General features: G+C 35.0%; 4 protein-coding genes, 1 non-coding gene and 1 pseudogene across 11 annotated transcripts; 2 read left to right on the top strand and 4 right to left on the bottom strand.

Moving 5' to 3' along the window:
- Positions 1 to 781: 781 nt before the first annotated feature.
- On the bottom strand, positions 782 to 34,384 carry ANKRD16 (ankyrin repeat domain 16). Of its 2 annotated transcripts, XM_031939980.1 has the most exons (7): positions 33,956 to 34,384; positions 28,520 to 28,740; positions 19,447 to 19,489; positions 15,792 to 15,900; positions 9,355 to 9,516; positions 4,101 to 4,179; positions 782 to 1,457 (listed from the first exon to the last, which is right to left on the bottom strand). In XM_031939980.1, exons 1-7 carry the CDS (start codon positions 34,312 to 34,314, stop codon positions 1,303 to 1,305), a joined length of 1,128 nt encoding a protein of 375 aa, XP_031795840.1. In that variant the 5' UTR covers positions 34,315 to 34,384; the 3' UTR covers positions 782 to 1,302. The 2 variants fall into 2 exon arrangements, with proteins under 2 accessions (XP_031795840.1, XP_031795841.1); XM_031939981.1 differs by lacking the exon at positions 4,101 to 4,179 and having other exon boundaries at positions 1,392 to 1,457.
- On the top strand, positions 34,017 to 127,231 carry FBH1 (F-box DNA helicase 1). 4 transcript variants are annotated; one of them, XM_023504663.2, is made up of 21 exons: positions 34,017 to 34,104; positions 50,070 to 50,228; positions 59,510 to 60,072; positions 61,287 to 61,417; positions 62,273 to 62,408; positions 64,758 to 64,948; positions 73,620 to 73,712; positions 73,867 to 73,961; positions 87,249 to 87,417; positions 88,217 to 88,439; positions 100,162 to 100,249; positions 100,328 to 100,414; positions 101,587 to 101,723; positions 105,503 to 105,602; positions 105,687 to 105,808; positions 107,508 to 107,583; positions 119,814 to 120,011; positions 120,642 to 120,767; positions 122,185 to 122,291; positions 123,929 to 124,060; positions 125,436 to 127,231. In XM_023504663.2, the coding sequence occupies exons 3-21, from the start codon at positions 59,575 to 59,577 to the stop codon at positions 125,604 to 125,606; spliced, it is 2,880 nt and encodes a 959-aa protein (XP_023360431.1). In that variant the 5' UTR covers positions 34,017 to 34,104; positions 50,070 to 50,228; positions 59,510 to 59,574; the 3' UTR covers positions 125,607 to 127,231. The 4 variants fall into 4 exon arrangements, with proteins under 4 accessions (XP_023360431.1, XP_023360430.1, XP_003771416.1 ...); XM_023504662.2 differs by lacking the exon at positions 34,017 to 34,104 and adding an exon at positions 34,566 to 34,651; XM_003771368.3 differs by lacking the exon at positions 34,017 to 34,104 and adding an exon at positions 35,942 to 36,014.
- A 13,871-nt stretch (positions 127,232 to 141,102) lies between these two features.
- IL15RA (interleukin 15 receptor subunit alpha) lies at positions 141,103 to 180,776 on the bottom strand. Its single transcript, XM_031939993.1, has 7 exons — positions 180,613 to 180,776; positions 164,960 to 165,154; positions 163,932 to 164,009; positions 163,086 to 163,361; positions 162,368 to 162,400; positions 142,088 to 142,154; positions 141,103 to 141,444 (listed from the first exon to the last, which is right to left on the bottom strand). The coding sequence occupies exons 1-7, from the start codon at positions 180,707 to 180,709 to the stop codon at positions 141,360 to 141,362; spliced, it is 831 nt and encodes a 276-aa protein (XP_031795853.1). The 5' UTR covers positions 180,710 to 180,776; the 3' UTR covers positions 141,103 to 141,359.
- A 15,866-nt stretch (positions 180,777 to 196,642) lies between these two features.
- LOC116419507 lies at positions 196,643 to 197,878 on the top strand (annotated as a pseudogene).
- Positions 197,879 to 201,022: 3,144 nt separating this feature from the next.
- IL2RA (interleukin 2 receptor subunit alpha) lies at positions 201,023 to 241,800 on the bottom strand. 3 transcript variants are annotated; one of them, XM_031939994.1, is made up of 10 exons: positions 241,693 to 241,800; positions 241,499 to 241,590; positions 218,200 to 218,391; positions 216,613 to 216,714; positions 214,716 to 214,904; positions 212,595 to 212,648; positions 211,835 to 211,888; positions 210,952 to 211,002; positions 210,238 to 210,307; positions 201,023 to 205,153 (listed from the first exon to the last, which is right to left on the bottom strand). In XM_031939994.1, the coding sequence occupies exons 2-10, from the start codon at positions 241,563 to 241,565 to the stop codon at positions 205,036 to 205,038; spliced, it is 897 nt and encodes a 298-aa protein (XP_031795854.1). In that variant the 5' UTR covers positions 241,566 to 241,590; positions 241,693 to 241,800; the 3' UTR covers positions 201,023 to 205,035. The 3 variants fall into 3 exon arrangements, with proteins under 3 accessions (XP_031795854.1, XP_031795856.1, XP_031795855.1); XM_031939996.1 differs by lacking the exons at positions 241,499 to 241,590; positions 241,693 to 241,800 and adding an exon at positions 227,498 to 227,956; XM_031939995.1 differs by lacking the exons at positions 241,499 to 241,590; positions 241,693 to 241,800 and adding an exon at positions 226,703 to 227,956.
- A 33,328-nt stretch (positions 241,801 to 275,128) lies between these two features.
- On the bottom strand, positions 275,129 to 275,235 carry LOC111721237. Its single transcript, XR_002770538.1, has one exon. It is a non-coding gene; the product is annotated as a U6 spliceosomal RNA (small nuclear RNA).
- Between the last annotated feature and the right edge of the window lie 13,123 nt (positions 275,236 to 288,358).

Raw genomic sequence — 288,358 nt, forward strand, 5'->3', positions numbered from 1 at the left:
AGCTATAAGAAACCAAGAAATAACAAAACAATATAAAAAATGAAAAATTAGAATAGAATGTGAACATCTTATAAGAAAAAACAGATCTAAATAAAGAACAGATCAAAAAGAGAAAATATAAATAATTGGAAGATAAAGGAAGTAATAGCAAGGCAAGTTAAAAGAGCAGAATCAAAGCAATGAATTAGCAGGGATAGGAAAGGTCTATGTGTGCATTTATGTGTGTGTATATGTGTGCGTGTGTGTGTAATACATACATAAATATATCCTTGCTTAAGTATAGCCTGCTTGGGGCAGGTAAGGAGATGAAAGGGGGAAAAAAACCCCAATAAAGTAAAAAAAAAAAGTACATAGCAGAGAACAAAAGAATAACCTACAAGGAAGAAAAGATAGACACTCATGAATATAATTTGTTCTATTATATAAACTTTCTTGAACTAGCAATTTATTGTTATATAATTTGAATCCTCTCTGATGTGTTTTATATATACATACATATATATATATATTTATAAATATAAAGAAAATAAATAAAAATAGTTTAATATAAGGCATTTTGGAAGAACATTAGGAGTTGATGGGGGGTGCATGTAATCCGCAAAGTTTTTGTGTAGAAGGCAATGCTTGAGTTCTATCTTGAAGGAAGAGGTATTCTATGAAACAGAGGTAAAAAGGAAGTGATGGAATACGGCCAGTTCAAAGGGAAGAGAGAGTGTTTTGATTGTGGAAAAGATAAAGGTCCAATAGATATTTCCTTTCCATAAAACAAAACCAGAAATCATACCAACTCAAAAATAGATCTATGAAATAATAAATCAAAATGAACAGCAGAGTATCACTACTCAAATCTAAAGTAAATTTCAGATGAAACTTGAATTTTAATAGGGCTTAACCCCATCCATAATATAATACTTTCATACCTTTCTCTGAGCAGTCAGAAGATTCTTTTAAGAGCAAATTCTAATTCCTCTCATAGAAATTCCTCAAGAAGCAGAATAAATTATTGTATCAGCTTCAAAAGCAGAGAAACTGAAGTACAAAGCAAGAAGTGTATGCTGGGTCAGGATCTCACAACATGTTCATAACAGAGTTTAGAATACAACAAAAGCTCTATGGTTCCCAGAAGTTAATCTGGATGTTATTTCCTGATGATCACAGACATCCTTACTCAGGTATAAAGGAGAAGTTGAAAGCACTCAGTGATGTCCAAATTCAGTAGTCATATGTTTATTAACCAAAAATTAGCAAGAAAGCTAGTAACACTGCTGCTCAAAATTTTCTTCTTTTAGGAGGATTTGTGGGTCATGCTACTTTTTGGTCAAAGTAATAAAGAAAGTCTTGTTTCTTTATGAGCTCCCGAGCCAGAGTCCCTTCAATGTCTGGAGAGTCCTTTAGTCCACATTGGAGGAGAAACTCAATGCAGTCCAAGTGTTGACCCGCACAAGCCAGATGCAGGGCTGAGGGAAGATAGGATCAAAATGAACTTAATATACCATATCTAAAGTAGTCTTGAACTTGTGATACTGCTTTCCTTTGGGTTTCCTTCTGTCTGATCATTCCTTCTCAGTCTCCTTTGCTAGATCTTCATCCAGATCATGCTCATCAACCATAAATGTTCCCTGAGGATCTGTCTTGGGCCCTTTTCCCCTTTCCCTCTCTAACATTTCACTTGATGATCTCATCAATTCCAGTGGATTCAACTATCATTTCCATGCAGATGATGATCACGTTTATCTGATCAGTCCTAATCACTCTTTAGAACTGCATTTTCACATCTATATTAGATATCCTGAATGGATGTCCTTTAGACATCTTCAAATCAACATGTCCAAAATGGAACTTGTTATCTTCCTTTCTAAAAACTCTCCAGGAGTTTATACACACACACACACACACACACACACACACACACACACTCACTCACACACTCACACGACATATATTATAAACACACACACATATGTAGATATATATGATATACATATATATGTGTATATATAATATGCATATGCATGTGTGTATATATATGAAATGTATACGTACAGTCTACCTTGGTTAGATTTATAATAGAAAATAGATTATATATGTGTGAATGTATATTATATATATATATATATACACATATATATTCTATATTTCTGTATATCTGTATACTTGTACACACACAAAGATACTGGAAAGAAAGAACCCTTTCTTTCCTTTGATACTATTACCACCCTGCTGTAGGACCTCATCACCTCTGGCCTGGATTATTGCCAACATGATGTCAATGGCAGGATCTTCCCAGCACAAATCTCTCCCTACTCAATCCATCGTCCACTCAGCTGTCACACTGATCTTTCTAGAGAACAATTCTGATGTCTCCCCCATGTTTAATCAACTCCAGGGGCTCCTTTGTAGAGACAAAATAAGATCCTGTATTTGTTTTTTTCTGACTTTCATAATGTGACTCCTATCCACCTTTCCCCTTTCTCCTCTCCACTCACTCCTTGCTGTTTGTCCCACAGGACAGTTCATTTCTTGACATTTTCACCACCTATCCTTCATGTCTAGAGTTCTTTTCCATCTCCTCTCTGCCTTCTTGCTTCCCTGACTTCTTTCTAATCTCAGTTAAAGTTTCACCTTCTAAAGAAGGTTTTTCCTAGTTCTCCTTAGATGGCACAGTAGATAGATAGAATGTTGGAGCTGGAATCAGGAAGAATCCAAATCTTCCCTCAGATACTTCTCATTCCTCAATTACTTAACCTTTCTCAGTCTATTTCTTTGTCTGTGAAATAGGGAATAATAATATCTACCTCCCATGGTTGTTGTGAAGATAAAATGATGTAATATTTGTAAAGTTCTTTGCAAATCTAAGAGTTCTATATCAATATTTGTCTCTTTTAAAAAAAAATTCTTACTCTCTCCTGTTGATTATCTACAACTTAGCCTGTGTATATCCTATTTATACATAGATTTTTGTTAAGTTGTCTTCTCCCTTAGACTGTGAGTTTCTTGAGAGCAAAATTTATTTTGCTTTATTTATATCCCCAGGGCTTGGTACACAGAAAATGCTAAATCATTTTTTTTTTACTATTTGAATGATGAATTTATTATTAGTCTATAGACAAGGTACAATTTGCTGGTATGACCAAGAACTGGCTGATGTCCAAAGAAGTCACTATTAAATTTTATAAATGTATAAAAGGTCTCATTTTTTAGAAGACACTAATCCAGCAAAGCTGTTTTGTGAAATTAAGGAAGCAGTTAAAGCTTTGTAGAAAGAGGGCCAAGCAAACCTAGTTTCACTTCCCATCTCTCACATCTGCTGGCTAGGCAATCTATGAACACTCTAGACCAGTGGTGTCAAACTCAAAGAGGAATGGATCCCTGTCTGCAGTACACTGACTTAGAAAAACACAAATTAACTTTATCTGTGTTGTGTTATATTTTTATTTTGTTAAACCTTTTGCTAATTACATTTTAGTAGTGTTCTATGACAGCCGAGAGTTTTGAGGCTGCTTGTTCACAGGCAAGTTTTATACCTCTGCTCTAGATAAATAAGAATATAAATGCAAATAATTTGATAATCTTCATTGGTAGAGAGTGGTTCCTTTCCCAGAAGTTCCCTTAGCCAGTGAAATTACGGATGTCAGTCTTATGTCAAATTTAAAAAAAAAAAAATGTAACCCAGCTAAAATATTACTTGTGCTTCTTTATCATTGTGCCCAAGTTTTCTCAAAGTATATATCAGTTAAAGTAGTAACTGACAAGTTCTATCAGCTCCTATCAAACTATCAATGCTTTGGGTACAAACCTGATCATAGCCACAATGCTTTGGTTCGGCTAAATTTTAAAAGATCATCACTCTCCCCAGGCACTAAGTGATAAATTTTTTTGGGCCACAGCAACTCATGAAACTATCTACTAAGGCTCAGGGTTGCAATTTGCATCATTCCAGGAATATTCACACCAAAGAAATTACAGATTATTTGGAGAAAGTATATTCATATTTCAAATAAGATCCAAATATTAATAATAAAATAATAAATAAAAAATAAATAAAAAAATAATTAAAAAAGTTTTGTTTATATTTGAGCATCAGTGACATAAATTCTTACCAGATCGATTTTTTCCTTCTTTAGACTTGAGGTCAGCTCCCAAGGACAAGAGAGTCTTCACTGTACTTGTATGTCCCTCCTGATTGATTAAACACATTAATTACATAGTTGAAAGGTAAAATCAGGTCCTAAAAATATATTCTAACACACCAAGTATTTCTTTTTTTTTAACCATATTTTTACAAATGCCATGTTTTTATGTCATTTTCATTTGTGAATGTCCCTCCTTTCCCCTGTCTTTTCCATCACTTTTATTTTTTTTTTTTTATTTAATAGCCTTTTATTTACAGGATATATGCATGGGTAACTTTACAGCATTAACAATTGCCAAACCTCTTGTTCCAATTTTTCACCTCTTACCCCCCCACCCCCTCCCCTAAATGGCAGGATGACCAGTAGATGTTAAATATATTAAAATATAAATTAGATACACAATAAGTATACATGACCAAAACGTTATTTTGTTGTACAAAAAGAATCAGACTCTGAAATATTGTACAATTAGCTTGTGAAGGAAATCAAAAATGCAGGTGTGCATAAATATAGGGATTGGGAATTCAATGTAATGGTTTTTAGTCATCTCCCAGAGTTCTTTTTCTGGGCATAGCTAGTTCAGTTCATTACTGCTCCATTAGAAATGATTTGGTTGATCTCGTTGCTGAGGATGGCCTGGTCCATCAGAACTGGTCATCATATAGTATTGTTGTTGAAGTATATAATGATCTCCTGGTCCTGCTCATTTCACTCAGCATCAGTTCGTGTAAGTCTCTCCAGGCCTTTCTGAAATCATCCTGTTGGTCATTTCTTACAGAACAGTAATATTCCATAATTTTCATATACCACAATTTATTCAGCCATTCTCCAACTGATGGACATCCATTCAGTTTCCAGTTTCTAGCCACTACAAAAAGGGCTGCCACAAACATTCGTGCACATACAGGTCCCTTTCCCTTCTTTATAATCTCTTTGGGATATAATCCCAGTAGTAACACTGCTGGATCAAAGGGTATGCACAGTTTGATAACTTTTTGAGCATAGTTCCAAACTACTCTCCAAAATGGTTGGATTCGTTCACAACTCCACCAACAATGCATCAATGTCCCAGTTTTCCCGCATCCCCTCCAACAATCATCATTATTTTTTCCTGTCATCTTAGCCAATCTGACAGGTGTGTAGTGGTATCTTAGAGTTGTCTTAATTTGCATTTCTCTGATTAATAATGACTTGGAGCATCTTTTCATATGACTAGAAATAGTTTCAATTTCTTCATCTGAGAATTGTCTGTTCATATCCTTTGACCATTTTTCAATTGGAGAATGGCTTGATTTTTTATAAATTAGAGTTAATTCTCTATATATTTTGGAAATGAGGCCTTTATCAGAACCTTTGACTGTAAAAATATTTTCCCAGTTTATTGCTTCCCTTCTAATCTTGTCTGCATTAGTTTTGTTTGTACAAAAACTTTTCAGTTTGGTATAATCGAAATTTTCTATTTTGTGATCAGTAATGATCTCTAGTTCTGCTTTGGTCATAAAGACCTTCCCCTTCCACAGGTCTGAGAGGTAAACTATCCTATGTTCCTCTAATTTATTAATAATTTCATTCTTTATGCCTAGGTCATGAACCCATTTTGACCTTATCTTGGTGTACGGCGTTAAGTATGGATCAATGCCTAGTTTCTGCCATATTAGTTTCCAATTTTCCCAGCAATTTTTATCAAACAGTAAGTTCTTATCCCAAAAGCTGGGATCTTTGGGTTTGTCAAAGACTAGGTTGCTATATTTGTTGACTGTTTTATCCCTTGAACCTAATCTATTCCACTGATCAACTAATCTATTCCTTAGCCAATACCAAATAGTTTTGGTAACTGCTGCTCTATAATATATTTTTAGATCTGGTACAGCTAAGCCACCATCATTTGATTTTTTTTTCATTAATTCCCTTGAAATTCTTGACCTTTTGTTTTTCCATATGAACTTTGTTGTTATTTTTTCTAGGTCATTAAAATAGTTTTTTGGGAGTCTGATTGGTATAGCGCTAAATAAATAGATTAGTTTAGGTAATATTGTCATCTTTATTATATTTGCTCGCCCTATCCAAGAGCATTTAATATTTTTCCAATTGGTTAGATCAGACTTAATTTGTGTGAAAAGTGGTCTGTAATTTTGCTCATAAAGTTTCTGATTTTCCCTTGGCAGATAGATTCCTAAATATTTTATATTATCAGTAGTTACTTTAAATGGAATTTCTCTTTGTAACTCTGACAGTTGGATTTTGTTAGTGATATATAAGAATGCTGATGACTTATGTGGGTTTATTTTATAACCAGCAACTTTGCTAAAGTTGTGGATTATTTCTAATAACTTTTTAGCAGAATCTCTGGGGTTCTCTAAGTATACCATCATGTCATCGGCAAAGAGTGATAATTTGGTTTCCTCATTGCCTATTCTTATTCCTTTAATCTCTTTCTCAGCTCTTATTGCTAAAGCTAGCGTTTCTAATACAATATTAAATAGTAACGGTGATAGTGGGCAACCTTGTTTCACTCCAGATCTTATTGGGAATGGTTGCAGTTTGTCTCCATTACATATGATGCTTACTGATGGTTTTAAATAGATGCTGCTGATTATTTTAAGGAAAAGTCCATTTATTCCTATACTCTCAAGTGTTTTTAATAGGAATGGATGTTTTCCATCACTTTTAAAAAAAGCTTAAAGAAGAAAGAGGAGAAAAATAGGAAAGAACCTTTTACTATCATAGATATAAGCTTCCTAGAACCTAAGATAGCTATTTGCTTCTGTGCCCGTGTAAATCTCACAAAATGAGGCCAATTTAACAACTGTATAATAGTAGAGAACATAGTACAAACCTCTTTTGTAATCCAGGTGTTAATAGAACTCTTAGAATTTACCTGTTGTACATAGGTCAGTTAAATCATTCTAAGTTCCACACTTGTTGCTATCTTAAATATCTTTTATAGAAATATGGGGCAGTGATGAATTAAAAAGAGACCGTGAAAATGTAGTACATAGCATCAAAAAGTCTAAATATAGTACACCTCGCATATTCCTCTGTTTATAAGTTTAGGAGATTACTTAAATAATTCTAAAATTAGTTATTTGTGACTAGTTAATTTAATTATTTAGTGTTACTATATTGAGGCTAAAAGGTCCTAGATTTAGTCCAGTTGCTTGGTGAGTACATTACATTGGTTTTGTTCTGTAAACGCAGATCATACTCCTAATCCTAGATTTTAATTTTGTACATATACATGTCCTTGGTCATGAAGGTGACTGGATATAAGAATGTGCATAGATCAGAGCCAATTCATCATTGTAACTTAAAAAATAATTCAAAGTATAGGTATAATTAATCAGTAGTTTGATTTCTGTAATTGGTGAGCAGAACACAGCTCTTAAAGCCTGACAGAAAACTCATTAGATTGCAGATTTTGAATTGGAAGGGTCCTTAGCAGTCTAATTTAACCCGGTCATTTTACAAATAGAGAAACAGTTCAAGAGTCACTGTGTGTTCAAAGTTACACATAGGCAAAACTGAAATTTGAATGAAGGTTTTCTAACTAAATCCAGCATTCTTTCTACTATATTATGCTGTTCCTGGAGGCAAAATGCTTATTTATTGTCTAAATAGTTTATGTATTATAAGATATAAATTTGTATTCTTTTAATACCCCACCTCCAATCTCATACAGGATGGGTAATAACAGAACACAGCTCTTAAAGCCTGACAGAAAACTCATTAGATTGCAGATTTTGAATTGGAAGGGTCCTTAGTAGTCTAATTTAACCCAGTCATTTTACAAATAGAGAAACAGTTCAAGAGTCACTGTGTGTTCAAAGTTACACATAGGCAAAACTGAAATTTGAATGAAGGTTTTCTAACTAAATCCAGCATTCTTTCTACTATATTATGCTGTTCCTGGAGGCAAAATGCTTATTTATTGTCTATAGTTTATGTATTATAAGATATAAATTCGTATTCTTTTAATACCCCACCTCTAATCTCATACAGGATGGGTAATAACTTCTGATATACTACATCAGGAGTGTCTACTGAGTAAAATTTATACAAGAATTTACAGATTTACATCTTTTTTTTTTTTTTTAATGTAGAAACAAGATATATCATGAATGTAATGGCTTTTTTAAGATTAAAAATTTCCATATACAGAAAGTTGAAAAAGTCTTGGGCGTGAAAAATGAATTTATTTTGCATAGATTATTTTTTGTTTTAAGTCTGACATAATAGATCCCATATTTAACTATGAAAGCTATCCTGTTTGTTCAAATTTCCTCAAGTCTGCCTTTTTCTCCTATTCATTTGAAAAAATGATTTTTTTTCCTCTCTTTCTTTCTTTCTTTTTTTGGGCCACCCAATTCTATTACTAATCCTCTTTTTTGCTATCTTTTTATATATCTCTGCAAACCAGTAAACGGCTTATGGCACCATTAATATAATTAGATTGTTGTAATCACATTATAATACAATAGCCCTTGTGGTTTTTTTCTTGTACAGCTTTCTAGTTTATTTTACCTGAAAAGTCAGAAGTACAATCAGTCATTCTGAGCGTCCAGTTAGGAAATTTCCTAGGCAAAAGTCTCACTGCCTTAATTTGCATTTCTAGTTATTTACAAATTTCTTTGTGGATGAGGTAAAATTCAGATTGCAGAAACATTTGGATAAAAAAATACAATAGATTATATTACAATGTCTATGGATGGTTAGATAACAGAAAGGGAAACAGGAGAAAGAGCAGACATTTTCTCAGCATTTCCTTCTGTCTCTTAGTAGGGGTAGGGTGGGAGGGATATTTTTTTGACTTGAATCTTCTGCTTCAAAATACCTTCTCTTCCATCTCTTTCTCCTTTTGTTGGTTGGTGCCTAATAAATGTTTACTTCTTGACTGATTGAATTAGGTATATATATTCTTACATTTTTCCTTCTGCTTCCAGATCCTTGTATTTTTTTAAAACAAGTTCCTCTTGCTTGACAAATACAATTACTTTTAAATGTAGGATAATCAGTGGAACCTTTGGGTTCCTTATGGGGCAAATGTTTACTTTACGGTCTTTAATTTCAGAGGGATTACTATTTAGAACTCACCTGCTATAGGAGTTGTGCCATAGGTGATTTCACCAAACCAATCCAATATAAAAGAGTTGTTAAAAGTTATCTACGAAGGCAGCTGGCTAATGAGCCAGATAGGGATAAGGAATTACAAAATACAACCAACCTTAGATGCAAAGTGAAGAGCTGTGTATCCACTTAATGTGACTCTCTCATCAACTCCGACCCCAAGATCAGAAACTAGAAATTGAATGGCTTTATCTTGACCAGTGACTGCTGCCTTGTGTAAAGCTTGGGCACCTAGGATGTCCTTGGCTGTGAAACAAGCCTATGAGACAGAAAAAAGGCAAGAGAGAATCAAGACAAATTCAAAAGAAAATTAGAGTCAAAGAGTAATAGTGATATAACATCTAAAATTTATACAGTGTTTTAAGGTTTGAAAAGTGCTTTATATGATATTATTTTATTATTGTACTAACCCTGTGAGGTAGGTGCTATTATTATTATCAATTCCATTTTACAGATGAGAACTGAGGGCAAGAAAAGTTAAATGTCTTGCAAGGGTCATACAACTAGAATCTGTCTAAGACAGATTAGATTGATTTCCACATCTTGGTGGCTCCAAGTTACCTTAATCACAATGAGAGTTATTTATTTTTTTTTTTTTTGCTGAGGCAATTGGGGTTAAGTGACTTGTCCAGGGTCACCCAGCTAAGAAGTGTTAAGTCTGAGGCCAGATTTGAACTCAGTTCTTCCTGACTTTAGGGCTGGTGCTCTATTCACTGCACCACCTAGCTGCCCTGTATGAGAGTTAATTTTACATATAGTAAGAGAGATTTTACAGATTGTAGGTCTGAAAGACTCTTCACTTCTTTTATAACCTTTTGATTACTACACTTTAGATAAACCGAAGTAGGTCTTATTATTCCCATTTCAGTTAACCAATAACAAATTTTTATTTAATTTATTTTTATAATAATAGCCTTTTATTTTTCAAAATACATGCAAAGATAGTTTTCATCATTCACTCCCGAAAACCTTATGTTCCAAACTTTTCTCCTTCCATCCTCAACCCTCCCTCCCACCCCGACTGCAGGCAATCCAACATAAGTTAAATATTTGCAGTTCTTCTAAACATATTTCCACATTTATCATGCTCCACAAGAAAAATCAGATGAAAAAGGGGAAAAAAATGAGAAAGAAAAAAACAAGCCAGCAAATAACAACATTAAAAAAAAAAGTGAAAATACTATGTTGTGATCTCTGGGGATACAAATACATGAAATGTATTGACATGTGATAAGTAAATTAAAGTTATGATGGGGGAAGGGATTAAGTATATATGAAAATATATGTATACCCTTAGAGAGATTAAGTGTATTTTCCAGGATTGTGCAGCTCATAATTGTTTGAAGCAGAATTTGAAACCAGATTTTCCTGTCTTCAAATTCAGTACTTAATCCACTGTGGTATTAACTACCTTTATAAAAACATGCAGAGTGAAAAATAATGAATTCACACATGACTGCATAGGAAAACATTTTGTTTATTGAATAGTTATGTGATTAAAGGATATCAATAACCAGTTCACAAAAGAAGAATTCTGAAGTATTCACAAGCACCTGAAAGAATACTCTAAATCACTCCTAATAAGAGAAATGAAAATAAAAATAACCACAAGATTTCACTTAACATGCTGCAAATTGGTAAAGACAGAAAAAAAAATTGGTGATCATCTATACTGGAGGGTTTGTGGGATAGCCATGTGCATTGATGATAGAACTATGAGTTGGTACAACTATTTTAGAAAGCAGTTTAGAATTATGCAAATAAAGTGATTATAATGTCCCTATATCCAGATTCTGCTAAGGAAGACAGTTAATAAGAAAGTCTCTATACAATAAAATGTTTATAGCTGAACTTTTTGTAATAGCAAAGAACTGGAAACAAAGTAGCTACATATGGATTGGAGAATGGTTAAACAAACTGGCATATGAATGTAATAGAATACCACTATGCTGTTAGAAATTATGAATGTGATGAATACAGAAGCATGAAAAGATCTACATAAGCTGAAGATTTAAGGCAGAGCCAAGAAAATAATATATACAATGATACAATATTGTAAATAGCAACCATACATTCAAAAATAAAAAAAAATTAATGTAGCAAAATGATAAAGTTCAAATATGACTCGAAAGAGGACATATTAAGAAGATACTCCCAATCTACTCCTTTGTGGAGGAAGGAGGTCCCTAGGTGATATGTTTTCAATCTTTTTCAATGTTTTGAAAAGTTGTGCTGATTTTTCCTCTCCCCACCCCTTTTTCTCGCAGGTCTTAAAAACAGTATATATTATTTTGGATTGAACATATAATTTTACCATGTTTAACATATACTGGATTACTTGCCATCTAGGGAAGGGGGTACAGAGGGGTGGGGGGGGGAAATCGGAATACAAGGTTTTGCAAAGGTTAATATTGAAAAATTATCCATGTATGTATTTTGAAAATAAAAAGTTTTAATAAAAAAAACCAATATATTTTACTTTATATATAGGATGGCTCTCTGGGAGGGAGAAGGAAACTGCAGAAAACTATGATGATATTAAAAAACTAAAAGGTATCAATAGAAATGTAGTTAAAATATATGCAGATGTAGAGAATAAATATAAAGTTAATAAATATACACCTACACACAAATGAGTTAAATACAAGGTAATATGTAATTTGGAGGGAATCAGAAAAAGTATCATGCAGAAAATGGTGTTTGGGTTGCATCCTAAAGGCAGAGAGGGCTTCTAGGAGGCAGAAGCACAGGGAAAGTGCCTCCCAGCCAGGGGGGTGGCCATTCATGAGTTAGTAATGATCTAAATGAGGCGGCCAATCGGACAGGATCTCAGAGTGCAGAAGAGTAAGTAATATTAAGATACCTTGGGGTCTTTCTGCACATTAATGTGAGAATTCAGTATTTTTCATTTTGTCTACATCTTTATGGAGACAGTGCACCACAGTGGAAGGGCAGCTAGGTGGTGCAGTGGAGAAAGCTAGGAAAGATCTTCCTGGATTCAAATATGACCTGAGACATTTATAAGCTGGATGATCCTGGGCAAATCCCTTAACACTATTTTGCCTCAGTTTCCTCATCTGTAAAATAGGCCAGAGAGGGCACTGGCAGACCACTCCTGTATCTCTGTTAAGAAAACCCTAATCCAACCCGAGAAGTTGGATACAATTGAAATGACAACAACAATATCCACAGTAAAGAATGCTGAATTAGGAGGCAGGAAAATATGTGTTCACATCCTGCTTTAAACAATTATGAACCACACAACCTGGGGAAAGGCATTTAGCTTCTCTTAGGCTGATTTTTTTCTCATTTATTAAATAGGGATTTATATACAAGGTCATTATGCGGATCAAATGAAATGCTACAAGTAAAACATTTTGAAAACCTTAAATTACGTCCACAAACTTTAACTGAATACTTAATTTTGTGTCAGGCACTAGCTGGTAATATAAAGAAAAAGCAAAACCAATTCTTACCTTTAAGCATTCTAAAGGGGGAGATCACATTTATGTAAATATGTACAAATAAGATACCTCAATTATAGATAGAAGCAAGCAGATAATCTTAAAGAAGATTAAAGCATATTTTTTTAAATTTAATTTTTCTTGAGTGCTTTATTTTATCTTTGGGTCTGTTTTCACATAGACAATTTTCACAGCATGACTCTTATACAAAGATTTTTGGTAAAAACTTGTGTTTGAGCTTAGTCGTGAAGGGGCTTTAAAGGCAATTTAATCTTCCTTTTTATTTTAAAGATGAGGAAACTTTGGCAGAAAAAGGTTATTTGTCCAAGATCCCCACAGCTACACTGATAACTCTTACATCCAATCTGGTGCTCTTTCGATGGTGTTCATGTAAGTAAGTGTCACTTATTCTAAAACATAAGGGCAGGGATAATAGCTCTTTGTACAGGTTTCTTTACCATCAAGCAAATTTTCATGCCAATCACTGAGTAGTTCAGCCCTGATTTCTCTCTGGACCACCACTCACACATCTCTAACTGCCTATTAACCAGCTCAAACTGGATGTTCCATGTTTTTGGTCATTTTTCAGCCACCTTTGATGCTCCATTTGTTTTTGTTTTTTTTGACCAACATACCAGTGTGGCTTGCCATTTTCTTCTCCACAATGATGCCCCTAGATATATTAAACTCAATCTATTTCAAACCAAAGCCATTATTTTTTCCCCTAATCCTTCCCTTCTTCCTAATTTCCCTATTACTGTCAAGAGTACCACAATCCTTCCAGTTGCCCGGATCTCATCCTCAAACACTTCACTCCTTCTCACTCTTCCATAGCCAATTTGTCGCCAGCTTTTGCTATTTCTACTTTGGTCACATCTTTCCTATAAGCCCTCTTCTCTCCTCTGTCATGGCCTGGGACAAGTCATTATCATTTCATACCTGGACTACTGCAGTAGCTTACTGCTGGGTCTGCTCACCTCATCTTTGTTTTCCAGCTTCCCTGGTTTCTTTCAAACCTTTATGACCATATCTGTATAACCTATATCTATATGTAAGCTAGCATACTCAATGGGGGTGGAATGGGGAGGGAAGAAGGGAGAGAATCTGGAACGCAAAGTTTTAATAACAAATGTTAAAAATTGTTTTTACATATAACTGGGGAAAAATAAAATGTTAAATCAAAAAAAGAGAAATTATCAAAAAGCAAAGCTTCTTAAACTGTGGGTCATGCCCCAATGTGGGGGTCACATAACTGGATGTGAAGGTGATGAAATTTTTTTTTTTTTATTTAATAGCCTTTTATTTACAGGATTTATACATGGGTAACTTTACAGCATTAACAATTGCCAAACCTCTTGTTCCAATTTTTCACCTCTTACCCCCCCCCCCCCCAGATGGCAGGATGACCAGTAGATGTTAAATATATTAAAATATAAATTAGATACACAATAAGTATACATGACCAAAACGTTATTTTGCTGTACAAAAAGAATCAGACTCTGAAATATTGTACAATTAGCTTGTGAAGGAAATCAAAAATGCAGGTGTGCATAAATATAGGGATTGGGAATTCAATGTAATGGTTTTTAGTCATCTCCCAGAGTTCTTTTTCTGGGCATAGCTAGTTCAGTTCATTACTGCTCCATTAGAAATGATTTGGTTGATCTCGTTGCTGAGGATGGCCTGATCCATCAGAACTGGTCATCATCTAGTATTGTTGTTGAAGTATATAATGATCTCCTGGTCCTGCTCATTTCACTCAGCATCAGTTCGTGTAAGTCTCTCCAGGCCTTTCTGAAATCATCCTGTTGGTCATTTCTTACAGAACAGTAATATTCCATAATTTTCATATACCACAATTTATTCAGCCATTCTCCAACTGATGGACATCCATTCAGTTTCCAGTTTCTAGCCACTACAAAAAGGGCTGCCACAAACATTCGTGCACATACAGGTCCCTTTCCCTTCTTTATAATCTCTTTGGGATATAATCCCAGTAGTAACACTGCTGGATCAAAGGGTATGCACAGTTTGATAACTTTTTGAGCATAGTTCCAAACTACTCTCCAAAATGGTTGGATTCGTTCACAACTCCACCAACAATGCATCAATGTCCCTTTTCCCGCATCCCCTCCAACAATCATCATTATTTTTTCCTGTCATCTTAGCCAATCTGACAGGTGTGTAGTGGTATCTTAGAGTTGTCTTAATTTGCATTTCTCTGATTAATAATGACTTGGAGCATCTTTTCATATGACTAGAAATAGTTTCAATTTCTTCATCTGAGAATTGTCTGTTCATATCCTTTGACCATTTTTCAATTGGAGAATGGCTTGATTTTTTTATAAATTAGAGTTAATTCTCTATATATTTTGGAAATGAGGCCTTTATCAGAACCTTTGACTGTAAAAATATTTTCCCAGTTTATTGCTTCCCTTCTAATCTTGTCTGCATTAGTTTTGTTTGTACAAAAACTTTTCAGTTTGGTATAATCGAAATTTTCTATTTTGTGATCAGTAATGATCTCTAGTTCTGTTTTAGTCATAAAGACCTTCCCCTTCCACAGGTCTGAGAGGTAAACTATCCTATGTTCCTCTAATTTATTAATAATTTCATTCTTTATGCCTAGGTCATGAACCCATTTTGACCTTATCTTGGTGTACGGTGTTAAGTATGGATCAATGCCTAGTTTCTGAGGGTGATGAAATTAAGATTTATTATCAGTAAATGTTTTATGTGTATACCTATTTTATATACCTATATACCCAGGATCCTTGTAAAAATTTCTCAGGGAGAAAGGGGTCCTGAGTAGAAAAAAATCTAAGAAGCTGTGGTATAAAAGATGAGCTGGGAATTTCATGTGGATTTATTCATATGACATGTCCTCAATTATGAAAAACAAAATTGACTGCATATATTTTGTAGTATTATCTTATTATTATTATTATGCAAGTCTTTCTGACTGTGATAATACTGTCAAAAGTTGAACCTGTTAACATGGACTTTCTCATCTAGCAGTTTTCTCTTGAATTTGTTGATTCAAATTCATGAAAGAGAATAGCATCCATACCTTATGTTTTTCAAGGAGAAGTTGAGCTGTGCTGATGTGGCCAAACTGTATTGCATCCATAAATGGAGTAACACCACATTGATCTCTGCTGTCTGGCTCATACTGGCACCTAGAATCAAGGCAAGAAAAAGAACTGAGAAAATGGTAGCTTCAAACTCAATGTCCAGTCAACTTTTTAATCACCTATAAGAGGATTATATGACATGCAAATTATCTACAGCAATCTGGGGCTCTCCTCTCTGCATTTTTATCCAAATACCCCAGCCTAGAGTAGTTTAAAAGTAGGGATGGAGGAGACTTAATGTTTGAAGATTTACTCCAGGGAACTCCCTATATATATTTCTGAGAGTGTGTGTACTTTTGACTGCATTTTAAAAAGGTAAATATAAATAATTTTAGATAGTATATTCCTTTGTTTTATCCTTGTATTTGTCCTCTTTCTTTATTGAGAATTTCAACAGTTTCTATGGATTTAATAATTATTTCTCTATAGCTCATGCTACCATCTACATATCCAGATCTAAGTCTGAGCTCTGGCCTGTATTACTTATTATTAGATATTTCAAACTCAGTATTTCATAAGATATCTAATCTCCCTTAAACCTATCCTTTTTCTAAACTTTATTAATTTTTTGTGAAGGGGACTAAATTATCTTTGTATTTTCTTCAACTCTTTCTTCTCACTATTCCATATATACAATCAGTTGCTAAATCTTGTAGTTTCTACCTACAAAATGTTTTCACATCCATCCTTTGCTCCCTAGTTTATATAGCCAAAACTTTAGTTTAGGCCCTCATCACTGCTGGCCTAAATGATTACAAAGGCCTCTTAACTAGTCTCCCTATTAAAATCCATAGCACTCCAATCCATCCATGATCGACAAAGTGATATTCTTAAAGTACTAATCTCATTATTTTACTTCTCTACTTAATAAACTCTTTTGCTATTGTTGCTGGGCAGCTAGATGGCCAAATGAATAGAATACAGAGCCTAGAGTCAGAAAGACCCATCCCCAATTCATATCCTCAGAGACTTCCTAGCTGTGTGATCTTAGGCAAATTTGCCTCAGTTTCCTCATCTCTAAAATGACCTGGAGAAGGAAATAAGCACCCAAAATCTTTGCCACGAAACCCCCCAAATGAGGTCATAAAGAATGAGACAAACGAAAGGACTGAACAAAAATCCGTCTGACTGTCATTTAAAGACTTTTATAATTTGGTTCTAACCTATCTCTCCAGCTTTATTATTCATCTTCACATACTGTACAAACTAGTCAAACCAGCCTTCTCACCACTATTAAACGATACCCTTTATACCTCATTTCTATGCTTTTATATTGGCTGTCCCTTGTGCCTGGAATGCTCTACTGCCTTACTTGCGCCATTAGAATCCCTGGTTGCCTTAGGGAATGTATGTTAATATAGGATTGAAACCACCCAACTGTATGTTAGCCTGACATGTTAACTAGGTAAGAACTGAGTCTTATTCAACTGACATTGAGTATGGGAAAGTCTCTGAAAGCCATTCATTGAAATGAAATTGAGCCAGAAAAGAAAGACACCTGTTCCAATTGGCTATGGGGTTTTGTTATGTTTTGTGTCTTGTATAAAAGAAATAAATTAATTCCAATAGGAACCTTTTTCAGAAATTGGAAGATGTGGTTTATCATCACATCTCTGAGAAGGAATTACCTCTGAGAGTGGGGGTGAGTGGGGACATGAAGAGAAAAGGAGAGACTTTATTTACCTGTATCAGGGGAAAGAATAGGTATTAAGACTTCCCCTCTCCTACCCCTACAACATGGGGGTTAGGCCCTAAAAAGCAACAAAGCCAGGTCTTGATTAATTTAGGGATGATAACAAGGTTCAAGCTGTGTGTAATTTCCTAATACCTTTGGGCTATGTAGACATGGCTTTCTGGTCACCTAGGAGCATAAAAGGTCCCAACCTTGAGTTCAGGACCTTTAAGACTTAGTGGATATTTGAAGAATTACTATATCATACCTGGTGAACAGCTATGCTTCCATAGGGAGATAAGGGACTACCCCCAAAAGTTAAGCATCTTTGTTGCCCATCCCTCCTGTGTTTAGAGGTAAGTTAATTTCCTTTAAACTATTCAGTGACTTGTATGTGCTTTATTTCTTCCCAATATCAGACTTAAACTAACAGGGTGACAGCCCCAGGTCTTCCCCTCCCTCCCTCTCTTCCCACCTATTACTAGAAGAGAAGCTTTTAGTTTTGAAGAAGCTGCAGAATGTTGGACTTCCTATATTCTCTTTGGTGTTCTAAATGGTATCATCTGGAAGCAGTGTCTATACTGGGAACCACTGACTGGCAGGATACATATCCCCCATGCTTATGAGGTACCCCCAAATGGAAGAAAAGGCTTCCAGCAGCCAAGAACAGCCTGCTACCCCCTTGCCACTTGTGGTCTCCAAGCTGGGCCCACTTTCTTGCAGATGTTGGTCACTCTTCCTTGTTGGAGAGTATATTACATATTTTTGGAGCGATGATTGTACCAACTGTGTACCAGCTTGGTTAAATACCCCTTTCCAAAAAACTGATGGCTGGCTGATTAAATGATTTTCAACTGATGATCCAAAGAATGAAACACATTAGTGAATGCTAGAACCAATTGAATGAGAGATTACTTATACTCTTCAGGGTTACCTCTAGGATCTTGAAGGGGGAAACATAGCCAGTCTAGCAGCAAGAAGTTGACATGTCTCTTAAGAGTGACAGTTAGGATAAAGATCATTAGAATAGCTACATCCATGAAGCTTTTTCTGATTCTTTCAATTGCTAGTATCTTTCCCCTCCTCAATTACCTTTTACCTATCTATATATGTAAATGTCTCCCCAATATAATGTAAGCCATTTGAAAACAAGGATTTTTGCACTTTTGCCTTTGTATCTTCAATGTCTAGCACAGTGTTTGACACACAGTAGGGTTCTAAAATGCTTTTGGTTGACCCTTTATTACCATAAATAATTTGATGAGAGGTAGACAACAAAGATGCTCAACTTATATGGGGAGAAGTGCCTTATGAAGCAAATTTGTTCACCAGGTTTGTCCTTGGTGATTCTTCAGGCATCCTTGAAGTCTTAAGGTCCTGGACCCAAGTGAATGGGACCTTTTATGCCCTTAGGTGACCAGAAAGGCACTCTTTATACCCAAATGAAGATGGTGATAGAATCCTGCATCCAAATTGAGATAATGCTTCAGGAGTTCCCCAATCTAGGTTGATGTGGCAAATCTAAAAATTGGCAGTATTTCTGACATTTGCTAGAGAAGCTTCCTCCTTTTAGGAGGCTCCAGCATGGTGATTAATGGGACATGTTGTCTGCTACTTCTGTTACCAGAAGGAGGAAAGAGGGATGCTCTAAGACATGGGATTTCATTGCTGTAGGGAATTCCTCTCTCCACCCATGCTGACAGGCTAACTTTTTGCATCTTACAGTGATTAGAGTTGCCTAGAGCACTGAGAGTGAGAGTTTAAGTGACTTGCTCAGTCACACAATTAGTAAGTGTCTGAAGCAAAATTTAGATTTAGGTTTCTTAATCAAATGACAAATTTGCTCCATATGCCCTGGCTACCTAGCTCAGACCACTTGTGCTTCATTGCTGGGAGCACATAAACAGAAGTCAGCTTACCTCTCAAGAAGCACCTCCACTGCCTCTAAGCAGCCATGCATTGCTGGTATTGAGGAGAAAGAATGAAAAAATTAGAGCTTTTCAGTATTTCAGCAACAAACTCCTTCCCCCAAATTTTAATGTCCTAATTCCTTGCAGTTTACCATTTATATGAGAAAAATGTCAGTTTTAGAAATGTAGATAAATTCTACCTATAAATTAGAGAGACTCAATGAAATCATCAGGATGAGGACTTGCTGGGTTTAAGGAATTTAAAAATAAGTATGAGATGATTAGACTTTCTTAAACATTTCAATACCTTCATTTGGCAGCACTTGTCTTTCTAAAGGAGTGATTTTGTAGTTATTTTGGGAGAAGAAAAAGAAAGAAGTGCACAAGAGTTAAGCATCCAAAGGATTTATTAGAAAGTCATTTCTTATACTCAATTGGACATGGTGGTAGAAACTGCATCCAAAATGAGATAATGCTTCAAGTTCCCCAGACAGGGTTGATGTGCCAGATCTAAAGAAGACTTTCAAGATTATTTTTTTGTATAGAAAAATATCATTTTATATGTGCTGGAGAAGTTCCTCTTCCTAGGCTCCAGATGGTGACTGATGGGTGTGTTATGTCTTGGGATCTGATACTGGGAATTGGTAGAAATGGTTGAGAATATGGTAGTGAAATGTCCTTAAGATTAGCCAACAATATGGGGACAAGGAAGATTTTTTTTTCTATGGAGCTTTTTAAGTTCACTTTATCTATGGGGTTATTATTAGAAAAAGAAGGAAACCTTGGCTGTTTTGAGAGTGAAAGCAAAAAGTAAGACACAATGAGAATTTATTGGAATTTCCCAGAGAGTTCAGGAGGAATGCCAGAAGAATTCCTTGGGTTATTCTCACAAACAAGGAATCAAATAGTTTATAGAAGTGCTTAAATAATTTTAAAAAAATTCTTGTGATTCTAAATATGAAAGTTAACTCAGATTCCATAAGGAAAGAGAAACAATGTCTCTCTTTCTCTCTCTTTTAAAAGTCTGCATTGTTATTTTCTGTTTCTTTTATTATTATGATTATCCCAAGTTTCTATCTTCCTTCCCCTCCAAGAGAGAACCATTCTATATAACATAATATTTTTCTAGAGAAGAAAAAAAATTCAGCACAATTGACTGATAAATTGAAAAACTCCAAAAATATGTGCAACATGCAATACTTGCAGACTTTTAGATTGAAGGTATTTTTTGTCTGTTTGCTTTACTTTGCATTAGTTTATATAGATCTTTCCATGCTTCTCAGTATGTATCACATGCATAATTTCTTTCTATACTGTAATATTCTATTACATTCATATAGCATCCTTTATTTAGTCATTCCCTAATCAATGGGCATCACCTTGTTTCCAGTTCTTGAATAGCATAAAAAGTGTTGCCATAATTCATTTGAAGATTTTTTTTTCTCATCAGAGGCATCCTTGGGGATATGCCCAGTAATGGAGTCTCTGGTTCAATGGAATGCACGTTTTAGTCACTTTATTTACATAATTCTAAATTGCTTTTCAATAACTAAAAAGCTCCACCAACAATGTATTAGCATGTGTAGATTATCACAACCCCTTCAACGTTTACTGTTATTATTTCGGGGTAATTTTTGCTAATTTGAAGGGTGTGAAATAAAATCTCAGGGTTGTTTTGATTTGCATTTCTCTTAATATTAGTGATTTGGAATATTTTAAAAATGTGATTGTGAATGCTTTGATCATTTATCTCTTGCAGAATAGTTAGTCTTATAAGTATTAATTTTTATATATCTTGAATATCAAATCCTTTGGAAAAATTTGCTACAAATATTTTTTCTCTTTTGACCACTTTTCTTCAAATCTTTCACACAATAATGTTATCTATGCTGAAGCTTTTCAGTTTCAAGTAATCAAAGTATCTATTTTACCTTTTGTAATTATATCTACCTCATATTAAGTTAAGAATACATCTTCTACTCATAGCTATAACATGTGATCTGTTTTTCTTCTAATTTTTTACTAATATAATCTTTAACATTTAAAACAGGTATCCATTTAGATAATGGCAGGTAGGTGCCACAGTGGAGAGAAAGCCAAGCCTGGAGTCAGAAAAACCTGAGTTCAAATCCAGCCTCAGATACTTATTGTTTGATCCTGGACAAGTCACTTAGCCCTGTTTACCTCAGTTTCCTCACCTGTAAAATGAGGAAATGTCAAAGCACTCCAGTATTTTCATCAAGAAACCCTCAAATGGATCACGAAGAGGACACAATTAAAATGACTGAACAACATCATTCATTTAGACTGCTATGGAGCCTGGCATATCAGGTTTTGGTCTAAGTTTAATTTTTACCAGACTATTTTCCAGTCTTCGGAGCAGTTTCTATCAAAGAGGGAATTTTTCCTCAAAGTAATGTATGTGTTCTACTTTATCAAACACTGGGTTATTGATTTCTATGGTTTCTGAATCCTTCTTGTCTTGTCTTGTTGTCTACCTCTCATCAAATTATTTATGGTAATAAAGGGTCAACCAAAAGCATTTTAGAACCCTACTGTGTGTCAAACACTGTGCTAGACATTGAAGATACAAAGGCAAAAGTGCAAAAATCCTTGTTTTCAAATGGCTTACATTATATTGGGGAGACATTTACATATATAGATAGGTAAAAGGTAATTGAGGAGGGGAAAGCCTCTTACATTTAGCCATCTTTCTGTTCTTTAGCTAATACCAAATGGATTTGATGACTACTGCTTTATAATATAGTTTGAGGTTTAGAAGTGCTAATGTCCCTTCACTCCTACTTCTTTTATTCATTTCTCTTGATAGTCTAGATACTTAATTTTTCCAAATGAATTTTATTAATATTTTATATTCTAAAATATTAGGTCTATAAAATATCCCCTTGGTAATTTTATTGATTTAGCTTTTAAAGTATAAATTAACTTTTGTAGGGTTATCATTTTTATTATATTGGCATAGCCAAACATTGAGCATTGAATATTCCTCTAGCTGTTTTGTAATTCCTTAAAGAACATTTTGTAATTGGAAGACTGGATTTAAACTCAGGTCCTCCTAACTCTAGGGCTGGTGCTTTATCCATTGTGCTATCCAATTGCCTCTGATTATTTTCTTAATGTTGAAACATCTTTGTAACCCTAACATAAGGCTTGGTCATATTGAATGACTTTTTGGATAATTTTCCATTCATAGAAATGGAATGCTTCATAGAATTTTGTTTAAAACTTTTGAGTTAATATTTATTAGTGGTCCATAGTTTTCTTTCTGTGTTTTACCTTTCCCTGGTTTAGGTATTAACACTATATTTATTATACCAATTAATTTTTGGTGGAATTGTAAAATGATTCTACTACTGATTTTGGAGAGCAATATGTAATTATACTCAAAAGTTATTAAACTACTTTGACCCAGCAGTGCCACTAGTTGGTCTATTCCCAAAGATGATTAAAAGAAAAACAAAAGAATCTATATGTTTTAGAATGTTTATAGCCATTTTCTGTGGTGGCAAGGAATTGGATATTGTAGGGATGCTCATCAATTGGGGAACAGCTGAACAAGTTGTGATATATGATTGTAATGGAATAACTATTGTGCTATGAGAAAAGATGAGCTCAATGATTTTAGAAAAACATGAAAAGATTTGCATGAAATAATGAAAAGGGAAATGAGAGAACATTGTATATAGTAACAGCAATATTATTTTAAGAATAACTTTGAGCAAATAAGTTGTCTATTACAAATACCCAAGTTAACTTTAAAGAAAATATTAAGATGCTATTTGCATCCAGAGAAAGAACTAATAGAAATATATCAGAATAATTATATGTATATGTATTTAATAGTTATATGTCCATATCTGTACATAAATAAACCTATTTGTGTCTAATGATAGCCATGGCTAGGGTTGGGGGGGGGGAGAAAAAAATAAATTTAAATAATTTTGTTGTATATTTGAAAGGAATAGCAAGTTTAGCATAGCAGATTTGCAATTTCATGTACAATCATCTTTTTATTTTACTATGTTATGGAAATCCTGTTTTATTCCATAAATTTAAAAAAAACCTATATTTGTCCTATAAAAAGACTCAGATAAAAGTGCTTTCTTTCTCTGTTTTCAAGGATAATTTGTGAGATATGGGTATTAACTATTCTTTAAAAGTTAATTCTGTGAATCCATCAGGATCAGGCATTTTTAAATCTGGTCACTCCTTTACAGCTAAATCTATTTCATTTTCTGAGATGGGGCTATTTATAATCTCTCTCTACTCTTCTGATATTTTGGGTATTTTATATTTTTAAAGGTATTCCTCTATTTTATGTTCTCAGTTTTGTTGGCATATGACTGTGCATGATATATATATATATATATATATATATATATATATTCTTTTAACTTCTGGTTTTGCTGTAATTTCACATTGCTTATTTATGATTTTATTGATTTGATTTTCTACTTTTAAAAAAAATCAGAATAAGGATTTATTAATTTTATAAGACTTTAAAAAAACAGTTTTTAGTTTTATCTATCATTGCTATCTTTTTTCCCCTAATTTATCTATCTCTACTCTAATTTTCAGAATGAATATGTTTACTCTCTCTATATATCCTCTTTTCTGTTTGTTTTAGGATTGTTGAATTTTTAAAAAAATTTTTTTAAATGTATATTCAGTTCATTAATCCTTTCTTTTTCTATTTTGTTAATATAAATTTATAGGGATATGATTTTCCCCCGAGGACTGCCTTATCTGCATCCCCCAAATTCTAGTATGTTGTTTTATCTTCATGTTCTTTCAATTAATTATTTTTCTGTAATTTCTATGACTCACTCATTATTTAAGATTTCATTGTTAAGTCCCCATTTAGGTCTGTATCATTTGTTTGTGATCCCTGAACCAATTTCTACTTTAATTGCATTATGAGCAATAAAGAATGCATTAACTATTTGCCTTTTTTACATTTAAATCTGGAGGCCATTATTTCCTTCTTTTGTGACTTACTTTTCTATGGTTCAAGATCTTGGAGCTTTCTTTTTCCTGAACTTTTTGGTAATTTTAGGGTTTTTTTTCCCTTTATTTTTCCCAACTTTCCCCACTTTTTGACTCTATCTCCTCTTATGGTAGTTACCCTAGGAGCTGCCTCTTAAAGTGTTTTTCAGCTTCCTCCCATGATTCATAGCTCATCAGTCTAGGTATCTCTCCCAAGTGACTTTTGAGTGGTTAGAACTGGCCCCAACTGGATGCTGTGCTCTTTCTCTTAGGATTGGTGGAGAACTGCACTGTTGCTCTGCTGAGGCTACAGAGTTGCATGTTCCAGCACCAGAAGTTCAGAACTTTGAGTACTGGTGCTTCAGAGATGTGGCCCTGGCTGACTTTTGCACCTGAGGAACTGTGGCTGATAAAGCAAATTTCTATAGTCTATATAGATGGAGTGTCTGCACTTGGTTTTGGATAATGCAGCCTTATTTTTGGTAGTGTGGGAAGTGGAGAGAGGTGTTGGGTGAGCTCAGTGTTAGTGATTGTTAGTTCATGCTTTAAAAAAAATTCTTTTAGGTTTTGGATGTTCTAGATATGGATACAGTTGAAAATGTTTTATCTTTGGTGCATAATTTCTCTTTTGGAGAGATTTGAGAAGTCATAGGAATTAGAAAAAACATTAGTTCTCCATCTTCAGAAATTCCTATCAAGGTCTTATTTGTTAATATAACTAATATATAATATAAAATAACTTGTAAATATAATATAACTGTATATGCATATATATACTAAATAATATTTAATAATTTGTATTTTCAGAGTATAACTGTAAATGCATTTGTAATTCCAAAATTCTAAGAGGTAAAAACTATATACTCTTATATATATAATGTATGTGTATATATATGTATAAAAGAGGCTATAGGAATCACAAGCCAGATGCTATGAAATGAATCTCAGCAATTATAGTTTAACAGACCCTACAATAACCTAACTTCATCATTTGAACCAACAAACATTAGATAATATTATACTGGACAATTAATTTCCTAGTTTTAATACTAAATTAACTAAGTTAAGATTTAATATTGAGTCTTACAGGATAGATAGGCTTTAGGTAGCTACAGAAAAAAATATGAGTTAATTTATTTAACTTCAGATAGAGGAAAAGCAATCATGAGCAAGGTATATAGGGAGACAATAAATAGACCAGCCTGGCTGGAACAAAGTAATTATTTGAAAATAGAGGGATCTATTGCTTTTTGGCCTTTTAGCTAAGATCAGGTAAGAAGGAGAAAATTAACATTGGAGAGAAAAGCTGGGGGTAGATTAAGGAAGTCTCTGAATGTCAAGCTAAGAAATTTGTAATTTATCTGTAGACAATGAAAAATCGTGGGAAAAATTATCGAATGAGCACTTCATAAAACACATTTCCAAATCTATATTATATATCGTACTCTCCTCTCTATTATTATTTAATTTTATAAATTTAATAATCTTATTGTTCTCATGATTTAAATTTTCATTTCCATGTAAATGATTCTCAGACCTCCAATTTTGTGTCTCTGCCTATCAGGCATCTTTAACTAAGTGTCTCATACATTTTAAATTTCATATGCCCAAATCTCTTTTTCCCTTCCTTGTTACTGTAGAGTATACTACCGTTCTCCCATTTACCGAGGCTTGCAAGCTTGGTCTTTGACTACTTACTCTCTCTCCTTCCCTGTATCTAATTTATCACTAACTCCTGTCATTTTTGTTTTGGTCATATCTCTTATCTATCCCATATATCCCTCTTCACTCTGGTAGAGGTCCTCATCATCTAGAATACTGCAATAACCTGTCTCAAGCCACTATTTGAGTTAAACCATCCTCCATGTATCTGTCAAACCGATCTTCCTAAAGCTCAGGTTTGATAACATCACACACCTCCTATTCAAACAGCTCCAGGCCTCCCCATTACCTCTAGGATTCAAGATAAAATCCTCTAGCTTTGAAATGTCTTCCTTCCTTTTCTCTTACTCCCTTCCATTTACTTTGCTGTTTAGAGACCCTGGTCTCCTTGCTGCTCCTCAAACAAGACTCCCTCTTCCTACCTTTGGGCATGGCTGCTGGCTGTCTTGCCTGCCTGGAATTCTCTCATGTTTGCTTTGAATCTTCCCTGCCTTCCTTCAAGTATCAGCTTCAGCAAGAAACTTTTCCTGGTGCCTTCCCTCTGGGATTATTCCCAGTTTATACTGTCTGTTTATTGTTTGTTCCTATTTCCTCCATTGGCATGTAAACCCAAGGACGTGGACTGATTTTGTGTTATTGCCCTAGCATTTAACACAGTGCCTAGAACATAATAAATGCTTTTGTCTTGATTTGACTACCTTGCATATTATTTTCATGAAATTAGTTAATTGTCAAAATACTATGAAAATCTTTCATCCCTTTTCTTTTCGTTGAAAAACTTTTAAGCTCTTCCTGTTTTTCTTCCTTTAACTTCAGTCTTTTTTTTTTTTTTTAATGTGTGCAGAAAATGTTATAGATGAAATGACTACCAAGGTTTCTTCAAACTCAAAAACAGGATTTATTCCATTCCCCTTCTCCCTATTAGGTCACCTAATCTTGTATTTTGCCTTTTTGATCGTATTAGTGGTGAAGTAAGAAATAAGGATCTCATTTACTCCAATGACTTCAACAAATACTTTAATTACTAATCAATAACAGTTGATTCAATTAGCATTCATTGAGTGCCTATCATTTTTCAAGCATTTATTTAAATCTAATTAATTTAAATTTAAATTAATTTAATTTAAACCTAAATTCATCTTCCTTCAACATGGATCTGGTTATATCATTTCAATACTCAAAACCCTGCAATGGATATCTATTAGCTACTAAAGTTCAAAATTCTCTATCATTAGGATACCCCCAATCTAATACCATCCTACATTTTGTTGACTTCTCATACTCATAGCTACCGCTAAAATTTTACTATCTACTGCACAGTGCCCTACTTTCCCACTTCTGTGCTTCTGTTTGCATCTTGCCTTCTGCAAGACTTTCCCTGAGATTTGAAGAAAACTAGAGGAGCAAAAACGTAGAAATGAAAATGGATAGTTCTATTACTACTACGACTAACGGGGGAAACAGTTAGTGAAAATTGTCAGCATTTGGAGATGGAGTATCTTGTGTGAGGAATGTGGTTTACTAGATATATAAGCAAGCAAAAGTAACATGAGCTAGCAACAGATAGAATATGGGAAGTGAGAGAGAATGAGCAGTCAAGGATGGATGAGATTTTGAGTCTTGGTGACTGAATGGTATCCTTGACAATGACAGTGAAATCAGGAAGAGGAGGTTTTGGGGAAAAGATAATGAGTTCACAGTTTTAGATATGATGAGTTTAAGATGTGTACAGGACCACTAGTTAGAGATATCTAATGTTGCTGTGGGAAATAAAAAGTTAAGGAAATAAGTATTTATATAGCATCTATTGTGCACCAAGCACATTTCATTTTATATAGATATGATATATTTTCATTTTATATATATATGAGACTGGAGGTTGGGAGACAGGGCTATCTGAGAATCATCTGCATAAAAATGATAATTGAATCTACTGGAGGTCACGATATTAAATGAAATAGTATAGCATGAAAAGAGAAGAGGTACTCAGGACATAGCTTTGGGGGCCCCAGCTCGTTAGTAGATGTGACATGGATAAAGATTGTTTTTTATTGCATAATTGTATGTGTGTTTGTATGTGTATGTGATATTTCTCTACTAGGTTCTATGTTTCATGAAAGCAGGAACTACATGCCATTTCAGTATTTCATGCAGTACTGGCCATATGGCGTTATAATTATGTGCCATAATCTAGCCTGCAAAAACTAGTGGTCAAATCCAACATGTGTGCAAGTCTAGAAATAAAGATCTCTTATGACTTATACAGAACCTCAGAGATAATTTCCTTACATAGGAAGAAACTAAAAGGCTAAGTGGTTTGGCCAAGATCACACAGGAAGGAAGTGGCAGCCCCGGCATGTGAGCTCCTATCTTTTGGCTACAAATTCAGACTCTAACAGCCCATGATCCATACCTGCAGTATGTAGAGGTGTTCTTCTGATTTTACTCTCTGTCTGCCAGACAGCTGGGGAAACAGTTAGCAAGTACTGAAGGATCACAGGGTCACCCTCTCGGCTGGCAATATGAAAGCTGTTCCAACCGTCTTTGTTCTTCAGGACTGGATTGGCCCCATGCTCCACAAGGTCCTGGATCACTTCCAAGTTTTTCCTCGTGCAAGCCATCATCAGAGGAGTCCTAAAGCCAGCAAGGAGAAACTTATTAGGCTAAATAATAGCTAACCATTAGTATTGCGTGACAATTGCCAGATACTAACATTCTTTGTATTGATAGGGGAAACTAGAAGAATTAAAAGAACTAGGAAACAGTATAATAAAAGTCTGTGACCTTTATTAGCACCTTTGTAGACTGGGAAAATAACAAGGAGAGGAAGGGCTGTGGTACAGAGTTATTTGTATCTGAGATGTGATACAGAGTTCACGGACTGCTTTTGTACTCAATAGTGCTAAGCTAGAAACAAGGATAGTAGAGTAATTGTTGGCAATAATAATAGTATATTGGGACTCATTCATTATATCCCCAAGGCAAGGTAAAAGATATACCGGAACACTGGAGCAAGATGACTGTTTGCCCTCAAATAACTTGCAATATTTGGACAGGCAGGTGCAGTCAGTCAGTACAAGAATATAGGAAAGAAGCAAAGAGTTAGAAAAAACAGAGATAGATTTTCTCCCACATCTACTCCAAAAAAGATTGAGGACCAAGTGATGATTTGGAGCTTTTTTTTCTTAGCTCCCTTCAGAACAGGAAGTCAGGCAGAGGACTGCATGTACTACAAAGGGCCCTGACTAGGAAGGTCCAGTACAGGACCTTCCAGATATCATTTTGGTTTGGGGCCTGAAGCTGTGTAATGAGGCATAGAGGAGGAGTAAAGGAAAGTCCAAACTATTTCTCTCTGACCCCAGAGCATAGATAGGATCAAAATCTCCCTACACAGGTGGTGCTGGGTCTGCAGCCTTGTGTGTGCTAGTGCTGAACACACTCCTCACACCCTTTGCTTTGAGTGTAGGGAACAAAGAGAAGAAAAAGCATAACAAAAAAAAAAAAAAAAAGCATAACATCCTATTGGATGAAGGGAAATAAACAATAAAGGATCATAAATGTGAATGTGAATTAACTTAATCATGAAACTGGAAGAAAATAGAAGAATGGATTAGAAAGCATATTCCATCAAAATGTTGTTTATAAGAAATCCATTTGAAATATAAATTGACAAAGAGTTAAAATAAGGAACTGGACTACTGAATTAGAATAGAAAGGAACATATACAAGAATCTCCAACATAGGCACTAGAGAATTGTATTCTGCTCAATCAAAGCTATATTCTATATATTACAACATCCCTTCTTTACCTTGAATATTCTTCCTCTTCTAATTTCTCAGAACAAGTTTAACAAAGCTATAAAAAGGTCAGGTGGGCTTAAGACCTAGTGTTTTACTATGGTAAAATATTGTTGACATATCACTCAGTCATTAGAGAAAGAGACAGAAAGAAAGACATACAACAACCTTAATCCATCTATCTGATTGCTACCCTGGAGAATGAATGATCTCCTTAAATCTTTATAAGGAAAGGACTTCAAAAGCCACACAACAAAGTTTATGTTTATATTGTCACCTTAGAGCTCAAAGCATAATAAAGCTAACAAGAATTTAAATCAAGATAGGGAACTAGGTATGAATTCCTGGAGTGTCTTAACACTTCTATTTCAATAAACAGTTCTTACTCCTTTGTAGATTAGGCTTGATTTTGTCACTTCCAGGGTTCAAGTTAGCTTGTCACACTTCACAATTTTTGTCTTTGAAATGGAAAAACTGGAGTGGCCAACAGGAAGATCATTAATAGGTAATCTGGCACATTATTCCCTTTTTTCAATGATGAAGAGATGCTAGAATATTTCCTTACCCATCTATAAGCAATCATAATTCTGAGCAATAATATGTTTTGGTTAGATACCTAGGGAACATTTTAGGTTCCTTGTCTATATTGCTTCTTGGGTCAGTTGACTAATGCTAGGTAACAGGAGCAGGAGTCCACTAAAGCACCAATCACTCGACAATTCTGTTTCTTAAAATTTCCTGCATGTTCACTAAAAGTATTAATACTTTTTTTAATATTTGTGGAAAAAGTTAGAAAATATTTTCCTTTGACAGAAAGGCTGTATTTGGAGATGCGTGCGCACACACATACACACACACACACACACACTCACACACACACAAGTGAAATAATACCTTCTTTCAATGACCTTAAATTCTGTTTATATTAGTATAAACTGATATAGTAATACCTTTGAAGATAGGGACTGAGTACCAAATTCTAGGATTTACTGCTTACATGCTGATATCAACTACACTTTCTACACTGCTTTAGGGACATAGGAAATAAACAAGTGACGGATCATTCTTTTTTTGTTCTCATAGATGAACTACAAGTGCCTCATTTTCTTCCAGTGTTTGATATAAACTACTAGTCCAGCCCAGCCCAGGAAGTCTCCTTCATCCATAAAAAACTCTTTACTTGATCGTGTCATCCCCTCCCTTTTACACCCAAACTCCTAGGAAAAGTTGTTATATTCATTGTCTTTAACTCTTTGCAGTTTGTATTTTTATTTGTCCAACTGAAAATGTTCTCTTGAAAGCTACCAATGATTTCTGAGATGCAAGACTTGGTGCATTTTTTTCTCAGTCCTTATCCTTCTTGACCTCTTTGCTGCTTATGACCAAAAACAAACAAACAAATAAAAAATAATCCCTCCCCCCCAAAAAAAGCTTTAAACTTTTGTAGAATACTAAAAATTCCTTTCTCCTGTGGAATATGACATTGTTTTTATATCTTATTATATTTTTTAAAAAGTGAATAAGTGGATTTCTCACTCTTTCTGGGCGTTCAATTCTTAATTGATTTTTGTAATACTATTCTCTCACAGTCATTTTAATGAATTTAATTTTTTTTTTTTTGCTGGCCCAACATCTATATTATTCCTCCTAATTATGGCCATACCATAAAAAGTGCTCTGTCCTGGGGCCTCTTCTTCTTTCTCTATATTATTTGATTTCATCAGTTTCTATGGATTTATCATTTTTATAAAGATGATTCTCAGATTTATATTTTTTCCCTAAACTCCAGTCTTAAAATCCTATTGGATAAATAATCAATGTCTTATAAACATCTCAAACTCAAGTCCAAAAAAAATTGTATTTCCTTCTAAAACTCCTACCTCCATTGAACCTATTTCTGTCAAGAGTATCACCATTCTTTCAATATCACAGATTTGTAACCTGAGGGTAATCTTTGACTCCTTCCTCTTACCCCATATCCAATCTATTATGAAATTTTGATATTTCTATCTTCACATCTATCCAAACCCTTATTTATATTCAGTCACCATCTTAGTTCAGGACCTCATTATCTTTCACCAAAGCTAATGGCCTCCTAATTAGTATCCCTGCCTCAAGTCTATTATATAATTGCCAACATGATTTTCTTTAAGTGTAAATCAATGTCACTCTCTTATTCAATATACTTCGGGAACTACTTATTACTTATAGGATCAAATGTAAAGTCCTCTGCTTGGGATTTAAAGCTTGGTCCAAACTGATCACCAGTTTCATTATATACTTCTTTCCTTCCTGCACTCCATGGTTCAAACAAATTGGCTTTCTTTCTCACCTTCATCTCACAGCATCCCTCCCTTCCAGAGAAGCTTAAGCATCTCTAAACTGTCAGAGCCCTTCCTAATTACTATTGCAGTATCTCCCTTGTATCCATTCTGTACTCAGATATTTACATGTTGTCTATTTCAACAGAATGTAAGGTCATTGAAAGAAGGTATTGTTTCACTTGTGTGTATAAGTTTGTACATCTCCAAAGAGTGCTTGGTATATAGCAATTTCTCAATAAATTCTTATTGCATTGCCTGTCACACAGTTCTGTACAATAACTACATATTGTAATTCCAGTAGTTTAAGGAACTTCCTAATGAGGAAGCCCCTTTTATGGTGGGCTTCACCTGCACTCAGGCTGACCTCTTGGTAGATTAGGTCCTATATCAGAACAAAATAAGACATTTGTAAGTCATTCAACAGTTATAAATGGTAGTTTACTTAGTCATGGCAGGAGTAAATATATCTCACAAGGATATGCATGGAGGACACTTTGGTTGATTTTTCCTGCAACAGATATGCCAACCAAGGATCAGAATAGGGCTGGAATTCTTTACAGTTTTTGTACTCAGGTGACCAGGGAGTGATATATGGAACCTTGATCTTTATTCTCTTGAGCCATTTAAGTCTTCAAGACAATTTCAATACCTTTTTAAGGAAAAGATCTAGCCCAGCCCACATGGTGGGGGGGAGGGGAAGAGAAGGGAGATTGATGGTCAGCATCTTCTTTGTCAGTACCATTCGGGAGAGTTGCCTTCAGTACTGAAAGATTTAGTCTTGCTTAGTCATACAGGTAAGCATGTATGGCTCCAAGCTTAGCTCTTTATTTTCTATGCTGCTCTGTTTCAGTCATAGAATCTATACATTAAGAGATGAAAATGATAAATGGTGTCTACCAAAATTTAATTGGTGCAGTTTCTCAACACTTTAGTTATAGGAGTGCTTCCATTTTATAGGAATTTATAGTGTTTCATTTATATTTCAGCTGCCTATTGTTTATGTCTGATTTATAACTTAAAAAATAACCCTGGAAGCCAAGGATTTCTCAATAAAGGCTCATAGACATAGCACAGGAATTCTAGAGTAGATTCTAGGCAAATGTAAATTGAAAAAATGAATGCAATTAACAAGGTGGTTATCTGGCCAAGAAAACCAAAATTAGAGGATTTTACATGTACGTGGTGCTTTAAGGTTCACAATGTGTTTCCTCACAATAACTTGAAGATGTATTATTACCTACATTTTATAAATAAGACAACTGAGGGATCTGAAAGATTAAATGACTTACCCAAGATCAGCTAATAAGATCGAATTTGAACTGAGATCTCATCTGTAAAACAGGAATAATACTTTACCTACCGAAGTTTCTGAAGTATCTTTCCTCTTAGAAGGACTACAGAAATGTCAGTTTACTCTCACGATTAGTGTTATGTCCCTTGAATGCCAGGATAAGGATGAGGGCAACGCTTTAGAACTTTCCTTTCCTTTTCTCACTCACTTTGCCTGCATAAGACCTACAGTAAGTACTGTGGGGAGCAGTCGTTTGTGTGCCTTATGTACCAGCCAGCCCACTGTACTTTCGGAGAAGGTTGCGCAAGGGGGATGAAGCCCAAACGAATGATGAGCTAGCAGCTCAGGCAGACAGAAATAAAGAGGATCGCCGAAGCCACAGCCTGTCTTAAGGCAGGGCTTAATGCATGGTCACATCGAGACCTTCCCCACCTACCAGTCCCCTTTCTTCAGGCAGTCTACAGCTGCCCCTCTTTGCAGGAGGTACAGCACGCAGTCCCGGTGTCCCAGGGAGGCCGCCTCATGCAGGGGACGCTTGTAGTCCCTGTTAGGGGCCTCGATATCCAGCTCCCAAGCTTCAACCAGGTAGGCTAGGATGTCCCGATGGCCGTGCCGGGCCGCAGCATGGAGGAGGGTGTCGCCCCCCCTGGCCGGGCACCCGGTTTTCCCGCGCCAGCCGCGGCCTTGCTCCGTTCCCCCAAGCTCCTCTTGTAGGGGTTCCAGCCGCCCTTCTTGCACCAGCCTGAAGAGCCGCTCCTGCGGCTGCGCCTCCTCCCCGCGCCCGCGGCGGGCCATGACCGCGCCAGTGCCTGGCGCTCTGGAAACGGCTCCGAAGCCGCACGCGGCGTGAGGAGGCGTGGGAGGTGCGGGAGTACCGGGAGTTCCCGGTCTAAGGCCGCCGCCTGCGGCTCCCTTAAGGCAGGGCCCGCCTCCTCCCAGCGTGCTCTAGCTGAGCCCGGGAGCGAACCGCCGGGCCGAGACCCTTCTTTCTCTCGGCGCCCCTTATTGCACCGCTCTGCCTTGGACCTTCTGAGATTGTTCCTGGAAGCCTGGGCTGGGACTTGCGGGGTTTCATCCTAGGAGAGTCCTGACTCTTCCTGTTTTCCCCAGCACCTTCAGTCTCCCGGGATGCGTAGGTGTCTCCAAAGTCCTAGTGTTGTCAAAGCTCAGTAGGGCATTGAGACTTTGAGGCAGCCCGCGGGGAATGTGTGCACGTCCATCAGTGTGAACAGCGTGAATGTTGTTGGGGATGAGCCGAATAGGATCCTAGATCTAGAGCGGAAAGAGGCCTCGAAGGCCTTTAAGAGGCGGACCTCATTTTACAGACGAGGCAAAAGATGTTAGGGGAGAGACTAAGAGACTGGGCAGGGGCCAGAATTCTATGCAAGAGCGGGGAGGGAGGAAGAGAATGTGGAACTGGAAATTTAAAAAAAAAAAAAAGAAAAGAATTCTATGCATTTATGCCGTATAGCTCTTGGATTTTTCTGAGGTCTCTTGGGAAGGAGCTATTACTGATAAAGATATTCAGTAAGTGCTAAGTATTTCAATGCATCAAAGGATGCAAAAAGTTTAAACTTAGGCCTTTCTTATTTCAAGGTTAGCATTCTCAAAACTAAGCAACATTTTAATGCATTCCTTTTGAAATCTGTAATCCATTGTTCGGGTACCAAACTTTGAACCGTTCATCTGTGAAATGTAGGGGTTGGATAATCTGTAAGCATTTCGTCTGTGCTAAAAGTAAGGTCTTAGCCCTCAGTGGAGTCAGAAATAGGGGAGTTCAAATCCTGCTTTTTACATGTACTAGATGAGTGACACTCCTTCACCTCTTTCATATTAGCCCGCGAGCCCCTAAAGAGCAAGGGCTTTTTTTTTTCTTGTAAAGTTTTGCATGATGCCTGGTATATAGTAGGTGCTTAATAAATGCTAGTTGACTGACCCTGGGCAAGTGACTTTTCTGTACTTCAGTTTCCTCATCTGTAAAACAAGAGAATTGCCACTGTGATCCTTCTAGGACTATAAGATCGGTCCGGCTTAAGACCTTCAACTAAAAGGAACCCAAGGCATTCTCTTCTGTGTTTAACATTAGAATAAGAAAAAGAGACGAGGCTTGTCATTGAGTAGGCAGGCTGCTTCGGCATTTGTATTGGTCTAGAGGGCAGTCAATTAAGTCTATAGGGGTATTTTAGTTTAGTTTAGTTTGTTTGTTTATTTGTTTTTTTGCACTTGCTAGGGACGAGGGGTGGGACTTTAGGGAGGAAGTCACAAGAATTCCGAGTTCTACTTTGTAGCGGTTTGGGAAGATTGGAACCAGGCCGGAAGGAGCGGAAGGATCGAAGGGGCGGAAGGGGAGAAAGGGCGGAAGGGGAGAAGGGCCGAGGGGCGGGGCTGTCAGAGGAGGAGGAGGAGGAGGAGAAAGAGGAGGAGGAGGAGGAGGAGGAGGAGGAGGAGGAGGAGGCCTCTGCGCGGCGGTAGCAGCCACACTCCGAAATGCCCAAGTCCGTGAGAGCGGTTTCGTTGCGGGTGCGGGCGGGGTTTGGGGCTGGGGAAAGAGGTGGAGAGAGTAGCCGAGCCCATCCCTGTTGGGCAGCCTTAGAACTTGAACAATGACCGCCGCTTTCCCATCCTATGGATGGATTTGTTTATTCTAGTTCTGTGAGCTGTGTGACTAGAAAAGTCACGTTCCCTCCATGAGTCTGTTTCCTTATCTGTAAAATGAGGGACTTAGATTGGATATTAAAGGGGGGGGGGGATCCTTTTACGCCCTAACATTTTGATTCTACGTAAGACTAGATTTTGGGGAAGGAAAATACACTGATTTTAGAGGGGGGGGGGCGGAGAAAATAGGGGGAGAGCAGAAAGGAGAAGGGGAGGGGCGGAGAAAAGCGGAGAGGGGGAGGGACGGAAAGAAGAAGAGGTGGATGGGGAGCTCTAGGGAGAAAACAACACAAGCACTTATTAAGCTTTTAGAACGTTCTGGACTTCGTGCTAAGCCCTGGGAATCCATGTTCGTGTAAAAGGAAAAAATCTTTCCCTCAAGGAGCTTACGTTCTAATGGGGGAGGGAGCCAAAACGTAGCTGGGGAGGGAGCTGGCCAGGGCGACAAATGCCGGTTGGCAGGCCTGGGCCCCGCCCCCAGGTGGAGACCGGTTGGGGGGGGAGGGGGGCTGTGTGTGCGGGGCGCGGAGCCGCCGGGGCTGAGGGAAGCGCGGGATGAGTCTGGCCGAGCTGTGCTGCCGAAACTGGAAAAGTGAAAGCCCGGCCGGGAGGAGCAGAAGAGCGCAAAGATCATAGCTCACCTTCTCTTGGAGAGAAACGCATCTGACGGGCCCCGGGACCTGGCTCTCCCTGCCTTTCGTCCGTCTTTCCTTCTGCCCCTGCTGCTGCTCCCTCCGGGGGGCCTCTCACAGCCACCCTTTCCCCAGCAACATTTCTTGTTGTCCGATGAGAGGCGGAGGGAGAGAGAAGGCACTTAGGATAAGTTGCTGTGTTCAAGGAGCGGTCCCTCAATTAGTAGGTTCCAATAATTGCTTAGATTGAGTTAAATAAGTTTGGGAGAGGCCTGAGTTCAGTTTTTCATTTTTCACTTTGTGACTCTAGTTGGGCACTTTTCTCTTTACTCATCTGTGTTTAAAAAAAAACAAACACAAAACTCTTTCTCTTTCCTCCTTTTCAAAAATCTTCCATTATTGCCTACTGAAGAGATGTTCAAGCTGATTTGTTACCATCTTTTTTTTTTTTTTTTTTAGGTTTTTCTTAGCCCTCCCACTGTGCCTTTTATTTATCCTAACCCCTTCCCCCTCCAGGAAAGACCCTTTCCAGTCCCCTTACTAACATCCATTCTTTCTTCAAGCCCTAGTTCAGTTGCCATCTCATTTCCCGTCTTTTCCTGTCTGCCCAACATGTCATAGCTGGCAGTAATACAGGTGTTTATTGAGCACTTAAGTACTAGGCATTGTACTAAGTATTGGGCATACCCAAAAAAGACTGTCCTCAAGGAACTTATTCTTATGGGAGTCTCCTATTGGTGAGTTCTTCCTCAAACTTTAATTTTGGGGAAAGTTCCAGATCATTCATCTCACATTCCTCATACTTAGCCACTGTCATCATTGGGTACCTTCCCTTTCCTTTTTTAGGTTTCCCTTTTATGTTTGTCTTTCCTCATTAGAGTGTAAGCTCCTCCTCCTGGATACCCTCAGTTATTGCAGAGCCTGTGGTAGGTGCTTATTTGTTGCCTGTCTAGAAGGAAGGTAATCTTAGAAGGGAAGGAATTGTTGGGATAGGGATGGAGAACAGGAAAGGCCTTTTGCAGAAAGTGGTATTTCAGAAGCTGAATCTTGAAAGTTCAAAATGAGGAGGGAGGTAATCTAGGGATGGGAGACAGTGCAAAGGCGCAGAGAAAGGGCAACTTCTGTCTTTTTTAGACAAAAAGACTAGTTTAGCTAGAATGCAGAATGTGTGTAGGGAAGTAATATATGAGAAGATAGGAAAGATAGAAAGGGGGACCCAATTGAGAAGATGTTTAAAAGGGCAGACTATCTTATTTGATGTGGAAGGTTTATTGAATTGAAGAGTAGGGTGATGAAGGCAGACATGTGCTTTAGGAAAAATCATTTTACCAGTTGTGAAGCGTGGACTAGAGTGGTGAGAGAATTGAGATGGGGAAACTTATTAGTGGGTTTTTTTTTTTTTTTCAGTAGTTCACTGTAGAGGTGGGGAGAACTTGAACTAGGGTGGAAGCTGCATAATTAGAAAATTGGGAATTATTTCAAGAGAAATTGTGGAGATAGAAGATTTGGCAACTGATTAGCTTGTGAGTGAGGGAATGAAGGAGCTTTGGGGTCTGGGAGGATGATGGGGTTCTTCACAGAAATTAGAAATCTGTGAGAAGGATGAGTTGGGGGGAAGGTAATGAGTTGGTAGTGAAATTTTTTTTTTTTTTTTTTTTTTTTTAAAGATATGCTTAGTTCAACATATCTGAAACATCTAGTTCGAAATGTTCACTAGGTAGTTAATAATGCTGGACTGGTGCTCACGAGAGATTCTGTAGCTGGATGAAGTAGACCTGGAATCATTGTTGGGGGGTAAAGATGGTATGAATCCTGCATTTGGAGTCCGGAAGATGACTTCAAATTAGACCCCAGATAACTAGCAAAGTTTGTGACCCTAGGCAAGTCACTTAGTTTTGATGAGCCTTAGTTTCTTCATTTGCAAAATGGGGATAATAAGTTTACCAGTCTTACAGGTTTGAGGATCAAATGAAATAACATGTGTAAATCTAAATATCTAAAAAAGTGCTATATACATGCTAGCTATTATTTGTATAAAGGTAATAAATGAAAAAGAATTGATGTGGGTATAATGAAAGAAGGCCGAGCTAGGAGACCTAGGCTTCACCAACAACCAGTTGTCATTATGACAGTATTATTTTCCTCATCCTCATCAAAGTGTAAGCTGCTTCTCCTAGATATCCCCAGCATTTATTACAGAGTCTGTGGTAGGTGCTTAATTAATAAATGTTTGCTGAGAGTAGAAAGGAGATAATTGTAACCTTCCCCCTTTATCTCACAGATATATGAGTAACAAACAAAATAATGCGCATGGAAGTAAAACTGTCTGTAAATAGATTATTACTATTTTGCACATAAAGAGCCACTGTGGAGTAGATAATCAAAGAGGCTTTTGGATGGGACTTTTGAGATGATCTAATCTAATCTTTTGTGCAGCCAGATAAACTGATGTCATGAAGACTAATTTTCTTGAGTTCAGAACTAGCCTTAGATACTAGCAGTGACCCTACACAAGACCCTGAATCCTGTGGGTTTCAATTCCTTACCTATAAAATGAACTGGAGAAAGAAATGGCAAACTATTGCAGTATCTTTGTCAAGAAAATCCCACACAGGATCTCATAGTCAGAAACTGAATAGCAATCTTATCTTCTCATTTTATAGATAAAGAAATTTGGAGGAGAAATAACGGCTAAAATAGTAGTTTGTGGCAAATTTGGGACTCTATATTCCTAGTTTAGTTCTTCCATTGTGCCCCAGAGCTCCATAAAGATATTTTTTTAACTGTCTCTGTCCCCACGTCTTGTGTTGTTTCTTTATAATACTTAGAAGCCCTACCCTTGAGCAGGATTTTTTTGCACTCCAGATTCAGGACTCCTAAAGCTCCCATCCTCTGTCACCCCCATCAAAGTTTTGTTGACTTGTGTATGTACATCCTCTTTGATTGTTTTTTAATTTCTAAGACATTTAGCATCATCTATCAATAAGTCACTCTTCTTAGCACTAGGGTAGATGCAGATAAATAAAACTTTAAAATGCTACATAAATGTGAATTTGTATTGTTATTGCTAACAATAACTTTGGGATAGGGAATTAGGATTAGACTTTTGATTTCATTGATAGAAGGAAGTCCCAGATGAGGAAACGTCGGCTACGAATACGTTGTCTGCAATTTAGAGTCTTAGAGAATTTCTCAGAATTCTGCTAGAATAAATGACTTACCTTTGGTTATGTGGCCAGTATGAGTCAGAGATGATACTTTAGTGATTGGTCTTGGACTTTGAGATTAGTTTCCAATCCACCATATCATGTTCGCCACTACTAATAAAACAAGATGGTAAAACTGAACAAAAAGACATTAAAAGCTGAGTTCTATATCTGGATCTATCACCTACTGACCAGATGACATTGTTGTATCACTTGTTTTGAAACACTTTTTTTCTTATATGTAAATAAAAGGGTTCAAAATTAATCTCTTAAAGTCCATTCCAATTTTAGCATTTTATAATTTTATTCTATACAAGTCATGCTTTCAAGCAATTTGTAATCTGGATTAAAAAGATGACTTGTATACAAATAACTAATAGTATTTGAAAGTTCTGTGAAAAGTACAAAGTACTTTTGAAATTTATAAGAGGGAGAAATTGCTTTTTGCTTATGGGTTCTGGAAAGAGTTCAGCTTAGAAGTAAAAGACTAGGAATTGGAAAGGTAAAGTCTAGTTGGATTTTTTTCCTTTTTTTTTTTGGAATAAGACTAATGGGAAGGAAGTCATGCCATGCTAGGGAACAGGAAAGCATAGGGAATAATCAGGGGGGCAGTAAATTGTACACAGCCTTTGAACTTCTATTAAAAGTGTGTGTGTGTGTGTGTGTATAATTTTTAAAAAACATTTCATTTTTTCTTCAATTATATTTTAGAACACTTTTAACATTCTTTAAAAAAAAAAAATTGAGTCCCCAATTCCCTTTCTCTTCTCCCTCTTGCCCTCTTGAGAAGGCAGGCAATTTAATATAGATTGCGCAGTAGTAGTGCAGCAGTAGTTAGGTGACCCAGTGAATAGAGTAGCAGGAGTCAGGAGGATCTGAATTCAAATGTGGCCTCAGACTTTAGGTGTTTGTGTGATCCTGGGCAAGCCACTTAATCCTGTTTGCTTCAGTTTCCACATCTGCAAAATGAGCTGGAGAAGAAAATGGCAAACCACTCCAGTATCTCTGCCAAGAAAGTTCCAGATGAGGTTCCAAAGAGTTGGAAACCATTGAAACAACTAAACAATACATGTGCAATTATGTAAAACATTGCCATATTACCCATGTTGCAAAAGAAAAGACTAAAAAACCCCCAAGAAAAATAAGTATAAAAAAGTGTACTTCAATCTGCATTCAGACTCCATCACATCTTTCTCTGGAGCAATTTTCTTGATAAATCCTTTAGAATTGTCTTGGATCATTGTATTGCTGACAGTAGCTCAGTCTTTCACAGTTGTGCATACTTCAGTGTCACTGTTAATGTGTACAATGTTCTCCAGGTTTTAGTCACTTCATTTTGCATCAGTTCATATGAATCTTGCCAGGTTTTTCTGAAGCCATCCTGTTATTTGTTATATATCACAATAATATTCCATCCTAATCATGTCTCACAACTTGTTTAACCATTCCCAGTTGATGGAGGTACCAACAATTTCCAATTCTTTGATACCATAAAAAGAGATGCTATAAATATGTTTGTAAAAAGGAGTCCTTTTCATTTTTCTTTGATCTCAGATATAGACCTAGCAGGGATATTGCTGGGGTGAAAGTTATGCTGTTTTACAGCCATTAAGGCATGATTTCAAATTGCTGTCCAAAATTTGTGAATCAGTGCAGAATTCCAATAGTGCATTGGTGTCCCAGTTTTTCCACATTTCCTCCAGCATTTGTAATTTTCTTTTTCTGTCATCTTAGCCAGTTTTATAGGTATGAAGTGGTACTTCAGAATTGTTTTTATTTACATCTCCCTAGTCAGTAGGGATTTAGAGAAGGAATTATTAAATTTTACCCCTTTATGCCTGAGAAATTTTTATGTAACTCTAGCTATATAAAATAGGTATACAAATAAAACACTAATAATAAGTGATAAATTTAAAACAATTCTTTGGTATACATATTTTATCATTTATTAAAGATGAAAGCAAGTTTGCATGGATATGCTTGTTTTTACATAAAGAATTAAATCTTGGAGAAATATTTGATACTGCAAGACTTAGAGCATTCAAAAACTTTTTACTCTTGCCACATTTTTCATGTCTCTCCTCATTCCCATTACCCACCCCGTCATTTCTTCATAGTTTAAAAAGCTTTGATTTAGAACAGTTTTTCATATCTCTATAGATAACTTTGATTTCCTCTGACAATCAAAACGACTTCAGGACCCAAGGCATACTGGTCACCCTTATCTTTTTGTCCCATCTTGTCTTTGTAGGTAATTATTTGTTCATATCCTTTGACCATTTATGATGAGTCATTTTTCTTAGTTTTCTGCTTTCCTTCTAATCTTGGCTGCCTTGGTTTTTGTGCAAAACTTTAAAATTTAATTAAAATTATCCACTTAACATAGTTTATTGTTCTCTAGACCTTGTCTGGTCATAATTCTTTCCTTATCCATAGATATGAAGGGTAAAATATTCCATACTCCTTTGCTATATGTTGAAATCATGCACCTATTTTTATCTTATCTTGGTATATGGTGTAAGATGTTGATCATACCTAATTTCTGCTTAATTGCTTTCCATTTTCCCCAGAAGTTTTGTCAAATAGTAATTTAGTAATTTGATTGGTATAGCACTGAATAAATCAATTTAGGTAAAATCGTCATTTTTAAATATTTCTCAGTTTACTCCTGAAATTAATATTTCTCCATTTATTTAGATCTGATAGTGAAAATTGTTTTATAATTGTGTTCGTATAGTTCCTGGGTTTTTCTTGGCAGGGTATACTCCCCTATAGTTATTTTAAATGGATTTCTTTCTAGCTCTTGCTGTTGTACTTGGTGTAATATATAGAAATGATGATTCCTTTTTTTATTTACTCCTAACAGGAGTTGGCTTTGTCCAGTGGTATGACCCTGACAGAGCCCAGCTGGATATTAGAAGCCAAGATTCAGTTTCTGGTTTCCAATGCAGATTGGGAACTCGCTTTGACTCGATGCAGCCTTGGTAGACATCAGAGATTGTACTAGGTTTCTCTAAGAACTCCACATTGCAAGTCAGTCAGTAAACACTTATCAGGTGCCTACTACCTATGCTAAGCAAGTAATTTAATATCTTTGCCATTTTCTCTCTTTTTTAAAAAGTTAAACATGTTCTGCCATTCTCTTAATGTCACCTACTAGGAGTTGACATTATCCCTTACTGTAACTCCAATAGGCTTGAGTTGATATTATGGTATTTTATGCTGATCCCAGTGCTCACCCAATCAGAAAACTTGTAGAATCTTCTTTTGTAGTTCAGGAGTAAAGGGACAAGTTTTCTGATTTTATTGAATGTTTCTTTTTTATCTGGAGTTATATATATATATAAAATCTTTACCTGAGTGTTTCTCATTGTAACTGGGCTTTGTTTGACATCTTTTATGTCATTATCTTTGCAAGAAGTCATATAGGAGGAAAAATTCCATGTAATATTTAAAAATAAAAACAAAAACCACACACATCAGACTTTAAAAAATTTTACTTTCAATGTGGAAAAAGAAACAATGATGAATTTAGATTGTGCAGCTGTGTTTCACTTTGAAAAAACCTGAAAGATAAAATCCTCAAATTTACCAAAGGTTATTATATTCACTTCAGAAATCTTAATTTGACTTTCCTTGATAATCTGATTTGCTTCCCTGGGTTTAATTTTCATTTCTTTGAAAATAACTCTCAGTTCTGCCTACCTAGCTCTGGTCTGACTTCCTGAACTCAAATCTCACATTCCCAACTGCATATTTCAAACTGGATATCCTATAGATTCAAACTGAAAAAGTCCAAGACAACTTAATCATCTTTCTCCTTGTGCTCTGGCTTGCCTCTCCAGGCCACCGCTTCTCTTCCCCCCGCCCCCCCCATTTTACCTTCTTCCAGATTACCTCATTTCTGCTGAAGGTACCATCATCCCTTCTCTCAGATTTTCAGCCTTACTGTTGTCTTTGACTTTTTCTCTTTACCCTTCCACATTCAATCAGTTGATATATCTTGTAATTTCTCTGTCTTCAACATCATTCAAGTTTCTCCTTTGTTCTTTATTCCTATTTTCACCACCTTATTTAGGCCTTCATCTTTAGTAGCTGACATTCACACATTAATTCCCTCACCTTATCTTAGGCTGGCTTCCTGACACCAACAGAGAAAAGTCACAACTACACAGCTACAACTTGAACTCATTCCAAGTCCTAATGTAGTCTTTTTGTGGGGAAGATACATTATTCACACTTTGGTATATATCTTCCTCTTTGGCTTTTGAGTTAATGAAGTTTCTGACAAAACTCAACTCAATCACCCTTAATAGGGAGCTGAGAAAGTAATTATACTATGGTAATGATTTGTAGTTTAGAGAATTTAAGTTTAAGCTAGAGAATTGTCCAGTTACACAGCCAGTCACTATGACATCATGATTAAAAAATAAAACTTGAAAACTTTTATTTAATATTAAGAAAAAGCAAGAATAATAATAATACAATCAGGTAACATAAAGCAAATATGGAAATGTTCAATACACCCATAAACTTGGATCACACTGCCCAGTATATATAGTATTTCTCTCATCCTTGGAGATGAGTGGGTGGACATTTTTAGAAACCTTGCACAGGGACAGTAGGAAAACTCCTGTACTTGGGTGAACAAAACTGTACTGCAAGTCTTGATGTCTTTGGTTGGTTTAGGAACTGTCATGGGAGCCACCTGCTAGTGGCTGCTGGGGATCTAATTCTGAACAGCAGATCATGTTATGTAAGAGGATGATAATGATACAAGGCCGAGAGGCAGTTTTGCCTGTTACCTCCGATTTATTTCATCTCTACACAGAATATATATTTTCTTTTTTTTTTTAAAGGGTATTTGCATTTTTTATTTTGTATATTTTATTTTTATTTTTTAAATAACGTTTTATTGACAGAACCCATGCCAGGGTAATTTTTTACAACATTATCCCTTGCACTCACTTCTGCTCCTATTTTTCCCCTCCCTCCTTCCACCCCCTCCCCCAGATGGCAAGCAATCTTATATATGTTAAATAGGTTACAGTATATCCTAGATACAATATATGTGTGCAGAACTGAACAGTTCTCTTGTTGCACTGGGAGAATTGGATTCAGAAGGTAAAAATAACCTGGGAAGAAAAACAAAAATGCAAACAATACATTCATTTCCCAGTGTTTTTTCTTTGGGTGTAGCTGCTTCTGTCCATCCTTGATCAATTGAAACTGAGTTAGATCTCTTTGTCGAAGAAATCCGCTTCCATCAGAATACATCCTCATACAGTATCATTGTTGAGGTATATAATGATCTCCTGGTTTTGCTCATTTCACTTAGCAATAGTACATGTAAGTCTCCCCAATCCTCTCTGTAGAATATATATTTTCTAAGCACAGCAAGATTATTAATGTTTAAAGAAAAGCATATATTCTTTCACACGCAACATCTGTGTCAGTAAAAATGACTTCTAAGCTCTTATCCTGGATGCCAATATGGGCCAGAGTGGTTCCTAAAGTCGGCCAGTTCTGTTCAGAGAGTGAGATGATGATTACCAAAACATCTTTTAGTTTCTCTAATGTGCTGTGATTCACAGCTCGGGATGGAGGGGAGAGGGACTTTGGAGAACCAAGCCACTTTCTTAAAGGTGTGGTCCCCTTGAACCTTTTTACAGGATTTTCTGGGTTCCACAAGTGTAGGCCTCAACAAGGAATAATTTGTACTACACAATACCTCTTCTCTTTTAACTGCTCCACTTCATTTCTGGTTTTCTTCTCTTGTGTTAGACATTTTTCCCTCTTCTGCTTTTGAGTTAATAGAGACAGATTTTTAATTCACAATGACAGGGTCCTGACAAAGATGTCATATTGTAGTGACATAAGAGTTTGCTTAATCAGAGAATTGCAGAGTTCCTTGGTTAACTGAGCAGCAGAAACCAGCCTGTCACTCAGTATGATTAAACAAAATGGAATTAAACGGAAAAAGAGGACTCACACAGCAAAACTCCTCAGGTTGGCTCTCTGGACAATGTAGTCATGCCAGGCCAGTTCTTCAGTCACATTGGAACTTCTTACCCTAAAGCAGCAGCCTACCACTCCTCCTCTGAGCCTCTCAGAGGTTTCACCTCCCAAACTGTAGGTGGAGCTAGAAGGCAGTTGCTCACACTGCAGCCTGCTTTGGCTGTTGTCCAGTGAGCTTCCCAGCGTGCTCCAGTCTTGGTTTGGGTCTGACGGTAAAACAGCAGCTCTGAACCAGTCAGCAGGCTCCCACAAAACCAGCTAAAATTTTTCTGACATCTGATTTTGTTGACTCCTTAATTCAGCCTTTTTGCAGCTGACTTTTTCACTTGTCTCATATCAGAGACTCCTGGTGATTAATGACTAAACTTTCTCTTATGAGGTAAAACTCACAAAATTCCACCTTTTTGTTAGACAAACCAACAGTAATCTTTCCATAGTCTACAGTTATTTGATTTACCTTTTTATCAGAAATAATGTCTGGAGACACTTGGGCCTGTGGTGACTTGCTCCAGGGTCCCACAGCTAGTAGATGTCTGAGGTCAAATTTGAAGTCAGGTCCTCCTGCTTTGTTGGGCAAGGGCTCTTTTTGCTGTCCTACCTGGCTGCCCCATCTTCTGATGCTTTAAAGAAACTTATTATATTCAAATAAGTAGGACCACAGTGTCTTACAGCCTCAGTCATTTCTTTACCCTCAAACAAGTCCTGGGTATATTTATCCAAGGAGCAATTCTCTACACAGTCTGTACCTCTTCATATTTTATTGGAGAAATTTTACTTATAAGTGGATTTGATTAGTTTTTCTAACATAATAATTCTTTTTCTGCCCCCTTCCCTAACCAAACTGTTTGGGCAGTGGCTTATATTCCTTAACCTTTTTTGTGATATTGACTCCTTTGGTACTCTGGTGAAATCTATGGCCTTATCAGGATGTTTTAAATTGCACATAGTAAAATACATAAGATTACAAAAGAATCCAATTACTTTAAAATACAGTTATCAAAATATATTTTTTAAAAAGACCAAGTCCAAGAACCTTTGTTTTTACAAGTTAGTTTCAGTCTTTTTTTTTTTTTTTTAACAAAAAAAATTCCTTTTATGCAACTTTCAGCAAGCATATTGTTTATGGATTTTTTTTTTTAATGTAGGGATTGTTTTATTTGTATTTATCTCCTTACTTACTAGCACAATCCTTGGAACACTCAGTGTATCATTTAAAGTCCTACTTGTTTCCCCAGTACAGCAATCCAGTCTGCTTTTCTCCTCTTTAGTTCTTGATTTTAGCTATAATATGTATGCTGATCTATGAATGAGTTAATTACTATTTCATAGCATTAGTTATTTTTGGCAACTATAGTTATGGACTTTATTCGTTGGGTGGAAGTTGTGCATTTTTCTTTGGATTCTTAGAATTATATAATTAAAGTTTTAGAATTAAAAGAAACCTTGGCCATCATCTGGTTAGTTGTTTCATAAATCTCGTCATAATATTTGTGCTATAGTAAAATTACATTTGTTTTAACTGAACTTGTAGGTAACTGAGGCAGTTTGAAATATAAGAGAAGCCTGGATTAAGAATCAGAGTACACTTATAGCTCTACTCATGTGACCCTAGGCCAATCAGTTAACCTCTGGGCTTCTCTAAAATGAAGGGTTTGTACCAGATGCCCTCTAAGCTTCTTTCCAGCTCCAAATCTGTGAGCTCACTATGACTAGTTAAGTTGCTTATTACTGTGTTGTCCATATTTCCACCCCCATTAGTTGTAAGATTTGCAGCTGATTAGGATCCTATAGGTAACATTAATTCATTGCTGCAAAAAGAGGTTTCATTAAGCCCATAAACTTTTTATTTTTTTTTATTATAATAACTTTTTATTGACAGAACCCATACCAGGGTAATTTTTTTACAACATTATCCCTTGTACTCACTTGTGTTCCGATTTTTCCCCTCCCTCCCTCCAACCACTCCCCTAGATGGCAAGCAGTCCTATATATGTTAAATATGTCGCAGTGTATCCTAGATACAATATATGTGTGCAGAACCGAGCAGTTCTCTTGTTGCACAGGGAGAATTGGATTCAGAAGGTAGAAATAACACGGGAAGAAAAACAAAAAATGCAAACAGTTTACATTCATTTCCCAGTGTTCTTTCTTTGGGTGTAACTGCTTCTGTCCATCATTGATCCATTGAAACTGAGTTAGATCTCTTTGTCAAAGAAATCCACTTCCATCAGAATATATCTTCATGCAGTATCGTTGTTGAAGTATATAATGATCTCCTGGTTCTGCTCATTTCACTCAGCATGAATTCATGTAAGTCTCTCCAAGCCTCTATGTATTCATCCTGCTGGTCATTTCTTACAGAACAATAATATTCCATAAAATTCATATACCACAATTTACCCAACCATTCTACAATTAATGAAGCCCATAAACTTTTAAAAACAACAATTTATTCCCTACTTTTGTAATACTTAAAGGCTTCAGCTTGATTTTAGAACCATCTTGGGTCAGAAGAAACTGAAGGGCAAATGGCTAGTAAAAGTGCCCTTAGCCAGGGATGGGCAATGTCTAGCCTGCAAAATCTTTTGCTAAGGCAACTGCAGGCAAGGAATGAAAGCTAGATAAAATGACCTCCCATTGCTTGAATTCTAAAAGCTGGTAATTTTGTATGGCCTGAAAGTAATGTTATCAATATACAAATGGCCATTGGCAGAAAAAAGGTTCTATGCCATAGGCATAGATAACATCACTTTACAATTTAAACTTACATGTAACCTCAGTCAAATTTTTGTTTAGAGAATATATTGAATGATAGATATGCTGGTGTTTGCTAGATTGGTAGTTGTTTAGAATCTTCATAAAACAATTGCCTAGAACAAGATTCTATGTTATAGTATAACTCTTACTTTTTTTTTTTTTTTAGTCTTATACTTTACTAGCCAGCCCCTGCAGGAAAAGAGTATAATATCACAATATGTATTCCCAAAATTCAGCGATCACTAACAAGTTTTTATTGAGTGTTTTGTACAAAGTACTGTTTTAGTCTTTGTGTAAATACAAAGAAACATTACATAGAACTCTACGTTTTATTAGATCTAGAGTCTAAAAAATCTTATCCAATACTCTGGCTTTTGATAATATAGAAGGGTCTGGGTAGGTTATTTAAGGATTATTATGAGTTGGTTCATTTTAATTGTTTTCAACAAACTGATGATTTAATGGTAATAAAAATAAAGTAGTTAAGGAAAATTCCTGAACAATTGAAAAAGTTCATTTAACAGCTAACACCTATTTGATTCAATCCAACCAGTATTTAATAAATTAAGCTTTTAGGGGAGATGTAAAATTTTGATAAAAATATAGTTCCATTTACAGAAGTTTATAGCCTAGTAGAATATCAATCATTACACAAATAGCATGACTACAAAATAATAAACGTTAAGTACATTACAGAGTTGTAAAGCAAAGCTTTTTGTGAAGTCCTAATGAAAAATATTATGGTTGAAAAAGATTATAATAAGAGGTGACTTGGACTGGGCTTTAAAAGATGGGAAGTAACTATGGTTATGGTCAGGAATCCTTAGATTTGTGCATGTCATGGAACTCCTTTGTCACTGCTAAAAGCAATGGATCCCTTTTGAGAATGTTTATAGAAAATGAATGCATTAATTGTAATGACCGGATTTGGTTCTAAAAAGAAATGAAAATTGCATGTACCTTTCTTTGCAGACGGAAGAAACAATGGATATGAAACATTGCATATCCTGGCAGCCAGGATTAGTTTTTATTATTTATTATTATATATTATATATTATTATTTATTATTTTATTAGTTTTTTGCCATATCTCAGCTTTCCTGAAGTGTTGGGAAAGTGATACTTCAGACTTCAAACAGTCAAAGATTGGTACTTGGGACAAGGAGGAAAAGGAGTAGGACAAACCACAAACTGGATAATTAGCTACTGGGTAACTTAGATTTGATAATTTTTGCTTGCTAAGTTAGTGATATGTTTTTTTTTCTCCCCCTTATTGCTCTCAGTGAGACGATCTAAGCGGACACAACTCACAGCCCTTGACTGCCTACACTTGGCCCAAAGCAGAGAAGGTTCATTTTCTCTGACTCAGCCTTTAAGTCAAAGGTGGACAAGCAAAGATCTGAACTGGAGACTCTGTCCTAAATCCAAGAAAAGAAACAGAGGTATGTTTGTACATTAAAAACTTAAAAAATACGTAAGAGAAATCTAGTTCGGTTTCACTGTGACAGGAGAAAACATCATGTTTTGATCGTTCTTCCAGGCTGAAAATCTAGAATACTCTTTGCTTTTACTTGGCCTTAAAGTAAACAAACAAATAAATAAATAAATGAAAACTTCATCATAGCAAAGACCTAGGTTCAGGAATTTACAGGAAATTATTATTCAAGAAGCTGATACAAGGATTTTATGATTAGGCAGTACAGCAAGCAGACAAAGTATATGCACGTATTCTGTAGTAATATAAACAAACAGGTTTGCCAGGAGGATGTAAGAAATTCATTTAGCATGAAGATGGGAAGGGATACATGTTATGGAGAAAACATGCTCAAAGTTGGGGTTCAGGTGGTAAAATTATAAATGCTAAAAATAGACTTGGTTGGGATCAGGTAGTTTGTGTCAGATGTAAGGTGGCATTCCTAATCTGACCCAGATGTGATGGAGAGTTCTCAAGGTAGAGAGTTCCTTTATTGGCATCAGGACTACTTGGCCTAAGTGACTCCATATTGGAATCTTATCATTATAACTATAACTATATTAAATTATATAAAGTTTACAATTATCACTCTTTCATTTCCTTTATCTGCCAGGTCATCAGGTATCACCCATCCTTTCAAAATGTTTTTGCTTTTTTTTGTTCATACAGCAACTCAATTTAATTTAGGTTATAGGTGATATAAATCTGTATCACCTTATAGTTAGCCTATTATGATAACTTCCCAAATGTTTTCAGCAACCTTTTTTATTTCACTCTTTCTGTCTTTTCTATATGTTGGAACCAGATTAATCTTCTTTTTAAAAAAATTCATCATGTTTCATTGTTTGAGAATCATTCCTCATCCTGGCAATAACAACTTGGCTCTATTCAATCATACAACTTTGAAATTCTGCTAGTCTCGAACATGTGGCATAATGGAAAGACAATTGGGTTTGAATCTTATTTCTTCTATACTTTGTGATCTTGGTCAAGTCCTCCTTTGATTCTAAATGTTTTCATCTGTAATAACAAGTATAATGCTGAGACAGCAGGGCAGTAGAGAGAGCACTGGACTAGGAACCAATAAGACCTGAGTTCAAATCCAGCCTCAGATACATACTCGCTTTTTGCTTTTGAGCAAGTCATTTAATGTTTGCCTCAGTTTCCTCATCTGTAAAATGGGAATAATTACTTCTATTTCAGGGTTATGGGGATCAAATGAGATAATGTAAGCTCTTTGCTAACTTCAAAGCACTATAAAATGCTAGCTATTATGATTAATCAGTCAGTCAGTAAGCACTTTTTAAGTGCCTATTATGTCCTAGGCACAGTGCTAAGCCCTGGGGATACAAAGAAAGGCAAAAGACAGTCCCTACCTTTAAGAAGCTCCTAGTCTGAAGGGGAGGGAGAGGACTTTTTTTCAGCTTTGTGTCCTCAATATATTAAGAGAAGACCCTTTGCTCCAGCCAAGTTGCTATCCATTATCGTTTTAATGTGCCCAAATCCTTTATGCTTTTGTTTATATTGTTGTTCTGGAATGCTTTCCTTCCTGTCCATCAGCCTGATTTTGCCCAACTTATAAGAACTAGTCCAAGGTCCATCTCCTTAGTGAAGTTTTCCTTCCTACATTGGTCTTTCCCTAAATGGAAATAATTGCTGTCTGTGCTTTATAAGAAAAAAATTTACATTTATAACATTCATTAAAGTTTCAGGCACTTTTTTTTATGTACATTATCTTAGAGGCTATTACGGTATGGTGTATAGAGAGCTGAAACCAGGAGAAGATAGCAGTCCTTTTTCTGGTCTAATCTGTGTTCTTAATAGTGTGTTTGGCAACTCTGTAAGACTCCTACAGAGAATTTGCTAATTGTATCAGTAGAAGAGATTTCCTTATACCAATGAAATCATGGCTTCAATCTCAGTTCTATTTTCTCATTTTTATATGAATCCTATGGTAATGAAACTGAGGTTCAAAGAAATTAAATGATTTATCTGTAAACTCACAGTTAAACTCATTTGTAATTTTTAAGTTCTTTACTGTATGTAATTCTTGTATTTCACCTCTCTTAAGCTACATTAGTAATTCCTCATGGAAAAGGACCATGGTAGTACACATATATATAGACATGACACACACATGCATTTACTAAGTGGAAGAAAATATTAATTGTTTTGACTACACATACATCAGTTCTAAACCTCATTTTTTTCAGACAGTTTTGACTGACTTAATAATTATTCTTCTTAGTATACAGCTTTAATTTAAACATTCCCCAGATCACATTTAAAGACCATTATCTAATTGGAAGCCTATTTGCCTTTCCCAGAAAGAGCAATTAAAATTTCATTGGTCTAATATCTTTTGTTTTTGTAGCACAGTAATGATAAGAAGTAAAAGCTTACTTCAGCCAAACTAACCAATACAATAGCTTTCTCTATCTGATATTTACAAGTGACAATCCACACCTACTGTCTCCTCCCTCTGCATTGAAAGGAGAGAAAAGTGTATTTTCTCACTTCTCTTCCAGGGCTGAGATTAGTTAATATCGTTGTGTAGTATACAACGTCATTTTATTCTTTTTATTTACATTGTTAATATTACATTTGTAATTTTCCTTATTTTAAAAAACTTTTTTCTGCTTTAGTTTTTTTTAATTTTTCCTGTTTCTTTGACTTGCTCATATTTATTTCTTACAGTGCAATAATATTTAATTTGTTTAGTTGGTAGATACTAATTTTATTCTTATGTTTCTACTACCACAAAGTTAAATTTTATGCAAAAGGGAAGAAGTCATGGGTGATATATGTTAAATTTTTCTCCCTCTGACCTTCTAGAGATAGTGAAAACTTTGGAATAGAATATGAATGTTTAGTCAAAGAGTAAGGATATTTGTTACAGCAGTTTAAAGAAGAGACATGGTGTCTTGAAAAAATTTTAGGCTTACTTATTTGTTTTTTTAATCATTGAAAATTCCTTAAAAGAGACAACTCACATCTTGAAATCTAGTTAAGTTGTATAACTCTTATTTCATGGTGAATGCTTTAAAAGTTATCTTTGGTTGGAGGATATCTGAATGGTTGGAATAGGAAAAAAATACACACTTTAAAAAATTACTAACAGCAGTAGAGAGAAAAAAATTCCAACAGCCCTTGATGGTCTTCATTACATTTTTTTTTTTTTGGTGGGGGTTTTAGTATTTGCTTTAAATAAAATCTACTTTCTCACCATATAGTCACCAAAACCCACTTTACTTCTGTATTCTGAGTGCGTCATCTCCCTATCACACGAGTGATAGGATAGTGTTTTGAGACCCTGCTTACTGCACCAATTGCACTGTCCTCTGGAATAAGGCAGTGCCTCCCGGAGTGCAGGTTCTCCTGTTGAGCCTTTATTTCTATAGGGGGGCTTATAGAACATGTCCCCAGTGTAGATATGGCGGTCAATAGAGTAAGTCCTTTTCTGGATACCTAACCTTTGTCTAAGAAAAGGCTGACCAGCCAGTCAGAGGGGCTGGGGAAACAACTCTCTAAAGAGTTCAAGTACTGTGAATGACATAAGACAACCAGAGTGGTTCAGGGCAAACTCTTGTTGAAAGCAGTGGGGAAGGGGGAAGGAGAGAGACCCTGGCACACAGCGCAGTTGTGCCCACTGTCATGTACAAGGGTTGTATTCCATCAGGAGCACCGAGGCCATTCCCCTTTGATTTCCATTCTGTCCTCAGGCTGAATCTGGCTTTTAATTTCCTCCTCCCCCCCAACCCCTTTCTCTCCTGTTTTCTCAAGTGAAGTGTATTTCTGTGTCCAACTCTGTTTTACAATCAGTTTTACTTCTCTTCTCCATTTGTTCTTCCTCCTTGTTGGTATAGATGTTTGGTACTTGATTTTGGGAGATAATTTTTTTTTTTTTTTTTTTTTTTTTACTTTTTTCCTCCTCTCTCCACTCCCCTCACTTCTAAGTAGTTCTCTTCTAATCTCTCTCTCTCTGTAATGTAAACTCTCTGAATGGATTTAGATCACATGAATTGTCTCCCCGTTTTTGAATGTAGATATTTAATGCTTGTTTAGTCCTTTATCATTTGTTTACCTTTTTATGTTTTTTTTTTTTCACTCCTGTGTTTGAACTTCAACACAGCTCTGGTCTTTTTAATTAGGAATCTTAGAAGTCTTCTACTTTAAGGTCCTTCCCTTTCCCCCCCCCCCCCCCCCCCAATAGCATTATACTCAGTTTTGCTGGATAAGTAATTTTTGTCTATAAGCCTATATATATAATAAGTCTTTGCCTTCTGGAATATGATGTTCTAAGTTCTCTGCCCTTTATGTGGTAGTTACTAAGTCATATGAGATCTGACTTGCCCCTCAGTTCTTGAATTCTTTTTTTCTGGATGCATATAGTATTTTTTATTTGACTCAAACTTTGGATTTTGGCTGTGATATTTCTGGGAATATTTCTTTTATTCCCATTTTTTTCTTTTTTTAATGTTTTATTTGTTCCCAATTACATATGAAAACAATTTCTAACATTAAAAAAAAATTGAGTTCCAAATTCTTTCCCTTCCTTTTTGCCTTTCTCTTGAGAAGGCAAACAATATGATATTAATTGTATATGTCATAGAAAACATTTCCCTATTATCCATGTTGAAAAAAAAAAAGCAAGGAAAATAAAGTAAGAAAAGTATGTTTCATTCTGCCTTCTGAATTCCAAATTAGTTATGGTCTCTTCATCAGGAATGCTTGAAAAAATGCTTCTATTTCGTTAAATGTTTTTTCCCCCCTCTGAAGGATTATAATCCTAGCCCCTTTGCTCTTGAAATATGAACTATTACATTCTAAACCCTCCATTCTCTTTAATGTAGCAACTACTAGTTTTAGTTTTATACTGACTGTGACTGAATTGATTTGAATTGTTTCTGGCTATTTGCAGTATTATCTCCTTCACTGAGGAATTCTGGAATTTTGCTATGATATTCCTGGGAGTTTTAATTTTGGGATCATTTTCAGGAAGTGATTTCTAGATTCTTTCAGTTTCTATTTTGTCTTCTGGTTCTAAGGTATAAGGGCGCAGTTTTTTTTTCTTGTTAATTCTTGCAAGGTGACATCTAAGCTCTTTTTAAAAATTTTTAAATTATGACTTTGAGGTGGTCCAGTTATTCTTTTGTCTGTCCTGGATCTATTTTCCAGATGATTTGTTTTCCCAGTGAGATATTTCACACTTTCTTTTACTTTTCCCCCTATTCTTTTGATTTTGCTTATTGTTGTCTCATGGCATGAGAGCTTCTACTTGCCCAATTTTAATTTTTAAGGAATTATTTATACTTCATGAGTTTTAGTATCTCCTTTTCTATTTGGCTAATTCTAGTTGTTTTCTTAAGTGAATTTTTGTATAGCTTTTTCATGTGGCTAAATCTGCTTTTTAAGACTTTTTTTCTTCAGTGGATTTTGTTGGTGTTTCTTTTTCCAAAACACAGCCAGGTGATAAAAGAGTTCAGATTTTTTATTGTGTCCTTTTATATAGCCCGGTTAGCTCTGGCCTATCTCTTCGCTTGGTTCCAAGAGATTTTGCAGCTTTGTCCTTGGCTTCTGCCTCTGCTTTCTTCAGCCTCCAGCCAGCACCAAGTTGGAAGATGCAATGAATCTCTTTTGCCTCTAAGATAGGGCTTGTGGGCTTCCTCCCAGAGCGCTCCCAAGAAACTCTCTCAAGCTCTAAGAGCTTCCTGTATATATATGATCTCCCAAAGGTTAACTCTGCCTTCTGGAGACAGAGGGATTCTGGGTTATCTCCCAGAGTGCTCTCTGGCCCTAAGGGAGGTGTGAATTCGGATATCTCTTTCTAAACCCTGAACTTTCCCAAACATGTGAACTCCATTGAGTACTTAGATACTTATTAGCTCTCTAAAGGTGTGAACACAAGCATCATTTCTATCAGTTGTACTTAGTACCTTGTTTCAAGTTCTGGCCCAAAATATCTCCTCAGATCAAATCAATCATATTGAATCATGCCAAATTAGATAATTATTGTCTCTATCAACTCTAATGGCTTAACACTTTGTAAAGATTCCAACAGGACTTTTCTACCTCTTTTACCATTTGGCCTATTCTCTTTTTTAAAAGCTGTTATTTTCTTCATTTGTGTGTGTGTGTGTGTGTGTGTGTCTCCTTTATCAAGTTGTTGACTCTTTTTTTCATGATTTTCTTACATTACTCATTTCTTTCCCCAATTATTTTCTTTACCTCTCTTATTTAGTTTTCCCTATTTTGGGAGTTAAAGGTAAGGAGTTCTTCCAGGAATTGGGTTTGAGATCAATCCATATTTTCTTTGAGGCTTCAGATGTAGCAGTTTTGGCTTGTCTTCTGACTGTTACCCTTTCACCATAATAACTTTTTATAGTTGGGTTCTTTTTAAAATTTGCTTATTTTAACCTGTTTCTTGATTTTTTAAGTTGATATTAAAGTTGAGCTTTGCTCTAAGGGCAGATGGGGTATTGTCCCAAACTTCAGGTTTTTGTGCAGCTATTTTCAGAACTAATTCTGGAGTTCTGAAATTTTCAGTTTTTTAAAGGAGAGTTGTTTTACTACTTACTTGGTCTATGCTATATTTAATGAGCAGCCACAGCCCTTCTTTTCCCCGCCCTGTAGGGATCCCTGATGCGGGAGCCCTGATGCCCTGTAGTCACAAGCTTTGGTGTGCCAGTGCTCCTCCTTGCTCTGAGACCAAAACTCAGGATTTCGACCCAGAATTGTGTTTGGACAATGCAACAGTTCTGCACCCAGTACCAGCAAACAGAGTCCTGTAATATCTTTCTGGCCATTTGTCTTATGGACTTCTTATGGTCTGTGGACTAAGCTCTGGGAACTGCTACTGGTGATTCAGCTGCCCCAAAGGTGGCCTGATGCTGTCTTGCCCTGGTGTTGCCTGGGCTGGAATGTGTTGTGCTCTCACCGTGGTACAAAAGGCTTTTTCTGCCAACCTTTTAAGTTGGCTTGGACTAGAAAATTGTTTTACCCCCTGTCCTTTTGTTGGTTCTGCTATTCCAGAATTTGTTTTTAGGTATTATTTAAAGTTGTTCAGAGGAGAATTTGGGAGAGCTTAAGTCAATGCCTGTTTTTCCTTCACCAACCTGGCTCTTTTACCCTTTGGTATTTTTTTTAAAGAGGTAACCAGTGGAGTTTCTTTTTTCTTCCCTTCTCTCCCTCTCCCCTCCCCTTTTTATTTCCTTTTTGTTCTGTGGTTCTTTGATCTGGGTGGTTTTATTTTATTAAATTTTAAAATTAGATGTCTAGCTCTTGACTCATACCATTCACATGGTCCACTGATTCTTAATTTATTTTTTTTAATCTTAATTTCTTTTCTAGTCTTTTGACTTTGTTTTAAATATTTTTGTTTTATGGCATTATTGGCTTTTTGGTCATTCTAATTTTCAGAAAGTTTGTTTCTCGGGCGAGGTTTTCTTTGCTTTTCAAATTCTCTCTTCCTTAGTTCTCATATCTTTTCTCATTTTTCCTCAAGTACTCTTATTATTTTAAAAATATTTTAAACTCTTTCCAAACACTTGTGTAATTTCTTCCAGGAATTCTAGTTGAGTTTGGACTCAAGTTGTATTTTTGCTTTAGATATTTTGGAGTCATTCTTTTTTTCTGTATTTGTGTTTTGAGCTTTCTTGCTGTCATAATAGCTCTTTATGGAGTTTTTTCCCCCCTTCTCATTCTTCTAGTCTGCTTCCTAATTTTAGGCTTGATGTTAGAGCTAGACTCTGAAGTACTTTGGATGGAAGGTCTAGGCTGTTTCTGTTGCTGCTTTCTTATAGTATTGAATGTTATGTTATTCTACAGTTTTAGATTGGGGACCTACAAGCTTTTAGTGCTTCTAGAGTAGTCTGAGGGCAAAGTAATTGCTATCTCCCTGGTTTGAGCTCTGCAATTTGTTTTTAAGTCTGTACAAGAGTAGACTATTGCTAGACTCTGCCCTTATCAGTCAGCTGGAAAGTTTTACTGCTTCAGTGTGGCATAATTATGGGCTCCAATTTGTTCTGAGATTCTTCTTTGCAATCTGGGGTTCCTCCTTGCAGTCTAGTCAGAATGCTGGATGTGAGTCCCTACTTTTAGCCTGGAGTATGAGCCACACTGTTGTTTCTGTTATCATTTCTCTTCAGCTCTCCCCAGGTCTTTAACCCAGAAATGAGTAATGAGTGTCAAAGTTGGCATCTGTCCCTGTTGTAGTGCCCTGCTTTGGGTCTTGTAGAGTACGGGTCAGCATTTTCCTGGTACTGTGGTGCTACTGCACAGTGTTCCACAAACGTCATACTGCTGGCCTGACCTCAGTTGTCCATAAGGCTTTCCTGTCTCTCTCTATGCTGAGCTTGGGGGACCAATTGATTCATTGAACCTTTTTCTGGATTTTCACAGTGTGATTCAGTTTATGTATATTCTATATCTGTTTAAAGGAGTTTTGTGAAAAGGAGTTCCCACTCCATTCTTACCATTTCTCCATCTTGTCACCTCCACCTCTCCAATACATCTCTTTTGATGTTTAACAAAGAGCTAGTGTGCTTTTACAAACCCTAGTGATTAGTTTTTTTCTTCTTAAAAGACCCATGATTTTCATGGGTAAAACATGATTTTCATACAACAGGAATAAATCAAAAGGGTCTTAGGTCTTGGCTTTGCATAGGGTCAGTATATGTGGTTCTAGATCTATGAATGTGACTGAATATAGATTTTACATTCTTTTTTTTTTCCTTCAACATTCAAGTGTTCAGTTTGCATCATGTTATTCAGTATTTATTTAAATGTTCCTTAGTATGTTGACAGTATATTGTACCAAACAATACATAGTAGTGCTCAATGAATATTAATTTCTCCTTCATGTATATCTTAAGTGTCTCTTCCTTAAAGATTGTTTCATTTTTATCTTTGTATCCTCAGGATCTAGGAGAGTATCTGGTACATAAACATTTTATTGACTATTTGACTGACTTAAAAATGATTATTTGTTGATTGACTGATCTGTTTGCATCTCAGAATATGTCCACCTGTCCCTAAAGTCCATATAGCCATATACCATATAAATAGCATATGGATTTAATGTTTTCCAGTCAGTTATTTCTAATCTATCCTCTAATTCTTTCCATTAACATGGAGAATTAGTAATTAATTTGTTTGTATAGTTAAAGAGTACTAAGTAACTGTAGATGTTATAGAAATAGAATGATGTCATTCATTTAATTTCTTTTTTTCCTTGTTTTTTCTATGCAGAACAGGGATTTCTGAGACGAGTGACTGATTTCTTTCCAGTTAGTCAACGATCATGCACCAGTGACATGGCGGAAAGTGGCTCCACTGATGAAAATAATGCTTCTGATGATGAAATGGCCTTTGCTTGTGCTTTGCCACAAGAACATGAAAGGGAATCTAACTTAACCCCTTTGGGATCTGTTGTGACTTCTAGGAAGCGATGTCTTTCCTTTGACCAGGAAGGAAGCCAAGTCACAGGAAGAGACCATTGTGGTGGTGTGGCGAAGAAAAACCTCAAGGACCAATCCACAGCTCCTGGGGAAATGAAATGGGAAATGAATTGTTTATTCCAAGTCCCATTAAATCCTGGACAAATTAAGCAAGAAGATGAGGAAAATGGCCCCAAACCTGACCCTTATTATGGGCTTCTTGGAAACTTGCCCTGTCAGGAGCCCCAGAGCCACATCTGTAGTCTTCCCAGTGAAGTCCTGAGGCACATCTTTGGTTTCATCCCTATGGATGATCTCTATAAGAGCCTGAGCCTAGTATGCCAGCTTTGGAGAGAGATTATCAGTGACCCCCTGGTAAGTGCCCGGAGACTTGAAATGAATGAAACTGTGTTTATCTTTAAAAAGCACATAATAGAGTCTCACCAGAAAATTTTCTCCATTGGTTGCTTTTCAGGGAGGACCCTTAGATCTCAAATTTATGTTTTTCTTTTCCATTATTGGAGTGATCTGGTCCCTATTTGGGGGTTATTTCTTGAGATGGATGCCAGGAAGGGCAACCCCATACTTTCCATAAAAGTTTTGTAGATAATACTGTGTGATGAAGCATATCAGTTTTAAATAGTTGACCTTGACTAATAAGGAATTTCTTAACATTAATATTAGATTTCTATCTTGTGACTTTTTTTTTTTCTGTTCTAATAACCTGATTAACTTTGTCTGGTCTTTGACAAAGACTTGTAGCAGATTTTGCCGAATTTATATCTTTTGCATTCCAGCTTATAGGGAGATGAGATGGATAAAAGTGAACTTGATGAAATTGTTTCAAAGCACAAAGGATTTGAGGGAAATTAGCTTAGATTTAAGACTCTTGAAGAAATAGGAGTTTCTTTGCATTTTTGTCTTTTTGGAGCTTTTTCTGGCTCAAAATACATGCATTATTTTATATTATGTTTCCTTGACTCCCTGAATCTGGCACTTCTTTAAATTGGTGTGAATTATTTAATTGATCAGGAAAGAAGTGATCTTTTGAGATATTCTTCATTCAGCTCTGATGGCTTTTTGAAAGGATGTCTCTGCTTTTCACTTACCTCTTAAAATATAGCTTACAACTAACACTTTCTGTTTTCTGATAGGTATTTTCATGGATGAAAATAACAAAACTATACTTGGCTAATGTGAAAATAAATTTTGCATATCTTCATATGTTTAATAGATATCATATTTCTTAACTTCTGAATGGGTAGGGAGTAGAAAAAGAGAGAGAATTTGGAATCAAAAAGAAAAATAACAATTCCTTGTTTCACAATGCTTTTGCTTTCAGAAACTTTCATGTCTCATTTTATCTTTGTTGGTAGTCCCAGAAGCCTTAGGTTCATTTCTCCATTTTACAGATGGGAAAATTGAGGTAATGAGAATACAGTGAAGATTATACAAGAATACCAGAGTTAGAATTAGGACTTCTGACTATTTAGTAATAGGGAAGTCATTCTCTACTTATGGTTTAAGTTGTAGGTTATCTTATTGATATCCCAAGCTCTCTTGTTATCTTTAAATTCCTTATCTCACAGTTTATTCCTTGGAAAAAATTGTACCATCGTTACATGATGAATGAGGAACAAGCTGTCAGTGAAGTGGAAAATATTCTTTTGAACTATGCCATATTAAAAGAGGAGAACCTGTGTGTGCTGAACCTGATACGGTGAGTTACTTAGCTATGTCAGGGGAAAATGGGATCTTGGACTAGTTTATTCTCCTACAAAGTTAAACCAACAAAAATGCAGAAAGTCTTAGAACTGTACTCTCTTCTTCTATCACCTTTCCTTTTAGGCTATATATTACATTGGGACAGTAATCTGAAGTCCTTTTCAGAATTATCTAATTGCCTGACTGAAAAAAATCTTGCCATTACTTAGTCATTTTCCTAGTCAGAATAACTTTTTTGGAGGACTACCCTAAATTTTTCCAACCTATTTCTAAAACTAAGTCAAAATTCAAGAAGGTTCTCTGAAGATAGAATTAGGGTAGTGACTTCGAAGAGGAACTTTTGCTTAATTCATTGGAGAATAGTACCCTTTTTCTGTATACCTGGATTAGGGTAATGATCAAACTCAGGAAATGAAGGAAGTCTTCAATTCAAATCAAAGTATCTCTTCAATTTCACTTCTTTTCAGAATGAAAGAAGAAAGAACTTCTGAGAGATTAATTAAAGAGGGTTTTAGGAAAATGATCGTCCACGATATGCCAAAAGTTGTTGCAATTGTTCTCTTTATGGAAACAAAATGTTAAGAGAACTTTTATCTAAGCTCTGTAACTATGCTTCATCTTATTGCAAGTTTTGTCTCTGAGAATATTATATTACAACTTCAAAATGCCTTTTATGAAAAGGTTTGTAAGGGCAGATTAGATTTCTATCCCTTTGACTTTTTCTAAGCAGAAGTGCTTAAAATGAGCATAATTTAATTATTAAAATGTTTCTGATAGTTTTGTATTTATTCCACAGGCATTTATGATCATCTCTTTTATTAACTCTTTTTTTTTTTTGGCTGTACTACAGATACACAGTTGGTACCAAATATGTTCAGCATGTCAATTTTGAGGAGGCGAAGTGTTGCCTGAAAGATCATCCCCTCTTTCCTCAGGCAGAGGCATGCCTTTGTCAAAAGATGCTTGATTTGTATAATGCTCCTGGGGTATGTAAAGGGACTTTGGGCAGTTATAGACAAAGATGGCATTGCTTTCTCTGAAAGAGAATATATGTTGGGGAGTGAGTTCTATTTAAAACTACTTTGTGTTTTTATAGAATCTTGCTTTCCCTTTATTTGATTATTTTTTGATACTATTATCTAACAGTTGGTTTTCTCTGTGCCCCAGTAAAGGAGTGTGAGATCATAGAATTATATTACTTTAGACCTGAATTCTAAAAGACTCTACTAGTGTCTTAATCTAATGCCATAATCCTTTTTGTGGTACCTCTGATAGCTATTCATCTAACCTTCACTGGAAGTGAACTACTTAATTCTGTAGTGATAAAGAAATCATTGCCTTATGGGACAATGTTTGTTGGACAGCTTCAGTTATTTGGAAGACCCCAAGTTTCAGTTTTGCTACTTGGCACTGAAGACTTTGAGGGTGACATTTATAATTTGAAAGGGATGAAGCCCATCAGTAGAAAATATATTGTTTTTGGGTCGAGTTGGGAGAAGATCATTCAATCTCTAGTTTTCTTTTGTTCAGTCATTTCAGTTGTGTCCAACTCTTTGTGACCCCATTTGGGCTTTTCTTGGCAAAGATGCTGGAGTGGTTTGCCATTTCCTTCTTCAGCTCATTTTACAGATGAGGAACTTGTCAATCTCTAGTATCCAGAGTTAATGGACTTGATTGCCAGTTTACAGATAGTCTATCTTCTATGTGATATTGGGTAAGTTATTTAACTTTTCTTAGCCTGTAAAATGAGAGGGTTGGACTAAATAAACTCTAGAAGAACTAGATGATTCCTTCTAATTCTAAAACACTTAGTGATTCTGGGATATGAGTGTTCTGTAAATTAAATATTTGTCTTTGGCCACACAGTGAATGGCAACAGATTGCCCTTAGCACGTGTACTTCTGATTCTGTGGTTCTCTCATTTGGATTAGAAATTTATTCTCAAATGTAATTGTGAACTGTGCATGTAGCCTTATCACACAACTAGTCTTAAAGCAGAATAAGCTGCCACATAATTGGTTCTATTGTTATTTATGAAAGAAATTGTTGATGATACCAATGGGTTAGACAATTGTTCAGTGTTAATACAAAATATTTGCTTTACAATGAGTTGGTTGCTCTCTCTGCAAATGTTAGTCTTTTATTTAAAAAGAATCTTAATTTTAAAAATGTTAATAGGGTGTGTGTGTGTGTTCATGTGTTCTCTTACTAAACAATGGGACGGAATATGTTTTAACTTAAACTTTTATTTTTAGGGACTGTCTCAGTTCTTGGCATATAATACATAAATACATTTTTACTTTAATTTGTTGACTGTTACATCTATATTGAAAAGCATAGGATTTAATGTGGCAGGGTAACTGATCTTAACTATCATGTAAGGCAGCCAGATGGTTCAGTGGAGAGAATGCTGGCTCTGGAGTTAGGAAGATTTGAGTTCAGATTTAGCCTTGGATACTTCCTGACTATGTGGCCCTGAGAGGGTCACTTAATCTTGCTTTACTTCATTTCCTCAACTGTAGAATGGACATTCTATAGCACTCACTTTGTAGTGATGTGAGGGTTAAGTGAGATAATATTTGTAAAGTATGTAGCACAATGTGAATGAGGCTCACCGATACTGTAGAATGCTTATTCCTTTTCCTTCCCTCTTCTTAAGTTGACTGAACCCATAAGTTTGTTGAAGGCAAAGATTTTTCTCCCCAGTGCCTGGCATAAAAAGGCTCTTAAATGCTTGTGGAAATGAATTGGGCACAAAATGTTGTTTAATTATCTTCAGTCATGTTTGACTCTTTGTGACCCCATTTTGGGGTTTTCTCAACAAATATGAAGTAGTTTGTTATCTCCTCTTAAAGATTGCTCATGAGAAAACTGAGGCAACTTGCCTCACACAGCTAGTAAGTCTGAGGCTGGATTTGAACTCTGGCACTTAATCCCATGCACCCCTGGCTGCCTCTTCTGTGTGGGTGATTGTTAACTTAGCTCTAGTAGATTGACCTCTTATCTGAAGATCCCAAAGATCTCCTGCTGAAATATAGTAACCAATGAATTAATGTTTTCTAGAGACATAAAACCATGAAAGCAGCCATCCATTGTACCACTAAGGTCAGACTCTGAGAAGAGGAGGTCAGAGCTGAAAATTGTTGCTGGACTGAACGCCCATTTCTTTCATGGCTGGGTTGAGATAGGGCCATCTTCCACAGTTTGTAAAATTGGTTGGCAGCTGATGGGTAGCACACCAACCTAGCACTACTTTAAGGTACAGGTCGACTCACTTGGTTTTCATTAAATGCAGCATGTATCCTCTTTTTCCTCCCTTGTTCTCTCTTCTACAGGGGATCAGTGTATGGGCCTTAATAGCAACGATCATACTTATCTCCAACAGTATGAGTGACATTCAGAGGCTGATAACCTGTTTCAAGAGGCCTGCCTCCCCGGTGACCATATTAGACATCACGGAGACTTTGTACTGTATGGCGGTACTGCTGCATGCCATGAGAGAGAAGGGGATTAAGATTAGTAACAGGTGAAAAACAAATGGGGGAGAGAGGGAAAGGAGGGAGGAATTAAATTCTAAAGCTGAGAGAACCAAGTTTGTATGTTTGAAAATTTTCAGCCTTGTCTTTCATTTAGTGAAAGCCTCCTTTAAACATGCGGAATGGAGTTAGAACATCAGGAGATTTTAATGATTTTTCTTTTGACTGTGGTATAGTATACTGGACATTGGCCCAAAGATTGAAGAACAAGTTCTAGTTCTGACTTTTATTATGTGACTTTGCCAATCTCTCTCAGGTTATACATTTGTAAATAGAAAAACAGTATTTTCCCCTGCTACATGTCTTTTTTTTTTTTTTTTTTTCATTTTCATTTTTTCCCTGTCTGCTGTCTCATATTTTATACCTTCAGATATGCTTAGGTCTGCCTAAAATCTTCATTTGATTATGCTACCTCCTTAAACTGTTCTCTTGTATTTGTAACCTCTATTATCCTTTTACTGCCAGACTTCTGGGAGAAAATTATTTTATACTCACTGCTTCTTTTTTTTTCTTACTATTATTTCCTAAAATTTACAATTTTTAAAATGAAGTTATCATACACAAATATAGACACTTTAGTACTGTCATATTTGAGATTTAACAAAAGGGTATAATCTGAGGCAGATCTCTGCCCGAGATATCGTTTGTTAGTATGGTCATGCTACTATAAGTAAATGGTCAATGGATTACCTCCATTGTAGGTTTTGTGGAGTGTAGAACAGGGTAGATGGCATCATGGGATTAAAAGCAACATGAATGGGTACAGAACTGAGGGCAGGAAACAATATGATTGATTGGACATTTGGTAATGGAGGCTAACAATGACCTTCTTTCTCTCATGAGACCAAGAAGTGCTCTTTGTTTGAGAATAGGGACCTACCCTAAAATGCAAACCAGACTTTTTTTTTTTTAAAGGAAATGTCTGACACTGGACGGGCTTTTTTTTTTTTTTTTTTTTTTTTTTCTTTTTTTAAAATTTCAATAGTTTTTTATTTTTCTAATTATATATGAAGATAGTTTTCGGCATTCATTTTTGTCAGATTTTGAATTCCAACTTTTTTCTCCCTCTCTTACCTTCCTCCTTCCCAAGGCAGAAAGCAAACTAGTATAGGTTATACATGTACAATAATTTTAAACATATTTCCATATTAGTCATGTTCTAAAAGGAAAATCTGAACAAAAGGGAAAAAACATGAGGAAAAATAAAAGAAAAGGTGAAAATACTGTGTTTTGATCCACATTCAATTTCCATAGTTCTCTCTCTCTCTCTGGCTGAACATGGCATTTTCCATCCCAAGTCTATTGGAATTATCTTAGATCACTGTATTGTTGAGAAGAACTAAGTATATCATAGTTGATCATCACATTATCTTGCTGGTGCTGTGTACTATGTTCTCCAGGTTCTGCTCACTTCATAAATCAGCCTGTTCATTTCTTATAGAACAATAATATTCCATTACATTCATATGTCATAACTGATGGGCTTCCTCCCAATTTCCAATTCCTTGCCACCACAGAAAGAGATGTTACAAACATTTTTGCACGTGTGGGTCCTTTTCTCCCTTTTATAATTTCTTTGGGATACAGAACCAGTAGTAATACTGCTGGATCAAAAGATACACATAGTTTGATAGCCCTTTGGGCTAAATTCCAAATTGTTTTCCAGAATGGTTAGATCACTTCACAAGTCCACCAGTAGTGCATTAGTGTCCCAGTTTTCCTACATCCCCTCCAGTATTTATCATTACCTTTTCCTGTCATCTTAGCCAGTCTGATTAGTGTGAGATGGTACCTCAGAGTTGTTTAATTTGCATTATTCTAATCAAGTGATTTAGAGCATTTTTCCATATGACTTTAGATAGCTTTAATTTCTCCATCAGAAAATTATCTGTTCATATTTTTTGACCATTAACTGGGGAATGACTTATATATAAATTTGACTCAGATTTTTATATATTTGAGAAATTATCAGAAATACTGGCTGTAAAACTTGTTTGCAGCTTTCTGCTTCTGTTGTAATCTTGGCTACATTGGTTTTGTTTGTGCAAAATCTTTTTAATTGAATGTAATCAGAATTATCCATTTTGCATTTCATAATCAAATCAGATATCCTTGAAGGAGAGTTTTATTGATGGCTTATTAAAAATTTATTGAAATTTTTTATTTTCAAAACATATGCAAGGATAATTTTTTCAATATTGATCCTTGAAAAACCTTGTGTTTCAACTTTACCCCTCCTTCCCCTCGATGGCATATTATTCAATATATGTTAAACATGGTAAAAATATTTGTTAAATCCAATATAGGCATACATATTTATACAATTATCTTGCTGCCCAAGAAAAATCAGATCAAAAAGTAAAGAAAAGAAATTAAATTCAAGCATACTACAACAAAAAAGAGTGAAAATGCTATGTTGTGATCACCCTCAGTTCCCACAGTTCTCTCTCTAGGTGTAGATGGCTGTCATCATCAGAAGATCATTGGGACAGGCCTGAATCTTCTCGTTGTTGAAAAGAGCCCATATGATGGCTTTTTTTGGGGGTACCTCTTTCACTTTCTACTAACTCCAGTTCTTTTCTTAGAACCACCTCCTCCATTTAACCAAACAAGTATAGTCAATCAAAATGTAAGTGCATTTATGTCTGAAAATAAGTTACATTTTTTAAAATAAAAATTTAAAAAGCAACTTCTACTCCTCCTGTCTTCATTCCTTTATAGCTAACCTTTTCCCTTTGTCCAAACAGTCAGACAAAAAACCTCAATTTGAAAATGTCCAAAACAATTATGTCTCAATGTATGCCCTCACCTCTGTTGAGTCTTCTAGAATCATGGTTGGTCATTGTGATCATCAAAGTTCTTAAGTCTTTCAAAGTTTATTGTCTTTACAAAATTGTTATTGTATAAATTATCCTCTTACTTCTGCTTATTTCATTCTGCATCATTTTAAATAAGTCCCCTCAGGTTTATCTGAAACCATCCCATTCTTTATTTCTTACAGCATGATATTATGAAATGTCCAATGTGATGAAATACTTTGTTCAGCCATTCCCAAATTGATGAATATTTCCTCAGTTCCCAGTACTTTGCCACCACAGAGCTACTATAAATATTTTTGTACATATGAATCCTATTTGCTTTGATCTCTGGGCTGCCTTTTGGTCATAGTTCCAAATTTTTTTTTAAGAATGACTAGATGAGTCCACAGTTTTATCAAGAGTACTTGCTTTCTTACAGTCCCTTCAGCATTTTTTATTTTCCTTTTTTGTCAACTTTGCCAATTTGAAGGGTGTGGGATAGTAGGTACTTGGTAATATTAGCTCTTAATGTATTTGAGGTGGTGATTACTACCCTTGCCTTTTTTTTTTCTTTAAATTTCAACTAAATCTAATAGAATTTGTTCCAGTCCCTTATCTCAACTATATATTTGTGTCTTTCTGTTTCAAGTACATTTTACATACAACATATTGTTGAATTCTGCTTTCTAAGTCATTCCGCTGTCCTTCTATATTTATTTTCATTCTGTTGACATTCGCATTTATGATGCCATCCTGTTCTCATAGATTTTTTTTCTCTTTGTCTGCCAACCTGTCTTTATAAAGAAGGTGGCAAGCGAGGTTTGTCAGTGCTCTAGGTTTGGTATAATCTGATTCTTTTCCCCTTTGCCTCTCTTCTTTTTCTCTCACTCTGGGCTCAATAACTGGTTCTTATCCTTTATTTTAAGCCTCTGTTCAAATTCCATCCTCCTTTAGAAATTTTTTTTTTTTTGGTTTTTTTCAAGATTAATCCTTTCCTCTTTCTTTGTTCTCCTCTTTACTTCCTTTTTTTCGGTTGTGACATATATTTCTGTTTTAAACTGTATGTGTTTTCTCTCCTTTTACCAGTTTAGATAAATGAGGTTCAAATGTCCCCTTATCCTCTCATTTATTTCTCCCTGTTAAAGTTGTTGCCTACTTGTACCCTAATGATGTGAGATAAATTTTTCCATCTTTACTTTGTCTCCTCTCTTTTTATTCCTCTTTCCTTCCCTTTATATTCATCTTTTAAGTTCATAATATAATGGAACTACACTCAGACCTTGTGTCCAATTGAGTCATCTAAATAAACTTTCTCTAATGTGATTTCCTGATGGTCTTTTCTTAGGCTAAATGTTCCTTGGCATCCCTTTGTCCTACTTTTACCTGATTGATCCTCCTTAATTTTTTTTTTTTTTTTTTTTTTTGCTGGATTAGTCAGTAAGTTTTTAAATAAGGGCCTATGTTAGGGCATAACAACAAAAATAACCTGCCCTCAAAAAAATTTAAATTCTGTAATGGGAAGCAACTACAACAGACACATTTAATAAATTAGAGAAAGAAGCTATACCTGTGATTTACTTATTATAGGGAACTCCTGGATGAGGAAACCTTTACCAATGCAGATCATCACCTCTCTATTGTGTATGTAGGGAATTGTCTGGAACACCGTCTTCACAGAGCCAGTTTGTTTCAGAAGCATATTTGAACTCCGGTCTTTTTGCTCCTGGGATCAGGAATTTATATCATCTACCTTTTACATACATAACTACACAAAGTAAATGAGAGATAATATGTGTATATTGTTTGTAATACTCGCACCTGGAGGTTATTAAGTCAAACTTCTTGGAAGGTGAAACATTTGATCTGAGTTTTGAAAAGAGACTAAGGAACCTGTAAGAGACAGATTAGTAAGTCAACGAATGTTAAGTTGGGTACTAGTTGCTAATGATATGGTGATGAGAATGAAATGGGCCCTATTCCAGGAGCTTACTGAGGAAGGCCTGCCTGCCAGTCTGGGTTGGGGAGAGCACAATGTCGTGTGCCAAGGATCAAAGGCCAATTTGGCTGAAATGTAGGCTACACGAAGAAGAGAGTGCACAGTAAGCCTAGCAGTGCTGGATCCAGGCTGTGGAGCGCCTGATGGAGAGGCAGGCCTTCTTCCTGGAAGTGATAGACCCTGGAGGGTTTTGGTTGGGGGAGTGGCATGGTCAGATTTCTTCAACTAGGTCTCTCATGTAGAGGTCGGACTGGAAACAGCAACTTGAGGCAAGGAGAAACATCCTCAGAATTCGAGCAGTGGTCACGAGAATGGAAAGGAGGGAGAATTTGAGTGATGTTGTAGAGTGGGGATTTATAAGACATAAGAAGTAACTAAATATGGACATTGAGGCAGTGTGTCAGGAATCAAAGGCAGAATTGAAGTCTGGGTAACTAGGAGGATGATGAGGTTTTCTTTTTCCTTCAATGGTGTTCTCAACAAATATAGGGATGTTTAGAAGGGAGTGAATTTTTTGTGAAAAGATAAATTCTCTTTTGACTTGATTGAGATACGTATCATGATTGAGATACGTTTGATCCATCCAATTGAAAACCCCATAGGTCCTTTATGAGGTGACACTACAACTCGGGAGAGAAAACAGTGTTGGCACAAATCTGGGAGTTTAAATAGAGATGTGAGCTGTTAAGGTCATTCAGAATGTAAAAGCAAAAAGAATAGGATAGACTTTTAGGAGCAGACACTCAGGAACAGACTCAGTATGGCTGATAATCTAGCAATGGAGACTTTTCTCTCTCCCTCACCCTCCCCAGTCATAATGAGTCCTTAATGCCATTTTGTTTTGAAGTTTTAAATTATAAGGTGACAATATCTTTTTTTTTTTTTAATAGCCTTTTATTTACAGGTTATATGCATGGGTAACTTTACAGCATTAACAATTGCCAAACCTCTTGTTCCAATTTCTCACCTCTTACCCCCCCCCCTCCCAGATGGCAGGATGACCAGTAGATGTTAAATATATTAAAATATAAATTAGATACACAATAGTATACATGACCAAACCGTTATTTTGCTGTACAAAAGAATCAGACTCTGAAATATGGTACAATTAAGCATGAAGGAAATCAAAAATGCAGGTAGGCATAAATATAGGGATTAGAATTCAATGTAATGGTTTTAGTCATCTCCCAGAGTTCTTTCTCTGGGCATAGCTAGTTCAGTTCATTACTGCTCCATTGGAAATGATTTGGTTGATCTCCTTTGAGGATGGCCAGGTCCATCAGAACTGGTCATCATATAGTATTTGTTGAAGTATATAATGATCTCCTGGTCCTGCTCATTTCACTCAGCATCAGTTCGTGTAAGTCTCTCCAGGCCTTTTTGAAATCATCCTGTTGGTCATTTCTTACAGAACAGTAATATTCCATAATTTTCATATACCACAATTTATTCAACCATTCTCCAACTGATGAGCATCCACTCAGTTTCCAGTTTCTAGCCACTACAAAAAGGGCTGCCACAAACATTCGTGCACGGTGACAATATCTTGCAGTTGATATAGTTTCTTGCCTTTGAAAAATGCAGACTACTTTAAATGGGATTTCATTTCTAAATACCAACTACATGAAATGTATGTATGTTTTAAGACCCATTGAGATAAAAGAGAATTGGATGAAAGTCATCTAGGATGAGACTCATTTTGCATCCAATCTCCTTTCTAATACAGGTCCTTGTAACCTTTTGCCTATTTAGACTAGTAATATTGACACTAGCCTCTTTTTTTTTTTTTTTTTTTTTTTTTAAATTTAATAGCCTTTTATTTACAGGATATATACATGGGTAACTTTACAGCATTAACAGTTGCCAAACCTCTTTTCAATTTTCACCTCTACCCACCCCACCCCTCCCCTAGATGGCAGGATGACCAGTAGATGTTAAATATATTAAAATATAACTTAGATACACAATAAGTATACCTACAATAACGTTATTTTGCTGTACAAAGAATCAAGACTCTGAAATATTGTACAATTACTGAAGGAAATCAAAAATGCAGGTGGGCATAAATATAGGGTTAGAATTCAATGTAATGGTTTTAGTCATCTCCCAGAGTTCTTTTCTGGGCATAGCTAGTTCAGTTCATTACTGCTCCATTAGAAATGATTTGGTTGATCTAGATTTGCGAGAAGGCACTGATCCATCAGAACTGGTCATCATATAGTATTGTTGTTGAAGTATATAATGATCTCCTGGTCCTGCTCATTTCACTCAGCATCAGTTCATGTAAGTCTCTCCAGGCCTTTCTGAAATTATCCTGTTGGTCATTTCTTACAGAACAGTAATATTCCATAATATTCATATACCACAATTTATTCAGCCATTCTCCAACTGATGGACATCCATTCAGTTTCAGTTTTACCACTACAAAAGGCTGCCACAACATTCATGCACATACAGGTCCCTTTCCCTTCTTTATAATCTCTTTGGGATATAATCCCAGTAGTAACACTGCTGGATCAAAGGGTATGCACAGTTTGATAACTTTTGAGCATAGATCAAACTACTCTCAAAATGGTTGGATTAGTTCACAACTCTACCAACAATGCATCAATGTCCCAGTTTTCCGCATCCCCCCAACAATCATCATTATTTTTTCCTGTCATCTTAGCCAATCTGACAGGTGTGTAGTGGTATCTTAGAGTTGTCTTAATTTGCATTTCTCTGATTAATAATGACTTGGAGCATCTTTTCATATGACTAGAAATAGACACTAGCCTCTTAAATGGCATCTCTGCCTTCATTCCACTCCATTCTATCCTTCCCACAGCTATCAAAACGCTTTTTTTTTTACTGTGAAGATAAGACCATGTCATTCACCTGCTCAGAAACTGTTAATGTTTCCCTATTGCCTATAGAGAAAAACTTAAATACCTTTTCTGACTTTTGAAATCCATCCTGTAAATCCTGTGCTCATTTATGTCTTTCTCTAAGAAGTCTTCTCTGATCACCTTAAGTCAAAAAAGACCTCTTCTCCCTAAAGTTTTTTTAGACTATTTGCCTGGATATTCTGTTTTTCCTTTTTATCTTTTGCTTTGTATGTGCATTAGTGTGAAAGTTTTATCCAAAATGTCCTTCCCATTACCTTCAGTTAGATTTTAAGCCCCTGGAAAGTAGGCTCTGCCATTTTTTTTTTTTTATTATTATTATTGTGTCCCTGTTACCTATCACAGAGCCTGAAATTCAATAAACAAGCTTTTATTAAAACACTTGCTACGGAACAGTTCCTGCATCCCGAAAGTTTACATCGTACATAATATTCATTTAATAAATATTTGATAAAATTGTTGAATTTGTTGCATTTTTAGGTATAGAGTCTACATTTCAGATCTGTTTTATCACCAAGTTGTCTTGTAGTGTCATAGTGTATATTCTAGTTACGATTCCTAGAGGGCTTCATTTGTTTAGTTTTCCCTTTCATGGTTTTAGATAAAAATAAATACATTGTTTCTAGCATTATACTTCTGGCCAGATTTTTTTGTTGTTATTCAAATTTTTCAGGGTTTTTTTTTGATAGGTTTTGTTTTATTCTGCTGTGTGTTCAATGTTTTTGGCGGGGCATTTTGAAAATAGTACAATTTTGCATCATAACTAGAAAAAGAGTTAATATTAAGTATTTTATAGCACTTTAAATCTTTAAGGGATCTTAGAGAGCCTATCTAGCTAGACTTGTTTTTTTCAGTGAGAAAATTTAAGTTCAGAGGGGGCCAGTGACTTGCAGAATGGAGTCATAGGATCCAGGTCTTCTGGCTCCCAGACTTGAATAAATCAATTAATTGATTGTCTTTTTTTTTTTTTTTTTAAAATCAGGATTCATTACAACATCTCCTGTTGCCTATACCTTCAAGAAAATTCGAGATTTCAGGCAATTGGGGTCAAAGAGGAAACTCCCACTATGCAAGGGTAAATATTTTTTTCATATTGAAAGGATTTTAATGTCAGTATATGTTCACAAGCCTGCTGCCTATCTGCTTGTGTGTGTGTCTATGTGTGTAGAATCTGTGTATGTTATTATTTTCAATCCCTTCCTTTTTTAGTTTTTCTCTATTGATTTCAGGAAGAAAGTGATCATTCAGTTAACACATGAACAGAAAAAAATCCTGAACCACGAGATCAAACCTCTCCAAGTGATGAAAATTATGGCTTTTGCAGGTTAGAGAATTTGCTTTCCAATCTTCCCTTTCTTTTTGCCCCACCCATGCCTTCCAAATTTAAGTATGCAGTCATGTATGTATTCTGTACTCTCTTTTATGTGGAAGATAGAGATCTGTGTGAATGGATTTGTAATTCCTATACAGCCCCATTATTAGTTGTGGGGTGGGAGTCTGTATTTAAGACTAATCTGCTCTCTCCATTTCATTTTTGGTTCCAATCTTAATGATTTGGGATACGTTAGCACTGACATAGATCTGATTCTTCTAATGTGGTAATATTCATAGAAATCAAATTTATGAAAGTAGATGAGCAATTTAGTTACCTTTTTTATCTTACATTTTCAATTTCTTTTTATCTACTTGCTATTTTGCTGTCCCTTCTGTGGATGTACCCCTTTCTAAACTCTACCACTTTAAAGCCCTAATTTCTTTAGTCTTATCTCTTATCCAAGTTCCTTTTCAAGGTCTTTTTTGTACTCCATAGTTGTTAAGTCCTCTCTCCGCTAAAATAACTATATTTATCTGTATACATGTCCTTAATACAATGTAAACTCTATTCAGGTTTGTGCTGGACCCAACTTTAAGCCAATAGTTAAATTTTTAGAGTGAGTATTTATACCATGGACATTGGCAAATGCTACATATCAGGGATTGATTTATTGTATTGCTGATTTTGTAGACTTAAGGTGGTAATGTTTTTCTGGCATTTTCTTCAGTTTCCTATATTCCCTTTTTGTTTATATTTGTTAATTTATCCAAAACTGAAACATTAAAGTCTCCTATCACAGTTGTATTACTTTCTGTGACTTTTTGTGACTAGATAATATTTTCTTTATGAATTTGGATGCTAAGTTTATTACTGATATTGGCCTGTTAGCTGTGATTCCTTTCAGCATATTTTCCTTGTCTATCCCTTTTTATTTTATTTTTTTGAATGCTTATTTTTACTTTGTCAGATAGCAAGTTTGTAATTCCTTTTTTTTATTTTTTTTTTTAAATTTTCTCTACTCCCTGGTTTTATCTTGTGTGTATGCCTTTTGTTTTTTAAATGTTTTTTTATAAGCATCATGTTTTGTATGATTTTGTTTTCTTATCCAATCTGTCACTCATTTTCATTTTATTGGATTGTTTAATCCATTAACATTTTCCTTCATTTGTCTCTTAATATATTTTCCCAGACAAGGTTTTTTTTTTTCCCCCCCTGCTGTAAGCATAGTACTATTTTCCTTCAGTTACTTTGTTTCTTTTTGGCTCTTCTTCTGATTTCCTTCTTGTTTGTAATCTCTTTTCCTTTAGAGTGTTCCTAATTAGTTTCCTTTTTTCTCTTGCTTTTACCTGTTTATATACTTTTTTCCTCACTTTTTTCCTTTTAGTCAAGTAAATTTCTCTTATTTACTCTTCCCTTCAACTTGTCCCGTTCGTTTTTTAATTTCCTTTTTTGGTGCTCCTTTCCAAAAATAATTTTTCTTATTCTTCATTACCTGTCCTCTTTTTCTATCTACTTTAGACTCTTATCCTCTGATTCATGACTCCTATGATAATTTGGTCTCTCTCTCTATTCTCTGTATACCTCTTGTAATCAGAATGGCCAAAGTAGTAATTTCCGGCTTTTACCTCTAAGTAGTTTTGCCCCTGTTACATAGAGCTGGCCCCATGGTTCCCCTTTTCCCATTGTGCCTCACCCTTAAAACAGTGCTGCTTATGTAGGTATCAGAGGAGACTGCCCTATGGGAGAGTTCCTCTCCCTTCACATTGCCCTTCATCCATCACATGATTACACAGCCCACTGCTCATCTCTACCCTCTGCCAGTTACTTTTTTTCCTACCTTTGCTTCAAAACCTCTTAGTCTATGCTTTCCCACTCCTCCAGGTGCCACCTACTCAAAGGACTTGTAGCTTCTCCCTTCTGAGGTGGGAAGAATGGACTTTTCAAGAATCAATTCTCCCCAGACCACACCCAGTACAAGGTCCCCATTTCCTTTCACTGACTTATTTTATTTTTTTAAACCCATAAGAGCATTCATTAATGAAACAAGATGGGACATCTTGTTTCTGGAACATCCAGGAGACCAGTGTCACTGGATAAAAATTACATATTAGGGAGTAAGATATTAAAAAAATTGTGTGGGTGTGTGGGTGGATTATGAAGGGTTTTCAATCTCAGAGCATTTTGTGTTTGCTCCTGGAGGCAATAGGAAGCCACTGTGGTTTATCGAGTGGAGGGTGATATAATCAGACCTGCATTGTAGGAATATCACTTTGGTAGCTGAATGGAGCATGTCTTGGGATGAGAGAGCCTGGAGGCAGATCCACCAGCAGACTCTAGTTAAAGTCCTGGTGTCAGGAGTTAGATGGCTTTGTCAACAGCTTGGGGAGATAGGGAGAAGTCCATGATGGCTCTTGAATTAACCTAGTTGGTGTTAACTTTACTGGAAAAATAGGAAGGGAGAAGAGTTTATGAGGAGAATGAGTTCTGTTTTAGACATAATAAGTTTAAGATGTTTCCTGACATCTACTTTGAAATACCTGAAAGGCAGTTGGAAATGTGAGATGGGAAGTATCCCTTGAAATTCAGGTCACATAAGTAGATTTGGAAATCAGCAGCAAAGATTGATATGTCAGTCCATGGGATGAGATAGATCAACAAGTGAAATAGCAGGGACTGAGGGCCACTTGGTGAGAGGGTGTGATCTTGAGAAGGATCCAGCAATGGAGACAGAAGAAATAATCAGAGAAAGAGGGAGTTCATGACAAAGTGCCTCAGTTTTCATTGGAAAACATGAAGTGAGGCTCTTAGTTGAGAGAGTGGAGGGAGGGAGGGGAACTATTAGGAAGTTTGAGGAGGAATGCAGTAATGTGTTGTGATAAGTCTGCCATTGAGAGAAACTGAAACAAAAGTCTGAGATAAGCTATTGGCAAAGCTAGAAATTATCAGTCATAGAGACAGTGATCCCTCAGTGATCAAAGACCCTCCTTTGCAGTTAGAGCAGGCTCAGTCTCAGTTGTGTGCATTTTCTCCTCTCTAGTCTCTTGCAAACATTTTTGCCAAGGCTTATACAAAATAAAATAAATCCAAAGCTAAACCTAGAAATTGGTTGTAGTGATGACCAAAACTCAAGTTTTAATCAGTTAATAATCAGTTTCACAATTTACCCTTTGATTCTTGATTACTGTTTTATATTTGTAGTTTGAAAAACACATTTACCCTTCTCTTTTTCAAAGTATACTTTTTCGGTTTTAGAAAAAATTCTTTCAGTTCCATATTCTACTGAGTATTCGGGATTTGTGGTTTTGATTAATATTTTAGTTTTGGAAAATTTGACTTCTACCAAGGTCAGAAATCCTTGTTTCGTATTTTTATCAATAATAGTTTCTCGTCAAAGTCAGCAAAATAGCCAATGGCTATTTTCCTGGAAATGGACAAAATGATCAGTAAAAACTATTATCCATAGGTAATGGAGGTGTTGGGATTGTCAGGACTGTAGTGGTAAGATCACAATTTTTGTGAATTGGTTCATATAATTTTGTCTAATAGCAGAGTAACTACTAACAGACTGTTGAAATGGGAGAGAAGGCATTATGGACAAAAGACTTAAGTTAGAGGTCTGTGTTGAAGTCCCCAAAAAGTGACATAAGCCACAATACCACCTGGACCAGCATTTTGATAACATATTACATTATTAGGACTACAAAAAAAGAACCACCAGGACACCAGCTGATATAAGTTAGAACAAATGAATGGTAATCCTAATAGTAAGGAAGTGGAAATGCAGGCAGGAAGGAAGGTTGGCTATCTGAAGCTCAAGTGTTTCACCAGTGGGAAGCACTATTGGCTCTTACGTTTGGAAACTTTATGGCCTTATTGATGAAATTGCAGATGTTGACTTTCTTTTTGGCAATTCTGGTATAGGAGAGGTTAAGAAGAGGTCATCGACATACTGAATCAAAGTGGAACCTTTTAAAGCAATGGAAGCTAGATCTTTTTGTAACGACTTGGAGAAGATGGAGCTTTCTATAAACTTTTTTTTTCTCACTTTTTTTTTTTTTAATAATTATAACTTTTTATTGACAGAACCCATGCCAGGGTAATTTTCTTTTTTTTAACAACATTATCCCTTGCACTCACTTCAGTTACGATTTTTTCCCTCCCTCCCTCCACTCCCTTCCCCCAGATGGCAAGCAGTCCTATACATGTTAAATATGTCACCGTTCTATAAAACTCTTAAGGAGTACAGGTCCACTGTGTATTTTCTTTTTCTTTTTTTTTTTAAAATTTTTAATAGCTTTTTATTTACAAGTTTATGCATGGGTAATTTTACAGCATTGACAATTGCCAAACCTTTTGTTCCAATTTTTTCCCTCCTTTCCCCCACCCCCTCCCTAGCAGGGTGACCAATACATGTTAAATATGTTAAAGTATAAATTAAATACAATATAAGTATACATGTCCAAACAGTTATTTTGCTGTACAAAAAGAATCGGACTCTGAAATAATGTACTATTAGCCTGTGAAGGAAATAAAAAATGCAGGAAGGCAAAAATATAGGGATTGGGAATTCAATGTAATGGTTCTTAGTCATCTCCCAGAGTTCTTTTGCTGGGTGTAGCTGATTCAGTTCTTTACTGCTCCATTGGAACTGATTTGCTTTATCTCTTTGCTGAAGATGGCCAGGTCCATCAGAATTGATCATATTGATGATCAGAATTGATAAGTACTGTTGTTGAAGTATATAATGATCTCCTGGCCCTGCTCGTTTCACTCAGCATCAGTTCATGTAAGTCTCTCCAGGCCTTTCTGAAATCATCCTGTTGGTCATTTCTTACAGAACAGTAATATTCCATAATATTCATATACCACAATTTATTCAGCCATTCTCCAACTAATGGGCATCCACTCAGTTTCCAGTTTCTGGCCACTACAAAGAGGGTTGCCACAAACATTCTTGCACATACAGGTCCCTTTTCCTCCTTTAAGATCTCTTTGGGATATAAGCCCAGTGGCATATAGCACTGCTGGGTCAAAGGGTATGCACAGTTTGATAACTTTTTGAGCATAGTTCCAAATTGTTCTCCAGAATGGCTGGATGTATTCACAATTCCACCAACAATGTATTAGTGTCCCAGTTTTCCCACATCCCCTCCAACATTCTACATTATCTTTCCCTGTCATCTTAGCCAATCTGACAGGTGTGTAATGGTATCTCAGAGTTGTCTTAATTTTCATTTCTCTCATCAACAGTGATTTGGAACACCTTTTCATATGACTAGAAATAGTTTTAAATTCTTCATCTGAAAATTGTCTGTTCATATCCTTTGACCATTTATCAATTGGAGAATGACTTGAATTCTTATAAATTAGAGTCAGTTCTCTATATATTTTGGAGATGAGGCCTTTATCAGAACCTTTAGCTGTTAAAAATGTTTTCCCAGTTTATTGGGGATAGCAGATTTTAAAAGTCTAATATTAGTGGATGAATTAGCCCATAGAGCATCAGGAATATCTGGTAGAAAATTTTTATGTAAGATAAGATTAATCTGGGAATAAGAGAATAAAATCATCTTCATAGATCAGTTAATACAGAGATCATGGAATCAGAATCTTTACAGAATTGAGGAGATGGATAATTTCCAAAAAGACAAGAAGTTTACACAAAAAACTCACACTAACAGATTAACAGGCACCTTAGGCATTAATAAAAAATAATGTTGTACTGAAAGAGGGCCCATAGTGACAGTTTGTAGTGATTAACATAGGAACATCTTGGAGTGTTCCCTTAATTCCTATAACTGCTCAAAATCTGATAGGAATATACTGAAAACTTGGTATTGGATTTAAGATTGAATTAGAGGCACCAGAGTCAATCAAAGAATCAGAAGAAATATTCCCAACCTCAGGAGTAATATGGAGAGAGGCACAGACATGGATAATGGGCAAGGATTTACAATCCAGAATAAAGAGGTCTTCAGTATCATCCATTGCCCCTGTCATTTCCTTTCATGCTAAAGGTTCTCTTAGGAGTCTTGACAATTCTCTCAGGGGCCTTGCAAACCCATCTCTTGAGAGTCTGGCAGACCCAATGTTATTTGGGAAATAAGGAGTACCAAAGTTCTCTCTACTTTGAAAACACAGATGACACATCATTGTTTGACCATCTCTTCTAAAATATCTTCTTTTATGGCAATAAAAATATACAATTACTGAACAAGTTCTGGTATATCAATGTAATGGAATACTATTGTCCTATAAGACATGATGAGCAGGTAGTTTCACAGAAAATTGGAAAGACTTTACATGAACTGATGCTGAATAAAGTGAGCAGAACCAGGAGAACTTTGTACACAGTAACAGCAACATAGTGTGATGATCAACTATAATGAATTTTGCTCTTTTCAGAAATAGTGATCCAAGACAGTTCCAAAATACTTGTTGGAAACTGCCATCCACATCCAGAAAAAGAAATATGGAATCCAAATGTAGATTGAAGTTAATGCTTTTCATTTTTAAAAATTTATTTTTTGTTTTTTCTTTCTCATAGTTTTCCCCTTTAGCTCTGATTCTTCTTTCATAACATGACTAATATGGAAATATATTTATTATGATTGTACATATATATCCTATATCTGATTGCTTGCTGTCTTGGAGAGGGAAGGGAAGGAGGGGAAAAAAAATTTGGAACTCAAAATCTTACAAAGATGAATGTTGAAAACTATATAATTGGACAAAAAAATACTCTTAAGTGAAAAAAATACCATCTCATGAGATGAAATCAGGATTGTTTTGGTAATTGTTAAAAAGGATGGAGCTTCTTTTTTGGGTTTTTCCTTTGGGGTCTTTTCATCTTTGTCCCTAATGAGTGATGGCTTTGAGTTGACTTTTTTTTTTTTTCCCAATGCCATCCCAGGCAGGTCTTGTGAAAAAAATTACAAATATCTTGATGAAATTGATTTAACAAAACCTGAATTAACTGTTCTGGCATCTCTAGGGTTAAGTTAATCTAAACCTGCGTATATTTGCACTTTTATATAGTTTGCTTATAAAAGCAGTTGGGAGTTGTTATCTGCTTGGGTAGTTCCTGAAACTTACTCCAGTTATTTGGATATGCTGCACAGTTATCCATTGCTGTATCCAAAGTGTCCCTAGCTTGTGTCAACTTAGCAAAATCACCTAGTCATCAGGATCCCAGAGTGGGTCTTGTAAGGGCCAATTGGTAAGCTTTCCCTATCTGTGGGACATAAGCTTGTAGGAATCTGTTGTATATATTTTATATATATATAGTATAACAATTTGCTGTCTTCAGGTGAAAGTAAAATGTCCATTAACTTTCCAATGGTATCATACCTCTAAGACAGGGGTCCTCAAACTATGGCCGGGGGCCAGATGCTGTAGCTGAGAAAGATTATCTCTCTCACCCAGGGCTATGAAGTTTCTTTATTTAAAGGCCCACAAAACAAAGTTTTTGTTTTTACTATAGTCCGGCCCTTCAACAGTCTGAGGGACAGTGGACTGGCCCCCTATTTAAAAAGTTTGAGGACCCCTGCTCTAATAAGAGCCTAAAATTGATTAATAGCAGCTGCAGAATGCTCATCAAATTTGGGGGTGCACTTTCCCCCAGGTGCGAAATCAAGAGGTACTTAAACAGATGATGATTTCTAACAATAATTAAACTTCTATTAGTGATATCCAGAACAAGCTTGTCTTGAAGGGGAAAATGTCAGAAGACTAGTTATTCCCCAGGGGAGCCACAAGAAGTTAGATTTCCTATAGCAGCATTATTAGTTAGGTCCTTGAATAGGCACTAAGCCGGTAGGCCTTTCTCTATTCACAGGTGGAGTGAAATTCTTTTAAATAAAAAAATAAATTAGAGGAGCAAATGAAGAAAGAGCAGGAGGAGGAGGAAGAAGAGGAGAAAGAGGAAGAGAAGGAAGAGGAGGAGGAGGAAGAGAAGGAAGAGGAGGAGGAGGAGGAGGAAGAGAAAGAGAAAGAGGAGGAGGAGGAAGAGAAGGAGGAGGCTGAGTGGAAGGAGGATAAGATAGAATAAGATAGAAGAGGGATTTTTGTTGCTGTAGCCAAGATTTGTGAGTAAGAGATGCCAGTACAATGAGGAAACCAAATTATCACTCTTTGCCGACAATATGATGGTATACTTAGAGAACCCCAGAGATTCTACTAAAAAGTTATTAGAAATAATCCACAACTTTAGCAAAGTTGCTGGTTATAAAATAAACCCACATAAGTCATCAGCATTCTTATATATCACTGACAAAACCCAGCAGTTAGAGTTACAAAGAGAAATTCCATTTAAAATAACTACTGATAATATAAAATATTTAGGAATCTATCTGCCAAGGGAAAATCAGAAACTTTATGAGCAAAATTACAGACTACTTTTCACACAAATTAAGTCTGATCTAACAATTGGAAAAATATTAAATGCTCTTGGATAGGGCGAGCAAATATAATAAAGATGACAATATTACCTAAACTAATCTATTTATTTAGCACTATACCAGTCAGACTCCCAAAAAACTATTTTAATGACCTAGAAAAAATAACAACAAAATTCATATGAAAAAACAAAAGGTCAAGAATTTCAAGGGAATTAATGAAAAAAAAAATCAAATGAAGGTGGCTTAGCTGTACCAGATCTAAAATTATATTATAGAGCAGCAGTTACCAAAACCATTTGGTATTGGCTAAGGAATAGATTAGTTGATCAGTGGAATAGGTTAGGTTCAAGGGACAAAACAGTCAACAACTATAGCAACCTAGTCTTTGACAAACCCAAAGACCCCAGCTTTTGGGATAAGAACTTACTGTTTGACAAAAATTGCTGGGAAAATTGGAAACTAATATGGCAGAAACTAGGCATTGATCCACACTTAACACTGTACACCAAGATAAGGTCAAAATGGGTTCATGACCTAGGCATAAAGAATGAAATTATTAATAAATTAGAGGAACACAGGATAGTTTACCTCTCAGACCTGTGGAAGGGGAAGGAATTTATGACCAAAGAAGAACTAGAGATCATTACTGATCACAAAATAGAAAATTTCGACTATACCAAACTGAAAAGTTTTTGTACAAACAAAACTAATGCAGACAAGATTAGAAGGGAAGCAATAAACTGGGAAAATATTTTTACAGTCAAAGGTTCTGATAAAGGCCTCATTTCCAAAATATATAGAGAATTAACTCTAATTTATAAAAAAATCAAGCCATTCTCCAATTGAAAAATGGTCAAAGGATATGAACAGACAATTCTCAGATGAAGAAATTGAAACTATTTCTAGTCATATGAAAAGATGCTCCAAGTCATTATTAATCAGAGAAATGCAAATTAAGACAACTCTAAGATACCACTACACACCTGTCAGATTGGCTAAGATGACAGGAAAAAATAATGATGATTGTTGGAGGGGATGTGGGAAAACTGGGACATTGATGCATTGTTGGTGGAGTTGTGAACGAATCCAACCATTCTGGAGAGTAGTTTGGAACTATGCTCAAAAAGTTATCAAACTGTGCATACCCTTTGATCCAGCAGTGTTACTACTGGGCTTATATCCCAAAGAGATTATAAAGAAGGGAAAGGGACCTGTATGTGCATGAATGTTTGTGGCAGCCCTCTTTGTAGTGGCTAGAAACTGGAAACTGAGTGGATGCCCATCAGTTGGAGAATGGCTGAATAAATTGTGGTATATGAATATTATGGAATATTATTGTTCTGTAAGAAATGACCAACAGGATGATTTCAGAAAGGCCTGGAGAGACTTAACTGAACTGATGCTGAGTGAAATGAGCGGGACCAGGAGATCATTATATACTTCAACAACAATACTATATGATGACCAGTTCTGATGGACCCGGCCATCCTCAGCAATGAGATCAACCAAATCATTTCCAATGGAGCAGTAATGAACTGAACCAGCTACGCCCAGAGAAAGAACTCTGGGAGATGACTAAAAACCATTACATTGAATTCCCAATCCCTATATTTATGTCCACCTGCATTTTTTATTTCCTTCACAAGCTAATTGTACAATATTTCAGAGTCTGATTCTTTTTGTACAGCAAAATAACGGTTTGGTCATGTATACTTATTGTGTATCTAATTTATATTTTAATATATTTAATATCTACTGGTCATCCTGCCATCTGGGGGAGGGGGTGGGGAGTAAGAGATGAAAAATTGGAACAAGAGGTTTGGCAATTGTTAATGCTGTAAAGTTACCCATACATATAACCTGTAAATAAAAGGCTATTAAAAAAAAAAGAGAGAGAGAGAGAGAGATACCAGTGGAACTAATAATTTATTTGATACAGGTTTTCATTAGCCAATCGCAATTTACCGCAATACAATAACAGTCATACTTAGTCTAGAATAGCTCATTAGCTGAGCCCCTAGCAGTTTTTGACTAACTTTGACTCAGTTTAACAGCTTATCCTTTTGTCATCTGCAACTAAACTGGCAGACTACCTCGACACCCAAGATATTTCAATCAATTTTCCAAGAGGGTCACGGGAGGAATACTGATTCCTACTCCCATTGTCACTCTTTAAAGGGACAGTAAGTGGGAAATCATTTGCAGATTATCACAGAGGGCCTTGAAGAAGATTAATTAAAGAAGATGTCCTTATAAGTGACCCTACAACAGTATACTTGTAGGGTGTCTCCCAGTCCTAGCTACAGACTTGTTACTTAAAAATGCAGTCCTTAAGATTGGCAAACCTTCCCAAGGTTTCTTCTCTCAGAAATTCCAATACTCTTTGGAACACATTATTATCCTGTGTTTTCTAATGGGTGCTATTTTGCACCCATCTTGTATTATTTGATTTTTCCTTTGTATTTGAACATCTTTTTCCTGAATGCTTACCAAACTTTTTTTTTTTTTCCTGAATTGAGTTATTAAGTTTAACCATTATGGGTCTTGGAATTTGTAATCTAAAGTTTTTTTCCCTGGAAAGAATCAGTTCTTTTAATTGAAATTCCCTTTTTTTAATATTTAGAAGTTCTAGGCAGTTCTATTATTTCATGCTTCATGGTGTTGAGGATTTTTGTCATTTATGTTGTTCTGTGAGATCTGTGTAATCTGTCTTCAAGATGTGTTTTGCTTGCATAATGAGCATATATTTTCTTTTAATGTTAACTTTTTGCTTTTCTTTGAAATTAACCTCTTCTATATATTTGCATTCTTAATATTTATATTTGCAGATTCTCTCTTTTGTTTCTTTGGTGAGTTTTTTTAATTGTTGATTCTAGTTTTTCATTCTGTTTATATTTTTGCTGTGAAGGCAATACATTTGCTCTCATAATAAAAGTGTTGTGGTTCCATGGTATCTCAAATCTTATAGGATTCTCTGCCTTATCAAGTATAGGATCATTTTTCTTTGTTTCTCAAAATTTCTCAATTTTCATTGATATCTGAACTCATTTTCTAAATTAAGAAGCTTTATTTCCTTCTATTGTTGATTTTTTTTTCCCTATTGATTTAAGTTCTTTGAATTTATTTTTTTCCTGAGTTTGTTTTCCCGCTCATTTTCCCTGATTACACACTTTATGACTGTCTCCTCTGAGGATGGGTTCCTTGGGTATAGTCAAAGGTGGTCCCAGTGGCTTAGTAGATTGTTGCACAGATTCCCAGCTATATCCAGGTTTTTTTCCCCCCAGTCCCTCTTTAAATTAGTTCTCGAGGCCCAGCATCAGCACTTCACAGAGCTATCCCACAGGAGCTTTGAGTTGTCTGTTCCCCTCCTTTCTCCCCTCCCACAGGTAATTCAGAGATACTAGAGCTCTGTCTGGCTTACCCTAGGTTCATTTATACTTTATTTGGGAGGTGGGGGAAAAGGTCCTAAGTGAGCTTAATTAGGATCAGTGAGTGTCCTTCCTTCTCTGTGTGGCTGTGGGTTTTTGTTTTTTTTTTTTAACCCTTCCTTTGGTTTCCTAAACCATCCTAGATCATGAAGATTACTATTTTGGAAAAGTTGGGAGAGATCAGGAGGATTAGAGACAGTGTCCTCCAATTTGTTGTTCCCTGGAGAAGCTATTATAGTGCAGATTAGGGGCAGCTTGGTGGCACAGTGGATAGAGCACCAACCCTGAAGTCAAGAGGACCTGAGTTCAAATTTGGCCTCAGACACTTAACATGTCCTAGTTGTGTGACCTTGTGCAAGTCACTTAACCCCAATTGCCTCAGGGAGGGAGATAGTGCAGATTAAACTTAAAAGTGTGTTGGTATTTAATTTAGTTGTTAAACATTTATCAACATACTCTTGGCTCTAAGAGACCAACGACTTTTTCATTTATTTGTCTTTGTACTCATAGATTGTAGGCATTTAATAAATTCGTATTGATTGTTTGACCTGCAACTGAGCTGCTTAAATATTTGTTGAATTGATCATATAACAACATCCTTATTTTATAAATGAGGTGATTGAATCTAGGATTGAATTAATTTGCCCAAGACTATTTAGGTAGAAAACCATAGAACAAAGGTCCTCTGACTCCAAATCCAGTGATCTTTCTACTTTACCAAAGTGGTGGGTTGAAGAGGTTTAAAATAACTAACTTTTAGTTAGCTGCTTGGTCTTAATTTGAATATTTGTGAATTGGGGTTAAGTAGCTAAAGCAGAGCTTCTTAAACTATGGGATCCCATAACTGAATGTGAGGATCATCAAAAATTTGTCAAGAGCAAAAGGTTGCTGAATGTTCTGTTTCTTGCAGTATCAGATATTTCACCAAAATTTAATTCTTTATGTAAGCATATCCATCTCGTTAATATGAAAATTTGCTTCCCTCTTTAATAAATTGTACATACATATGTACATACATATACCAAAGAATTGTTTTAAAATAAATTTCTTCATGATTTTTTATCAGTAAATGTTTATTTTATATACCTGTTTTATATACCTATATGCCTGGGGTCACATAAAAATTTCTTGGGCAAAAAGAGGTCACTGGCAGAAAAAGTTTAAGAAGTCCTGACTTAAGGACCTCTAAGATTCCTAAGAATTAATATTTTCTGAGTCTACAAAAAGAACAGACTTTCAGGTATTTTTTGATGCAGAACTTTCAGATTAACTTAAAGTATTATACATAAAAAACGTGTTTCTGACCATTTCCCGGAGAGCACCTTTATATTATGGAAATTCAAATAAATTTTGATTTGAATTGATAGCTAAGTGTAATTAATAGTGCAATGAACTATTTTTTTTTAAGTATTATAATCCCTTTTTTTCCTCACAGTCCGAAGTATGCAAAATTTTCTCTTGTTTTCTAGGCACTGGAAAGACCTCAACCCTTGTCAAATATGCTGAGAAGTGGTCTGACAAAAAATTTCTTTATGTGGCATTCAACAAGAGTGTTGCAAAGCAGGCTGAAAGCGTGTTCCCAAGCAATGTTACCTGCAAAACTTTTCACTCCATGGCTTTCAGAGACAAAGGGAGGCTGTATGTATTGTCACTATTATTATTATTTTTACAGATTGTTATTATCTTGTATGTGTGTGTGTATTCTTTGTATATTTAACATACAAACATATATAATTTCTGATATGTATATATGACATTTGCGATAATTTATGAGCTATACTCTACTATGGTAGTAAGTGGAATATTTGAAATCATTGTCATTATTAACAAGTAGAGAATAGAGGATGAGACATTCAGTAACTCCCCATCTCAATCCTCTTACATTTTGAATAGCAACAACAAAATTTACCTAGAATTTCTCACAGTGCAAGGAACATAAGCCATCCCATTTTCCCCTTCTACTTGTAAGCTGCCTGAACTTAACCTTCAGTGAAATATGATGACACCAAAATGTAGCAAGATCTATGAAAGACACATATCTTCAATACTTTATATGAGTAGGGACCTGTCTGTGGACTTCATGTTTCTTGCCTGAGGATCATTTTTCCTTCAGCAAGGTTCATTAACAAATTCTTTTTTTTTTTTTCTTTTTAGTCATAGTGCTCTGTAGAATGTGTTGTGATCTGTATCAGGAGAAAGGAAATTGACTTTGATTAAATCACAGATGCTTGAAGAATTGGTTAATATAAGTCTTTATGTATGTAAATATATCCTCATTTGGTTAGGACAACAACATTATGATAAAGGCAGGTTAGGAATTAACCTTTGATTTGTAGTCTAATATTCTATTACACACACATACACACACACACACACACACACACACACACATTGCAGTTTTCTATTTGTTAAGTAATTTTGGATATTTTGGTTACAGGTACCAGATAGAGAAGAAACTGAATCCCTTCAAGCTTACACCCTTCATGGTCAACTCTGTCCTTTCAGAAGGGAAAGCAGGATTCACAAGAGCCAAATTAGTTTGCAAGACTTTAGAAAACTACTTTGCCTCTGCTGATGAAGATTTAAACATTGAGCATGTGCCTATATGGTGGAAGAACAGTCAGGGACAGAAGGTCATGGTAGATCACAATGAAAAGCAGGTAAGTGTTTAAACTGAAAAGTATATGTTTAGTTTTAGAAATTTAGATTTGAGGAGTATGAATGTTGACATGGTGCACTCAGTGTTTTTTACATTTTTCCTAGTTATCCTCTTTTTTGATTTATTTTTTTTTTCTAATGGTTCTTAAGTTTACTGGAGAAATAGCAATAGCAGATATTAAATAGCATCCCTTGGCATTTTAAATTGTGTGCTTGCAGATTAAAGACTCCATTTCAATGATCTTTTGATTTCAGATCTCAAAGTATTCTTCTTAACCTTTATTTTTCAGTTTCCTGGAGACTTGTTCATATAGCAGCTGTTCCTCCTGCGGATATAGTAGTTTAAAAAATAAGTTGAATCGATGTATTTGTTTTCTTACCTTTTAGAGAACTATCCCATATAATAGTTTTTTTTTTTTTTTAAAACAAGAAAAAGATGAAAAACCTAGCATAACCAGTCAGTACAAATCTGTTATGTACAATAGTTGGGGCTCTTTTTTCTAGAAAGGTATAAAATGGGAGTGTCTTCTCAGATCTCTCTTTTGGAGGTATTTGGGGTTAAGTGACTTGACTAGAGTCATAACAGCGAGTAAGAGTCTGGGGCCAGATTTGACCTCAGGATCTCCTGACTCCAGTGTTGGTGCTCTATCCTCTGTGCTAGTCCCAGCTGCCCCCTTCAGAGCACTTTTTTCATATATACTTTTTTTTTTTTTTAAGAATTTAGCAATACTGACTTTTGATTTTTATGTGTCTATGTTTATGTATACATATGTGTCTTTCTATAGATGTTGTAGTTTCTGTGGATGTATATATGTTGGCTCTGCTTACTTCATTATATATTAGTTCATATAAATCTTTCCATGCTTCCTACATTCATCACATTCATCATTTCTTTTAAGACATTATGTTCATGTAGTACTATTTGGCCATTCTCTATCTATGGACACTATTTTGTTTCCTATTTTTTGCAATTACAAAATGTTTTGCTATAAATGTTTTGTAGTATATGGAGACTTAGTAATGGCCTTCTTGAACCAGTGAAATGAAAGTTTATGGTCACTTAGTCACTTTATTTACATAATTTCAAATTAATTACAAAATGGTTGCACTAATTCATAGCTCCACCAGCAATTACCAATGTAATTATCTTCCCCCTATTTATCTTCCCCCTATTTTCATCTGACAATATCATTTTTGTCAATTTGTAGGATATGAAATAAAACTCCAGAATTATTTTGATACATATTTCCTGTTATTTAAACCATTTTTTCAGGAGGTTTAGTAGTTTGTAAATTGGTCTTTTGAGAACTGTTTGTTCATATCCTTTGACTACTTAGTTATTGAGGAATGATTGTGGGTCTCATGTGTATTCCTATTATTTGCTTATTTATCTTGGATCAAATCCTAATCAGAGGGTTTGATAACAAAGGATTTTTTTTTCCATTTGATTACTTTCCTTCTTATTCTAGATCCATTCATTTTTTTTTTCAATTTCATGTAAACATGTTACTGTTTTATCTTTTGTAATTGCCTCTATCTCTTCCTTGTGATTTGTTGGTTGAGAAGTAAATGACCTGCTTCCCATCTAATTTTTTTTATAACATGAATTATTATAAAATAAAGATCTTAGCTGTTGTTCATCCTTTGTTTTCCTTTTTTTTTTGAGTCAATGGTACTTTATTTTTTAATAGTTTTTTATTTTTCCAAATACATGCAAAAATAGTTTTCAGCATCTATCTTTGCAAAACCTTGTGTTCCACATTTTTTCTTCTTCCCTCCCCCTGTATCTTAGCCAGCAAGCAGTCCAATATAGGTTAAGCATATGTAATTCTTCTAAACATATTTCCATATTCATCATACTGCACAAGAAAAATCCAATCAAAAGGGGAAAAAAAAACCAAGCGAGCAAACAACAGCAACAACAAAAAAGGTGAAAATGCTATGCTTTGATTCATATTCCATGTCTCATAGTTCTCTCTCTGGATATGGATTGCTCTTCTGTGGAATATGGTGTAAGGTGTCTGTCTAAGACTAATGTCTAATAATCTGCTATAATAATCCATTTTGACTGAAAGATTGACTGTAAAGAAAAGTAAAGGGAAGTATGTATCTGAGAGTTTAGTCTGGTAGCATTCTGTGAAGGGCAGTAATAGATTGGGAAGTGAAGGCATTTAAGGCAATGTAGTTAATTATGAGGGTCTTTTTTTTTTTGGGGGGTAGTTTTTGTTGTTGTTTTGTTATATCAGGTGAGAAGTGATGAGATCCTTAAGTAGACTGATAGCCAATTAAATAAATAGTGAGAATGGCACAAAGGTAGGAAATAAAATGTAGAATTTAGAAACATCCAGTAGGGCTGGAATTTAGAATGTGTGAAGGAAAAATAATGTGTAATAAGTATGTAAAGGTAGGTGAGCTAGGTTGTAAATGTTATTATGTGAAGTAATTTGAATTTTATCTTGAAAGAAATAAAGAACCATTGAACTTCTATCAGAACTCTATAGACATATGACATAGTCTCATATACTTTGCTAAAGTTACGCTGTTTTAATCTTTTTATTTTTTACTTATTGCTTTTGTTTTTATATTACCTTCATTCCCAAATACCCTGCCTCCTCAAAGTACCACTCATTGAATTACACCTTTTAACAGTGATTAAGATAGAAAGGGAACAGAAGTAGTTCTGGAAAACTAAACAATATGTTAAGCACATTTAATATTATTTGCATTTTTTTAGTAGGTTGGCCTGACTCAGGTAGATACATTGATTCAGTGTTGAAACAAATGACACAATTGTGATACTACAAAATGAAATAGTTCTAGATAACTCAACAGTTAACAAAATATAATTTATTCATAGTGTAGAATAGAGTTCTTTTTCAACAAGCAAGGCACTTAGCTTGGATAGATTGAGTCCTTCCTTGCCTAGGATTTCAACTCCACTTCAGTAGCCCTTTATTTCTATGGCCGAGTTTCCATATCTAGATTTCAGAGGTTTTGACACAAGAAGTTTTTGACCAATTCCCTGGTCTAGTCAAATACTGGGGACGACTTTGTTGCTTTTTAGGGGAAAAAAGTTGTCTAACCCACAAGGGGGTTGAGAAAGGGGAAACTTGGGTAGTGTAAGTGGGACCTTTCTTTCTGTCTTTGATCTCCTTGAGGGGCTATGCTTAGTATTAGAATTTCAGGTTCAAAAAGAGCAAGGACACTTTCTTCACTTTTTTGTTGATGTTGAGTTTCAGTCGTGTCCAACTCTGTGTGACCCCATTTGGGGTTTTCTTGGCCAGGATGCTAGAATGGTTTGGTATTTCCTTTTCCAGCTCATTTTACAGATGAGCAAACTGAGGCAAACAGGGTGAGTTGACTTTCCCAGGTCACATAATTAGTAAATAAGTGTCTGAGACTGGATTTGAAATCATGAAGATGAGCCCCTGACTCCAGGCTTGGTATTCTATCCACAATGCCAGCTAACTGCCCTTTGCTTCTTTAGCATAATATTAAACTTCTTTCCAGAATAGTTAGAGTTCCATCAACAGTGTACTGGTATTGGGGAGGACAGAGTCAGACTGGAGAGAGGATGATCAGTGAGGAGGGTCTTGGAATCCTTCATGTGGGAGCCTGGTCTGTTGTGGTATGATGAGAGGAGAGAAAGGGGTAAAGGTTGACGATGTGGAGAAGCTAGGATTGGTAAGACTTGGTGTGGTGGTAAGCTGAAGAGGAGTGATAGCAAGTCATTTTCCTTCTCTAGGCATCAATGTAGTCATCTGTAAAACGAAATAATTAGAACTGATGGGGCTTTTAGGGCCCTACTAAGTTTAAAACTATGATCCTATGATTGACTGGGCTCAGTGACAGAAAGTAAAGCGCAGAGAAGGTAATCTTTGAGGAAGGAGGGAGGAGTGGAAAAGAACTGTGAGAGAGGTAGATGATTTTATTATCTCCACTTTATAATTGAGAAAGCTGATGCAGCTTTCCTAATATCACATAGGTAGTATGAATCTGAGCCTGAATTTGAACTCAGGTCTTCTTGATGCCAGGACCAGCACTCTAGTCACTGTACTATAGAGCAGATTGGAAGAATAACAGTGTTTAGTGGGGAGATGGATGGCTAGGAGCTCTCTCAATAATATTGGAATTCATCTACAAAAGGATTATGTGATTGAACCTATGAAAACTAATGAGGTCACTAGATGAAGGTTTAAGTTTTCAATGTTGGGTCAGTTTTCATACCAAAGGCTCTTCTTTCTGCATTTCTTACCAAGAAAGAAACAAATTTTCTAACCTTATTGAAAAGCCATCTGTTATATTTTGGTATATGCTAATACGTTTTGCAGGATAGATGATTTTGACGTTCAGAATAATTTTTCTTGCTTATTAGTATATTACGTTCCAACTATTGTCTTTGACTTTTAGTTCTTGTTGCAAAAGCTTATAAAATATGAATGAGTGATTCTTGATAATATAAATTGTTTTCTCCTTGATATGTCTTAAAAATCTTTTTGATATGAAACTCTAGAAATTGGTGACTATTTAGTTAAATTTTAGATTGTCCTCTTTCTGTCTCCTGTGGTTTATATTATGGGAGAAATATCTGCTCTTTGAATTCTGGTTGATGCTATTGAAATAAGTCTATCAGTGTAAAAATTATAGTTCTTATTATGCTTTAAGCACAGGTTCAGAATTAAAAAAAAAAATATCCAGACAAAGATTGGAATTTTAAAGAGGTTTTTTATAGACAAAATTATATCAGTGTGATAGAAATTCTTTTACATATTGCAATCGCATGCGATTCTTTTAAATTATCAAAGTTAAAAAGACAAAAATTGAACCAACTCAGTTAAATAGTCATAATATCATAGAACCCTTAAAGGAAAAAAAAAAAACTAAACAGATTTTAAGTAAAGGTTAAGGTCAGTTATAGATTAAACTATATTTAGAGGCTTTACAATGTGCTGATTGACAGAGGAGATATATACCTTTTATGTCACTTCCTCAAAGAGGATAAATCAAATTACTTGGTGAAGTCTTGACTCTCTTTTTTTTCCTTTTGTGAAAAATGTTTGAAGTATTAAGTAAATTTTCACATCCCATTGGAACAGGTTTCAGCCAGTTTAATAACCTCCTAACTGGAAGAAAAATCTCTAATCTCTGCAAATAATGAAAATTGATTAAAGAAAATCAAAGAAGAAAAATTATCATCATAATTAGATCGATTTGCAACCTGCTTTCTATTTCTAGTTCTTATGGACAGTTTCTTTTAAGATTTTCTGGAATATGATATGGTGTAATGGGCCAGAACTCTGGAGAAAGGTGTTATTTAACTCAGTGGAATTGATAAGACAATAGTTTCCAGTTTAGCATGGTGCTTAACAATTCTTTAGTTCAGTATGATTGATTTAACCTTACAACACATAATGATTCCTTAGTGATATAATGATTGGTTTATACTTGGTATGATGAATTGATTTAATTGTAATCGAGTATATAAATTGGGAACAAACTCAGCCGGAGGAGAGAAGACTTGACCAATCTCATGGTGGCTTTCCTGCCTTCATTACTTCTCCACCAAGACCAAGGACTCAGGCTGGTCCCGAGACCCTCCAGAGAGCTAGTCTGGACACTATATTTTAATCCACCCCAGTGTGGGGGCTCTAGAAAGCAGGACATTACATTGAGATGTGCAGACCGCTGACTGGCTGACTGACTGAGACTGCTGACCCAGACTGGGAAACTGAAGGATACAATAAAGACTTTGGACTTTATCCCTGACTATTCTTGTAGTTATTATTTTGCTGAGATTAAGGCTGGTCCAAAGGCCCTCCAGAAAGCTAGCCTGGATATTACAGTATCAGACTTTGTTTCTGCACATATTTGGGGAACTTGTGGATCCCAAATTAAATAATTCACCAACTTCTGCAATCTACCTCTATTATCTTGCCTTATAGATATTTAAGAGTTTTAAATTTTGGCATTTTTTTGAATTTGCTCTGTGTTCTTCATTCTTTCTTCCTTGCCATTTTTGTTGTTTTTGTTCTGCCTGTTCCATTTTGTTATTTAGAGTCCTGCTTCTTTGAGATTTTTTTTTTACCATTCTTTCTGTAAGTTTTAATATTCATCATTTTTTTCTCCATTTAGCATTCTTATTTTTATGGATGTCATAAGAGAATTTTTCACTATTATTACATCATATCTTTAAGGCAGCAGCTAGCTAGGACTTGCAGAATTTATCTGGCATCAAACTTAATCTCAAATAATTATTTAGTGACAAGAGAATTTCTGGCTCAGCTTTATTACCTTAATTTATTTAAGTTGAACATGTCAAATAAGTAGCTCTAGGGTTAATAATGGCTCTGGTTAGTCTGCAAATTCCAGCTTTATCTCTAACGTTTTTATTTTACTTGATATAGATCTTTTCTCTCTTCTTTTTGTTCTTTGATGTGTAAATCTTTACCTTCCTTTCTGCCCCCTAAAATGCCATTGTATCTTTCCTACCCATTTAACAAAAATCTATATAAAGTTGCAAAAACTGATGCTGAGGTCCACTGGTTTTTGTATAGCATAAGTCTGTACTTTGAATATATAACAAATGATTTTTAAAATGTTTCTACATGTTAATAATTTTGATTGGTAGTAGTACCTATCAGTGAATCCTTAGACATATTTATATTATGGTGGTTTTATTTTCTTTTACATGCATTGTAATTAGTCTAAGCTCTGGAAATTCCTGTGTTAAATTGGTAGGAAGGAGACAGTTTATTAAATATTTACTATGTAGTAGGCTTGGCACTAAGCTCTGAGCATATAAATCCTGCCCTCAAGGAGCCACATTATTTTTTTTTCCTTTTTTTTTTTTTTTTTTTACCAAAAACGTTTAATATGAATATTACTAAATATTTATCATGAAGCTTCTGTCCATTTAGTAAGAATGTGTTCAAGTGAAGCCATCTTTCTTTCTTTTTTTCTTTTTTCTTCTTCTTATTATAGCTTTTATTTACAAGTTATATGCATGGGTAATTTTATAGCATTGACAGTTGCCAAATGTTTTGTTCCAATTTTTCCCCTCCTTCCCCCCATCTTCTCCCCCAGATGGCAGGTTGACTAATACATGTTAAATATATTAAAGTATAAATTAAATACAATATAAATATACATGTCCTAACAGTTATTTTGCTGTACAAAAAGAATCGGACTTTGAAATAGTGTGCTATTAGCCTATGAAGGAAATCAAAAATGCAGGTGGGCATAAATATAGGGATTGGGAATTCTATGTAATGGTTCATAGTCATCTCCCAGAGTTCTTTCGCTGGGTATAGCAGGTTCAATTCATTACTGTTCCATTGGAACTGATTTGGTTCATCTCATTGCTGGAGATGGCCCTGTCCATCAGAATTGATCTTCATATAGTCTTGTTGTTGAAGTATATAACGATCTCCTGGTCCTGCTCATTTCACTCAGCATCAGTTCATGTAAGTCTCTCCAGGCCTTTCTGAAATCATCCCACTGGTCATTAGTGAAGCCATCTTTCAGTAAATTTCTCTTGTCTCAGAACTTAAATTACTGCCTTTTTCTGGGGCCTGGGAAACTAGCTTTCTATAGAACTTTACAGAAAACAGAATCATAACAATGTGCCACCACATTATTTCTTACAGCTGTATCAAATTATATTGCAGGTATCAGATTTTCACTTTTGGAGATGACATGGATTACCCAGAAGTAGTAAATTGTGCTTTAGTTTTTGCTACTGTAATAATAGGCCTTGTATTAATAACTGAGAATGTAAAAAGAACTTTGTAATTAACAAGGCCTTCCACAATTTACAGAACATTTGAATAGAAAGTTAGATGGAGAAACATTGGCCTGGCACACATGAGATGGGTATTCTAGCCCTGAAATTGCCATTAATATACTAAGTTGCCTTGGACAAGTACTTTTTCCTTTCCTGAGCTTGTTTCCCACATTTCTCAAGTGAAAGGTGTGAAGACAATGAATATATTGACTTATGTCACATAAGTGGTCTGGCTTATGGTTATTAGGTTCTTTCAGTGAATATTCCATGGCTCCAGGAGTCTACAGGGCCCTTCCAGCTCTGATTCTCAGTTCAGGTACTGTGGTGACTCTAAGGTATTTTTTAGCCTAAACATTTTGGTGGTCTCCAACTCTTTCATTTTATGATTCTTTATCTTATCACTTTGGATTTTCACTCTAAGGTAGGCAGGGAAGATTGTTGTCTTCCCTGTAGTTTGATGTATGCAATTGTTTGTTATAAAAACAAGAGGGGAATTAAAAACTTATTACAGTACATATCTTTCTGAAAATTTTTATTTTAAGAATACCTTGTCAAAACCAGCCATATCTTAGGAATTAAGTAGTGTGAATTTTTTTTTTTTCTTCTCTCAAGATACTTCTTAGAAACTCCCAGACCTCCAGATTTAACCTTGCATGAATAAATTTGTCTTTTTCTTTACAATGTCTGGTTCTAGTTTGCCTAATATTGTTGATCCCATTCTTTTTTTTGTTTGTTTGTTTATTTCCTAAGCTGTTATTTTAGTGGAGATTCATTTTCAGGTATGTAAAATTTGATTGGTTGAAGGTTTGGCTGTTCATCTGGTATGAAATTAAATTTTTCTGGGTGCTCAGAATTTTGACACTGGGCTCTGCTTCTCCTTCTGGGCCTGGACAGGCCAGTGTCAATGGAGAGTGACACTTATGAGGAGTGAGCAGAGGCATCCCCATCTCCCACCCACCTGTGAAGTAGTCCCAGCTATAGTCCTCATTTCTGTCTCCTAAGAATCTATATTCTATGTGTGCTTCCAAGAGCATAGATAAAAGAGAGGAGATGAAAGAAGGCTAGGCCAGGAAATGATAGGACCCAAACTTGGAATAAAGTCCCACAGGACCTTCCACAAATAGAGACTCTATGATGAGAGAAAGGCTTTGACTTTGCAGAAAGATATTCCAAATTCCAAATTAAGAATTAGGAGGTCCCAGTATTGAGGACCAATTAATATTAATTTGTTCACTGTATTGAGGCCCCTTGTACTTTTTAATTTCATTAAGATTTCTGGTAATTCTCTTATGAGGTTTTTCTTGTTAGGGTTTTATTACTGGAAGAATTTTCTCCCCATTGATATTATGGAATCTATCATAATGCAGAAATTTAGAGGTAAAAATCTAATTAGAGTTCCTGACAAAGCTTGGATTGAGAAAAATTACATTGGAGAGATGATTTTTGAACATAAAATTGTCTGTAAAATGTACTAACTTACTCATGCTTCCTTTGATTAAGCTTGAATAGACATGTTAGAACAAATTATTAAATAGACCAAGTTATAGAATTAAATACTGAATTTCAAAATCCTACTTAGAAAAATATAAAGCTAAATTTTAAAGAAGTTATAATGGACTAATTAAGAGTGTAGGAGACTTAGACATGGCATTAAGGTAATTAGAGGTCCAGAGTCTAGAGAATCCTTTCCACAAATTTAGCTATATCCCCTAGAAGAGTTTAAAATTTTTGTAGATGCTTTATTTGCTTTTTCCTCTCTTATCTCAAGAATGTCAAAAGTCTTTCCACAGTACTATCATTCCATGAATCAAGTTTTAGGCAGGTGAGATTGACATTAACAGAAGATAGCCATGTATTTAGGAGAAATGACATAATAAAATTGAATAAAACGGAATACAAAATTCTTATAAGGTTTTTTCCCCGCCTTCATTTTTTGATCATTCTTTTTATTTGATGCATTTGTGGTTGTTTTTAAATGGAACAAGAGAACCAGACTTAGTTTTGATCAGTTTCACAGCCATTTTGTCTAGATATCTCTATAACATCTTTCCCCATTTCTCCTTTCATATTATTGCCACCTTATTCAGAATCTCAGCACTTCTCATCCAGCCTGTTTTTTAATCTGGCTCTCTCTTTATGGGTTCTTTTAATCTGTCCTTTTCAAAACTGCCAAAATAATCTTCTTGAGACACTGGACTACGTCATTTGTCTTTTTATAAACTTTCAGTAATGTATAATACAAAACATCCCTAGTGATCTGCATACAATCCGATTACCTTTTTAGCCCTATTTCATTATTACTCCTTAGAAAGCAATCCAAGTTTCTGCCAAACTAGATTGTTTCTTGAACTTATTGTACTATCTCCTACTTTTATGTTCATACATTTTCAGTGACTTTCAGAATTATTTTCTCAATTTAAGCATCAATCTAAATACAGCTCTTTACTGGAAACCTTTAATCTTTTAATTGAGAAGGTTCTTTCCTTTCTTAAATTTTTTTAGAGTAATGTGAAGTTCTCTGCCGTCTAAATAGGAATATAAACTCCTTTAGAATATGAATTGTTCGTTTAAAAAAAACCTTTATATCCCCAATTTCTACACAGGTTCTTATACTTAAGATCAAATTAGTATGTATAAAGTTTTTTGCAAATCTGAAAGTTCTACCCCAGGTTTCCCAAAAGTCTCAATTCAGTCTTGAGTTGTATTCGCTAACTACTAGTTATTTCTTTTATTATTACTATTGTTATTACTACCTAGGATATACTTAAGAAATGTTTGAATATTAAATGAATGGTGAGACTAATCCTTTTAATTTTTCATTTGTTATCATTATATTTTCCAATAGCTATATATGCAGACCATTTGATAATTTGGAACTGTCATGAAGTTTTTTCCCTAACTTTTGAAACTTTAGGATCATAGGATCATAGATTGAGTAGGGTGTTTGTAATCTTTTTTGTTACAGTGGACCTTCGCAAACTGGTGAAGCCTATGAAATCCTAAGAACAGTTTTTTAATGTATAAAATAAAATATATAAGGTTACAAAGGAAACCTATTATTTTGAAATACAATAATCAGACAAATTTTAATGGTATCTTATTTTTATAAATGCATGCAAAAATAGTTTTCAATATTCACCTTTGCAAAACCTTATATTCTACATTTTTCTCCTCTTTTCCTTCCTGCCCCCTCCCCAAGATAGTAAGCAATAATCAGAATATATATATTTTTAAATTCCTGCATCCCAGCTTAAGAAGCTCTGATTTAGAGCATGACAGAACCTTAAAGCTTCATTTTATAATCGAATAAACTAGAGCCCAGAGCTGAGTTTAAGTAATTTGTCTAGAGTTACATACATAGAGAATAGCAGTCTGGATTTGAACCTAAGATCTCTGACTCTTTAAATCCAAGACTCCATACCAACATTGCCTACTTAGAACATTATTAAATTTTTTTTTAATAGAGTCTTTCTTCAATTTTAATGATTTTTTCACATGTCCTCCCTTTATTCCTTACAGGTAAATTTGGTATTAACATCAGTATATGGAACTACTGGGTACATTGTTTATTATGTACAGTGTTAGAAACAGAATCTGTAGCTCCTCATCAAGTACAGTGATCCACAAGATGTTTTCTGCACCCATCACCTTTTCTTTTTGATGAGTCAGTAATCATTGGTCTGCAAAACTGTCTTTTTAATGTCTTACAAACTTTAAAAACTAACTTTCATTATCTTCATTTTCTGTGTTCCCCCTTTCCTCTTTCTTGCTTTCTTGTATTCTAGTCTTACTACAAGGGTATAGAGGATAGACGAATTTACCCAGAACTTGAACTTGTTTCCAATCAGAATTCTAGTTTGAGTTGTAAGAAACTATTGTAGATTATGCCTGTAGTCTTCATTTGGGAACCCGATTTTGATACAATATGCTTTGCTATCTAGAATGGTGCATATGAAGCAGCCAGACTTTGGGAGAAAATGAAAAAGTTGGAAGAATGCAGAGAAGAGGCATATCACATGACTCATGATGGTATGAGTTTATCAAGAGTTTTATATGTAGAATATAGCTTGTTTAGAAGATTTGAACCTAACCTCTTGTCTCTTTTAGGTTATTTGAAACTTTGGCAACTTAGCAAGCCTTCTTTTGGTGCATATGATGCCATCTTTGTGGATGAGGCCCAGGACTGTACTCCAGGTAATAAACAAACACAAGAATAATTCTAAAATAAGAAGAAATTGTGCTCTCGCATGCTTGTTCTCTGTTTCTCTGTCTTTCTCTTTTTGCACATAGAGACATACCCCCCCCCACATAAATATATATTTATATATGTATATAGATATGTGTGTATATATAATTGCTACATATATGTATATGAATATATGTTGTGGCATTACAGTTTTGACAGTCCTTCTGTTACTAAATGTACAGTCCTGAGCAATTTTTTTAAACACTATTTAGACCTTGGTGTCTTCATCTGTAAAATGTACATAAAAACATTTTGTAAGCCCTACAGCTTTGTAAGCCCTTTCCACTTCCATTTTTATGAGGTAGCCTGGTATGTAGTGGCGTGCTGAACTTGACAGAATTGACACTTGACTTTGAATCTTGGCTTTAACTCTTTCTAACCATGTGTATGTTTTACTGTATCTGAATTTCAGTTTACTTTTCTATAAAAATGATACCTGCTTTATAGGATTGTTATGAGGAACATTTTTTGTAGGCCTTAAAAGACCTATATAAATATGAATTATTCATGCTTAAAAAGGAAGCAGTGATGTAAATCAACCCCAAAACATTTGTGTCCTATTTTGAAGTATATCATTTTAAGGTAAATATGCTTACTTTCTTACTTATGTCTTGTGTCATATTTATTTGCTTTCTCTGAGAACCAGTCGGCTGATGGCAAAGGGTCACTAATCTTAAGATGAAAATTTTGTTACAGATAATACCCACATGGATAAAACATGTGAATGCACAGCATGTATAAAACATATGAATGTTTTATTCTGAGGCATCTTGGTGGTTTCCAATTGGGAATAAAACAGGCAGAGCATGTTGGCTTATTTTCTAAGGATACTTGTACTTCGTAAATGTTTGCTTCATTGCAGATTGTTAGCATATAGAGAGAACAGTTTGTAGTTGTAAAAAATATGTTCCTGATAAACTACATGAATGACTACTAGGATTTTGGTTTTGATTAATTTACTTAGTCCTTAAGAAAAGCAAAGAACAAGAAGCCTATCTAAAGTGCCCTGGAGAGAGCTCACAAACTTTAGTTTCCTCTTTTCCTTATGAAGAATTATTTCTTTTTGGCTTTTTGGTTATAGTTCCTTGATATCATATTCTTTTCTTCTTTTTGGTTGTAGCCATCATAGACATTATTCTATCCCAGCCATGTGGAAAAATCTTTGTAGGGGACCCACACCAACAGATCTACACCTTTCGGTATGCTATTAATGCCCTTTTTGCAGTGCCACACACACATCTCTTCTATCTCACACAGGTAAGAACTTTCTCAACTCTCAAAACACTATTTTGATGTTTTTTAAATTGTGCTTTCCTCCCTTTGCCCTTTTGTTTATCTATCTGTGAATTAGGTGAAAGTGGTGTTTGGAAAGGAGTGGGGCTCCTAGCAGTGACCAAAGCTACACCATAACCCACGGCCATAACTTTTCCTTTTGATACAGTGTGTACACCTTACTACTTTGGCTTGGCTGCTGTTACATACACTTTAGGCCTCTCACGTGGGTTCTTATATGACCCATTACAAGATAAGATATTGTTTATCTTTAAGTATGGAGCAGCTCAGTCCGTCAAACACTGGATTTGGAACCATAGCTCTTTGAAATAAGTTTTTTTGTTCAGTTGAGGAGAAGCTTTCAAGACTGTAAGAATTAGAAAGAACTAGTCAGTCAAGCTGATCCTAAAGTTTCCACAATTTATTAAGAATGTCACATATCCTACATTGAAGCCACATGAAAAAAAACCCCACAAGAAGCTCTGTGTGTGTGTATGTGTGCATGTTGGGATGGCACACGAATAACTGTAATAAAAGTTAGAATGAGATTTGTGAACAGAAGAGGACCCACAGAGAGGCCTAAGAGGATTCTTTTGGAAGATTAGGGAAAGGTGTTCGGGAAAGATTCATGAAGGTCTCACTTTTACAATGTTTGAACATAAGGGAATGGTGAGCATAGAGAGAAGAAGTCATGAGGGCAAGGTGAGACTGGAAAACTGCAATAGATTAGGTAGGCTAGAACATAGATGCATGGCAATTAGTAGTGATGGAAATGAATTGTTTTGAAACTGAGGGACAAGGGGAATTCTCACATGCTTTAAAGTTTACATGGCCCTATATCAGAGCCAGATAGCTGACTGTACAGACATGAATCCTTAAAAATGGCAGAGAATAGCAAAGATGTGTCAAATATTTAGTATGGTATGCAGGGTTTGGAAAGTTCTTAGTTTTTATTTTTTTAATCTGTCTTAGATTCCTTTGACACAGTCAGATTCAAATGCATAAAATAATAGGATTACAAAGGAAATCAATTATATTGAAAGAAAGATGTAATTTTTTTCTTATCCAAGTTCATGGACCTCATAACCCTGAAACTAAGTCTTCTTGGATTTCTGGGGGATCCTTTGACCCTAGATTAAGAACCTCTGTCTAGAGGAAGATAGATAGAACACACAAAAAGAATATTACCGTAGTGTTTGTATGAGAACAAGTCCTTAACCAAGGTTAAAAAAGCAGCATGATGTAGTGGAAAGAAAGCCTAAGGGAATAGAGCTTCTAGATTCCGATTCTATTTCCATTGTCTACTACATATATGACCTAGGGCAAGTAATATAATCTTAGCATTTCATTTTACTTATCTGCAAAATGTGAGGGTTGAGTTAGATAACCTCTAAAATCTATGGTTCTGTGAAGATCCAACTTTAGATCTGTTCTGTGATATCAAAATAAAGACAAAAGGAAAGAATGTATATAGACGAGAAATGAATAAAATTGAAAGAATTTGGATCATAGGTGAGGGAGATGAGAGAAGTCAAAGAATCATAACATCAAGATATCTTGGAGGTGAATTAGATTCTATGCTACTCATTTTGTACTCTCACCCTCCCTATACTCACTCCCAGCCCAGGGAGGTACTTAATAGTTTCTTGGGAGACTACATAATAATCAGACTCCAGTTAGAGCCCCATTATCAGATTCATATTTAAAGATTCATATTTCTTAACATGCTAGAGCATTCTGCTGGCATTGAGAGACAGCTAGATGATACAGATGGATAGAATGCTGAACCTGGAGTCAGGAAGGATTGAGTTTAATTCTGCCTCAGACATTTACTTGCTCTGTGAACCTGGGCAAGCCTCTTAAATCTCTTCCCTCAGTTTCCTCATTTGTAAAATGAGGATAATAATAGCAACTAGCTCCCAGGGTTGTTTTAAGGGTCAAATTTGTAAACCAGTTGACAAACCTATTTGCACTATGCAAGTGCCTGGTTATTATTATTATTATTATTATTATAGCCTTTGAAAAGCTAAAGTCACTTTCATGTCATGTTTAGGGATGGTGGGTAGGACTTTAGTGGAAAAATGGACCTAGTGGTAGATTGCTTATCTCTTATACAAAGATGAGTCTTTCTAAGCTTGGAAAAGTTCATCCTCAGGTTTGTTATATAGAGTAGTGAATTTGTTCTCCATAGCAATCTTCTAAAACTTACCAACTATGTATATCAATGGAGAAAGTGACCACTGAAGAAATTACAAGTCCTTAAAAGGTACTAAATGGCAAATTTAAGTACATGTAGTTTTATTTTATTTTATTTTACGTGAGAGTAATTTATTTATTTATTTATTTTTTTAAAGAGTTATCAATTTTTTTTATTATTGCTTTTTATTGACAGAACATACTCCTGGGTAATTTTTTTTTTTTTTTTTTATTTAATAGCCTTTTATTTACAGGATATATATGTGGGTAACTTTACAGCATTAACAATTGCCAAACCTCTTGTTCCAATTTTTTACCTCTTACCCCCATCCCTCCCCTAGATGGCAGGATGACCAGTAGATGTTAAATATATTAAAATATAAATTAGATACACAATAAGTATACCTGACCAAAACGTTATTTTGCTGTAGAAAAAGAATCAGACTCTGAAATGTTGTACAATTAGCTTGTGAAGGAAATCAAAAATGCATGTGTGCATAAATATAGGGATTGGGAATTCAATGTAATGGTTTTTAGTCATCTCCCAGAGTTCTTTTTCTGGGCATAGCTAGTTCAGTTCATTACTGCTCCATTGGAAATGATTTGCTGATCTCGTGCTGAGGATGGCCTGATCCATTAGAACTGGTCATCATATAGTATTGTTGTTGAAGTATATAATGATCTCTTGGTCCTGCTCATTTCACTCAGCATCAGTTCATGTAAGTCTCTCCAGGCCTTTCTGAAATTATCCTGTTGGTCATTTCTTACAGAACAGTAATATTCCATAATTTTCACATACTGGGTAATTTTTCAACATTGTCCCTTGCACTCCCTTCTGTTCCAATTTTTCCCTTCCCTCCCTCCATCCCTCCTCTAGGTGACAGGCAGTCTCCTACATGTTAAACATGTTAAAGTATATCTTAGATAAAATATATGTGTGTTAGATCTGTACAGTTCTCTTGTTACACGAGAACAGTTGGATTCAGAAGGTAAAAATACCCTGGGGAAAAAAACAAAAATGCAAGTAGCCTACATTCATTTCCCAGTGTTCCTTCTCTGGGTGTAGCTGATTCTGTCCATCATTGATCAATTGGAACTGAATTGGATCTTCTCTTTGTTGAAGATAACCACCTCCATCAGAATACATCCTCATACAGTATCGTTGTTGAGGTATATAATGATCTCCTGGTTCTGCTCATTTCACTTAGCATTACTTCGTGTAAGTCTCTCCAAGGCTCTCTGTATTCATCCTGCTGGTCATTTCTTTACAGAACAAAAATATTCCATAACATTGATATACCATGGTTTCATGTAGTTTTATTTTTTAAAATTTCCAAATATCTCTTCTAACTAGGATGAATCAGAAATTATGTTTAGCAAGGCAAATGAGTTCAGTTAATAATTATTCTTCTCCTTTAAATGCTAAAAATTTTAGTGCATGTCTATATTTACATTAATTTACTATTGATTAAGATTTAATTTACTGTTCATGTTGCTGACTGGTAGGGATTTGTTGCATGCTGGGATGAAGCTACCAATTCTTTTGATCTCTTGACTTTTCTCAACAGAGTTTTAGGTTTGGTGCTGAAATTGCTTATGTGGGAGCCACTCTCTTGGATGTTTGTAAGAAAGTTAGGAGGAAGACTTTGATTGGAGGAAACCAAAAGAGTAAGACTCTTAATTCCTTTGCCTTATGGGTTCTAAAAATTAATTTTTTTCATTACTATAGAATATATGTTTCTGTCTCAAAAGGTACCATTAGAGGCAGTTCAGAAGGACAAATTGCCTTGTTGTGCCGAACCAATGCGAGTGTGTTTGATGAAGCAGTACGGGTAACAGAAGGGAAAACTCCCTCAAGAATATATTTGATTGGGGTAAGAGTGAATTTCTTTTGATTGCTTCATGCACTGAAACTTTTCAGAGAAATATACTTTCTTCCACGAGAGGAAAATATCTGGTGCAAGAAATATAAATTGATTAATTAAATTATGGAAGGGAATATTTATTTGACTGTTGGAAATTTCTCTCCTTTATCTCTTTCATTTGTCAATTGGGTGGTTATGTGAACAAATTGACCTTCTTATGTTGACTAAATATTAAATTGCAATGACTGAAAGACCCTTCTATACTCAACTCTTTTAAAAATGTAAGCCCTAATTTCACATGTACATGTTTGGTTTGAGTCTCCAATCGTTTATTATCATGATTGATTACTGCAGAATTGATCAGGATGACTATACATAATCCAAAAGTAGCACTACCATAGTTGATTGGTTAGAGTTTTGGACTAGGGTTTGGAGCTAGAAGCCTTAGTTCTTTTATGTGCCATGTGACAAATCACTTCATGTCTTTTAAGAATGTACCAGTATCTTTTTTTTTTTCCCACAAGGAATTTGAAGAGATTAGGTTTCTGAAGGGAAGCTGCTATGCTTTATAAATTTAAAACATTAATATTTTCCAGAATCTTTTATGTTCATCATAATAAAAATAATACTTTTTAAACATTATATATACACTGAACATTGTACAAAATCTAGTTGATTTCTTCTCTTCCTGACTATCCATAACAGAACTGATTATACCATGTTAAGGAACTTAATTACATAAAAACCAAATACTTTGTTGTATAATGTCTGATATTTTCTGATCATCTTATACTTATGTGTGTTTTGTTTCTCTGAGAACACTGTGAATTCTTTCAGGACATGAACCATATAATAAACTTCTTTTGTATCCTTTATACTAATGTCATGATAAGTGTTAAGGCTCATGATTTAGGTTAGGTCAGAAGAAGATTTTATTTATAAACACTTAGCTATGGGGAAATGCAGAAAGAAGAATCACTTCAAACTGAGCTAACAACAGATTTTTATACGCTATACTAAGTAATTTGCTTTTATCTCCAGTTAGCATTGTGAATGGTGCTGGATAACTTATTACATTCTATGTTTAGTCTTACAAGTAGAAGAGGACAAAATGTTTTTGTTTCATTGTAGGGTTGGCTGATCTCAGATTCCAAGAAGTGGTTTATATCTAGAAAGAAGAAAGATCTAATGCCCTTTTTTTTCTGGGCCTCTATAGCATCTAGTATTATGGAACACATAGTAGATACTCAGCAAGAGCTTAATTAAATGGATTCAGGCCTTTCCTATTTGGGATTTATCTTTTAAAATGAAGCATGACCCAGAATTTCTCTTGCAGTATCCTCCACCCAAGACATAATGAGAAATATATGTACTTAAATTATTGGCTTTATCAATCATATTTACATTGTGCCAGCATATGTTCCGAGAAAGTAAGTTCCTCTAACTAATTAGGAAACAAATATAGAACAAAAGCCTTGGCTTTGCTAGAGACTTTGAGGAGCTAATGGTGGAAGCAAAACCCCCAAATTGGCTCTCTGAAATTCTCAAGCTATAGCATAGCCCAGTAATTCCAATTAGCTGTGACTTGTTTGTTTCATGCCTGCAGTTTCTTAAAAATCACTTTATTTCAGAGTTCCAATATATTTGTGTTATTTTGTCTTACTTTTTAAAAATCCAAAACTAACAACCTTACCCCATAACTTTTCAGGGAACTAAATCATTTGGATTGGACAGATTCATTGATATTTGGATCCTTCTTCAGTCAGATGAGGAGCAGCGCAAACGTGAGTACCCTGATGGTCCAGATTCAACAATAAATATTGAGGGCAAGAGATCTCAGTGTTCTTCTATCATGGAATGTCTGCTTAACTGACTTAGCCTCTTTCATGGGAAAAGTTATTCCTTTCTGATGATATTCAGTAAATAAAGCAGGATGCCTGTGGACTGCTGTTTTCAGAGAATTTGCTAATTTACTTCAGTTTTTTTCCCATGATCTCTACTTTTTCTGTAGCAGGAAGAGTTCTAGAATTGTGTCCTAATTCTGTCACTTGGTTCCTGTATGACATTGAGCAAAGTTTTTACAGTTTCTCATCTGTAATGAAATGATGGGGTTGGAAGAGATTTCTCAGACTCCTGTCAAATTTCATATCTTTTGAATGAGGCATGAGAGGTAGCCATGTTCAGCAGAGTGCTAGAGCTGGTGCCAGAGGACGTAGATTGAGTTCCGCCTTAAGGCCTTTGTGATCTTGAGCTAATCTCTCTTTTCTGCTAGAACTATTTCTTTGCCCTCTTAAAACTCTCAGAACATCCTGAAAAGTATGAATCAGAATGTTTCTTTTTCTTATTAACTCCCTTAATGCCTTCTGAAGACATTAAGATTTTTGCTTCTTTTAAAAATGTTAGCACTGCATCATCAGATAACTCCTTCACAATTGCTCAGATGATTATATCTTACTGAGTTTCACAATGGCTTATATTTGCATTAAAGAGTTCCTGCTTAGCTTTGATCTTTATCAAAGATGTTTGAAAGTCTTCTATTTCATTAAAGGTCCATTTTCCCCTGTAGACTCAACTTTGAAGGATAAATTAGTTTTGGTTGAAAGCTTCTCTCTTCTCCCTTTTAGAATCTTGAATCCCAATGTCTCCTTTCATTGTGTCATCAGGTGTTTTGTTATCTTCACTGCAGTTTCTTGGTACTTTGAACTTCTTTTTGGCTGCTTGTGCTGGTTTTTTTTTTTTTTTTTTTTTTTTTTTTTGACATATAAGTTCTGGATTTTGATTACAATATATCTCAGATTTTTCTTTTTGGGGTTCCTTTCATTATGATTGGCGAATTCTTTCTCTTCTTTTTTCTGATTCATAATAGATCTGGGTAGTTTTTGCTGGTAATTTCTTGAAATAAAGTATCTACACTTATTTTTAAATTAAATTTTTTTTTTTGGTAAACTATGACTTTTAGAGAATCTAGTGATTTTCAAATTGACTTTTGTTGAATTGTCTTTCAGGTCAGTGTTTCTGAAATTAGGCATCATCTTATATATATATATGTATATTTTTTCAAACTTTTTATTTTGCCCTAATATTTCTTAGTGTCTCATGGAGTAACTGATTTCTCTTTGTTATTCTGATTTTTCAGGAATTCTGTTATTTGGGCACTAATCTTCCTGTGCAACAAGAGAACTGTTTAGTTCTACACACATATATTGTACCTAGGATATACTGTGACATATTTAACATGTATAGGATTGCTTGCCATCTGGGGGAGGGGGTAAAGGGAGGGAGGGGGAAAATTGGAACAAAAGTGAGTGCAAGGGATAATGTTGTAAAAAATTACCCAGGCATGGACTCTGTCAATAAAAAGTTATAATTATTTAAAAAAAAAAAAACAAGCTATATGCATGGGTAATTTTTCAGCATTGACAATTGCAAAACCCTTTGTTCCAGTTTTTCCCTTTCTTTCCCCTACCTCCTCTCCCAGATGTCAGGTTGACCAATACATGTTAAACATGTTAAAGCATAAGTTAAAAACAATATATGTATATGTGTCCATACAGTTATTTTGCTGTACAAAAGGAATCGGACTTTGAAATAGTGTACAATTAACCTGTGAAGGAAATAAAAAATGCAGGAGGACAAAACTAGAGGGATTGGGAATTCTATGTAGTGGTTCATAGTCATCTCACAGAGTTCTTTCACTGGGTATAGCAGGTTCAATTCATTACTACTCTATTGGGATTGATTTGGTTCATCTCATTGTTGAAGATGGTCAGGTCTGTCAGAATTGATCATCATATAGTATTGTTGTTGAAGTATACAATGATCTCCTAGTCCTTGGGCTTAGTATAGTAAGTGCTTAGAATACTCAAGTGGCATTGATTATACTCTTGTCTATTCTCTTCTTTCTAATTAAATTAGAAATCATTTCATCCTAATTTTTTTGTCTTCTATGTCTTTCATTTTCTTCAGCCTTAGTTCCTGAATTGATGGGACTTTGTGCTACCTTGTTTTATACTTTTTATACTTTTGGGTGAGGTTTTCATCTCTCCTTGGTGATGACCCAAGTCATTTAACCTCTGCCTTCTGGAGTTTGGCCTTCTGCATCTTTGAAATTCAGGGCACTGGATCTTAAGGATCTCTGATTAATTAGGACAGAATGCTTAATACCTTGTAGCTCCTTGTCTTGAGTCATCCTCATCTGAGATGTATTCCACCAACTTCATTGGTTGCTGTTGCTCCTGATGGAAGAACTTTACTGTGTAGGGAAGAATCTTTGAACCTCTTGCTCAGTTTTGAATAAATCTAATGGAAAGATAAACAAAAAGGAAAATATAGAACTGAATAACTGAAAAAACTAGAAGACAAAGCATCTTCTAAATAGAACTGCAAAAGAAGCTACATATTTGTAGCTAATTTATAAAAATTGACCATATGTTAAGATGTAGAGATACTGCCAACAGGAAGTAAAAATGCATAAATAATAAATACTTCCTTTATAGACAGTATTACAGTAAAAATAGTCATCAATTCCAGGACCACAGGTAAAAGACATAGAATCAAATAGAAACTTAACAATGAAATCCAAAATAATAAGAGGATCTAATAAATCATAGAAATTGGACAAGAACTTTTTTGATGAAAACTAAAAAGTCTGGTAGAAATTCATATTTGACCAATACCTAATACCCTCTGCCATGTTCCACAGTACATCCTAATTAAAAAATTGTTTTGATAGAAAAATCATACTATTAAAAAAAAATTGGGGCATCTAGGTGGTATTACTTGTAGAATCATGGACCTAGAGTCAGAAAGACTCCTTTTCCTGAGTTCAGATCTGGCCTCCAATACTTACTAGCTGGTGATCCTAGTCAAGTCATCTAACCTGTTTTCCTCAATTTCCTTATCTGCAAAATGAACTGGAAAAGGAAATGACAAAGTATTCTAATATCTTTGCCAAGAAAACCCCAAAAGGGCAATGAAATGTAACTCGACAGTAAATAAAAACATTAGAGAGGACGTACTTCTCATAGCTAAGGCTAGGAGTTGTATTCAAGCTGTTCCCCTTACATCCTGTAAACTGACAAAGAATATAAAAAATTGGCAATAGTTAACAGGTTTAGGAAGCTTGGTTCATTTGCACTTTGCTCGTGGAGGTGTGAATTAATATAGTCATTTGGAAAATAATTTGGAGTTATGCAAGTAAAGTAACTAAAATGGTCCCTACTTTTTGAAATCAGATTTTTTTTTTTAAATTATAGCTTTTTATTTACAAGTTATATGCATGGGTAATTTTATAGCATTGACAATTGCTAAACCTTTTGTTCCAATTTTTCCCCTTCTTCCCCCCCCCATCCCCTCAGATGGCAGGTTGACCAATAAATGTTTAATATGTTAAAGTATAAATTAAATACAATATAAGTATACATGTCCTAACAGTTATTTTGCTGTACAAAAAGAATCAGAATTTGAAATAGTATATTATTAGACTGTGAAGGAAATCAAAATTGCAGGCAGACAAAAATAGAGGGATTGGGAATTGTATGTAATAGTTCATAGTCGTCTCCCAGAGTTCTTTCACTGAGTGTAGCTGGTTCAATTCATTACTGCTCTATTGGAACTGATTTGGTTCAACTCATTGCTGGAGATGGCCATGTCCATCAGAACTGGTCATCATATAGTATTGTTGTTGAAGTATATAATGATCTCCTGGTCCTGCTCATTTCAGTCAGCATCAGTTCATGTAAGTCTCTGCAGGCCTTTCTGAAATCATCCTACTGGTTGTTTCTTACCGAATAATAATATTCCATAATATTCATATACCAAAATTTATTCAGCCATTCTCCTATTGAGGGGCATCCACTCAGTTTCCAATTTCTGGCCACTATAAAGAGGGCTGCCACAAACATTCGTGCACATACAGGATCCCTTTCCCTTCTTTTATCTCTTTGGGATAAGATTTAAGATCCACTGCTGGATCAAAGGGTATACCCAGTTTGATAACTTTTTGAGCATAGTTCCAAGTTGTTCTCCAGAATGGCTGGATGTAGTCACAATTCCACCAACAATGTATTAGTGTCCCTGTTTTCCCACATCCCCTCCAACATTCCACATTATCTTTCCCTGTCATTCTGGCCAATCTGACACGTGTGAAAATCAGATTTTTTTTTACTGGGCTTGTATCCCAAAGAATCCACTGATAGGAAGAAAATTCCCATATAGCTGCAATTTTTGTGATTAAATATTTGGAAATAAAATAGATGCTTATCAGTTAGGGAATGGCTAAACAAACTAGTTCATGAATGTAACACAATATTACTGTGGTACAAGAAATGATGAATGCAGAGAAGCATGGAAAAATCCATATGAACTGGAGAACCAAGAAAACAAATGCACAATGACTACAATAATGTAAAAACCATGCTTTTGATAAAAGTGTACCACACATAAAAAATCAAGTCAATATTGCAAAATTATAAAGAAAAAGTATGGCAATTTAATTGGGATGTCATTGAATTTATAAACCAGTTTAAGTAAAATTGTCATATCTATTAAATTGGCCCTGCCTACCCATGGACCCTTCTGTTGTTTAAATCTGATTTTACATATATAAATCTTTTTTAAAAAATAATTTTGTTTATATTGTTCATGGACTTATTTTGGCATTTGTAGTCCCAGGTATTTTATATTGTCTAGAGTTACTTTAAATGGAATATCTTTCACTATCTCTTCTTGAAAGTGTGTTTTTTTTTTTAAATATGTGTGATATATTGGAATGCTGATGATTTACATGGATTTATTTTGTATTCTACTTCAATAAAATTGTTAATTTTCACTAACTTTTTAGTTAAGTCTTTGAAATTTTCTAGGTATATTATCTTATCTTCAAAAATGGATTTTATACTAATATTTTTAATGTTTTTAATAGAAATAGGTGGTGGACTTTTAACAAGAGTTTTTTCTACATTTATTGATATAAATATTTTTTTTTACTTTTATTGTTAATGTAACCAATTATATTAATAGTTTTCCTTATGTTAAACAATCCTGCATTCCTGGATAAATCCTATTTGATTGTAATGCATAATTGTTATAATCTTTTAGCTAGGTTTTTTTTTTTAGAATTTTTGCATCAATATTCATTAATGAAATAGAAATATAATTTTCTTTGTTTTTACTCTCCCTAGTTTACCAGATCAGTATCATGTTTGTTTCATAAAAGGAATTAGGGAGCTCTTTGTTGCCAATGATGTCAGATAATTTATTTAATATTGAGATTAGTTGATCTTTAAATATTTGATAGAATTCACTTGTAAATTATCTCTTCCAGTTACATTGTTTAGAAAACATTTATGTTTTCTAATGAAGAAGTCAGAGCAGCTTATAGTCATGAAAAATGATATAAATGATTTTTTATTAGAGATACAAATTAAAACAACCTTTTGAGGTATCATTTTACACTTACTAGATTGACTAAAATTATTGAAGAAAAAGTAACAATTTATGGAAGTGAAATGATCCAATCATTTTGGAGAGAAATATGGAATTATGCTCAAATTGTTATTGAACTTTGACCCAGCAATACTACTACTAAGTCTATTTTCAAAGATGATTGGTGAAAAAGGAAAAGAACCAATATGTTCTAAAATGGTTATAGCAGCTCTTTTTGTGATAGTGAAGAATGGGAAATTGCAGGAATGTTTATCAATTGGGGAATGGCTGGACTGTGATGTGGTATATGATTGTGATGGAATACTATTGTGTGCTGTAATAAATGATGAGCTCAGTGATCTTTGGAAAAATATGGAAAGACTTGTATGAAATAATGAAGAGTGAAATGAGCAAAATCCAGAGGATATTGTATACAGTAATAGCAATATTATTTTAAGAATGACTTTGACCAAATAGATCATTTTGATATATCAAAATTAAGTATTAAGGATGTAATGAAGAAAGATGCTATCTGCACCCAGAGAAAGAATTGATAAATAAAAGTACCTGTAGAATATATACAAATTTATGGACAAATCTACATATGTATTTACATTTACAAATGTAAATATTTACAAATTTGTATTTATTTGTACATATTTAATGGTAGTCATCTCTAAAGTAGGGTGTGGAAACTTGCACAAAAATATTTTATTTTTAAAAGAAACATTAAATTTTAAATAGAATTGATGTTTCATGTGCAGTCATCTTTTTCATTATGTTAATGGAAATACTTGTTTTATTCCATAAATTTAAAAAAAAAAAAAAAAAAAAGCCTGGAAGAAAAGAAGAGATATGAGAGGCTTCTCTCAATCCACCACTTCCTGAAAGTGTTACATGCACAGGTGTTACACACACTGCATATGTTTTTTGACTTTTTTGTATTAATTTGTTTTTCTTTTTCTTTTCATTTCTTTTTTGCCATATAAAAATACCAGGGGAAAGGGGGAAGGAATACAAGGAAAACTGGTCATTTAGAAAATGAAAGAAATCAATTAAAATATGTTTTAGAAAAATAATTATCCCAAAAAATTATTTTGTAAGAAGCTATCCTACAGTAAGAGAACAAATCTTTGACTTTCAGGGTACAGACATTACAAGCAGCTGTACTTCATTGAAGACTTATGAAAAAGGACTGTAGTTTAACTATACTTAAGACAAAGGTTTCTTCTCATTATGAGAGAAGACTCTCAGAACTGCATGGAGAGTGAGGATTGTAGCTGCAATTTCAGTACAGAAGTAATAAATGAAGAGATTTGATTCATCACTTAGTCTCATTTCTGTTCTCACTTTATCATAGAAATGTGTATCAATAGTACTTTACATGTTGATATATGTCATATATCAATTCAGTTATTTGGTTAGTCATTGCTGGTCTTTATCCTGTATCCTGTAGGGTATAAGTTATAATTTAATTAATAATAAATTAAATTTACTTATTTTTTACGAATATTTATTTTCTCTCTCTCTCAATACTTCCTGGCCACTGGGGAAGGGGGGTGAGGAGAAAACAAAAACCTTATAAAAAATAGACATAGAATTGGGCATGTCCAAAAATAAATCTCTCCTTCTAGAGAGAAGTAAATGTTTCAGCTATTATTATATTTTTAATTATATATATATATATTATTATTATATTTTTAATTTTATATATATATATATATGTATGTATGTATATATATATAAAATTTGTTTTAATCAGCCAGGATCTGCTTTCTTGCTTTTCTGTTTCAATTCCCTATTTCTCAGTTGAAAAACAAACCCCATTGAAAATATGTATCATCATTCCAAAAAAGAAATCCACATTGGCCATGTCCATAAAGACATTTGTCTCATTTGGTATTTTGAATTCTTCACTTTTCTGTCAGGAAATGGATTTCATGTTTCATCATTAGTCCTCTGGAATTTTGGTTAAGTCATTAGGTTGATAAGAGTTTAGCACAAGATTATTTCCTAACATTTATATACCATTAGCTTGTTCATCTATTCTACAATTCATGAGTACTTCTTTACGTTCTCATTTTTTGTCACCTCAAAAAGACTTATAAATATTATATATTCTTGGAGTTTGCTGCACTTAGGACTAATCTCTCAATTTATCCTTCCTCTAATTTTATATTTCCTATTTCCACCCCAACACCCTTTCCCCTTTCCCTCCTGTTGATTTCCCTGCTATGTGAAATGAATTTCTGTGCCCAACTCAGAGAGAGAGAGAGAGAGAGAGAGAGAGAGAGAGAGAGAGAGAGAGAGAGTGTGTGTGTGTGTGTGTGTGTGTGTGATTTCTTTTGATCACTTCTCACTTTTGACCAAGTGTGAGAGTAAGATTCAAATGTCAGGTGTTTGCCCTATCCCTCCATGTTTGTAAAGATGTCTACTTCTATACACTTATTATGTGAGATAATTTTCCCTAAAATTTCCTTTCCCATTTCCTTCCCTCCACCCCATGTTTTTCTCTTCCCTTCTATTGTTAAGATTTCTTATCAAGCCATAACAGAAACACTCCCAGAGTCTTATTTAATTGGATTTCCTCTTTGAATCTTGATGATATTAGGGTTCAGAGGAGACATATGGTTATAATCTCATATTTGAATGTGATAGTTTATCCTTTAATCCTTGATCATTGTTCCTTTTTGCATTTCTCTCAGCTATTGTTTTTGAACTTCAAAGACCTAACCCAGCTCTGGTCTTTCAATCAGAAATGCCTTGAAGTTCTTTATTTTTTAAAAGGTCCTTTTTCTTTATTATATTATATTCAGCTTTGCTGAGTGGAGTTAGTCGAGGCTGTAAACCTATCTTTGCCTCCTAGAACATGCAAATTCTCCACTCCTTTATAGTGGTTACCACTCAATTACATGTGATCCTGACCTTAGGTTTCTTTCTGACTGTAGTATTTTTTTTTTTTTTTTGACTCAGAAAGAAGTTCTAGATTTTGGCTATGATGTGGCAGTTTTTGTTTTAAAGTTTCTTTCTGGAGATAACTAGTGGATTCTATTTTTTACTTTGTATTTTGATTCTAAGACATCTGGACAATTTCTTTTTTAAGATATTTTGAAATGAGATATAATGTTTATGTTCTTTTTTGGGAGAGTTATGATATTTCTTAGCATCCAAAAGTATACCACTGCGTTTATATAACACAAATTGTTCAGCCATTCTCCCAATGATGGAAACTCCTTTAATTTCTGGTCTTTGTCACCACAGATAGAATTGATGTGAATATTATTATATATGGAACCTTTCTTTCCCTTTTTGTTTGACTTCTCTTTGGGGTAGAATTTAAGTAATGACATAACTGGGGGGGGGGTTAAATTTAATCTTTTTTTCCAATTCCCAATTCATGCTAAAAATTAGCATTCCTTTTTTGTAAGATTTTGAGTTCCAAAATTTTTCTCTCTCCTTCCCTCCACTCTCCCATTTTCTTCCCAAGACAGCAAGCAATCTAATATAGGCTTTATATGTACAATCATGTTAAACATATTTCCTTATTAAGTCAATGTTGTGAAAGAAGAATTGGAACAAAAGGGAAAAACCACAAGAAATAGGAAACATAAATTTAAAAGAAGTGAAAACAGTATGTTTTGATTGGCAGTCAGTCTCTATAGTTCTTTTTCTGGATGTGGATGGCATTTTCCATCAGAAATCTTTTTGGAATTGTCCTAGGTCATTGCATTGCTGAGCTAAATCTACTATAGTTCATCATCATTCAATCTTGCTGTTACTGTGTACAATATTCTAGTTCTGTTCACTTCACTCACCATCAGTTCATGTTAAATCTTTTCGGATTTTTCTGAGATCTGCCTACTCATCATTTCTTGTAAAACAGTAATATTCCATTACATTCATATGCCATAATTCCTCAATTAATGGGCATCCATTCAATTTCCAATTCTTTGCTACCACAAAAAGAGCTGCTATAAGCATTTTTGTACATGTGGGTCCTTTTCCCTTTTTAATGATCTCTTTGTGACTAATGTGTTCTTAAACTATCTGAATACTTTTAATGTTCAAAATGAGGAAGGTAATAGTGCTGTTATACTTTGGGTCAGATCATAGTTTCTAAGTTTATGATTCTGTGAACCTTTTATTTTCAGTGTGGTGCATCACTTTTAAAAAAATTTAATTTAATTTTTTTAATATAGCTTTTTATTTACAAAACATATGCATGGGTAAATTTTCAACATTGACCCTTGCAAAACCTTCTGTCCCAACTTTTCCCCTCCTTCCCTTCACCCTCTTCCCTAGATGGCAGGTAGTCCAATATATGTCAAATATGCTAAAGTAGATGTTAGATACAATATATGTATACAAATTTATACAGTTATCTGGTGTATCACTTTTAAAGGAATATTGATAACTAGTCTCTTTCCACGAAATGACCAGAAGAATGAAGTGACTAAAGTCAAGTAATGCCTGTTCTTTAGAAAATAACTTCTTGAGTAAATTCTAATCTATTTACCTAAGTCTGTGAATAGACTTGTACACTTTTACTGGGTGGGACTTTTACTAAGAACATAAGTATTTATGTTCTCTGAATTATATTGCAGTCACGGAAAACTTTCTGGATAAAACTTTTATTAGGAATATGAATATTTATTATTCTCTGAATTATGTTGTTGTCATGGGAAAGGAGGCATATAACAATTGCTATTTTCTCAGTCACTTTTATGATTTTTTTCACCCAAGTGTTTGGTATCCACACCTCTTTTAGCTCTCCTGAAAATCAGTCCTTCAATTTCTTCAAAATTATATCACTTCCACTTCTCTGTCTTCTTTTTAACTTTGCTATTGTCTTCAAGGTCACTGCCATCTTTCAGTCAAACAGGTTGGCAAGTGGATCTTTCTTGATTTCTCCTTGACTCCATATATCCAATCAATTGCCATATGTCATCAGTTCAATCTCAGCTTCTCTTGCATTCATTTCTTCTCCACATAGACTATGACTACCCTAATTCAGACTTCTTTCCTGTAGTATGACATTAACTTCCTGATTGGTCTCCCTGTCTTAAGTGTCTCCCTTTTCCAATCCATCCTCAATTCAGCTACCAAAGCAATATTCCTAAAGAAGAAATGTTTCTATGCCACTCCTCTGCTGGCAAGGTTCATTGCCACTTGGATCAAATACAAACTCTTACAGCCTATCTTTATTTATTATTTTCCAGCATAGCCACACCAGCCTTTCGGCTGGTGACTGTATCTCTTGTTTTTATACCCAAGCACAGGGTGCTAGCTCGGCTCCCCTGCCACTCTAATTGCTCTTTCCTCACCTCTACCTCTTAGAATCCATAACTTGCATCATAGCTCAGCTCCACTGCCACTTTTTCATGAGTCCTTTCCTGATTCCCCACTAACACAGTATTACTATGTGTTTACTTAATGTCTTTCTTAGATATATGTACATATTGTGACCCTTGCACTTTGATGGCAGGGACTGGCACATAGGAGGTTCTTAATAAGCACTTATTGATTGGTTAGCTAACATGGTTTCTAAGCTTTTCTCTTTGTCTTCCTGATTTATATCAGATTAATATTTATAATTATTTATATCAGTTAATCTTTTTTTAGGAAATAGTTGTTGTCTGTGTTAATATTTGATTTTTACATTTTTGGTGTTAACTTATGTAAATATCACAATAGAATTTATTTAAAAGTTGCATACCATATTTTCTCATTCTTCTTGTTAGCAGTTTTTATCTCTGCTATAATAAGTTGGTTGACTGTACACAGCTTATTTGGAAGTGACTCCCACTTTGATATAGTTATGTATGTTCTGTTTGCTAAAGTACAACCAGTTTCAGGTTTTTTTTTTTTTTGGTAATATAATATGGTGTTTGCTATGTCCTTTACCTCCCAATCTTCAAGTAGTCATAATATAAAGATGTACTGTATAATTTACTAGTCGTTGGCCTCTTGTTTCTTTCTTCTTAGCCACATTTTCTAAAATTTTTTGCCATCTTCCCCCGTGTGGACCTTTTCATTGAAGTTATGCCAAATATTAAAGTTAAACTTGGGAGGTTTTATTACATTCTTTCATTTTCTCCTTGTCATCTGCAACAGAGGCATGCAAGTTATAATTATGTTTATGGTGCTAAGGAGGACTTTGTGTTCTATGCCAAATTATCGCATTACTTTTGAGTATATAATAAATACACTCAGAATACATTAAAATTTTCCAATTCTAGGTGGTATAGTAGTTAGAATTCTGGGCCTGGAATCAGGAAGAACTGAGTTTAAATACAGCCTCAGATATATCCTAGTTGTATGACTCCAGGCATGTTACTCAAACTGTCTGCCTAAGTTGTATATAGAGGATAATATACCTTTCTGTCAGGATTATTTGAGGAAATGATATATTTGACAGAACTACTTCTTCAAAAGCATTTCCTGCTTTGAAACTTTCCCAGCTACTGCTAAAACCTTTGAGAACTAAGAGTCACATTATGAAATTAGAATAGAACTTTATGGAGGGAAGATGTAGCCATTTAAGTTTTATAATAATATATCAATCATTTTGGATGGGTATTTTCTTTAGAAAACCTTTCTATCAAGGACCGATTCATCAGGAGGTGGATGCACAAAGATGGCTATGGGGGCTTAAAAAGATATGCTGTTGCTGCTGAAGACAAGGAACTGATGGCAAAGATTGCAGTGGTTGAAAAATACAATGTCCGGATTCCAGAACTGGTAAAAAGGATTGAGAAGTGCCATGTAAATGATATAGTATTTGCAGGTAAAGGAAAAGAGGATTTCTTTTTTTATCATTCCATTCTATTCTGCACTATTCCTAATAGAAACTTTCTCAGTGCTGGTCTAAGAGCTCCATCAATATTATGACAGTTCTTGACATAGAGGGGAACCAGTTGTGTGTGGTTTTCACCTTCCTTTTTTTTTTTTTTTTAGTTTTATGAAAATGATTCATTCCTTCCACTAAATGTATTGACCTACATATCCTTAGAAATAAACTCTTTGAAATATAAGTATACCAAAAAAAAAAAAATCTGTTATAAGATACCTGTTTCCACTACATAGTTTCCTTCTATATTAGTATTACATTAGTATGACATTAAATGACAGTACAGATTCAGAACAGATTAAACAAAAATATAGGTGTTTTGCTTTCCATTTAATACTGAATAAAGATTGTGAAAAAAATTCTAACCTTCCAATAATGGTACCAACCATTCTATTTACTTGCCTTCTTTCTTTTTCAATTCTTCCATTTTACCCTTGTTCTTTACAGACACAACTTTTTAAATCTACATATATTGTCAGGAAAGAGACATTTCAGTTCTGTATTTTTTTTCCTTTCACTTTAAGCCCCTTTTCACTATGTTCTGTTTTTTTTTTTTTCTTGATCTAGAATATGTTTTGGGTACTGTTCACAAAGCCAAAGGCTTGGAGTTTGACACAGTCCAGATTTTGGATGATTTTGTAAAAGTTCCTTGTGGCAGGCATAGTCTTCCACAGATTCCTCACTTCAGAATTGGTAAGAATATCAGTAGTTTTCCATATTCAGTATAAAAATTGATGTACCAGGACAACAGTGTTTTCACATGTCTGTTTTACTTTCTGTTGGATAAAGTTTATTTTTATTTTTCAAATAACATGCATTTATTTATCTTTACTCCTTTTCAGCTCCCCCCAACAATTAAAAAGAAAAAAAATAAAACTTGTAATAAAATGTATAATCAAGAAAAATAAACTTCCATATTATTCATGTTTAAAAATACATACCTTGAGTCCATTTCCCCTCTGCTTTAGACCTTGGTTTTAGCATTAGTTTTGAGTGTTTTATGATAGAAAGAATTATTTTTAGTGATGGCATTGTTACATTGATGTCGTTTCATACAGGTTAGTTGATGTAAAGGACTTACTCTTATATGTGATAGTTTAAATTCTGAAATTTATACTTCTGGTTACATGCCATATCAGCATTATGTTAAAAGACAGGATTGTGGTATGTTACTTCATAATAGCATTCAATAAATTATTGAATTGAATTCCTGTTGTGTATACATGTGTACTGTGGGAAATACAAGAGTTTCTAATTTAAAGTCAGTAAAGATTTATCTTTTTTTTTTTTCCTGTACATCTTGTAAGTAAGTACATACATTTTTAGTGATACAAGGAATAATAGTACCTCCTTACCAAGTTCATTCTTTCCTAATATATGAGGCATCAGATCTAAAAAGAATGTGACACTGGCTTATTTGGGAATTCATGTTTGTGGGAGGGCTCTGAATAGATCTATTGGGTAGAGCCTAGGATTCTCTCTTCCTTGTGATAACTTCAAAATATTTGTGATTTCATTACTATAGCTTCTCCCTTCACAAGCATAAACTGTGGTTGTGCCTTACAAGACAATTGGATGTATTGCTCTGATCAAAAAAAAAAATTCCAAGGCTCATAAATTTATTAGAGCCAGAAGAACCTTAGAGATCATCTAGTCCAATATCCTCCTTTGATAAGTGAGAGGATTGAAACTTAGAGAGATTATATGGCCTTTTCCAGACCACATGGTTAAAAAAATAGCAAAAACTAGACTCAAACCAGATCTCTGATGTTTACTCTACTATCTCTCCTCTGGGAGCCACCTTTCATGTAATGATCCTCTCCATGTATAGCTAGACTGGTCCATGGACAGTCTTACCAAGCTTCTATACAAAGCCCTTCTAGCAGCTATGCTCTAGTAGTATAGTCTTGGTCCCTTTGTCCCAATCAGCATAGGTGCTTATACTTTGTACTACAGAGGGATATGTGAATAGAATGCTTTCTAAGGCTTTTTAAGCACTATATAAGGGGAGACTAGAAAAAAATTAAATCTGACTAGATTTTTGTCAGTTGTTTAATCTTTTCTTTCAAATAATATTCCCATCCTTCCTTGCCTCACTCACTTTCTCTAGAATCATTTCCTGATGAAGAGTGGAATTTGCTGTATGTTGCAGTTACTCGTGCCAAGAAATGCCTCATCATGACCAAGTCACTGGAAAACATTTTAACTCTAGCTGGGGTAAGAGAAATTATAGTTTGGACTTAACATCAGATAAAACATGGGATACATATTAACATTGTTAAAGTCCTGGAAATTGTAAAATTGTAATACAGTCCAATATTTGGGAAGATTAAAGTGTTTTATCAAATTTAATAAACTCTAATTTACAGGACAAAAATGTGGTGTCTTGGTTAAGATCTAATGGAAAATGGCAGAATAGTGAAATTTTGAGTCAGCCGGTGGCTCTGAGGCTGTTTATACAACAGAAATGTTCTATGCTGTTATCTTTTTTTCCCCCTGAGACAGCTTATTCTCCCAGTTTTGCCACAGTGATGCTCATATTTCTTCTTTTGTGTATTCTATTCCTTTGGAAAAGATAATCAAGTAAAACTAATTTTTGTGTAAATTTCCTTTACACATGCTTTTCCTCCCTACTTCCGCCTTGTTTTTGAAACTATGACAGGATTATTCCAGGAAAGACTTCTTTAAGTGGAATGAAAATGTTTTGACCAGAACTAAATTAAAAGTGCAGCTGGTGACTTGTCCCTGGCTTGAGTATCCAAAATCAAGTAGTCGTTGCGCCCCCACCCCCACCCCCTTTTTTTTTAAACACTCAGCAACTGTCTCTTCTTCACAATGTCCTGACACATTCTGTGTATGTCACCATTTTCTCCTTTCGACTTTGCCTGGGTTACTTAACTTTTGGCCATACCTACTCTACCACAGATTCTGTAAGAGATTAAATTATGTAGGACAGCTAGAACTGGAGGAGAAGGGGAGAGGGAAGGAGGAGGGAGAGAAAAAGAGAGGGAGAGGGAGGGGGAAGGGGGAAAGAAAAGGAAGGGGAGGGAAGGAGAGGAGGAGGGAGAGAGAGAGAGAGAGAGACAGAGAGATTTTATAATGAATGCAATTAATGTATGCAGCTGGATGGTGCAGTGAATAGAGCCTGGAGTCTGGAATTAGGAAGATCTGAGTTCAGTTCTGGCCTCACATACTTATTAGCTGTGTGGACAAGTCATTTAACTGTCTCCGTTTCCTCATCTGTAAAATAAACAAGAGAAGGAAAAAGCAAACCTCCAATATCTTTGCCAAGAAAACCCCAAATGGAGTTACAAAGAGTTAGATATAACTGAAATGAGTGAAGAGCTACAATTATTATTTTTAGTACTGTTATAAATAAATATGCTTATTGGGGCCTTCATGTTCAAAACGGGATTACACAGAAGTATGTTAAAAAAAATTTAGGCATCTCGCTAAGATTGCAAGTTGCAGAGAAAGTTCTGACATATATTGGTAAAAAGGCATTTCCTTTTTCAGGAGTTACAACCTATTTAAGTGAAATTACTGATCCACTCCCTATTCCCTCTCTGTTGTCTCTAATTCTATAAATATTCCAAGAAACTATGATGTCATAAGAGCAGGGAATAGGGAGGAGATAGAGAAGCCAAAGATTCGGATAATCCACACAGATGGGATGGTCAGATTAGTCCCCTTAGTAATTTAGACATGGGTTGTGGGAAACCCAACTCTTTTCCAATAGGGATGTGGTAAGGACTGATAAGATACTGTCTATAAAGGGCTTAAGAGTTCTTTTAAGATTGTTTAGGGAGTAGATGGTGGCATAGATACTACTCTTAATCTCTTGTCTTTTTCAGGAGTACTACTTTCAAGCAGAGTTAACCAGAGATGTCTTAAAAAGTGGAGAGGTACTTTGTTGTGTGAGGCAGTGCAATAACATTATCCCTTCAGAGACTATCCTCACCATGAAGAAAGGTCCCGTCATTTATGTACGTAGGTCACTTGATATTTGGCCCAAGTTGATTCAAGAAACACTTAATATTCAGTGTTCAGCTGCATGCTTACTACCATTCTGGAGGTGGGTAGGGTGGAGTAGGGAGATGTAGAGGAAGAAGAATTTTAACAAACAAATATGTTATTGAATGCCTACCAACCTGTAATATTGAGAGAGAAGTCATATACAAAGCACATGTAAAGAAAAAATATAAATAGATGCTAAATTTTGAGTGACATATACATTTAGAGAATGCCAAGGACCACAGTGGATTGAAGTAGTTTATTAGAAAGTTTCATTGAGTCAGAGCTAATGTTACCATGAACCAGCCATTAGTTATGTGGGTTGCTCTGACACCATCGTTGAATTGGGAAATGTTTAGTGAGAGCATCTCAATCTTCCTTGGTTCATCTCTGATTTAATAAAGTCTCCTATGATTTTTAAGACATTATACTGAATAGTGTGTACCTGTTCAACAGGTCACCTTTAAACTAAGGGAAGTGCTAGTGAAAAAGAGTTGAAGCAATTATAATAACATTTAATATAGTTCTTTAAGGTTTGCAAAAAAGTAGTTAAGTGGCATAAAAGTTAGAGAGTGGACTGGATTGGGGATTCAAGAATATCTGAGTTTAAATCTTCTCTGAGTCACTTACTGGCTGTGTGACCCTAGCCAAGTCCCTTAACCTAACAGCCACAATTTCCTTATCTGTAAAATGGGGATAATAATACCACCTGGTTCATAGGGATGTTTATAAAGATTAAATAAGATAATTTGTATTACCTCTTTGCAAATATGAAAACACTATATAAATACTAGTTGTTATTATTATTAAAAAGAACAATAATGGCCTCATTTTATTTCTACCACAACCCTGGGAAGTAGGTGCTATTATTATTTCCATTTCACAGAGGCGATTCAGAGAAGTTCAGTGGATTGCCCAGGGTCTTGTAGCTAGTAAGGATCTGGAGCTGGATTTGAACTCGAGTCTTCTTGGCTCCCAAATCCAGTCCTTAATCCATGGTATCACTTAGCCTCCAGACTGATTCAACCTTAGATATTATACCCATGATTAGCTTCCACAGACCTCTCTGAAAGTGGTAACTTTTTGTTTGGAGAATGTTTTTTTGCAAGTAGATTTTTCACTTGCTTATCTTTGCCAATACAATAGAAAGGAATTTCTTTTTCATGGACATTTCTATATTAAATTTCATTGCAAAGTGTCAGATACTTGAGCAAACCAAAAACCCCAAAACCAAACTTAATGCGTTTTAGGTTGTAACTGTCAGATTTCCCTCAGTGACAGTGTTCCTTCATACATTCTTGCACTCTGTCTTTCTCTTTTCCTTCTTGTCTTTGTTCCTCACTTCAGAGCGGCAGAAAAGAAGACAAAGGCGGGTACTTCTGCCATGCTTGTGCCGAGCAGCGCGTTGGGCCCCTGGCCTTCCTGACTGCCTCCCCAGAGCTGATTTTCTCCATGGAGCGCACCTTTGAAGACCTGGAGTTGCCTAGACATGAAGCTCAGCTTTTCATTGTCTTTTGAAAACCAAGGTGGAGCTGCTCGTCAGTGTGGAACTCTGTCATGAGTTTCTTGGAAAGAAGAAATAATGTGAGAGTTGGGGTGGGAAAGACCAGTCTCCCCCCTCCTCCTCCCCTTTCTCTCTTACCCCTCCTTTTCCCCCCCTCCCCTGGAGTTTGTGGATCTGTGGAAGGTCAACCTCAGTGTTACTGGTGGCCTCAGCTCCTGAATCGGGAGGTTTCCAGTGACAGGACTGCTTTCTGTTTTTATACATAGTCTCAGGGGTGTGTTTGATTCTTTTCCACCAGTTCTGTCTGGTACTATTTGCCTTCATCCAGTGGCCAAAGCCCGATTACTTTAGGATATTTTCATCCATTTGTAGGACAGTTTCTTAAAACCTACTCCTGTTGAGGATTTGGATTCATTCTAAAGCATTCCTATCTGATAAAGCTATTGGGTTTCTGAATTTGTTTTGTATATTCATTAAAACCTAATAATGTCTGTTGATTTTGAGGGGTATAGGCTTTCTGTGCTTATATTATGTAAAGTTAAATTTGTGTCCCAGCACAGACAAAAACATCATAGAGTAATGGGGCTGGGGCCCAGACAGGAACTTCACAAGGTCCTTTAACTTACTTGGCACCAGGTAACTGGCTGCCATTTAGGGCAGGGTATGAGTTGAGAATGAGGACTACTGCCGAGTGCAGGCAAAAGCTACCTCCTTATCCAGTGCCTCATGTGCCAAGTACCCCCTGTGGAGGGAGCCATATCAGGCACTGATACTGACACTGGTTAAGGCTTGACCTGACCCAGCTGACATACAGTGGCTGCTTATGCCATCTTTGAACACATTTTTAAAAAAATTTAAAATAATTTACCTTTGATCAAAGTATTTCTGTCACGATTTAGAAAATTAGATTGGGTCTGGTCCTGTGCATCCCTTGGGCATATAATATTCCTGTCACCACAGAAGTACTCATGGAGGATAGACCAAATGTGCCAGCCCACTCTGGGGGAAAACTTTTATTGCCCCTTTCCCCACCCCTTGGCTAGAGGGCTCAGAGGACCTTCTGGGAAAGAGCACAAGGAAATGCTCCCCAGCCACCTGCTGTGTGTGCTGTGTGGATCACCCAGAAGCAGCAGCCCTCTTAGAAAGGTGAGTTCTTAAAATGGAAACTCCTCTCTTCCTAGCCTTTACATTCTTAATGAGCTGGGGGAATCTTGGCTGAGACAGCCCATCATAGGCCCTTTATGCCAGCAGCCCTGTCATCCAAGTATGCAGTCAGGATGTACAGCAAAAAATGAGTAAAGAGATTGGAAATGATTCAACCTGATATAAAATTAGCATCTTTATGAGACAGACATTGATGTCAGGAAGTAATGGAGTTAGTAATATCTCCTACTCCCAACTCTCCAGACTCTTATCAGGAAGATCAAGAACCATCAAGCTTGGGGAATGTTCTTGCAAAAACCCAGAAGAGTAAGCAAGGATTAAGCATTACAAATTATGTGTAGGTCTAATTTAGCAGCTGAAGTTTATCACCTTGAGTCATCATAGTAATTGTTTAAAATCTCGTGATTATTCCCTAGTAGAAGGAATACTAAGTCACTCAGCTAATGGCTAAAGGGACCTTTGAATCTGAACAAGATTTGCTGGAAAAAAAAGGATTTGGCCTTATCACTCAGCCAAAGTGATCAGGCTGGGTAAAGGGTCCATAGCATTTCTCTGTGTTTTTGTCACTTTAAAGCTTCAGCAGGGCTCTGAAAGTTGGTGAGATTTATCATCCAGGTTTTATCCTTAATGATAACCTGTTAAGTTAGCATAACCAATTATTTTAATATCTGCCAGAGCTGTGTCAAAAAACAGAGGACTTTGAGAAATGATGATGATGATGATCATTATTAAGCACCTACTTTGCAAAATATTCTGCTAGGTTGGTACTAGGAACATGAAGACAAACAATTCCTTAGTCTCAAGGTGCTTATATTTAAAGAGAAAGAATATGACTAAATATGTTTAGTATAAGGAAAATTGAAAAAAAGTATTTATTAAATTTTATCCTTAATAAGGTGGAAAGAAGCAATGAAAGGAACCAAGTAACATCTCAAAAGATGAAACAGATTATATTTTAGCAGATAAAACAAGTGTGATGTGGATATTGTTGTTGACTCCATTATATGTGTACACTAGAACAAAGATGAAAAATTTTAAAAGCAAGAATAATGAGAAAAAAGATTTGCCTTGGAATCAAAATGAGTCATTCTTGACCTAAGCAAGTAATTGGCAATGAAAAATGGGAAATGGAGAACAAATCAGACATGCATTTTGATAATTTTATAGAGAAGTCTAATCAATATAAATCTATTTCCACAAAACCAAAAATTCTGAGAGAGTCTTTGGAAGCAAACACTTGACTTTTGTCAAGTGGAAAGATGATAGGCAGAGGTTTTAAATATAAACTTATTTATAAAATTTCATGGAGAAAGGATGATGGATAAATGTAAGCAACATCTCATAAACCAGAGAGAATCATTAGAAAATAGAAGTTAAACAGGAGATCAGCTAAGTATAAGTCATCCCAAGGGTATTTAAGTATAAAAAACAAAAAAACCAAAGAAACAAGAAAAATGAGAAGCTTATTATAATAAACAACACTTTAACTCAATCATCACAGTCCTGTGCTAGGAAGATGGAAATGGAAGAAAACTTTCCAATCTTAGAACAGCTACTTTGGGCTAATAATAGAGCTAAGATAATTATGAGGATTATAAAAGATTTTTATATGTATATACACACACATTATTTAAAGAAGTGGAAGATAGAATAAATGCAGGAAAACCCCCCAAATTTAAACCTCACTAATAATGGGAAAATGCAACTAAAGACACATCAACTACTGACCTGTTTGCCTACTCTCATATATAAAATCTTTGTAGAAGAATCATTTATACATGAATCAAGGTTTTCCTTAATGAGGGTATTAGTAGGGAACAAGCAGCCTTTTTGGAGCTTCCATATACATATTCACAGCACTTTTTTTTGTGATAGTAAAGAACTGGCAACAAAAATAGGTACCCACTATTTGGGGGAAATGATTAAACAAATTGTGGTTCATGAATGTAAAAGAATAAAAAGCAAAATGAAAAGTCTTTTCTGTCCTCCCTCTAATCACATATTACTGAATGTGACTTAAACCAGATTAAAATGTAATTGGAAAGTCTTAACAAAATTAGTAAAAATACAACCAAGATAATGTTAATTGAGATTTTTTTTAAGTCAGTATGTGACCTGAAGGGATCCATTTCTATTTGAGTTGCTGCCTTAAGAGATATGGGTGGGACTAACTTTTCAGACCATACCTTTCTCCTCCTCCTAAAGAGACCAGGAAGTAAGACCATCCATCCTTTGACCCATTCATGTCTCTACTTTTCTGTCATCATTGAGATACCTGTCCAGCAAAACACCTGAATCTAGCTCATCAGTGATTTCATTAGCTTAGGGAGTACATCCTACTTATATATAATATTTTCTTAGAATTTTTGGATTAGGGGTTTAAACTCAAGGTCTTTTTATTTCTGTTCATATGAAAGCTATTCCCTGGGTTCTCTCATAACATTCTATCTAGCATGTAATTAATTGATGTGAGTACATAGGACAAAAGATTCAGAATATAAAACCAGCTTAAAGAAGAGTCATAGGAATCAAGATTGGAAATTAAAAACAGCTTAAAGAAATGGAAAAACACATTGGAAATGACTGTGAGCTACAGGCACTGGGAAAGAGAGTTAAGATTTTACTATCGTTTTGCTAATTCAAAATATCACACAATACCTCTGTGACAACAGGCAAATTTCAGTTTGTTCCTGCCACACCTTTCTCAGGAGTTTGCACAGGTGGGGGAGAAAAGGGGAGATTAACCACATGAACACTTACGTTGTTTCACTCCTTTCTAAGGTACTACTGGAACACCTGCTTGCTAGCCAGCATGGAACAGTTTTTCTACATGAACCCTGAACTTTGATCTTGCCTTTAGTCAAGTTTCAAAAAACCTCCCACCGTGGTAGAAGTACACCACCTCCCCTTCCCCGCCCCCCACAGACACCTTTTTCTTCTTACTGAGTTTGTGATAGTCTCTCCCATGGAAAAGAGAAATAATATTGCTCAGAACTATAATTCTCAGTATTCTGTTAGATTCAGAACCCTTTTCCTCCTCCAGAAAAAGTTTGAATACCCAGTTATAATTATAATCAGCAATGAATATTTTGAATTGAGGAAAGAATGGGAACTGATACAGAATGAAGCAATGAAAAAATATGCATATATATTGGATTTAGCATGTTTAACATAGATTACTTGCCATCTAGGGAAGAGGAGGAAAATTTGGAACAAGATTTTGCAGGCTCAATGTTGAAAAATTATCCATGCATATGTTTTGAAAATAAAAAGCTTTAATAAAAATAAAAATAATAAAATTTTAAAGAGAAAGGAAAGGAAAATTTATAAAAAGAAAATAATATGCATAATGATTAAAACAAGGCTCATAGAAAATATAGAAGACAATTCTGTACATCGTTTGACTCCAAAGAAGAGAGGAGAAAATATATCTCATTTCTTTGTAGAAGTAGTGCTTATCTACATGTAGTATGTTGCATATGCTATCAGATTTTATTATGATGGTTAGTTTTCCTAAACTTCATTTATTTTTCTTTTATTATTATAAAGGATGACTCATTGGGTTAAAAAGAAGAGATCGATTTGAAAATAAGATAATGTAAAAGCAATATCAATAAAAAAGTTTAAAGATGCATTGAATGGAAGATGGGACATATAAATACAAAAGAATAGACATACTAAGAACTTTTTAAAAGGGTGATAATTTGGGAAAAGATCAAAGAAGGACTAAAACCACTTTATTTTTAAAATTTATTTGTTTTAATACATATTGTTTTATGAATCATGTTGGGAGAGAAAAATTGGAACAAAAGGGAAAAGCCATGGGAAAGGAAATAAAAGAGTGAACATTAGCATGTGTTGATTTACATTCAATCTTCATAGTTCTTTTTCTGGATGCAGTTGGCATTTTCTGTCCAAAGCCTATTGGGATTGTTTTGGATCACTGAACCATTGAGAACAATGTCTTTTGTAGTTGGTAATCGGTTATTGTGTACAATGTATTTCTGATTCTGCTTGTTAAACTACTACTTTAATGTGATAGACGATAGTATGAAAACTGAGTTATACTTTATTTTTCTTCCTTCTCTTCCCTTGTGCCCCTTCCCCCCATTTCCAAGGATAATGATAGTTGGATTAGAAAAGACAAAGATGGCTAGCAGGGAGTAGAAATTCCAGATTAGTGAGGAAATGTTCAGCATCTAGCTTTCCTCATTAAACTCAAGTCACTAGATCTGAAAAGACAGTATCCACTATGTGAAAAAATTGTCAATGAAAATCTAATAAGCTCTACCAGTCACAGTGGTGCTATATATAGAAAATGGAAGAGTCCTTGACCTCAAGGAGTTTATATTCTTTGGGGAGAAGATATATGTGTAAATAAAATTAATTTGGGGGAAGGAGAAGATTAAAGAACACTAGGAAATGAGAGAATAAAAAGCCTGTAGAAGGTGGAGCTTGTGTTTTGAAGGAAACTAGGGATTCTCCGAAGCAGAAATTGGTTTGAAATGCTTTCTAATTGATTATATGGCACACCTCATACTTGAGCATAAAAGTATGGAGTATGGTTTATGAGGAGTCACAAAAAGGCCAAATTAAATGTATTTTAGAAAGCAGGAAGGGAGAGAAGAAAGATTGGAGCTAGTTATGAAGGGCCTGACGTGCCAAAAAGAGTTTGTATTTGATTCTAAAGGTAACAGAGAATCATTGGAGTCTATTGAGTGGAGGGATGAAATAGATCCGTAGAGGGATCATTTTAATGATTGTGTAGAGGATGAATTAGAGGTAGATGTCATTTAGCAAAGTACAACAAAAAAGGTGATGAAAGCCTGAATTAGGGAGATTGTGGTGTGAACAGAGGGAAGAGAAAGACTCAACTGTGGATGTTTCATTGACAAGATTGGGCAGTTAGTTAATGTGTGGAGTAAGGAATTAAGTTTAATGCTGAGATTATGAATTTGAGTGACTTAGGATAGTGAATCTCAACAAAAATAGGGAAGTTTCAAGGAGGAATGAGTTTGTGGGGAATGCTAACGATTCTGTTTTGGACATATTGAATTAGAGGTGCCAGTTTGAAATGTCTAATAGGCAATTAGTGATGCAAGACTGGAACTCAAGAGAAACTAAAGCAGAGAGACATCTGCATGAAGATGATAAATTCATGGTTACTGATAAGGTTAGGGAGAGTATAGAAGATAGCCTTCGTTGGTCAGAATCTTTGGGTACATCCACCGTTAGTGGATGGGATATGGATGATAAATCAGCAAATGGGATTGAAATGGAGCTGTAAGACAGGAGCTTAACATAGAGAGTTGCACTAGGAAAACACAAGAGAAAATGTCTAGGATTAGTTACCACAATAGTTTTCCTAAAAACATTGATCTAATTATGTCACCCTATTCAAAATACCTCCAGCATCAAATAGAAAATCTCTCCACAACTTGGCCCCTTCCTATTCATCTTTTTGCTGTTCTTAACCATCCATCTCTCTCTACTTTTTCACTCTTCCATTTCTGGAATTCTCTCCTCCTGGCCCTCTATTACCTAGCTTCCTTTAGAATTACCCTCATGTTGAGCTTTCTGCAAGCAGCCTTTTCTAAAAGCCCTTCCAGCTCCTCGGGCCTTTTCGCCAATATTTTGTCACATTTACACTATGTATCAGCTCCTTGAAGACAGTGATGATGTTTTTGCTTTTTTTTTTTTGAATCCTCAGTATCCAGCAGTGTGCCTGGCACATAATAAGTGTAGTATGTCTGCCTCTGGTTCTTCTCTGCCAGGACCAACCTATTTTTCATGTGGATTTTAGGCTGTCTAGTCAGTCATGTGTTAAATTCCCTTCGGTATAAGTATTTTAACAAGTGGGACTAAATATCAAATATTGCAGAGATCAGAAATAAGTCTATTGAAGAAAAACCATCACATATGACAATTAAGAGATCATTGGTGACTTTGAAGAGGGAATTTCAGTTAAGTAATGAGTCAGAAGCCAGATTTTAAGGACCTGAGAAGTGAAAATAGGAAGAGGAAGTAAAGACAATGGAAATAGATTTTCTTAGGAGTTCTCCAATCCTAGTTATCCAAATCTTGCCTTTCTTCAAGGCTCATTTCAATAATACCTTCTTCATAAAGCCTCTTTCAGACACTCCAAGTCAAAGTGATCTTCCATTTTTGAAGCCTTGTCTTATTATTCATAGCATTCATTTGATACTTGGGACAACATGGGCCATAGTAGCAAGAATTGCAGGGTAAGTATTTCCAGTTCCACCTTATCCCATCTACTATAGACAAATTCTTCTTTGTGGCCTAAGATTTCTTATTTTATCTAGCTGCCAGAGCCTGCCTGTCTGTCTGTCTCTCTCTCTCTCTGTCTCTCTGTCTCTCTTTTTTTTTTTTTGCTGAGGCAATTGGGGTTAAGGGACTTGTCTAGGGTCACACAGCTAGGAAATGTGTCAGACCAGATTTGAGCTCAGGTGATAGGCATGATATTTTGAAAGGAATTTATTCAATTTTATCCTCATTGGGAAAAGCAAGTGGTTTGTGAGCAGAAGGTGCTGCCTGAGGAGCTTTTTTTGCGTTTCTGTGGGGTGTAGTTAAAGGTATGATTAACAACAACAAAAAAGCTAAAACTCTGTTGATTGGATCTAGGCATAAGGACCATTAGATTCATGAAAAAAATTTCCTTTAAGGAAGAAATCATCTCAGCACAAATGATAGCTCTAGCTTTCTTTTACAGCAATCTCAGAGGCAGAGAGGATCTTCAGCTATAGAGAAGAATGTAGAAATAGAGAAGCACAGCTAATTTCTGGGATACAGAATCATATGTCTGAGGAGTGTTTTCTCTCCCATTAGCAGAGTATCACCTTTATTTATGAGGGGTATTTGATTTTTTTACCTTGTTGAAAGATAGCATGTTATAATGTGGTGGAATCAAATTCAAATAGAAATGGAAGCACTGATGTATATGCAGGGTGAACAGTTTTAGAAATGTAATGTTATCTATGTTTCACTTGTATTTTTGTTAAGTATTTCCCAACTATATTTTAATCTGGCAACCAACCACATGGGAGGGTTGTAAGCTGCACATGGCTGACAAATACATGTTTCATCCTTCTGATAATAGTTTACAGACAGTTGACTTCAGGATCAGAAAGGCCTGAAAGTCTGGCGCCTGAAAGAAGCTGGCTGTGACATTGGGCAAGGCACTCAACTTGTCTGTATTCTTAGTAACTCTAAAACAGCAAATTGCAGAGAAAATGCTGACGACCTACATTAGTATAAAGAATTTACTGATCTGGGTGACTTCTGTACCAATGAAATGAGTTTAGTCTATGTCTTTATTCCTGTTTATTCTGCCATTTGATTTATGGTTCCTCATCGGCTGGTAGATAATATACCAGATGGGGACTTGAGCCATATCTATACTCAAATAAATATGATTTTCCTCAACACCCCCTACTGAACTTGGGATACAATCTATCTGTTAGCCTTTGCTCTCACTACATCACTTATACACTTCATTATGCAGTCATTCACCTTTGAAAATAGCTTCTATACTATTTCTTTAATGCAAGTCATTACTGATAATATAGTACATCTTCCTGCCCACTATGGTGGAAACATTGCTTTTGAAGAGATTTTGGTATCCTGTGACTTACAGTCATGGGACATCTTTGGGAAAATATTGATGTCAAAAATATGGTTTTCTATTTTAAAGAATTTGTGTTTGTGGGATCAGACAAAATCTTTTCTCATCCCCTTTAGAAATGTAGTTGAATATACTCTACCCTCAGTATTCCATATCCAGGTACATACTTGTACCTCTAAGGAGTCTAAAGGTACTCAGAAAGTTTGCAGCTGAGCCCAGAGCTGTGAGTGAATAAATTTAAACATTTAACATCAATTAGTTTTTTAAAAAGAGTATTTGCTTCAAAAATAAATAGTAATCAAAGCACAATCATTTTCCCTCAATACCTCTCTTTCCACTCTACCACTTTGGTTTGTAGAGGGAGTGGGCTCAGACTTGGCACAACAATAACAATAGTATGAGGAAGGAAGGAAATGTTTATCGAGTGCCTACTATACTTAAGGCACTATGCTAATGCTTTACAATTATCATTTTATTTAATATTCATAACAATCCTGGTGAAGGGGGAGGTGTTCCCTTTAAGATTATCACTCTAAGATTGTGTCCCCTTTTCTGATCTCAGAGATCAGGATCTCTCAGGCTCCAAGGAGTCTAGAGAAGACCCATCCTCCCAGGATAAGAGAAGCAATACTATTCAAGGGCAAACCAATTCCCATAGATCTTTTTGAAATTCTAAATTCTCATTCAGTTGAGAAATCCTGGTCTGATTGGCTCAGGCTGTCCAAGCCCCCACCAAGATATCCAATATAATAGCTTCTTAGAGCTAAGCCTAGCATTTTTGCAGAGGGCCCTAGGTAGCTTGTTCAGCTGCCAGGACCTTCTGCCAGTTGAGAAAGCATTCTCAGCGCCAAAACTCCATTTCTTTAATAGGTCTTTACCACTATAGAAATCAGTCCCTTAGCAAATTGGTTTTTCTATCCAACAGTAATTTTGCAACTAATAATTTGGGAATAAGTAAATTCTTTCACTTTTAAATCTGTGGCCGATCTAAAGGGAATATTGTAATAACTCTCTTATTGCCACTAACCTCTTGACCACCAGGAATTGAGAGCATTCAAACCGGATCACTGGGAAGCAGGTACTGTTATTTTTCTCACTTCAGTTGAAGAAACTAAAGCAGTAGTGGTTAAATGTCTTTTCTAGGATCGCACAGTAAGTGTTTGAGACTTGAATTCAGGTCTCCTTGACTTCAGACCCAGTACTCCATACATGGAACTACCTCGCTGTCTAAAAGTTTCAGTCTCCTTGAAGCTTTCTCATATTAAACTTTGAATATTTAAGTAGAAACACAATAAATCAAAGCAGATAATGATCTCTTGAGGACTTCTAGACTGAGTAGAGAATTAAGATAGACATCTCAAGAAAGACTTAGGGACAACAAATAGATTTAGAGTAGAAGGAACCTTATATGCTCATATGGTCCAATCTTCTCATTCTACTTACCAGGAAATTAATGCCGGGAAAACTAATTACTTGTCCAATGTCACAAAGATAATAAATATTGTAGGTGGCATTTGAATAACTAGGCCTTCTGACTCAAAAAGGTCAAGTAGGTGATACAATGGGTAGAGAGCCAGGACTGAAGTCAGGAGAGTTCAGATCCAGCCCTAGTCACTCACTAGCTGTGTGATCCTGGGCAAGCCACTTAACTCTGTTTGCCTCAGTTTCCTCATTTGTAAAATGAGCTAGAGAAGAAAATGACAAATCACTCCAGTATCTTTGCCAAGAAAACCCCAAATAGGGTCACGTGGTCTCAGATATGAGTGAAACAACTGAATAACTATTTTTGATATGGTATAGCTTCTAGGAAAATATAGTGGTGGTATTGAGATTCCCTGACCTTGGGGGGCTTCTGCTCTAACAATAAGTCAGTAGTCCTAAATCTTCTGGCTTTGGAGTCTGCCTCAGGAAACTTCCATACCTAATCTGTCTGATTCTGACCACTCCTTAATCATCTGGCCTCAGGAAATGCCCACAGATCAAAACTCCTGAGACAATAGTAAATAGACCATTCCTCAGTTCATTGCTGACTGTCAGATCATCTGTTGATCAGTGATAACCAAATCCCAGAGAACACTCCTCCTTTCAACCTATGAGCCATAGAATTAGCATATCAATGCCAGAAAACTGAATAAATGTGTCAGTCTTCTTGCTTCTGTTTTTCTACTTTTCAGAAATTCAAGCCTGTTTTGTAATGGTGTTACAATAAACTTTGCCCATTGGCTAGGAGATAGGTTCAAGCCTGCAAATTCTTTTTGCACCTCGCAACACCAATCTGTGACCCCAAACTTTTGGGATGCTCCTTCCCAGCCTCAACATCTCTGACACAAAAATCAAAGGTTTTAATCATATTTGGGAAAGGAAGAAATGTTACACTCTGAGGACATGGGGAGGTAGCAAGCAACTGGACAAATCACACTCCATGACAGCTCTTCACCCTCATATATTTATAGCATAGCTCTGGGTCATGATCATAGATACTTGGTGGTTTGGAAATGTGTCCAGGGGCAGGCAGACATTATCCAGTGTTCTCAAAGCTCCCATAGCTTTTGACTCTAGTCAAAAGGAACTTCCAAAGAGAAACGGGCCACTCAGAAACACAGGTTTCTAATAGGACTGACAGAAGACTGCTACAGTATCCCTTGTGAGATTCCATTCTTAATTGACTGGATGCATCAAAGTAACGTGTGACAGTTGTTGCACAGGCTGACAGACACAAATGTAGAATGGTTGAAACCGGCACTGGAATAGAGGGACAACAAAACCAAGTTGAGGAACAGACAGGCTGAGAGTAGAGCCAAGAACTGAGAACAAAATGGTAGATGTGGGGTTGGTGAGATGAACAAATTCAGTGTCCATCCACTGCCTTTGCTTTTAGTCATGAGCTGCTGAATGGAGCTGGAGGAAATCATGCAACTGTGATGACTGGGACTGCTATGGGCCAGAACTCTGAACTTGAAACAAAGGATTCTTACAAGGTACTAAGTCAGTGGAATTGATAGAGACAATAGTTATCTAATTTAGCGTGGTTCAGTATGACTGATTTAATCCTACAAGGAGATGTTATGGGCCAGAACTTGAAATAAAGTACTAAGTGGAATTGACGAGACAGTGGTTAAATCTAGTTTAGCTTTGATTTAATCCTACAACAAATAATGGTTTCCTAGTGATTAATGATTGGTTTGTACTCATTGTGGAGCATATAAGCTAGAAGCCTCAGCCAAGGAGATAGAGACATTTGGAGAGAAGGCAAAGGACTGGCAGCAGGAGCTTAAACACTCAGAACCAAAGGGAGAAATTCAATTCCATTTTCCATCTTCCTGGAGGCTGGCCTGGACTCTTGCACTTCCCCCACTAAGACCAAGGCCAGACTGAAAGGCTCTCTGGAAAGCTGCCCAGCCCCAGGAAGGAGATGATAAAGGATCTGGACTATAAGAAAGCTAACTGGGCCCCAGGAAAGGAGACAAGACTTTGGAAGAGACAATAAAGGAATTGGACTTTAACCCCTGGCTGTACTTGTGGTGATTACTGAACTGAAAGGAAGACTGATCCAGAGATCCCAAGAAAACCTCAACAGAGAACATTACACATGACAAATTTGTCATGTATCATCTGAGCCCTTATAACAGAAAGGCAAATCTTTTACACTTCCCTAATTAATTCACTATCCCATTCATATTTCAATGCTTTTCCAAATTTTTTCCTCTTTCCTCATGGTACTTCCTCTACTCCATCCTCTCTAAATCTTCTGAGAATCATCTAAGAACATAATTCATTGAAAAAATTAAGGCCATTCACACTGAGAGCTCTTTTTCCTCTACTCCTTATCTTGTATCACTACTCAAATGACTTGTTCACCATCTTCTCTTTTAGCCCTCTTTTATGAGAATAGTCCATATTTTAACCAAGACTAACCCTCTCTGTGTTCATCCTTGATCCCATTAAATTCTTTCAGCTCCAGCATATTACCCCTATTATTATTTCCAGTTTTACTAATCTTCAGTGTCTTATTATCAATTGGATGGTTTTTGATTGTCTACAAACATGGCCATGTCTACCCCACCCTTAAAAAAATCCTCACTTAATGCATGCATCTTCAATAGCTATCATCCTATATCCTCTTTTTATGGCCTAATTCTTTGAGAAAGCCTCTACGACTGGTGCCTCCACTTTTTCTTTTCTCATTCTTTCTAAACTCTTTGCAGACTAGCTTCCAAACTTATTTATCATTGGATAAACTTCTCCTTGAAGTGACTGAGGATTTCTTAGTTGCTAAATCCTTTCTCAGTTTATATCTTCTTTAATTATATATCATCTTCCCATTATTAGGATGTAAATCCATGATTCTTAAGTTATTTCCATGCATCTTGTCTTGGAGATCAACATGTTTTGTATGGATAAAGAACATGTTTTCTTTTAATGCTATTTTTTTTTTTTTGTTTCTTTTCTAAATTGTCCTTTGTAATTCTAAATTAACTTTGTAAATTTGCATTTCTAGAGTAATTACCAATTGTCAAGCCACTGGACTCTGTTAACTCTGTAGGAAAGAGTAAGAAGCTAATGACTTTAAATTCAATCCATGTGCAAGTTAAGACATCACCTTTGTGATGTCATTGGTCCTCTTTGGAGAACTAAGAAGGAACAACAAACAATTTTCATTTTCAACTAATTGTTCATTCTTTTGTTTCTTTCATGAGAGTCTTTATTACAGCTTCAAATATTTCTATTCTGCCAATTATTTTTGCATTGCAGGCCATAAATTCTGTTCCCATAAGTTTCTTTTTTTTTTTTCCCAACCTCTCTGGAAGAGCATGTTGTGGTTCCATGTTCTCCTCAAATTCCATAGGATCCTCTATCTCATCAAGTGTAGGAATATTTTCGTTTGGTTTTCAGTTTTCATGGATGCCTGAACTGGTTAACTAGATGTAGAAATTATATTTTTGTTGTTAATGTTTTCCCTGTTACTTTATTTGCTTATGTTCAGATTCTATGAATTTTCTTTCATCAGAATTCTTTTGATTCTTTTGCTATGATAACTTGGGAAACAGAACAATTCAAAATGGCCCTCAATCCTGTGTATTCTTCTTCTGCAGTTTATGAGAGCATAATGGTGGGAAAAGGAGGCATTAAGTATTAGTTTATACACTATCTATAAACATTATTTCACTGACCAATGAGTTGACATTCTTTTGAAAGAACTGAATCCTAAAATAATTAAAAGGAGGAGAGAGAAATGAATAGTACAGAAATGATGAAGAAGTTTGGCGCAGGGCAGAGAGTTGGGGGAACCCCTTCTGGTCAGCGCAGGTCCTTTGTAAAAGAATTTACAAACCTGAAAAGTTAGAAGTTTATTGGGACTGAGAAGTTAGCTTTTGCTAGGAGGGTAACTTGTTCAGTGGCAAGGTCCTGACAGAGAAGTACAGGTCTGGCAGAGAAATCCTGGCAAAGAGATAAAGGGGTTAATGCTGAGAAGAGAATATCTTCTCAACAGCCAGGGGGGCCTCGCAGGCAGCTATGCCAGAGAGAGGTCCCTTGGCCTGGCATGTTCCTGCTTTGGGCCTCTGCAAGGAAATGAAGGAGCTGAAACTTATTTTATCTTGGCTGGGGGCAGTTTGAGTTGAAATCAGACTGAGATCTTCACAATGAATAGAAATTTTCCAATTGAATGAGTAATCCTAGACTAATCTCCAAGTCAGTAGAGGGTATAATCAGTAGTGAGTGTTATCAATGGGGGAAGCCAGGGTGTGCCCATCTCCTCCAGGATAACAGAATGAAACTACTTATATTGATTTCCTGGGGCAGGTCTTTCTCAGAGTAGAACTTTTCTGAGAGTTGAAGGAGAATTTCTCCCCTTTAAGGAGTTTCTCAAGAATTTACCTCATGGTCCTCCCAAGTCAGGACAGTATTGGGGTTCCCCATCAGAAATGGGAAATGTCAAGTCCTTATGAAAGGCAAATAACTAATGGTAATTCATATGGTCTTGCTCCAATGTTTCCAGAAAAAAAGCAGTGCTATAAGGAGCCGCATAGGGGAACATGAATATGGAAGAAGAATCCTCAGATTCCTACCAACTCCATTCTTTTCCTATCTTACAAGAAAGTATTCAGCATATTCAGAGAACATATTCTTCAGTCATAATATATTCTTCAATCCTCAAATAATATTTCTCACTTAAATGTTAAAAAAATTAAAAAATTTATTTTATCTTATATTACATACATTCAAACAAGTATATAAACTAGACAAATACACATATAAAAAAGTATATCACCCATTTTAAATCTTTGATCCAAAAATTATCAGTCAAAAGGATTCATTTATGCCTAAATTTGCACATTTCTCTTCTGCCTGATCAGTGATTTCCTTATCATGCATTTTAAGGGAAGCAATCTAGCTGCAGATATGTTTCTTAGGTATTGAAATGCTCATGCTATTAACTTAAAAATTACAAATCTTTTAACCAGACATGTTGCAGGGAAGACTTACAGGTAATTACTGTCATATGTTCATGTACTTTTTTGTTATTTATAGGTTAGATATTTTGGGGGAAAAAATACTCAGATTTCTTTCAGTCTCCAGACACAACCAAATGAAGTAAGTAGCTATTAATGAGGAACTAATTGAGCTTTTGCTTGGAAAACTTTCCCACAATGTATTTTCTAAGTACCCTGCCTCTTATGAGTACACCTGTATACCTCGGAAGAATCTTTTCTGGTCAAATTCTATCCTGATGTTGGGGTATTCAGTAGATGCATAAAGAACTTAAAATTAAGAACCATGTATTTCTCCTCAGATGCAATGCTCACATTTTTTCTTCTGGTTTGTTTCTCTCTGTTTGTATAAGCTAAAGATAGCTCTTTTTTTCTAAGTCAAATGTGGCTTCTTTAATCACACCTTGCTACATAGGAGTGATAGACAAAAGGAATTTGTTTTTTCCATTTTTGCTATGTACGTTCTGTAGTTAGCTATCTACATCTTCTTCTCTATCAGTTCCCCCTGTCATTGGTATCTCTTCTATCCCAACAGAGACTTCTGGGACTGGATCCCTGCAAAATAGAAAATTCATTAATGTCATCAGGTCCTCTGAACTCAAACAACAAATATTTATTGAGCTTTTTGTATATGTAAAGCATTATGCTGGGTGCTGAAAGGAAGTGCAAAGTATTATGTAATAATAATTTGTAAAATAATGTTAATATCTTGAAGTATTGAAGCATAGAAAATCTATTTACTTTATTCCTAGATTTTCAGTAGCTCATTTGGTACTTTTAGAAATCATAGTATGCGGGACAACCATCTAGATCATCTTCCTGGAGATGAACTGAGTATGTGAATTAATAATACCTGTGAGTGTATTTTGATCTCTTTGAAGAAAAGCTGAAATGTGCCAAGCCATATCGAATATAGTTTTTTATTTGTGAATTTGACAGCATTCTTAACAAGGAAATAGGACAAAACAGCCTCTTTGAATTCATGTGGCCCCATTTGGGGACAATCAGGGCAGAGCAAAATACAACTTTCACTTTGAGGCTCTATTAGGCCAAAGAAGTAACAGCAAGATCACAGCCTGGGATCACTTTGGTAGCTGGCAATGGAATCACAGAAGAAACTTTCTATTTTCTGATAAGGGAATTAATTTCTCTTCTATGGAATGAATGAATTCTGCTATTTTTCTTTTGTGCTACTTACCTTCTTCTAGTGTACAACCAATAAATAAAATATGGCGCAATTAATATCAGGATAATGGCGATAGTCACTGAAAAAGAAAGACAAAACAAAGTTTGTGTCACAATATATCCAGAGATCTAATTTATGTCTAAGATTCTGAAAATCTTTTACAATTTGCATTACTTCTTCTTGCAAGCAGCTTATTCTTGCTATTGAATTTTCTGAGCATCTGTAGTAAGAGTTCCATATCATCCCACACATCTCAATCACCCTATCCATAATCTCTTTTGAATATATCCTTTTACTTCCCAGCTATTTGCTCTCTTTATAATATAAATTGCCCAGTTTAATGGAAGAGAAAATAGAATACTTAACCCTAGCTTAGAAAAAGAAATGAAGCTATAAATGAGCTCCATAAGAAAAAAATCCCTATGACTAGATAGATTTACAAGTGCATACTACCAAATATTTAAGGAATAATTAATCCCAATATTATATAAACTATTTGAAACAATAGGCAAAGAAGGAGTCTGACCTAATTCTTTTTTTGTGACATAAATATGGTTTTGATACCTAAATCAGGGAAAACAAAAACAGAGAAAGAGAACTGTATAATACTTTCCTTAATGAATATTGATAACCTAAACACTGTCTGAGGAGATGAAGTTTTCTAGAAGGGTGGAAGCTGGCTTCACTATCTCCTAGGCTAGAGCCTTTCCTCTGAAATTAATTTTTTATACTTATATTTTATCATCCTACATTCTCCTGGAGTAGAGAAGGCTGATTTGCCAGCTAATCTATTTTATCATAAGTATAAGTAAAAGGTAATCTCAGAGGTACAGCAATTTATAGTTATCTCAAGTTTCCCAGTACAAATGTCATCCTGAACCCACACCTAAAAATACTCACTGAGAGATTATTGTCTAAGAAAATGATCTTTAGAATATCAGAATGTCAGGGCTGGAAGGGATGTAGAGGATCATTTAGTCTGATGGGTTTTTTTCAACAGATAAGAAAAAGAGGAGCCAGAGTGAAGTTAGTAATAAAACATGAACTCAATCCATAAGTCTTTTCATGACCCCACAGGAAAAAGAACAGGAACATAGATATACAAGGGAGAAGTCATTTCCCCTCCTTTTATTTTTTGATTGAGAAAATAAGAAAAAGAGAACAAAGCATTTAGAGAGAAAATTTTGTTGAAACAGGAAAGGAAGATGTATATAGATAAAGGGATAATATTTGCTTTCTGTGTTATTTAGCCAAGAGGTATAAGAGTAAAAAACTATAAGACAATAGTGGGATAGTGATAGTAAAAAGCAGATGTCTCAAGAAGAAAAGAAGGGAGGGGAAGGATTCTGGGAAGATGTGGAGTAGGTCAGAAAATTCCAAGCTTTCCAGATTTCTCCCACAAACAACAAAATTGTGAAAATATAGACCAATGAAAAACAAATAAGATTTGGGCAGAACAGCGGTCCTCCTGGGACAATCTGAGAAAAGCAAAGAAAGACACCAGGACTGGGGGGTGGGGGGAGGAGGGGGAGAGGAAATGTTAACCTGTGTGAAGTATAAATACCTTCAAGTTACTCTGCAGATAGGAGGGTTGGTAGGGTGCCTCAGTCAAATCACAGGAACTTTCACCTCCTGGACAGTGTGGGAGAATCAAGGTTCTGAGTCAAGGAAGATTGAGAGAACCTCAGCTGATTAGGAATACCAGGCTCAGCTGTGCTGCTGAGATGCTGTCCTGATGGAGAAGGAACTAGCACACTGGGAGTGCAAAGGCAGCAGGACAGGGATGCTGATGGCTGTGGGCACTTGCAGGAGGATGAAGTTTTTGTTTGGGGTTTCAGGTCAGAGGAGAGAGCTGAAGTGAAGCTATGGGCACCATCTCCCCTCTGGTCCTTCCCTATCCCACGATTAGGGGTAGTTACACTAACAGTTTTCACTTTTAAAAAATGAAAGGCAATTACAGAAATTTACTGTGGGAACAGGAAAGATTAAGGTTCATCTTCAAAGGAGGACAGTGATGTAAAAAAAAAAGCCTCTTCATCTCAAAGATGGCTATCTCAAATGGCTATCTGCCCAGAAGAAATTTATAGAACTCAAAAAAAAGTTCAAAAATCAAATGAGAGAAATTGAAAAAAAAACACCTTAAAATAAAAATAAGAACAATCCAAGAAAAACAAGAAGATAATGGGAAAAAGTTAATCAATTAGAAGAGTTACAGAGTTGTAAAAAAGAAAATATTTTTTGAAAATTGGAACTGTACAAGGAGAATCTAGTGAAGCTATAAGACAAAGAAATAACAAAACAAAATATAAACAATGAAAAAAATAGAAGTAAAACATCAGATCTAGAGAACAGATCAAGCAGAGAAAATACAGGAATAATTGGACTGCCTAAAAACTGTGACTAAACAAAGAACCTTGATATAACAACGCAAGAAATAATTAAAGAAAATTATCCTTGAGGGATGGAATATGAAGGGAAAGTAAAAACAGAAAATGTCCACTGATCACCACCTCAAAGAGATCCTATAAGGAAAACACATAGGAATATTCTGAACCCCCCCCCCCCCAGATCAAAGACAAAATCCTATAAGAAACAAACAACAACCAAAAAAAACCCAGTTCAAATATGCTGGAAATACAATTAGAATTGTGTAGGATTTATCAACAGCTACAAGAAAAGGCTGTAGATCCTGGAATAATATATATCAACAATCAAAGAACTAGGCCTATAGCCAAAATTATCATAGCCAGCAAAAATTTACTATAATAAGCAAAAAAATGGACGTTCAATGAACTTACAGATTTTCAGGATTTTATCTCAAGCAAACCTGAACTCAATAGAAAATTTAACATAAATTTAACTCAACAAATTGTGTTGAATCTTTTAATTTCAAGGGACTTAACAAGGACAAATTTTTTATATGTGTTACATGGAAATGTATACATATGTTTAAGATTATCATCAGTAATTGGGAAGCTCAAAAAAAAAGATGGGGGCAGAACTGAGTATGATCTGACTCTAAAAAGCAAAACTGTCTAGGAAAAGGTAAAAATAGTAATTATGAGGTGTAGAGGAAGAACCAACATAGTAGCATTAGAGAGGCGAGGAGGGCTGGTAGTTCTAAAAAATCTACTCATGTCAGGAATGTGTTAAATAGGGAACTCTCTCTCTCTCTATATATATATATATATATGTGTGTGTGTGTGTGTGTGTGTATATATATATATATATATATATATATATATATATATTCCACAAAGAGTACAGCATCCTTCAAAATCTATAAAGAAACAAGGGAGGAGGGAATAGGATAAGTTGGGGGTATTGAAAAGTTATGTAGATTTATAGCAGTGGGACAAGGGTTATAGATTAATGGAAAAGGATAAAGGATAAAATGGAGTGCAGAAAGGTGTTTAGATTAATGGGAATGGGATAAGGTGTATAGGAATGGATAAAGAGGGCAGGAAAGAGAGTAGGAAGAGAAAATAAGGGGAGAATTCATGGTGGGGAGAGGTTAAGTAATAGAAAGGCAAATTAAGGAGTAGAACTAAAGTAGAAAAATTAATTTAGATAGGAAATAAGATGTATACAAATACTATAACAAGGATCAGGAATAGAATGTATTAGAAAAAAAAGTAGGACTAGTAATCATTGATCTCAGACAAAGTTAAAGTTAAAGATTCAATCAGGAAAAAAATCTACATTATATATCAGTCAGATTAATATTGTTTTAGATGCATGTTTACACGTATAAATGTGTATGTGTATATATACATATATGTATATATAAATGTGTGTATATGCATGTAGGTTTATGTATGTGTGTATTTAGATATATGTATGTGAGCAGGTTCATGGGTTTGTATATATATATATATATGTGTGTATGTGTGTAAATATACTTGTGCTTAACTATAGCCTGCTCAGGGGAGGCCAGGGGGGAGGGGATGAAAGGGGAAAAAAGCATAAAGTAAAAGTACACAGCAGAGAACAAAAGAATAAGCTACAAGGAAGCAAAAAAAAAAAAAAAAAGATAGACAGTCATGAACATAATCTCTTTTATTACATATGCTTTTCTGAAATAAAAATCTATTGTTAAATATTTTGAATCCTCCCTGATTTTCTGGGACAATTTTTTCCTCCTTTTCTTTCTTTTTTTATTTTGTTTTTTTCTTATTTTGTATTTAGTTTTTAAAAATAAATATTAAAAAAAGAAGAGGGTAAGGGACCCTTAGGGACGTGAATGGTATCTAAGGCTTTTCAGGATGAGATGGGAGGTTTAGATAGAACACAAATTTCCATAGGCACTAAATGTGTATTTCAGAATTTTCAAATGAAACCCTTTCACCACCAAACAAAAATGGACACTTGGAGATTTCAAGAAAGTGTGATTTAATAGGTAAATGCACTCTAGTGAAACAAACATCATAAAACTCTTAACTTTAGGGATTTTTATGGCTGAAAAAAATTTTAACAGCTCAAAGGCAATTTTTATCTTGGGTTATGACTGAGTCTATACCCAAATCATAACTAGACCTTTTATTCAGATAAAATCATCTTTAAGAACTCAGGCTTAGCCCTACCTGAGCAATTTAGAAACCAATAATGGTCTCAGAAAAAAATTGGTGAAATTCTTTTCCCTCCTGTCAGCAGAGAGCTTGGGGACTTCTACAGAAGGTTACTGAATATGCTGTTAGTCACTGTATGAGGTTAAAAAAACACCCACAACCTTTTATCTTTGGTAAAAAATCTGGTTTCATTTCTGGGGAGAGTAGAAGGACATTTCCAGAAAGACTCAATCTATGATGTAAAAACAAAACACATAAATAGAACTTTTTTTCTCTTTAAAAGAACTCATATTCAACACAATCCCAATAGACTTTGGACAGAAAATGCCATCAGCATCCAGAAAAAAAGAACTATGGAGATTGAATGTAAATCAACATGTACTATGTTCACTTTTTTCTGTTTTTTTTGTTGTTGTTGTTGTTGTTGTTGTTCTCTCCCATGGTTTTTCCCTTTTGTTCTCTCCCAACACGATTCATAAAGCAATGTGTATTTAAAATAAATAAAGAATTTTTTAAAAAAGAAATTAAATAGTCATGTTCAAAAAAAAAATAAAAGAATTCATATTTCCCTCTAAGTCACAATGAGTCATCAGACTTTAATATAAGAATCTAACATATAATTAATATAAAATAGTCAACTGTAAAAAATCCAGGATCATGACATCCATAAATTCTAGTGGGGTAGGAAGATGGGGAAGAAATGCATAAAATCTAGTGAAAAGAGAACCCCAAAGTAAGATTTAGTTAGTATTTATTTAATATTGTCCAGGGTTATCTAATGATCAATTGCAGTTATATATGGAATAGGGAAGACTAACCAACTAATGAGAGTCTTTTTTTTATTATTAAAGCTTTTTATTTTTCAAAACATATGCATGGACAATTCTTCAACATTAGCCCTTGCATTAACAAAACCATATGATCATCTCAATAGATGCAGAAAAAGCATTTGATAAAATCCAATACCCATTCCTATTAAAAACACTAGAGAGTATAGGAATAAATGGACTTTTCCTTAAAATAGTCAGAAGCATCTATTTAAAACCATCAGCAAGCATCATATGTAATGGGGATACACTGGAACCTTTCCCAATAAGATCATGAATGAAACAAGGTTGCCCACTATCACCATTGCTATTCAGTATTGTATTAGAAATGCTAGTTTTGGCAATAAGAGAAGAAAAAGAGATTAAAGGAACTAGAGTAGGTAATGAAGAAACCAAATTATGATTCTTTGCAGATGATATGATAGTTTACTTAAATTCCATTTAAAATAACTGCCGATAGTATAAAATATTTGGGAATCTATTTGCCAAGGGAAAGTCAGGAACTATATAAGCAAAACTACAAAACACTTTCCATATAAATAAAGTCAGATCTAAACAACTGGAAAAATATCAAGTGCTCTTGGATAGGGTGAGCAAATATAATAAAGATGACAATACTCCTAAACTAATATATTTATTTAGTGCTATACCAATTAGACTCCCAAAAAACTGTTTTAATGACCTAGAAAAAATAGCAACAAAATTCATCTGGAAGAATAAAAGGTCAAGAATTTCAAAGGAATTAATGAAGAGAAAAGCAAATGAAGGTGGCCTAGCTGCACAGAAACCCTCTTTTAGTTATAACAATGCAGTTTGTAAATAAAAGAGAGGAATAAACTAGGGATCAGAACAGGTTTAAGTCAATATGTAATAGTAACAAGCTCCAAATTAGTTCAGTTAGTTTGACTTAACATTATCAAGCCAAACTTCAGCAAAAAGCCATACAGTAAGATAACTATAACCATGAATAGAAATCACCTAAATATGTAGGGAAATAACCTGCAGATGTGCAGACATTGAGGGCAAATGACAAAGTAGGCAGTTATGATTGATCCTTGTGACTCAATGCTGCATTTTATTTTATTTATTTTTTTGCTAAGGCAGTTGGGGTTAAGTGACTTGCCCAGGGTCACACAGCTAGGAAGTGTTTAGTGTCTGAGGCTAGATTTGAACTCAGGTCCTTCTGATTTCAGGGCTGGTGCTCTATCCACTGTGCCACCTAGCTGCCTCTTTTGTGACTCAATGCTAAATCAGATCCTAGGGAAACTAAACCATGAAGGAGGCAGTAAGGCAACCTTGCTAGAAATAATTTGGATTTTTTTTGTGTGTGTGGCTGAGGCAGTTGGGGTTAAGTGACTTGTCCAGGGTCACACAGCTAATAAGTATTAAGTATCTGAGATCAGATTTGACCTCAAGTCCTCCTGATTTCAGGGCCGGTGCTCCATCTGCTATGCCACCCAATTGTCCCCAAACACCAGTTTTTATGTCACAAAAGCTAAAAAAGAAAGGCTGGACTAGCAAATAATCAGTTTCTATTATTAGTCACATAGATAAATCTTCATATTAACTAATAAGGTTAGCATTCCATTTATTGTAGTTGATAAGATTTATTAGAAAAAGCAACTGGGTGTCAATAATATAGTTTTTCTTCTATAATACTTTTTTTGGTTCAATTATTAAAAATAATTTACAATTATTAAAAGTGAAAGTGAAAAGGGGAATGAGGTGGTAGATAAGGAAGACACTCTTTGGCTAAATTTTGTGACTGAAATACAAACCCATATCTTTTACAGATTTTTTCATTATATCATGCCCCACCCTCATATGAAAAAATTCAGAGTAGGAGAACTAAGCTCATGAATTTATATACCAGCTGCCAAACTATCCTACTTATTGAGCTCTTTAGATTGGTGTGTGACTTAGAAAAGTTGGAGATGCAGGGGGTTAAGAAGAACTGAAGAAATCAAAGTTGTAGCACCAAAGAGAAGGTGAAAGAGTCCAGAAATCCTCTCTTCCTGACTCTTGATGATTTTCTACTTGCTATGGATTGTAGAGGGCCACAGACTGTGGGGGAACTCTGGGTGAGGTATAAGACCCTTCAGCCCAGAGGGAACTTGCTGACAATGTCTGGTTCAACTCCCCATCTTCCCTAAGGGCTCTCGGACTTTCTGAACAGTCAAGGGGGAGGTGACAACCTGTTGTGGATGAAGCAGAATGATACCAGGTGGAAGAGTGATACCAGGTGGCAAAATACATACAATAGCAAGTTGTTTATGTGGTCCCACATGCCCAGTACATACTTAGTGCATGTGTATTAGGGTATAAAAAGGGGGAAGACCTTGGAATAAACGGACTCCATATTTCCACCATCCTTGGGAGTCCCGCCTCATCACTCCTCCATTATGAAGGTTTGTTTTTTCACCCCAGTGTGAGGGCTCTAGGAAGCAGGACACAACAATGGACCATGAAATTATGGTCTCTGAGCATTTAGGAATTCAGCTTGTTTATGTTCTCTAGTAATGATTATGAGGGAAAAGGAAGAACAGTTTGAGGTGACAGTGATAGTCAATGTCTTTGTCAATGATCCTCTTGCACCAAATTAATGCTGTCTTTCGCTTGAACTCAGACCAAAATCACCAGCACTAGCTTAGTTCTGGGCCTTTTGGTATATGGCTGGACAGTAATCCATGGTAGGTAAGAATGAAAACATTTTATTTTAAAAAAAATAATATTTTATTTTCCCCAATCATGTGTAAAAACAATTTTTTAACATTTCTTTTTTTAAATTTTGAGTTCCAAATTCTCTCTTTCCTTCCTCCCCCCCTTCCCTGATATAGCAAAAATTATTATGCATATGAAATCATGTAAAACATACTTTCCATTAGTTGTTTTGTGGATGAAAAGAGAATGAGAGCTTTTAAATTAAAACACATGCATTTTGAAAATTCCAGACAGAGCAGAGCTTGAACAAAATTCTAAATAGTACCAGACTAAATTTCTGGCACAAAGTCAGAAATTTTCACCATTTGTGCTATAAATACCTATTTCTTGGAAGTAAGGTAAGGAAGAGATCTCATGTTACTGAAATCCACTGTGTAATATTTCTTGGAAGCTTGGGTTAGGGATGCTTGAAGCTTTCCAGACCAAGAAAGTAAGAATAGGGTATGTTTTGGAGAGCCAGAAACTTGAGGTTATTTGGGCAGGGATAGGGATGCCATCTAGGGTAAGGTCCAAATCAGAAGTGTAAGTTGGTATGAAGGAGTTCAAAGGGTAGATGAAGAGATAGCGTACAGGGTCAGGCTGAAATTTCAGATGAGAATGAGGATTCAAGGATAACAAAGACATGACTCTACCTGCCATATTGCAGGCACTGGAGTACTTCCATTTTTTCCTTAAAATAGGGGATTTCACTGGGCAGCTAGTATTTCATCACTGCTACCTATTCCAGCAGTCAAAAAATAAGCATCATTAAGTCCTTACTAAGAGCTGTGCTACAAGTTCTGAGGACACAAAGAAGGGAAAAGACAACTCTTAAGAATCTCACAGTTTAATGGGGGAGACAACATACAAACAACTAAGTCCAGACAAGCTATATATAGAATAGGACTGGGGTAGTCACAGAGGAAAGGTACTAAGATTAAAGAGATCTGGGAAATACGTTTTGTAGAAGGAGGAACATTATCTGAAGCTTGAAGGAGTTCAGGGAATTTCAAAGGCAGAAATGAAGAGGAAAAGCATTTCAGGCTTGGAGGTCTCTAAGTAAGATTATTTAATCAGGGAGATGAAATATTTCTTGAGTGAGAGGAATACCAAGAAGAACAGGGAAGATTGTATGTGTGTATGTTGAGGTGAGGGGGTTGGATAAAACTATCCAACATGTAATAAGAGACTGATCCAATAGCATTTTATTAAAGGGTCCATAATCCCTCTAATTAAATGGAACTCAGAAAATCCTCATGATCTGAGCTGTCCTCTTCTTCCAGGGCCCTATTTTTATAGGGCTAGATATCCACTCTTTTAAGAAGAGCTATATACAATACAGAAGAATTCCATTAATTGACATATGACACATAAGCTAAAATAAGCAAAAATGATATATCATCAAGGTCACAAGAAGTATATTGGCTGACCAGGTAGTCATAAGACAGATAGGTTCCTCAGGTTAGGCAGGAGGAGATGGTACAAACTATATATATGATCTAAGAACATGTAGGGGAACATTTTCCATTCAAGCCACCACCCATACTTGGTTTGGTCATGGAATTTGAGCAAAACAGGATAGAAATATCTTTGTCAGCATTCTTGTGATTGTGCAAGATGAGCTCCTTAGCTGCTAAACAAGTAATGAACATTAAAGTTTGAGGTCTATTATGGGGTCCTTCTAACAGAATTTATATTTTTATGTGACTCATTATCTCTTATAAAATAATATTGAATTAATACTGATTAGAATTTGAGTGGGGGTCCTCAATGAATCATTTCTGTCATGGTGATATAAGAAAACTGGAAAGGTAGGAAGGTAATGAAGGGCTTTGAAAGCTCAAAAGAGGATTTTATATTTTATCCTAAAACTAATAGGGAACCACTGAGGGTAAGTGGATGCAGAATAGCAGTGAGATGCTTATGGCAGGCAGATCAACCAGCAGGCTATTTCAGTACTCCATGTTTGAGGTGATGATGGCCAATATCAAGAAAGTGTCAGTATCAGAGGAGAGAAATAGGTATATATGAATGATGAGTAGACTCAATAAGACTTAGCAGCAGATTGAAGGTAGGACGTGAGAGAGAATAAGGAGTCAAGGATGACAAACTTCACAAACTGTGAGGTTGGATATGACTGGAAGGATGGTTGGGCTCTTAACAGTAATAAGGAAATTATGAAGAAGGGAAGGTCTTTTGGGGGAAAAATAATGTGGTCGATTTTAGACAAGCTGAATTTAAGATGTCTACAGCATATCTGATTTGAGATCTTCATCAGGCAGCTGGAGATGTAAGACTGAAGGTCAGAAAAGACATTAGGGCTATATAAAGAGATCTGAGAATTATCTTTATAGGGATGATAATAGAATCTATAGGAACCAAAAAAGATCACCAAGTGAAATAGTACAATATAGGGAGATGAGAGGAGAAAGTCCAGAAGAGAGCCTTGGAGGACAGCTAGGGTTACTTGGGCAAAACCTGAATAAATAGCCATCAAAAAAGAATGAGGAGTGGTCAAATATGTAGAACTAGAAGACACAAATGTCTTGAAAATCTAGAGGGGAGAGACTTATTTAAGTCTTTATTAAATTAACAATAACAATTAAATATTAAAATATTTTAAATTAAAATTAACATTAAATTAAAATAACAATAATTGGATATGCATAAAAGTTCACTGGTTGTAAATCGCGTACATATGTATGAAGACAGTCCCGGAAACCTTGTATAAATATGTGTCTGAGAGTTAGTTGGTAGATCACCAGGATTTGCTGCCCTTTTTGGCTTGGTTCACTTGCTTCTTTGAGGGTCTTTTAAAGCAGAGATTCTGAATACTTGGCCACCCTTACACATGCATGCAAAATCTCTGCACCATTTATAGGTATTTTTAGTGGATGCTACCTGAACTTTCAATTTTCTCAGTTTTAGGGCAGTCAGGGAAGTTGAATAATTCATCTATAAAATAGAAATGCTCAAGTTGTTGAAGAAGTTGGGTTCTTTATTTAGGCACAGGCCTCACAAGACTGAATAGATTACCTGAAGTCATGATTCCCAAGGATAAGGTCACCAGAATTCTCATATGTTACACCTACTCTTTTCAAGACAAACCCTTAAGGCGATGTCATGAAACCTTAGAATAAAGGTCATATATCCCTTCAAACCTCACCACAAATCCAGAAATGATGAAAAACTGACCCTCCCTTTGCAAAGAATTGTTGTATAAAATACTGTCACAAAGAACCTTTTGAGTTGTTTTTTTTTATTTGTTTTTGGACTAGAGCTGCTCAATCTTGCTGACTCTATTATCTCATGAAATCTGACCAAGTCTGTCAGAGATACTAAAAGGTATTTGTGCTTCTGCCCATGTGTGTATGCTAGTTATCTCAATGTGTTATTCATTGGAAGTTCTATGCCAAACTCAATGGTCAGCCTATAAACATTTATTAAGTGACTGCTCTGTTCCAGGCCCTGCGCTAAGCTCTGGATAAGCCTTTCCTTTAATATCAATTATCTACCTGACATTAAGGCAATTTAAGCCACAACACAAAGTTTGTGAGACTTTAGGGAAAGGACCTTTTTACCCTTTTCCTTAGCACTGGACAGACACCAAACCTTAGACTTAAGAGCCAAATTTGCAAGGAGAGGCTCATGTATTGCCAGCTACTCTGGGAATTTCATGAAACTTGTGGCTTTTTCATCAGGGTTTCCAATTTAGCAAATAATAGCAAATTTGGCCAAATTGGTATATATATATATATATATATATATATATATAACCAGTTTTATTTTTTCCTTTTGTGCATAAGACTACCTAGCAAGGTGCTGGTAAGGAATTGCAAAGAAACATAGCAGAGAAGTAAATTCTATGGGAATAGGACCAGATGGAAATAAAGACCAGATGGCTTTAAGGGGAGTGATATTTATATCAAATACCTGACATATAATAAAGTTTAGAACCAGGTTTTTTTGAAATTTAGATCTTGGGCCAGCTTCCCCAAGCTGGTGAATCAGATTTCTTCAAGTTATTGGAAGAGCCTTCAGACTAGGATACACAGCCTCTCTAGATAAGTGTTTCTATCCCAGAAAAGGCAAATATTTTATATTTTATCCACCAGAGAAATAAAACTTGACAATTCTTAGAAAAATTGAATTGGCTTACTCTAGTAGATGACCAGGCTACATAGTTTCAAAAGAAGGAGCTTTTTATTCAGGTGTGTACTCAAAAACATTTTTGGTTGTATGAATGAGAGGGAATTGGGAAAAATTTAGCTAGAAATGTAAGATTTATAGTTATTAAGGCTATCTATTGTTAGGTGCCTTCACTTGCCTCTCCCTAATCAGGGGCCACAGTTGTGTCCTTTAAGAAAGGATTTGACACACATGCATATTTGTATAACAATTAATGACTGATGTACAAATTGTTACCATAGATGGTTAGGAAATAAATATAGCTATAGTTCCTGAAACAACATCTTTCTATCTTATGACAGGATCTAAAATTGGGAAAGAAGATGGATGGTGATAAATAAATATTGGAAAAATTATCTTTTCTTTAATAACCCTCTGTTTCCCCAAACTCTCATTCCTGGGAGACAATTACCTGAATGGCACAACTCAGAGCCCTGACTAGCATCTGCATCTCATTAATGCCTCCCTTAAAGAGATAAATGAGATTTGACTTGATAGCCAATACTGCAGTTTCAGTCTATATATGCATAAAAAACTAGAGACTATTATTACAACAAATTATTGTATTTATGACAGCAGTCAAAACTGAATTAGTTCCAGGTAAGCTTGGAAGAGCTTCACCTCATTTTTACACTAGGAAATGATATGATAATGCACCTTTATACAGTGGTGAGCATGGTTGTTCAACAGGTTGAGATACTCCAGTTGAAAGGATATTCTTTGAGGACTAGGATTTCTGGAACCACCAGATATGGGACATAAATATGTCAGCCCTCATCAGATGTGACTTGACAGACTACATAACAAATCAAAGATCCTTTTGACAAAAGGCTATGGAGTGTTGCCTGGGGGTTTTCAGGTTGGCAGTTCAGCCACTGATACTATGCCTTCCCTGCCTATAGTACTCTTAAAGAAATCTGGATCTTGACTCCTCTAGGGCTTACAGAGCTTCTGGAGGAAGGAGATGCATATGGGACTGAGTAGTACCTAATGGTGAGAACAAGGCCTTGAGACAGTCTAGGTAATTCATAATTGTTCCTGAAATAATATTAGATATTTGGGTAGAAAAAGGAAATTAGGGAGTTTTCTGAATTTTAAAACAATTCACAAAATGGAATTTTTAGTGTATATAATTAGAGATGAAAATGTAGTTGTAGTGCATTATAAATTTTTTTGGGTTGAACAATGAATAGGAAGAACATTCTTCAGATGAGTCATTAGGATATTCTATATTAAGATAATCAATATATAAATTCAAAGCATCCATTTTAATAGTTATCACTTAAGAAGATCAGACTACCTATTTGTAAGCTGAGCTGTAGAATAAATTACTTTTAAGTACAATTGCTCTCTAGATAGTTCCTTTTATCTTCATAGTCTTTTGGCTTCTGTTCTAGAGATTAAAACACTGGAAAGTCAGGTATGTCTGAACACTGGACTTTTATCTTCACCCATTCTGGAGCTTTCTATCCCCCAATATATAACATGTCATATTCAAGGCAATTCTTTAACCATATTTTCCATTTAGCATACTGTATATAATATTTGGAATAGTTCACTTTAGTTCATTACTTTGTCATGTCTGCTCTCTTAAAACCAAGTACAGAAAGCTATGCCATAGTTATCTTGAACCAATTAATTGATTGTATCTTGCTACTGATCAAATGAGTCCTAAGATCAAGAAGAGCAGATGCAACTGGAATTAATGAAGAGAATTTATAAAACTTCATTACAAAATGAAGAGAGTATACAAAAAAGGAGAGAATATAGAAGCATACCTATAGAAAGTAAGATTCATTAAAGTTGTGTTATAAAATATTAATAAGAAAGTTATTCATGACAATGTTTTATCCTGAAGTTCTTGGACTCTTCTGAATCAAAAAATCTAATCAATTTTCCTTTAACAGGAGAAAAATAATTTTAGGGAGGAATCTTGATTCCCTGAAACTAAGGGTTTTAGTCTTGTTTGTGATGAGCAAACTAAGAAAGAGTTGGTCTTTTTATTTAATCCACTTAAGAAAAGTATCTTTTTTATACACATTTAACCACATTCAAACAGAATCCTCAGAGTGAATGATTAAAAAAGAAAGTGCTTTGGGGATGATATTTTCCCAAGGGGATGTGTTAAAATTGGAAATTTGACTGCAAATTATATGAGACTCCTACCAATTTTTGTGATAGATTATGTTTTATCTGAATTTTAAGAATTGTCTTCTTTTCTCTCTAACACGAAAGAGAAACTTATCTAAAGGAGAAGGAGGGGGATGTCTCAGTACTAATAACTCAGTCCTCCTGAGTTATTACTCCCAGAGGAGTAATAACTTGGGAGAAGAAAATATTACCAATTGGCTCCACTACTGAGTGATGAGACTCATTAAACACTAATTTTGTTAAATGATGAATTCTTTCTGAGATTATAGAACTCAGATTTGGCTTATCATCCATAACCTACATGTTTTTAGTGTATGAACTGAACAAAAAGAAGGTGGAAAATTTGTTTAAAGCCTCTTCTGTTATTTTATCAGCCTTGCTAACCCTGTTTTATAATGCTTTGTAAATGCAATTTAGGGAACTGGATATTTTCACCTTCACTTGCACTTAAAAGGAAGTTACAGCTATGACAAATTGACTATTACTTATGAAAATTGTAAGATGATTAACTAAGTTATTTGGAATTATTGCCATAATGCTAAAATCTAAAATTGGTTATTGAAAAGGAAGGGAAAGAGTTTTATCTGGATTGGTTCTGCTTATTCACAGCAGTTCACCCCTTTGAGGGTATGCCACAAGATTAGTCTATTTCTCTGCCCCCTTCACAGAGTGGTGGGGTTGGTCAAAGAGCATAGCCCGCAGCAACCCGAAAGATAGTGTGGACATATAGGAGCAGCAGGCTCAGCCACTTCTCCAGGATTCCTGTTGATTCCTTTAAATCTGTAAGCTTGCCAGGTTTCTTGAAGCCATTGGTGTGAGGAAAGTCATTAGCCTTTTCAAAAGAGCTTGTTTGAGTTTAAAAGTTCCTAAACAAGGAATAGGTTTATTGAGAATATACAAGTTTATTATATACAAATTATTTCTAATAATCAATCTGTACACCAGGGTAAGTTTAAATTCAAAAAGAAGAAAAGAAAAACAAGTGAAAGCTATTAAGTGAAATCTCTCTTGTGTGTGAATCCTGGTAAGTTTTTATTGCTCATTGAAATTCCATGAGTAAAAACAACCATATCTAGTGGTAAGCTGTAATTAGTGAAACTTGCTATTTGAAATAAAATTTCTTGGGATCGTAACTGATAGATATTGTTTTGAGTTTTGAATTCAGATATAATTTGTCTGATGGATTTTTTAAGGCAGTAATTCACCATTCAAGAGAAATTCTACAAGTTACTCAGAGAGATGTGATCTTAAACTGGTAGGTAGGTAGAGATCTCTATCTGGACAAAAGCATAAGAGAACAACCTTCTAGTTAAGCTTATGGTAGAATCCTTCTGGTTCAGTTTCCCGTTATAATTAATCATGGGAAATCAGGTTTCCTACCTGATTAATGCTGAGAATCGCTTTGAGATGGAATTTTTATTGTATGATTGGTGGTCAACTGCCACTTTTACTTGAAATCAAATATAGCCAAAGATGCTTTTTCCTGCCATATTTGTGCCTTTGGTTTTAAACCTGAAAGACCAGTTTGATGCTGTTATAATCATATTCCAACTTTTTCCTCTTATAACAATTTTCTATAATCAGAGCAAGTAGTCAGTAGAGGACATGAGCCCAATCAGATTTTGCTATTTTCAATCTGAAAACATGAGGTCATGATATTCAATCTAAGCAATTAGGTAAATGAGCATTTGGCCTAGTCATCTGCCTATTACTAAATATATATCTTATGAAATAAGGTCCTGAAATATTTCAAAATAATGCAATATTAATTGGTGGGACTTAGCTGTTATTCAATTGATTATTGAAACCAAATAAGAAAAACAACTTCAGTATGGTTTGGAGAAAAGAATTTTAGAGCAGTCAGTTTTCTTAAGACAGATGTGACTTAGGAAATATTTTGTTTTACATCGATGAAAGTCATTTTTATTAAGTTTATTACTAATGTAGTGAAGTGGAAAAGCACCCAAAAATGGGACCGTGAGAAACATAATCCTAAATCTTTGTAGTTCAAAGTTTATTACTAGTTCTTCACTCCCTAATGCAGATGGTATTTTTAACAACCCAGATGTACTGGCCTGAGAGTCTTGAGACCTTGACAACCTGATAATCTTAAAGAAATGCTGCTTGCTGCTGCCTGAGAATGACCCCTTAGAGTGATAACTTTTTGCCTCCTGTTTAGAATAGAAATTCCTTTATTATGACAAATGTATCAAGAAACATTTTGATGTCTCTCTCTTCTTTCTATAAATATATGGCCCTGAGGCCACTCATTCCTGACCTCTCCAGTCTTGGTGTTGGGGTTCAGTCACTAGCTAGTATCAAACGCTCTTAAAACTTCATTATTTTGACTGCCCTGTTTTTCTCTTGCCTGAGTACTTCAGTAGAAATAACATCTGTTTGCCTTATGTGTCCCTGTGGTATAAACATGTTTTCTTATAAACAATTTGAGATTTTTTTGTTCTGTACTGTCCTAAGACTTTTATTATAATTGGGGTAAAGTCAGTCTCTTCTAAGTAAATTCATTTTATGCAACCACTGAACCTGGGGGTAGAAAGCCTCTTCCTACAAGAGTGTTATTACTTGTATTTTCATGTATACAATTGAATCCTCAATAGCATTTAATCTTCCCAAAGGAATTGGAATCACAGTGGAGAATTATGAGAAAGTAACAAGGTCAGATCATTCTGTGTATCAAATGTAGATGATTCTGGTGGGACATGAAAAATTTTAATCACTTTTTAAAGTGATTTTTATGGGTTCCTAGTTTGATGTTCCCCTTTTAGATTTGTTATTGATTAGATTAGAATAATAAGTTTGATTTTCATAACATGAATTAGTTAATGTAATGAAAAATTCTGAGATTTATATTAACCTAACCCCTTGAGCCCATCATCCTCTTCACCCAGTGTCTAACTGCTTTTAAACACTTTGGGACATATATCTTTGGCCACCTAAGCATTCCCTTTACTGTTTACAACATAACTGCTCTTACCTTCTTGCTAGATTTGTTTCCTCTAAGGTTCAGCTGATTCACTTTTACATGGTGGCCAATACTGGATACCATCCTATTTCTGATCCTGAGACTCAGTACATACAGAACCTTGCTTCAACCAGCTTCTGGGCCTTCGAGCTCATCACCCCTCTAAGGAGGAAGGCAAGAACAATTCTATGTCTAGTCTCAGAAGGAAGCAGCTTCAGATGATGACATCATCACCCCATGCCCCAAAAGACTTTGGGTCCCATTTGTTTGGGGGGGCGGCAATGATGGAGTGAATGGAATCCAGCAAAAGATCAGGTTCCTGGCAGCAACCCAGTATCTGAGTGGACTCCAGGGAGGAAAACTATCTCTTCCTGCTGCAGGAACAAACTAATCCTGTAAAATTATTTTGTAGGGACAGTGCTATCCTGTACTGATGCTCACAATTACTTTATACAATCTGAAGGTTAAGTTCTAGACATCAAATCCCGAACCAATCTTGAATAAACAAGACATTAGGATATAAACTCTATGAGAGTGTGGATTGAGATATTCTTAGTATATGTATCTCTAGAACCTAATAGTAAGTTGTTAGATACTGATTGATTGATAAAGTGGGGTGGGGCACACATAAAGTGCTCTAGAAGGGCTCACATCCATTTCCCCCATATCCAGAATAAAGACAATCCTGGACCCAGGACAATGAAAATCAGTACAACAGACAAGGGCATAGGAGGATACAAAGAAAATTGTCCTCCCCTTAGGGGAGTTTTCATTCATCTAGAAGGGATACAACAACCACCAAGATCCACAGAAAGATAATGTGAAGGGAGAGAAGCACTAACAACTGGAGGATCAGGAAAGCATACAGGGATGATGAATGTGCTAAGTCTGAAGAATGTTAGTAATTCTAAATTAGAAGTTAAGAGACTTACAAGGGGAGAGGTGGGACTTTTTAAGGGAAATTGTCCATTTCATCATGTCTTTTATGTTCCATCAAATTCATGTAAGACATGATGAAATAGATAATTTCATAGGAAACCAGGAAGACCTTTTTGAAGCGATGCAGAATAAAGTGATCAGAACTATGAGAGCAATTAATAAAATAAATATATTATAAGGAAAATTTTTGATACACTCTAGAACTCTGATCAATGCAATAAACTATGAGTCCAAAAGAATGAAATTGAAATGTTCCACTCACCTCCTGCTAAAGAAATGATATATTTTAAGAGCAGAAAAAGACATAATGGATGAATTTGTTTTGAGGTCTATGTTTTGGGGATTAATTTTAAAATTTATCAATAAGGGATAGTAGATGGAATAGATGAAAATGCTTTTTAATTGAAAAAATTAAATTATTGATTTTGTCACTTAGTTTTATGAACTCTCAATTTTCTTATTTCTAAAAGTAAGATAATTAGTCTAGTTGACCCTTTAAAGTTCCCTTAATTTAAAGACCTCTGGGCATTACCATCTGACCTGTTAATGCACCTTTATAACTTCTGGGCCTTTACTTTTGCTTTGTAGATGAACTTTTTTTTATGATGTCACATTGTCATTTGGAGGTGACTCTGGTTCTTAAAAGCTAGACCAGTAGAGTTCTAACTTGGGCAGACTCTATCAGGTCATATTCAATCTCATCTGAATTTTTTTTTGGATTTTCACATGCTTAGACCTATTTTATTCTTTATCAGATGAAACATGACTCATATTAGTGACATACTAAAAAACAAGCAAACAAACAAAAAAATCAAAACCAACAACAGCAACAACAAAAACTGCAACCATTTTTTTACACATGGAATGGACAAAAAGAATTCTACAGTACTATGTGACAGTACAGTTATCCATTTCACACTGAGACTTTCCCATCATAGTTTCAATATATCACGGGTTGGCATGGGAATTTTTAGAGAGTTTGATGAAGGCTACAGGTGATATGTGAAGACCAACAGATGACACAGAGCCTCTTACCAAATAATTAACCCAAATTTTACAATAACGTACTGTAACACCCCATAAAAGAAAAATAAAAAAAAATTCAGACCTCTTTTCTGGTATGAGGAAAGGGCCAAAATTTTTTTCATGGATTTTGCAGATTAAGGGAGTACTTAATTTGTGAATCATGTGAAAGAGATCGCTGTAAATCTTAAACATTACAGTCATAATTTGTTCCAATCATCATACAATTAAAATTTTATGTCAAAATCACATTGTCTGACATTTTAAATTGGATGAACATATCCTCTGGTTGATCTATGAAGACATTCCATATTTGTTTTGTGCCAGCTCTTTTTCTCCTGTGCCACCCTTTTGATACTTTTTATTTCTACTTTTACAAATAAATTCTAAAAATCACCAGAGAATTTTCAGTCTTTAAGAAGAAATAAAATTATTTTTGGTTTGATGTCTATTAAAAAAAATTAGATGGAAATTCTGGTAGGAGATACATTAATTATTTTTATTTCCCAATAAGGATTTTGATTACTGGTGTCTTTTTGGTGTTTTTGTCTATAATTACCTATTGCCTACTAAAATGTAAACTTGAAGGCAGAGACCAAATTTTTTTTGATTTTGTATTCCCTATAGTAACCAGCACAGTCCTTTGGACACAGTCAGCACATCGTAAACGTGTTGAATGAATGAATTGTCTTTCAACCTGTTCAGGGAAAATGTTGGCTTCTACTAAGGACAAATTCTGATTAAAAACTTCAAAATAATCCTCTTTGCAAGTATGATGTTCAAGCTATGTTTAAGCAATTTGTTCATGCTAGCAAATATCTTTTAGAGGAATGGATATTCATACAAATAATACTATCAAATGACGAGGACCCACCATGAAAGGACAATTAATAAGATCCAGCTAAAGAACACTTACCAGAAACATAAGGGATAACATAATATTGTTTGTCTGCAAAGGAAAAAGGAGATGAAAAATGTTTATTACTGAACTCTGAGGCTGCTAAATAAAGACACAGGAAAAGTATGACTAAGGTATTTTATTCTTTCTTCTGGAAATGTAAGGGATGTCACAAGATGTGGTCTGGAAGAATAAATATTCTGACTCATTTGGAAGTGGGGACAGACTTTAGATAATAACCCTGGCAAACATATGATAGAAGGTGTTAAGACTCCTAATAATCTATTTTAAATACAAAGCACTCCCAAAATTCTGAAGAAAAATCAAAACCCAATACAGTACAATACAACTGCCTACACCACGGAGAGTTTTGTCACTGGAAAGACAGAAAATATTCTTTATTTCTCTATAGTTGGAATCACAAAATAGATGCTACAATTTATGGCTCAATCTTATTCTAGAACCAGACTTTCTATTAAGATTAATAAGATAGACCTTTTGCTTTCTGGGAGATGTATACCCCTTTTCCAGTGGATGTGGCTATCTTAGGCCACCATTCCACAGAATGAAGACTATAGGTTATGGGAACAACCAGGAGTCATAGGGAGAAAGCTAACTCAGCATTGACTTCACCTGAATGTAATAAAAACATGCAAAAAAAGCTCTCAGACCAAATTTAAGTAACAAGAAATGTGGAGCTAATCTTTCTTAAAGTGGAGAGTAGTCAGTGGCTGACCTGGTTTTATCCCATAGGTAGTAGGGGAGGATTGTTCCATGGTCTGTGCTGTTGTTTGAGCCAGGATTGTGAAGGACCAGTTTCGAGTTGTTATTATGACTGTTGCAGAAGGTGGTTCTGACGATATCTCCTTGGAGACTGGTTTCGAGACCGTACCTGCTAATGCTGGAGATTCTGTGTGTATGGATGATGGGAGGGAGACAGAAGTTGACATCATGATTGTCTCTGTTGTCACTGTGGTGCTTGACTTGGAAGCCTCTGGTTCTACAGTGAAGCCTGAGATATTGAGAATGTAAATATTTTAAAGCAAATCCTATTTTTGTTGCAGAGATTGGAGTAAAGGCTGACTTAGAAACAGAATCCAATAAAGAGGATATAGTTTTGACCCTACAACACTAATCTAACATTATCCTTTGCTCCCTGAAACTAACCTTTTGGGACATCCTTGGTAGTGTCACATTTCAGCTCATGGGGAAAGACTACCAAAATTCTGGGAAGTAGGGAGATCTATTATTATTTATTGTGCCACAACATAAGGAAAAGGATACATAGGTACAAATATGCATAAAGAAGCATTTCTACCATATCCGAGAAGCAAAATACCTGGGAAGGTTTATTTTAAAAAAACAAATACTTGCTATATTTATCAAAGATGCCTTGGATTAATGTTTTAAATATGTAAATTTTTCAAAACCCTGAAAAAAAGGTAAACCTTTACTTGCCCAATTTTCCTAGCAGAACTGAGGACTCCCTGCTCTATTCAGAGGACTCTTCTTCTAACTTTGTGTTAAAGAGACAAGCATGGGTTGGGAGTACTACAATAGCATCTGATTCAGATATTCCTACCTTTTGCAATAGGGGTGGGAAGTTTCCTTGTTGACATAGTTGAGGAAGATGTCTGTAGGTGAACCAGGGAGGGATCTCCTAGAGAAAATGAGATGATATTTATGGCTGAAGTTTGAATTATGATAGTTCAGAAATGTAAATACTTTTGTTATATCATTTTTCTTTTTAGCAAAGAAGTAGTGACTCTCTTTTTAGGCTGATTGCCTTAAAGGTACAAGGAGTGAGCTAAAGATTGCCTCGAAATTTCTCTATCTTGGATGATAGAATTTTATTATTTTGGGTGTCAGCCATAACTTATGAAGATGGCAATTTCCTCTGAGGGTAATACTATCAGCAGCAGTGAGGAGACACTAGGAGAAAAACCTGATCTCTTTTACTAAGACATAAAAACTAGGAATCTGTGTGCTACAAATTCTTCTGGGTTCTGTGATTCTCCCATTCCTTGAAAAGACCATATCTCTTCATTTGTTTCTCAATTATTTACACAGCTCAACAAAACCCAGCATCCTGCCTCTGTCTTCTTCTTTAGCAACTTGTATCTGATTACTGCTTCTCAGCTTTGTTTAATTTTCCTGGTACTTCTTAGCTGAGGAAGCCTTATTCAGCCTGTGAGATGAAGGGGCATAAGATCTGTAACAGGTCTTTTTCCTGGCTTTGTGCCCATGTCTAATTGTCATAAGCACTCTGGAACCATTAATTTTCAAGTCATTTCAATGGGATAGGTCAAGGGACAGCTTATCTTAGAGCCTGTAGTAAGAAGATAGCTGAGCTGGATAGGATGAGTCTTCCACTTAGCAATTTTGGGAGACATGATTGCAATTCCTACCTATTTCTACCTACCTAATTCAATCCTAGTAGCAATGCAACAGGTGAAGGAATGCTGACAAGAATCCTATTATCCCATTCTGGCTTATATGTTCAAAAAAGAACTCCAAATCATTTGTACTTTGATCATTTAGTGATTTATATAGCTTTTTGTATGCCCTCCCCCACTAAACTAGGAAAGCTGTTGCAAAAGAGCCACTTACTGATGCATTTTAGATTGGTCTCTGTCCAGCGGGCTGTATTTGACTTGTGGTCAAGTATACACTGAATAAGGTTGGATGTCCCAGCTTGACGTTTGAAGCCTGAATTACAAACATACCGCTCCCTGGATTCTATGCTGTGACTCTTAACCTTAATATCTGCATTTTCAACAGATTTGGGAGTAGGACATGTCACTTCTGTAAAAAAAAAAAAAAAAAAAAAAAAAAAAAAAAAAAAAAAAAAGAAGAAGATGGAATACTTTGGTCACTGTTACTAGTGGGCCCATTAAGACAAATGCCTGAGGTTCTGGAAGGTTAATTAAAAAACCAAACAACTTTTGTGGCCTATAAGTCTTTCTGAGGATTTCATAGCTCCATTTTAGTGTATCAGTGACTTCACTTTGCTAGTAGCATAAGTATAGGGAAAGCTGAAGTAATGGAAGATAGTTGTTCATATTTGCTAATCTTCTAGCAGAGGATAATAGAATAAGGAGATCTAGGTTAAAATCCTGATTCAAATCTTTCCTAATGCTAAGTGTCTCAATTTCTGCTCTTATAAAATGGAATAATAATAATAATTGTACTAATGTTTAGATGGATGTTTAGAGGAAAGTATTTTGCAAATCTTAAAAGTTATATAAAGACTTACTGGGAACTTTTCATATACAAGATATTGTGGGGGATACAAAGAAGAATCAGATCTGGTCCCTTCCTTCAATGAAGGAATATTACTTTCTATTTTATCTAATATAAATTGCTATGAGCATTTTCATTCTTTCTGTTGTTGTTTGCTTACATTTTTGTTTTCCTTCTTGGGTTTTTTTTCTTTCTAGATCCGATTTTTCCTGTGCAGTAAGATAACTGCATAATTATGTATACATATATTGGATTCAACATATATTTTAATATATTTAACAAGTATTGGACTACCTGCCATCTAGGGGAGGGGATGGGGGAAGAAAGGGAAAATTTGGAACAGAAGGTTTTGCAAGAGTCAATGTTGAAAAATTACCCATGCATATATTTTGTAAATAAAAAGCTATAATAAAATAAATTTTAAAAAATTAAGTCCTGGGAAAGTGGTCATATGCAAGATCTTGGGAACTTTTGTAATATGTCCATTACAATGATGCAATGTAGAGAGTCTGGTGTAAAGAAAACTCTAAAAGTATTCCTTTAACAGTCAGTCAATCAATAAATACTAAGTATGTGCTATATGTTAGATACTGTGCAAAGAGCTGGGAATATAAATACAAATAAAGACAAAACAGAATAGTACCTAGTATGCTATTGCTAATCCATACAAACTAACTTCCATAAAGTCTCAGTCAATATTACTGGCTCATTCTTGTACATCATGAGATCTTACCCATGGTCATAGACAAAGTTTTTACTGAAATTAAAATCAGTAAGTAAAGAAGTAAATATTATCTGAATAGAAAGAGACTGTGGAAGTTCTGACAAACTCTGTTCCTTTCAGTCAGCTCTATTGAAGAGAAATCATATAAGAATTCAAAGTGTAAACTTCATTGGTTCAAAAGATCTGCAGCCAGAAGGAACCCTAGAGGTCATCTAGTCTAATTACTTCATTTTACAGATGAAGAAAATGAGACCTGGAGATGTTTGGTGACTTTCTTAAGGTCACACAGGATTTGAACCTAAATTCAGTCTCTCTTTTTTTTTTTTTTTTTTTTTTTTGTGGAAGCACACTCTACCATACCAACGCTTTAATGACTTTTATGTTAACTTAATTCTACAAGCTTTTTTGCCTGCTTTCCAACAGGTTCCTCTAGGTCATCTCCTACCATGATATTCCACTAACCACTGCCCATATAGATATACTATTTTAATCATGTGGCCTATCCTATGGCTACCTATCCCCACTTCTGCAAGCCAGTCTTTCCCTCAGGCCTTATCCTCATTTGGCTGATCTTTATACTGATGGTGTCCCCTGGGAGCCCTATTTCATTGTTATCAAACTTCTAGAGATCCTCCTTCAGTCATTTTATCTTCTTTAATTAACTAAAACTTGGTTATCAACTGTAAAGTTGGACATGTCTTTTCTCAGTCCTTCTACCTCTTCAAACCTAGTCTCTTAAGACTAGAGAATGATTACACATCTTTGCTTCCCAATATCTCTGCCAATATTACTCAATAAGCTCTCATTTGAATTTTTTTGGGGGAGGTCTCATTTAAGGTTAACACTATCCAATTATCGAATTAACTTCCATTTCTTATTACTAGCATCTATCCATATTCAGATCACTTTCCCCATTTTTCTCCCTTAAAATGCATTTATCTCATAGTCCCCATAGCATCTTTTCCTGCCAGCATCCTTGGAGACTAAATTATTTATTCTGAAAAACCATTCTAACATCTCATCTCACAGAACTCAGAAAAGCTACACACACACACACACACACACACACACACACACACACACACAATTATATAAAGAATGATTGAAATATAAATAGAAAAATTTCACGGGACTCTAATAAGAAAGAATCCAAGATTTGTCATACATAAACTTTAGTACTTCAATTCAGTCACAGCAAACTTCCAAAAGGAATACAGATATCTCTTATCAAGAAATATGAATTTGATCATAGTAGATTTTTCAAGCAGGAAAATTGGAAGCATTTACCATGAATCCATAATTATGTTAAAACAAAATCAGCATGTTTTGGTGATTGGATGATTAAGAAGCAGACAGACTATGAAAAATTTATAGAGACATGTTGTCGAAGGAATTCATAATTCCTTCTCCTGTACAAAAAGTTGGAGTTCAGAAAACAATTCTTTTCTAAAACTTCATGTAACACATGTGTCTTACGCCATGTATTTCTGCTACAAGTTGCCATTACTGCATTCTGTTAATGGGGAGGACTTAAGGTAAATTTTGTGGACAATTGAAGAAGGTTAATTGAATGAAGAAGCAAGATTCATATATGCTGTGTGATGTAGACAGTTGGAAGTCTCAGATTTTTAGCTATATTATCATCTGCTTGCAGTCCAGTCTTTGGATTGTTGCTTTTATACCTTCTTTGGGTATTATCATATTTTTGTCATGTTGTTTCCCCCATTAGATTGTAAACTTCCGAGGGCAGGGACTGCCATTTGCCTCTTTTTGTATCCCCAGCAATTAGTATTGTACTCAGCACATTGTAAATATTTAATAAATGTTTATTGATTGATTGTGGCCTTCTATATAGTGTATCTGTATCCACATTAATCTTTCCTAGCTGTAGAGAATGTTGAACTTGGGGTTTTAAAAATAGAACTTTTCAACATAAGTTTTTATTTATATTTTGTTTCTCATATTACCATAGTATTATCCCTTCTCTTCCCAGACAGCCATCCCATATGGCAAATAGTATTTTTAAAGAGGGGGAAAACAATCAGTACAACTGATCAATATATTGAAAAAGTCCTATAATTTGTGTAATGTGTAACACCTGTGGAACTGCCACCTCCACAAAAGGATAGGTTGGGGATTGTCTTCTCATATCACTTCATTTGAATCTTAACTGATCTTTATGATTTAACACAGACAAAAAGTACTAATCTTGTAATGATATTTGTTTGCACAATAGCTTCCAGCTGTTACATTTACTTTTGATCTTCATATTTCATTATTTGCATTTGCATTGTATGGTTACTGTATATATTGTTTTCTAGGCTCTGTTTACTTCACTCTGCATCAGTTTATATAGATTTTCCCATGTTTCTTTGTATCCATCACACACATCATTTCTTATAGTACAGTAATATTCCATTATGTTCATATATCAGTTTGTTTACCCATTTCCCAATTCACAAATATCTACTTTGTTGCCATTTCTTAGTTACCAGAAAAAGTGCTTTCATCAAATATTGTAGAGCATATAAGGACTTTTTCTCATCAATACCTTCCTTGGGGTATGAACCTGGTAATGAAGTTTTTGTTGCTGAACTCAATATTAGCTAGTGCTACCATGCATCTCTTCCAAATGGCATTCTACTTGACACTTGTCAAAATATCAGTAGCTTATCGTTGAGCCACACTTGCAACTCTGCTCTATACACATAATTTTCTTAGTGACAGCTCACCTCAATGGGATTGAGGTTGTAAATGGGATATTAGGTTTGGTATCACTCAAACAACTGTCAGCAAATACAATTACTTTCATGTGAACATCACTTTCTAGGAAGGGGACTGCTCCCAAGCTCTCCAGGCTGGCAAGACAAAAAGCTTGCTTGTTTCAGAATAAGTCATATTGGCACATATATAAGGCAAAATGACCAAGTCTTTAAATGTTTGTTTATACATATCTATCCATATACAAATGTCAGTTTCAAAACACCTTTGTCTTTCCTGCCTTTCTGTTTCTATGTCTCTCTAATCATGTATATTTGAATAAAGTCATTTGATGGATTAGCAATAGGGCACAGTTTAAAAGTTTTTCCCAATGGTGATCATTAAATTTGAAAAAAAAGAGTCTTTAGTGTGAAGATATTTTAGCTGTGGCTAAGTCAGGAAAGCCCCTATTTTCTCTAGGTTGATGCTCACACATTTTTGTGACACACTATGACTCATATACTTCTACGCTACAAAAGTAATATTTGCTAATTGAGAGCTTCAAGACATTTTCCTCTAGTTGATACATTACTTTTGATGATTTCATGAAGATACATCATAATTTGCAGGTGATTCATGTCACTATTTTTTCCATCGATGCCAAATGCCCCTGGGATGCCTTGGAGTATATGTATAAACTAGTAAAATCCAGGTAGACAGATCTTTTGTCATTTCCTGCTATTTGTGCTCAAGAGTAACTTCATCAATCCAACACAGAAAACCAGAGCCAATCCAGACAATCCAAGACATTTTGAACCTTTGTATATTGATCTGCTTTGGAATGGTAGCCTGTCTCTCCTCCCTCCTTCCCTCTCTCTCTCTCTTTTCTCCCTCCCTCCTTTCCGTCCTCCCTCCTTCTCTCTCTCTCCCTCTCTCTCTGTCTCTCTCTTTCTCCACATACACATACACACACACACACACACACACACACACACACACACACACATCTTTCTATTATCACCCTGGGTTCTATTAAACTTCTTGATGATGCCATTTACCAGCAGGTTCTTAAAATATTGTCTATCAACCATAGACAAATGGATCTTTCTAGATCCTTCATGGAATGGGCTTGAATTGGTAAGCTGGATTTTGTGAGTTATTTCCTACATATTTAGAGAGAATACATTTGTCTTCTTGTTGAACTTCTGCTTCAGCTCCTCCTTCCATCCTGCTTGCCCTGGAGAATTCTTCAAGTTCACTCCAGGAATGGATGACTGAGGTATACTGTTATAGGGATTACTATCACTTTATTTTATCCTCTTGTATACCAACTTGAAAGTTCCATAAATGGCCAAAATGTATAGATATTGATATTGAGTCTCAATTTATTGTTTGCAGTGCTCTTGAACAGTCTATAACTGGTTCTAAGTGATGCTGATACTTCACCAACACCTGTACAAATCAGGGCTAGACTGTCACTTTATTTTGACATCAGAAATATTTTCAGGAAATTCCTGTCATTTCAACACATCCCAGTTATGGATAGTTTTCGTCACTCAGTCCTTCAAAGCTAAAACCTAAAAAAAGTTGTATATTTTTTACAAATGTTTCTCATAAAATGACTAGTCACTTGTGGTCCAATGTCCAGGACAGTAGAATAATACATATTCTCAATTTTTATGGATACTACTTTGTGAAATCCTATGAGACTAGGTATAAAAGAACAGTAGAATTGCTTATGAGATCATTGTGTTTGATGGGGCTAGGGTGACCTCTTTCCCAGGTCAAACTTCCTTTTCCCTAAAACTAGTCCTATACTTCTCAGCTGAAGTCCCAAGGATTCATTCTCTTTTCTAATGCATTTAAGCTTATGTGGTCATTTTCTCTACAGTTGCCACAGATGTCAATTCTATTTCCTTGAATCGTTCTTCTAATGTTTTCTAACCTAGGAAAAGTCCAGGACTTTTCCAACAGTACCACTGTACGCATGGTTCAAGCCAATCAAGCCCTATTAATTCAAGTTCAATGATGGGATGAAATGAGGCATTCTGTATTTAACAAATTAAAAATTATTTTACCCAAATATAGAAAGAATATACAATAAAGTGGCATTTAGTTTTTTTTGGACACTTCCACTCTTGTCTCCATACTCCCAATCATCTCAGGTATCTACTAAGTCTGAGAAGTCTAGGTTATTTGTAGCTAGAACTTTCTATGCTTTTTAATCAGGAAGCTATATCTAGAAGGCTGGGGCCAATCAAGTTGTGTGGGGAAAAGAAGCTATGTAAAGGAACCTGGGGGTGAAGGAAGTTGTGTCAGATTAAAATTGGTCATATTCCAGGATCAATGTCACTGGGATTCTCCTTCAAAAGCATTCTTGTGAGCTTCTGTTTACATTTCTGTAACCCTAGAATAACTGTTCCATGACATATCTTTAGTTCATGCTCTGACATGAATTCTTGGACATTTATATTTGAGTCTTCACAGTGGGAATCCTTCCAGACATTCCTGGGCTTATTTTACATGTCATTTACAGGGTCTAGCAAGTCTTCAAATTTAGGTAGGTTTTAGTTACCCAACTGTACTAGAAAGAATTCATTAAATTTGAGGTCTGCATGTATTTATTCCAAGCTGACCTCATTCTCCATTGCAGCCATTACTGTTTCTGTATCTAGTAATTTCTATAATTTTGATTTCACTAAAAACATAATGTTTTATTTGTCCCATTTCTACATCTACAATGCAACAAATGTGGAATATAATTGACTTTATGTTTCAACATTCCCAGAGTATTTTCCAAGTTTTTGTAAGCAATGTTGCCACGTCATATCTGGATTCCTGGCTATCAGGCTTCAAAAAGTAGAAAAGCAGTGGAGGCAAAAGGACAGGAAAAGTTGAAATGGGAGGAGGAGGCTGTGCCTCTAAATGAGAAGCAAATGTTTCTCTGGGTGCCCTGCCAATTTAAATCAAACAACATTTCCACTGAGATTCTCTGACAATCGCTCTTTACTATCTTCTCTAATTTTGCAGTACTACTAACATCCTGGGTTTCCCATGTTTCTTCCTTAGGGCATGAATCTCTCCTGAGAAAGTTCCCAACTTGGACTAGCAGAATTTTCCTGTGATGATATGCCTTGTCCTATTCTTGCTATCAGGAAAAGTGTTTCTGCTCCACTTAGTGAGCTGCTTCTTTTTTTTCACTTTCTGGAGAAATTTCATTGTATGACTTGAAGAAAATAAATATCACCAACAACACCTTTAACATCTTCTAGTATCCAAATACACCTGGCATTGGGAAGTTCCCCCAAATGTCACACTGAGAGTCTTAGGGGACTTATATTGTCTTAGAGCTTTAGTAATAAGAAAAGACAAGTTCTTTCCCCAATAACATACATTAGCATCACTTACATATTTGTTGTCTGTGGCAGCTGGCCAAAGTTTTTCCTTAGCATCTTGAAATAGTTGTGAACCCAAATATATTTTTTCTTTTTTTAAAAATTTATTTAATAGCCTGTTTTCTGTCTACAATTATTTTATTTTTATAAAGTTTTTTGTTTTCAAAACACATGCATGGATAGTTTTCAACATTTATTCTTTCAAAATCTTGTGTTCCAATTTTTTTCTCTCTTCCTTTTCCCTACCTCCTCCCCTAGATGACAAGCAATACATGTTAAAAATGTGCAATTCTTCTACACATATTTCCATAACTATCATGCTGTCCCCCCAAATCAGATCAAAATAGGAAAAAATGGGAAAGAAAGCAAAATGCTAGCAAATAACCACAAAAAAGTGAAAATACTATGTTGTGATCCACATTCAATCCCCACAGTCCTCTCACTAAGTGCAGAAGGCTCTCTCCATCACAAGACCTTTGGAACTGGCCTGAATCACCTCACTGTTGAAAAGAGGGACATCCATCAGAATTGATATATATACTATGAGTATAATTTTCTTGTGGTGTACAATGTTTTCTTGGTTCTACTCGCTTCACTCAGCATCAATTCATGTAACTCTCTCTAGGCCTTTCTGAAATCATCCTACTGCTGATTGTTTCTTACAGAACAATAATATTCCATAACATTCATATACCATTACTTATTTAGCTATTCCCCAACTGATGGGTATTCACTCAGTTTCCAGTTCCATGTCACTACAAAAAGGACTGCTACAAATATTTTTGCACATGGGGGTCCTTTTCCCTTTTTTATGATCTCTTTGAAGTATAGACTCAAGAGAGACACAGATGGATCAAAGAGTATGTACATTTTGATAGCCCTGTGGGCATAGTTCCACTTTGTTCTCCAGAATGGTTGGATCAGTTTGCAACTCCACCAACAATGTATCAGTGTCCCAGTTTTCCCATACCCCCATCCAACATTCATCATTATCTTTTCCTGTCATCTTAGCCAATCTGAGAGGTGTGGAGTGGTAGCTCCAAGTTGTTTTAATTTGCACCTAATGTATTTTCAGGACTGATTTTCATTTGCTGTGCAAATACCCTCTTTGCTCATCAGAGTCATTATTTTATTAAAGGCCTCGAACTCACAAGGGGGGGGGGCAGTTTACACACTAACATCCTTGAACTATTCCCAATCTGAATTTCTTCTGATAACTTGTTATATTCATATAACTCTGACAATTCTTGTAGCATATCCACAATGACTTGTCCTAACCTCCTTCATAAGTAGACCATCTAATGTAATCTAAATTGCTTCATTGCCTGCCCTTTAAAACATTCCTAACACCCTCATATACGTATATAGGATCTATTCCAAGTATCAGTAAACCTTTTATGTTTTATGTATGATCAGGATCCTCCAATGTTGCTCCAAAAAGCCAATAGTTAATCAATTCCCCAAGAATAATATACAACTTCCCAAAAATTTAGTCAAATCTGATATATCTCAGCAGCTGTTATAATAACCATTAAACTTACATGCATAAGCAATATTCTGATTACAACTATCCTAATAAAAACAGTCACAAAACAAGTGGCATTCTATAGTGGCACCAGATACTAAATATTATTATTTATAAATACTTGGATAATGGCCAAGGATCATATTTGGTAAGATGTGAAAACAAAACAAATCCAAAACAAGAATTATAGACCACATCAGAAAAAAAATACAAATAGCATAGAGTGATAAGTAGATATTTAAAATTCTCCTAAAAATAGACATTTTGGGGCTTTTTCAGCTTCCAATTCAAGTAATAAAACAAATAATAATGCTAACAAAATTGTAAGAAAATTATTAAAATCAAGATGAGAAGTAAATTTTGAAAATATTGTTATAATGAATTCTCTTTAATATCTAGGGGAAAAGGAAGAGGTTCCTACAATATAACATCAGCTTGTGTCCGTAAGGCAGATTTATAAAGCATGACCCACATTCATAGTAATTCAGTACTTAGAAGGGTCGTTATGAAATGGTGTGTGCTCATCCCCCCAGTTATAGAGCAAAGAATCATTGGGCAATGGATTGAGCTCCTAGTCTTGCACTAAGAAAAGTCTCTCTCTCCCATGTGGTTCACATTTTTTCCTTATGCTAAAAACAAAGGAACTATGGGTAACATTAAGTATTTTCAAGACTTAATATTAAAGTTGACAAATGTATGCTTTAGCAAAATGGTGGGGGGAAAAATCCACAATTAAGCAAAAGTAAGGCCCTTCTGTTTTTCTGGTTCATTTGTCAGTTTTTTAATGCTATTGAAGCAAATGCCATTATAAAAAATCAGGCATACACTTCCCGTTTTGTCCCTTTAGAAGTCATCTTTCATGATTTTAAAGGAACTACAGATTTGGCAGACACTGACTGTTACTGTGGGATGACCACACCCCCCTTCTCTCTTCATTTTCCATAAGAGTTGTAAAAATTTCCACTGTTCCCATAAGGCTAATTTAAAAGTATTCTTCTCTTCCCAAACAAAAAATAACTACAAATTCAAGAATTGTAGAACTATGAGAACTACAAGAATTATAGAAAGAACTACAAATTTCCACAAATGGAAATATGTCTTGCTTTGAGATCCTTTGATGTTTCTTAAATCCCATTTTAACACTTGGATCTATCTTGTAATTCTGATATGTGACACAGATTTATTGTTTATTAGCTGGTTTGCTCAATTCTCCATGCCTTGCTTCCTCTGACTGTATTCTGGGAAGCTATTACTCCTTCCCCTTATTCCTTGGCATAAGGTCATCACTGTCAAGATGTACACTGCTAGTGTTTGAACACTGCTAGTTTCTCATTTACCCTACATACAGAAGGCCTACTATCCTTATATGACTTGGAGGGAATTGCTCCACTTCATTTCAAGGATGGGGTAGGGAAACTCTCCTTGGTTCAGGGCTAGGAGGGAATGCCACATCTTCTTGTCAAAAGAGAAATGCCCTGTTTCTGTTAAGATAATTGGGAAAACACCCAATAAAATACTATAAAAGCTTTTCACAAATGTTTAGTCAGTAGAATAGTATTTTGGTACTGCTTGATTGTCTCTCACTCTCAGCTGATGCTCAGAGATCAATTCCTCCAGTTCACAGAAATCACCTAATCCTCTGTATGAGACTCCCTAAGGAACTGTCCTTCTTCTTTCCCTTGTCCTCATTTAGGTTTAATTGCTTCAGGACCACTGCAGTCTACCTATTGATTTCCAGTATTAAGTATTAGCATTAATATATCTTTCTGTGACACTTGGAGTCATCCCTGTCTGACAAAATCCAAATGAACTAGTTGAATGAATAACAAGTCAAGCATTGGTCACAAATACCCTTAGTTCATGAGTCACTGGTCAAAGCTACAAATAAGGTTCCTGACAACCACACCTCCATGAATGGAGTGGAATCAATTATCCTGTCATCCCCTTCTTTGCCAGAGAGAGTGAGGGCCGGTTTCTGAATCCCTGCTTCAGTGGTAGGGAATAATCCATAAACCATCACTCTAATCTGTGACTACCTAGCTAGGTAACCTTTGTGATGTCCACATGAGAATGGTGCCATGATTCAAGATACCAAAGCAAGGGCTTGTTTGCCTTAGGAACCTTTTCTACTCCCTCTTCTCTTAGAACCAGTGTTGATCAAGGCTGTAAAAAGGCCACCTGGCAGCTATTCCTTTATGAGTAAGATTTCCTGCCCTCATAAAAAGAGTAAGAGCCATACCTGATTCCCATGCCCCAGCAAAGAGAAACTTTCCTTCTATTCTATCCTTTAGATTTATGAGGCATTGACAAGAGCTTAGGAACAGGATTCTTGAGTCTTGATACCCGAGTGAATGAATAATGAATAAATGAATAATACTTTGGAAGTACTCCTTAACAGTACACAGAGTTGTTTGTTATGGCCAAAGGTTGATTCAGAAGGAAAAAACTAAATATAAAGATGATAGATCAAAAAACAAAAATTCAGAATGGTCAGAAAGGATAGAGATTAAAGAAAAGAAGGTAAAATAATCTTTAGAAAAAAGATACAGAAAAAAAGATCTAGTTTTTGACCTCATTTCACTCATAATTTCTAATTTTGTGAGTTTCATTGTCATTTTGAGCTATTCTGAAGCTTCTTTATGTCATCCCATGATCTTTAGGGGTTGCTATAGGAAACCATCACTCATCATACTCTATTTGCCTTTCTTCATATTAGCTAATCATGGCGGGGGGGTTTCCTTAGAGTTTTACTAATTTTTCTTTCTGACTTGTAGAATTCTTTCTTGGTAATTTTTTTCATTTACGTCCCCCCCCACCTAGTATTTTCTTTGTGTCTTTAATTATCTACCATTTACTCTGATGTCTCCCTCTTCACTAGTGCCCCCAAATATCAGAGATATTGCTATGGATAGAATTACTATGTGATGGTTGGGTCAAAAATAATCCAGCAATTTATTTTATGCTCATTGCTATGGCCATATGAAGCAAGGGGAGAGTAGTCATTAAGTAGTCTTAAGTATTAAGAGTTTTTCACTGTTAATTCTGAAGATTTTTTTTTAACCTTACACTGTTCTCTGTTTTTCTTGAGGTTTAGCTCTAATTACTCTCCATTTGGTACTTAAATCCTTTGGAGATGGAAGGATTGGAGAGATATGCAGAGTTATTAATCTACCATCTTGCTAGTAAAAGGAATATTGTATGGGAGAAGGGAAAAGATACAATAGTAAAAAATAGGGAATGTGTAGTCAAAAGATATCAATAAACTGCATTTAAAAAATAAAAATAACCATATTATACTGGAATACAGGAAATAATATCAGAGACAAAACCCTGAAATATCAAGGACAATGGAAACAGAAGATTAGAGAAAAAAGAAGTTAATAAAGTAAATGTCCCAGGATAAATGGGAATAAAGAAGAGTAACATGGAATAACAGATAGAGCCAGTATCTTTGCCAAGAAACCCCCAAATAGTTGGACACAATTAAAACAACGTAAAGAGCCACAAAAAAGCTAATTCAAAGGTGTTATTGAATATATTCTCTTTTCTAGAAAGTTGGAATTTTAAAAAACAAACATTTCAGAAATACATTGGCTAACATACATACATATATACATATGAATATATATACAAACATATTATAAATATATGTAGTTATGCTGTTTCCCCAATAGAGTGTGAATTCCATGATAATAGAGACTATTTTGTGTCTTCATATGTTATGTCTAGTGTAGGTCTGTAATAAATAGTTGTGATTGATTAATCTTTCCAAATGTGTTTTATTTCTGCTATAATCTCTTGTTCTTTAACCATCAAGAAGTAATATGATTAATTTAATTTTTTAAAAGATTTTATTGCTACCTTTTAATTTGATATCCCCTATATTTTTCAGTCTTTACTTTCTTCCCACTTACAATGCTTTTCCTCTGACCAGGAAGATGGTGAATTTGTAGCTTTCTACAAACCTCTAGGCAGAGTGGCATGGTATAGACATTAAATAAATACTAGTTGACTGACTGATTCTTCAATTATACTTTCTCCCTCATTCTACTTTGGAAGAGCTGAAAACCATACATTCCTAAATACTATTACTGGAATAAGACTACAATTAAACAAAACACAACTTATTTCTCTTTCCCCATACTTTTTCTAGACTAATTCCCTCATTATTAATTCCTCTCTGCTCCCAATATTTTCTTCCTCCAAGAAATATAGTTTTTCCATAAAATGTATCCAATTTCACTTTCTCTTTAGAAGTTTAGGATGAAAAGTGAAAGCAAAAGAAAGAGCCACTTTCTCTTCTAGTTCCCTGATACTTGTAGGAATGTGGACAGGATAGATCCTTTCTGGATCACTTCTTTCTCTTTCCACATTTTATCCCTAGAGGCAAGACCTTCTCTTTGTCTCCACTGTAACCCACTCTCTTCTGTTTGGAAGCTGGAACTTCCTTGAGGTATCTCTGTTTTAAGCGAGATGAATCTGGCTAATCAATAACTCCATTAGTACCCCAGTGGTTGCATGTTTTTCTGCTATTTCAGAGTTCCTAAAAGTTGTCAATAAAAGTAAAATCCACAAAATTTCCTCATTATCTGTTTACAGACCAGCTAGAAAATCTTTAGCATTCTAGTTAGAGATCAAAACTTATGATTACTTTAATCCTGTGTATACCAAACTAGTCACTGGTGTCCTCCACCACACTTCACACTACTTCTCCAAGCAATTAATGAACAAATATAAATCACAGTGAAATGATAGTGATCAGAGTTTATAGGAGACAAAATTAAGGGACTAAAGCAGCTTTAAAAAACAGAGAAAATCACCTAGAAAGTACTTGTCTGTTACAGGCACCCAGGAAAGCTGGATGGAAAATTAAATCTTTTGCAGCTCACAAAAGGTTGATCATAATCTGTATATTCTGTCCATCCTCCTACCCTCCATCTCTCCCCCACCCCCTCCTCAGTTGTTTTCTCAAGAAAAGAGACCAACCTTAAATTGTTAAATACCTACAGAAGCCTCTCTGAGCTTGTCAAACCCATACTGGTTATTTCTACCAATTAAACTTTGTTAAGAAGCTCCTAATACAGCCATCTCTACCATCTGAAACTGGAATCTTTATTCTCATGACTGATTCCATTTCATCCTCTACAATTCTCTTCCCTCTTTTTTACCTGCAGTTAGGGATTTTAATCTACTAGTTCCGTAGCCTTCCTCCTGACTTAAGCAACTTCAGGAACCTGAACTGCAGTATTTCTTTCAGCACCCTGAGGCACATTCATAAAAGAGGAAAATTCTAAGTTGCTCAAAGCCATACTAATTAATTATCCATGGTATCCTTTAGTAAGATATACTTTCCTTCCTTCTCTTTTAATTAGATCTATCTTTACTTTTACTTGATCTGAGATCAGTATTGCTACCCCGGCTTTTTTTTTTTTTTTTTTTTTTTTTTTTTTTAACTTCACCCGAAGCATAATAGGTCCTGCTCCAGCCCTTTACCTTCATTCTGTATGTATCACTCTGCTTTAAATGTGTTTCTTGTAAACAACATATTGTAGGATTCTGGCTTTTAATTCAGTCTGTTATTTGCTTCCCTTTTATGGGAGAGTTCATCCCATTCACATTCACAGTTAAAATAACTAATTCTGTATTTCCTGTTATCTTATTTACCCTGTTATGCTTTTCTCTTTTTTTTTCCCCCTTACCTCCTCCCCAGTTTTTTTGCTTCTGATAATCACCTCAAACAGCCTTTCGAGCCCCTCCCCCTTTCTTACACCTTTCCCCTACTACTTGTGTTTTCCCTTCTCCTTTCTTTTCCCCTTTCCCCTACCACTTTCCGCTAAGGTGAGACAAATCTCTCTGTGAAGCCAAATATGCCTCATATTCTCTCTTTGAGCCAAATCTGATTAGAGTAAGATTCACACAATGCTTATTCCCCCTCCCTCCTTTCCCTCAATTATAATAGGTCTTCTTTGCCTCTTCGTGAGATGTAACTTCCCTTATTTTAACTCCTTTCCCCTCTTTACTCAGTACAATCTCCTTTCCACCTCTAGTTTCTTTTTCATATTATCATAATAAAATCAATTTATACCCATAATTTCTAAGTATAACTTGGTAGCTAATTCAACAATTAAAAAACAATTAAAAAAGACCGAGAACTGCGACTCCCTGTCAAAAGAAGATGAGGAGGATCTGAAACTGAAAGTCGAATGGATGAAACTCCCGGGAGCTCAGCCAAGAAGCCAAGAAGTTGGTTTGGACTTCAGGAGCTACTCCCCGGGCGTTGTTTTCCTTTTACCTGCGCCTAAAGCTGGGCACAGAGCTGGCCCGGACCCCGGTGCTTGCTTCTCTGGCTTAGGACAGCTCCCCACTTTCTAGCGTCTGCGCGTCTCTAGAGTCCGGGGTTAACTCCGGCCCGGCGCTCGCGGGCAGCCGGAGTCGTGGACCAGAGGCGCTGCGGACTCTTTTCTCCTCGGAAGTCGGCCTCGCACGCGTTGGGGACCCGGAGTCGGGGAAGGTTGGGCGCCCCTCGCAGCTTCTAGGAATTCCTCCCCCGCGCTCCCCGTCTCCTTTCAGGGTCAGCCCGGCGCAGACCCGTCATTTCTAGGGATGGAGCGACCTCTCTCTCCAGGAAGCCTCCCTCTACGCTTTCCCCTGACGGCTTAAACCCTGCTCTGCTTACCTCGCAAAGCGCAGAGGGGCAGCAGCGGGAGGAGCTGGAGCCACAGCAGGGGCAGGGCGATGACCCGACAGCGCAGAACCCGGCTGCTCTTGGCCATAAGTTGAGCTTCCCGCCTCCGCTCTCCCCACCCCTCCTGGGTCCACGGCGTCCGAGCGCCAGAGCGCCCCCTTAGGCCACTCGAGCCCGCGCTCTCCGGGTTGGCAGCAGCTCCGCTTCCCCTGCGAAGCGGCAGCGGGCTCCCGGGCTCCGGCTTCCCCTGGCTAGAGGGAAGGGAAAAGGAGGGGACCGGAGAGACCCGGCAAAGACAGAAAAGAGACTGAGCGAGGCTTGCTGGTGGGCGGAGGTCGGGGGTGGGGGACAGTGGCGTTTACTTTCACTTTTGCTTTTGCTTTCGCTCCAGGGAGGATTGGGGAGAGGTAAGGAGAAAGCAGCTTCTCCACCCTCTCCCTCTAATAGAGAAGGTCCCTCGTCCTTCTCCCCATCCTGAAACATTTCTGGGCCGGCACCCAGAGGACCTTAACCTGTCTTACCAGAGGCTGCTTTCGAGAGAGGAAGGCAGCGTTTGTTCCAGAGGCTCTGCCTCCTAGCACAGCTTCAAGTGATTCCCCTCCACTTTCTCTCTGTCGCTTTATCTCAAATACCCATCCAGGTTAATGGCACTAGGAAAAGTGACAATTTTCCGAGTATTAAAATATCTTTTTTTTTTTTTTTTTTTGTCGTCTAGAGTAGTGAAAATTACGTCTTTGTTTTTTCCCACTAAAACTTGGAGTTCATTTCACAAAGCTGTAATAGAAAAAGAACTAAATTCAAAATCAGGGCACCTCTCTTTTGGCCACTCTATTTCATTAATTTAATGTGTAGCTTTGTGTAGAAGGCATTAATGTCTCTCCCTCTCACTTTCTTCATGTGGAGAAATAGTTATTTAGTACATTTACAATTGTGAATAAATCTCACAATTTATTGTGAGAATTAAATGTGATGAGTGTGAAAGGACTTTAAAAATTCTAAAATGCAAGAAAGGTTTTTGTTATCTTATTTTTATCATTTGATGAAGTTCAAATAGAGATTATCAGAAAGCAGCTCATTATCTTGCTATTTTTTATACTTAATTATATATGGCTTGTCTTTTTATTCATTCATTTATTTATTTGTTGCTGTTGTTGATGGTGGTAATTGAACAGGAGTATTGGAATATATATTCATCTTCTACTGGCCCTACTGAAAGTATCTCTTGGACAGCTTAACAGTAGATCAGATAAGATGGGATGAAAGGAATTACACATGCCTTTTGTCATCTGCCTCTCACCTGAGTTTTAGCTTTTTTTTCTTCTAGGTCTCTATGTCTTTAAAGCTTTTAATTCCATGTAGTTTGGAGATTATGAACATTCACAGTGTGAAGGAATTATGGCTTTCATATTAATTGATATTATACGTGTAAAGAATATAATAATAATTTAGATTTTTCAGAGTTACCATTTCCTCATCAGATCTGTTAGGAGTCAATCTCACACTGCAGCTTGAAATAATTCTTGATAACACTCTTTCATTTATGGTAAGTGAAGTGGATCAAAGATTGTAGAACCTGCTTCTATTAGAAGTCTGATCTAGTCCCCCACCAAGTAACAACTCATAGCTTTTGAAATAATCACTGAAGAACTGTTTTCATAGAATTCAAGAACACCCCATATTGTCCTGCACTTAGAGGCTTCTCATGGGAATTCACTCAGACCTTGAAAATGATTGTATCATAATCCACTTCTTTCCCATTTATAGTTTCTATATAAAATCTCTGCTTTTACTGCAGCAGGAGAACTTCTGGTTTGCAAACCACATTCTTTACTCCAAAATTGATTAATTAAAATTAATTAAACTCTACCAAAAACCTGTCTCTAGGCTTGCTTTGTATGACTCCAGCTATTCATAGTTTGGAAATTAATGCAGTAAAATTCTGTTAACAATAGGATAATACATTTAGAGATGGAGGAGACATAAGAGGTTATTAAATTTGTGTTCCTATTTTTACACTCAGAAAACTAAGGCAAATACGAGTTATGTGACTTGCCCAGGCTCACAGAGCTAGCAAGTTTCTGAGGCCAGTTTTCAACTCAATTTTTCCTGAGTCTAAGCTCAGTGTTTCATCTGCAGTGCAACTTAGTGTCCAATTGTAATAATAGCTACCATTATTTATGTTTGTAAAGCATTTATAATGCTTTACAAATATTTTGTTTTATTCTCCTAACAATTCTGAAAGATAGGTACTATTTTTACAGATGAGGAAACTGAGGCAGAGATTAAAGTGATTTATCCAAGGTAACTCAGCTAGTAAGTGTCTCAGACCAAAGATGAATTCAGGTCTACTCCAGGTATAACACTCTATCTAGTATGATACTCTTAGCTGCCCTAACTTTATCTACAATCATGTAGAATGAAGAAAATGCTCATTTCCAAATATTACTAAAAAATTGTCTGTAACTTTAAGGTCTAATGATAAATGTGGAAATATATATAGAAGAATTGTACATTACTTGCTGTCTAGAGGAGAGGGTGGAGGGAAGGGAGGGAAAAATTTGTAACACAAGGTTTTTCAGGGATGACTGTTGAAAACTACCTTTGCATATATTTTGAAAATAAAAAGCTATTATTTAAAAAACCCATTAAGACCTAGACTTAAAAAATAAGAAAAGGACTTATTTGTACAGAAACATTTATAGAATTCTTTATATTGGCAAAGAATTGGAAATTGAGGGGCTGTTCATCATTTGGGGAATGGCTAAATAAATTGTGGTTTATTATTATAAATAAATGATAAAATACAAGTGTGCTATAAGAAATGACAAGTAGGATAATTTCAGAAACAACTGGAAAGACTCATATGAACTGATGCAGAGTGAAGTAAATTTGTACACAGTACAATTGTATGCAGAAGAACATTCTACACAGTAACAGCACTATTATATGATGATCAACTATAGAACAATAATAGAACAACAATAACTTAGAATACAATGCTCTAAGACAATTCCAAAAGACTCATGATGAAAAATGCTATCCAAATCCAGAAAAAGAACTGATGGAACCTGAATATGGATCAAAGCATATTATTTTTCATTTTCTTTATTTTTTCTATGTGTTTTTTGGTCTGTTTTCTTTCAAGAATAACTAATATATTCGTATGTTTTGCATGAATATATATGTATAATCTGTATCAAATTGTTAGTTGTCCCAGGGAGGGGAGCTGGGAGGTAGGAGAAAAAGAATTTGGATTTCAATTTTTTTTTTAGAAAAATGAATTGAAGATTGTTTTTAAATGTAATTGGAAAAATATTATAAAAAAAACAAACCCATTGATAATAACTGACTATTTGACCAAAATTTCTGGGAAAACTGGACAATGTTATGGCAGAAACTAGGTGTAGACCAAGTTCTTACCCTATAACAAGATAAGGTTTAAATGGTTTTATGATTTAGACATAAAGGGTAATACTATAAACAAATTAGGAGAGCAAAGAACAGTTTACTTGTCAGATCTTTGGAGATGAGCGGAACTTATGACCCAAGAAATGGAGAACATTGTGAAATGTAAAATGGATATATTTTTAATTAAAGTTTTTTAATTCTCAAAACATACGGACAATTTTTCAACACTAACCCTTCTAAAACCTTGTGTTCCAATCTCTTCTCCCTTTCTCCCTCTCCCCCAGATGGCAAGCAATCCAATATATGTAAAAATATATGTTAAATCCAATATATGCATACATATTTATACAATTATCTTGTTACACAAGAAAAATCAAATCAAAAAAGAAAAAAATGAGAAAGAAATAAAATGCATGCAAAAAACAACAAAAAGAGTGAAAATGCTATGTTGTGATCCATACTCATTTCCCACAGTCCTCTCTCTGGGCATAGCTAGCTTTCTTTTATCACAAGATCACTGGAACTGGCCTGGATCATCTCGTTGTTGGGAAGAGCCACATCCATCAGAATTCATCATCATATAATCTTGTTATTGCTGTGTACAATGATCTCCTGGTGCTGCTCATTTCATTTAGCATCAGTTCGTGTAAGTCTCTCCAGGCTTCTCTAAAATAATCCTGCTGATTGTTTCTTATAGAATAATAATATTCAAAATAGATAATTTTTATTATATTAAATTAAAAAGGTTTTGCAACACAAAACTAATGCAGCCAAGATTAGAAGGGAAGCAGAAAATTGGGAAACAATTTTTACAGCCAGTGTTTCTGATAAAGGTCTCATTTAAAAAATATATAGGGAACTGACTCAAACTTATAAGAATGCAAATTATTCCTCAGTTGACAAATGGTCGAAGGATATGAACAGATAATTTTCAAATGAAGAAATTAAATCCATCTATAGTCATAAGAAAAAATTGCTATGAATTACTATTGACTAGAGAAATGCAAATTAAAACAGTTCTCAAATACTACTTCACACTTATCAGACTGGCTAAGATGACAGGAAAAGATAATGATGAATGTTGGAGGAGATGTGGGAAAACTAGGACGCTCATACATTGTTGGTAGAGTGGTGAACTGATGCAACCATTCTGGATAGTGAAATGGAACTATGCCCAAAAGGCTATCAGAAGGTACCCTTTGATACCTTTTGATCCAGCAGTGCCACTAGTAGGTCTGTATTCCAAAGAGATCACAAAAAAGGGAAAAGGATTTATGTATGCAAAATATTTATAGCAGTCCTTTCCATGTAATTGGGAAAATAAAATATGATTGAATTAAAAAAAAAAAAAAACCATTGCACATGTACCAAAGAATTTTAAAATAGTAACCCAGAATTTCTCAAACTGTATTTATTTGCATCAACTGGACAAATTTATGAAAAAAGAAAAAAAAGGTCTAGATTTGTTAGAACAGTTTATATCTCCATCACTTAGCAAAGTACCCAGCACACAGTAAGTACTTAATATACATTTCCTTCTTCATCCTTGGTTTGCCAACTCTTGCTGTTTTCTATGTATAGATCTCTCAAATATGTATTCATATAATCAGTCAATCAATATTTATTAAGCACCTATGTGCTAAGCACCAAGCTATGCTCTGGAGATAAAAGTCATCATAACAGTTATCTTAACTTTGTCTCTCTCCACTGGAATTTACATTGTACAAGTTTCCAAAGGGTTTTCCTTTAGAAAAATTAAATCAGGTTTTTCTCCTGTTTGATAAATGCCATTGGTTTTTAGGATAAAACAGACTCTTCAACTTGCTTCTAAAAATTCTTTATAACCTTGTCCAAAACCACTTTTCAACATCTTCATACATTATGCCCTTTCCCACATGCTACAGTCTTTCCCCACTGGCTTTCTCTCTCCATTCCTCAGGCATAAGACTCCATTTTCCATCATTGTACTTTGGTTCTGGCCGTATGCCTGAAATGCATTTCCTCTTCCCTTTTACTTCATAGAATCCTTCCTTTCCTTCAAGTTTAGCTCAAGCACCACTTTATATATAACTATTTCTGACATTCTCTTATTGCTAGTGACTTCCCTTACTAAGAAATGATTCTTGGATTGAATCTATGTATTTATGTATATATTATTTATCTGATACAATGTAACCGCTTTGAGGACAGAGATTGTTTCAATTTTAAAAATTTGCCTTTGTGTCCTTGGTGTCTAAATATTTACTAAACAAGTGTTGATGGATTGTTACATACCTTTATGCATAATTATAATCATAATTGAGGTCTTTTCCCTCCCCTTTAGGATCAAAGTACTATTGTGTATTATTTAATTCACCCTTTCTCACTGAATCTGAGATAGTATTAATATGTAAAAGCCAGGAGAAAAACCTATAAGCACTGTCGGCCTTTGATAGTGACAAGACAAAAAAAAAAAAAAAAAATCCACGGCTTCCTTTCTGGCAATAGCCAGCTAACTTAGAGACCAAAATTTGATTGAGGAGCTTGATGGTTATTGTATTATAATTTGTGTAGTTTTAATTGACTCTTACTTTCTTTTGTTTTCATTTCCAAAACCAGTTCTTCCACTTGTCTCTCCCTTCATAATTCCAAAAATAATTGTCCAATGTATATATATATATTGTATTTAACATATTTAACATGTATTGGTCTACCTGCCATCTGGGAGACGGGGCAGGGAGAAGGAGGGGGAAAATTGGAACAAAAGGTTTTGCAACTGTCAATGCTGAAAAATTACCCATGCATATATCTTGTAAATAAAAAGCTATAATTAAAAAAAATTGTCCAACTGGGGCCAAATGTCTCCATAGAGCCTGAGATCATAATTATGTTATTTTGTTAACCAGCCTTGGGTAGGTGAGAGACATTTCAGTACTATAAATTTTAATTATTATATTTAAAGATCTCAAAGCATAGATCTGGTAGCAAAACTCATCGTTAACATCTTACTCCCTACTGATCTTGATAGCCTCCCTTATTCTAGTTGGAGAGAGTGGGAATGAACATCTGGGGGCTCCCCCTAAATCCTCCTCTTAAAGAGGGTAAACAAGGAATTCACTCCATTATTTCCTACCCAGATCACTTCCAGAATTTTATGATTTTCAAAAACTATAATTTTGCAAAATAAAGTCAATTCCAAGTCAGATTACCCCACCCCACAGTGAGGCAGTAGAATTTCATCATTCCATCCTCAATCCCCTCCAGTTTTTTTTTTTTTTTAATAAATTAAATTGTGAATTCCTTGAGGGCAGAGATTGTCTTATGCCTTGCTTTGTATCCTGAATATTTAGTACAATGCTTGGCATATAGTAGGTGCCTAGTAAACTTTTATTGATTATTGACCCCCCCAAAAGGAGGGATCATGCACAACATATCCATCAGAGTTATGAATACTTTTATGAAGAAAAGGAATAAAAGTAGAAACAATTTTGGGGTTTAGCAGTTTATGACATGCTTGATCTTGGATTTTTGGGAATGGTGATTTGCAGGTTTCTGGGAGAGAGGCATTAGAAACTGAAAAACCAGTCATTTTTCCTGAAAACTAGTCATCATTTTGTGAAAGAAAATGGAGAGCAACATTACCCACACACACACAAAAATCTCAAGAAAAAGAAAGTAAAAAAAAGTATGCTTCATTCTGTATTAAGTTATCATCAGTTCTTTCTCTGGGGATGGATAGCGTTTTTCATCCTTCAGAGTTGTCTTGGAATATTGCATTGCTGAGTAGCTAAGTTATTCATAGCTAACGATCTTGTTCAGGTAACTGGCTTGTGTCATGCATTGTATCTGAAAGAATTCAGGTTCAGTCTCCAACTCAAGCAAAGGCATTTATTGGGATAATGTACCTACAGGACCCTATTCCTTTTTTTTTCTTTTTTCTTCTTCTTCTTTTTTTTTTATTATAATAACTTTTTATTGACAGCGGACCCTATTCCTTAAGGGAGTTAGGTGCATGAAGTTTATATAGAGTAGAAAATGCTAACAAACATCCTGGGTCTAGTCTAGGACACAACTACATGATAATAAAGGCAAACAGGAGCCATGCATGTGGCTACCCATAATGCACACAGAAAAGTCCACTTAGTGGGGTTTTAATTTTTTTTAAAAGAAGTTTTATTTTTTGGCAGAATTTTCTACTCTATGAGACAATGAATTTTGTACTTCCTCATTTCTTTCTAAAACTAATTCTGTTTCCAGTTTGCAGGTTAGAATCAATATTTTCTTTTTCTTTTTTTTTAAGTTATAGTTTTTTATTTACAAGATATATGCATGGGTAATTTTTCAACACTGACCCTTGCAAAACCTTCTCTTCCAACTTTTCCCCTCCTTCCCCCCATCCCTTCCCCCTAAATGGCTGATAGAAGTGGGGTTTTAATTTATGGTAATAATATTATAACAAACCCTTCCACATCATGTTTATCCAAATGAGAAGTTTTGCTGTTACTGTTCAGGCACTGGCTTAGGGAAAGTCCCTTCTGTGGTTTTGTGATCATCATTCTGTAGGGTTAATGCCCTAAGACAATAGGTTGCTCCTTTTTGCCTAGTAATTGTTGCTGACACAAATATTACTAACAAAATTGCTACCCCCATCAATACTACAATATTACTATTATTTTGTACATAATATATTTCATTTTGTATCAGTTGATGTAAGTCTTTTCAGGTTTTTCTGAGAGCGTCCATCATTTCATGTAGTATTCCATCATAATTAAATCACAATTGATTCAACCATTCCCAAATTGATAGGCATCTCTTCAATTTCCAGTTCTTTGCCAGCAGAAAAGAGCTTCCATAAATATTTTTTTGTACATATGGATCCTTTTCCTTTTTGTTTTTTAAAAATTTCTTTTGGGATACAGACCTAGTAGAGATATTTCAGGGTCAAAGGGTATATGCAATTTTATAGCCCTTTAGGTATAGTTTCAGATACTTGAATCAGTTCACAATTCCACCAACAATGCATTAATGGTTTATTTTTTCCCACATTCCCTTTAACATTTGTCATTTTCTTTTCTGTCATATTGGCCAGTATAATAGATATTTTGTTTTAATTTGAGTTAGAGCATTTTGTTTTGAGTTAGGACATTTTTTATATGGCTATATTTAGCTTTGATTACTTCATGTAAAAGCTGTTGATATCTTTTGATTATTTATCATTTGGAGAACGACTCTTATTTTCATAAATTTGATTTAGTTCTCTATATGTTTGAGAAATGAGGCCTTTATCAGGTAAACTTGCTTTAAATTTTTTTCAATTGCTATTGTTAAGTATATTTCCTTTTCTCCTCCATTTATTCTATTTTCTTTTTCTTTTCAGCCTGTCCCTCCTCAAAAGTGTTTTCTTTCTGACCACCCCACCGCCAATCTGCTCTCCCTTCTATCACACCTCCCTCCCTTTTCTTGCACCTCCCTCCCCTTCTCTTATACCTCCCTCCCCTTCTCTTGTCCCCTTTCCTTACTTTTCTTTAAGGTAATATAGATTTTTATACCTAATAGAATGTGTATGTTATTCCTTCTGAGCCAATTCTGATTAGAATAAGGTTTATTCTTATTCTTATTCTCCCCCACTTTGCCTTTAACTGTAAAAGCTTTTTCTTGTCTCTTTTATGTGAGATAATTTACCCCATTTCCTTATCTCCAGTCATTCCTTTCTCAATTTTTAAAGATATAATCCCTTTATATTCAACTCATACCTGTGCCCTTTGTCTATACATAATCCTTGTAACTGTCCTAAAAATGAGAAAGTTCTAATGAGTTGTATCATCTTCCCTTGTAGAGGTTGTCAACATATTAGGAGACATTCTATTTTCCAGAGTTAAGGTCCAGCAAGCAACCTGTGCCCTGAGCTTGGCATAACAACAATCCTTTGTTCTCACCTTCTGGCAAAATGTATTGCTTAGCAATACATTTGGCATCAGGTGTTTACTAAAGCTTTAATGATTTTTATATTAATTGATAACTATTTTGATTTGTTGGAGTTCCATATTTCTTAAGGAGTTGAGAGCCAGAAGCAGTTGATGTACAATAGTAGAAAATTATCAATTAAATCTCCTGATACTCTGAACAATCCCTATGCCTGTAATTCCTAAGTAAATAAGTAAATAGAACCAGGTGCTGGATGTCTGTACCTATCACACTAATTTTGGTTCTATACACCACTGAATAATCACAAGGCTCAATGACCCATAAGACTTGAGACAATTGATTTAGAGATTGTTCCCATAGGACCCAAGAATGACTGTATTGTCCTCAAAAAGGAATGGACCTGCTGTGGAAACTATTCAAGGCTTAATAATGATTATGCTGTGGTTTCACCTTTTTATGATTTTCAAGTGTAATATAAACTACTAGCCCTCTTTTTCAGGAGGACTTTGGTTTGCAAACTTGTTTTCCTCACTCTGAAATTAAACTTCCATTTGATAACTGACTTTCCTGTCTCTAGCCTGCTTTGACTCTGACCACCCATAGGTTAGAGACCATTCTGATCTGGTTGACAGAATGTAAACAGTTTATCTTCATTAAGTTCTTTATGATTTCTCTTTCCTATTTACTTTTTAAATTCTTTTTTTGAGTCTTATATTAGAAAATTAAATTTTGTATTCAGTGCTGGTCTTTTCATCAAAAATTCTTGAAAGTCCTCTATTTCTTTGAATTTCTATTCCTGCACCCCACTGAAGGATTATACTCAATTTTTCTGGATAGATGATATGGTTGCATGGTTGTAATTATAACTCCTTTACTCTCTAGAATATTATATTCCAACCCCTCAGAACCTTTAAGATGGCAGCTGCTAAAGTATTATCCCAACTGTGGCTCCATGATACTTGAATTGTTTCTTTCTGCCTGCTTGAAATATTTTCTTCTCAACCTGGAAGCTCTGGAATTTGACTATAATATTACTGAGAGTTTTAATTTTGGGATTTCTTTCAGAAGGCAAATAGAATGTGTGTGTTATTCCTTCTAAGCCAATTCTGATTAGAATAAGGTTTATTTTTATTTTCAATTTTTTTTATCTTCTGGTTCTAGAATATCAAGGCAGTTTTCCTTGTTAATATTTGAAGATGATGTCTAGGCTCTTTTTCTGATCATGGCTTTCTGGTAGTCCAATAACTTTTAAATTATCTCTCCTGGATCTATTTTTCTAGATCAGTTATTTTTCCAATGAGATATTTCATGTTGTCTTCTATTTTTTTCATTCTTTTGATTTTGTTTTATTATTTCTTGAATTCTTATAAAGCCATTAGTTTCCATTTACTCAATTATAATTTTTAAAGAATTATTTTCTTCAGTGAGCTTTTTTACTTTCCCCCCATTTGGCCCATTCTACCTTTTAAGGAAGTTTTTTTCTTCAGTGAATTTTTGTACCTCTTTTTCCATTTTTAGGCATTCTTTTCCTCATTGATCTTTTGTACCTTTTCTTTTCTTTTTTTTTTTTTTTTAAATTTATTTAATAGCCTTTAATTTACAGGATATATACATGGGTAACTTTACAGCATTAACAATTGCCAAACCTCTTGTTCCAATTTTTCACCTCTTACCCCCGACCCCCTCCCCTAAATGGCAGGATGACCAGTAGATGTTAAATATATTAAAATATAACTTAGATACACAATAAGTATACATGACCAAAACATTATTTTGCTGTTTTGTACCTTTTCTTACATTTTATCTAATCTGTTTTCTAAGGTGTTATTTTCTTCAGGATCTTTTTGTGTCTCATTTACCAAGCTGTTGACTTGTTTTTCATGATTTTCTTGCATCACTCTTATCTCTCTCTCCAATTTTCCCTCTATCTCTCTTTCTTGGTTTTCAAAATCCTTTTGAGAATATCCATGATCTGAGACAAATTCATATTTTTTTGAAGGCTTTGGATGTGGGAGTTTTGATTTTGTTATCTTCTTCTGAGTGAGTGTTTTGACTTTCCTTGTCACCCCAGAACTTTCTATAATCCGAATATTTTTCTATTATGCCTTTATTTTCCCAACCCATTTCTTGACTTTTAACTCTTTGTTAAAGCAGGGCTCTATTTCTAGGGTAAAGGGTGCATTGTCCCAAGCTTCAGGTTTTTGTGCAGCTGATTTCACAGATACTTCTAAGTACCTGTTAATTTTCAGTTCTTTGAAGGTGGTATGAACTAAGAAGAGGTCTGTTTACTACTTTTCTGGCCTGTGAGCAATCGCAAGCATTTTTTTTTCTGCTCTGGAACCAGGATAAGGGTTTCTGTTCCATTGTGGTTGCAAGCTCTTGTGTGCTAATGTTCATCCTTGCCCGGATACTGCCACCCAGGGTTGCTACTGGAATCCAAATATAGATAAAGAAACAGTGCCTTGCCTCAGGGTTAGCAAAGAGACCCCTTTGGTAATCTCCTTCTGACCAGTTGTTTGACTCCCTTATCATCTGTGGGTTGAGAACTCTAGAAACAGTCATTGTTGTTGATTCAGTGGCTCCCAAGGCCCCCTCCTGGTTTGCTCTGGGTCTGTGCTGGCACAGACTGTGCTGGACTGTGTTTCACTCTCCCTCAGGTGGGACAGATCTTTCCTGCTGACCTTTTAAGTTATCTTTGACTGGAAAATTATTTCACCCAATCCTTTTGTGGGTTGTTGCTCCAGGAATAGTTTTATGGCATTATTTAAAGGTTTTTAGATGGATTTGGGAGAGAAGCCAGGGGAGTTGTTGCCTTTTCTCCGCCATTTTGATAACACCCTTCTCTTAATCTACTATACAGGAAGGAATGAAAGGAGAGTCAAATGCTATACTGAATTTTTGGGTACTGGCTCCCTTAATCTTTCCTTTGAAACCCAATTTAATAGTAGTTGGATGTTCAGATGTAAATTTTCCTTTTCCATCCTCCTACCTTTTAAACTGAGAACATGTTTTTTTTTTTAATTGGTAATATAATAACTTTTGTGATATCTACCTCAAGGTATTTATTTTTTCCATTTAATAATTAATTTCTCCCTCTCTGATCACTGTCTCCTTCAACTCAACAACAAAAAATAAAGGCAAAATCTTCACTGCAAATATGCATAGTCAACAAAACACATTTCCAAGAATTTTCAAAATGAATATTTCATTCTGAATTTTTAGTCTATCACCTCTCTGTCAGAAGGTGGTATCTTCTTTGGTCTTGTGGAATCATGTGTCATCGCATTGATCAAAGCTCTAAAGTTGTTTGAATTTACAATATTGTTGTATACATTGTTTCCTTAGTTCATGAAGGTCTTCCCAATTTCCTGTGTAAATATCAGTTTTATAATTATCATGGCATAATAATACATCTTTTTTGTATACCATAATATGTTTAGACATTCCCTAATAGGCACCCCATTAATAGCTAGTTTTTTTATTCCTACAAAAAGAGCAGATAGAAATATTTTTGTGCATATAAGTTGTTTTCCTCTTTCTTTGAGCTCTTCTGGAGTATAGATCTAGTGGTAGCAATATTGAGTAAACTTTTGGGCATTGTTCTTAACTGCTTTCCCAAAGGATTAGACCAATTCACAATGTACAACAGTGCATTACTGTACTTGCTTTCTTAGTCATTTTCTCTTTTGTCATCTTTGCTATTCTGATGTATGTAAGGAAAAACTTCAGAGTTGTTTTAATTTCCTTTTCTCTATTAATTTTGAACATTTGTCAAATGTTGATAGTTTCATTTTTCCTCCTTTGAAATCTGACTGTTTTATCTTTGATCTGGAGAATTTTTTTATTCTTATGTAACATAAGTTCTAAAGTCCATTGATACAGGCCTCTCTCATTATTGATGAAGATCAATACTGAGTGGAGTTGTTTAGAACAAGAGGAAAGAGTTTTCTTTCTTCAAGCTTGAAAATCTCTTCAAGTCTCTTCAATCTCTTCCAATTTCAGGTCCTTCTTGCTTATAGCTTTGAGAGAGAAGACTGATGAGTCCAGACCCATTTCAGAATGCTGAAGGAAAAGGCTCTGGAAAGAAATCGTCAGAAGAACTATCCCCAGCTTGCAACACTAGAAACTTTGAGGAATGTCTCCTTAGATGAGATCTAGGACTCCCTCTTGTGGCTGAGCTGAATCATCTCACTTCCAAAGGAGAGCACCTTTAGTATCTGGTGTATTTTCTTATATGATTTCTATTTTTGCTACTGATTTGGATAAATAGGTTTCTTTCTTAATTGCTGTGTATGTTCATTGTGGAAATGGTATTTGCTAGGGAGTTAAGCCTTAGATATAAAACTTGGGGTCTGTTAGCTTGACCTGAAAAGCAGATCCCTTAGACCAGTGGTTCTCAAACTTTTGTTTTCAGTATCTTTATCCTATTAAAAATTATTGAGGATCTCTCCAAAGCATTTTTGTTTATCTGGGTTATATTTATAGACATTTACCATATTGGAAATAAAAACTATTTTTGAATTTTTAGACTGTCTAAAAAGGTTTCAGAGATCCCTAGGATTCTCTAGACCATACTTTGAGAGCCCCTGCCTTAGACTAAATAGTATTTAAGGGAAGAGATAAATATAATTCTAGCTTGGTACCTTCTCTCTCTGAGGACAGAAGAGTGGCCAGATTTTTGATCTAAAATCCTGTGTCCTTTTCTGGCAGGAAGGAGGCTAGAGATGTCTATTCTGCTCTCTTCAAACTGCACATCTTGTTCTTGTAGGGATAGACTTTTACTATGCTTATAAATTTGAATATGGATGTGTGTATTTGTGTGTGTGTATGTGTGTGTGTGTGTGTGTGTGTGTGTATCTTGAATATGAGACCTTTATCATAGAAACAGACTTCAAAGATCTTTTCCTTAGATATCAGTTTACCCTATAATTTTACTTCCATTAGTTTTGTTTGTGCAAAGTCTTTTATTCTTAGGTGAACTTCTTCATCCTTTGTTTAATTATAAACACTTTCTCATCCATAGGTGGGAAATGTGATTACTTTCTCGCTTATATCATCTTTTATGTATGTTGTATATTCACTGAATATTTCATCATCTTGTTCCTGCTGGACCCTCTCCCTACTGGTTTGGAAACTAAGGGGATTAGGACAGCAAATGCTTAATTGAGTGAACCACGCCGATTCCCTCCTGTGACTCAATTCTGGAGCTAACTCAATTCTCTTTCTATTCAACTATAGGTCTAATCCAATATCTGTACTGTGAGAAAACTTTATTCATTTGTGAGAGTTGGAAGAAAACCTTATTGCATTGTTTGAATCTAGCCCTGCATGGCTGGGAAATTAGATCACACCTTCCTGATGCATAGGGGCCCTTAACCAAAGACCTAGGTTATGCTGACCAGAAACTTAATTATATCCGAAGATTGATTCTTGCATCTCAAACAACCCACAAGTCTTCTCTGAAAACTGGTCCGATACTGATCCATCAGTTATTGTTTCTATATTCCTTTGATTGTTTACAGACACTTGAGGAGGGGAGGGACACCTTTTTTTCTGAATTCAAAGAATTGTACCTGTTTATTCTCCCCCTTCTGATTTGGAAAATCCCTAATCTTTTCTCCAGCTAGAAATCAGATTACTTTATGTTGTATTGTTCCTTTTCAATTATTTGATCTTATTTGATTAATTGTTTTTAACATAAAAAGTCTGTCTCTCCCTGTATTCAGGGTCTAATCCTAAACTGAGCAAGGTGACTAGCCCTGATTTGTTAGGTAATTAGCATACATTACTTAATAAACTGATATGTTTGGAAAATTGAACGTTTGTTTCCTCAATCATTTCATCTTTCACCTACTACTGGACACATAGTCTAACTACTGCTACTCTAATGAATGTTCTTTATATGCATACTACACAGCTGAATATATAGTCTTCCTCAGATGCCTCCTGGAATAGGCTTGATTGGACATGTGACAATGAGGTTTTTATCTGTTTCTAACTTTTGACTTTAGCTGCAATCCTTGGCTAAAAGTATTCCTCCTGAGAAGAATATGATCTGTCAAGCTTTTTTATTTCAAAAGCCAGGGATTTAAAAAAAATCTTTTTTTAAATGAAGGAGCCACTCTTATCTTATCCCTAGGTCTGATCACTTCAAATATTTAAATATTCTGATGGACCTGTGATTTCATTGAGTTGGAAATTCCCTTGCAGAGATCATAGCCCATGCATGCCTGCCCAAGTTGCAAGATTGTTGTTTGTGTTCTTATATAAGTTTTGCCACAGGGTTCCACCTTGACTATAACTATCTGTTATCTCACTTTTTTGAGAAATGGCTAATCCATCATTTCTTTCTATCATACATTTCCATGATAACATCTCTTATTCTTGTTCTTTAAAGATTCTCATTGATTATCTGTTGAAGCTTGCTCATACTTACCGTGCTTCTCTCTATTACTCTTTGTGTGATATACATTTTTAATTCTTCAAAGACTATTACATTCCATGTCTCACTGTCATACAATATTAATAGAATGTTTCCATAGCAAGCTTGGGGTAATTTAGGGAACTTTGCAATTTCCCTAAAGCAATCTAGTCCATTTCCTGCACTGCCATCTATTCCTTCTGCTAGACTCTGAGCTTAGCTTATTGTAATTCTGTATTTTTTGTCCTACATATACCTACTGCCTTAGGACTAAGAGAAGTAACTCCCTTTTTTAGGAGCTGCTGAACCAAAAACTGTTACTATTAGCCTTCTTGAATCATGATTTCCCTAACAATAAGTATATTTTAATTTTGTGTATAGCTAATGCCTACAAAGATTTTGTAGAGGTTGGGCTCCTGGCAGCCTCACTGTGAAGGTGATGAGGGTGAGTGAGTTTGACTCATCAGATGAAAAGCCAGTTGAAAACGAACAGAATCCATTTTAGGTACCATAACAACCTTTGCCCCTTGTGAAATGTTCTCAGTTTTTAGATTTATGTTTTCTTCTAGGTTGTAGATGTAAAGATGTTAGGAGAAATTTCTAAAAGGACATGGTAAAACTAAAAAACTATAGTAAACAATTTTTTTGTGTATATATTTTTGTGCTTTGAAACAGAAGAGAGCTTTCAAAATATCAGGTACTGTAAAGTCTGGGCTAGCTCCCTAGGAGCCTCCCTGAGGAGGCCTCAGGAACAGCCCGAGTCAGGATAAATAAAAGTCCTTGGTCTTCAGGGGAAGAGACAAACTGCCACAAACTCACCACCAACCTGGTCTTCAGGGGGAAAAGTGAAGGAGACAGACAAACTGCCACAAGCTTGCCACCAATCTCCCTTCTCCTGGTCCTGCTGCAAAGTGAAGTTCTCTGGCCTCTCTCACCCCACCCCTTAATCCTTACCTACAATTATCTGTATACACCAAACATTGAGCCAGCATGGAACAATGAGAAGGGCCATTTTTCCAAACATATGCTAATAGAATCATTGTCCACAGGTAATTAGTCTTAAGTGCTCGCTTGTCTGATTCAAGACACCTTTTAACAGTTTCAGCCCTTTACAAGGTACCAAACCTTTTAGACATCTATCAACAACACTGAATCATCATTCATTGCCATTTATCGCAGATAGGCATACCTCTGCCACAGAACTATGCTACAGAATCCTGCAGGAGCTTGTAGTCTATCTTTAAACTAACCAGAAAAACTGAATACATTATAATGGAGGGCTTGGATGATCTTGTTTTTTTTTTTTTTTTTTTTTTTTTTTTTTTTTTTTTTTTTTTTTTTTTTTTTTTGTGTCTCCTACTATATCTGTCTGATATAGTATCACCACAGCAGGCAATTGACATCCTTCCAAATTTAATAGGATATGGAGCCATACAGACCATAAAGCAATATAATTATCTCCATGATTTTCAATATAAACTGACTGCAATCTGTCAACAAGCAACTCAACATCAAGATTTGTAGATAAAGAACAGTATCAATTTACTACACATAAATAAGATCCTTTCTGAAATTTTATATAATCATCAGAAACTGTTACTAACTAGTATAACTAATTCAAATGAAAACCTACCTATATGTGTTTGTGTGTGTGTGTGTGTGTGTGTGTATAAAGGGTTTTTTTTTTTTTTTTTTTTTTTAGTAGTTTTCATTGTGTATTCTTATTTGGGGATATTAGAGTTATCAAAATATTCTTCCTATAAATGAGTTTCTTATAAGTTTTGCATGATATTGTGTTGTATGATTGCATTCGATGAACATTTAGATATTTGTCATAACCCTTATGTAATATTAGTCAGAAGAATTGAAACTATGATAGTCCTTTGCAAACTATGTAGTGCTTGATTATGAGAAGACTGGAAAATGCCCTGGGTACCTTGGTTCTTGATTTTTATTGATTCTGGTTTACTTGCTTTTAATTATCTGCATCCTGACTGTTATATAATTTGGTTTTTTTTTCCTATTTGTGTACTATATATCTGAATTTCACTTACTTTTCTCTTTTTAACTTATTATATATTATGTTACATATAACATTATTATATATATAAAATTATGTATCTGTTATCTTTAAAGATCTCATGAATCACATGCATCAAGACTCAACTAAATTAAGAAAATCTAAACCAATTTAATAAAGAGGTATTATGTTTTAAATTATGTTCCCAAGAGCACCCAAAACTCTCATATGAACTTTAGATAGGGAAGACAACAATAATTTTAATTGGTCATAGACAGTGATTCCATACTCCATAAGGTATTGATGTATCTCTTAAAGTATAATCAGCTTCCATTGTACTTGAAGACCAAGACACTCCAAAGAAAATCTTTGCCTATCAATAATCCAACAACTAAAGCATATCTTGCTAATGGAATAAAGAGATCAGCACACATGATAGTATACATTACCAAAAGCAAAAATTGTTTTTGAACAGTTGTTGAGGACCACACCTAAGTGTGAAAGGGTGGGTTGGTTCTCTGGAAGCCCTCACAGATATGAATCATAACACCCCTGAAGGAATTGCAAATCAGCCTTTACTTGCTCAGATGTTATTTGTGGATTGGAAATGAAATAAATTGGAGGAAAGAGGGAAGAGAATGCAACTGCCTTTTAGTCTCCTTATATTGTTATTATCCTCTCACATGAAGGGATCTATTCTGCTGAACAGAATTAGACCCCCAGCAGCCAATAGCATTGGCTTCTTTAACAGTGAAGTCAGAAATAATGAAATAGCCCAGAGATTTCATGAGAAATCACATTCTTCAATTTGAATAAAAGCACAATCTAAACAATTTTTTTAAGCCTCAGATCTTGATTTTGCTTTCACATATTAGAACTTATTCTGCCAACTCTTTTATTCAGGATAATAGAGGAAGATTATGCTTATGTTTCCATTTAAATGCCATTTTTTATCCTTAACATGTAAAAATCTACTTAACTAAATTATTTTAAACAGCAAACAATATTTTCTGTATAATAGAAGCACACAAGACAAAAGAAACTCACTGTACCAAATACTGCAAGAAGATGTAGTTCGTGTATGGCATGATAGTTGGAGAAGATATTTTCTCTTCCTGATCTTGGGTGAAGAAGTTCATTATGAATGATATAGTCAAAATGGAGATGGCAAGGTGTGGAGAGAATAAAAACTAATCTGGAAGAGTTTGATAATCCACAAAACAAATAAGAAGTAACTGCATTTAAAATTAATAGCCTAGGATGCTATTGACATAAACCACACAAACCACAAATACTTTGTGACATGACAGTTTTTATTAAATATACAAATGCAGAATAAATCCATCAAACACTAAGGACCAATTTTAAGTTCATTTTCTTTGGTCACATATAAAACTTTGTAAGGTTAAAACATGATTATTTTAGCAAATTACTAAATTTTGGCAAATGGCAAAATGCTAAAATGAACTATATTTTGTTCAGTTTGTCAGTCTTAATGTCCAGACTTATCTCTTGTTCCATTGTACTACTTAATTGCACCATTATTTCCAGGAGAGAAAACAAGAAAATTATAATCAAGAAAATGTAGATTATGTATAGAAAAGAACTTGTCAATTTAAATTTAAAATCTAAAATGCCAATTCTGAAATACATTAAGACACTCTCTAAATTAATGTACAGTTATACAATGAACATTACTAAAACCAGTAGTGCTTTTGAAGTGACACCATTATTACATTACAGTAGCACCTCATAGTTAAAACTCCCAACAAATCAAATAACAAGGTTAAAATTTGGTGATTAAAACTATATCCTTAGTCTAACTAAAACAGTATCTTTTATAAGTAGTTACTTCAAACAGTAATAGCAATAAAAGCAGAAGAACCCTACTTTCCCCTCACTACATGCTGTTATTATGTACTGATTAACTGAATTTATTAATATCAAAATATTCTTTGCACAGTAGTAAACAAATATAAGACTAATACTAAAGAATTTGTTTCTGGAAAAATAATTTAATATAAATTATTTCACTTTTTACAACTTGACGTAAAAAGTTATAAAAAATTTAAGAATAAACATTTTACATTACTAGTGGATAGTTATCAAGATGTTCTTCCTCACAAAAATGATCGTTGCATGTCAAAACTTAGTTCTTATTCATCAATGCTTCTGAATGGCTTACAGTTATCTTGTAGCATTTCTAGCCAGATGCATAACATTTATGGAAAAGCTTATGGAAAGATCAAAGATACCCCATAAAGGCATTTGCAGTTTTGATAAATTTTGTGGTACAAAATGTCCAAACCAACTGAAAATCTGCTACCACATATAGGATTTTCTGTTAACTTACATTAAAAGTGATGCTCAATAAACTGCATTTGCAGACAGCCCAAGGGAAGGAATGCTATTTTGTGTCTTCCAAACCAACAGCACCTAAGAAGGTAATATTTCTCTATCTGTATTTCATTTTAATTGTAAATAATTGATTGAAATCGATGATCTCAAATGACTGAAACATTAAAAATTTGACATTAAAAAAGATTTTGTACAGATAGGAGAGCATGCATACACATTGGTAGTTATTAATATTTCTTTAGTTTCTTTTTTAAAAATTAGCAAATTCCAAGATGTTCTCTTTGATATGCATACATATGTAAAATGTAAACACACATGTATATATGTACATATATTCCCTCCCTTCTCCCAAATGAAAAACAAAGGTGTTGGAATTGATATCACAGATCTCTTTCTAAAAGAGGCAATGTAGTATAGAAAACTAATCATAGAATCAAGAAAACTGTGTTCAAGATTCACCTCTAGTTTATTCTGGCTCTGTGACCTTGAGCAAATACTTGTGCTTGCTAAATAGTATAATATTTTCTGATCTGGATTGTAAAGAGTGTCTTCTCCCATAACTTACATTAATAAAATCACAGTTCTCAAAAAATAAAATCCTTTCAAAGGAATCTATGCTATTTTTAATTATGAATTAGCTCATGATGCTAGAAAGGACAGGGTTGTTTATTGACTTTTTTCTATAACCAGAAATTATTTTTAATTACAGCCAGCTATCTGAAAAACATATGTCCTTGGGACATGGTTGGCAAGAGCTCTTTAATGGTTCCACTCCAGAAGAAAAAGAACACATTCTTATTAGTATTTAAGAATGTGTCTGAAATCTTTCATGACATTTTTTTTGGAAACAAAAGTCAGCTAATTTTTTCATTAATTAACTTCAACTTTTAAAAAATATTACTTCTGCAGTGAGTGAGAGTCTATTACTTTTGGGAAGAAGTCTTTGTGAATGAAACCAGATATTGTCTTTTGAAAACCATAAATTGGTTTGCTGTAGGCTAAGTGTGGGAAGAAAGAATACATTTATAAGATGAAATTTGTTCTATTGGAGGAATAATTAGGAGCACATTCCTAATTATTCACATTTCTCCTTTGTTATGGCTCACATTTAGAAACTAGTTCATTTAAATAGGCATCTATTTGTTAATGGAAAATAAGCCCTCTTCAAATCAAAAGAACTATACTCAGTGCATAGTAAATGTTTTGTATTGAGTCACACCATTTAAACTCACCTCATTTTGAAATAGTACTCCTTTTTGGGGGGATGGTGGTGGCAAGGCAATTTGGATTAAGTGACTTGCCCAACTCACTTGCCCAGTGAGTATTAAATGTCTGAAGCTGAATTTGATCTCAGGAACTTTAGGACTGGTGCTCTATACACTGTGCCATCTAGCCACCCCTGAAATAGTATTCCTAATGGAATTATAACACCTATCTTGGTAATAGATACTATTTAATATCTAACTTGCATTAAGCTAAAAAAAAAGAATTCATAAAAGTACTTCTTTACTATGCATAATTTTGAGAATTTTGGTTAGCTGAAAGTCAAAGAGACTACAGAATTTGTTTGGACAGAAAATTACCTATTTGGCTTAGCTCTACTCAGCTAATAGTACGAATAGTTTTAAAAGACCTTAAAATGCATATTTTAAAATTTCAGATAGTTCCTACTTGGCCATATGCTTATCTGAAAACAGATTTTAGACTTTGTTTGTAACATATATGCCCGTTAAGTATGAAGTATAATTCTATTTATGTGGGGCTTTGCTTTGTGCATTCTCAGATTACGTAACATGAAGATGCAAATGTGGTAGATATTAGGGACTTGCTTTTGGGAGAAGACTTTCTACATTCCCTTACCATCTACCTAAAGATAGTCTTTTCCCTTTGTTTGCATAATCAGAACAAGCTATATCACTTTAAGACATCTTTTCTGGTAATGTTCAAAGAGTACCTATCCTATTCATTCACATTATGGCTTCCCCCATCATGCACTATAGGCCCAAGAAATGGGCTCAGGGTTTGGTTTTGCTTATTGTTTTTAGTTCTAGGCATAAGTGGTAGAGTCTCTGGATCTGGAATTGAATCATGATGATTACGCAGGCAGGATTTCAGACCAGATTTTGCAGTCAAACTGGCAAGGAAGTCAGGATTGCTAGGACCTGAGTCCAAGGAGAGCTCTGGATTTGGAACTCTGGTGGATCCATGCTGTTTCTACCAAGAACAATTTGGGAATTGAGTTAAGCTACTCCAACTCACACATTTGCTAAGAGGTGCTTTCTAATATGTATGTCAATGTTAGTTTTATTATACATTTTGATTTAGCCAAATGTGGTCAGAGAAGTACAATTACATAATTGACTTGGTTTGTATTTATATGTCATGTATTCTAGTTAGTCACCTACTGAGGATAAAGTATTATAAGTAGATAGCCTGAGTGTTTCCCTGATATCATTGGGACGTCAGGAAAAAAATAAAGAAGGCCTCTGGAATGTTGATTGAATGTTATGTAACAAACTTATGGAGGACATAGACAAGAGTTTATATAGAATGAGCAAACATGAATGGATTGACAGTTTTATCATTAGAAAGAGTATTAAAATCAACAAGGTCACAAATACATTGGTGTATTTGAATTGCAGTCTAGTCCTAGTGATAATCATCTGAGATCCTTTGAGCCCTAAATTTTCTGATTATATTCATAGTGCCCAAATGGATAAAATACTATGTGAAATGCTATATAAAATTATAGTCATGTCACTTGCTTTCTGAGAATTTATAATCTAAGTAGCTGTTTCCAATGAAGACAAAATAGAATTAAGCTATCTTAAATAATAAGAAAAAAGTGAATTTGTCTGTAGCTTTTAGTGTGTTTAACATCAAATTCATTAATAATCAATTATTTAAAAAATGCTAGTTATGCTCTATTCAGCATGTTAAGGACACAAATACAAAAAGAAGAAGAAGAAGAGGAGGAGGAAGAAAGAAAAAGAAATAATCTTTACTCTTAAGAGCTTACAGAAAGCAGGGCAGGTCATTAAAGGTCAGCAAAGGAGCCAAAGGGTCAGGTATTACTTAAATTTGTGCTGGGGTTTTGTTTGGTTGTGTCATTCAGTATTAGGAAATTGGGGCAAAAGTAAAACAAATCCTAAAGTAGCGAGCATTTTTTCTTTATGTTCTGCTGTTTATAGGAATATTGTATTTATTAGCTAACAAATCTTCATTCATATCTCTGGATGATCCTTCCCTTTTCCCTCAATAATCTGAAATTTCAGATATGACATCCACTAAGTAAATGGTGGCAAAAGGGTTATCATATGGGAGGAACCATAGTTCTAGTTTTGCTTTTTAAATTTTGTCACCTTAATCAAATTTGCTTAAGGTTTGTTTAAGCATATTTACTTCCCTTCTGCTTCCTCATTGTTTCCTCCAGTTGAGACAGAGATATTGACAGGTAATATATTCAAAAAGATCCAAAAAGGGGACAAAAGAAATAAGAAGAAATTCCCTATGAACAGGAAAAGAATGAAGATTGTACCTAAATACTGGAAAGAAGGAAGATCATGCTGTTTATTTGTGTTAGAATTTTGAGGGTATGTTAAAAATTTGTAGTTATACAGTAGATTCAGGTAAGTTGATGATTTAAAAATAGTAATTCTTTTCTCATTTGCCTCTAAGCCTGGGAAGTAAGGTCAAACATACTGATATTCTATCCTCTTGAGAATTATTTCTAAAGAAGTGTGTGTGTGTATGTGTACATGTCCTTTCTCTCTCACCCCACAACCAAATAGAATTTTTTAAGGCATAAAGCAAGTCTTATTTATCCTTGTATTTCATCAAGTCTTAGCACAGTATTCTATACATAACCATTGGTTAATAAACATTTTGTTGAATAAATGAATGAATGAATATATGAATAAATGAATGGAAATAGACTATTTTGACACTTAAAGGAAACTTACAATTTTAGCCTAGCAAAGAGCTCTATTTTTTTTTTTTTTCTATCTCCCTACTAGGCCATTCTAATAGAGAGCTCACCAGCTTGTCACATCAGATAGATCAAGATGGACTGAGTTTAGAAGCTGATAAGAGTCCATGTAAAGCAGTCCTAATAGATACTGATCTTTGTTTTTGCTGTAACTATGGTACTGTGTCTTCCTTCTTAATTTAAGTGATCAAATATGTCAGTAACTGACACTTCTGGAAGATTTGCTGCCATTAATTTTGACTCGACAGGTGAACATTTAGCTTATGTGGTTGCTCTTTGGCATGTCAGAGAAAAATAAGGAAGGCTTCTAGCATACTAAGTATCTAAGAGTCCTATGGGATAGTCAGTCATGTGATCCTTGCCACAGTATTGTTGGCTTCTTACTTCTCTTGTTTTGGTCTTTTCTTTGTTAGTTTGCCTTCTCCTCCTTCTCCTGCAGTAAGAGAACACAAGCACATTAACATAATATAATACAATTCTAGATAAAATGCTCTATCCTCATTACAAAAAGAAGAAATTAAAATTAAAACTTTTATAGATGTTTTAGTTTTAAATTCCATTCCAAGATATTATTGTAGTCAGGACACTGACAATATTTGTCACAAATTTTCACCAAATAAATTTTAGTCTTCAGTGACTCACTATACTAGAGGTCAAAGCTGACTGTCTTTAAAGCTGTTTTCTTTATACTATTGTTATTATAATTTTTTTTCCTACTAATTCTGTTTACTTCATTCTGCATTAGTTCATACAGTTCTTTCTAGGTTTCTCTGAAACTATTTTCTAATTATAGTATAATTCTATTCTATTACATTTACATATAATTTGGTCATTTTCCAAAAGATGGGCCCCCTTTTAGTTCCCAGTTCTTTACTTCTACAAAAAAGTTGCTGCAAATATTTTACACAAACATAATTTTCTTTCTTTGATCTCTTTGAGGCACAGACCTAATGGTAATATTGCTCAGTTAAAGGAAATACACATCTTCAAATCATTTTCCAGAATGGTGGGATCAATTCACAGCCCCATCAACAGTATATTACTACATATGTATCAACATTACATTTCCAGCAATTATTTTCTTTATTATCTTTATCAACCTAATATATATGTGAGAATGAACCTCAGAGTTACTTTCATTTGTGGTTTTGGAGCCTTTTAAAAATTTGTTTCTTGCTAGGAGGATTTTTTCCTTTGAATACTGCCTATTCATATCCTTTGACATATTAGAGAATAGCTCTTTTAAAAAAATTATGTATCTTGGATATGAGATTTTTATCAGAGAAATTTGCTGTAAAGCTTTTCCCTAGTTTTTTATTTATCTTCTAATTTTAACTATATTGGTTTTGTTTTGTTTAAGACCTTAAAAATTTTGTGTAATTAAGGTTGTCCGTTTTATCTTCTGTGATTTTCTCCTGTTTTTAACTATAAACTCTTCTGCTAGTCACATATTTGAAAGATAATTTCTTTCTTGCTCCTCCAATTTGTTTCTGATGTCACCAAAACTCTGAATATTTGTTACAAGGGTTTGGATTTTTTTTTTCTCCCCCACCCCCACCCCAGTGGTAGGGATGGAAGGGATAGAAGAAATGGAAGAGAAAGAAAAGAAATACTTGTTAAGTAAATGAAATAAAAGTTAATAAAACTATTCAGGTTTTTGATATCTTTCTTGTTTATCTTTTGTTACTTTTATATAGATCTAAAAAGAGAAATATTTTATAGTCTATTTTTGCCTATTATCTGTTTTTATTTGTAGCATAATTAGTTTTTGCTTTAAGAGCTTAGCTATTATGCCATTAAGTACACATATATTAAATACTTATTTCATCAACTATGGTGCCTTTGAGCATAATGTACTTTCCCTGTTTATCTCTTTGAATGACATTTATTTTTACTACCATGATTCCCATTCATTTCTGCTTCTTTGAATTCAAATGAGGCTTAACAAATTATTCTCCAACCCTTAATTTTATCTCTTTGTGAATTTTTATGTTTTAGGTTTTTTTTGTGAATAATATATTGTTGGATCCTTCTGATGTATCTTTTTCCATTTTTTGAGTATTTACTTACATTCATTGCTATGATTGTTAACTATGTGTTTTCCTCCATCATATTGTCTTATAATTTTTCCTTTCTTACTTCCTTCAAAGCAAATAAGGAAAAAAAAAGAGAATAGAATCTACACTAATAATGTATAACTGAAGGCATTCTTCTGCCCCTCTTTTCCTTTTCGCCCATATATTAATCTTTGATTTTCTTTTTTTCTCTTTATCATCTACTCTCCATAATTGGAGTTAGTAGTACTTTTGAATATTTCCTTTTCCCTTCTCCTTCTCCCTTTCTTTGTTCTTGTCTATCTTTCCATTTAAATTTAAGGTACTTTCACACTAAATTCATGTTATTTCATGTTGAAATAAGGGTCTGATTTATGAGATATATGCACTCCCTAGCCTGGATTTCTATGTTGGTATATTCTTCTGGTGTACTATCCCTACCAAACTCAATTCTGTTCCAGTCTTTGCTGTCACTGGGAAGAACACCATTTTTTCCAGTCACCCATGTAAGAAATCTGGGTGTCATTTTCAAATCTTTACTGTTAGTAAACCCACAGAGAAAACGTGTTGCCAAATCATATCTACACAATATCAATTGTATAAATACCTTTTAAATTTAATCTTCTGCTTTATTTCTTTCATCCATCCTTGGAGTCCTTTTGGCCAGCTATTCTTTTTTTCAGAGGTTGTACTTGTTACTTGTTTTAGAGTTAATTTCTTTTTTTGGGGGGTTTACCCTTTTTGGGCTTCTCTTATTCCATAGTATTTCTTCATCATGCTAAGAGGGGACCCACTAGTTTAGTGACTTGCTTCTGGAATTCTATATCATTATAAACTTCTAGAAATATTCCTATCAAACATTCATGTGGATACTGAGGAGGATTCTGCACGTATTGCCAGAACTGAGACCGTGTTGGCTATTTTCCTATTACACTCATGCCTCCATTTTTAGTTCCTTTTTATGACTTTGTACTTTTCCAGGTTCTATCCTATTTTACACTATTGGATGGGATGCATCCTAGTTCCTTCTCCTTGACTTTTTCCACAACTCTAATCTGGAATTAAGAAACTAGATCTGGACCTACCACCAACTCCTGCCTCCTATGTGATCTCCTACTTGCCCAATACACTGACCTCTATCTCATTCTTCTTGTGTTCAATCACCAAATGATAGCTGGTTCCCTTACTCAATGTTTCACAGGCCAAACAATATATCTAAGACTTGAGATCATCCTGGGTACGTGCTTTCTTGGGAATCACAGCAATAGCTTCTTAAGAAGGCTCTGTCCTGTCTATTTCTCGACTTTGACAAATGATATGTCTCTGACAGTTTAGAACTAATATTGCACTGACTCCAGGGGAATTCATTCATGCTGACTTCAGGACCCTGACATGTACTTAAAAACCCACATACAGGACATCTGGTCTGATGCTTCCTTTTGTTTTTTAGTTGTATCATTTCTTCTTTTTGGTGCTCTTTAAAATCTTTTCCAGGGGTATTTCTTAGAGGATATAGATTTTTCTAGACATTTCATATTGCCATCATCGCCAATAACTTTTCAGTAATTTTCCCAGTCACACAGGTAATAAGTGATAGATTTAGGATCTGAACTTGTGCTGTTCCATTATTTCTTTTCTTTTCTTTTTAAAATTCCCTTTCTGATTTTATATCTTTTTCTCTTTTTTGTATTAAAATTTTTTTATTAAAGTTTTGGGTTCCAAATTCTACCTCTCTCTTCCTTTCTCTCTCTCCTCCCAGCTCCCTCTATTCTCTCATTTTAAACCCAATACTTTAAAAACTAATTCTTCTACTTTTTTGACAGTTAAGGCTGGTTTTTTTTTTTTTTTTTTTTTTTTTTTTGTATAAGAAATTAATCTCAAGGAAGCAGGAAATTCTCTCCCTAATTGCTTATTACAATGATAGAGACTCTTAGCCGGGAGAAGGAAGGAACAGTAGAGGCAAACTCAAACCCAACACTAGTCTGCTCAGCAGTTGTAAATTAGCTGATTGCAAAAAGAAGTGAGAATGCAGATAGAGAACTTTCACAGTTCTTGTGACTGACTCACATGAAGATCATGTGATGATGGTTGCTAGATTACAGGCTGCTTCCCCCCTCCCATACTAGGACATAGCCCCTCCCATACCTTTTTGTGACAAAAATATATGGATGTAAGGCCCCAACTCTCAGTAAGATTAGGTAGTTGGTCAAGTAGGACAAGCAGTATCAACTCAAGATACTGGTACAAGGAGGTACAGGAGCTCACCTTTAAAAGAGATCACAGGGGAACTTTGAGTACTTTGGTAGAGTAGGAAATTAAAGAGAAGGAAGTAGGAGAAAAAAGAAGACGAGGAGGGAGGAGGAAGAGGACAAGGAGGAGGAAGAAATAGCTTGGAAGACTTTGTTTTCTGTAAGACTGCAATCTCTGGCCTACAACACTAATTCTCCTCTCTCTCCAAAATGAGAGATTGATAGTCATTAGGACATAGGGTCTGTAATTTCCACATCCTTGGTGGATGGGGAGAGCTAGCCTGGACACTACCAAGGATGTGGAGATTATAGACCATATGTCCTAATGACTATCAACTGACTGAATGAGAGAAATAGACATTTTCTGGATCTTTTAACATTGAAATCCAAATGATTGTAGTTCTAGTATGCTCATATGTTGAAGGCAGAAGAATTTCCTTTATCATCTTTGACTCAGGTCTTATCTTGTGGGATTCTAATTGACTGCTGCAATTGTAAAAATACTATTCTAGCTTATCTAAAGGAAAAGTGGCAACAAGTATTAACAGCAACAAATCTTCTTCTGGAGCACAAATGCCACTGGATGATTGTACATCTAAAATCATCCTACTGTTATGCTTTCATTGTTCAAAGGACAATGGAGACAGCTAACCAAGACTGTTCCACATTGGTTTCTATTTTCCTCTTTCTGTTGTGTGTAGTGATGAAGTTTGTTAATATTATTTCTCTTCAAGGCCAGTTCAAATTCATTGAAGCCTTTCCTGATTCCCACAAATGTCAGCACCATTCATCCTCCTTGAGTTTTTGGTACTAATTGTACACATAATTGTACATATAACCTCTTTTTATATATCTAGGAACATGTATATTCCCTGAAAAGTATAAATTCTTTGCTCCTAAGAACTATTCAATTTTTATCCTTATTAATTATTATATATCCTATATATATATATATATACATCAAGATAGATGTTAGTATGGAATGGAAATATATATTTTATGTAATAATATTAATGTATTAATATTAATTAATATTAACTTTATCCTTAGCACCAACCAAAGTGATTGGTACATAGTTGGAGATTGATATATGCTTGCTGATTGATTGAAGTTATTTGTACCTCATAAGGATATTCCCCAGACCCATTACCCCTTCTATTCTTAAGTCTTTTTCCCATTCTGAAAAAAAAAGTTTGTGTCAGTACTTGACTTACCATCTTTTCCTCCAGATGATCCAGACCAGGAAGATTACAAAACTTAGGAGGAAAACACAAGCAGCAAGTACTAAGGAGATAAAATGCAGAATTACGTCTATTAGCTTATAGGCTAGGAAGGAAGGCAGGGGGGTCATACCAACATAGGAAGGGTGGTAAACAGTTGGGTCCACACTACAGAGTGAAGCCAAGTAAAGAACCCAGCCAAGGCCAGCTCAAAGATCTGAGTTCTACTTTTCACATTTACTGATATCAAACTGATTTCCAGGATGAATCAGCCCTTGTCTTCTCACAGCAATAATGGCTGATGAATAGTAAGCTGATCTTGAATCTCATGATAGATATTAGTAGGGAATGGAAAGTTCTAAAAGGTTAGGGAGAGAACAACAAGATCAATTTGCCTGGAGTGTAGAACATGTGAGGAGGAATGATATATAATTAGTCTGGAAGGATATATTGGAACTATGTTTTCAAGGACAGTAGAGGTCCAAACAGAGGAGTTTGTACTTTAGAGACAGGATATGTCAGAAATGTTTGGGGAGTTTGCTTTACAAACCTGGAATTTAATAAACCTTATATATGTCTTAATATGAATTATTCTGCATTTAATCTTAATTTTGACAAACATTACATGGTACCTAGAATGGGTGCTTTTTAATGTGTTTAATAACTGTTCTTAAGATACAAACATCATAATAAAATAATTTAACTCACCTATCTTATATTTTGTAGTAAATGAAGATGGCATAGATGTTTCAGTGGAAGCTGTAGAATAAAATTGTTGACAAGTTAAGAATATCATTTTGGTAGTTGTATTGAAAAGGATAGATGAGAGAGAATGTATTCAGGGAAACCAATTAGGAAGTTATCACAATAGTTCAAATGAAATGATGTGAATATGGAGTAGTGTTTGAACAGACAGATAGATGAAAGTATGTTGAGTGACTGGAATCAAAGAGAGTTGGCAATGGATTGAATGAAAGGCCGGGAAGGTAACTAAGAATAAAGGGTTGAGGATGACCCTCTGGTTACCAACCCAGGTGCCTGGAAGAATGCTGATCTCCTCTATAGAAATAGGGAAGTTAATTTTCAGGTAACTCTTATCTAACAGGAATCATCCAATATTCTTATGAATGATTAATTTTTTTTTTTGTCAAATATAGTATCATCCCTTTCATTAACTATTCCCATGGTTCCAGAATTGTTCTATTTTAACAGATATAGTCTCTTGGGTCAGATTTTCCTGATAAGAAAACAAAGATTAACAATTATAGAATATTATTTCTCTAGTTCTCTAATCATATTTTAATCTCACCATCACTTTTCTCTTCACTTATATTTATCTTTGTCCTATCCAAGATTGTTAAATATGTCCTGGTCTGAAAGGGAATTTTGCTGTTTCAAGTTAGGTATCCTGCAGATAGTTGACTATGGTTTGAAAACTTAGCACAAAAATATATGCTCAGTATGAATTATGCTAGTTTTGATCTGTCCTTAATTTTGGCAAACATTACATAGCACCTAGAATAGCTGCTTTTAATCTGTTTAATAAGTGTTCTTAAGATACACATATTATACATAAAATAATTTGACTTACTTGACATTTTATCTTCTGTAGTTAATGAAGATAATACATATGTTTCAGTGGAAGCTGTAGAAAAAAATTGTTGAGATTTAAGAATATCAGTTTGGTAGTCATATCCTTCTCCAGAAGGATAGATGAAGGAGAATATGTTCAAGGACATCAGTTAAGAAGTTCTTGCAGTAATTCAGATGAGATGAGGTGGGTTCTGTTTAGTATGGAGATTATGTGGACAGAAGGAAATAGATGGAAGAAATGTTGAGATAATAAAATCAATAATACCTGGCAATTGATTAGATAGGATGGGAGAGGATAATTAAGAATGAAAAGTTGAAGATAACTCTCTGGGTTGTCAACTCATTAATTATTCATATTCCTTTAATTATTCCTATGTTTTCAGGATTATTCTTTTTACAGATATAGTCTTATGAGTCAGAAAACAAAGACTGACAATTCTAGAATGCTACTTCTCTGATTTTCTAGTCATATTCTCACCTCACCATTAGTTTTGCCTTCACTTATGTTTATCTTTGTCCCATCCAACATACTTAAATATGTCTTGGTCTGAAAGGGCATTGTGCTGTTTCAAGTTAGCTCTCAGCAGATGATTCACTATGGTTTGAAAATTTAGCATTAAAAAGTTATGTCTCAATATAAGCTATGTCTGGATCTATCTTTAACTTTGACAGATATTATATGGTATTTAGAATGGGTGCTTTTTTATATGTTTAATAACTGTTCTTAAGATGGAAGTGTTATATATAAAATAACTTACTTGATATCAGATCTTCTGCAATAATTAAAGATGGTACAGATGTTTCAGTAGAATCTGTAAAAAAAAATTGTTGAATATGTTTTCTAGAAACTGTGTTAGGTGGGGAAAAGTATATATTATTCTAATTATATCAAACAATACAATAATTGAAATAATACGCTAGTTCATGAATGGATTAAAAGTTCAATTGTTTGGTAAAAAAGAGGTAGGAAGGTGGAAAATGGGTTCTCCTCCTAATTACCTAGTATTTGCAACGCATTGTCTTCAAAGCTAAGAGTACTTTTATCTTTTCATGAGGAATAACTACTTTTTATTCCCTGAAAGCATTGCATAAATGAAATTTGAGCAAAGTTAAGGGTATTGATGTTTGTTAAATTTCCTTTTCCATTAGGGTTTCTTGGAAATGGAAGGATTGGCTGTGCCTTCAAGTTGTATATTCAATTATGTTAGTCTTTAGAGTTTACTGATATATCAACAATGTGTCTCCTAGAGGCATTTACTTAAGTAAATCACTTTTTCATTTCTCTTTCCTAGTATTACAATCAATACTTTCTCTCCATGGAAAATCATTTTGGCACTTGTGTTGAGGATATTTTAGCGTGAGTGTTAAAGGAAAGAAAGGAGGTTATACAATATTCTGGAAGTGAAGTGATGAAAACTTGAACCATGTATTACTATAGAAAAGGAGATGTGTAGAAGTGATAGTGGGGAGACAAGTTTTTGCAACAATTTTTTTTTTTTTGCGTGAGTTTAGTGAGAATATGAATTAGAAAAAAAATACCCGGGTTGCTTATGTGGATGACTGTGAGGATGGTGATATTCTCAGTGACAGGGAAGTTTGGAAAAGGGAGTAAGTTTGAGAAAGGGGGGTGATCAGTTCTGTTTGGAATATGTTGAGTTTGGTGTAGTTTGATAAGTTCAAAATATCCAATAACCATATAAAAATGCAGAACTGGAGCTTAGGAAAAAGACAAAGAGCTGAATATAGACATGGTCATGTATTTACAGCTGATAATTGAATTAATGAGGGCTGTTAAGGTCACTAAAGGAAAGACTAAAGTAGGACAAATACGGAGCCTTGGAGGATGTCCATAGTTAGTGGCTGTCATATAGGTGAAGATCCAATAAAGCAAACTCTATTGGAACAGTAAAAAAGGTAGGAAGAAAACCAAGAAAGAGCAGTTTTACAAAAATCCAGAGAGAAACACACAGGAAAAGAAGGTGGTTATTAACATCAAATATTTCTGAGAAATCAGAAAGAATTGAGAACTAGAAAAGATTAGTAAATTTGTCAGTTAAAACATCATTGGTCATATCAAAGAGAGAATTTTCAGTTGAATGATGAGGTAAGATACTAATGAAAAAGTTTAGAAGAGCAAGAAGAGAGGAAGTTGAGGCATATAATATACTGATTTTCCAAAATAATTGTTTAGGAGAAGAAAGATAGAGGATAATAGTGGGTGAATATATTAGGTATGGGTTAAATTTTTTTCAGAGTTGGGAAAGAGATTATTTGGATGAATCAGGGAATGAATCTTTGGAGGGAGAGAGAGAGAGAAAGAGAGAGAGAGAGAGAGAGAGAGAGAGAGAGAGAGAGAGAGGAAGAAGGAGGAAAAGAGAGAGAGAATGAATGTACTAACACAAACTATCATAGTAGATAATGGTCACCAGAACTTGAATTGGTTGAAAAATTTGAAATGTAAAAAAAGGAAAGGTGGGGCTATTCTGTCCTATTTGGAAGTCCAATCAGAAGCAGGAGATGTTGTTGTGTCCTGGGTATCTGGAAGCAGGGAAACAAATGACTTTAATGTCTCTTCCATGTCATCCTTGCCTCAGTTCAAATTACGTGCCACAACTATTCAGAATCACTGATCAAATCATAATCACCATAATCACTAAAAGATCACACAACTCATCAAATCTAGTTAGCATTTAAACAATCTCAAAATGGGGACTTTATTCTGGATATTGGGTTAACACTTTCCAATGTTTTGATTGGGAAGCTAAAGTCATGCTACTGACCATAAAAGAAGCTATGTATTAGGCTGGGAGTGGGGAGTGGAAGAGGAATGAAGGAGAGGGTAGGGATCAGAAAGCTCAGTGGAAAAGGATTTTACTCACCGGCATTGGTGCACTTCAAATCAGGTTTAGTCCATGTTGGTTTTCCATTGGTTTTCCTGCAGATACTCTCAACAGTTCTTCCATACTTAGCTGTTTTGAGACACTGATACTGAAGTTTCTGTCCCACCACAAACTGATAACTCATTGTTTCACTAGCATGGCTCCAAAGTACAGGTTCTTGGCAGTGACCTTGAAGAGAGAAAAAGAAAATCTGAGCAAAAAAAAAAATGAAGATAGTGCTAAGAATTGCCTTTGTCTAAAAGATGGATAGAGATAGAGTCTTGGTTCTTATTCATTCCTGACTTCAGAAAGTCAGCTATTATTATTATTATTTTGTTTGTAAAAAGAACATTCATTTGTCTTAGTTCTATTTTATGAACTTTAAAATTATTTTCGTATGTAATATTGTCAACAATGTTAATGTAAAACAAAGAAAAAATGAATTTTTGAGATTTTCTTCTACTGTTAAACTACATGTAGCACCTTTATCACATTATGGTTTTGAAAATGAATTTTTGTGCATGTTGTGTGTTCTTGCTCATTGTTCCTTGATGAAGAGAAAAAAAATTATATTGCATCTACCATGTGTACTAAGCACTTTAACAAATATTATCCGACAACTCTGAGAGGTAAGTGCTAATATTATCTCTATTTTGCAGTTGAGGAAACTTAGGCAAAGGTTAAGTGACTTTCATAAGTGTCTGAGACGACTGAGTGTATGAGGCTGGGTTTGAATTCAGGATCTTCCTGAGCTCCATTTACTAACTAAGTTACCAGCTGTCTCCCAAAGTGTTTTATATACATTATATTCACATGCATACATTGATTAAGTGACCTGAATTGTAGTTCCAGTTCGCTACCATCTCTCTGTGTGAATTAGACATTGTGTTGGTGTGGAGTCTTTGGAGACCTGGATTCAAGTTCATCTTCCCAAATATTCTGTTTGTGTGGCCCTTAGCTTTTAAACTCTTTAAATCTCTAAACTGGTAGAAAGAGCTTCTTTACTGGAAATTACTTTTGCTGATGAAATCATAGACTAAAATAAAATCTCTTTGATCCACAGTAATATAGATAAAGAAAGAAGAGGTAGGAAGTCAGACAAAGACTAATGGTAATAGAAGCTACTAAGATAGAGTCAAGTACTGTGGGTACTTGGGAAGAAGGATTAATAAGGGATGGTTGTGAAACAAGAGAATTGCATGTACCTGGGTTGCTCTTAGAAACAGAACTTATATAGAACTTTATGAATTCGGACAACTGACATCTTTTGTGAACTTCAGGTTACTCCTCTGTGAAATACTAAACAATTACTTATATCACAAGATTGTTGCAAATAAAGTATAATGATAACCCTAGCATTCTATAAAATTCTATAAAATTATTATTCAATTCTTCATCCTGTCTCCAAGACGTTCAATAATTAAAAATATGCCAGAAAATTGCCTTTCCACCTTTTAAGTATTTTCAGAACTAGAATTTCCAACATCTCCTATGATATCTTGTCAGGGTTTAAGCACCCTGACTTGTTAGAAATTATTACCTTCATCTAACTAAACTCTTTCTTGCTCATAATTTGATTGGTGCTTGAAAGAAAAACACAGTGGAAATCCAACTTGCAATTTTATTAGTCCACCCAAACTGATAAAGCCTGCATTTTAGGAGAAGAACATTGAGTCTGGATTGCCATAATGCAAATTTGGCTGAAACTGAGGTAGGCTTTTCCTGCAAAAGTTATTAAATAAATTCTTTCAATGTATGATATCCTAAGAGGAGGTGAACTGATAATGATATTCTAAGTCTTTAAAGTCTGCAAGGAAAACATATCATGTTATGAGCACATATTCGCTGCTGGAGGAATCCATTAGAAAATTCTATTGTTATTTACTCCATTTCTTACTTGTGAGATTATAAATCTGAAGTCTGTTCTTTGTAGTTTGAGTTCTGTCTTTCTGTTCTCCAGGAGCACTTGTAACACTTTGTTCTTCTTGGCTCTGAGGGGCTAAGTGTACATGTGAACAAAAAGCAAACAAACTCAAAACTTGAAAATTATATGGAGATTCATAAAAATCTGTGAAAATATTACATTTTAGTAGTTACTACACAGTACTTTGAATTAATAACTGTAAGTGATTAGCAAACTAGTCAAATGCACCAACAACTCTTTTTACTCTTGTGAAACTCATAGCATCTCAAGCATTTACTTTTAATTACTATCAGTTGAATGTTGATCATTGCTGGTGTCAGGGATGAAATCCCTCTAGGAGAAACAGGGAAAAGAACCAAGTTTCCCATTTCTGGCTTCCCAATGAAACAAGCAACTTGAAAACATCTGTTTTTTTTTTTTTTTTTTTTTTTTTTTTGGATGTCTATTGTGCTCCTTGGCTGGTACAACACAAATAAAGAAATCATTTGACAAAAAAGACAGGATACTTCCTCTGACTTCTGAGCAGAATTGAGATTCCTTCCAGACCAGAAGCTGTACAGGCCCTAAAACATTTGTGTCTAATTTTTTTTATTAGTTGGTATCAGAAATTAGAACAGAAACTTGTTTTTTTTAATACTTCCAGTATTATAACTTTTTTGATTCTTGATTTTCTAAAGCTAAATGAAGGGGAAATCTTTATATTTTGTTAGAGGAGAAAGTGATATTGGAATATCTTCCACCCCCATCTACATCTGTCATTTCAATAATCTAGTGAATCATAAGGATATCTTCTTCCACTAGATTAACAATTAGTATTCAAAATGATCACGTAGCTATTATGTGTTTGGAATAGAGTTTGAAACTAAGTCTCTATACGCATGGTCCTCTATATACACTTAGAGGACAAAAATCATGGTGATAGCTACTCTGACCATTGAGGGTAGAAAAGGCTGAGGAAAAGCAGCACTGGAGACTAAGGAGGGAGAAATCAGAACAGGTTGTGATATTTGATTCAATCGAGAGGCAACATAACAAAATGAATTGTACATATTTCTATGTGACTTTTGATGTTGCAACTTCCCTGGTATCCTGGGTCTCATCTGTAGAAGATGATCCATGAGTTTGCTTTTAACTTTAGATTTATGATCCTATCCTCACATACAGAAGAGACTTTGAACTCAGAAAAACACAAATTCAAGTTCTGTATCTGATTGCTGCACATTAGCAAATCACTTATCCTTTCAATGCCCCAGGCAAGATCTCTAAGACTGTGTTGCTGAAGAATAACTGATCTGCATTTAGTGGAGGGAGTTTCCAAATTTGTAGACCAAAATAAAAACAGGAAGAAATGTTTTGCCTTTGGAGAGCTCTCTGATGCATATTAGTAAATTTTCACCATTTTCAGAAGCAAAAATCCAAGTATCATTTTATTAGCAGAAAGAAGGAGAAAAGTCTGTAAATCCCCTGAGAATCGTTATAGAAGTAAATTATAGAATTGCAAAGTTCCCATTGCAAACCACAGTTTTCCATCCTTGTTGAATGAGAAAAAGAAGCACTTACCTTTACGTTTACACTGACACTTTCCATTCCAGGAAGAATACCTTGAGCTGACTCCTCCACACACAATGAACAAGGGAGTGCCTTCCTTCCTATCATAACCATGTTTACAGGAACAGTCTAGGATTGTGCCCTTCATATACACTTGTGTTTCAAAGAAGGCAAAGTCAATTTGAGGTGGTTGTGGGCATTCTTCTGAAAGAGAAAAAAACCCACAAAAATCATTTGCACATTGAGACATTGGTTTTATGCTAGTTTCAAAGACTTACCTTAGGAGATGATTTGAAATTCTTTGATCTTGTTGAGGTTCTTGGCTATTCCAAGACCTTAAAGAGTTCCTCTACTACCATCAGATAAAGAATTGCTTCTTCTTTGGACAGATTTAGATTATTAGTTTGAAAGTAAGCTACTAGCTGCAGAAGGTCCAGAACTCATTCCAGGAAGCAAAGAAGAACTATTAAAATTTTGTGAAAAATCTACATTAACATTTTTTGTTTCTTTAGTAGCAATCCCAGAATATATTTCTGGTTTTGTCTGGACAAAACAGCTGCCTTATTTTCACCTCACTAGACTGTTTTCTTTATATGTGACTACTTCCTCAGTCTCCTTGTTCTAGGGAGATAGATGTCACTTCCTACAATCCTGTACCTGCTCACCTAACCCAACACATGCTGAGAATATTTAGTCTTCATATTTTCCTATTTTATTGAACCTGGATCTACCAGGCTTGGAGGATTCCAACTCTGGTCAATTACCAGAAGGATCCTGGATAATCTGTGTATTTAGGAAATCAATCAGCAAACATTTATTAAGCATCTACTATGTGTCAGGCACCACAGATATAAAATCAAAGTGAAACAATCCCATCTCAGAGTCTTATTTTCTATCTGGGAGACAATATGTAAAAATTATAATCATTTAAGCAAGCAAATATACTCAAATCATTTAAGCAAGCAAATATACTATAGATCTATGATCTTATCAATTCAGGAATTCCCTCCAAAGATGCAGACTGTAACACATTAAATCTTGTTTACCCTATATGACCCTGCCCTCATTCTCCCAAAAGTTCTGTGAAGGGTTTATTCAATGTACCAACACATTTGTTGATTTCTTTCAAAATCAAGTATCAATGGAGTATTGGGACTATTCATCTGTGTTAGAGGTAAGCTTGACTCAGAACAGTACCCTGTTTTTCAAGTTCGGACGAAAATGATGGAAGAGGTTGAACTCCCAAAATATATTGGGGTTTTAAGGCCAATGTTGTGAAGTGTCTCAAATGACTTACCCCAACTTCAAATCAAGAGGAAAATATTATTATGCCATTGACTGGTGGGCTAAATTCCAAAAGGGAGTTAGCAAGTTTTGTAGCAGAACTCACAATTAACAACAGGGAAGATGCTATAATAAGGGGGGAGATGAAAATAACCTCACACCATAAGGTGGGCTAAACTTAAGATGCCATAAAGTAGGCAAAATTCCTAGAGAACTTGTTTTGCCATAAAGTGGGCAGTTCCTAATCAACTCACCATTGTGATACTTGGAAAGAAGACCAAGTTATTCTAAGGGATTAGTGAAGAGCTGGGTACCAGTAGATTCTTTAAAGGAGAAAATAACCTTGGGATTGACATTTATACCTGGGTTTTCTAATTGGAAACAGTAACTGTGGGGTCATGATAATTTTGTCAATGCAAGGAATTCAACATGGGCCCACTGCAACAAAGGCCTTATTTAGAGAGAAGATAATCAATGTCCATTCCCAACCTCCCCCATTGTCTCAGGGAGTAAAGGTGGGAATAGAACTAGGACCCATTGCAACAAAGGACTGTTTAAATTTTACTTAAATTCAACAAAAGTTTTCTTTAGTCAATGCTCTTCCCTATGGCATCACTATCCTCCCAGTCAGGTTTACACTATTAAGGTCATATTTGATTCATTTCCCCCGCCTTTATCATTGTGCCTATCATTTGCTAAATCTTGTCACTTCTATCTCTACAACATATGTTGTATCTGTTTTCTGTACTTGTATAGCCTCTACAAGTTCAAGACCTGAGAAGGGCCAAAGAAGCTCTCTGCTCTCCAGCCTGTCCTTTACACAGCTGCCCCACTGATATTCATAAAACATAGTTCTGATCATATCATCATCCCATCATTCTATAATCTTCAGTGACTTCTTACTGCCTCTAAGATAAAAATAAATTCAACCCAACATGTAAAGTCCTCTGTAAAATGACATCTATCTTTCAAATTTTATTTCACATTAATCTTTTTTTTATACACTCCCTGTTTCAGTCAAAGTAAGCTGTTAACAGCCCCCTGTACATGACATTGTTTCCCTTAGATCTATGCCTTTGGACAGGCATTCTCATATCTGGAATGCACTCCCTTTTTATCTTTGCCTCTTAGGATTTCTTCTCATTGCTGTTTTAGTCATGTCTGACTCTTTTCTTGGAAAAGATACATAAGTGGTTTGCCATTTCCTTCTTCAGGTCATTTTATAGATGAGTAAATGGAGACAAACAGGATTAAGGATTAAGCTCTTGTAGTTATGGACATAGTCTTAATGTCTCCTATATGGCATATAAATAAGCCAGTAAATTTAGGCTTATAGTATGCTGAGTCAAAAGGGTTAATGAGATTAAATATAGAGAGTAGCCAGGAGTAAGTCTGGGTAATTTAATAAGGTTAAAAGATTAGGCATTTTTTGAGATTTTAATCATGTTTCCTTGATAGGTCAAAATATTCTTATTAATTTACTGGTTGACTTTTGGCATTCAGAGGTTATATAATTGTGACAAATCGTTCAAGGTCTGGATATCTCAAGCCAATTTAAGGAGAGAGAAAATAATTTGTAAAAAGCTCTAAGAAAATTTTGGGGAAGAGACCATTCTCAAATGGATTTTAGTGAGGAGCTGGTGAAGATACTAAATCTTCATTTTCTCAAATTGAGACTATCACAATAGGCAACTAAATAGTTTCCTTGCCTACAATTCAACTTATATACCAGAAGAAATTTACTAATGCACAACTCTTATCATATTACTTATGATCAAAAATCTTCACAAGGTTTCTTTTATTGCTTGGTAAATAGGAATCAGCTTCAACTAGGTCCTACTCACAAAGCATTGAGAAGGGACATTTTTATTTCCATTGCAATCCTCTCTCCTCCTCCCTCTCAGCCCTAGAGAGTACAAGGGTTAGGATACAGTGGTGGAGTAGCAAGAATGAATGGACTCTGAATTGCCAGAGGCAATAGTGGAGAGTCAATATTTCCTGAACCCCAGATTTGTGGAAGAATGCCAAAAGTTTCTGAACCTGTTCTGGAGGAGTGTAAATTGTTCTAGGTCCTAATCTACTAGAAAAGGAAGGAGGATTGCCTTAAGAAAATGAGTTAAGTGAGTGCTAGAATCCAAGAATAAATAGATCTGAGCATGTGGCCTGGAAACTATAGGAACAGCAAAAGACTGAGTGACTTCTACTAAATGAGTAATTAAGAGAATGTAGGTCCTATGGGAAGGAGGTGACTCTTTAGCATTACAAATACTAAATTCTTTTATGGGTAATTCTAAGAATAGTATGATGAGTTTGTGGAAAAATATAACTTCCTAGAAGAACTGTAGAGTCATAAAGAAAGTGAGAGGTTGATTCCCTAGCAACTCTAAGTGAAAAATTTCTTTCTTCCTTTCTTTTTTTTTTGATTGGGGGAGTCCTTAAAGTAGTACTATAATTGAACTATAATGAGTTCCTATAATGGGCATAGGAACATTTACAAGAAGATGTATGCAGGACTGACTCTATTGCTCTCAAGTACAATATTTTATTATTTCCTGGATAAAGCTAAAAGGGGACCAAATTCTGAGCTTCCTAAGAAAGACTATAAGGGGAGTCATAAGTTCCAAAAATTTGGAGCAAATTAGGAGCAGACCCTTCCCCCCCCAAAAAAAATAAAACAGTGCAAATCCAGCACTTTGGATTTGGGGTCTGGGGATTATATAAATTAAAAAAGGGGGAACCTTAAAGCTAAAGTCCCTTGGTTAAGTTTCCAGGAGGAGGTGAGATTTTGGAGAAATACAAGTGATCACTGAACCTCTGGTTGAGTATCTTGATGATGATGACAATGGGTGTGTGTGTGTGTGTGTGTGTGTGTGTGTAGGTAAGATGGGAAACGCCCACTTTTGGACATCTCAAATGGTTCTAAAGCTCTTTTGCTGAACTGGAATCTCTCTTAACATTCAATATTTGGTCCTGACTGTCCTCCGAAACCATGTAGAGCAGGGAAAACTGTGTCTTCTGCCAGGCAACATAAACTATTGAGATTTCTTTTCTTTGTGGTAAAGAATGAACCCAACAGAGACAAGTCTTGATTGGATAAAAGACAAATTTATAACAGAATGAAAGAGGGATATTCTTGGAGCACCAACTGAGAGCAACAGGGAACAGCTGAAGGAGAGCAATTCCTAGTGTTTTCTTCTGGGGTGATGGAGGAATTGTGAAAAGGAGGAAAAGCACGAGGAAAGCAATGACTAGTGATATCTGCTGTTAAAACATTGTTCCATCAGAAGGTAGTAGATGAGAAGCTGATGAATGTCTAAGGACTTAGGATCTCAAGGTTAGAATAGGTATCAAATAGAAACTGACTTTACAACTTCCCTAGGGTATACAGCCTTTTGGATCTTTAAAAACAAACTTTAAATTTTTAAATCTTTAAAACAAGATTGTTTTAAAGCCGTATTTTAGAGATTTCCCCAGAGTTACTTCAGAGACTTCTTACGGAGTTACTGGGAATAGAGCCAGAAAAGAAAATCTGATGGATAAAATGTGATGGATTTATTTAAGTTCCACTCCCCCCAACAAACACTAGGATGAATCTGGGTTAATGTGAGACAGAGCTCTTTCTGGAAGGTAGAATATATATATATATATATATAGCTATGTAGCTATATAAATGTCAATATTAATATGTAGTACTAGAACTGACTATAGTATTCTAGATTTAGCCTGACCTATATAAAATACAATAGGATTATTATTACCGCCTTCATTATGGGAATTGTGTGTCTACTAATGTTATTTAAGATGAAATTAACTTTTGTCAGCAATATCAAAATATCCACTCATTTTGAATTTGTTGTCAACTAAAACACACAAATTATTATTTTTTTATTTAATAGCCTTTTATTTACAGGATATATGCATGGGTAACTTTACAGCATTAACAATTGCCAAACCTCTTGTTCCAATTTTTCACCTCTTACCCCCCCACCCCCTCCCCTAGATGGCAGGATGACCAGTAGATGTTAAATATATTAAAATATAAATTAGATACACAATAATTATACATGACCAAAACGTTATTTTGCTGTACAAAAAGAATCAGACTCTGAAATATTGTACAATTAGCTTGTGAAGGAAATCAAAAATGCAGGACACAAATCATTTTAAACTAATGTCTAAGTAGCTCAGCAATCTCACATGCAAGTTCTTTTAACTCCTGGGTCAATTTCTCTGGAAGATGGGATGAACTCATTTACACCAATTAGGGATTATTTTAGTATTTCCTCACATGCTATGCATCTATATAATCTTTTAGCCATGTTGGGTCTATCCTTTCCAATGTGCAGATCATTTCCTTTGACAATAAAATGGAATTAACCCTAATTATTTCTGAGTCAGCAGTCACTATTATTTTTTGGCTTATAGTTTTTGGTGTCTTGGTCCTTTCTAAAGCACTATGATCAATTCTGTATGCTATATAGTTTAGGAAAGACTTTGAAAAGCAATGCAGAGGAGGGCAACATATTGTAAAATGTCTCATAGTCATGATATATAAAGATTAATTTGAAGAAATTGAGAATGTATAGCTTATAGAAGAATGAAAGGAGATGATAACTGCAAGTATTTGAAGACCTGTAATGGAAGAGGGATTAGATTTTTTTTTTCTTGATCCCTGAAGGCAGAATTAGGAAAATAAGGTGGAAAATGAAATGAGATTAATAGTTTCAGTGTTAGATGGATCCACCCTAGTTGCCACCCTATTTGTACTAGCTACCTCCCCCAGGGGAATAACTTTAACTTGACTATCCCATTTTCTTGCTAGAAAGGTTCTCTTACCCACATAATAATTGTAGGATATCCATTCCAAAATTATTCTGGAAAACTCACTCATAATGCTTCTACACCACCTTCCTTGAAGTTTCTTCATAACCTCCATTCTCCAAGCTATGAACTTGCATCTATTTGTTCATCCTAAATGCCACCAACTAACTGATTCTGACACTCAGCACCCCTGTGAATGCTACTGCCACCATCTTCAAGTCACATGTCCCCCCTCCTCTATCTGGACCCCACTAGGCATGGAAAACTCTATACCCCTTATCAGCATGAAGCATTCTGGATCCAACCATTCTGGAGAGCAATTTGGAACTATGCTCAAAAAGTTATCAAACTGTATACCCTTTGATCTAGCAGTGTTTCTACAGGGATTATATCCCAAAGAGATCTTAAAAGAGGGAAAGAGACCCACATGTACAAAAATGTTTGTGGCAGCCCTCTTTGTAGTGGCAAGAAACTGGAAACTGAGAGGATGCCCATGAATTGGAGAATGGCTGAATAAATTGTAGTATATGAATGTATGGAGTACTATTATTCTGTAAGAAACAACCCACAGAATGATTTCAGAAAGGCTTGGAGAGACTTACATGAACTGATGCAAAGTAAAATGAGCAGAGGAAATCATTATACACGGCAACAATAAGATTATATGATGATCAGTTTTGATGGATGTGGCTCTCTTCAATATTGAGATGATTCAAATCAGTTCCACTTGTGCAGTGATGAAGAGAACCATCTACACTGAGAGAGAACCATGGGAACAGAGGGTGGAACATAACATAGCATTCTCACTCTCTGTGTTGTTATTTACTTGCATTTTGTTTTTTTCCCCTCAGTTTTTCTTTTTCTTCCTTCTTATCTGATTTTTTTCTTGCGCAATCAGATAACTGTATAAATATTTGTACACATATTGGATCTAACATGTATTTCAACATATTTAACATGTATTGGATTACCTGCCAGATAGGGGCGGGGGTGGGGGGAAAAAGGGGAAAATTTACAACAAAAGGTTATGCAAAGGTCAATGTTGAAAAAATTACTCATGTATATGCTCTGTAAATAAAAAGCTTTAATTAAAAAAAATGAAGAGTCTGGTATCCATGATAGTTATATAAACAATTAATAAGTATATATTAGACTAATAGACATTTCTCAATAGATAAATCACCAAAGGAAATGAAAAGTTTTCAAAAGCAGAATTACAAAGAATTCAGAGTCACATAAAAAATGTTCCAAATTAAGAGAAATATAAATCAAAATAACTTTGAGATTTCATCTCATATTCTACAAATTGTTCAAAATGACAAAAAATGGCAACAGTTATTGTTGGAAGGGTTGTTGAAAGAAAGACACATTAATGCTTTGTTGGTGGAGGTGTGAATTGAGACAACCATTTTGGAAAGCAATGTGGAATTATGCAACCCAAAGTTTCTAAATTGTAGATTGTGACCCCCATATGGGGAAAGGTAACTGAATGTGGGGATTCTGAAAATGTTTTATTATTAGTAAATGTTTGATTTGTATGTCTATTTTACATAATTATATACCCTAAGTCACGTAAAAATTTCTTTGGGCAAAAGAGTTGTAAATGGAAAAAGTTTAAAATGTAACATATCTAATTAATATGATTAAAATGTCCATATTTTTTGACCAGGGACTCCATTACTGGCCTCAGAACTCAAAGAAGCTATTTATAAGAAGAAAGTCCATATATACCCCAAAGTGTTTATAGCAGCACTTTTTGTGATAGCTAAGAATTGGAAACAAAGTAGATGCCCATCAACTGGGGAATGGTTAAACAAATTGTGGTAGATGAATATAATGAAGCATTCTGGTCTTTTCAAAAAGGAGCAGCTAGGTGGCACAGTGGATAGTCAGGAGGACTTGAGTTCAAAATTGATCTCAGATACTTAGGACTCTGGGTATGAAACTTACCCTGTTTGCCTCGATACCTTCTCTGTAAAATGGATAAGGTAATGGCAAACCATTCTAGTATCTTTGCCAAGAAAACCCTAATTGATTAAACCACATCATGTAAAAATGATGAATGTGCTAAATACACAGATACACAGAAAGATCTTCATTAATGGAAATAGAGTTTAAAATAAGCAGAGCTGAGAAAACATATACGACAACAATACACATGTAAAGAAAGACTTCTTATAAATATTAAAAGTGAATATGGCAAAATTATAAAGATCAGATATGATTCAAATGAAGTGATAAGAGAAGGCACCCAGGAAGGCAGGATGGAAAATTAAATCTTTTGCAGCTCACGAAAAGGTTAGTCATATCTGGCTATTCTGGCTATGCTCCTACCCTCCATCTCTCCCCTATCCTCTCTACAGTTGTTTTCTTAAGAAAAGAGACCAATCTTGAATTGCTAAATACTTACAGAGGCCTCTCTGAGCTCATCATCTTGCAACGATCACCACACTGGTTGCTTCCGCCAATAAATTTTGTCAAGAAGTTCCTAACACAGTCATCTCTCTCATCTAAACCCGGAATCTTTACTCTGATGATTGGTTCCAGTTCATCCTCTACAATTCTCTTCCCTCTTTCTTACCTGCAGTCGGGGAGCTTAATCTACCAGTTCCGTAGGCTTCCTCCTGATTTAAGCAACTACAGGAATCTGAACTGCAGTGTTTCTCTAAGTCCCTGAGACGTATTCAGAAAAGAAGAAACTTCCAAGTGGCTCAAAGTCATACTAGAATCCAGTTATTCTATCTCCCCAACAAGTATTCTTCCAGCTGTGGTGCTTGGTATATAATAAGTTCTTAATAAATACTATTGATTGCACTAGACTATATCTCCTTCCTCGGTATCCAGTATGGAGGTCTCTACTCTCCTGGAATCAGATCCTAATACTTTCCCAATAAGCAGAGGTTTTTCATTTTCTAAATCCTCCGATGCTGGTGTCTTCCTTCTAACTTTTCCTCAAACCATAACTTAGTTAAATCTGAAACTCACATTTTTGCTCATTAAGAGTGAGCTTTCAGTACATTAACCCTTGGTAGTTAATTCAACAATTAAAAACACCTGACCGAGAACTGCGACTCCCTGTCAAAAGAAGATGAGGAGGATCTGAAACTGGAAATCGAATGGATGAAACTCCCGGGAGCTCAGCCAAGAAGCCAAGAAGTTGGTTTGGACTTCAGGAGCTACTCCCCGGGCGTTGTTTTCCTTTTACCTGCGCCTAAAGCTGGGCACAGAGCTGGCCCGGACCCCGGTGCTTGCTTCTCTGGCTTAGGACAGCTCCCCACTTTCTAGCGTCTGCGCGTCTCTAGAGTCCGGGGTTAACTCCGGCCCGGCGCTCGCGGGCAGCCGGAGTCGTGGACCAGAGGCGCTGCGGACTCTTTTCTCCTCGGAAGTCGGCCTCGCACGCGTTGGGGACCCGGAGTCGGGGAAGGTTGGGCGCCCCTCGCAGCTTCTAGGAATTCCTCCCCCGCGCTCCCCGTCTCCTTTCAGGGTCAGCCCGGCGCAGACCCGTCATTTCTAGGGATGGAGCGACCTCTCTCTCCAGGAAGCCTCCCTCTACGCTTTCCCCTGACGGCTTAAACCCTGCTCTGCTTACCTCGCAAAGCGCAGAGGGGCAGCAGCGGGAGGAGCTGGAGCCACAGCAGGGGCAGGGCGATGACCCGACAGCGCAGAACCCGGCTGCTCGGCCATAAGTTGAGCTTCCCGCCTCCGCTCTCCCCACCCCTCCTGGGTCCACGGCGTCCGAGCGCCAGAGCGCCCCCTTAGGCCACTCGAGCCCGCGCTCTCCGGGTTGGCAGCAGCTCCGCTTCCCCTGCGAAGCGGCAGCGGGCTCCCGGGCTCCGGCTTCCCCTGGCTAGAGGGAAGGGAAAAGGAGGGGACCGGAGAGACCCGGCAAAGACAGAAAAGAGACTGAGCGAGGCTTGCTGGTGGGCGGAGGTCGGGGGTGGGGGACAGTGGAGTCACTTCTGCTTTTGCTTTCGCTCCAGGGAGGATTGGGGAGAGGTAAGGAGAAAGCAGCTTCTCCACCCTCTCCCTCTAATAGAGAAGGTCCCTCGTCCTTCTCCCCATCCTGAAACATTTCTGGGCCGGCACCCAGAGGACCTTAACCTGTCTTACCAGAGGCTGCTTTCGAGAGAGGAAGGCAGCGTTTGTTCCAGAGGCTCTGCCTCCTAGCACAGCTTCAAGTGATTCCCCTCCGCTTTCTCTCTGTCGCTTTATCTCAAATACCCACCCAGGTTAATGGCACTAGGAAAAGTGACAATTTTTTTTTGTCATGTCTAGAGTAGTGAAAATTGTGCGAGACTATAAAATTGCCTTGTTCAGAGCTTCTCCTGATTCCTCCCTCTCCCGCTGAAAGTAATCTCTCCTTCAATGTTTCTTGGAGCATTTCGTCAAGGTTCTTACATCTAGAAATTCCTCCTTAAGAGGCTATGAAGAGAAAGTGATTTGCCCAAGATCCTACGTGTAGTGTCAGGCAGATCTTACAAAATTACCTCTTTGTCTGTCTTTTCCCACTAAAGCTTTAGCAACTAGACGGTTCAGTGGTTAAAGCAATGCGCTTAGAATCAGAAACAATCAGACACTAGCTGTGTAAGTCTTGGCAAGTCACTTAACCCTGTTTGCCTCAGTTCCCTTATCTGTAAAATGAGAAGGAAATGGCAAACCTTTCGAGTCTTTGCTCCCCCCCCCAAAACACACACACACACACACACACACACCCAAATGGGGTCGTGAAGAGTGGGATAAACTGAACAAAAATGGTAGAGCTAATCATGAGCAGGGATTATGTCATTCCTGACATCAGAAGTGTCTGGATTTGAAGTTAAGAGAGTCATATTCAATTCCTATGGAACCAGAACATCATGTTCCTGGCTTACTATATGACCATGGGAAGTAGCAATCTCTCTGTCCTCTATACCTATGGCATTTTTATGTCTACCAGAATCTAGTCTACCTGCATTCTGGAGTTCATATCACAAAGCTGTAATGGAAAAAGAACTAAATTCAAAATCAGGACACCTCTCTTCTGGTCACTCTTTCATTAATTTAATGTGTAGCTTTGTGTAAAAGACATTAATGTCTCTCCCTCTTACTTTCTTCATGTGGAGAAAATAGTGATTTAGTATATTCACAATTGTGAGTAAATCTCACAATTTATTATGAGAATTAAATGAAATGAGTGTGAAAAGACTTAAAAAATTCTAAAATTCAAGGTAGGCATTTATTATCTTGTTTTCATCTTTTCTTTTTATGAAGTTCAGATAGGAGATTATCAGAAGGCAACTCATTATCTTGCTATTATTCTTTTATAGTTAATCATATATGGCCTTTTTTTTTTTTTGGCTATTGTTGTTGATGATGGTAATTGAACAGAAATATTGGGATATAAGTTCATTTCTACTGGCCCTACTGAATATCTTTGGAACAGCTCCAATAGCAGATACTTTGGATAGGATGAAAGGAATTACACATGCCTTTTGTCATCTGCCTCTCACATGAGTTTCATTTTTTTCTACTAGGTCTCTATGTTTTGAAAACTTTTAATTCCATGTAGTTTGGAGATTATGAACATTTATAGTGTGAAGGTAATTATGGCCTTCATTTTAATTGATATTATATGTGTAAAGAATATAATAATAATTTAGATTTTTCAGAGCTACTATTTCCCCAGCAGATTCTGTTGGGAGTCAGAGTCTTACAATACAGTTCGAAATGATCAATCAATTCTTCATAACATTCTTTCATTTATGGTAAGTGAAGTGGATCAAAGATTGTAGAACCTGCTTCTATTATAGAACTCTGATCTGATCTCCCACCGAGTAACAACCTATCCGTTTTGAAATAATCACTGAAGAACTGTTCTCGTAGGACCCAAGAACACCCATATTATGCTGCACTCAGGGGATTCTCATGGGAATTCATCCAGGACTTGAAAAAGATGGTATCATAATTCCCCTTTCTTCCCACTTATAATTTCTGTGAAAAAAATCTCTACTTTTACTGCAGCAGGGAAAGTCTTTTTCCCAGGAGAACTTTTGGTTGCAAACCACATTCCTCAATCCAGAATTGATTAATTAAAATGTTTGATCTACAAAAAAAAAAAAAAAAAAAAAAAAAAACAAAAACACAACAAAAAACAAAAAAAACCAAACTCTGTCTCTAGTCCTGCTTTGTATAGCTCTAGCTATTCATGGTTTAGAAATTAGTGCAGTAAAATTCTGTTAACAATAGGATAATACATTTAGAGATGGAGGGGAAATCAGAGGGGACATCATCCTTCCTTTTAAACTTTGTTTCCCCCTTGCTTCCTTCCTTCTTTCCTTCCTTCCTTCCTTCCTTCCTTCCTTCCTTCCTTCCTTCCTTCCTTTCTTTCTTTCTTTCTTTCTTTCTTTCTTTCTTTCTTTCTTTCTTTCTTTCTTTCTTTCTTTCTTTCTTTCTTTCATCTGCTGAACAATTAGAGTTACAGACAAGCAATCTGGTTTACAAATCTCTACTAATACAGATCAGTGACTTCTTTGTAATTTAAATATCTGGGTTATAGGATGTATCAGAAGAGATCAGAAGTTTATCTTTCTTTCTTTCTTTCTTTCTTTCTTTCTTTCTTTCTTTCTTTCTTTCTTTCTTTCTTTCTTTCATCTGCTGAACAATTAGAGTTACAGACAAGCAATCTGGTTTACAAATCTCTACTAATACAGATCAGTGACTTCTTTGTAATTTAAATATCTGGGTTATAGGATGTATCAGAAGAGATCAGAAGTTTATCTAGGAGGCCCTGAAAATAAATGTTGACTTCCAAAAAGGCATATCATACCATTTTCCTTTGAGGAAGTGTGAAGAAAAAAAAGATAACCAGAAAAGAATAGTCCCCTATGCTGAGGAGGTTACATGTACACACTTGAACAAAAAATTTAGCCCCAACAAAGTGCAAAATGACAGGAGAGGGAAAGTGAAACTAATGGGTCTGGTTTGGGCAAAAGAGAGCAGTGAAAGCCAAAAGTGAAAAGTAAAAATAAATGAAGATCAAGAGCTAAATTCTAACACATATGTGGTCTCTGTGTTCTAGCCAGTGGCTGCTAACAGGATCTCTCTCTCTCTCTCTCTCTCTCTCTCTCTCTCTCTCTCTCTCTCTCTCTCTCTCTCTCTCTCTTTTTCTATTAAGAGAAAGAATAGATCTTGACTCTGAAATTGGCATGTGGTATCAAAACAGCTGAGAACATACCACATTACTCATAAAGTATGGTTTAAAGGCACAGTTCTGTTTTTATTCAGAGGTAGAAACAACATAAAAATATTACCTTTGGGCAGAAAAGATGTGAAAGCCCAGTTTCTCTGAATATGATAATCTTGGTTTTAGTGAATATTGGGATGTTTAGGAAGGCAGAAACCTCTGGGTCCTAAGAGTACAGTTGAGGAGTGGAATACACTGACTCAATCAATCAATCAGAAAGCATTTATTAAATGCCTGCTTTATGCCAGGCATTGTTCTAAATGGTGAGAATATAAAAGGAGACAAAAGACAGTTTCTGTCCTCAAGGAGGCTACAAATCACTATGCTCCTTCCCTTAAGATTATTTTTTGAACATAGGTTAGCTTTTATAAAGAGGTATTTGTTAATAATTAGTAATTATTAATTAGAAGTCATCTAAACCCCCTCCAAGTCTACAACAAGCTTTCCTACAATGATATACAGAATCCAGGAGAATGTGGGCTCAAGTTAAGCACAGGTGACAAAGGGACAAACGTGACAAGGACAAATAATCTTTGATTACTCATGCTGAAACTATACTAGTTTGTCTTTGGCTTCTGATGCAATTATTGCGACTGGCTCTCTCATGTCCTGGGATGGGGGGTAAGGATAGGATAATTCTAGCACTCCAATGAGAAGGTAGGAAGTAAAAATCATCTGGATTTTGGAGTAGACAAGGTCATATTCTGACCAAAAGGCAAGAAGAAGGAACTGTAGGGTTGGACAATATTTGCTTTCTGGAACTCTGATTCAAGTTAACTTTCATTGGAGGATCCAGAGGGCCTGAAAAAAAATCTCTTGGCCATTTGAAACAGACTTCCTGTCTGGCACCTTCTCCTCTCATTGAATGGCTTTCAAAGACTTTTCACACTTAGTCTAAAGCTGAGATGAATAGATTGAAATTAACTTTCACTTATTTAAGGTATTAAGGTTAAGCACTCAACCTTATGGATGAATTCACACAAAAGCCTGTAAAGTGAGGCACCTGGGAGATCATCCTCTAGAGATGGGGAAATTTACAGAATACTATGTTTGGAAGAAGTTCAATAGTTTAAGTCTTGGAGCCCTAAGCGAATTCTAATAATATATTAATAACTAATAACAAAATAAAATAGTGGAAAATGGACATAAACCTAATAAATGTTTTTTCATATAAGAAATTTTCCTTCTCCCCACCTTTCTTGAAGAAAGCACAATTAAAAATTTTAATTGAGACAAAGGGAAACCAATATGAAAAGACTTCTTTTTTTTAGGAAACGCATTTTTTTTTTTTTGCTTTTTTATAACTCATTTATTCAAACTCCCATAAGATCTATTTGACACCTGAACATTCATAATTATCATGGCAATTGCTTGAATATGAATGGTGTTCATACAATGTTAATTGGTGTTTGGAAGAAGTTACAGTTTGACCTTTTAAGGATTTTAAGCATTTTCATTTCTAATAGCTAATCCTATAGCTTTGTATAACTTATGAATATTTGTACTTTTCAAGAAAGAAAAAAATTGGTCTTGCATTCTCTAAATCAAATTTCTAGTAAGTGGAGTCTGAGTGGACATTTTTCTTTTGAGCAGGTTCTAACTTTTATTCTCTATACTTGGAATATCTTCTTTCTGATCATCTCTTTATATTGAAATATTTATTACCTATTTTTTCCAATCTTTCTGAAATCCACTAGTTAAAAAATATCTTTTTTGGGGGGCGGGGGGACCCAGATATCCACTTTATACTTCTTTTAAGCACTTCCCATATTAGCTTTTGAATGGTAATTATTTATTTATGTATCTTCTCTTCGTTATAATATTGTAAAAGCCTTGAAGGCAGGAACTGGGTCAAGTTTATTTTTATATTTTCTTTAATGCGTAGCATAGGGCTTTTCCCAGAATAAAGCATTTGTTGAACTGAATTATAATTGGAATTATAAAACAGTATTCTCTGTGTGTTGCAGTAGAAAAGACATGAATTATGGAGTAAGAGGATTTATGATCTAAAAAGGCAACTTCTGTGACTTTGGACAAAGCACTTTTCTTTTTCGGACTTCATTTCCTAATCTGTAAAAATGAAATGCTTAGGCAATGAGATTCCTAAAGATCTCTCCTGGTTCTCAAATTCTATGATCTTATTAAAAGGGGAAAAAAAGAGAACTATTTATACGTAAATATTCAGAGTTATTTTATTTCAATATGAACATGCATTAGTTATTGGGTGGTAACTGAAATGGGGGAATGGTCTGTGAGATTCTCAACAAGGTCCAAGTACACCCAAGAAGCAACTGATGCTGTTTAGGTATTCAATAGTTTTATTTAGGAGGAGCCAGCTCTTTGTCTCCCTAGCATCACTAATATCAGGCCAATTTTAGTTTGTTCCAGTTGTTTTTGAAAAGTTGGTGATTTTTCATGCACTTGCAGATCACAAATTTAGTAGATGCCTTAGTAGATGGTCTTTAGGCACTGCTGTAGTCCCCCAATAGACCATACTACAGAAAATTAGGTATAAGCCTCTTCTCAACCTGAATGACACATAATGATAATGAAAAACTTCCACATTTTTAGTCATAAAGCTACTGCTTAGAGATCTCACACAACTCCTCTAAAATTATGTAGAGTGATTCCTTGAATTACCAAGAGGAGAAGATGTTGCAAAGCTTCTGAATAGAAATCTATTTTGGTCTGGTTCAGAAAATAGTGGGTGATTCCGTGGGTAGAAATGGCAATTCCTGAATGTAGTAGGCTTAGTCTAATTCTGAGAGGCTCAGAATTTCCTCTGTTTTGTGGGTTATTCAGGGCACACTTGATTAGGTTGTGGTGCTTTCTTTGAAACCGGGTTATATGCAAAGAAGGAACGTAAAACTGTTTGAGGTGAGAGAGAGAGAGAGAGAGAGAGAGAGAGAGAGAGAGAGAGAGAGAGAGAGGTGACAGAAGCAGGCTATAGAGAATCAAAATTGGCAAGAGGGTATTTCCATCATTCAATTAGAATAATTAGTTGACATCAGACCACATGAACAGTGGTACTTGTGGAGGGTAATTTTGATAATCAAGAACAGTGATATAATATGACTATTTTGTTCATTTGTACTTGTTTCTTTATGAAAACATTCCTTTATTAAACTTTAATCAATTTCTTGTTTCTCTCAACTTATTAGTTACTTATTAGCAATTAACTGGCTACAACTTGATTCTATTATTACTTAACTTACAAGCTTGACTTTTCTAAACATTTCCTCTGGCAATATTTAACTATATTTCTCTTACTCAGAGAGTTCTCAATATTTTTTTTTTTTTTTTTGGAGGGGAAAAAGTTCAATCCATTCTGTCCTATTTTGTCCATCCCATTTTCATTGTTCTTTAGAGCAATGCCTCTTATCGGCCACCATCTCCATATAAATGATTCTAATAATTATGGCTACATATTTATTGTCAACGCCAGATGCCTGGGGGATATTTACAGCTGGAAAAAGATATATTAAATTCAATCTTTCCAAAATCAAATTCATCATCTTTGCCCTATTTGGTGCAATCTCTCTCTCCTCCAAATTCTTATACTACTGTTGAGAGATCACATTTCCTGTCATTCAGGTTCAAAATATTTTCCTTCTCCCTTACTCCATATATATGATTTTTGCAATCTTTCCATTCTATTTTTTTGCAATATTAATTGTATCTTTCTCCTTTTCAATAACAGAGTTACTATTCTATTTTGGTCCTATTCACCACTTGATTGAACTATTGTAGCAACTTCACAATTGGATTCCTGGCTTCTAATAACTCACCTCTTCATAGGTATCTATTTCATCCTCTACATAAATATCACAATCAATCAATCAACGAACCTGTATTATTACCTACTACATTCCAGGCCCTGGACTAGATGCTAAAGATGAAAAAATTAGCCCTATCTCCATAAAGATCATTACTCTTAGTGATACATATGAGCTCTAGGCTGTCAAAATCATATCAAAGAAATGGAACTGTTGCTTCATTTATCTGGTGCATATGAAGATTTCTTCTTCAGATTATATTCTAACTCCCTTCAGGTATTGGAGGTGAACATGAAAGTGGTATGTCACTAGTATGATTATAGTCATCACTATTAAAATGTATTTTTTAATTACTGAGCCAGCACCAGTATGTGTGCTTTGAGTTGTTTTTCCAATAGTAAATGTACTTAGCATAATAAACATGTTTAAGAAATAATTTTTGAATTAATAAATTCATCCATATTGTCTTCTCCAGTCTCCCTTATTGAATAGTAGTGTACAGATGATCATAGATAGGAGGCAAATAATATAATTATAGATTAAACCTCTCGACCTCATCAGCACAGTGCTTTAATCAACTGAGATAACCAACAATGACTTTTTTAAGTACTTATAGAGATGATAAGTTAGAAGTTGTATCTTAGTTTCTGAAAGCTCCTGTCCCATTATATTCATAATATATAATATTTTTTTCTTATGACATTACCATGATTTCCAGCCTCCAGATAATGACCTACCTATTTCAAGCAACGTTTGATACAATCACATTGAAGCTCACTGAAAGAGGATGAAAAAGTTTCTTGAGTTTGATATAATCAAATCTGATCTATATTCCATCATCCAGGACAAATCAAACTGCTAATACTGGCTCAGCTCAGAAATATTAATATTGCTCTCTGCCTGACAGTTTTAGGACAGTTTGTCCTAAGACAAAATTAGTCTTTATCCATCTCTTACTCCTTCATCTCTATTTTCAGTGCTTTGTTATCAAGGCTCTCAGTGTTTTTTTGATATTCTCAGACTGTCCAGGGTTCCCCACCGAAGAGTCTCATTGGAAGAGAAGAAGAGGTAATAAAAATTTTTTTTCCTACTTAATTCTCCCTATCAAGGTTTACCTCTTCTACAGCCCATTTCTATAGGGGCCATATTTTCTACATATTTTTGAAATGTTTTTCTAGGTTAATCAAAAATTGTGTTTGCTAATTTGTTAATCACCTACTATTCCTTCTTTTCAAAGTAAAATAGATTATTTTAGTTGAAATTCACAGTCCCCAGAAATTGCTGGCAGATTTGGCATATTATTAGTGGGGAAGATAATTTTAGATGAAGAGATTTTAAAATCTCTTTTAAATATAAACTTTAACTATTTAAATAAATGTTACAACATACACCATATATTTTGTCTATACATAGGGTTGGCTGCTAATATAGCTTAACAAATTATTTACTAACATCGTGTGCATGTATTTTAGAATAACAGAAAGATCATGAGATACTCAGAGACTATTCTCCTCCCCTCCACAAATAGAATTACTGTATTTGTTTCAAAATAAGAAAAACTGAATATAAAGGGAATGACAGAGTCATGAACTGAAGGCTCCTTGTAATGGTTCTCAAAGAATTTGAGATAGAAAAAGGAAGATGCCCCAATTTAAGGATGGAAAGTTGAGTCACATCTATTTTGAGGCCCTTTAGATTTTTGTAGATTCAAGCATTTCGTATTAGATTTGTACTTTTCTGATGTCCCCAGAGTTCAGAGATGCTGAAAGGAGTCTTGTACCATTGGATCCCCAGATGACAAAAACTAGTGAAAAAATGTGAGCATTGAGTCTAGCGAAGAGGTTGAATGAGACGATCCTTGCTCTCTTTAGAGCACAAATTTTCCTTCTATTGCTCTGGATGGTGGCGATAGGAGAGATGAGAATAAAGTAGATGTCATTAATTTCTTCACATTCCATAGTTTTTCCTTCACTTTTTTTGGGGGGGGGGGTTGAGAAGATGGAGCTTAATTAGTGTACTTCCATAGTAGTTCCCCCTTTTACCTTGGACTTCTGTTCATTATCTTAGCTCTGTTTACTATGTTACTGTGTTATATAAAATATATCAAGTGGCTGCTAAGTTGATTGATATTTGGGCAATAGAAAATGGAAGCCAAAGCAGTCTGGAATAATGTTTTGAAGGAAGACACTAGGGGGGAAAGTAATTAAATAATATGTGAACAAGTAGTTCACAAAACATGGTGGTACTGTCAGATTCTTTCTTTCCTCTCTTTCTTTTTTTTTCTTTTCTTTCTTTCTCTCTCATATCTTTTTTTCCTTCTTTCTTTCTCTTTCTTCTCTCCCTCCCTTCTTCTTTCTTTTGTTCTTCCTTCTTCCTTCCTTTCCTTCCTTTCTTCCTCCTTCCTTCCTTCCTTCTTTCCTTCCTTCCTTCTTTTCTTTCTTTCTTTCTTTCTTTCTTTCTTTCTTTCTTTCTTTCTTTCTTTCTTTCTTTCTTTCTTTCTTTCTTCCTCTTTCTTTCTCTCTCTCTTTCTTTCTTTCTTTCTCTCTCTCTCATATCTTTTTTCCTTCTTTCTTTCTCTTTCTTCTCTCTCTCCCTTCTTCTCTTTCTTTCGTTCTTTTTCTTTCTCTTTCTTCTCTCCCTCCCTTCTTCTCTTTCGTTCTTCCTTCTTCCTTCCTTTCCTTCCTTTCTTCCTCCTTCCTTCCTTCCTTCTTTCTTTTCTTCTTTCTTTCAAAGTCCAAAGTAAGTTTTTCTAATCAGGAAAACTTGAAGTCAAGACAGAGAATTTATCTTTTCTTTAAGCTGTTGCTGCATCCAGAAGTTCAGAAAAAAATGAAAGAAGATAGGAATTCATTACTCTAGTTTTCCTGTGTTTCTCTTACTGCCCTAAATCATTACCAAAACTCACTTTTTAGCAAATCTTGGATAGGGAAGAGAAAGGAAGAAGTGAGAACCAGATTACAAGAAGACAATTCTTAGAGTCATTAATACAATTTCTTTCACAAATGAATGACTTTTACAACAGCCTTAATCAATTGTTATACATTTTTCTTTGTTGTCACATTCCCAAAGACTGGGAGCATGTTATCCTAGGAGACATTCTCTCTTAAAGATGAAATTTTCTTTTAGGGCAGTGATTTTCTCACAATAGATATAGCCTGGAAGAGACATAGTTGGGGGTAGTTTACGAGTACCATGCCAGTGTAAATATTCCCTCAAGAAAAGAAAGGGGGAAAAACCATGAATTGTGGTTTTGCCATGACTCAAGAGCATGATATAACACATAAAAATGTACTAAAGTATAAATAAGATTTAGATAGTTCAATGATGTCTGAGTTTAGATTTTTGTGTTGCATATTCTCATATTAGGAACCTTTATTCAGAAGTATATCTGATTTGAAAACATCTCCTTATTACAAATAATATTTCATTTGATTTTCATAACAGCTCTGTGAGGTCAATGCTATTATTATCCTCACTTTATAGTTGGGGAAACTGAAGAGTACAAGTTAAGTGACTTGCTCAAGGTCATATATCTAGTAATAACTGAGGCCATATTTGAACTCATGTCTTCCTGACTCTAAGCCCAGTGTTTTAGCCTCTGTGCCACTTAATCACTTCTAACTATAGAGTGTGAGGGGGCAAACAAGGTTTATTTGGAGTGAAGGTATAAGTATGGGCTTCACTTTTCATTTGAGTTATAAATCACTTCAATTTTCCTTTCTGTTTCCTTAATTTCCCAGTATGTAAAGGGAAGGCTCATACAAGTAAAATCTCTTTAGAATCATGCCATGTTAAAGGAGGAGGTATCTATTTTAACTCCAGTGCATATAGAATTTAATTGGCTGGATGTTCTTGTGAAACTTTTGTATGAAAATTAATCCCTTCAGAATTTTTTAAAGGGCTCAGACTATGTTTAAAGTATGTCTGTGATTGACATTCAACAAATAAATTTTTTTCTAGGAAAGGGGAAAAGCATATGTAAGTTGTATGTTAAAGCTAAACATTTTCTCCCTGATGATTCTTAGCTTTGTGATATGTATGTGTTAGAACTAAGTTCAAGAAAACCATCTGATTAATCCATCTGATTAGTATACTCTCCTGCAATTCATTTCCATTAAAGTTTTCTTAAAATGCATTTATGTTCCATGACCTGTCACATTTATTGATAAACTTATTGGAGTTAAACTTATTTAATGATATTATATTTTGTAAAGATGGAACAAAGCTGGACTCAGAGACATGAAGACCTTAATTCAAGCCCTCAGTCAGGAATATTTTGACAAGTGATCTTAGTGAAATAACTGGACCAGTCCTTATCTCTATCCTTTATACCTACTTCTCAGTGTCATTATAAGAGATGAACAAGAAAGTGTTGGCAATATCCTTTGAAGTCTGGAGGGAATGAGAAATTGTTAATGCAAACAGTAAGTTATACTTTGTCTTCATGACAAAAATACAAATGGGAAATTCCAGTGTGGGCAGCACATTTTATAAGAAGGAATAATTATCCAAAAATGTCATCTCCAAGGGTTTTCACCCTTTTTTCTTAAGTCTAGAAATCAATATTTGATTAGAGAATTCCTAGAATAAAGACAAATACTCAAGAGACTGGTGACCTCTCAGTATTTCCACAATTCTGAGAAAGATGCCTCTAAAAATATGCTGTGGTAACAATGGTAGAACATCTTTTTTAACCATATCCCAAGAACTAGTAATATAGAGATTATGAAACCACCCATGTTGACTGATTCCCCACTTGACACAATTTTGCACAACAGCTTTGGGAAATTACAGACTGAAAAAAATGATGTTATAAATCAGAAAGAAATTGTCTGTTGATAGTCTGTTTGATTTAGGTTGTCATACTGTCCAATGGACAATCAAAATAACATGTATTTAAAGCCTTCAACATGTAGTTTACTTTGAAAGAGAAAGTTTGAGACAAGACATTCAATTTGTTAGTTATTTTTTCCCAGTACATTGATCACAGAGTCAAAATGCAACTTGTTGTAAATATAGCTTCCTCTCTACTCCACTAACACCTGGAATCATTTTTAGATCTTTCACTGAATGTTATTAATGGCTAGTAAAGATCTGAATTTATCTGACATTGGTTTCTCTGGAATAATTTGCAATTTGGGATCATATTACTTAATCTTATCTCCTACTTAGCAATATAGGCAAAATATAGGTTCCATCCTCCATCACAACTTTCTTCCAAAAATTATCTCAATTTTAATTCATTTTGTCATGTGCAAGTTATTCTTATGATTGTTTCAAATTACCCACTTGACCAGAATATAGCCCAAGAGAGATTATCTGGTAGACAATCCACTTAACCATTTGACTCCCTTTTTTCTTTTTTTCCAATACTCCTCTCCCATTCTCATGAAACACTAAATATGGGCATGCTTGACTTTATAGTTTATTGTTTTGGCACCCAAATGATTATAACACTTTTTCTTTTTTAAAAAATAATGTTAATTATAATGAATTTTTATAGGATCCCTTATTTAGTCTTTTTTTTTTTGAAGGAAAGAGAGTATTATAAAACATCCTTAGCTAGAAAGAGTTGGGAAAGAAATATAAAGGAGAAAAAGAATGGTACTTTATTTTTTCTTTTCATTCTTATTCTCTATTCTCTTTATTCTCTATTCATTCCTATTATAAAACATATTTCAAATCTGTCAGCAAATATAAATTCTATTGGCCTAGATACATCGTGGAGACAAAATTTTCCTGGCAGCAATTCTCTAAACAAAATTGAGACATTTAAATCAGACCTCTATTTTGACTATCAAAATAACATCTTAGAAATATCAGACCCAAAATCAGTAAGATCTTTTACCTTTTCTGAATATTTGATAGTATAGACAGGAACATAAAACAGACACCTAATGGCATTGATAAAAAAGAGAATGTCTTGAGATATTGACCAGTATCATCCCAACAATGGACTGTTTTCTTCCAAAAAGTTTACAAATTTGAACAGGAAAACCCAAAAATTCAACACACTTATTTATAGATAGATCAGTGAGGAACAAAGTGAAACTTTAATGGAATCAGCATTATAACTACTTACTCTGAACCTGTCATTGTTATAGTTAAAAACAAGTCATTATTTACTGTTAAAAGAGGAAAGAGGTTTCATGGTGGGATGAAATTATAAAACAGACAGAGGTTTTAAAAATATGCCATGTTCCCTTACCTCTTACATTATCTGCTGCTATGAGTGAAGTGAATATTCCCCATATCAGAAGAGAGTTCCACGCCATCTCTCTGGCCCCTATGTTTGCCCACCTGGAACGGATGAAAAATGAAAGTTCCTTTTTCTCAGCACATTTGTTAGGGGTTGCCTCTCATCTCCTCATTGCTTCCAGTCCAAGAGAGTAGGTTAAATACCTGTTTGGGGAAGACCAAATAGGTCTGTAAGAAGAAGACCCATCAATTAATAAACCATCTTTCTGAGGTATCCAATCCTTCTGACTAGTGGCAGTCACTCTCTTTAATTATTAGTAGCATTCTGCCAGGAAATCATGCTTGGCGCTCTTTCTTACTAGGCCACAAGTGTGTAGGAAGTGGTTTGATGACACCATAGTTTGTGGTAATTTTTTCAGACGTGGATTTTTTCTTCAATTTTAGCAATAGTAATGGTGCTGGGAAGAGGAAACTATAGGGGTGATAAGAGGAATTTTATTTGGTTCCACATTTGGGGTCCTTCACACCGAAGAGGGAAGATAAAATCATTGGCTTATACAACTAATATTTCTTGCCTTTTTTTGAATACTTTCTGTTTCAACATCAAATTCATTTTCAAATATATTCCTTAACTCTGTCTTACATAGCAAGTCCTTCCTTGTAAAAAAAAAAGATTAGAAAAAAAGTTCAACAAAACTAAACAACATATTGACCATATATGATAATATAGACTTGCATTTACCATTTCTTAAATTGGGGTTTGGAAACCTTTTGATATACTTTGTGGCTAAAGAAGCAGTTGGTAGATGTGGTTGTACTATAGAGAGAGGCAAAGAACGTCATTTTAAATATTTAAAAGATCATTTTAAAGAAACCTTGTCACTCAGGCCTCCTCATTTTATATGGAAATTTGGGGCCCAAAGGAATGAAATGACTTGCCCATAGACACGCAATTATTAAGCATCAGAAATGGGATTAAAACACAAGTCTTTTGACTTCACATCTTTCCACTGTATCATCCAAAATGTTTGACAAGTGTGAATTTTACTAATTCTATTAGCGAGTAAAAATTCCTAAATATAAATATGATACAAATAAATAAAAATGACTTGAAGCTATTCATGCTACTATTTCCCTTCATTTTTATAGATGGTGTTATTTATGTTTGTTGTCTTTCACTGAAATAAGTAATTTCTACTTGGTTTCTTCCTCTTTTTTTGTTCTTTTCTTTCTTTTTCCCTAGGGGAAAATAAAAGTAAATTTGTAGCAGCAGCTGCAAAAATTGGTTCTGTTTTGATCTCTCTCTCTCTTTCTCTCTGTCTCTGTCTCTGTCTCTCTGTCTCTCTGTCTCTGTCTCTCTCTGTCTCTGTCTCTGTCTCTGTCTCTGTCTCTCTTTCTCTCTCTCTCTCTCTCTCTCTCTCTCTCTCTCTCTCTCTCTCTTACACACACACACACACACACACACACACACACACACACACACACATATCTGTCTCCTTCTTCTCCTCCTCTGCCTCCTGGCTTTCCTGTCTCCCTTAAGCATCAGCTCAAATTTTTTTTCCCATCAGAAAGTTTCCCCAGTTCCTATCTATCTAACATTAGATAGTCCCTTCCCTTTAGATTTATTATTGTGCATATATCTTGTACATATAATTGTTTGAATGTAGCATCCTCCTAAGAATATGAACTCTTAAGAATAAGGATTCTATTTTTGTCTTTTTTTATCCCCAGGGCTTAGCAAAAGATTTCACACATAGAAAGAGCTTTATAAATATTTACTGATTTCTTTGACTGATGATGTGTCCAAACAATGATCCTGATATAGACTTGTCCAATCTTAAAGGCAATTTCTTGATTTTAAGAGTTTGGAGATTCAGATTGGCTAAAATGACAGGAAAAGATAATGATGAATGTTGAAGAGACTGTGGAAAAACTGGGATACTAATACATTGTTGGTGGAATTGTGAACTGCTCCAACCATTCTGGAGAGCAATATGGAACTATGCCCAAAAGACTATCAAATTGTGCATACCCTTTGACCCAGCAGTGTGTCTGCTGTACCTATATCCCAAAGAGAGCATTAAAAAAAGGAAAAAGGACTCACATGTGCAAAAATATTTGTAGCAGCCCTTTTTGTAGTGGCAAGAATTTGGAAACTGAATGGATGCCCATCAGTTGGAGATTGGTTAAATAGATTATCTATATGAATGTTATGGAATATTATTGTTTTATAAGAAATAATCAGCAGGATAATTTCAGATACCCTGGAGAGACTTACATGAATAGGTGCTAAGTGAAATGAGTAGAACCAAGACAACATCATATAGAGCAACAAGAAGACTATAGTCTTCTATGATCATTTCTGTTGGATGTGACCTTCAACAGTGAGGTAATTCTGGCCAGTTTCAATGGTCTTGTGATAGAGAGCCATCTGCATCTAGAGAGAGGACTGTGGAGACTGAGGGTGGATCACCACATAGTATTTTCACTTTTTTTGTTGGGTTTGCATTTTGTTTTCTTTTTCTTTTTTTGATTTGATTTTTCTTGTGCAGCATGATATTTGTGAAATCATGTATAGAGGAATTGCACATGTCTAACATATATTGGATTACTTGCCATCTAGGGGAGGGCATGGAAGGAAGGGAGGGAGAAAAAAAATTGGAAAACAAGGTTTTGCAAGGATGAATGTTGAACATTATCTATGCTTATGTTTTGAAAATAAAAAGCTTTTTTAAAAAAGAGTTCGGAGATTTTGATCCATTGGCCAGAGCAAATTGTCAGCAAGGGAAATTTTACATCATGATGATCACTGGCTTGAGACTGAAATCAAGCTCCAATCTAGCTTTTCAAAAGACATGGAACCTGGAATTGTTTGGGTAGCACAGAAGGTGAATACCTTCTTAAGAATACCTGTTTAACAACCTTATGAAACTGTTGTATGCCTGTGAAGGACAGCATATAAGTGCCATGTCAGGAAATTGAATTGTTTCTATTTGAACTGCCTTAGGAGTTTTCTGAAGATCAGATACAAGATGAAGATACCAGACTTTGTGGTCTTTTCTCAAACTAACTGTGAAGCATTCAAACTTTACTATAGAGAGCATTACTCTGATGAGCTGACCATGTTGTTTGAATGCCAAATATATGTTTGCCTAAAATAACTATTATAGGAAAAATTCACACAGGATAAGGGTTCATATGGTAGTGATATAAAGTGATACAAAGATAATCTCAAGGTTGTTCTTAAGAACCTTGGAATTGATGGCATGGCATGGGAGACGTTTGTACAGGACTGCCCAGCATGACATTCCCTCATCAGAGCTGCTCTATAAGCAAAGAATTGAAGTAGCTCAAAAAAAAAATGCAGGATGGCCAAAGTTAGAGAATCCACCCCAAATGTTCTTAGGGACTATTTGTGCCCAACTTGGGGCAAAGCCTTCTGATTGGATATATTGTAACTTGACTCTTAACATAGAGATGTTATTTTGGTCTTCTTCAAGAACAAAGGACAATTATACACTAAATATTTCACATTCCAGTGTTTTAAGTTTCAACCTTTTAGCAGAGTTTAACAGTAGGAAGTACACAAACCTGTATAGCAGGTTTAAATGCCTGTTAATGAGCACTACTTATAACAGTAGTTATGTTATTGAATTATTGAATCTTTTAAAAGTCTTTCTGTCGATGTGAGTTGGTAAGACCATTCTTCGTATAGCATTTGTTTTGATTTTAGGAAATAGTATCTGACTTACATTGTTCACTGAATGTCTTTTAACTCTTCCCTTTTAAGGATGCTAACTAGACATGGGACAAACCTAACCTTTAAGTAATTTTACTGGGTACGTTGAGGTGGAAGTGGAAGATTCTGAGAAAGGATGCCTAACTCTATTCATTAGCAAACAGCTTCTCTAAACATTGACCCCACTCAAGGGATCCTCTATGAGAGGAGAGAATGTAATGCTCCAGACTTTGTGCTTAGAAGTTTGTTATTTTAATGGAATCAGGATATTATAGATTTTTTTTTTTTTTTTTTTTTTGTGCTGAGGCAATTGGTGTTAAGTGACTTGCACAGAGTCACACAGCTATAAGTGTCTGGTGTCACATTTGAACTCAGGTCCTCCTGACTCTTCAGGTGCTCTACCCACTGCGCCACCTAGTTGCCCTGGATTGTAGAATTTTAAGTTAGAAAAGACCTTAGATACAATCTAGTTCAATCCCCTTATTATAGATGGATAAACACTGCTATTTATTGTATATGCTGTTTTCAAATTTTTATATCAATATTTTTAGTTTAGATCAGGCCAGTGATCATCTAGATTCACTACTGTCTATAATCCTCATCCCTTCCCTGCCTATTAAACTATCTCTTAAAGCAAAAATTAAAAAAGAGAAAAAAATTCAGTAAAACTAACCAACATATTGACTTTATCCAATTTCATATTCTTGACTGTGTTTTTAGCATTAGATTGGGGACTAGCACTTTTCAACTAGGATTTGAAAACTCTCTGATACACCTTGGGGCTGACTAGGTAGGCAGAAGACAATGTTGCACCATTGGGAGAGGCTAGAAAATAGTGGGACCATTGATATAAGGATGAATGGAACCTTATGTGTTATCTAGGTTGGTTTCATTTGATAGATAGGGAAACAATCTGAGGAAAACGAAGCATTATACACAAGTAGTAAATGAAAGAACCAGGATTCTAGTCCAGATTTTCTGCATTCAAATCTAGAAGTCTTTCCAATGTACCATAAGATATAGAGATGTTAAAAGTATCTTCTTCCACTTAACCCCAATTGTCTTTAAAAAAAAGAAAAAAAAGTTTGAGTATCTCAGAGTCCTGATGAATACTAGAATAGACAGGTGTACTATACTAAGGGAAATGTCCCAAATCTATGAATCATATGACTTCTTGTCAATATTGTACATTTAGCACATATTTACTGTACTCTGTTATTATATTTTCATGAACATACATCTTATTTTCCCATCTAGATTTTATGTACCCGAGTACTGGGACTATAGTTTATGGAAGGAGAAAATTCTTTGAGGGGTCACAGAAAAAGAGAGAGATATCTGTGATATCTTTGAAAAATTCGTGAGTTTTTGATAAGTTAGAGGAGCTAGGAATTCCAAACTGAAGAAATGTTATAAGGAATCATATTGTCAAGAGTTAAGGAAATTTGTGGGGGAATATTAAAAGACAAAAGTTGAAAAAATTTATGTCCTTGAAGGCAATACTTAGGAGTCTGGACTCTATAGTACAGGCAACAGAAAGGCAATTAGTATTTATATATTGCCTATTATGCATCATGTCCTGTGCTAAGTGCTTTTTATAAATCTTATCTTACTTGATCCTCATAGCAACCCTGGGAAGTAGGTGCCACTCTTATCCCTGTTACATAGTTGCAGAACTGAAGCAAAAAGGTACAATATCTTGCTCAGGGTCATACAGTTAATAAGTATCTGAGACTGAATTTGAACTCATATCTTCCTAATGCTAGGGCTGATGCTCTGTCTGTTGCACAATTAGCTCACATAAATAGGAAATGCTTACAAATTCCTGAGAAGGGAGGTGACATGAATATAGAGTTTTAGTAAGATTAATCTGATGATTTTGTGAAGGATGAGAAGGGAAGAGACAAGAAACAGATAAGATATGAGTTGGCAATGAGAATGGAATAGATGAGCTATTTTAAACAAAAAAGTTTTTTTTGATCTTATCACTCTTATTTTACTGAAAGTTCTTTTATTGAATAAATACAATTTATTTAATTGGATAAATTAATTGAATAAAACAAGTATTTCCATAACTTAGTACAATAAAAAGATGATTGTAGATGAAACTGCAAATCTATTGTACACAACATTCTATTCCTTTCAAATATATAACAAAATTATCATGTGAGTTTCTTTTTTTTTCTTCCCTCTTTATAGTCCTGCCCTAGAGATGATTATCATTAGATACAAATAAGAAAATATATATGAAAAAATTTACATATATATGTATGTAAAATTATTTTATTCACATTTCTATTTATCAGTTCTTTCTCTGGATGTAAAATAGTATCTTTCTTCATATGTCCTTTATAATCAGGGTATTTAAAATAGTCAAAATAATGTTGTTGCTGTATATCATATCTTTGTGGTTCTGCTCATTTCACTCTTCATTATTTCATGAAAGTCTTTCCATGTTTTTCTAAGATCATTGAGCTCATATTTTCTTATAGTATAGTAAAATTCCATGATCACATATCACTACTTGTTTAGTTATCCCCCAATTGATGGCCATCCCTGAAATTTCCAGTTTTTTGCCACCACAAAGTGAAGTGCTGTAAACATTTTAGAACATATAGATTCTTTTCCTTAGAAATAGACCTAGTAGATCAAAGGGTATCAGTAGTTTAATAATTCTTTGGGCACAAATTCAGATTGCTCAACAAAATGCCTGAATCAGTTCACAACTCAACCACAATGAATCTGTATCCTAATTTTTTCACATCCTCTTCAATATTTGTCACTTTCCCCTTCTACCATTTTAGCTAATCTGGTGAGTGTAAAATGATATCTCATGGTTGTTTTATTTGCATTTCTCTAATCAACAATAATTTAGAGTATTTTTTTCATAGGTCTACAAGTGTTTCAATTTCTTCACTGGAAAACTGCCTGCTCATATTCTTTGATTATTTATCATTGGGGAATGACTTAAATTATTATTATTATTATTTTATTATAGCTTTTTATTTACAGGACATATGCATGGGTAATTTTTCAGCATTGACCCTTGCAAAACCTTCTCTTTCAACTTTCCCCCTCTTTCCCCCTATCCCCTCCCCTAGATGGCAGGTAGTCCAATACATATTAAATATGTTAAAGTATATGTTAAATACAATATATGTATACATATTTATACAGTTATCTTGCTGCACAAGATAAATCAGATTTAGAAGTAAGGTAAAAATAACCTGAGAAGGAAAACAAAAATGGAAGTGAACAATAACAAAAGGAGTAGAAATGTTATGTTGTGGTCCTCACTCATTTCCCATAGTTCTTTCTCTGGGTGTAGCTGGTTCTCTTCATTACTGAACAAATGGAACTGATTTGGATTATCTCATTGTTGAAGAGAACCATGGAATGACTTAAATTATTATAGATTTGACAAAGTTCTTTACATATTTTAGATATGATACCTTTATCTGACAAAATGTCTATAAATATTTCCTCCCCAATTTTTTACTTTCCTTCTGATCTTGGCCACATTTGTTTTATTTGCATAAAACTTTAAAAATTTTATGTAATCTAAATTATGCATTTTCACACAATATTGCTTTCTATCTCTTATTTATTCATAAATTATTTGCCTATCCATAGGTTTTTAATGTTCTTTAAATACAAGAATTTTATTTTTTAATTTAGTATCTATGCAGTATGTCTATATTATAATGTCCCCAAAATGTACACTCAATTGAAGCTATTTTACTGACTGCTGCTAAATTGATTTTGTCTTGGAAATAGTCTTTATTTTTCTATTGCTAAGATTTAATGGTACTCTTTGACATAGTGAGTCAAATGTATTCCCTTTCACTTCATATCTGAATTTTCAGGATAAATAGATAAACTCATATTTTGAAATTTTTTTGGCTTTTGCTTTAATATCTTATTTAAAGAGCATTAGCAACATTGCAGTCCTGAGTATTTTCAGTGGGCCAAGTCATTACTCATAGGAAAAAAAGGAGAGAAAACAAAGTTAGATAATTGGAACAGGGCAAGAAAGGAGAGTAAATATAGAGTGGTAATGTGCACAATTACACAGATTAGAATCATGTGACTAATAAGATGGAAAACTAGACTTTATTCTGATCTTCAGACCTCTCATACCTTTTCAAAATAAGAATTATGTGTAAGAGGGAACACAGTTGAAGTTATCTCTGTACCAAGAACCTTAATGAGGTAACAATTAGATAAATCAATAACAAAGAAGGATAATCTGTAACCTCTAGTGCACTCACTTCACCTGGTAACACAATCAGACCCACAGATGTATGTTCTGGGATCCACTCAGCATTCTCCTTGCTACTGCTGTAGTCTCTTGATCAGTAACTTTCACATTCTATTACTCAGATATGGTGGCATGGCTACAAACTCAACTTGATTCCCTCCACCCCACTGTAAAAAGGAGAAGGTCTAGAAAAGAAAAGAAAGTGTGCTCTGCGTGGGGTGATGTCACATGAGCTGTTCTTCAAAAGGGCTCAATCAGATAAGTAAGGACAGAGGGACAGGGATAAAAGACTAACACATGGGTGAAAGTTCTAGGAGACTGGAAGGAAAGGAATTGGTTCTATCTCTCAAAAAGTCACTTGGGGGGACAGAGCCAAGATGACAGAGTAAAGGCAGGGACTCTCTGGATCTCAGGCCTAAAATCCTCAAAATATCTTTAAAGAATGCAGAAAAGAGTGGTTGTGTTTGCTCAGACTAGAGAATAGGCCAGGAGAGTAGTAAACACACTTCTCCTTAGGTCATACCACTTTGGAAGAACTGAAGATTTACAAGTTCTTAGAAGTATCTCTGAAAATAGCTGCACACAACTTGGGACAGTATATCCTCCACTCTAGAAACAGGACCCACTTTAACAAAGAGTTAAAAGTCAAGTAATAGGTTGGGGAAATGAGCAAATAATAAAAAAAGATTCTGACCATAGAAAGTTATTATGCCAAGAATCAACTATCTTAATAATAGATAATCATAAATTAATAAAAAAATAATAAACAATCAATAATAAAAAGATAATTGAGCATTATTTTTCAGGGAAGAAGATGGATATTCAATGATACTAGTGAATTTCATTTATTTCTGATGAAAAGACCAGAGCTGAACAAAAAATTTGATTTCCAAATACAGAACTGAAGAGAAGCATAAAAAGGTAAACAGGAAAGAACTCTTAAGAACTATATCTCTGTTATGGATATACTTAGAGAATGCAGGTATAATTAGATTTTATTATGATAATATGAAAAAGAAATTTAAGGTGGAAAGGGGAATGTACCAGAAAAAGAGGAAAATGGAGGTAAAAAGAGAAGAATGGAGGTAAAATGAGGGAAATTACATCTCATGAAGATGTAAAGAAGACTTATTATAAGTGAGGAAAAGAAGGGAGGAGCATGAACATTGTGTGAATCTTACTCATCAGATTTGGCTCAAAGAGAGAATATTATGCATATTTGGTTTCATAGAGAAACTTGTCTCACCTTATAGGGAAGTGGGAGAGGAAAAGGAAAAGGAAAAGGGAAGGCTAATAGAAGGGAAAACAGAAGTAATAGGGAAAAGGTGTTAGAAAGAGGGAGGGGCTCTAAATGGGGAGTACTGTTTGAAGGATGTGGTGGTCAGAAGCAAAATACTGGGGAGGAAGGAAAGGGAAATGAAAAGAGAAAAGCATAACAGGGTAAACAAAATGGAGGGAAATACAGAATTATTCATTTTAACTGTGAATGTGAATGGGATTAACTCTCCCATAAAATGAAAGTGGAGAGCAGACTGGATTAAAAGCCAGAATCCTACAATATGTTGTTTACAAGAAATGCATTTAAAGCAGAGTGATGCATTTAGAGTAAAGGTAAAAGGCTGTAGCAGAATCTATTATGTGTCAGGTGAAGTAAAAAAAAAAAGCAGGGGTAATGATCCTGATCTCAGATCAAGCAAACACAAAAATAGATCTAATTAAAAGAGATAAGGAAGGAAACTATATCTTACTAAAGGATACCATAGATAATGCAACAATATCAATGCTAAACATATATGCACCAAGTGGTATAGCATCCCATTTCCTAGTGGAGAAGTTAAGAGAGCTATAAGAAGAAATAGACAGAAATAGACTAATAGGGGATCTCAATCTTGTTTTCTTAGAACTAGATAAATTAAACCACAAAATAAATAAGAAAGATGTTAAGGAGGTAATTAGACTTTTAGAAAAGTTAGGTATGATAGGTCTTTGAAGAAAATTGAATGGAGACAGAAAAGAATATACTTTTTTCTTGGTGGTTAGGAACTTATACAAAAATTAATCATAAACTAGGTCATGAAAACCTCAAAATCAAATGCAGAAAGGCAGAAATAGTAAATGTATTATTCAGATAATTATGCAATAAAAGACTAGGGGAAAATAGACCAAAAATTAATTGGAAATTAAATAATCTAATCCTAAAGAATGAATGGGTGAAACAACAAATCATAGACACAATCAATAATTTCATCCAGGAGAATGACAATAATGAGTCAACATACCAAAATTTGTGGGATACAGCCAAAACAGTTATTAGGGGAAATTTTATACTTCTAGATGCTTACTTGCATAAAATAGAGAAAGAGAAGATCAATGAATTGGGCATGAAATTAGATAAACTAGAAAAAGAACAAATTAAAAACCTCCAATTAAATACCAAATTTGAAATTCTGAAAATAAAAGGGTAGATTAATAAAATTAAAAGTAAGAAAACTATTGAATTAATAAATAAAACTAAGAGTTGGTTTTGTGAAAACATCAACAAAATAGATAAATCTTTAGTTAATTTGATTAGAAAAAGGAAAGAAGGAAATCAAATTGTTAGTCTCAAAAATGAAAAGGGAGAACTTTCCACCAATAAAGAGGAAATTTAAGCAATAATTAGGAGTTAGTTTGGCCAACTGTATGTCAATAAATTTGATAATCTAAATGAAATGGAGGAATATCTACAAAAATATACATTGCCCAGATTAACAGAAGAGGAAATAAATTACTTAAATAATCCCATTTTAGAAAAAGAAATAGAGCAAGCTATTAATCAACTCGCTAAGAAAAAAGTCTCCAGGGCCAGATGGATTTACATATGAATTCTATCAAATATTTAAAGAACAATTAATTATGATACTATACAAACTATTTGAAAAAATAGGGAAAGAAGGAGGCCTACCAAATTCCTTTTATGATGCAGATATGGTGCTGGTACCTAAATCAAGTAGGGTGAAAACAGAGGAAGAAAATTATAGACCAACTTCCCTAATGAATATTGATGCAAAAATCTTAAATAAAATATTAGCAAAGAGATTACAGAAAATCATCCCCAGGATAATATCCTATGACCAAACAGGATTTATACTAGGGTTGCAGGGATGGTTTAATATTAGGAAAATTATTAGCATAATCAACTATATCAATAATCATACTAACAAAAATCATATGATTATCTCAATAGATACAGAAAAAGCATTTGATAAAATCCAACACTCCTTTCTATTGAAAACACTAGAGAGTATAGGAATAAATGGAATTTTTCTTATTATGATCAGTAGCATTGATCTAAAACCATCAGCAAGCATCAAATGTAACAGGGACAAACTAGAACCATTTCCAATAAGATCAGTGGGTAAAACAAAGTTGTCCACTATCACCATTGCTATTCAATATTGTATTAGAAATGTTAGCTTTGGCAATAAGAGAAAAAGAGAGATTAAAGGAATTAGAATAGGTAATGAGGAAAACAAATTATCACTCTTTGCAGATGATATGATAGTACACTTAAAAAACCCTAGAAAATCAAGTAACAAATTACTAGAAACAATTCACAACTTTAGCAAAGTTGCAGGATATAAAATAAATCCACATAAATCATAAGCATTTTAATATATTACCAACAAAGTTCAGCAGCAAGAAATACAAGGAGAAATTCCTTTTAAAATAAGTATTGATAATATAAAATATTTGGGAGTCTATCTGTCAAGGCAAAGTTAGGAACTATATAAACACAACTACAAAACATTTTCCACACAAATAAAGTCACGTCTAATCAATTGGAAAAATATCAAATGCTCATGGGTAGGCTGAGCAAATATAATAAAAATGACAATACTACCTAAATCAACCTAATTATTTAGTGCCGTACCAATTAAACTTCCATGAGATTATTTTACAGATCTAGAAAAAATAATAACAAAGCTCATCTGGAAGAACAAAAGGTCAAGAATTTCAAGGAAATTAATGAAACAAAATGCAAATGAAGGTAGTCTAGTGGGGCCAGACTTAAAACTATATTATAAAGCAGTGGTCATCAAAACACTTTGGTACTGGCTAAGAAATAGAGCAGTCAATCAGTGGAATAGGTTGCGTTCACAGGACAAAATAGTCAATGACTATAGTAATCTAGTGTGTGACAAACCCAAAGACTTCAGCTTTTGGGACAAGAACTTACTATTTGACAAAAACTTCTGGGAAAATTGGAAACTAGTATGGTAGAAGCTAAGCATTGACTCACACCTAATACCATATACCAAGATAAGGTTGAAATAGGTCTATGGTTTAGACATAAAGAGTGATATTATAAGCAAATTAGAAGATCATAGGATAATTTACCTCTCAGATTTGTGGAGAAGGAAGGAATTTGTGACAAAAGAACTGGAACTCATAAATGAACACTAAATAGATAATTTTGATTATATTAAGTTTAAAAGTTTTTGCATAAATAAAATGAATGCAAACAATATTAGAAGGGAAGCAGTAAATTGGGAAAATATTTTTACATTTAAGGATTCTGGCCTCATTTCTAAAATATATAGAGAATTGACTCAAATTTATAATAATTCAAGCCATTCTGTAATTGATAAATGGTCAAAGGATATGAATAGACAATTTTCAGATGAAGAAATTAAAATGATTTCTAGTCATATGAAAAGGTACTCTAAATCATTATTAATCAGAGAAATGCAAATTAAGACAACTCTGAGATACTACTATACACCTCCAGATTGGCTAAGATGAGAGGAAGAGATAGTGACGAATGTGGGAGGGGATGTAGGAAAACTGACACATTAATACATTGTTGGTGGAATTATGAACTGATCCAACCATTCTGGAGAGCAATTTGAAGCTGTAGCTGAAAGGGCTATCAAACTATGCATATCCTTTGATCCAGCAGTGTTTCTATTGGGCTCATATCCCATAGAGATCTTAAAGGAGGGAAAGGGACCCACATGTGCAAAAATGTTTGTGACAGCCCTTTTTTTTATTGGCAAGAAACTGGAAACTGAGTGGATGCCCATCAGTTGGAGAATGGCTGAATAAGTTATGGTATATGAATATTATTGTTCTATAAGAAATAATCAACAGAATGATTTCAAAGAGGCCTAGAGAGACTTCTAGGAACTGATGCTAAGTGAAATGAGCAGAATCAGGAGATTATTGTACATGGCAACAGCAAGATTGTATGATGATCAATTCTGATGAATGTGGCTCTTCTCAACAAGAAGATGATTCAGGCCAGTTCCAATGATCTTATGATGATGAGAGCCATCTATACCCAGAGAGAAGATTGTGGGAAATGAATGTGGATCACAACATAGCATTTTCACTTCTTTTGTTGTTTTTGCTTAAATTTTATTTTCTTTCTCATTTTTCTTCCTTTTTGATCTAGTTTTCTTGTGTAGCAAGAAAAATGTATAAATGTATATGTTTATATTCAATTTACATATATGTTTTTTAACCATGTTTAACAAATATTGGATTTCTTGCCATCTACGTGAGGGGATGAGAGGAGGGGGGAAATTGTGGCACAAGGTTTTGCAAGCAGTAATGTTGAAAAATTATCCTTGCATATGTTTTGAAAATAAAAAGTGTCAATACAAAAAAGAAAAAAAGAAGGTTATTATGGTGACAAGGACGATCAAAACACATTAAGAAGATAACAAACTCAAAGTTCCTACAAAGCCTCCGAGAAAAATATGAAGTGCTCTCTGGTCATGGAAGAGCTCAAAAAGAATTTTGAAAATCCCATAGGTAGAAGAAAAATTGGGAAGAGAAATGAGAATGATGAAAAGAAATAATGAAAAACAAGTCAAAAGCTTGATAATCTTCTGATACAAAAAATAATGAAGAAAACAACACTTTTAAAAAGCAGACTAGGCCAAATGATAAAGGAAGTACAAAAAATCAATGAGGAGAAGAATGCTTTAAAAAACAGAATTGGTCAAATGGGGAAAAATTTACTGAAGAAAACAACTCCTTTAAAAGTAAAATTGGCCAAATGAAAGAGAAGGTACAAAAGTTCATTGAAGAAAATATTTCCTTAAAAATTATAATTGAGCAAATAGAAGCTACCTTTGTGAGAAATCAAGAAAAAAATAAAACCAAAAGAATGAAAAAAAAGAAGACAATGTGAAATATCTCTTGGAATAATAACTAACCTAGAAAATAGATCCAAGAGAGAAAATTTTAAATTTATTGGTCTTCTTGAAAGCCATAATCAAAAAAGAGCTTTCATCTTTTAAGAAATTGTCAAGTAAAATTTCTTTGACATTATAAAACTGGAAGGTAAAATAGAAAGAATCCACTGATCATCTCCAGAAAGAGATCCCATAATGAAAATTCTTAAGAATATTATAGCCAAATTTAAGAGCATTCAAATCAAGAAGAAAATATTTCAAGCAGGCAGAAAGAAACAAGTATTGTGGAGCCACTGTCAGGGTAACACATGATTTAGTAGCTTCTACACTGGAAGATTAGAGGACTTGCCCATAGAGGGCCAGAATCACCTACCCAGCAAAACTGAGAATAAAATTTAAAGGAAAAACTGATATTCAATGAAATTGTGACTTTCAAACATTCTTTCCCCCCTCTCATAGCATTTTTATTTTCCTGAATACATGTAAAAATAGTTTTCAACATTCATTTTGTAAAATTTTGTGTTCCAAATTTTTCTTCTTTCCTCCCCCTTTACCCTCTCTTCAAGACAGCAAGTAATCTGATATAGGTTAAATCTGAGCAATACTTTTTTTTTTTTTAAGAGAACAATTTAATAATTTATTTAAAAGGGAGAGATTTACTGGGACCAATGGATCCATGGTTTGGTCCCAGGGCTGACTGAGACTATAATCTCTTTTTTTTTATGTTGAAGTATAAGTTAAATACAATATATGCAAACATACCCAAACAGTTGTTTTGCTGTACAAAAAGAATCGGACTTTGAAATAGTGTACAATTAGCCTGTGAAGGAAATCAAAAGTGCAGGTGGACAAAAACAGAGGGATTGGGAATTCTATGTAGTGGTTCATAGTCATTTCCCAGACTCTTTTTGCTGGGTGTAGCTGGCTCAGTTTATTACTGCTCTATTGGAACTGATTTGGTTCATCTCGTTGAAGAGGGCCATGTCCATCAGAATTGATCATCATATAGTATTGTTTTTGAGGTATATAATGATCTCCTGGTCCTGCTCATTTCACTCAGCATCAGTTCATGTAAGTCTCTCCAGGCCTTTCTGAAATCATCCTGCTGGTCATTTCTTATAGAACAATAATATTCCATAATATTCATATACCACAATTTACTCAGTCATTCTCCAATTCATGGGCATCCTCTCAGTTTCCAGTTTCTGGCCACTACAAAGAGGGCTGCCACAAACATTCTTGCACATACAGGTCCCTTTCCCTTCTTTAAGATTTCTTTGGGATATAAGCCCAGTAGTAACACTGCTGGATCAAAGGGTGTGTACAGTTTGATAACTTTTTGAGCATAGTTTCAAATTGCTCTCCAGAATGGCTGGATGTATTCACAATTGCACCAACAACATATTAGTGTCCCAGTTTTCCCACATCCCCTCCAACATTCTGCATTATCTTTCCCTGTCATTCTAGACAATCTGACAGGTGTATAGTGGTATCTCAGAGTTGTCTTAATTTGCATTTCTCTGATTAATAATGACTTGGAGCATCTTTTTATATGGCTAGAAATAGTTTCAATTTCTTTGAGAATTATCTGTTCATATCCTTTGATTATCAATTGGAGAGTGGCTTGATTTCTTATAAATTAGAGTCAATTCTCTATATATTTTGGAAATGAGGCCTTTATCAGAACCTTTGACTGTAAAAATATTTTCCCAGTTTATTGCTTCCCTTCTAATCTTGTCTGCATTAATTTTGTTTGTACAAAAACTTTTCAATTTGATATAATCAAAATTTTCTATTTTGTAATCAATAATGATCTCTAGTTCTTCTTTGGTCATAAATTCCTTCCACTTCCACAGGTCTGAGAGGTAAACTATCCTATGCTCTTCCAATTTATTTATAATCTCATTCTTTATGCCTAGGTCATGAACCCATTTTGACCTTATCTTGGTGTATGATGTTAAATGTGGGTCAATGGCTAGTTTCTGCCATACTAATTTCCAATTTTCCCAGCAATTTGTGTCAAAGAGTGAATTCTTATCCCAAAAGCTGGGGTGGGCAATACTTTTAAACATATTTTCACATTTGTCATATTATATGAGAAAAATCAGATCAAAAGGGGAAAACATGAGAAAGAAAAAAACCCAAGCAAACAAACACCAAAAAAGATGAAATATTATGCTTTGATCCACATTCAGTCTCTTTAGTTCTCTCTTTGGATGTAGATGGCATTTTCCATGTCAAGTCTATTGGAATTATCTCTTTCAATCATTCTTGATGAAAAGACCAAAGCTGAACAGAAAATTTTACTGTCAAAGCAAAGCATTAAAAGATGATCAGGAAAGAGAAATCATAAAGTATTTAATAAGATACATGGAAAAATGATACTTGTAACTCATAAAAACTTTCTCATTATTAGAACAGTTAGAAGAAGTATATAAAGACAGAGGGCACAGGTGTTAATTGAATGTGAAGGGATGATATTAAAAAAATAAAATTAAGGGGTGATAGAGAAATCTACTGGGAGAAAGGAAAAGGGAGAGGTAGAATTGGGGTAAATTTTTGCAGTAGAGAATAAGAGGAGGAAGATAAGAGAGAGTGAGTTAACTTTACTATCATGAGAACTGGCTCAAAAAGAGAATAACATTCACACTTAATTGAGTGATTACTACAGAATAATAGAAGGGGAAGGAGATATGAGGGTAGTAAAATGAAAAAAGGAAGGGCATATTGGGGGAGAGGGCAGTCAGAAGCAAAACACTTTTGAAAAGGTACAGAGTAAAAGGGGAGAATAAACAGGGGGGAAATGCAATTAGCACAAGTAATTGTGAAAAAAAAAATTGAAGCAAGTTCCTGTGAGAAAGACCTCATTTCCGAATCATAAAGAATTGAGTCAAATGTATGAAAGTAAGAGCCATTCATCAATTGATAAGCCATCAAAAGATATGAACAGTTTCTAGATAAAATAATCCTAGATATCTGTAGCCATATGAAAAAATACTGTAACTCACTATTGATTGGAGGAATGCATATTAAAACAATTCTGAAGTACTATCACATACCTATTAGATTGGCTAATAGGACAGAAAAGGAAAATAACATGTTGGAGGCCGTGTGGGGAAAATGAGAAATTAATGCATTGTTGGTAAAGCTATGAACTGATTCAACCATTCTATAGAACAATTTGGAACTATGCCCAAAGGGTTGTAAAACCATGTATACTCTTTGACGTAGCAATGTCACTACTAGCTCTGTATCTCAAAAGAGATAAAAAGTAAAAAGTAAAATAATGTTTGTAGCAAAATATTATAGCAGCTCTTTTCTTGGGGCAAAGAATTGGAAATTAAGGGAATGCTCATTAATTGGACAATGCTTGGGGCAAAGAATTGGAAATTAAGGGAATGCTCATTAATTGGACAATGGCTGAATATATTGTGTTATGTGATTATGATGGAATCCTAAAAAGAAATGATGAGCAGAATGCTCTCAGAAAAACCTGGAAAGGCTTCCATGAGCTGATATAAATTTAAATGTACTACATACAAAATAATAGTAATATTAAGATGATCATGTGTGAATAATATAACTATTCTCAGCAGTACAATAATCCAAAACAAATCTAAAGGACTCATGATAAAAAATGTTTATCCATACCCAGCAAAAGATCTAATGGTCTCTGAGTGCTGATTGATGTATACTATTTTTACTTTATTTTTCTTGAGTTTATTTTTGGTCTATTTTTTTTTTTTGCAACATGATTACTATGGACATGTTTTTCATGATTGTACATGCATATATTGAATTGTTTGCATTCTCAATGTGGGGTGGGTGAGAGGGAGGAAAGGAGAGAATCTGAAACTCAAAAATTCTTAAACCAATGTTAAAAATTGTTTTAATATGTAACTGGAGAAAAATAAAATACTATATTAAAAAAAGAAGTCATTTGGAGCAAAGATTGAGATTGGCTCAAAGTGAATTCCCCAATTCAGATGGATGTTGAGGCTGTTTTGAGGTACAGCCATTGAGGAATCCTCCACCAAAGGGGAAGGAAATAGAAAATGAGTATTAGAGAGGTATAAGGGAAAAAAAGACTGAAATAACCACATATTTAAGGAGGAAGAAAATTCAGTTAAAAACTTTGAGCAGATAAAGCAGCTGGTAAGATATTAATAACAGAAGAGAATGTGATTTTCAGATCAGTCAAAAAAATCCAAATATCTCTGAATAAATATTGAAAGACAGATGAAAATGAAGCAATGTCTGAAGAGGTTGAGAACCCAAGAAAGCAAAGAACCATAGCAGAACATTCCAGCATAAGAGAAACAAGGATCATGAAAGCAGATTTCACAACCTGAACAACAGAAATATTTGGTAAAATAGAAAAAAACTTGAATTTTGGTGACTAAATTTAAGAATTCTAAGGAAATTTGAATAATACAAATCTAATCTACAGAAGGGAATGAAATAATACATTCTAAGAGCAAAAGAGCTCAAGATGCTACCCAAAGTAACATACTTTGCAAACCTGAACATGATGGATAATGAAAAAATTAACATTCAATAAAAAAGAAATCTGAAACTTTATGAGCATGGACATGCACCTGTGTATGTTCACACATGCACACACACACACACACACACACACACACTCTCACACACAGAGAGAATAAACAAGAAATAGACCAAATTGGAGAATTTGCTTTGCAGACACCTCAGATTACAGAAATATTAGAAGGATAAACAAATACAACAAATGAAGAAGGGATAAATAATGCAATAAATCACCCAGGAGAAACAGAAAAGGAAAAACCTAGAAAGAGAAAGACACTTATGGGCTTAAAAACAACAGAGGGACCAGTAAAAGATTTAATTGTAAAAGTACACAAGGAAGCTAGACTGAAAATGGAACTTAAATAAAAGAAATGATGATTGAGGAACAGGCCTGAAAAAATCATGGACTAAACCTCATAACTTTCTGCCTACAGGTGAGTCCATGTTTTTTTTTAAAGGATTAACTGCAAAATAGGAAGGCACATAGAAGGGAGAAGTGGAGGAAGAGAAAAGAGGAGAACCCCAATCAAAGATTGTATTCTAATCAAGAAGATGGTAAACAACAAGGGAAACACTCCTATAATCTCGAAAAGACAAGAGGCCTAAAGGAGACATGGCAAATGGAAGGATTGAAACAGAGGAACAAAAGGGGCAAATCTGTGGAGGGAAGGTCTCATTGAGGAACATTTTTATAGTGAGATGGGATAAAGGCAAAATCTTCCTTAGCACTAAATAGAATTTTTATAAAAATTTGCCACATATTAGGGAATATATTGGGGAACAATCAGCTATGTATAAGAAATACACTTTAAAAAGCCTCAAAGATAAATACAAAATAAAAATAAGGGGTTGGAACAAAATTTAGTATACATGAAGTGAATTAAAAAAACCAAGAGTAGCAATCATCTTGTAAGACAAAACAAGAACAAATATTCACAATATAAAAAGAGATGGACAAAAAATGACCTTATGTTTAAAGAAAGCAATATTAAACTTATATGCTATTGTTGGAAAAGTTTTATTGCATTGTTTGAACATATCCCTGCAAGGCTAAGAAATCAGATCTGTTGCTCAGAGACATTATTTGTTAATGCTTAATTTATGATTCCAGATTATTCTGACCTCAGAAGGAATCTTCCAGGGGAACAGAAGGCTGACGTTTTATGTGGTAATTGTCTCTGAGCTGGGCAATCAGTTACTGTTTCTTCGTTCCTTTCTTTGAATGCTTTATAATGTTATTATAATATATTATTTTATAGTTATTATAATATATTATAATAATAAACATATTTATAATATAATAATGCAGACACTGGTAGGGGGAAGGGGGAGGGAGAAAATGGGCTAAATTATTTCAGTTCTAAATTTTGTTTTCTGCCACATCAGTTATGGTGTCAGAAGCAGGATCTGATTTGTAACCAGAGGGGTGGTACTCATCCAGTTGAGTTCAATGTGCACAGTGAGAACTTTGTGAGTAATCTGAATGTTTGAGTAGAATACAGTCTTTGTTCCTTTGTTTGAACTTTACATAATATAAAGAACTGTATGATACCTTAACCTGGGAAATAACCCAGGGCCAGATTATAACTAACCTAACCACCCCATTGGCAAATTAGCAATCATCTTGGATTGATAACCAAAGGCTCAGAGTATTTGTCATCCATTAAATTTGGCCAGTAGTTCTCTCGTAGATAGGTCTATTTCTGGTTCTCTCCTTTTTTTCTTTTTCTGTATTTACCTCAATCCTCCAGTGACCATTAAAAATAAACTGGATACATGTTCTGTAACTGTACACTGATGACAGCTGTTCTGTTATCCTGTTGATTATGGCATAGTACCAGATCCAGGACTCAAAGACACTCCAACATCATAGAACCCTCCTTTTTCTCTCTTTCTTTCTCTGTGAATATCTCAGGAAAGTCTTTTTCTTATGTTGTATCTGTGAATTCTGCTACCTTTGAAGATTTCTAAGAGAAAAATGTAGTCAACCATGAAGAATGCTATGTTAACCACAGAAAGGGACTTTAGGATGTTGGGGAAGATTAATGAAGTTTCATGCCTTAAACAGTTCTCCTTGCTTTTCATAATCTGATGCTAAACTTTCCATCTTAGTAAGCAGAGACTTACTCCCATTGTAGACTTTTAGAAAGAGAGAAGTATTTAGGGAGAAGAAAAAAAAAAACCCTGCAAGATACTTTCTGTCATTTCAGCCCTGACCAGTCTGGGATCACAGATAAAATGAGAAAAGCAAATCCCGGGAATGTTTTTCTTGTTTTAGAAATTTATGGCATTATAAATTAATATGGGACTAAATTTATTACTGAATTGTAATATAGTTTTTGTAAATCCTGGAATATTTTAAGAGGAAATGAAAACATGAAATTGCCACCATAATTCTTTGTAACAGAGTTTATAGGAAGAAGTGGACTCTATAATATGAGGTGCTGGCAGTTTAATGACTTTTGGGGAATTTGAGATTTTGAATGATACCACTTGTGATTATAAATTCAGGTTTGACTTGATTTGTGGTTTCATTTAAAGTTAGATAATAATGACATTTGACCCTCTCTAGGTATATCAGAATTTAATGGAAAATATACTTGATATCTGTCTTTAAGGTAAAATGCTTAGAAACTATATGAATAAGTGCAGAGTATAAATTATTCTATAATGGTTTTTTGAATACAATTAGTATAGAATGCCAAATTGATAGATGGATGAAGTAATTTACTATGCAAGATTATTTGGATTTGCATTTCACTGAACTGATGTTATTTGACTGGCAAAAAAGTTTTTGTTATATTTTTAAAACCCATAATATTTTTTATATTATTGTTAGTCTTCTGATTTTTTTTGAATTGTGATTTTTGAGAACTCATTTTATAAAGAATGCTGTTAATTTGAAAAATTGATAGCCAGATGATACAATTGTGTCATTACAAAATTAATTTCCCTTTTGATAGAAACTGATGGGATTATGGTTAAAATTTGTCATTATTAATTGAGTATATTATACTTAAAATGAATAATTGTTATATAGAATTTGGGAAAGTATTATAGATTTTTGTAAATATGTGTGAAGTTCTTTAGGGTAATTGTCAGATTTTCTGTCCCCAGGATCTTTATCCTTAGTGAGGTCACGAATCTTATTAACTGTGAAAGAAATTGTTGAAAGACTGTTGTGAAGTTCTAAAAGAATAAAGTGGTTTAATGAGAAATTAGTTTCTCTTATAGCTGATGTAAAAGGTTTATAAGTTTATTTTATAAAGAGTGATTTTCATCTGATAAGTAGTTAGGTCATAGCTTATGAAAATTATGAACATGTACCTAAAATAATATATATTGAAGTTATAACTTTGTATTACTACATCCCATATTTAAAGACTTTGTTTTGGCCTTAGGGATTAATATACAATATTGTAGATATGTATATCTGTCAGCTTCAAGACTAAATTGTAATGTGTTTTTTTGGGGGGGGCATTGAGTGACTATTAAGTATTCACCACATTTGTGAAGCTTCAGAATGTGATTATTTTCTTATTTCCTAGTTATTAAGTTCTGCTTCAGGATAGTTTTGAACTAGATGGGATGAATAAGATAAGACTTGTATGTTTTTATTATTAATGTTTATTGCAGTGATGGAGAATAAAAGCTATATGTAACTCTAAGATCTGAAATCTCTTAGGACTATAATTTGATATTATTTTAAGTTTTGAATGAAATTATGATTTTCTGAAATATCATAAAACCTGTAATCCACCATTTAAGGGAAATGCCATGTGCTGCTCAAAGAGAATACAACTTGAGAACTGCTACAGATGGGATGTCTGTGCCTGGGAAGGTTAAGAGAATGACCTTCCAAATGAGATGGTAATATTCTCTTAATTCAGTTTTCCCATTGTGCTATTTTCTTCTGCATTTTTTTATCTGGTTAATTCTAAACCTGGCTAGGTGTGAATAATATATAGATAAAGGTTGATTATAACTTACCTGGAATCCATCAGAGCTAAGAAGGTGTATCCTGTTAAGGTACTTCCAGGTTAGTTTGGGTTCTTAATAGGATAACAGAGATTACTATAACTATTTTCCTATTTTTTCCTTTCATATCAAATTTCTGTAATAGGAGCAAATGAATTGTAAATAAATATATATGTGTATATATATATATATATATATATATGTTTTTATGGATCTGACATATATATGCATACATATATACATAAACAAATTCTATTTTTGCATTAACTCAGTTACTATAATGAGATGCTATTGGAGTCTTTACAAACTGTTAAGCCATTGGAGTTGATTTGATCTTAGAAAGAGATATTTTGGGCCAGAACTTGAAACAAGGTACTAAGTGAAACTGATAGAAACAATGGTTAAATCTAATTTAGCACTGATTTAATCCTACAACAACTAATGGTTTCCCAGTGATATAATGATGGGTGTGTACTCAGTGCACAGCATATAAGCAAGAAGCTCTCAGGGCCACAGGACACTCTGGAAGAAAGCCTACCTTTGAGGCAAGAGAGATTCATCCTATCTTCTACCTTGGTGCTGGCTGGAGGCTGAAGAAAGCAGAGGCAGAAGCCAAGGACAAAGCTGCAAGAGCTCAAGCAGAGAGATAGGTCTCTGAACTAACCGGGCTAATTTGGAAGGAGAAATAAATGTTTGCATTTTTACCAGCTAGCTGCATTTTGGAGTAATTATTTATTTCAACTGAGACTAAGGCCGCCTCCAGAAAACCTTCACAAGATGCAAGTATAAAAGTTCTTATTTTTAATTTTTCTGTTTTGAATTTATGTCACTAATAGTAATATATTTATGTATAAGATTAGGTACTTAAAAGTATCTCATTTTTTCTGGATAATTTGAGGATAATATAGATTCTCTAAGAGGGAGCAGGACAATCAGGACAAAGATATGATATGATAATGAAATGATAAACTTCACTCTGAGAAAAGCAATAAAATAAGATGAGTCCATAGACACACGCATAATTGACTTTCAAATGTTTCTATTAAGAGCAATGACAAAAGTATAAAATTATCTCCACAATATTTGGACTAGTTTTCACCACATAAATTAGTTATTGGAAAACCACATTTAAGAAGAGCACCTTTTTGCACCTGCCTTGGGAATAAGGCCTGTTTCAGAATTTCTAAGGGAAAATGTTTTTGAAGGATTAGACAATATGCAACAGCTAAGGCATAAATTGAAATAAGTTGATTAAATGTAACTTATTCTGTAACCTGATTTAGTTTACCTGCACAGTCTATTTAACTAGATTTGTTTCTTTACAAAATAGGTGAGATTATAATCCTGCTTACTTAAATTTCCTGACTAAAAGTCCCTGATACTTATTCAATTTGATCTCTCTGACCAGGCATTGCTACTAATCTTGTCCATATTACTATTTGAAATACTTCTATTAAGCTCTAGATAATATGACTTGGGTTATTTTAAACAGTCCTCTAGCTCTCTGCTTCTGTAATTGTGTTACTGCTAGTACAGCAATGTTGGGAACATTAAACCCCAAAGGAGAACTGGGAGAAAACTATTGTACTTTTTGAACATTGCACTGTGTAGCTGAGAACCAGATCTGTTGCTTACAGACCAGATTTATTTAATATCTAATTCATAACTCCAGGTTGCTATGACCTCAAAAAAACTTTCCAGGGGACCAGACAACTGATGATATGTCTTATGTGGACAACTGGCCTCCATGCTGGTCAGTCAGCTATTGTTTCCTTGTTCTTTTGTTTGAATCCTATATAATGTTTAATTTATAGACTCTCAGAAGCTATAGGATTACTCTTTTTTGGCTCTCTCCTCTGTCAGAAACTTCCTTTTAAGTTATTTCAGTTCTAAATTATTTGTTAACAATTTAGACATAATAGAACACATCATTCTAAATATCTTGCCTTCTAAATCCACAAGAAAAATGAATCCAGTTAGAATAAAATATAGACAATAAGACAATAGTGGCAAGAGATTTAAATTTCTTCTTTGTTTTGGACAAATTTAATATAAAGATAAACTTCTAGGATAAAAAGAAAAATGATTGGGAAAAATTTTAATATCAAAATTTTCAGATAAGTGTTTGATATCCAAGATATATAAGAAATTTACCTATATTACACATATATTATGTATATATAATGTGATAAAAATCCATTATACAATAGATAAATGGCCAAAATATGTGAATAACTATTTTTCTAATTAAGATTTGAAAATTATTAATAATAACATGAAAGGATGTTCTAAATCACTAATTACAAGAGAAATGCAAATAAAAATAATCCTGAGGTTTCATCTCACACACAGGAAATTGGTTAAAATGGCAAAAGATGGTAATAGTCATTCCTGAAGGTGCTGTGGGAAAATAGATACAGTAGAGCTATTGTTGGAGCTGTGAATCAGAACAACAATTTTGGAAAGCAATTTGGAATTATCTAAAGTCATTACATTTCTTTGCTATTTGGACCTTTGGTAAATCACATACACTTTTGTGTGGTTCAGAAATGGTGAGGGGTCACCATTTAATAAAAAAAGCTGGAGCGATCTCTAGAAGCAAAGCAAAGTTTATTATACATTCTCGGAGAATTGGGTGTCCCATCCATTTAGCAGATATTTCAAAGGGAGGAGGCACTGTAGGGGACAGGGTCAACACTTTTAATCCCTAATGCAAATACCCCCTCCCATCACTGACCCTCATCCTTATTGGCTGAGGATCTTACATTCTAAACGTGGGAACTACCCAAGAAATTGAACTTGACCAATAAGTACATAGTTGTCCATATTTGACCGAAACAGGGAGACACTATGTCATAGGAGGATAGCAGGAAGGGGACTTAAGTATGCCCTTGACTCAATGCTTACAGTCCTTTAGACCTACTCAGACTCTGAAGTAGATGAAGCCTTATTCGATTTTCACAACTGTTTTGAAAGATCTCACCTCGTCTCGTTCACTTTCAAGCCTCTGGTCAACTCTGTAAGACTTTAAGTTGGAAGTGCAATGCTAACCTGCATTGGTAGATGGAGTTTCCTCCCCAGGGGTGTCCATATGCCAATGAAATCACAGTTTCATATCTCTTCAATAAATAGATCCATTTTTTCAGTCATTCAGAAGTAGACAACTCAGTTTAAGAATTACTGCTTATTTTTCTCACCTTTCCTAATGTCTGACTTATTTTATTTTGTATATCCGACTCGATTAAGTTGAACCAAGGAAAGGCAAGAAATAAACCATAAATCAGTAAATTCCATAGCAGTCAACCAACCAAAAACCAAATCTACCGAACACTTGCTATATGAAAAGCATTACATTGATCAAAGGAAATAAAATACTTAGAATTTTCTATGGTTCATAGTAAGTGCTTAATAAATACTTATTCCTTTCCTCCTTGTGACTGACATGAAGAAAAACAAAATAATCTTTAATCTTGAGTTTATAAACTCCTTGAAAAAATAAGGGATTAATACTCTTTTTTCCTCCTGATTCCTACACTTATCATTTTCCACTTTTCTGTCTTTGTATAGACTAATTTTCAGATCTGAAATATACTTTTTTTTTTTTTTTTACTTCTACCTCTTATAATCCCAAACTTCCTTTAAAGCTCAGCTCAGATGGTACCTCTATCAGCTTTTGCTGATCTGCTCCTAGATGCCCCAGTATCCCTCAAATTACCTTATGTTTATTTTATATATAGTTATGTATGTACATATTGCCTCTGTAGAATTAAACTCTTAGTGAGGAATGGAGAGTAAGGACTATTATATCTTTGTCTTTGCTTCCTGCAACACCTGCTTCATGAAAGAGTGAATGAAAAGCATTTAGTAAGTGCTTACTATATGCAAAACATTATGTTAAGCTCTAACAATACAAATAGAAAAGTAAGATGGTTCCTGTTCCCAGAAGCTTATTTTCTGGTGGGAAGAGACCCATAGGAAGTTTTAGCAGATGGAAGGATATCATAGTCCTTTGGGTACAATGGAGTGTATGGGATGTTGAGGGAGGTCTAGTACCTGTTGTGTGAGGGCTTGTTGACCCTTTTAGGGTATATATTTTTTGGTGTCCATCTGTCCCTCAATTCTTACCTCTGGCATATCCTGGAAAAACTGACTCAATAGATTGACTAAAACAAGTTGAAGGCTTCAAACTTGATGTTGACTTAGGAGAATGTCTATCCTAAGCATGGGAAGAATTTCCCTGGCAGAATGGTCAGATGATGCTGTGAAGTTCTTCAAGTGTGGTCAGACATTGCAGACTCCAAGATCATCACTACATCCTTGACCATCTTCAGTCATTTTGATTTTTGTCCTGACACTGAACTTTGATGATCCTGAAAGAGAGAATGAGGCTATTAGCTTTGTGCAACTGTGCCTTACTTAATTCCAATTCATAGCAAGTCAAGATATCATCTGTGGCCTTCTTTGAAAACAAAGAATGAACTATAACAATAGTGACAAAGTAGTGGATGATACATCTTCTCTAATGTCACTTTTACTGATAAAATTGATGTGGGAAAGATTCCTTTCTAGATTCCCACCCCCTCCTAGTTAATAATGTAAATTACCCTTTGACTCACAAATCCTGGTCCCTTTGAATTCCAATAGAAGATCCGGGCCTGTCCCAGCCCCATCCAGATCTGAACCAACTTTGGGGCTACACCCAAAAGCCCCTCGAGCTAAGTATCCTATTATAAAAGGGCCACGCTGGGAACCCCTCTTTGCAGAGATTCCAAACATGCCAGCCATATGAGGACCCTCTGTCCACTGGACCCTCTGTCCGGTGCCCTCCTTATCTCTACCTTCACCTATCTCCTACTTCTAGACTCAATAATAAACCTCTTTTATCAATCTAGCTCTCAGGCTAATAAATTCTTTTATTGGGGACTCCCGCCGCTACTAGACCTCATTTACCGCTGTATCCTTGCACTGAATCCAAGGGGGTTGCAGGGGAGCTCTGTTTGATTCCCTGTACCCCAAACCTGCCACTAGACCTCAACTAAATCTTAATTTCATTTAGGTACCCCAAATCCAGACCCCAACAAAATCGTATTTATATCTTTAAAAATTAAAAAAAAGCATTCTTTCATTTTGTGTTCTTTTCTCACTTCCTTCTAATTCTGCCTAGAAAAGGCCAACATGAATATGGGAAACTATACAATATATATTTTCATACATCAGTTATTTCCCTAGAAGTAGATAGCATCTTTCTTCATAGGTCCCTTGTAATTGATTTTTATATTTATATTATTTAAAATAACTTAGTCATTCACAGTTACTTTTGGACAATGTCACTATAACTGTATGCAATGTTCTTTTCTGTTTATTCTACTCTTTATTATTTCATGTCTTTTTATGTTTTTCTAACTGACCTGTGCATCATTTTTTACAACACAATAGTATTCCAACATGAACACATACAACAACTTATTTGGCAATTCCCCAATTGATAGGCATTCCCTCAGTTTCCAGTTCTTTGCTACCACAGAGATGTCATGATTATTTTAGAATATATGCTTCTTTTTCTTTTTCCTGATCAGCTTGAGAAATAGTGGTATTGCTGAGTCACAGTTTTACAACTCTTTGGGCATAATTCCATATTGCTGTTCAAAATAGTTGAATCAGTTTATAGTTCCACCAACAGTACTTTAGTGAACCAACATTTATTATTTTCCTTTCTATCTTTTTAGCCAAGTGATAGCTGTGAAATGGTATTTCAAAATTGTTTTACTTCGTATTTTTCTAATCAATAATGAGTTAGAGCATTTTTTTCATATGACTATGTATGGCTTTCCTCTAAAAACTGCCTATTCATATCTTTTAGTCATTTATCGATTGGGGAATGGCTCTTATTCTTATAAATTTGATAATTTTTTCTATATATTTGACATATGTGGTCTTTATCCAAGAAAATTTATAAATTTCCCCCTCAATTTTCTGCTTTCCTTCCATTTTTGGATACACTATTTTATTTATACAAAAGCTTTTCATTTGATGTAATCAAAATTATCCATTTTATATCTCACAATGCTTTCTCTTATTTATTCATAATTTCTTCTGTCCATAAACATAATGGATAATATGTTCTATGTTCTAATATACTTCTGATATCTCTCTTCATAGACACATCATGTATGCATTCTGACATTATCTCGATAAATTATATAAGATATCAACCTTTATTTAGTTTCTGCCAAACTGCTTTCTAGTTTTCTCAACAATTTTTACAAAATAATGCATTTTTATCCCCAAATTTCAGATCTTTATATTTATCAAATGCAAGGTTATTATAATCATTTACCAGTGTGTATTGTATATCTACTTTCTTCCATTGATCCATTTAAAAAAATTTCTTAGTTAGTGCCAGGTAGTTTTGATTTCAGTTTAAAATCTGGTATTGTTAAGACTTTTTCCTTTACCATTTTTTTCTGTTAGTTTCTTTGATATTCTTGATCTTTTATTCTTCAAATGAATACTGTTAATATTTTTTCTACCTCAATAAAATAACTTTTTTACATCCTCTCTCCACTATTCATTCTGTCTGTATAAGCAACTCTCAGTATGCTAACAACCAATGAGGATACTGAACTGAATAACCCCATAAAAACATCATGGTCAATTTCTCATGAAATTTATGCTAAAGTTAAGCCTCAGTCCTGATTGTGGCTTTGGTCTAGAGAACCAGCTATTATCTTTTTGCCTTTAAACCAGTTGCAGTGTTGTTGTTTTTTTAAGTTATTATGAAGTAGAGAATTATCAACAAATATAAGCATTTATGTATTCAAAGAAAGCCAGAAAATGGGAATTATATTTGAAATTTTGAATCCATTACATACAGTTTATTTTAAAATATGTATTAAATTTAACATCTGTCATCTCTGTCAGCAGTTAAATACTACACTTCATCATGCATCTTTTGGAAAATTGGTTGGTCATTGTATTATTCAGAATTCTTAAGTCTTTCAAAGTTGTTTGTCATTACAATATTGTCATAACCCAGGAAAATTGCCTGATTCCTTAGAATTGCAATCAATACTACTTCTTAAGGCCTCAACTCCCTTCGGACCAGAAGTGATACTGGTCCCTTTTGCCTGAAAACACTCTTCTCTGCCTTTGAATTGTGACCTAGAAGTAGGTATTGTCAATGAAGTTACTGAGTAGTGTATCATCTCTGCAATCAGTGAGCATAGTGGTCCCCTAAGAGATTAAACTCTTTGTGACCAGTTGCCTACTCCCTTTACTTGTCTCTAGCTTGAGAGCTCCTGAAGCTGCTGTTGTTTCTATTACTACCACTTTGTGCCATCACTGGAGTTGCATTCCTGTGGGCTTCAGGCTAGACTCTACTCCTGTGTCACAGATCTCTCCTTCCAATCATCTAGCTTTTCTTTGATTTTTTTATTTTTTAAAAATTTAAGCAAATAAAAAACAAAAAAAGAAAAAAAAATTGCCATGTACAGAGCAGAACATGAGAGAATTCAATATAAAACAATACATTTCCATTTCAAGAAAATCTATATAATAAATACTGAACATTGTTTTCAGAGCTGTCCAACTTTTTTTTTTGCTTCCTTGTAGGTTTTCTTTTCTTGTCTCCTGTGCAATTTTTACTTTTTTCTGCTTCGTCTCCTTCAAAGACGGCCACAATTAAATGCAAATATACATACAGTTGTCTATACACATACACATATAAACACATATACAATCATATAAATAAATGTAAGACCCTATTATGCTTATTTTCACTTATGATCTGTTTCTCTAAATGTGGTAAAGTTCATAAGTGCAAGTCCTTGCCCTGGTTTTTTTTAAATCAACTAGTTCATCATTTCCTACCCCACAGCAAACGATGTTCCAACGCAATCATATCCTATCTGAGAGATTGTCTATAAAAGTTTTAACCTAAATTTTCTTCATTCCTTCTATTTTTGACTACGGAAGTTTTATTTTCACAAGAAAATTTTAACATAAAATGATCAAAACTATCCATCTTGCACTTCAATAATATTCTCACTTTATAATATAGTTTAAGTAAGGTCTAGTACTGCTGAATCTGTTATCTTTACATCTTCCCCTCCCCCAGTTTCTGTGAAGTTTCTGACCTTTTGTTCTTCCAAATAAACTTTATGATTATTTTTCTAACTCAGTAAGATAATTTTTAGTAATTTAATTGGGATGACATTAAATAAATAGATTAGTTAGGGGAAAGCATCATATTTTACCTATAATGCCTTTAGCTACCCATCAACAATAAATATTTAGAACTGACTTTATTTGTATAAAAAGTGTTTTATGTTTTTTGAACTTCTTGTGTCTATTTTAGCATGTAGACTCTCAGATATTTTATACTATTGGAATAATATTTTTGACACATGGTATAATTTCCTATTTTTCTATTTTGATTAAATATATTTTAGCTTTAACTTTGCTTTTTTTTTAAACAACAAATTCTAATTCTGCCCTTTATCTTATCTTTGTGTGTCTTTCTCATTTTTATGTTTTCTGAAAGCAACATATTGTTGAATTCAAATTTTTAATCTGCTATCCATTTTTATTTTATGGATAAATTAATTCCATTTACATTCTAAGTTATAATTAGTCCTTTTTAATCTCTCCTTACACAGTTTTACTTTTTTAAAGAATTACCTCATCTTACTAACTCAGTCCACATCTTTCTATCAAACTATCCAAATAATGATGACAGTCAAGAATACTGATAATATTTTCACAATAAGCATATAATTTGACTTTATTGAGTTCCTTATAATTGCTCAATAATTAATTACATTATATTTCTCCTGGATCTTATATAACGTATTTTCCATTAAATTCTGCTATCCTTCCTCAACTACCTGAAAGTCTTCTGGTTTATTAAAAGACCTTTTTCCTATTCAGGATTATATTTAGCTTTTCTGAGTAAGTTTTTTGTTGATTCCACAGTATATAGAGTGTTTGTATTTCAGGTTTTCTCAAATTTCTCAAATTCTCCTACATTACAACTCCTTCCCTCCCTAAGACTTTTGTTTATTTTGCTCTTCTTTGTTTCCTCTGAAGTGATGTATCTTTTTTCTATATGTGTGTGTAAGAAATTTGTTGAGCCAAAAATTTTCTGATCTACTCTGCCATCTTCTCAGAATTCTTTTCTTAAATTGCCTTTGCCTGGAAGAATGTCTCACTCTGACCTTTTGTTGCCTCTGGTACTCCGAACTTGATTTGAAGCATTATTTTAAATTTATTAGAGGAATATTGGGAGAGTTTGGCTGAGTTCTTCCTCTACTCTACTCTGCTAGCTTAGATCCATCCCTGAAAATTTCTTCCCTTCTAATATTAGTTGCCTGGGTTTTGTTTTTTAAAAAAAAAATCCTTGTGGATGTTACATAATTGAAATTGTTCTTCTTAATTGCTGTGATCTCTCTCTTTTGTTTGGTCATGAACTCTTCACTGTTCTAATTTGTTTATGGTTTGAGCTTTTGTTTCTAGATCACATACTTATTTAGATGAAGAATAGCAAACCATTTCAATATCTTTGCTAAGAAATCCCAAATGGGGTTCCAAAGAATTAAATATAACTAAATGAACTTATTTGGAATTTATTTTGGTATATGACCAGCCAGTTGGTCAACTACCATTTATTAAGTACCTACTATTTATCTGGCATTATACTAAGGGGTAAAAAGGCAAAAACAGTTCCTGCTCACAGGGAGCTTACAGTCTCATGGAAGAAACAACATGCAAAAAACCATATACAGAAAAGATGCACTCAGCATAAAATAGAGATGTTCTGAAGACACAAAGATTAAGAAAAAGAGGAAAGACTTCTTGCAAAAGGTGGAATTTCAAATGAAACTTGAAGGAAGCCAAAGAAGCTAAGAGGCAGAAACAAAGAAGCAGAACATTCTAGTCATGAGGGATAGCTAATGAAAATGATCAGTCCGGAGATGGAGTATTGTGTTTTAGAAATAGAAAGCAGTTTTGTGTTACTTATCAGAGCACATGAAATGGAGGAAGGTATAAGAAGAATGGAAAGCTAGAAGAGCATCAGATTATGAACCAAAAGTAACAGGGAGCCATTGAAGATTATTCAATACGGTCAGACTTGTGTTTGAGGATAATCATTTAGATAGTTGAATGGAGAGATTTGAGGCTGGGAGATTGACAGCAGATTATTGCAATAGTACAAGAGTAAAATGATAAGGGTTTGTACTAGGGTGGTTGCAATGAGAGAAGATAGAAAGGGGAGTATATTAGAGATGGAATGAAGTCATAAATGACAGGACTGGAGAAGTGATGGGATATGGGGGTGGTGATGAGAGAATGAAGAGATAAGGATAACACCTACATTGTAAGCTTTGGTGACTGGGATGATAGTAATACCCTTGAGAGTAGAAAGGAAGTTATGAGATAGTTTCTACATGAGGTTTTTTTTTGCAGAAAGTAAATGCTTTTCAGCACTTTTGTGGCAAATTTGAGTTTTTACTCCTGTAGTTGAGAGTGTTTAGTTTTATTAAAAACTAGGCTACCCTGCCCATTTGCTTCCATATATTTTGTACTTAATTATGTTTGAGTGATCTAACTCTCTATTTTTAAATCAGTATTAAATTTTGAAAATGATTACTGCCTTGTAATACAGCTTGAGATCTGGTACTGATGAGGTTGCTTTCTTTTCACTTTTTCCCACTGAGATTCTTGCTCTTTTCTTTCTCCAGATGAATTTTATTAGTTTTTCCTCCCTATATTTGCAAAGTCATCTTTGGTAGGAATTTAATTTCAGTAGTTTTGTTATTTTATCATTATGCCTTGGATTATCCAGGAGCAATTAATATTCCTTAAATTGTTTAGGTCAGTCTTTTTTATATATGTAAAGTATGTTTTGTAGTATAGTATATTTATACAGTTAAAAGTGTGGAAATCTTTACAAATTTGCTGTTCATCCCTGCTGAGGGGCCATGCTAATATTCTCTGTATTATTCCAGTTTTAGTGAATATGTTGCTGAATTGAGTATTCCTTGTTTTTGTTTTTATTACAGTTGAACAACTATGTTTCTAATCTTAACTTGTTTAACAAGAATTTTCAACTCTCTTTTTTCATCAGTTTGCAGCAGTCTGATATTTTGTTTTCATTTTTGAAAGGTCTGAAAGAATCTTAGGTTGTGCTTTAACCTGCAGTGTGTCACATACCCTGGGAGTAATTGTAACGGCACAGATAATATGAATCTGCTGTCACCTATTTCTATGAAATCTGCAGGTGCATCCTGTTATTGTACAGTTAACTTGTATTTCTACATTTTCTCATTACAACCAGTTCTCTGTTTATAATAATGGGGGTTGGGGAATGAACACTAAGTACTATGGCAAATTGCTTTAATTAGCAGAGCTGGATCTGGGCTTAGAAGAGCTGGGTTCAAATCCTTCCTTGGATAATTATTTGTTACATTGGCTAATGAATATCTTCTTGTGATTTAATCTCTTCACCTATAAAACAGGCACAATAACATTGATTACATCTCCCTTATGGGTATGTATAGATGATCAAACAGTATAATGTATATAAAGTGCAAACTTTATAATACTTCATAAATATTAATTGTTATAATTGTAAACCTTAAAATAAACTATTAACCGAATCTTTTTAAACTGATAATTTGAACTTCTTTCCTATCACTTTTTGTTCACAGGTTTTAATTCAATGCACTTTAATATTGCTTCCTATTCTTGCTCCTCAATATCTCAAATAAAGATGAATAACAAAATAGTAAAATATTGGGAATTGAAGGGGAATATGGTGGAGAACAACATTGGACTTGGGACACAAACCATATCTGAGAGTTGTTTGCCTTGTTATTTTGGCATTGGGTATTCATCCTTCTCCCAAGGTAAATAGTCATGTAGAACTTTCCCATTGGGTAAGGCAGGAAATTTTTGCTTACCATGTTGAGTTCTTACATAATAATAACAATAATAATAATAAATAATATTTTTAAATATAGCTTTTTATTTACAAGTTATATGCATGGGTAATTTTACAGCATTGACAATTGCCAAACCTTTTGTTCCAATTTTTCCCCTCTTTCCCCCCACCCCTTCCCCCAGATAGCAGGTTGACCGATACATGTTGAATATGTTAAAGTATAAATTAAATACAATATATGTATACATGTCCAAACAGTTATTTTGCTGTACAAAAAGAATCGGACTTTGAAATAGTGTACAATTAGCCTGTGAAGAAAATCAAAAATGCAGGCAAACAAAAATAGAGGGATTGTAAATTCTATGTAGTGATTCATAATCATCTCCCAGAGTTCTTTTGCTGGGTGTAAGCTGGTTCAATTCATTATTGTTCTATTGGAACCGATTTGGTTCATCTCATTGCTGAAGAGAGCCATGTCCATCAGAATTGATCAACACATAGTATTGTTGTTGAAGTATATATATTATTTTTGATAACACTAATACTAGTTAATTTCTTAAGATTATAAGTTTAGAGAAGTTGCAGATCTGTGTTTGATGCAGGAAACTTCTATACTGGATGTTTTCTATACTGAGGAAATCATAGGTATGGACTAAAAATCTCCATAAAATACCAGCCCTATGGCCTGTATGTAACCTCAACACAAAGTGTTATTGACTGTGTGTTTCCATGATCTTGAATTGATTGTTGCTATTCATTGTATCTCACTCATCATAATTCCATGGACCATAGCACTCCTGGACCGTCTGTCTTCCATTTTTAGTATTTTTATACTGTTCATTGGATTGTCTTTGCAAAGACACTGGAATCGTTTTCCATTTCCTTTTCCAATCAGAACTCTCCACTTTGATTTTTCCACATCATAGTTCATAGTTTTATTGAGCTATACAAACCCCTCTGCCAATGACAAGACAGTGATCCGAGAGGAGTTGCTTAAAACCAGTGACTGATAATTAAGGCATCCATTGCTGTTTTGATTTCCCTCTTTTATTCCCCTTGATCCTCCTTTTATCACAGATTTTTACCCTTCTTCCCTTCGTTTCTTCATTCGTTCCTTCCTGAAGATTTTCATTATGATAATATTTATTACTGTCTAATGAAGAGCCTTTCTGTTTAGTACCTCCTAAAGTTTATGAAATATAATCTCAGGTAAGATTTACCCTCTCTCTATTCCAAGTTGTTAACTGTCTTTGCTCTTTTTTCCCTCCCTACCTGTTATTCTCTCTCCTTTCTTCTCTTCCCTTCTCTAGTTTCTTCTCATTTCCTTCTATGGTCACCAAAATAGAACAGAATCACTTCCAGGAATTTTGCATTTCTTGTTTCCAGGTACTCTCATAGTTCTCCTGGCCAGGACACACCTTTCTTCTGGTCTCTATTGAACATAAGTAGTTAGTCTTTTCTTCTATGTTTGCCTGTTGGCTTCTTTCAATCCAAGGCATTTCTTTATAGCATTTTCTTCTTTTTACTCATATTTCTAGGCTCAGTTTCTTCATTGGAGCTTTGGATTTGTGTTATTCTCTGCTCCTTTCTGCATTCTTAGATGATATGTGCAGACAACAATTTGATCTTGAATGTGGTAGCTAAAAATAGTTATTCAGTCACTACAGTTGACCCAATTTGGGGCTTTCTAGTCAAAGATACTCGAATGGTTTGCTATTTCCTTCACCAGTTTATTTTACAGATGAGGAAACTGAGGCAAATAGGATTAAATGACTCACCCACGATCACACAACATAAGTGTCTGAGGCCACATTTAAACTCAGGAAGATGAATCTTCCTGACTCTAAACCTGGTTCTCTATCCAACGAGCCACTTAGCTGCCCAAGAAAATCACTGAATAGGTAGTTGCCTCAGTTAAACTGAGTCAAATTAAAGACCTTAGCTTAAAAATGTCAAGTTCTTCCACTGATCTCCAGTTGTCCTGATCTATAAGTGGGCACTGGTGCCTGCAGGTGACCTTTCACAGCCTTCCCTCCCTCCCTCCAATCTAATTCACTTGAATGTCATGGCGTCACCTCCCTGATGTCATGGTTGTCTTGGAGAACAAAGACAAACAACAGCAGAATTATAGAAGTCAGCCAAAGAGGTTGTTATATTAGGCAGAGGAATGAAAAATAGTGAGTCAGGTCTATGAAAAGAAATCACTGCCTCATGGAAACTAAAGGGAACTAGAGCAAATGGAGAATAACCAAGAGAGACAAACTCTCCAGTCTTTGCTTCTTCATTCCCAGGGCAGTATTATAAGTCACAAAGAGTATACAGACTTCTGAAGAGAAGATGGCTTCAAGAAGTGGGTTTTAATTCTGTAGGACTTTAAATGTGAATCCTTTCTGTATCTGTTAATTTGGACTTGAACTGTTATAGTTTTAGCTTCATGAGCCCAAATGTTTAAAAAATAAACTACCCTATAAACTAAACTAAACTACTTTTGTAGAATTTAAGGCTCTGAGGTTCCCATTTTCCATCTGATAGTGGTCATGAGTTAGAGAAGGAGTAGTACCTCAATTAAGAGTGCAATATCGTGAGATGATAATTGTATTCCATTCTAGAAAAGATTTGGCTTCATATATTGTCTCTGATATATATTAATTGTGGGGTTTTGACCAATTCTTCCATCCTTTATAAACTCTAGATTTTGTATGTAAAACAAGAATAAGGATAACTATTATCTCACTGTATTATTATGAGACTTACATGAAATAATGTATGTAGAGCTACACATATAAGTGCTATACATAATGCTTTGCATAATTGTGTGTCAATTATTATTATTACCTACACCTGGTCCTTCTTGATAGCTTTCGATCAAAGTTTATATGTAGGTGAAAACGATTATCTCCTGTTTTTCCTCCTACTTGTTTGATTGTTCTTAGTGAAATGCCTTTACTAGCTTATCAACTATCACATACCTAAATTGTGAAGGTCTCTAGCTACACTCTCTCTAAATCAGCATATCAGCTCCCATGGCTAAATTATTTCATCTACATAGATAATTTAAATGTAGATCTAACTCTAGTCTCTTATTTGACCATTTATCGTATACAACCAATTGTCTATTGAACATTTCAGACTGAATGTGCTAGAAATACCTTGAATTTAAACATTCTGGAGCAGAATTCATCATTATTTCACCCAAACCCTCCCTTCTTTTCAAATTATTTCAAAATAGTTTTATTATACTTTGTTGTGATGTGATTAAAGCTAAAATATTGTATCCTATTCTAGACACATTTGGAAAATGGAAGCATATCTAGAAGAGAAAAGTCAGGGAGTGTTTAACCCCAAAAAGAGAAGACTTAGGGGTAGATGGTACATACTTTCATATTTTGAAGGACTGTATGTGGATGAAGGATTAGATTTGCTTGGTTTGGTCTCAGGGTAGAATAAGTAGGGACACTAAGTAGAAGTTGCCGAGAGTTTAATAAAAAAAAAAAAAAAAAAACTTCCTTGCAATTAGAACTGTGCAAAAGTGAAAACATTACCTTAGGAAGTAGTGATTTCTCCAGCATTTGGATATTTTGAAGGTGAAGTTGTACAGAGAGCTACAGAATGGAAATCAGTGCTGGAATAAGCAGCATGAAGCATATTCTTGGTTCAGTTGTGCTTAAGTTATGATACTCAGACCCTATGAACTGATTTCAATTGAATTGAATCCACTGAAACCTGGCAGATTCCCATTTGAATTTCTCTCCAGAAAAAAATTAGGTGACTACTTTAGTCATAAAATGAATGGATAACAACCCTGTAAAGACCAGTGCAAGTATGATGCATCTATATATACTACTTTTTGAGTTGATGATTCCTCTGTCTTACCTCAGTGCATACATTATCTTTGAAATTTAAAAACTCATTTAAAAGTTTTTTTTAAACTAACCAAAGACAGAACAATTTTGAAAACTGCAGCATTTTATAGTTAAAAGAAACCTCAGAGGTCATTGTCTTCAACTGAAACTGTATAGAAACATTTCTATTGTATTCCCAACAAGTGTTTATTAAGTCTCTGCTTAAAGACTTTAAATATGTCTGTTTATTGAGTGTCAGGCTAGCCACCAATACTTTTTTAAAAAATAACTTTTTATTGACAGAACCCATGCCAAGGTAATTTTTTACAACATTATCCCTTGCACTCACTTCTGTTCCAACTTTTCCCCTCCCTCCCTCCTTCCACCCCCTCCCCCAGATGGCAAGCAGTCCTGTACATGTTAAATAGGTTACAGTATATCCTAGATACAATATATATGTGCAGAACCGAACAGTTCTCTTATTGCACAGGGAGAATTGTATTCAGAAGATATAAATAACCTGGGAAGAAAAACAAAAATGCAAGCAGTTTACATTCATTTCCCAGTATTCTTTCTTTGGGTGGCTGCTTCTGTCCATCCTTGATCAATTGAAACTGAGTTAGATCTCTTTGTCAAAGAAATCCACTCCCATCAGAATACATCTTCATACAGTATCGTTGTTGAGGTATATAATGATCTCCTGGTTCTGCTCATTTCACTTAGCATCAGTTCATGTAAGTCTCTCTAAACTTCTCTGTATTCATCCTGCTGGTCATTTCTTACAGAACAATAATATTCTATAACATTCATATACCACAATTTACTCAACCATTCTCCAATTGATGTAGCCCCCAATACTAAAAGCATAGGTATGTAGTAGAAGGAGAAGGTAGGATCTATGACACACATAAATGTCCTAAAGTTGCTGATGGTAGATTAACTCTTTTAAATTTTTTATGACTGAATTTCTGTAAAGTTCTCAAGTCAAGTGATGGAGAGAGCCATATGCACACAGAGACTGGGGACTGAAGGTGGATTATTACATAGTATTTTCACCTTTTTTGTTGTTGTTTGCTTGCTTGTTTTTTTTTCTTTTTCATTTTCCCCTCTTTTGATCTGATCAAAATATGTTTAGAAATATGGAAATATGTTTAGGAGAACTGCACATGTTTAATCTATATTGAATTAGTTGCCATCTAGGGGAAGAGGAAGAGGACAGAAAGAACAGGGTTTTGCAAGGGTGATTGTTAAAAATTATCTTTGCATGTATTTTGAAAATTAAAAAGCTATTTGTGATGCCCGCGTTAGCACCCTGGATACCTTAGAATCAGCCGGAGTCAGGATAAACAAAAGTCCTTGGTCTTTATTCTTTGTCTTTAGAGGTAGGATTGAATTGGACGGAAGCAAAATCTCTGCAACCTTCCTTCTTCATCTCCTATCCAGAAGTGACCCTGGCCTAGTCTTACTCCACCCCCTAGTCCCTCCTACAATTCCCTGTATACACCAATTATCAAGCCAGCACAGTATAGTGAGAAGGGCCATTTTCCAAGCATATGCTTATAGAGTATTGTCCAATCGGTAATTAGCCTTAAGTGCCTGGTTGTCTGACCTCAGGGCATCAATTTAAGAGTTTCAGCCCTTTACAGCTATTATTGTAAATAAATGAAATATTAAAAAATAAAATAAATCCTCAAATCATAGAGGCATGTAAATAAAAGGTTAGGAGTTTGGGGCCATACTCTTTCTGGGTCTAAGAAGAGTTATTGACTATCTTCTTCTTGTGATGATATAAAATATAAAATTTAAAAAGAAAAATCCCTCTGATTCAGCTTTTAGGCTTTGTTGTCAATTCTGATGTGGGAAAAATAACCTTGTGAAGGAATTTCAAGAATCTCATTTTGAGGAAAATTCTTCTGGTACATTATTAGTTTCACAAATGGGTTAAGTGACAATAAAATAAGAATTCAAACTGCTGAGGGAATATTCAAGATAATTCTAGAGATGGAGCTTACTGAATTTAGAAGGGTCAGGTATAAGAAAGGCTGCAATGACATATGTTAAGGTATATGTGATATGGTTTGGTTGGTTCTTGCCCTTCATTCTCAGATAGGACCCAAATGACATCGTTAGAGTTTGATGTGGCTGATGAGACCAAAATGCTCTGCCACAGGTTGGACACAAATAGTCTCTTTTGGGGGCTTCTCTAACTTTGCTCATCTCATGTTTCTTCTGAGCTAATTCAGTTCTGCTTTGCTCATAGAGCACAGAACCCTCTCTGATGAAGGTACGCCATGCTGAGCGGTCCCTTTCCAGTGTCTCCCTTGTCCTACAACCAATTTTAAAGTTCTTTTTTTATTATAGCTTTTTATTTATAAGACATACGTATGGGTAATTTTTCAGCATTGACCCTTGCAAAATCTTCTGTTCCAACTTTTCCCATCCTTCCCTCCACCCCCTTCCCTAGATGGCAGGTAGACCAATACATGTTAAATATGTTAAAGTTCATGGTAAATACAATATATGTATACATACTTATACAGTTATCTTGCTGCACAAAAACAATCAGATTTATAAATAAGGTAAAGATAACCTGAGAAGGAAAACAAAAATGCAAGTGGACAAAAACAGGAGTGGAATTGCTGTGTTGTGGTCCACACGCATTTCCCAGAGTTCTTTTGCTAGGTGTAGCTGGTTCTATTCATTATTGAACAACTGGAACTGATTTGGTTCCTCTCAAAGAGATAGAGAGAGCCATGTTCACTTTGCTGACTACCTTGTGAACGCTTACCCTGTGTGAACTCTCCATAAAACAGTCTTTTTGGCAAGTATACATTTAGCATTTGAACAATGTGGCCAGCCCAATGAGTTGCACTCTTTGAAGTAGCTTGAATACTTGGCAGTTTAGTTCAAGAATGGAAAAGATGAGTGAATAATGCAATAGAAGATCTAGATAAAAAAATAAAGCAAAAGACACCTTTTCTCCAAATCAATCATCAGTCACTCATCCTGATCCTGTAAAAGCTATCTGCATCACTTGATGGTATCTATTTCTAGGAAGAAAGCTTGTCCCTGGTGGGAATCTGAATCTTGAAGTCTCCTGTAGGTTACTACACTTAATGCTGCTTCATTATAATGTGAATGTAGCTGACATGGATCTGGGTGGGTATTCCTTTGGTTTTTATATTTATATTTTATTTTTAATATTCCTTTCTTTTGGCAGCCTGAGTGGGCTATAGGACTTGAAAAGGCTGTCCCACTACCTAGGTGACAGAGTTGATTTCAGGCAATGTACTCTTAAGTGGAACTAATGTCCATGATTTGTTGCAGTTATCACTGCAACAAGGTTGCAGGTTGTTTATTATTATTATTATTATATTTTTTTGCTGAGGCAATTGTGGTTAAGTGATTTGCCCAGGGTCACACAGCCAGGAGGTGTTAAGTGTCTGAGACCAAATTTGAACTCGGGTCCTCTTGACTTCAGGGCTGGAAAATTGTTTATTATTATAGAAAGCCTATTCTTTTGGTTTTCTTGTGGAGGATAGAGAGTACTTAATTAACAAAGTGATATAGTGCATGATAAAATCATATTGTTCACTGAAGTCTTGTATATTCTCATTAATATGGTTTCTTTGAATAAGATCTTTTATGGAGAAAGACCATATTTTCTTGTTGGAGAAATTTCTGAATTTTATTATTTCTAGGAGTAGAACTTCAATTTATTTATGTTCTGAATCCTAATGTGGATTCCCTATTTTCTTTCTACTTTTAGGTTCTTTCTACTTTCCCTAAAGATTGGGTATCACAGGGTCTATAGAATTTCAGAAAGAACCCAACAACTTTTGCTTGATGGTGATTAACATCAGAGGTAAAGTGACTTCCTAGACCTGCCTCAATCCCTAGTGGGAGACCAAACCCAAGAATTTTTTGCAGGGAATTTACCCTTCATGTAGCTAAACATTCTAACTATTCTTTAAAAATACAGATTACTACTAGATAGTACTCTAATCCTAGAAAAACTGGAACTTCTATAAAGTTTATACATACTGCTTGAAATAAGAAGAGGTACTTCCTACACAAGCTGCTATTTTGGACTTTGTTATCTCTTCCTAAATGGAATCATTCTTAGATGACACTTTTTTGGGTGTGTGTATCATGAAAACAGTTATTCAATGAACCTCTAGGTAATATCATTCTTTTATTATTCTCCTGGCTGTTCCCCATTTGCACATATTGCCCAACTGACTAATCACAAATGAAAGCCAAAAAATCAGATATTTAGGGATTAGGAGTTTACCATTTGGCTTGATCACAAGATCTGAGGGGTTGGTGGAATATTCTCAAGAAGTTCACTACATTTTTTTCTCCATAAACTGCAGCCTGCCGAGAAAAAATGAAATCGGATGAAAGAGAGAGGGAATGCAAAAAAGGTTGAGTCCTTCACTTTGAGAAAGAAGCAACCAAACATTTATTAAACACCTAGTTTGTGCCAGGCACTATGATAAGCACTTTACAGTACTTACTCATTTGATCCTTAATCTTGGGAGATAGGTGATATCATTATCCACTTTTTACAGAAACAGAAACTGGGGCAGAGAGAATTTAGGTTATTAATCACTGCTAGTAGATGTATGAAGTCAAATTTGAACTTGGGTTTTCAGTGTTCTATCCATGGCACGATCTAGGTGATACATCAACGTGAGAGGTTGCTTAAAGAAATTGGATCAGTGGCTGTGAATGATAGCAGTCTGGGAGGGATAGTGAATGCTTTGAGGAGAGTAAGCAATAAGAGACTCATGGGAAATGGAGATTCCTGAGAAAGTGAAATTTTTCCAAGTTTGATCAGCAGGTACACAAAGAATAAATATAAATGTTCACTGACATATCTTTTGCTAATTGGCTAGCTTAGGAGGGCCATGGATTTGGTTTCTTGTGCAGACTTCTGGATAGGGAGAACATATACTTATAGGGCTTCATTTTGAGTGGCTTGCATAAGAGGCAACATGTTCTGAACCTTTTTGCATGAGCTATCACAGAACAGAATAATGTCAGGATTTGTAAGATTCTTTCGGGGCTTTGAAATGTTAGTTATAAGCAGTCATGAAGATGGGTATGAGGATCCTCATATACTGGAAGGGGAAGGAATAAGAATCTTACTTCTCACTTTCTGTGGTAGAATAAGATAAGCTTTTTTCCTCATACAAATGATTTCCTCACAGATATACTATTATTTGGAAGATGTCAGAATAAATGGCTTCAGTATTCTCTTTTAATTATACATCTTTTATTTAAATTTGTGGTCTAAATCTATGATCTTGTGAATCTATGGCTTAGAATGAAGCAACCAAGAAGGAAGAATTATATTCTCTGAACTTGTTATTCTTCATAAACTAATGGACAACAAATACCAGTATTACAAATATAACCCCCTAAATGTCCTTGGAAAATAATAGATAAATTGTTACAAATGGCATGTCATTATGGAAAAAATTTTAAATTATTGTTGCCGTACTGAACACTCAGTCTCTAAATAATATGGAACAAAAATATAGATTGCCTGAACACCATCCTACATACTGCCTAGTGGAAGAGTAGGAATAAGGGAAGTCATTATAGGACTCCTCACCCTGATGTCCACCTGTCTGTAACTTCCTGTGTTGTGTTTGGCTGTCAACATCGATAAATCAGTTTGATCCATCCTAGTTAATTGTGTTCTAAATCCCTGAACTCTGTTCCTTACTTTCATAATACCAGTGGAGAGCTTGTGGGACAGGTAAAGAAAGTGAGAGGTACCACTGAACTACCTGTTATAATTCAGCTCTGTTTCTTAACTATCTTCTGAGTAGAAAATCTATATTTGTTTTTGCTCCAGGAAAAGGTAGTAGCAAGGAAAGAACTGAAAGAAAGAAAGAAAAAAGTACCTGTGAAATAACAAGAAAAATCATTAGTACTTCTTGTTCTCTTTCTTTGAAGGTCACCATTATAGATATTTTGATAAAGACATCCTTTTACGTGTATGTGGTCTCTTTAAATGACGTGGTAGGTAGAGATAGTACTGTTCAGAGTCCAAGGGCAGCTCCCTAACCTAGAGGGGAAAGGTAAGAGAGGTAGGAGGAACTTTGCATTTTCCTTCAAGTTTTCTTCCTCCCTTTTCTGCTACCCACTTTGTGATCTTGAACCAATTACTTTACTTCTCTGGGTCTCAATTTTTTTATAAGGTAAAATGAGGGGATTGGTCTAGAAAATATTTCAAGTCCCTTTTAGCTCTGAATCTTTGGACTTTTTTTTTTACCCCTATTGGTTCTCAAATTATATGCTGAAAAGTTACTGCAGATATTTCAGAACAGATAAAGATAAAGATAAAAGATAAAGATAAAACTGAGTTGAGAGAAATGACATGACTTACTCAAGATCACAGAGCTAGTTAGTTGGAACACTTGAAAGATCAACTAGTTCATCTCTCTTGTTTTAGGAAAGACTAAAACTAAACAGTTCGACGCAATGAAAAATCTAGAAAAGACAATTCTATGGAATTAAAAAATTATAAAAGGCATGTTATATACATGTATGTAATTCTCTCATCATTAATTTTGTTATTGCAATGAATTCAGTTTTTATTCTTTCCCCTTCTTTCTTCCTCTGTCCATAATGACTTTTAGTTTTTAAAATCATTTTTCTTTTCTGTTCTTATATTATTCTACATATCTGAAGTGAATGCCTCAAGTCATGTTTTATTTTTTTCCATTTGCTCATTTCCTTTGATCTAGCTTCCATAAATTTATAATTTCCTGTGTTAAACTCAGTTCAGTGTCTAAATATCATTAAGTTGGGCAAATTCTTCTTAGAACTAATCTGAATCCCTTGCATATAGGTACCATTTTTCCTTGCGTTATTTCATTATTCAACAGTGATATTGAGGAGGCCCATCACTGTTACTTATGTGATAGACCTTCTACTAGTTTGTAAATGTTTTCGTGATATTCAACAAAGACAACAGGATAAAGTCTTTAAACTATATGCTGGTAATCTTGTCTTCAATATATAGCAAAAATTTAGTATTATATTATTAAATGAATAGTTTGTTAGGCTGAGAAAAGGAAGCCCCATTTCTAAGAACCATTTATGCCTTTTATCAAGAATAGGTCACGTTCAAGAAACGATATGGTATAGCAGAGAAGTCATGGAGACAGAAGGACCTGGTCTAAAGTTTTAAATTTGACAAGAGATCACTATGATGCCCCGAAGCAAGTACTCTCACTCAATAACGTATGTAGCTTTCTAAATAAATGTTTTCTAGTTCCCTAAGCCAAAATAATTTTTTTTTAAAGAACACTATTCTGGATTAATCATATTTCCATTTTGATAAAGTTACTAAATTCAGTAAAGGGAACAGCAGATGACTTCTCTCTATCTTTCCCCACTCTGCTATTCTTTTTATTTCTTGTTTTTCTCTTTTATCTTTTCTTTCATCTTTTTTCCCCCCAGGATAGGTCTGACTCAGACTATTCTTTTGATGGTTTAGGCTTGATATTGGAACCAAATGAAACACTAATATAATTCAGCTGTGAAATCCAACAGTTTAAAGAGATTTACTTAGATATATCAGATTAAGAATTTTCAATAAGGATAAACATTGAGGCCACATCAAGTTGATTCAGGTGAACAAAGCTTCCTTGCTTGATTTGCACATTGTGTTCCAACATCCAATTATCAGAGTTGGAATTCTTCACTACTGCTTTGTGGTTTGACGACAATGAGATGATGACAATCTGAGTCTTCTTTAATACCCTGAGCTAACCAAAGTTTGCTGATGGTCTCAATGCCTTAGAAGGAAAAATTAGTCTAAAGTGCATGGGAAAGGGTTAGATGATCCCCATCTCCACTGCTATGTCTTAAGTCAAACAACGGTACCCATGGTGTTCTTCAAGTCTTTGACCCTGCTGGTTCTTTTATCTATATGTGCCCTCCATTGAGTTGGACATTTACTTCCATGGACCAGCTCCCTTTTGCCATTGGGCAAACAAAGCAGTTGCTAACACTTAAACCTTTCAAATGATTCTGCCATCTGTTTTGGTGCTGTTTCCCCTCCTCCTTTCCTATGTGTAGGGGGCCATAAAGACCAACCAGAAACATCTCTTTGTGCATTTTTTAAATCTAGAGGCCCGCTAGAAAGGACATGAGCAGATGTGGCACTAGAAGGGCTCAAATTTCACTCTAGCACATATGGTACTGATAGGAAGTCAGTTCCAATTATGTTTCCCTGAATATAAAAGGTAACTCTTACACAATCAGTTCCAAGTTCCTTCCTTATATTTTTTGTTGTAAGTAAGTTGTTAAGTTGAACCTTGGGATTCTCTTTTTTGAATGCTGGGATTTTTC

The sequence above is a fragment of the Sarcophilus harrisii genome, chromosome 5 (assembly GCF_902635505.1).
Source record: "Sarcophilus harrisii chromosome 5, mSarHar1.11, whole genome shotgun sequence".
NCBI lineage: Eukaryota > Metazoa > Chordata > Mammalia > Dasyuromorphia > Dasyuridae > Sarcophilus > Sarcophilus harrisii.

Coding starts and splice junctions, on each gene's coding strand:
- ANKRD16 (XM_031939980.1), bottom strand. CDS start 34,314: ATGGCCCGCCGCGGGCGCGGGGAGGAGGCGCAGCCGCAGGAGCGGCTC. Junction 28,741..33,955: donor TGCCTGAAGAAAGGGGACTG/GTAGGTGGGGAA, acceptor TGCTGGCTTTAG/GACTCCTCTGATGATGGCTT. Junction 1,458..4,100: donor AGAAGGAAAAAATCGATCTG/GTAAGAATTTAT, acceptor ATCTTCCCTCAG/CCCTGCATCTGGCTTGTGCG.
- FBH1 (XM_023504662.2), top strand. Junction 100,250..100,327: donor ATATCACATGACTCATGATG/GTATGAGTTTAT, acceptor TGTCTCTTTTAG/GTTATTTGAAACTTTGGCAA. Junction 105,809..107,507: donor CAAGAATATATTTGATTGGG/GTAAGAGTGAAT, acceptor ATAACTTTTCAG/GGAACTAAATCATTTGGATT.
- IL15RA (XM_031939993.1), bottom strand. CDS start 180,709: ATGGCCAAGAGCAGCCGGGTTCTGCGCTGTCGGGTCATCGCCCTGCCC. Junction 163,362..163,931: donor TCCCACCCCTATTGCAAAAG/GTAGGAATATCT, acceptor TCAATATCTCAG/GCTTCACTGTAGAACCAGAG. Junction 141,445..142,087: donor TGGTTGTACACTAGAAGAAG/GTAAGTAGCACA, acceptor TCTATTTTGCAG/GGATCCAGTCCCAGAAGTCT.
- IL2RA (XM_031939994.1), bottom strand. CDS start 241,565: ATGGCGTGGAACTCTCTTCTGATATGGGGAATATTCACTTCACTCATA. Junction 214,905..216,612: donor TCAGATTTATAATCTCACAA/GTAAGAAATGGA, acceptor TCTCTCTTCAAG/GTCACTGCCAAGAACCTGTA. Junction 210,308..210,951: donor TACTACAAAATATAAGATAG/GTGAGTTAAATT, acceptor TTATCTCCTTAG/TACTTGCTGCTTGTGTTTTC.